At 52.7% G+C, this 242,532-nt stretch overlaps 12 protein-coding genes across 38 annotated transcripts; 6 read left to right on the top strand and 6 right to left on the bottom strand.

Annotated features, from left to right (window-relative positions):
• Positions 1-3,534: 3,534 nt before the first annotated feature.
• On the bottom strand, positions 3,535-7,353 carry CPLX3 (complexin 3). 3 transcript variants are annotated; one of them, XM_087744127.1, is made up of 4 exons: positions 6,975-7,353; positions 6,556-6,767; positions 6,125-6,212; positions 3,535-4,722 (listed from the first exon to the last, which is right to left on the bottom strand). In XM_087744127.1, exons 2-4 carry the CDS (start codon positions 6,714-6,716, stop codon positions 4,498-4,500), a joined length of 474 nt encoding a protein of 157 aa, XP_087600253.1. In that variant the 5' UTR covers positions 6,717-6,767; positions 6,975-7,353; the 3' UTR covers positions 3,535-4,497. The 3 variants fall into 3 exon arrangements, with proteins under 3 accessions (XP_087600253.1, XP_087600254.1, XP_009467930.1); XM_087744128.1 differs by having other exon boundaries at positions 7,189-7,353; XM_009469655.2 differs by having other exon boundaries at positions 6,556-7,353.
• Positions 7,354-15,538: 8,185 nt separating this feature from the next.
• CSK (C-terminal Src kinase) lies at positions 15,539-26,800 on the bottom strand. The gene is made up of 13 exons (XM_087743820.1): positions 26,678-26,800; positions 20,812-20,889; positions 20,315-20,428; positions 19,577-19,689; positions 18,659-18,878; positions 18,100-18,193; positions 17,959-18,024; positions 17,722-17,821; positions 17,482-17,572; positions 17,150-17,223; positions 16,845-17,040; positions 16,536-16,622; positions 15,539-16,421 (listed from the first exon to the last, which is right to left on the bottom strand). The coding sequence occupies exons 2-13, from the start codon at positions 20,824-20,826 to the stop codon at positions 16,239-16,241; spliced, it is 1,353 nt and encodes a 450-aa protein (XP_087599946.1). The 5' UTR covers positions 20,827-20,889; positions 26,678-26,800; the 3' UTR covers positions 15,539-16,238.
• Positions 26,801-35,875: 9,075 nt separating this feature from the next.
• LOC104016721 (cytochrome P450 1A5-like) lies at positions 35,876-39,813 on the bottom strand. Of its 3 annotated transcripts, none has more exons than XM_087743841.1 (7): positions 39,649-39,813; positions 38,149-39,083; positions 37,543-37,669; positions 37,218-37,307; positions 37,006-37,129; positions 36,547-36,633; positions 35,876-36,298 (listed from the first exon to the last, which is right to left on the bottom strand). In XM_087743841.1, exons 2-7 carry the CDS (start codon positions 39,004-39,006, stop codon positions 35,992-35,994), a joined length of 1,593 nt encoding a protein of 530 aa, XP_087599967.1. In that variant the 5' UTR covers positions 39,007-39,083; positions 39,649-39,813; the 3' UTR covers positions 35,876-35,991. The 3 variants fall into 3 exon arrangements, with proteins under 3 accessions (XP_087599967.1, XP_009467926.2, XP_087599968.1); XM_009469651.2 differs by having other exon boundaries at positions 38,149-38,999; XM_087743842.1 differs by having other exon boundaries at positions 38,149-38,996.
• Positions 39,814-44,004: 4,191 nt separating this feature from the next.
• Positions 44,005-50,094, top strand: LOC104016722 (cytochrome P450 1A4-like). Its single transcript, XM_009469652.2, has 7 exons — positions 44,005-44,031; positions 44,961-45,826; positions 46,057-46,183; positions 46,445-46,534; positions 46,623-46,746; positions 47,350-47,436; positions 48,671-50,094. The coding sequence occupies exons 2-7, from the start codon at positions 44,969-44,971 to the stop codon at positions 48,975-48,977; spliced, it is 1,593 nt and encodes a 530-aa protein (XP_009467927.1). The 5' UTR covers positions 44,005-44,031; positions 44,961-44,968; the 3' UTR covers positions 48,978-50,094.
• A 1,951-nt stretch (positions 50,095-52,045) lies between these two features.
• On the top strand, positions 52,046-80,957 carry EDC3 (enhancer of mRNA decapping 3). Of its 8 annotated transcripts, none has more exons than XM_087743653.1 (7): positions 52,046-52,168; positions 54,573-54,751; positions 56,227-56,540; positions 64,801-65,136; positions 74,079-74,232; positions 75,784-76,001; positions 77,149-80,957. In XM_087743653.1, the coding sequence occupies exons 2-7, from the start codon at positions 54,588-54,590 to the stop codon at positions 77,481-77,483; spliced, it is 1,521 nt and encodes a 506-aa protein (XP_087599779.1). In that variant the 5' UTR covers positions 52,046-52,168; positions 54,573-54,587; the 3' UTR covers positions 77,484-80,957. The 8 variants fall into 8 exon arrangements, with proteins under 8 accessions (XP_087599779.1, XP_087599778.1, XP_087599785.1 ...); XM_087743652.1 differs by having other exon boundaries at positions 52,057-52,168; positions 54,570-54,751; XM_087743659.1 differs by having other exon boundaries at positions 52,122-52,139.
• A 131-nt stretch (positions 80,958-81,088) lies between these two features.
• On the bottom strand, positions 81,089-91,894 carry CLK3 (CDC like kinase 3). 3 transcript variants are annotated; one of them, XM_087743661.1, is made up of 13 exons: positions 91,794-91,894; positions 91,057-91,205; positions 88,455-88,662; positions 86,165-86,258; positions 85,840-85,906; positions 84,884-85,000; positions 84,222-84,388; positions 83,700-83,794; positions 83,186-83,315; positions 82,624-82,706; positions 82,201-82,280; positions 81,936-82,026; positions 81,089-81,601 (listed from the first exon to the last, which is right to left on the bottom strand). In XM_087743661.1, the coding sequence occupies exons 2-13, from the start codon at positions 91,203-91,205 to the stop codon at positions 81,416-81,418; spliced, it is 1,467 nt and encodes a 488-aa protein (XP_087599787.1). In that variant the 5' UTR covers positions 91,794-91,894; the 3' UTR covers positions 81,089-81,415. The 3 variants fall into 3 exon arrangements, with proteins under 3 accessions (XP_087599787.1, XP_087599788.1, XP_087599789.1); XM_087743662.1 differs by having other exon boundaries at positions 88,455-88,638; XM_087743663.1 differs by lacking the exons at positions 86,165-86,258; positions 91,057-91,205; positions 91,794-91,894 and having other exon boundaries at positions 88,455-88,588.
• Positions 91,895-98,989: 7,095 nt separating this feature from the next.
• Positions 98,990-136,613, bottom strand: ARID3B (AT-rich interaction domain 3B). Of its 4 annotated transcripts, XR_015701543.1 has the most exons (10): positions 136,399-136,613; positions 132,924-133,597; positions 123,480-123,551; positions 121,821-121,893; positions 109,330-109,513; positions 107,835-108,094; positions 107,354-107,611; positions 104,401-104,502; positions 103,325-103,649; positions 98,990-99,986 (listed from the first exon to the last, which is right to left on the bottom strand). XR_015701543.1 is itself a non-coding variant. In XM_087744881.1 (9 exons), exons 2-9 carry the CDS (start codon positions 133,506-133,508, stop codon positions 103,495-103,497), a joined length of 1,689 nt encoding a protein of 562 aa, XP_087601007.1. In that variant the 5' UTR covers positions 133,509-133,597; positions 136,399-136,613; the 3' UTR covers positions 98,990-103,494. The 4 variants fall into 4 exon arrangements, 3 of the variants coding, with proteins under 3 accessions (XP_087601007.1, XP_087601008.1, XP_087601009.1); XM_087744881.1 differs by having other exon boundaries at positions 98,990-103,649; XM_087744882.1 differs by having other exon boundaries at positions 98,990-103,649; positions 104,401-104,499.
• Positions 136,614-136,679: 66 nt separating this feature from the next.
• On the top strand, positions 136,680-138,860 carry LOC104016716 (actin, cytoplasmic type 5). Its single transcript, XM_087744888.1, has 2 exons — positions 136,680-136,785; positions 137,365-138,860. Exon 2 carries the CDS (start codon positions 137,376-137,378, stop codon positions 138,504-138,506), a length of 1,131 nt encoding a protein of 376 aa, XP_087601014.1. The 5' UTR covers positions 136,680-136,785; positions 137,365-137,375; the 3' UTR covers positions 138,507-138,860.
• Positions 138,861-138,947: 87 nt separating this feature from the next.
• UBL7 (ubiquitin like 7) lies at positions 138,948-154,977 on the top strand. 5 transcript variants are annotated; one of them, XR_015701544.1, is made up of 14 exons: positions 139,696-139,980; positions 140,131-140,364; positions 140,924-141,043; positions 141,760-141,842; positions 141,964-142,048; positions 142,749-142,806; positions 143,350-143,483; positions 143,915-143,964; positions 144,672-144,839; positions 145,080-145,202; positions 145,582-145,745; positions 149,558-149,912; positions 150,244-150,305; positions 151,302-154,977. XR_015701544.1 is itself a non-coding variant. In XM_087744886.1 (12 exons), exons 2-11 carry the CDS (start codon positions 140,181-140,183, stop codon positions 145,717-145,719), a joined length of 1,143 nt encoding a protein of 380 aa, XP_087601012.1. In that variant the 5' UTR covers positions 139,696-139,980; positions 140,131-140,180; the 3' UTR covers positions 145,720-145,745; positions 150,244-150,262. The 5 variants fall into 5 exon arrangements, 4 of the variants coding, with proteins under 4 accessions (XP_087601011.1, XP_087601010.1, XP_087601012.1 ...); XM_087744886.1 differs by lacking the exons at positions 149,558-149,912; positions 151,302-154,977 and having other exon boundaries at positions 150,244-150,262; XM_087744885.1 differs by lacking the exons at positions 139,696-139,980; positions 149,558-149,912; positions 150,244-150,305; positions 151,302-154,977 and adding an exon at positions 138,948-139,078 and having other exon boundaries at positions 145,582-146,173.
• Positions 154,978-158,108: 3,131 nt separating this feature from the next.
• On the top strand, positions 158,109-185,003 carry SEMA7A (semaphorin 7A (JohnMiltonHagen blood group)). 3 transcript variants are annotated; one of them, XM_009469644.2, is made up of 14 exons: positions 158,109-158,299; positions 173,454-173,587; positions 174,516-174,566; positions 174,875-174,970; positions 175,369-175,453; positions 176,010-176,120; positions 177,452-177,591; positions 177,962-178,140; positions 178,346-178,454; positions 179,173-179,371; positions 181,040-181,155; positions 181,841-181,992; positions 182,520-182,587; positions 182,992-185,003. In XM_009469644.2, the coding sequence occupies exons 1-14, from the start codon at positions 158,188-158,190 to the stop codon at positions 183,339-183,341; spliced, it is 1,902 nt and encodes a 633-aa protein (XP_009467919.1). In that variant the 5' UTR covers positions 158,109-158,187; the 3' UTR covers positions 183,342-185,003. The 3 variants fall into 3 exon arrangements, with proteins under 3 accessions (XP_009467919.1, XP_087601004.1, XP_087601006.1); XM_087744878.1 differs by having other exon boundaries at positions 158,111-158,299; positions 182,995-185,003; XM_087744880.1 differs by lacking the exon at positions 158,109-158,299 and adding an exon at positions 162,254-162,621.
• Positions 185,004-191,930: 6,927 nt separating this feature from the next.
• Positions 191,931-196,144, top strand: CYP11A1 (cytochrome P450 family 11 subfamily A member 1). Of its 5 annotated transcripts, none has more exons than XM_087744034.1 (9): positions 191,933-192,244; positions 192,774-192,929; positions 193,129-193,328; positions 193,731-193,934; positions 194,442-194,602; positions 194,680-194,846; positions 194,950-195,070; positions 195,285-195,476; positions 195,594-196,144. In XM_087744034.1, exons 1-9 carry the CDS (start codon positions 191,985-191,987, stop codon positions 195,714-195,716), a joined length of 1,584 nt encoding a protein of 527 aa, XP_087600160.1. In that variant the 5' UTR covers positions 191,933-191,984; the 3' UTR covers positions 195,717-196,144. The 5 variants fall into 5 exon arrangements, with proteins under 5 accessions (XP_087600162.1, XP_087600160.1, XP_087600161.1 ...); XM_009469738.2 differs by having other exon boundaries at positions 191,935-192,244; positions 194,992-195,070; XM_087744036.1 differs by lacking the exon at positions 193,731-193,934 and having other exon boundaries at positions 191,931-192,244.
• Positions 196,145-196,180: 36 nt separating this feature from the next.
• CCDC33 (coiled-coil domain containing 33) lies at positions 196,181-239,237 on the bottom strand. The gene is made up of 23 exons (XM_087744316.1): positions 238,928-239,237; positions 238,084-238,541; positions 237,344-237,523; positions 226,452-226,615; positions 221,559-221,683; positions 220,972-221,028; positions 219,712-219,821; positions 219,527-219,600; positions 218,295-218,415; positions 214,228-214,357; positions 213,998-214,119; positions 213,662-213,733; positions 208,900-209,025; positions 205,343-205,440; positions 199,556-199,715; positions 198,405-198,534; positions 198,134-198,279; positions 197,778-197,909; positions 197,504-197,576; positions 197,139-197,260; positions 196,825-196,908; positions 196,610-196,705; positions 196,181-196,243 (listed from the first exon to the last, which is right to left on the bottom strand). Exons 1-23 carry the CDS (start codon positions 239,235-239,237, stop codon positions 196,181-196,183), a joined length of 3,153 nt encoding a protein of 1,050 aa, XP_087600442.1.
• Between the last annotated feature and the right edge of the window lie 3,295 nt (positions 239,238-242,532).

Below are 242,532 nucleotides of genomic sequence, written 5' to 3'. Positions count from 1 at the left end.
CTGGGGACACGAGGCAGGCAAAGCAAGGTTTGACCTTGTTTTCACTTCAGATCTTTTTTTTTTTGTGTGTGCGTGTAAAACATCGAGCAGAACAACATGAAAGATTACATAAAATCGCATTTTCTCCAATAGATTTTTATGGCGGGTGAGGAACAGCTGGGCTGGGTGGGGAGGTGTGGGGGAAAGGCAGAGGGGCTGGAGCAAATGATGGGGTGATTTTTGGGGGACCCCAGGGATGGTCTGAGCCGTGACCCCAGCACAGCTCCTTCTAAGGCTGCCTTCACCCCAGCTGGTGCCCCATAACATGGTTTCTTTAGTCCTTTGCCGGCTGCTCCGAGCCACTGCTGGAGAGCTTCCCAGTCAGATGTGGCAAAGCGTTTTTATGTCTTTTTTTTTTTATTATTATTATTATTCTGAGCAGAGATTATATCCTGAGGCTTTAAAGAGCTTTCAAACCCCCTGCCCTCCCCCGGCCCGTGGCTAGCGCAGAGCCGCCGGGGATGGCTGAACCGGCTGGCTGCGGCAGCCGGCGCGGATAATCACATCTGCCTTTACGCTCTGCCGAAGATGCGGCCGAATCCGGAGCCTTTTGAAGTGGGGAGAGGCTCCGGCTGCTTCCCTGGGGTGATGGAGCTCGGGGTGCCCTGGCTTTGTGTCGGGGTGGATACGAGTCTCTTCTGCGTCAGGGCTCGCAAAGCGCTGCCCAAATGTCGCTGCCCAGGCTGAAGGGAAGGAGGTACAAAGCGAGCAGTCCCCAGCCTGGCAGCGCGGGGCCGGCTCCGGCGGTGGCCTCTGTCACTCGTCGAAGGCTGCAGCGGTCCGGCCGCCTTCTCCCATCGGTGTCACGGCAAAGCCCGGTGGGGACGCGTGCCGAAGCAGTCCTGCCTCCTTATGCCATCCAGCCCTTGCAAAGGGCTCTTCCAACCCAGAGCCTCCCGTGCATCGCTCATGGGGCACCTCTTGGGCCCAGATTGTCACCCAGAGGGGGACACAGGGGTGGCAGATGGATTTATCACCCTCCTTGTACCAGCCCGTGGGTTACTCGGTGATCTGAGTTCAAACACTTTTAAAGAAAGAGAGGGCTGGGGAAAGCTGGGTCAGTGTGTGGAGCCAATCCTGGGCTCTCCTCCGTGCTCTTTAATCCAAATTAATCCCAATATCTGGACCAGCAGTACAGCGATGCGGCAGTGGGATGGATGGGGCCATCCCTTCCCGCAGCAGCTAGCAGGGAGATTTAATTGCCTGCAAAAAGAAAAACAAAGCGTTCAGCGGAGATCCCCCATCCTTTGATGGCGGTTCATTTGTTTCGGTGCTTTAACAATTGCTCATTTAATGCTTTGTTCATTGGGGAAAGCATTCACATCATCCCACACTCACCAGCAGAAAGGAGGCCTGATCCTGTGGCCGTATGATGAGGGGTTGCTCCGTGTCTGGTGCAGGAGGGTAGGAGCTCTGCCCGCCTGCGGGGCATTTATTTATAAGCTCCGCTGCCGGCAGAGATTCTCCAGCACCCAGTAAGGGCTTGCTCAGACAAATCCACCCCAAACCTGGCCCATAGGTTAGGGGTTTATAGCATAGAAGAGAAAAAATAAATTTTCTGCTTTAATCCACACTAATTTTTTGCTTTAAGTTTTTTAGCCCATGTGTTGATGCCCGGAGCAGTCATATGGCGTGCAGGCAGCCGGGATGCTCGGCTGCAGGGATGCTCGGGGACCCGGCAGCGGGGAATGCTGGCAAACAGGATGCATCTCTCGACGGGCAGGGGACAGGCAGGAGGAGGGCTGCCTGCCCCTGCTCCCCCATCCCAAACTCTCCTCCCTGGGACAGGCACTGGGCCAGCGATGGGAGCAGGACTGCAGGCTCAGAGCATCCTCGGAGCTCACGCCGCTTTGCCGGGAACGCTTTGCTGAGGCTTAACATGTTGCGGAGCCAAGCGGGAGAGCGCGTGCTGCTTGCTTTTCACATGCCTGGAGGTCATGGTGCCTCCTAAAATAAACCCGCCGTGCTTCACGCGGCCTTTGCGTGGCGGCACGTGGGCCGGCAGCAATCACGGAGCAGAGCCGAAGGTCCGTGGCTGGGGGAGCGGGGAAGGGGGGCAAAATAAAAGGTGGGGGAGAGGGTCCAGGCTGTGTCCCGGTGGGGTTACACTGGTTACGGGTGGGGATGAACCAAGGGGCTGCATCCCCCAACCCCATCTCCCTCCCTCTGCTCTCGTGGGGATCCCGCTCACTCGCGGGATGTTTTATTGATCAAGCCTTGCTGAGGATTTAAAAGCCAAGCCTGGCTGGAGGGCTCGGCTTGGTCAGTGCCTGCTTTCTGCTATCCCTTTCCTGGTGGGGGATTAGATGAGCTTGGGCTGATCCTCATCAGGTATGATCTCCTTTCAAAGCTAAAGCTGCTTCTGCCAATCTTCCCTCTCCTTTCTCGCCAGCCTCCGGCACCGTGTGGGGCCGGGTTAGGGCTCTGCCTGGGGCAGATGTCCCCGGAGCTGCTGGCCGGTCCCTGCGGGGCTGGAAAGCAGCCTGGTCCCTGGGGCTGGAGGGCTGTGATGATGTGGGTCCTCGTGGGCAGAGCATCACGCCTGAGCTGCGGCCAGGAGGCCGCCGTCTGTCTGTCCTGCCAGCCAAAGCAGTGGCTGATTTCTTCTCAAGTGTGAGACAACCTCTGACTTTGGAGGGTATCAGGAGTTTCTCAGGACTCCCTGGCCCCAGCACGGTGTTGCCAGGGGGCTGGGGGCAGAAAGCAGTCTCCTGGCCATACCAGGGAGCTTTGCTCAGCCCAGCAGCCCCACACATGGCCTGACCCAGCATCCCTGTTGCAATACTAATACTAATACTAATACTAATACTAATACTAATAATAATACTAATAATAATACTAATACTAATACTAATACTACTAATAATAAAACAACCAGCTTCCCAGCACCCTCCCCTGTGTTTTCCTGGATGACCCACACACACACCCCCCCTGCAAAAGCAAATTGCAGTTAATCGGCTCCGTTGGGATTTGGAGCGGTAAATTCCCAGCTCGTGCCAGCTCTTTCCAGGAAGCCTCGCTGCAGGAGCCCACCACCCGCCGGGATGCCGGCAGGCTGGAGTTGCTCTGGCCTGAAGTCACACCTGTACTTATCACAGTCTCGTCCCCGCAGAGACGTGTCCTTGCTCGGAGCAGTGCTGCGGACATCCCGCAGCGCCCATGAGACTGAGCCGGGTAGCTGGTGGTGATCTGAAGGCTTTTTACTAAAATAGCCCAAAATCTGTGAAATCTGGGGGTTTTGCTTGCTTTTAAATCCGGCTGCTGACAAAGAGTCATTCGTAGCATCCCTTTGGTACGAAACATGGCAAAACACCTGACCGCAACCAGGCGCGATGCTTTCTTCTGGATGATGCTGCAAGAGATTTCTCCCTTGAGCTCCCATCACTGCTCCCCCCTGCCCTGTCAAGGGGATGTGCTTGACCTCTCTACACCCCTCATACCTTGGGGGACCCCAACACCTTTATCAGGAAAGCACTGCTCGAGGAGAGAAAGAAATGCATAGACATCTCCTGGTATTTATTCCACCGGTTATAACAGTACCATGGCACGGGGACAGCATAGGAGGTGGAGAGACACTCAACTGAGCACAGCACACAACCACAGCACGACAGAGGAGGAGGAGATTTTCCCTTATCACTTTGTTCTTCTCCTGGAAGAAACAAGGACACGAGTGGATCCCACCATGGGAGAGGGAGGGTGTGCCACCACCACGCCGGGGAAGGGCTGGTGTGGGTTCAGATGAGCACCGGGGAGGGGTTTTATTCCTCTCTGGCATTCATTCAGGCTTCAGCCCTCTGGTCCTCAACACCCCCCTTCCTGCTGGGCTAAACGGGATCATATAGCAGGTCCTTCCCGGCTGACTCCTTTGAGAGGGGCCCTCAAGGACAAAGTGGCTGGTATTTCTTGCACAGACGGGATGTTATTTCTCGTGTGATGGGTATGGGGTGCAGGGCAGGGGGAGCATTTAGCATTGTGCCTTGTCCTTGCAAGGCAAATTGGAGTCTCCTTGTCATTTCCAGGAGGCTCGGACAAAATGTGCAGGCAGAGACACGGCGTATGGCCACCGCTCTGCTGGAAAGCCATCGCCTTCCCATGCTGACGTGGTTCAATAACACTCCAAGGTCACTCAGGGCTTTCTTTCCCTGCAAACCCCCCAGCTCTCTCTAAGGACACCCACTGCCACGGGCACAGGAGGAGGTGCTGGGGTGGGGGGGGACATGCTGACTCTTTGCTCTAACCTCAGACTGGAGAACAAAACAAAAACCACACATCAGGGACATCAGGGTCAGGGACTTGAGGCTTCACACGGCTCAGAAGGAGGACCCGACTCACACAAGGCAAGGGTGACAACACCAGTGGGGTCCCCGCTGCAGGCAACAGCCACTGCCAGACCCTTCGCTGCGTCCCCTCCCTTCTCCCGCAGCGTCACGTTGATGGGGAGGGGGGGGTCCAGCCAGGTCACATCACGGCACATTTCTCAGCCGATTGCTTCAGGTCCTCTAGCGTGGCCGAAGCTTTGTCTTTCAAGGAATCAAGGTCCAGGTTCTGGATGTTGCTGAGCTGGCCGATAACCGAGTTCTTCTCTTCCTCCTCCTCGTTGTCCTGCTCGATCATCTTGGCCAGCTCTTTGGGCAGCTCCACGTCGCCTCCCACCAGCTGGATCTGGTTGTCATCCGTTTCGTTCTGAAATGGGCCAGGAGAAGGTCAGGCGTGGGATGCTGCAGGTGGGAAGGGGGCTTCTAGAGGCACTAAAGGCACGTGCAATGTTCAAGGCGGTGTCTGCATGGGCTTTGGGCTGTCTTCCCATTTTAAGGCCCATGTGGGTTGGTCCCTGGGGCTCACAGTCATCCTCGTGCTGTGGGTAGGATGGTGCCCATAAGCTCCATCACTGCTGACCCAGAGGGGACAGGGCTGAGCAGAGCCCAGGCACACACCAACGGACACGGCAAGAGCTGAGATGATAACCCGAGTGTGCCAGCATCAGTATAAATTGGCTTTAAGCTCGCATTGGAGTGGTTGGGGAGGTTCAGGCACCCAATTAAGCTACACGTATGCTTAACGACTGTGCCCACCAGAGATCGGGGCCAGCTCTGCACTGGAGAGCCACAGGGAGACTTTGCAAGAGGCAGCTCGGCTGCCAAGCGGGTTTAGTAATGAGCAGAAGAAACTTGTCGAAAGATTAGAAGGGACATCTAAGGCATGAGAAAGCAGCAAAAGGATTCGGGGGCCAGATCAGAACAAATCCCCATTTCCCCTGGAGAAAAAAATCTCCAGCTCTTCATTTTCTGCCTTTTCTTGCTTTTGGCAGGGGGAAAATAAATTCTCCAGCTGTTTATTTCCTGGCAATAAAAGGGGTGTGAGAAGCAGCGGGGTGTGCATCCAGGCTGGTTGAACAATATCAAACAATCTGAACAATATCACTTGGCTTAGCTGACCTTTCTGAACTAAAATTAGCCCCGCTCCAATTTAGAGTATTCACCGCTGAGAGACTCTTGCTGAATAAAGGGTGGGTTTGGGGGGAGAAGAGCTTGTGGCAATTCCAAGAATGGCTGAATTATCCCTTGATTAAATTGTTTCTAGTGAATCATTCATTGGGCAGAAATTCCAAAATAGGAGTTTAGCTGCGAAACCTTTGCCAAATAATCTGGGGAGAGGAGCTGGCTAATCCAGCCGGGAAGGTGTAATTCTGGCTCCACTCCCGGCTACGGGGCTGGGGGTCCGGGGTGAAGGCGGCTTTCCCTGGTCTGGCTGGGGCTAGGGAGCAAAAGAGAGGAAGGGGGGGATCAAGCAAGGCAGAGGGTGTGTGCCGGGGGTCCCACTGTTTGGGGCTGGTGGCTTGCAGTGCTCAGGGGTGATGGGAAGGGGCCAAGGTTTGGGTGGAAAGATGCTTTTTAGGGGAACTGATTTGCACTTGGGCTTTGTAGCTTAAAAATCTCACCCGGCAAAGAGGGTCCAGTGCCCCTTCCCCTCCCTGCAGAGCAGGGCTGTTGTCTGTCCCCCCGTGGCCCCATCGCCAAGCCCCCCATGAGGGCTGTGATGGGGCTTGGCTCCCTGTGTGCCCCCCCCGTGCCCGGCACGGCCGTACCTTGGGGAGCCTGTACTTGTCTCGGAAATGGGACCTGAACGTGGCCCTCTCCGCCTTGCGCTGGGCAAACTGGGCATCTCTCTCCATCCTGCGAACCACACAGGGCAGTTACCAGCAGCTGCTGCCCCCAGTCCCTGGGTCTGAGCATCTCTACCCCCCCCTACCCAGGTACCCCCCATCTCCTCTGCAAAGTCCCAGTTCCCCACAATTTCCTCCCCCCAGCACAGCCTGAAAAGAGAAAACAATCCCATCTCCCGGGTGAGGAAGCGGATTAAAGGATTAGGGGGTTCATTAAACTCCCTCATGGCCCTGCCCCCCCCAGCACTGTCTCCCCCATACATGGGATGGGGGGCTGCAGAGGGAGCACCCTGCTTCCCGCCGGAACCCCGGGGGTCCAACCCGCCCCAGTACCCGGTGCCGGTCGCACTCACTTCTCCTCCACCAGCTGCCGCTGATATTCCTCGTACTCCTCGCGGGTCATGCCCTGCGCCTCGGCCGGAGACTTCTCGCTCTCGCTCTTCTCCTCGCCGCCCAGGCCACCCGTCAGGTTCTTCAGCTGCCCCCCCACCATGCTCTTCACCATGAACGCCATGGTCGCGGTCCCAGGGGGCTGGGGAGCCTGGGGACCAGGGAAGCACGGGTGCTGGGGAGCGAGAGTTCGGAGCTACTGTGGAGCTGGGGTGCTGGGAGAACCGGGGTTAATGGGGAGATGGGGCTCTGGGGTACCAAGGAGCGGGGAAGATGGGGATGCTGAGTTACGGGGGAGCCCGGGGTACCGGGCTAAGAGCGAGCCAGAGTGCCGGGGAGCCGAGGTACACTCGGTGCTGGGGTGCCAGGAGTTGGGAGTTACCGGGAAGCTGCGTGCTGCGGGTGCGAGCGCCCGGGGAGCCAGAGCACTGGGTTATCGAGGAGACGGGGCCAGCAGAGCCGAGTTCCCGGGATGCCGGAGTGCCGAGTTCCCGGGCAGCCGGGATGCTGTGGAGGTGAGTTCCCGGGGCGCCGGAGCGCCGAGTTCCCGGGATGCCGGGGTGCAGCGGAGCCGAGTTCCCGGGGTGCTCGCGTACCGGGTTCGGGAGGAGCCGGGATGCCGCGGAGGTGAGCTCCCGGGACGCCGCGGAGCCGGGGATCAGCGGGGCCGCGCCTCCCCGCCGCCCATGGCGGGGCCGGGCCGGGCGGGGAGCGGAGCCGGAGCGCTGCAGCAGCACCGGGGCGCGGACAGCTCCGGTGTGTGCGGCACCGCCCCCGCCGGCCCCGCCGCCCCCGCCGCCCCCCGCCCGGCCCAGAGGCGGGGCCGCCGCCGCCCCAGCCGGCTGCGGGGGCAACTTCAGCCGGGAAGGAGCCCCCGGAGCCCCCAGCCCCGCACCCCCGGGGCGGCGGGGATGGACGGAGCCGCGGCGGGGGCTGCCCTGAGCCCTGCCCGCCCCTCCCGGCCACCGTGCCCTCCTCTCCGGCCGGTCGGGGACAGCTAGCCGTGATGCCTGCCTGTCTCACCCCATCGAGGGGCTGCGGCGGAGCAAACCCACGGAAATATCTTTTTTCCCACTCTATTCCCCATCCTTTGGGTCTGGCTGGAGGAAAAGCCGGGATTTAGCATTCTCTAAAAGCCATCTGTGCCATCCACGAGTTGCAACTGTTGTTTGCACGTAGATGTAAGGGCTGGCGTGCCCAAGAGCTTGTTCTTCTCTTTCCTAGTGGTATTAATTAAATTAATTAATTGTACTAAAAGCTGCTATCAGTCCCCACGAGCGCTGCCTCGCTGATGTACCAGAGCCGGCCCAGGGACCCACGCGTTCATCCGTCACCTAAACCAGGAGGCCGAGGACAGAGCAGGCATTGATTTCATTGCGTAATTCCCTCGGCCCCTCCAGCTCTCCTGGCTCCCATCCTACCCCCACTCCCACTCCCACTCCTGCTATTTCCTTTGACTGCAGCCCCATCGCTGGCCTTGGGGAGTGAGCAATTAATGGCATCAGAAGCGCACCTCCCTTCCAGATGGCCAGCCTGACTTTAACATACATTTCTCCCTTTTTTCTTCTCCGCTCATGAAAAATGAGCGCAGATCCAAACTCCAATCCCAGCTTGCGGGAAATCATTTCATTTCTGAAATTTAAAGACAATCTCCACAGATTAAAATGATGGAACAGCTGTGAAGCAATAAAGTGAAAGAGGGAGGGGGAATCTTCTCCCTTCCCCCCTTGCCCAAGGTAGCACCAGGCAAAAATTTGTCTTAAAAGGAAAATTTTTTTTAAAAATGTATTTTTCTTGGATAATAATCCAGCCAGCAGTTAGGCATTGACCACTGCTGTTACGGATCAGAGCCCGCTTTTGGAGGTGATACAAGGGGATTTGTCCCAGTGAAGGCTCTCCGGGGCTATGGCTAAATCCCAGTGGAGCAGATCCCCTTGAATGATGCTGGCAGTTTCCCTGCGTTCATCTGAACATGCAAATTGCCTTTCCACACAGCCATGAGGCTGAGGGAGATCCATCCGAGGCACCATTTGGCACAATTCAGCATCACCCACAGCATCTCACCACCACTCCGATGCCCCTGTGGCTGCTGCCTGCCCTGCGTCGATGCTGAGCTGGCTGCTCATGACTCTGACCAACTGTGTGCAGCGATGATTTTCACTTTTCACACCACTCTGCAGAACCCCTAAGCATTTCACCATGGACAGCCCATGGAAAAGGAATTTTAATCCACAAGGAGCTTTCACAACCTGTTTAGAAATAGGCTGAGAGCCCCAGGTACTCTGCAGACCTTGCATCGCCAACAGCGTGTTCAAGTTTTGCTGTCAGTCAGAGAAGGACTGGATGAAAAGAGGGGCAGGGAGGAGGAAAAGCATCCCTGCTTGTGTCCCAGAGCCACTTTGCCCTTGGATGCCAGGCAGGTTTGAGCTTTGGGTCATTCAGAGCAGACTTCTGATGTGGCTGGTCCTAGGAGCTTTGCTCAGTCTGGATTTCTATTTCAGCATTCACTAACAGTAAGAGACTCGAAGTCAGGACCGATTTTTTCCAGCTGGATTAGATGGGTCAGCTACCATGTAGCCTCCTTGTCTGAGAAACTAAGAGAAAACAGCTCTTGATAAGCAGAAATGCTTGGCCAAAGCAGCTAGGTGAAAATTAGCACGCGATTACCGGCAGCAGCTGGGACTCAGTCACTCGTGGCAGGGATGCTCACTCACCAGGAGATGGATGTGCCCTGCAGAGGGGGACCATGCGGTTGTTCTTTGCAGCCTCTTGCAGCCCAGCATGGTTGGGAATGGAGCAAAAGGCAAAGGAAAGGACCTCCAGCGAGGTCTCACGGCTGTTGGCAGCTCTCCCATCCCTTCGGCTCTTTGGGCCATGCTCTTCCCAGGGAGGCCAGTGTCCCATCTGGAGGTGGAAGAGAGAGGAAACTCAGAGGGTGCAGAGGGCTGGTGAGCAAGCCCGTGGTGATGCTTCAGGGTGGTTGATTTCCCATTTGCTTTTCTTTGGGCAGCTGAACTGTTCCTTATCCCTGAAATATATTCAAGTAAGAATGACTCATCCTTCCTCCCAGGACTCTAACCTGCAGTAATGAGATGTAAATCCTTGCATGACCTATTATATTAGCTTATGCTATATCACACATCTCCGTGGATTAGACAGGAGGGAGATGAAACGTCCCCCAGTAGCAGCCAGCCTCAGACAAGCCGGTGGAAGTTAAGAGGATCCTCTCTCAGCATTGACACCTGATTTGAATAGGATGCAAGCAGTTCCATTCCCTTTACCATGGTGAGAGGGATTATTTCAGCTCTTCTTTCCAGGTAATGGGAGAACTGGCTCCAAAGCCACACCTGGAAGCCCTCCCCTCAACCAGGGCTTCATAGGATGCTCCAGAGATCCCTGAAGGGGACCAGAAATGGCCAGGATTTCCTGGAGTGGCTGGTTCTTGGAGTTATCCCGTAGACTGTACAGGGGAAGGATCTGTGGCCTTGACTTGCAATGCAATGGCAATAAGGCCATCGAAGGGCAGCGACCTGATCCTTGTCAGCCTGAAATCCAGGGGAACACAAAGGTTTAAACCTTTGAAGACCCTGAGTAGGTGAGTTAATCCTGGAAAGACGTGTGTGCGCGCTGGAGACGCGACAGGGGAGGAAATGAGAAGGCGTTTCTAAATAAAGCAGGCAGCCTCTCTGCCGGGAGAAGTCATGCTTGCACTTGGCGGTTGATTGTCACTTCTTGTGATGGGGACAGGCACCGCAAACACAAGGACCTCCGCGCTCAGCCCTGACCCTGGGTGCACAGGAGCAGAGTCACCTCTGCTCTTCCCGCCAGCGGATGGGGATGCTCCAATGGGATGGGGGCAGGGTTACCCTGCCATGCCCATCGCTGCCACGCAGCCGGGGCAGCTGCCTGCTCCAGGCATGGGGATAAGGCACAGTGACATCCATCCTGTGATGGTGGCCTCTGGAACAGACCCAGGAGCTGAGCATCCCTTGGGCAGAGAGCTGCTGCCAGCGGTGGGGTGGCTCTTGCCTTGGGGACAGTGGGGGACATCTGCCCCCTTTCTTTGAGGTCTCCACCAGCAAGAAAAGCAATACAGCAGCCACCGATTAAACCTCAATACTAACTAATCTCTGCTGAAACACGTTTTTTTCCATAGACCAGCCAATGAAAGTATGGTGTCTATCATCCTCAGCATCGCAATCAGCTTCTCTATCTAAACTACTTAGCTGTAAGAAGGTAACTATTACTCTGGGACAGTTATTAAGAAGTTGTTAAGAAAACACTGAGGGGCTGAAGCACTGGGATCTGGGGGGGGGAACGCAGAGGGACCTCAGGGGGGACAGCCTGGCTGGAGGGTCCCGGCGTTATGGACCACTGCAAGCTTCAGCTGCCAAAAGTTCAAGAGAAAAGGTCCTGTGGTCTCGAGCTGTAGCATCCCTTCAAAGGGCAGTGAGTTCTCTTCTGCCCAGCACTCTCTGGGGTAAAAGTGCCACTGTGTCATTAACATAGGGAATAAAGAAAGTTTAGAGTAATGATGTTGTAAAGTATCAAATAAAATTACTTCCTTTCATGTTACTTGAATATCATTAAATAAAGCTAAAAGTTTCTGGAGTTTGTCTTGGCCGAGGAAGATGAAATGCGACGCAGCAGCCAGCTTTGTATGGGAATGAAATCAAAGCTGCCTTTTCATGACCTAGGGAAGCCATTTCAATGTAAAGCCTTCCTACTCCTATAGAACCAATCCTTTAAGTTCCAAAAATCTGTCGTCATTGCCTAAGGATGAAGAAATCCCATAGAGGGGGGGTTTATTACTGTTCTTATTTGATATTAAGCCCCAATTATACTCAGGGAGAGCTATATATCATATAGGCTCTATGTCTCATGTTGCATCATGAATTTTAATTTTTTAAAAAAACTTGTGTTTAATTGCGTCCTGATCTCTCATGCATTCGTGTGCCTGCAGAGCATCCCTCAGCGGGGACTGCGCTGCCTCTGCTTGTGGCAGCACAGGCTGAGCGTGAGAGGTGCAACAAAGGCAGAAGTTTTGACGTCCTTTACAGGGTCATGCCCATCTCTTCTCTTTCCCAGTAGATAACAAATAAATAGTTTTATATTGCTAGTATTATTTTGATAATGAATACCCTATACTGTTCTGTGCAATGTATATCTCCCTTAAACCTCTGTTATGGGTGTGCACACGTGTATATACACACACGTATGCGCACTATGAATTATTTTGTTCAGATTCCCACAAGCTGAAGACCATCAGAGCCCTCACTGCCCAGGGATGTTTAATGCCAGCCCATGGAAAGGATCAGGCTCTCCCCATTTATTTCTGGGCAGGAGGAGAGGTGACAGCCAGGTACCCTGACAAACCCGGCACCTCTGGCTGGCCGTCCCCCTCCTCGCCCTGGGGTGGCCTGGCAGAGCATCCCCTAGGAGACCCCAAATAGTACCTGGGAAGGGAAGCTGAGAGTGGAGATGCTGCTGAGATGTCCCCCCACTTTCCTCTGAACACCCTTGGGGCTGCCCAGACTCGGAATTAGGATTTTTGAGGGGTTTGGGATGGGTGGGATGGGAATGGTCCTGCCAGAGCTGTGTGGAGGGGGACATACAGACTTTGCCCCAAGGGACGGGGGATCTGGGGACATTGTGGGTGCATTATTGGAAGAGGGTAACCAGGCAGGGGAGCAGGTCACACAGATCAGGGGTGGTTATAATCCCTGCCAGCACACGTGCTGGGAGGAGAGATGCTGTTGGGGGGTGAGGAAGAAGAGGGAGGTGATTGGGGTCGGGGGGGGAGGCTCCCATGGCAGAGTCTGCACCCAAGCAGTGACACAAATATACATGGACAGACACACAGAGCATGTAAACAGGCACATGGGGAGACCATGTGCTGCTTTGCTGCCGGTGGTAGAGAGCAAGCCTGGAGCAAAGGCACACGCCAGCCGAAACACACACACGGCCACACACACACAGAGTTTTCCCACGGGGGATCTTTCCAGCCTTGCCTTCATTTCCTGGAGTGGTCAGAAGGAAAAGCCAGAGAGCGGAGCTGGAGAGGTGAACGACACCGAACGGTGATGGGAATGGCTTTGTACATCACGCTAAAAATAGTTCTCGTGATAAAGTCAGTCGTGGAGAGGGAGGAGGTGCAGGCAGTGCACAGATGCTGGCAAGGTCTGCCAGGGGTTCGGAAGCCTGCACATGAAGAATGGAGCAGAAGGAGCCTTGTTGGGCCGTAATTAGAGCTGATAATTTGCTCCAAGCAGCACCGAGGGAATTAAGCAGTGGGCAGCTTGGGAGGGGGCCTGCCTGGGCACATTACACCCCCTCCTCTTGGGATGGATGGTTTGTAACCCTGGGAAATGGGAAGCAGCAAGCAATTGCTGCAGCTGGAATTGCACTGGGAACAGATGGGCCCTTGGGTTTCCTTTGAAGTGAGTCTCAGTTTTTATTTGTTTAGAGGAGGAAGGCTCTCTGCATCTCTGAGGCTCTCGGGGTAAGGGGGAGAAGGCAGGCAGGGGCTGGGACATGGGGAAGGCCCTCAGGAAGAGCCAAAGCCAAAGGAAAGAACCGCGATGGAGAAGGGAGAGGGTATCTGCAGGGAGCAGGGCAGGGACGGGATGCACCGAGAGGGACCAGAGCTGGTGCTGGGAGAGATGCTCTGGCTGGGGTGACCCCAGTGAGTCCGTGCGGGGGGGGAAAGGTGGAGGAGCCAGCAAGGTGACAGTGAAAGAAAATCAAAGGATGTGTGACTTCAGAGATTGTCCTTTCACCTCCTGCAGCTTCTGCATACCAAGTCAGCGCTGGTCCCAAGCGCTCCCAGCCCGGCTGGTCCCTGGCAGCAGACACCCTGAGCCAGCTGGGGATGCTGAGCTCCAGTCCAAGCTGTGATCCTGACCAGTGGTGCAGAGAGGAGAGGCACGAGGGCTGCCAGGACTGGAGGCTGGATTTTCAGGAGCTTTTTAAACCAGGACCTCCCCGTGTCTCTGTCCTCCTTGCATGCCACGTGGCAAAGGCGTAGGGAGAAGCAAGGTCCATTTGTGCCAAGGCATGGGCACCCAGTGTTTGGCAGCGCTGGCCTTGCAGGCAGCAGAAATAACTCCCTGCCTGCTGTTGCCGATGATGATTCACGCTGTGAACTTGAGGCAGGATGGGAGCTGACACAACTGGGCCCAGTGCCGATCTCCTCATTGCCGACGGGAGGAGGAGGAGGGGGACATGTTGTGAGCCAGCACCCGCGAGCCACAGTAGCCCCTGGGTGTCACACAGGAGCTGGCAGCTTGTCCCCTCTTCCCACGCGAGCGGCAGGGGGCAGAGCTGGTGCGCAGCCTGCTGATGGGTTCACAGCTGATGGAAACAGCCCCAAAATCCCTGAGGAGAAATCACCTAGTGGGATACAGGCTGTCCTTGGCTGTGCATCACCAGGCAGCAGCCCAAAGCGGGGGACCCAGAGACAGGAGTCAGGAGCAAACAGCCCTGTATGGGGGAAACTGAGGCACAGACACTGGTGGCAGGAGGGGCTTGGCAGGGTGAAGCTCCGCTCTTTGCAGCCAAGAACGGGATTTGTTACAGCAGTTCTCCCGCAGCATCCTCCAACTACATCCCGGAGGATGCTGAGGATGTCAGTATGGCACCAAACCCCCCCCCCCTGCCCATGGGACCAGGCACAGTCCCAGAGATCGGCAGCATGGTGCCATTTAGAGGAAAACCAAAAGTCTAAAAGAGTTTCAGGTTAGCTTTTCTCCCCTCTTTTTGATGGCGGGCAGGGGTCCATCGGCCAGCAGTAACCCAGGGCAAAGGGATGTGATGGGGACCGGACCAAACCTCCTCCTTGCTCACTGATGTCTACCATCACAGGAAGGTGCTGGGCATTTCTCGCCATTTCAAAAGCTGTGTTTCTTGCAGGCTTTGCCTGTAAATTACTTTAATCTTCATAAGCCTGAAAAGTAAAGCTGCTTATATGGCTGGGGCCTGCCAGAGCACTAGGAGGAACGGTGAGGGGGATGTGGACAACAGGAGGGGAGGTTAGTCCAGGAGAAACAAAACCGTACAGTGGATCAAGCCCCATCACATCCCTGTCCCGTCTCCTCCGGACATTTGGACACCCTGAGGTCTCAGGGGAAGGGGGTCAGGAGCACTCAACTTCTGTAACTCCTGCCATCTCCCCTCCGCATCAGAGGGCTCTTGAAGGCTGCGTCACTCCATCCTCCATCCCACCTGTCCCACCTAGGCCTGAGCTGTGCCTGCTGTCCCAGCACTCCCAATTTTTCCCTTCAACCCCCACCAAGAGGAGTCTCAGTCCCAATTCTGGCCCCAAACAGAACGAGAGCTCCCGACTCCGGCTTGCGAACCAGGCAGCCAGCAAAGCCAGTGACCCGTGCATCGTTCAACACTGAATAATTCTCCCTTGGTTGAAAGAAACTATTTTAAACCTGCTGAGCCTTGTGTGCCAGACGCCACCTCCACCCAACACCTTTCAAGAGAGCAGAGACTCTGTGGGAACACCTCCTTTGGCGCTGGGGGTCCAGGACATGTTGGGTCCCATCTTTAGCCCCTTGGCTGAGTCAAGCAGGGCAGGGAACAAGGTCCACAAGGTCCAGGGATCAGCCCCAAAATGCATCGCCAGATCTTTCCCCACCTGGTCCAAGCATCTCCAAGGGTCGAAGATAAAGCCTGGCTTAAATAGGAGCATTGCCATCACTTGGCAGCTTCATCACTGTCACAACCTCGCTAGTTCTCATGGGTGGCATGGTGCCAAGTGATGCCCAGGCTGCTCATCCCAGCTATGTGGGGACCCCAGGCAGAGATGGGGGGACCATCCCCACCTTGTACCCTGCCAGGGGATCCTAGGACTCCCAGGGTGCTGTGTTCCCCCCAGGGCTGCACCCCATGGGAGCACAGCCGGAGACAGAAGGGCGGTGAGGCAGGATGTGCCGCGTCCGTATGGAATGGTTTTTTATTACAGTTTTAATCTCACAGTCGGTAGCATTACATGAGAATAAAGCACTGGACAGGACTGGAAAAAAAGGCCTCTGGAGACAGCATGCAAACATTGCAACGAGTTTAAAGCAAAACAACCCAAAAAAAGCGTCTCGTGGGGATGCGGCCGCGCTCTCCCAACCGGGCGGCGAGTCCAGCGTCTCCCCTTTAACCATCACTTCTGTCGCTGGGGTTTCCTTTTCGTGTGTCCGTTTCATTGGCTTATTTATTTTATTATTATTCTTCTTTTATTAACCTTCTTCACTTTTTTTCTTTTTTTTTTTCTTCTTTTAATTACATTAAAAAATAAGATTCGTACTTTAGTAAAATGCCCAGCGCTCAGCTGGGCCTTGCTTGAAATAATAAAAAACAACAAAAAACAACAAAAACCCCCCCAAACAGAGGAAAAAAACCAAACCCACCCCAAAATAAAAAAAAAGAGCCAGGGAGACCAAAAAAACTGCCAAAACCTGACAAAAAAAAAAAAAAAAAGACTGATTTGGAAGTTTGGAAGCAACCGGGAGAATTGAAGCAGGGGGAACCCCCCCGGGGCTCCCTTCCGGCCGCTCCTGGTGCCGGGGCCGGGCAGGGGGGCCACCCACACCCCGGTCCCCCCCCAGCATGGGTCCCCTCCGGCTGCTGGGGTGGGTGAGCCCCCCCCTCACAGGTAGAGCTCCTTCTCTTTGATATGCACTAGCTGTTCTCGGAGCTGGTGGAAGGACGGCCGATGGCCGGGATCCAGGGTCCAGCACTTCTTCATCACCTCGTAGACAACGGCAGGACAGCCGTCGGGAGCATCCATCTTATAGCCCTTCTCCACGCGGGGTACCACGTCCTTCAGGGGCTGGGGGTAGAGGGAATGCGTTTCAGGATGTGGGGTGTGGGGTTCCCTGCCCAAACGGGGACTCAGCCCCCTTCAAAAACCAGCCCTGAGGGGAGGGGGATGGTCCTCACTTACGATTCTCGGATAAGGCACTCGCCCGAAGGAGTAGATTTCCCAGAGGAGGATCCCGAAGCTCCACACATCTGACTTGGTGGAGAATTTCTGTGGGGTGGGAAGAGAGAGGCCCCGTGAGTGGGCTCAGGCAGGGATGGGAGGCAACAGATCTTCCCCGCCCTCAGGGCAGCTGTTTGGGAGTCAGACAGTGGGAACTGGGGCTCAAGTACCATCTCTGGGTGGAAAATTTGGTGCAGCCCAGGATGTGCCCCCTTCCTCCAGCCTCCACTAGGTCCCTGCAGCCCAGAACCACACCCTGCGCTCACTGACCTTTTCTCTAAGTGCTTCTGGCGCCGTCCACTTCACCGGCAGCTTCCCCGTGTCCTGTGTGGAGGAGGCTTCCTTGGTCAGCCCAAAATCGCTGACCTTCGCGATGTTGTCCTCCGAGACCAGGACGTTCCTTGCTGCCAGGTCTCGGTGGACAAAGTTGTTGGCTTCCAGGTACTCCATGGCTTCACAGACATCTCTGGTTGGGGTGGGAGGGAGAAGATTAGCGAGGTGGCCCCAAAAGGCCAGTGGGTGCAGGTCAGGGTGGTGGACACGGCCAACCCTTGGTGCCTTGCTGTCATACTTACAAGGAGAACTTCAGTAGGCAGTCTGCACCGAGGACCGACCGGCCACGCGACCGCAGGTAGTCTACTAGGCTGCCCTGGAGGGAGAGAGAGAGATGGTGCCACCAACGTCAGCCTCCCACCCGCCACCCCTTCCCACGTGGGGCAGGACCTGGGGATGATGCCACCAGCCAGCGATGCCACCTCCAAACACCACGGTGGCTCCAGGAAGATGTCACCCAAGCCAGGATGACCCAGCTGGGTCTGCCAGGGTGAAGCCCTGGGACCCTGGGGGGATGCTGGAGGGGGCTAAGGGGGCAGAGCAGGAGGGTAGGTGCCCGGTGTGGGGGCCTCACCTTGGCCATGTACTCGGTGACGATGTAAAGGCCGCTCTTCTCCTCCACGATCACCCCCAGGAGCTGCACCAGGTTGCTGTGTCGGAGCTGCCTGCGTGGCGCAGGAGGGCTCAGGGCAGGGTTTTGGGGAGAAGCGGGGGCTCCCACGGTCCCTGCAGGGCATCAGGGACCACCCACCTCTGCTCGTACGGACAGAGGTGCCCCCTCCCTTGTGTTGTGTCCCCCCCCGGTAACACTCACGTCATCACGGACGCCTCCGCCAGAAAGGCTTGCGCTGTGGCATCGTTTTTAATGCACTTCACGGCGACTTTGTTCCCCCGGTAATCCCCCAGCATCACGTCTGTGGGCCAGGAGAGATGGGCACGGGAGGCACTGGGAAGCATCCTGGCCTCCCGGGGCCCCACCATCACGCTGGGGGGGGCTGCAGAGGAGCCCCCCACCCTAGGGCCACTGCAGTGTTGGGGACACGGGGCTTACCTCCGAATTCCCCTTTGCCAATGATCTGCAGCAACTTGAGGTCCTTCATGTTGAGGGCCCAGCCACCTGTGCAGGGGAGAAAGGAGAATGAGGGGGTGCTGGGGGGTCCCCAGGAGCCAGGGAAGGGGCACGGCCACTCACTGCGGGAGAACTCGTCCTGCGCTGCCACCGTCCCCTCCATGACCTTCGGTTTGATGAGGCGGGTGCAGAGCCCGTCCGCGTCCGTGGTGTAATGCTGGGGGGGGAGATGCAGGTGAGAGGCAGACCTGCCGTGGGGCTGTCACGGCCATGGGTGATGGGCGGTGGTGCGTGGGTGACACCCTGGGGTGGGGGGTCCCCGCCAAGGCGATGCTGCGTTCTGGGATCCCACCAGGTGGCAGCACGAGGCCACGGATGGGACCAGCGGGGCTCGGGGTGTGGGGGTGGTCCCTGTCCCTCCTCCTGGTCCCTGTCCCCTGCGCATCCTGCCTTGCCCATCCAGCCACCCCCTCCATGCTGCCCCCGTCCCCCCGCTTGCCCCAGTGCTCTGTCCCCAGCAGCCCCAACCCATGGGGTCAGCAGAGAAGGTCGCACCACCTCTTGGGCTCCAGACCTGCAGCCCCACAAGCTGTCCCCCTATGTCTCCCCCCAACCTCAAACCTATTGTCCCCAGGCCGGGGACAGGAACGGTGGCAGCTCCCGTTAGCAGGTGAGACCTCACCTCCACCAGTTGCATGAGGTTTTCAAAGTAGACCTCCTCATCAATGCTCAGCTTGCTGGAGGAGTAAATGATGCGGTAGTGCTCCACCTTCCCCTCGCAGCTGACACACAGGGTGTAGTCCCCGGGGTAGTTGGTGCTCTCCCGCACCAGGAAAAGCCCTGTCTCGGGTGGGTACAGCAGCCGCTCTGCCTGCTCCCGCGTGATCTTCCCGTGAAACCACCTGCAACAGGGCACGTAGGGCAGGTCAAGGACTGGGGATGCACTGGCCAGACCCCCGCAGGGCCGTTTTTTGGGTGGGATGGGAACATGGAGCAGCCTTCATCCCTGCCTGCACACACCCAGCTTGCCTGTGCTCCTCCTTGCTGCCCCCATCCACCCCACGACACAGCTCCTTCCACGGCGTGCTGCTCCCCGACCCAGGACTCAGCCCCTCCGCACACCCCTGGGGGCTTCCTCCCCACGGCAGCCCTGGCTCCTCCAGACTGGGGGTCACTGGTGGCCCTGGGATGTAGCAGGGACATCAAAACCATCTATCCATCTGTCTCTATCTGCCTCCCTATCTCACATCCCTCCCGTACAGAGCCCGTTCCAACCCCCCTTCTTTCTCCCAGCAGCCTTTACAACCACAACTTTGGGTAAAAGACCCAGTTTGAAATGCAATCCAACCATCCATCATCCTCCTGGCTCTGCAGGCAGCTCCAGAGGTGCTCAGAGCTTTCCCCAGCAGCAGCAGGCCCCAAATCAACACTGCTGGGAAAGCCCAAGCCCCTGCCCCTTCTGCCTTTCAACCTCACTAAGCCCTGCGAGGTATGTTGCTTCTGTTGGGACATGGGACACGGGGTCCGACACAGTGGGAACGCTCCAGACCAAGCCAGCTCCCCCCAAATTCACCTTGGCAGAGCCCCGGCGGATACTCACGGCATGAGGCTGAGCTTGATCCCAGCTTTCACTCCTTCCCGCTTCTGCACGTAGTTAGCGGGGATGATGCCCTCCCGGCCCACCTTGTTCTTCGCCTTGTACCAATTGGGATCCTGCAGGGACAGCAGAGATGTCCCCATGAGCATGTGGCCCCCGGAGATGGCAGCATCCCACCAAAGGAGCCCACGGGGGTGTCAGCGCCGCCCCTCCTTTCCCAGCCAGCTGCCTGCGTGGCCCCAAGCACCCGGCACCCCTTGCCTGGCTGCAGGCAGGATGGGGTGGGCAGGGGACAGCCACAAATGTCGGGGTCAGTGCTAGGGCCGGCAAGTCCCAATGCTGGTGGCCCTGTGGAGGGCACTGCGATCCCCCTCCCAGGCTGCCAGGCATCCTGGAGCCCCTCGACCCATGGCCCCTCTCTTTTTCTCCCCCAGCACAGAGCGCAGCATCACTCCCCGATTGCGAGCCTCTCCCCTCCCTCCTCCACCTCCCGGGAGGCACTTGAGAGGCTTACATTTCGGAGAAACCTTAACTAACGAGGCTGTGAATTAATTAACCGACTGCGTGGCCCGATTCCTGCCCTGCTGGCTCTGCGGGACTTCCAGCGGGACCAGAGGATCCCACCAGTGTGGCAAACACTGTGTTATGGGATGCAGGGATGTTCCCGGCATCCCGTGGAAATGCCAGGAGCGGGGAGGCGGCAGCAGCCGGGGGGGGGCCGTGGGGAGGCGATGGCCTTACCTTGGTGACAGCGACAATGGTAAGGACATCTCCTTTGCTGAAGGGCAGGTCCTGCTCGGCGGTACCGTGGAAGTTGTATTTGGCGATACATTCTGTACCGGACGGCCAGACAGCCTGGCCGGGGAGAGGGGGACAATGTCAGAGCCTGGCTGGGCACGTCTCCCACCCTGGCCCCTGCCGACCCATGGGAACCCTCCCCACGGGCACGCAGGGCTCCCGTCCCTCTGACGCAAACCCAAACGGGTTTCACTTAAACCAGAAGCAGTTTGGGGAATTCTGGGCAGCCCTGGGAGCTCACATCATGTTTTTCAGCTGGGACGGGGACAGGGACAGGGGTGAACACACAAAACTGCAGGTCCCCATGGTACCAGACTTCTGCAGAGGCACAGGGACAAGTGTCCTCATGTCCCTCCTCAACACTGGGGCCATCTCTGAAGCAGATGGACAGGCTGTAGAGCCTGCTCCATCCCTGCCTCTCCCCCCCACCCGGCGCTTACCTGCATCCCTGACATCTTCTCAGGAGGTTGGGGGATGCGAATCTCACAGGGGGGACACGTCACTTGGTACCATGAGACCTGCAGGGGGAAAGGACAACTGAGAACCGGGCATGGCGGGGAGGGCTGCGTAAGGACGATGCACAGGGAGCAGCCCCCTGCAAAGGATGCTCCCCGGACCACACAAGCATCTCTTCTACTGCCAAGGGGAAAAGGTCTTGTCCGAGATACCACTTCCAAAACACCCCCCAGACTGATGCGAAAACCCATCTGCGGGAGCTCCGGGTCCCCTCAGCCCCACTGCAGCTGGGGACTGGGCCAGTGCGGAGCTGCTCACCCGGATTATAAGGTATTTGCATGGATATTGCTGCATGGCCACCACAGCATCTGCATCAACAGAGCAAGGAAAAATATGGTACTATACAGAGGGACCGAGATGCCCCGGGATGGGACCTCCAGGAGCAGCTGGAGCCCATTCCCCAGCCCAGGGTGGTTACTGCACTGTGGCGGCCGGCTGGGAACCGGCAGCAACAGAAGCTTCAAACCCTCTGCGCAACACGTGTACGACAGCCTCTGCCTTGCTAAATCCCCCCAGCCTCACCCTGCAAAGCCTTCTCTACCCATCTCCAGCAGGCTGCCAGCAAGGCAGTTCGTGGCCCCTGCAGCACCAAGGGGGAAACTGAGGCATGGGGCGGCGAGGGGATCCAGCCAGCGGGGAGCAGCTCCCCCAAGCCCTAGGCTCACACCTCAGCAAGCATCCCAGCCCCTTCCCTGGCAGCACTGGGGCTGCGCTGCTGGAGCCCCTCTCTCCCACGGCGCCTGATGACCCATGTGTGGAAACATCCAGCCCTGGGAGCTTCCCAGGCCTGGGATCCAAAGGAAATAAAATAAATCTATTTCCTGCAGAATAAAACCCATCAGCACTCCAGGACACAGGAGTTCCCGCTGGCTCCTAAATCCCAGTGGGATGCACTGACTGGGGGTGCCGTGCTCCCCCCTCTGGCAGCACCCCGAGGCCCCAGGCTGGGTCGCATCCTGCCCCGGCGCGTGGGAGGGGAACAAACCCGGCTTTATTCTTGCCGCTTTGACCCCCGGGAAGAGATGAAGTCACCGGCCCCGGCATCAAACCCGGCTTTCTTGGGCCAGGGCACTGGGGTCGTGCCAGGCTGGGGGCACAGAGTGGGATGCGTGGGATGCAGGCAGGGCATCCCTGCCTGCATACCCCAAAACCCACCCAGGTTCATCATATAAATTCAGGGTCATCAGCAGCCACTTCTCACAGCCCTACTGTCAGCAGCTCAAAGTATTTTGGGAAGGAGGAACTGAAACAAGGGGCAAGGCCAGCAGAGACAGGAGGAAGAAGAAGATAAGGGGCAGAACCACGGGGAGGAAGAGAGCGGGTACGAACGCAGCCCTGTTTCCATCGCAGCCATGCCTGGACCCCTGGGGAAAAGGCATCACACTGCTGCCACCTCCCTCACCTTCCCCCAGAGCAGGAACATGCCACAAGTCACTTTATTTTTGGCACCAGAAAGGAGAAACTGAGGCTCAGCCACTCACCCTAAGGACAGAGTTTGGGGACCCGAAGCCAGGCACTGAGGTTTTCAGTGAAGCCCATCACCACAGCGTCTGGGCCCCCTGCATCGGGTCAGTTTTCTTCCCAGCCAGCCCCAGGGCTGTTGATGAAGAAAACCTCTCGAGATGGCACCCAAACCCAACTTGATGGCATTCGTGAGCCTGGGGATGCTGCCACGGAGGTGGCTGGGACCCAAGGGAGGGCAGCACTGGATGATGCTGGACCGGAGAGCATCAGCTGGGATTGCAGGCCCACCCAAAATGTCCCCAACTCAAACTCTCTTCGTTTTCAAGCTGATTTTTGGTTAAATTCTGAATTACACCTGGCGTGGAGCAAAAATTTCAGCAAAGGGTCTGGATACCACCAGTCCGAAACGCAGCCCAAGAAAAATAGGGAATAAACTACACCACCCCATCAGTCCCTAGAGGGATTCAGCTAAAGTCTGGAAGGAGCTAGTTTAAGAGAAAGTGTCCCTGTGTCCCTGCAGAGAGAATTTCCCATTGCCAGGGTTTTCAGCCCCGGCCCCCACCCAGCACCCCGTGGGGATGCCGAGCAGGAGCTGGCCGCGGGTGTTGCTCAAGTAGCCGCTCATCCCCGAAGCGCTGAGTCAGTACTTCCCACTGGCCAGGCGCTCTGACACTGCTGTTTTAAAATAACCAAAAGAGAAAAAGCAGGAGGATGGAGGTTTCATCTGAGACGTGACCTCCGTTGGAAAATCCTGGCTGAGCTCTGCCCACCGGAGCCGGGTCGGGATGCCAGGGAGCATCACCTGGAAGGGATGCCCAAGGGTCCATCCCTGGACTGCAGCCCATCTGGAGGTTGGAAAAGCCATTTTCCACCTCACGCGAGAGCCGGATCCTTTCAGTCCCGAGGGCAGGTTGTTTGGGCTTTCAGCTCACGAATGTCACCAGCATTTATACTTTATAAACGCAGAGAGGATACAAAATTTATAGCCTGCCTTTGGGCTTTCGAGCCTTTATAAAGAGTATTTTTTCTTTCTTTTGAAGAGGAAACTGTCCCAGCAAACCCTGCCAAGAGGAACACGCTCCAGCCGGTCCCAGCATTTTTACCTTCCCAGACCGTGGACATTCATGGCATCAGACGGTGGCATTGTTATAAATATAGCACAAGAAATTTGCTTATCAGTTTTACAGGGGGAGGCGGTTAACAGCACCAGGAACTGCCCTTTGCAGAGCCCCTGAGGGCCTCTTCTGTATTTCGGTGCAGACTTTCTTCCTCCCGAGGGTGACTTTTAAGCAGCAGCCTGATTTTTTTTTTTTAATCGTCACCTAATTTCTGCCTCAAAGCCGAGGCTTTCCGAAGAGGAGGAAACCACACGCCCCCGAGAGCACCGAGCTCCGGTGCTGCTGCCAACCGGCCCCCCAAAGGCGCCGCTGCCTGCGGTGGCCTCATGTGACAGCCAGCGGTTCCTGCCGAGCGCGTCACCCGCCGTCACCCAGGCCAGCCCCAACCTCGTGCCCGCATTCGCTTCCGCCGTCCAGGCTCATCCCTATGGGATGCTGGGCTGGGAGAAGGATGCAGTGAGGCTGGCGCAGATCCAGAGCCTAAAGGCAGCACCCCCTGCCTTCCCCACCAGAGAGCTCTGGAAAAACACTGCATCGTCCCTTCTCTCCTAAAGCAGAGGTCCTTCCCCAAGGAGGATGTGTGGCAGCAGAAGTCAGCTTAAAAAAAATAAAAAATAATTAAAAAAAGAGCCAGGGAGCAACCCAACCAACTCGGGGGAGCTGAGAGCCAGGTTTGGCTATTTTCAGCCCTGCCAGGCGGGGATTTCGCTCCCCCTGGGAACTCCCCATCCCCAAAAAGGGGCTCAGGAAAGCAGCCGGGGTGCACAGAGGAACCCATCAGCCTTTTCTCCGCCAAAAACCGCCTCTGTTTCTTCCCCACCCTCTGCCTGAGCATCCTTCGAGGTGCTCTGCCCAGCACCCTGGTGAGGAACCTGAGCCCAATGCTACACCCCGAGAAGGGCCAGGGTACGTGCTGGTTCTCACCGTCTCCCTCCCAGCCCTGCTCCTGGATTTCCGTCTGGGAAGCCCGGCTCGGCAGCCAAGAGCTGGGGAAGGCGGGCAGGGCAGGTATGTCAGATACCTTTGCCACCCTGATAATCCAAAGGGCACGGGGGAAACGAGCCGGGGGAAAGCTTTCCTCTCGTTAATCACGGGCATTTCCTCCTCCTGCCAAAATCGTGCTGTGCCAAACCCACGGGCAGGCTGGGACCGGTGCCTGGGGGGAATTTGGGACCCCCAGACCAAAGACCACCATGGGATGGGTTGGGGGAAAGATGCCACATTTCCATTTCAAACCCAATTAGCTGGAGGGAAATGGGGAGCAGACCCTGCCCACCACCAGCTAAGGATGACTCTATTTTAAATGAAGTTTAGTTGTAGATGGCAGGAAAGCTTCGTTCCCATCAGAAACAGGCATGTGGGCGCCATCCGCATCCACCCTGCTCCGCTCATCCACCTCACCCTCACCAAAACATCTCCCAACACTTAACAACCTGAGTTTCTTTAAACTTCAAAAAAAAACCAACCCAAAGCCAGACAACATCCTCACTCTCTCCAAAAGATCTTATCTCCTGTTATTACAAGTAACACCTACGATTACTCTAATCGAAAGAAAAACGTTCCTCCTTTATCTCATCAGCGCGCTGGCTGCACTCGCAGGGAGGGTTTCGCTGCTGCTCCCCCGACCCAGTCTCGACTGCGTGCCCTGCTGGGGGAAAGGGGATGGGGGGGTGTCTTCCTTTTCTTTTTTTTCCTTTTTTTTTTTTCTTCTTTTAAAAAGAAAAAGAGAAGATGTTGCTGTTCAGACCGCAGAAGGCACCTGGGGAATAGTCAGAGGCAGGTGGAGGCCTGGAGAGATGCTCCCAGCCAGAGCATCTCCATCTCCATCCCCATCCCCATCCGGATCCCCATCGTGGAGGGGTTTTCCTGGTCCTCCTCTTTCCTACAAAAAAACTTATCAGGGCGATTTTCCCGTCTCGTGACCCCACAAATGGCCCCAGCACCTCCTTCCCAAGTCCCGGAGGGTGTCAGGGCATCCCTGGGGATGGGCACGTGGTGCAGAGAGGAGCGGCTGCCGGTGAAGCCACCCCGGCGTGGGCTTGGGGCACGCCAGGATGCGGTTGAAAGGGTTTTTTTGCAAACACCCACCCAAAACCAAAAAGACGGGGGGAGAGGCAGCAGTTGCAGGGTGAAGCGCACCCCAAACTCTCTGGGTTCACGGGGACGGCATCCCAGGGGGCTTATCCCAGTGCTGCTCCCCACCACGAGGCTTTGCTTCATCACCACCATCCCGCTGATGCTCAACGAGGGACGGGAGAATGGGGGCCTCCCGGGAATGCTCCCAAAACCTCCTGCATCCCACTGCCACGCTTCCATGGTGCTCTCCGTCCGCTCACCGCCTTGCCAGGATTGGGATGGGCTCCTGCGTGGGTCCGGCGGGAACAAACCCCACGGGAGTGTGGGGGCCGAGATGCCCTCTGTCCTGGGAGGAAGGCAGCCATCCCCCTCCTCCCGCTCCCTCGATTTTATTTTTTTCTTTACTTTTTTTTCCACACAATGGCATGGCCCCTTTCGCTCTCGATAAACCTACAAGCAACAGCCGCGGCTATAAATAACCCGTCACCGCCTTATTGACCAAAAAAAAAAAAAAAAAAAAAAAATTGCTGCCAGCCCCTTTTGACGCCCGGACCCAGCTCCCTCCTTCCGCCCCAACCGCTCTCAAAAACCCCGCCAGCAGCTCGGGGCTCGGCCTCACGGTACCGAAACCGTCCCGGCCTTTGTATGGGCTGGGGATGGAGCGGGAGGGAGCCGCGGCAGCCCCCCTGCCGGGCAGCGGGCTCGGGGGCGAGGCGCAGCCCCCCCGGGAGAAGGGGATGCTGCTGGGGTCCCTCGCCCTCTCCATCGCTGGAGCTGGGAGGCTGCGGCCCCCCGAGCTGGGGGATGACGGGGTCCGCGGGGACAGCGGCGGAGCGGGAGCAGAGCGGCCCGCGAGGGGGTCACCCCCCAGGTCAAGCGGCACGGAGGCGGCTGTAGCCCCCCGCAGCCCCCGGCCCCGGCCCGCCCCGCAGGCCCCATTGTCTGGGCGCCGCCGCCGCCGCGCTCCCGGCCCCCGGCCCCGCTCCCCCCGCCGCGGGGTGCGCGTCCCGCCCGCAAAGGCGGGGGGACGCGGGGCGGGGGGGGGTGGGCGAGCACCCCCCGATGCCTCCCCCCGCCCCGCCGCGGGCAGCGGGGGTCTCCGGCGCGGTACGGCGCGGGGAGCGGTACTCACCTCCCTCCGGGCAGGGGGCTCAGCCCGCCGCCGGCTGCTCCATGCGGCGCTGCCGGGGGCCTCCGGGCTCGGCTGGGCCGGCGGGGGGGCGCGGGGGGGCGGAAGGGGCGGAGGAAGCCGGAGCTGCCGGAGCAGCCGCCGCCGCCGCCGCCCGGCGGGGCCGAGCCCGGTGCGGCGCGGAGCCGGTGCGGCGGGGCCCGGGGGAGGCGGGGTGCGAGGTGGGGTGCGAGGGGGGCAGCGGCGCGTCCGCCGCCCAGCTGGGGCCGGGCGAGGGGCGCGGGGTCCGCCCGGGGCGGCGGGGCCTGCTGGAAGGAAGCGGCGCCCGGAATCGGAGCGCCCCGAGCAGCGCGCCTGCGCCGGCACGGCTCGGCCCGGCCCGGCCCGGCGGGGCACGGCGCGGCGCGGGGCCGCCACCTGCCGGGGGCCGCCGCAGCGGCAACGGGACCCGCACCGGGACCCGCGCCGGCCGCGGGACCGGCACCCGCACCGGCACCGGGACCCGCACCCGCACCGGGACCCGCACCGGGAACGGGACCCGCACCCGCTCCGGGACCCGCACCGGCACCCGCTCCGGGACCGGCAACGGGACCGGCACCGGCACCGGCACCCGCACCCGGCACCAGCGCCCGCAGCGAGCCGTGCTGCCTGCCTGCAGCCCCGGCCCTGGGCTTGTGCGTGGGCCGGGGGTGCCTCCTCGGTGGGTGCTCGCATGGACACAAAATAGCACTAAAATAATACTAAAATACTAATAAAACAACAATACTACGACAATAACTAATAATAAAACAATGATAAAATGCTAAAAGAACAAAATAATAACAAAATAATAAATAATAGTGTAATATAACATAATATAACGTGACATAATATCTAGATGATCTTTAAGGTCCCTTCCAACCCAAACCATTCTATGATTCTATGATTCTATGATATAGTATCAATAACAACAACAATAATGATGATGGTGATGATGATGATGATAGGGGATGAGGGTGGTGGGGCCTGGCTGCAGCAAGGCGGACAGAGAGCAGGGGTAGCCCTGAGTCGGGCACCTCCCCACCGTCTCCCTCCCTGGCTGGCTGCGGCATCTTGGCATCTTTGGGAGGCTACAGGGTGTTGGAGGGATGGCAGCGCCCCACTGCAGGCAGCTGCCTGGGCCCTGGGCTCTGCTGCCTGCCTGCAAATGTGCCTTCAGTGTTGGGGTCTGTTCCAGCAAGTGACAGGGATGGAAAGAGGGATGGGAGAGAGGGAACAGTGTTTGGACATCCTGGCACGTTTCCTTATCTCCCGCCATGCTGGTCCCTTGGGACAGTCGGGTATCGGCTCCATCCCCAGCATGTCCATCCTCCGGGGAAGGGTGCAGGCTCATGGGTGCTGGGAGGGCAGTGCTGGCCCGGCAGCAGCTCCAGCAGGGACCAGAGAACCCCCCCGTTGCCACCGAGAGGCCACGCTCGCCGCGGGCCGCTGGAACGCCGAAGCGCGATGGTGCCTCGCCGACACCGAGGTCGTTGTCACTTCCTGCCCCGGCGCTGCTGCCGCCATGTACAGCGAAGCAGGAAGCCCGGGCACCGGCCTCCCTCCGCTTTTTGGCTACCCCTCACTTCTTCCCACACTTTGGCATCCCCCCGCCAAGGCATGGGTGACCAAAAACCAGTGGGGGGGGAACGATGCCAGCAGCTCTGGTGGCCCAGGGAGGCTCTGAAGAATGTCATTGCGCGGGAAGAGATTGCAGCCGACTTCCCTGCATTGAGTGTGGTACCCCCAAGGATGCTGGCGGGGGGCAGGAACCCTTCCCACCCACCTTTGCCCCTCTCCTAGATAAGGGACTTAGAGAGCTCAGAAAACAAGCCCGAATCCTAGCCCTGCGTGGCTGGGAGGGGAGGATGCTCTCCCTGGGATGAGGGGACTGGGAAGAGGTGATGGAGATGTCTGTGAAGGGAACAAGGGGACCGCAGGGGATGGGAAAGTCAGAGGACAGAGCCAGGGAGATCCCAGTGGCCAACGGAGCCGGTTGCAAAGCCTGGCTTATTTTTAGGGAGCACCTCCTTGCTCCTACAGCGTGTGGGAAAGAGCCTGGGACCCGCTGCTGGAGTTGGGCACCCCAGGGCCTTCGCAGCCCCAACCTTCCCCTGGGGCCTTGCAGGTTCGTTCAGCATCGGGGAGGTGGGGAACGGGCTCATCCTCGCACAGCCCCCGAGCAGAGCGGTCCTGGGAGGAAACGAAACCAGCTCATGCATCTGTTTGCACCAGAAATGCACCCACAGATGCAAGCCCAAACGCACCCACGCACGCATCAGTGCACCCACCTGGGCTTGCACACGCATCAACACACCCGTGCATGCTCACAAGCACAGATGGGCGTGCAAGCACGTGTGCACGCCAGCGCCTGGTTGCACACCCAGCACACCCAAACCCAGCATCACTGTTCTCGGGGTAAAGATGCAGCCCACCAGGCTGCCTGCACCTCAGGGCCAGAGTGCTGCCTGCTCCTGCTTGCGCTCTCCCTGCCAGATCTCATCCGCTGGGACCGTGAGTCAGCCCCGCTGGCTGTCCCCCCCACTGCTGCGCAGACCCCCACCCGGGTGGGCTGCACCTGGGGGTGACACAGCCACGGGGACCAGAGACCAAGGAGAAGGGGGGGTGAGACTCAGTGTCTTCCCCCCGGGTGTTTCCATCAGCAGGTAGGAATTTTGAGTGGATTCTTTGTGTGACAGTAACTAGAAGTCCAGAAAGACCCTTCCTTGCACTGCCAGATCTGAGAGTCCCCCCTCCCCAGGGCTGGGGAGCAGCACGGGGCTGGTGGGTCTCAGCTCTCGGATGAAAAGACCAGGCATGAACCCAGCTTGGTGGGGAATCGTGCCCAGTCCCAGGTTTTCCCAGGCCATCAGACCTAGGAATAGGGAAATACCCCAACAAATGCACAGCCACAAATGCTCAGAGCTGCTGTCGGTGTTTTTTTCTCCCCTCTGAAGGTCCATCCTTGAAGCCCCAAGACCAGACCATCAGCATCCCCAGGGACAGCTGGAAGGGTCACACAGCTGATGGTGGCTGAGGCTAGGCCATACAAGAGACCCGGAGGAGAATCCTCTGGTGAAGCTTGCTGTGACGTCCCAGCCGGGATTTTTCCCAGGAAGGGTCTTGGCTTGAGGGTGGGTGATCCCCTGGCTCGAAGGGAAGGATGGATTTGGCCACGCCAGGAGGAGACGTGGATGGCCATCTCTTTGCTGTGCACCAGGGGAGGGGGGCCTTCAGCTGGTGGGAATCACCAGGAAAAGGCAAAATAATAGAAAGGGAAAAAAAAATGCAGCAGAGCTTGTTGTGGCCAAGGAGGAACTGAGAATAAAATCCCAACTGGGTGATATTCCTTTGTTTAAAGGAGCAAAGTATGGGTGATCACCTGCCTCTTCTCTGCATCCCCTGATGCAGCGGGTTTGGTGCCTCCGAGGGATTCAGGCAGTGCAGGCTGGATGAGAAGTGGTGGGCAGGGAAAGGGGAGGGTTGCTGCCTTGGGTGTACTAGACAGGGGAGAATCTGCAGGCGGTGGCTGGGAACATCAGAGGAAAGCTGGCATAAAACCTCCCTGCTCATTCGACCCTGGAGAATTCACCTTCGAGCTGAAAAAACCCCGAAGGGAACCAGGTTTGGCTGGTTCTGCAGCTCCCAGAGCTACAGGGGCGATGGGGGACGTGGGATGCTCTGCAACGGGGTTGATCCACTATAGATCCCCCACCCCAAATGTGCCTCCCCCCAAAAACTCCGAGCAGGGGTAAAACCCCTCGCCCCTCTGTGCTCAGCAGTGAAAGGCACTCATGGAGCTGGTGTGACAGAAGCCACGGGAGGGCGTCCATGTCCCAAACCCCAGCGAGAGGGGACAAAAATGCTTCGGAACCGCCAAAGTGAATTAGGATCCTGCCCCCTGTCCCCCCGCAGTTCTGACAGCTGGCCCTGGCTCTCGGGGGGCTTCTCGCCCCCGTGCCAACCCCCAAAACCCTCTTGGGTGCAGGGGGCAGCCTCATGTCAAAGCCTCTTGTAGGGATCCCTTGTTTCCAGGATGGTTTTAATTAAAGCAGAAGGGGCGCAGGTTGGGGACGCTGTGTCTCAGCGGGTGGCTTTTCACCTCCAGCGTGGGATCAGGCTGGACACCCCACTCGGCCTGGGGGGGTCAGCACCAGCCCTGCTTTACCTACCTTGATGGGGTTCAGGGAGCAGATTTTAGGGGTACAAGACCGGAGTGGTCAACTGGCACCCTTTATTACGGGGCCAATTAGTGGGGGGGGTCTATGGGGAGAGATGAGAGCCTGTCCCCCTGTGTGACCTGCCCAGATCTACCCTTGCTCCGCGGTAGCCGGTGCTACCCTGCCACTGGCAGACCCAGCACCAGCTTTGGGGACATAGAGGTGACTGCCAGCCCTGGATGCATCCTGTCTGTCCAGCCTGCATCCTGCTGCCGAGGCTGGGTTTGAGGAGCACCCAAAATCCCACAGGCTTTTGGCTCATGCTGTCAGTGCTTGTGGGACCTGGTGGCCCCTGGCTCCGTGAGGATGTGGCTCCAGGGCTGCTCCCCATCTTTCCCCTCTTTTCCTTCCCCCCATGGAAAATCATGCCCATGGCCATGCCAGAGTGGGGGGACAGCCAGGTTTGAGGCCATTCCCGGGAGCCTGGAGCTTTTCTCTGGCAGCATTTTGCATGCAGGGATCGGTTATCTCTGCATCTCCGTTGTTCCCTTCATAACCAGGGGACAAACTCCATCCTTACCCGCTTTCATGTTCTCTGATTAACAAGTACCTTGTACCTCTAATGACATGGGGCAATCAATCAGCCCAAACACTGTCTCCTTTCCAGAGAGAAGATGGAGGTGAAGGGTGGGAGGAGGAAGAAAGGTTCATACTGATTTGGGAGCCCTCACAAAATAGGGGCAGAGCCACTTACCAGGTTTAACATGTCCAGTTCTGCCATCTTGAGCTCTCCTCCATCCACAGGTCCAGCCTGGGTCAAGCAGAGGACCAACATCTTCTCCAACCTACCACAGAAGGAAACTTCACCAGAGGAAGGTCCCACCAGCTCCAGCACCCCAGAAGCTGCTCAGTGTTAGAGGCTGAGCAGAGATTTTCTCCCCCAAAAGGCAGAAACCAGCCGTTACCTGTGCTATGAAGCAGCAGCTGCTCCTGGGGTTCAAGGCATGGGGGAGCCCAGCTTTGTCCCAGAAATGGAGCTGCAAGGAGAAAGATGGTGTTTGGGGGTTTCCTTCTCCATGGGAAAGAGCTCCCAAGGCCTGATGGTGCAAGTGGGGCAAGCGGGATGCTGAGGCAAAGCCCACCACGCTTAGAGGATCAGCTGCCACCAGCTCAGATGGGAGTGTCCCCAAAACCACTGACAGAAAGAAAGCACACATCGCTCAGAAATACGGAGTTTAAGGTGTGATTCAGAGCTTTATTTTAAGGTCTAGGGCATCAAGAGATGATATTTTTGTTGTCCAGGGACTGTCACCAGTGTTGGGGACAAGCAGCAAAAGGGAGACACCCAAGAGTTAATCCCCATGGGGAGATGATTCCTGATAACAGATCTCATGGGAGAATAAACAAACAGCCAAAGGCAAGAAGTTAGAAATACAGGATGCACTTTTAACAAGGAGGGCCATTAAGTGTTGGAGCAACTCCCTTCTTCCTTCCATCTGGGAGGAAGAGCCACGAGTGGTTCCTCTAGCCCGTGTCGAGGCTGGGTACAGGCTTTCCTGGCGAGGAGGTGCCACCATGCCAAATGCTGGCACCAGGCGGGTGTCTCGGCTCAAGGGAGAAGGTGTGTGGCTGCCTGGACCTTTCCTGGTGGGAATGAGGGAGCTGGGACCGTCCCTCCCTTTGGAAGCAGAGCTGAAGCCCAGCTGCCATGGCTGGTCTGCTGACTCATTTTAAAACCTACAATAAAAGCAATTGGCTGTGGGGTGATAAAAGCTCCCCGGCTTATCACCACCCTGGTTCCAGTAACGAAATCACAGCACTTGCAAGCTACCTGGGGAGCAATTGGAGGGCTTAACTGAGAAAGATCGTTAGGGGAAAGATAGGGAAGCTGGAGTCCCTTACCTACTGTGAGCAACTGGGGCTTTCATGACAATGATTGATGGATTTGTTTATCAGGAGGCAACGGGGAAGAGGAGCAGGTGAAGAGGTGAGATCTTGCACCCCCAAAAGGAGCAGGGTGCTCTGGTCCCTTCCTTGCAGAGGGTCCCTGGGTGGGTGGGTGGATCTGGGGGTGCTCCAGAGCAAAGAGCAGTGCAGAGCTGGGGTACGTCGTTTGATGCTCGGGCCATGCTTGCTGCTCTTCTCCCTGCATGCTGGGGTCTGCCAAGACACCCGGCAAAGAAAACTTCTGGTGAAGGACCCTGCTCAGCTTTGATGTTCCAACCGTATTGTCCAGGAGCAGGCAGGATGCCTGGGCTTGGGATTGGGGTGGCTGGGACTGAAGGGACAGTTTGATTGCAGCATCCCCAGCAAGAAAAATGGGACCTCACCTGGGGTCACTAGGCTGTTGAATGGGCCAGGATGTCCAAGGAGACCTGTGCATGCAGGGACATCAGACCAAGGTCTCAGGGGGTCCTCCTGCCTGTGCAAGCTGCCCGGAAAGGTCTTCCGCAGCTGCATGGGATGTCTGCATTGGCATCAGGGGGAGGGAGAGATGCCAAATGAAGATGGGGCTTTATAAAGTGGGGCATTTTGCCTCTGACAGCATGAAGAGAAGGGCTGCGTGGGGAAGGATAACCATCTGCCCACTTCTCTCCCCTCGAGCCTCTTCCCTTCCCCTTCTCCATCCTGCACTGGGGTGACTTTTTCTCCCAGGTCTCTAGGCTGTACGTGATGGAGACTGGCAGCAGTGTCCCCAGGGGAGGCAATCAGCCCTTGATAAATGTATCTCAGGGAGACCTTCCACCAGCAAGGGGCTGTTTCACCTCAGTAATGTTAATATTAATCTCCTTATCTGCCCCCCGGCCATAAAACACTCATCTCCAAAGGGAAGAAAAAAAATTCCCACTGTTCTTTCTTTATATCTGCCTTTGCTTATTGCGGGCCTTATCAGCAAACACAGCCAGCCTTCAGGGCAAGAGAGTCACGCAATGGCTCCAGCAGACGGGGCCTCTGGTCCTACACCAGCATCAGCATCGCGTGTTCCCACTGCAGCTGGAGTCACCGGGCCAAGTCCATGAGAGCTTCTCCACCCCACAGGGATGGCGTGACATGCTGCTGCTAAGTCCCTGGTGGTTTTGGTGCTCTTCTGAATCACTAAGATAGGCACTGAGAGACCCAGATCCACGTCCAGGATGATTCTGCCTTCCCCTGCAGTACAGGAATGCCAGCTTTGGGATGCCCCTTGTGGAAAGGTGGTTCATGACTCTATTGCCTTGATGTATGGCCCTTGTCATAGGTAGGGGAGATGTTATTTGGCTGATGGACCTCATGGGTTGTCCTAGACCATCCTTCCACTTTTCCTCCAAGGCCTCTGATGGCCTGCAGCTCAAACCATGGTTTGGACCTCCCGGTCCTCGCCCTTGTTTTTCCTGCAATATTGGGATTATGACACTGAGTGGTGAAGACGAAGCCGGTGTGACATGGAGTGAGGCTGCTCAGGCTGATTCAGTGAATTCAGGTGGGTCTGAGGCTGTATCATCTCAATGTTTCATCACAAATTGGTGACCAGGTGGGACCTGGACATACAGAGCTACTCCTTTTCATTCAGGCTTGTTCAGCGGGTCTGAACACCTCCCTGCTCTAGCTGGAATCTCCCTGAAGTCTTGGGCAATCAGCTTCCCCATTTTCTTCCCCAACACACTCTTTCGTTTCTGCCTCTTCTTGGAAGATTTTGTGCAATGCATGATGAGTGATTGGTATTCAGACCTGAAAGGAGCTCTCATTGGTCAGGGTCTGGGGCTATGGCTGAGCAGATGCCACCCATGGGAACAGATTCAAGAGCAGTGCGTGTTGCACTGGATGGTTATACTTGTTCCTGTATCGTTGCTTGCTAGGTACTGGGTTGGCTAATATGTCTTTGCATGCAAGTTGAAGAAAAGGAGGCATCTGGTTCTGCTGGTGTGGGTTGACTGGCAGCCAATGTAAACTCTTGTGTTTCAGTTGGAGAAAGTCCTGTTCTCTTTCTCTGCCTCGTTGTGAAAACACTCTTGCTCCAGCCCAGAATACCAGCAGCTTGACTTTCTTAATAGCAAGGGTCTGGCTGTTGGGCTTGGTGGATCTTCTCACCCCAGGTGGACTGCAAAACTCGTGCCAGGTGCACAGTGGGACTGACAGCCATTGCAGTCATGGTAAGACACAAACCCTTCACAGCCATCACTGGCCCAGCATAGAAACACCTGGTGACTACAGTGATGGGAGGGGTAAAGGTGTCCTTCCTTGTGTCCTTCAGGGCCAGCAGGGACTGTAATGAATTAAGCTTAAGGTGGCTGAAATCCTCCAACACACTGGTTCCTCCAGGGAGGCTTTCCTCCAGCTCAGTTCATTTGAAGGATCCCTCTCATTTTTCTGAAGAAAGTAATCTGAGCAGGAGGAGGACCGCTGGTGCAAGGTTGTCTGATAGATTCTCAAAGAGGCACTAAAGTGCTTTGAGGTCCTCTATGGACAAAGATAAACCTCTCCTGAATGGGATCTTGGAGTGACATGACAAGTCAGCTAGGCAATTAAAAACATAGTGAAACAAGGGACCAGGCTGTCCTTAGAGGACTTGGAAAAGCATTAGCATTTTTCCAAGATTTCCAAGGTTTGTTTCCCTGCAGACACATCTACAGTGAAGGTAAATTGCAGCCAGTGAAAATTTGTCCCCTGACTAGTCTGGAAATAGTGATACTGGCTGGACCTCAACAACATCATCCTCACCTCCACCCAAGCTTTGGGCATCACTTCAGCCAAGATCTTAAACATTCATTCAGGCTGCGGGAATATGGCATGGGTTGGCTGTCCTTCAGCTATCAAAGAGCGATTCTAAAAGAATACAGCCCAATGATATTCAGGCCATCTAGTTTTGGGTACATTCCCTTTCCCTCTAGCAAAACACAGTTCACACACCCCATAAATGTGCTTTGTGGTACTAAGACTAGATGTGATGGAATATCCAACATTTGATGGAATATCCAACACTAGAAATGCTGGAAAATGAAAAAGGCAAGAAATGCTGCAAAGTAAACAAGACAAGACAGGAGTTTCAATGGCTTCAGTTTATTGTATCATCCCAGAAATTTGTACCAGACCCAGCTTTGCTACAAGGACACCCAGGTCTTTGCCCCCTGGCGATGTCTGGGCAATGGATAAGCCCACTGCTCAGTTGATGCTCTTCATGGGGAAGCGCTGCTTGACCTGGAAGTGCTCACATCTTTTGTGCTTCATGGACAGTCCATAGAGAGGCGTCATGTCCACCTTCTTGCCATCACAGACGCTGAACTCCAGCTGCTGGAGCAAGGTGGACAGGAAAAGGAAGACCTGCCACCTGGCAATGGGTTCCCCAATGCACTTCCTTTTCCCCAGGCCAAAAACCAGCACCTTCTCCCCATCCACTTTATTCACTTCGGTCCCTTCAGCATTGAGGAAACGCTCCGGGTTGAAGGTCAGTGGATCCTTCCAAAGTTTCCTGGAAGGGAAAACATCAGATGCTAATATGGTGTCTCCTGGCCATGGGTGTAGGAGGACACTGGAAGGTGGCAGCTCAGCGGGATCAGGGGGAGCTGTCAGTAAGAATATCCCTGAATATAGTAGATACCTCACCTGCTCCTTTTTCTCTTAAAGCAGGTTTGACCCCACATATGCCCAGGAAGATAACTGTGCAGGAAGGGGACTGCATGTCTCTGCAAGAGGCTTTCTGCCTCTGAAGGTACTTACTCATCATGATTCACTTGCCACTGATTGACAAACACGCAGCGGTCCTTTGGGATGTAGTAGCCATTCAGCACCGTGTCCCTGGTCGTGCTGGAGAGAGAAATGACTGTGAGAGTTCGGGAAGCAAAAAGGCTCTTCTGATGCTGCTGAAGTAACGATGCGGCCCAAAGAGATGGCTTTATGAGGGGGAGTTGCATTGTCTGTGAGCTGGATTGGGCAACCCTTACTTGAGCCAGGTGGAGTATCTTCAGTGAAGTCAGTGGAAGGCAAGGATTGCTCTTTGGGAGCTCCCACATTGCCCTGCACAAGAACTGTGAGCTCCCTGTGTCCATGATGAAGCCATCTTTCTACAAGTTGATAATAATCTCCCTGCTTCTCACCACACTGCTGCTGGCATGGCTGTAACAAGATGCCTCAAGTCCACCTTGTCCCTTCCACCTCCTTTGCAACCTCAGCACTTGCCTGTGCGGGATGGTGAAGGGCAGGAAGGAGGAGTGCCTGAACATCTCCAGGATAAAGGCTTCTGTGTAAGGCAGCATGCCCCGGTCTGACAGCCTCGGTCTCCTCTCCTGGCCGATGGTCTGGTCTGCAGGAGGTCGAGAGGAGGCAGTGGGTTGGGGTCAGCCTTCGCCAGAGAGGTTTTAGCCCTTGGAGAAGCAGGTTCATGGACTCACCTAGTTCCTCCTGGATCCTCTTCTGGATGTTGGGGTACGTCACAAGATACATGAGGCTCCAGGACAGGCCAGTTGTCACGGTGTCAAAGCCTGGTCAAAGAAGAAAGCATGTAGATGAGGTCTGTACAACACGCAGGGCACGTGCCTTGGCCATGCTGGTCTCTAGGGGTGTCCCTGGAAGGTCCAGGAAGACCAGTAAGCAGGAGAACGAGTGCTTAGACCCAAACTGGCTGCCTGGTGTTGGACAAAGATGGGTCAGACAGAGCTGTAACATGAGGAGCCTGAGAAGATCTGTAGTAGCTGAGGGACTGGTGGGAAAAGATACCTGCTCCAAAGAGGTCATTCACAAGATTGACGATCTTCTCTTTAGGAATCTGCGTGGCAGTATTTGCTTCCACTTTTTTCTCCAGGCACTGCTCAATGAGGGAGTCAGTGATGTCTCGGATGTTGTTCTGAGAGGAAGAGAAGGCAAGTCATGGCAGCAGAACCAGCAGAGGAATTAGTGTTACTGAGCAACAACCTGATGCTGGGGGAGCCCAGGGTCATATGAGCGCTGGCGAACATCATCTTTCAGCTCCCATGGTCCCTACTGCTTTTGCAACCTATGAAAACAAGGATATGGTTCTCTAGGTAACCTGTGGCACAGATCAGATGTTTAACCAACAAACTGGCCCTGTCATACAGGGCTGTGGAGGAGAAGGAGGACTGCAGTACTGGACTGCACATAGAATCATAGGATCGTTTAGGTTGGAAAAGACCTTGGAGAAGACTACAGGTGAGTGAGACTACAGCTGGACTTGCTACATGCAGCAATACCTGCAAGAACATAGATGTCCATTGATGCTTGGCTGCAAGAAGAAAAACAACTTGCTAATAGAGAGGGGCAGAGAGCAGGGACACATCTCTGGTGCAGGTAACTGCAAGCTCTTACCTTGTCATAGGTCTCGTAGTGCTCTTGGACAATCTTCTGCAGGAAATGGAGGAATCGCTTGTTGAAATCTTTAAATAAACTCATGGTGCGGCTGGGAAGATACTGGAGCATGGGAATGAAGTCAGCGGGGTTGCCAGAAGCAGCCACGTCACTAAACTGGTCACTTACATTCACTATATTGAGCAGCTCTTGGTCATTGTGGTCGTAACGCTTGCCAAAGCACATGGCACAGATGACATTGGCCACAGAGACCACCAGGTACCGGTAAGGGTCAAAGCTCTTCTTCTCATCCATCAGCTGCAGGAACTTGGTGACCAGGTAGTTGGCCTCCTTGGAGACATGCTCCTCCAGGAGGCAGGTGGAAGAGGAGGTGGGGCTGGGGGTGATGGAGAAGGTCTTCAGGGCATTCTGGGCCAGCTTTCTGCGGGCTTTCCACACCTCCCCTGAGTCTGGGCTGAAGGCCAGGCTCTGACCATCCGCAACATGGCGGAAGCTGTGGAGGTCAGGGCGCCCCATGAAGTCTTCTCCTTGCTTCACCAGTGCTTGCCTGATGGTGTCCAACCCGCTCAGCACCAGGACGGGCCGGGTGCCAATCCTGACCTCCATCACGTCCCCATACTTCTGGCTCAGCCTGGTCAGGGCCAGGTGTGTGTCCTTCCTCAGCTCCAGCACGTTGCCGAGGATGGGGTAGCCTCTGGGTCCTGGGGGGCTCTTCAGCCCCTTGGGCACGTGCTGCCGGAGGGACTGGATAAGCAGGAAGACCAGGCAGAAGGCAGCCGCTGCAAGGAGGACCTCGGTGGCTGAGACAATGCCTTGGCTTCCCACCAGCGACATCACAGCCTTCATCACTGCTGGCATGTAGGAACCATAAAGGAATTAACCAGAAGCGTGGTGAAGAGCCAGAATTAGCAAGAGGTTGAGTCCTGCAGATGTTCCTGATGGTGAGAAAGGGCACCAAGTGCCCTTAAACAGTTCAGGGTGATGGAGCTGCCTGTGAAGCCCTTTGGGGCTTTCAAGGGACAAAAGTTGGAGACCTATAAAGACTCCAAACATACCCATCGCTTAAGGGGGACCCCAGCCCCCCTGAAGCCTCTGAGGGCACCCCTTCCCCTGCAGAATACCCAGCACCTGCTGGCACAGCCATGGCTCCTGCCGAGGGGAGACAGTCTGTTGCAACAAGGCACAGAAAACCACAGCTCAAAAAAGTGCAGGGAGGCAGGAGGAGAGGAACAGCAACTCCTCAATGAAGCTGGCCCCATGTCCACCAAATATGTGAGGATTTATAGCCAGGAGGCTGTATCTGCTGGGTGACCACCGGTGCGTGGGGGCACAGGGAGCGGGTATGCCATGGGGCTGCCCTGCAGGAACGCATGGCTTGCTGGGTGGGCAGGGGAGGGAGGGGAGAGCCTGGTGCATGAATTTCTCCTTCAGACGCAAATATGACCTTCCCAGTCATATATCCATGTTCAAAAACACACACACACACACGTTGTCTCCTACCTGCAGGTCCTTGTGATAGACAGGGCTCGTTTTACTGCCTGTGGCTCCCAGCAAAGATAGGCAGAGGTTGTCGGCAGCTGCCCACCCTGGGGAGCAGAGGGGATCCTGTTCTGCCACCTGGACCTTCTTCTCCTGCTGCCTGGACCTTCTTCTCCTGCCGCCTGGAAAGCCACGGCTTTATATGTGCTCCCCTCATCGTAGGGCCGGGTGTTTATCTCTGGGAGGTCACGGTACGAAAGCCCTGGGGGATAGCTACCCATTAACAAACGGGGCCGAGCCTGGCTGGAGACAGCCCAAGAAGCCAGGGAAGATATTTCCTCAGCTCCAACAGGCTCTGGAGGACAAACGGTGACTTCTCCCCCCTGCCCAGGGCATGTGCCTGCCCTAGAGCCCAGGTCAGGGAGGCAGAAGGGGGTCCCTAAGACCTGCCCTCGGGAGGATGGAGGACACGCTCTCAGCATCGTTGCCCCATGGGATGTGGGTGCCAGCATTTCCCCCAAAGACCTTTCCTGGGCTGACCAGGCTGTTCCCAGCACACAGAGAGGGCTGTCACCTCCATGGCCACTCGGAAGGTGCGGGGAGCTGCAGGCTCCGGCTGCTTCCAGCAGTGAGGGGATGTGTTTGCAGCAAAGCATAGGTGGCCACAGCCCTCTCCATCCCCAGGGAATCATCCGGCATATCCCCGTGCTTTGGGACTGGTGGTGGCAGGACCTTCTGGCCCAGCAGCAGAGCCAGGCTCAGGTTAACGATTGCCCAGGTTTGCGTGAGAAGGCGGCTGGCTCGCTTCCCCCAGCTCCTCCGTGGCAAATAGGCAGCGAGGGAGAGGAGTGGCGGGGCAGAGGGGAGGAGGTGAGCTGGAGAGATAGGAGAGATGAAAGGGGCAGTGCATGGCAAGGCTGGGGCAATTCACCCCTCCAAAAACACAGCGTGCCACTTGGCAGGAGATGTGGCAGAGATCCACAGGAGATGGGCTGCTGCTCCAACTGGGGCAAAATTCAGGGCTTTCAGAAGTGCAGCCAGGATGAGCTGGGAACATTAATTAGCCATAAGGAATGAGCCAGAGCTTTGGGGTTCAGCCCTAAGTTTCATTCAGTCTTTGAAAACTACAGTGGGAATTTGGCCCAGGTAAAAGCTGAGCTAATATTTAATAAAGGCTTTCAACATCTGGTCTAATCGGGCTCATTAATAGCAATGATGCTATTCATTAACGCTTGGCAAGAACAGTTACAAAACCCCTGCTGTGAATATTCATTCTGGTAATTGCCAGGCACCTCGCAGACCTACCAGCCCCTGCTTTGCCAGGCGATGCCTCCCAGTGAGGAAGATGCTTGGGAGCACTTTTGGGGAGGCAGGCTGGGGTTTCACAGCAGCAGGGCAATGTGGAGCTTGTCTCGCGGGCTGGATCCAGTAGTCATCTCCCATCCCTATGGATCTACCTGGCTCCACTGCACGGGGGTGGGCAGATTGATGCCCCCCAGGCAGTTGGGACCTTGGTGGCCTTGCACTGATGGAGAGCTCACATCAGCCTCTCCTGATCCATCATATCCCAAAGCGCTGGAGAAGCTGGGGAGGGTCCTGGGGCTGCATCAGGAACCCCAGAGGGGTTTCCCAGAACCTACCTGCCCCTCTTGCACCCTCCCATCCCATCCCCTTCCCTGCTCCCCCCCCTCCCTCCCAGCCTGCTCCGTGCTCGCTGCCAAGCCCTGAAAGGGCTGGGTGCCTCCTGATGAGAACAGCGTTAAGAGCTGCTGCCTTGCGTGCCAGGCAGCCTCACGCCCCAAACACATCCTCACCCAGCGCTGGGCTCCCACCCCGGCCACCGCCCCTCGCTGAGCCCTCAGCTCCCCGGCGCTGGCCACGGGGGCAGCTGGAGGGCCACTGGCAGTCCCCTGCCCTTGGCAGGGCTGGCACACGCCTGTGAGCGCACACGGATGCGCCGTGCTTCCCTCTGTGGGTCACTGCTCCGGGGAGGATCCCGGCTGCGTGCCTGTGGGTTTGTTAGTGTATATGGTCGTGCCAGCATGTGCGTGCAAGGATATACGTGAACAAGAGGACGATGGTGCCTGCAGGCATGTGCACGCATGGCAGAGCACGTGTGTACGTGAACACGTGCAAATACATACACACAAGAGCATAAATGTGCTGTGCATTTGCAGGCAAGTGAGTTATTTATGCGTATATAAGAAACATATAGCGTGTTTGTGTGCATTGGACCAGGCATGTGTTAAAATGCGCACACATGCACTGCAGGAGAGCATGGATGCGCGTCAGCTCTGTATGCGCGACCTGTGTGTGCAGCCTGTATGTGCAGCAACACACCTGTATAGGTGTACATATAGATGGGGTGAATGCACACACTCCAGCCTCACGCACGACAGGAGGGACCTGGGTTCGCCGGGAGCTGTGGGCGTGGGTGCCTGCGCGTGTTTTATGAGGTGCCACGGTGTGTGCGAGCGTGCGTGGAGACATCTCCGCCTGGGGTTTATGGACACGTCAATGTGTCCTGTGTGGTCCGCGTGTCCCAAGCAGTCCCCTTCCCGAGCTGTGGGGAAAGGCAGTGTGGGGGGCATTTGCACAGCACATCGGACAGCCCTGTCTGGGACAGTTGGAGCAGCCAGGGGCACCATTCGGTGTCCGCTGGACCCCAAAGGGAACATTCGCCGTGGCATGACTGAGACCCCCCCTTTGCACTGTGGGAAACCACCTTCTTCCCCCTTCCCCGTGGTGGGAGAGGGCTGGGACGCCTGGATCCTGCCAAGGGGGACATGTGTGGCAGGGGGGACTGCTGTCCCCTTGCAGGTGATGGCCGCATCCCGTGGCAGAGGGGACCAAGCCGAGGGTGTAACCGGTGCTGGGGACCGCACCCCCACCCCCAGCCAGCCGGGGGGGCTGATCCCAAGCTGCTCCGGCGCCGCCTTGACCCCGGGCCAGGCTCCTGGACACGGGGCCACCGCCCTGGTCCTTTAAAAGGCATTTCCCCCCACACACCCACCCATAGCGTGACTGTAAGTGACCAGCTCTGTCCGGAGCCCCTTCGCACGCGATGTCCCCAGTGCCACCTCTGGGACCCCCCGGTGGGGCGGGACCCCCCCGGCCCCTCTTCCATCCTGCTGTGGCCGGGCTGGAGACAGGGATGCGAGTGGAGGGGGTGAGATTTGGGCTGCGGGCTGGTCCCCCTTGTCCTCCCGGAAGGGCAGGTCCTGGCCTGTCACCCCACGGGGACCGGGGATGAGGGGGCTGCAGTTGCAAACTCTGCGTGACACCCGTCTTGGTCCCCGGGGCATCGCCCTCGACGTGCCCCCCATCTCCGGCTGCACCCCTTGCCCCATCCCCACGCCCGGGCCACTCTGTCCCCAGGCGACAGGAGGTGACAGAGGGCACGGCGGCTTCTCACGCGAACCTGGACAATCTTTAACTGGACCGGGGCAGCGAGGGCCGTGACCCCCGGGGCTGGCCCGCCGCCCCCTTCCCCACGGGGACCCGATCCGGGCTGTGGGCCAGCAGGGCGGCCCCGCAGCGGGGACACACACACACGAATCCGGTGAACCCCCCCGGCTCTCCTCCCTCTGCTTTACCGGGGAGCACCGGCGGAGAGACGGGCAAGCCCCCCCGCCGGCCCGTGGGACGCGGAGCGGGCAATCGCAGTGGGGACGGTGGTCCACGCTCATCCCCACGTGTTCGTGGAGCCCCGTGGGGGGCTGAATCCCCCCTGCTGCCCGGCACGGCGCACACCGGGGCTATTTTCCCACGGTCCCGCTCGCCCCGCGGCTCCGGGCACCGGGGACACCCCGGGGCTGCGGGCTCCGGCGGGGGTGGGGGGCTGGCTGGGGCCGGCTGCCCGCAGCGAGGGCTGCGGGGGAGAAGCGGCGGAACCGGGGCGCTGCCGTGGCGGGGCTCGGGGCGGGGGGGGAACCGGGGCGCGGGACCGGCGCCTTTAAGATCCTGCCGGTAGCGTGACTGGAGTGACCGGGGCGGTGCGGGTTGCCCAAACATCCCGCCCGCTTCGCACGCGATGCCCCCCCCGGGTCGGTAACCCACGGGCGGCACCGACACCCCCCGCCCGACCCGTCGGGCCCCCCCCCCCTTCGCCCGTCGCCTTGCAGCCTCCCCCCCAGGGACACGCAGGGGAGCAGGGCTCCCGCAGCCCACGCGTGGCCGGGGGGCTGCGCGGCCCCTCTCCTGGCACGGCGGGGAGGGGGGGGCGGGGGGGTCCGGGTTAGTTATTTAGGAGTTTGGACGCACGTCAGCTATGATTAGGCTTCGGTCACGTGACGGGAGGTTGCCGGGCCAATCAGAGCGAGCGGCTATGCATATAAAGCAGGAGCGAAGGGCGAGCGGGGTACCTGCCGGGAGGATCGGGCCCCCAGCCGCTCCGCTCCGCAGGTGAGTACCGTCGGGGCTGCTCACTGCCAGGCACGGCTCTCTGCCCGGAGGATGGAGAGGGGTGGGGGGCACTTCCCCGAGGGATGGAAGGCCGGAGTGTGCCCACCTGCAGGGTGTCCCCCCTTTCTGGCTCCCCAAATCTCCATAGCATCCTGCCTGGAGCTGTTGGAAGGTGATTTTTGCAGGGTCCTGGAGGTAATCCTTGTCCCATGACCCCTCTTGCCCTGGGGTGGCCATGATCCACAGCTGTGGGCTGGGAAGGGGGTCCCAGCTAGACTGCACCCACTGGGGTGCAGGGCTCCCAGCAGCCCCTCAGGCTCCTCACTGCATGGGACCTGGGTGTCCCACGGCAGGGTGTAGCACCTTGCCAAACCCAAGAGGAGGTGTGATTTCAGACCCAGCCTCTTCCTACCCCTGGCTTGGGGTTTTCTGAGGGATTTCTGATGGAGCTGGGAGCAGGGTGCCCACAGCCTGCTAGCCCCATGCTACAGCCATGGTTAGCTTTCACGGCCATTGATCTTTAGGAAGATTTGTGGCAATGCTGTATTTAGTTTGCTTGTGAGCAGTGGCTCAGTGCAAGCCACCAGATGACTCAAATCAGGAGGATTCAGCTCTCCTATAGTCAAGCGCTCTGGAAAAGACTTTGCAGTATGAAAGAGAGGTCCTGTAGTTAGGAGAGCACATTTCCTACCCTGACATAGAGACAAAAAGCCATGGGACCTGTTCCTTTCACTCCTGGCTAGCAAAAAGAAACTGATTTCCCTTAAAAGCAGTTTCCTAAAGTGTGGAAAACCAATGCCGCTCTGGATCAGAAGTTAAGACAGCTTTCCTGCACCCTGTCCTGAGCAGTTGCTACTAAGAGCATCTCAAACTACAGGTGCTCCATGGACCTTCCCTCCTTCATAATGTCCCTTTGGTTTATTACTAAGGTTTCTGCATGTTGGCAGTGATGAAGGCTGCAATGTCGCTGGTGGGAAGCCAAGGCATTGTCTCAGCCACCGAGGTCCTCCTTGCGGCTGTCGTCTTCTGCCTGGTCTTCCTGCTTATCCAGTCCCTCCGGCAGCACGTGCCCAAGGGGCTGAAGAGCCCCCCAGGACCCAGAGGCTACCCCATCCTCGGCAACGTGCTGGAGCTGAGGAAGGACACACACCTGGCCCTGACCAGGCTGAGCCAGAAGTATGGGGACGTGATGGAGGTCAGGATTGGCACCCGGCCCGTCCTGGTGCTGAGCGGGTTGGACACCATCAGGCAAGCATTGGTGAAGCAAGGAGAAGAATTCATGGGGCGCCCTGACCTCCACAGCTTCCGATACATTTCAAATGGTCAGAGCCTGGCCTTCAGCCCAGACTCAGGGGAGGTGTGGAAAGCCCGCAGAAAGCTGGCCCAGAATGCCCTGAAGACCTTCTCCATCACCCCCAGCCCCACCTCCTCTTCCACCTGCCTCCTGGAGGAGCATGTCTCCAAGGAGGCCAACTACCTGGTCACCAAGTTCCTGCAGCTGATGGATGAGAAGAAGAGCTTTGACCTTAACCGGTACCTGGTGGTCTCTGTGGCCAATGTCATCTGTGCCATGTGCTTTGGCAAGCGTTACGACCACAATGACCAAGAGCTGCTCAATATAGTGAACCTCAGCCATGAATTTGGGGATGTGGCTGCTTCTGGCAACCCTGCTGACTTCATCCCTGTGCTCCAGTATCTTCCCAGCCGCACCATGCAGCTCTTTAAGGACATCAACAGGCGTTTCAGCTTCTTTGTGCAAAAAATTGTCCAGGAGCATTACACCAGCTTTGATAAGGTAAGAGCTTGGATGCTTTTGGGTGTGGGTGGAGATGCCTACAATTAGCTGCCTGCCTGGCAATGGGGGGAAGAGGATACTCCCTTGTTTCCCCACCTCTGCCCAGGAAAGCTCCTTGGAGCTTTCAAACCTGCAGTTAATCCCCCCAGGAGCCAGCAATGGCTGGGGGAGGAGATGTTTGCCCAGCCCTGGGTGTCTGTGATGTCCCTGACCCACCAGCTCTTCCCTAGGAGCACATCCGGGACATCACGGACTCGCTGATTGAGCACTGCCAGGAGAAGACCATAGGGGAGGGTGTCCGTGCCCCGCTCTCCAATGAGAAAATCATCAGCATTGTCAACGACCTCTTTGGGGCAGGTGAGAATGTTTCCAAGGGTAAAGCCTCTCTGCTGGGAGGGGGAAGTGGGGCCATTGGGGTGAGACCTTGGCCATGCTTGGGTGTTTGGAGCTGTTGCTGGGCTCATGGGCACTCTCCTGAGTGGTGACCAGAGCAGATGGCTTTTCAGTGACAGCTGATGGGGAACCGCTCCCTGGCAAGCATCTAGAGTGATGGGGTCTGTAAATACCTTCTCGCCTGTTGTCTTTGGGCAACTAAATGCCTTTTTTATGTCCATCCAGGCTTTGACACTGTGGCAACTGCCTTATCCTGGAGCCTCATGTATGTCGCCTTGTACCCTGACATCCAGAAGAGGATCCAGGAGGAACTAGGTGAGTCCATGAACCTGCTTCCCCCAGGGCCAAAACCCCTCTGGCAAGGGCTGACCCCAACCCACTGCCTCCTCTCGACCTCCTGCAGACCAGACCATCGGCCAGGAGAGGAGACCGAGGCTGTCAGACCGGGGCATGCTGCCTTACACAGAAGCCTTTATCCTGGAGATGTTCAGGCACTCCTCCTTCCTGCCCTTCACCATCCCGCACAGGTATGGGCTGGAGCAGCTGACATGTTATTTGGGGTTTTTTTTTGGAGTGGTTTTCTGGGAGGTGCTGTTTAGGCAGATAAACGCCTGGGAATCAATCCTTGCTATGGGGAAATATTACAGTGCACAGCCTGAATTATTTTGTTGAAGCTCCCTGTGGCTTTCATGCTTGCCTACAGTGCAGCTCCTGCGTTGCGTTGGTGCCTGTGGCTGCATCCACTGCCCTCAGGGCTGGCAGACGCTTGGCTTGCTGCCCTCCTGGGGTGGAATCCTTCACTTTGAGGGCAGTTTCACTCCAGAGCCTTTGCTAGTGGAGGGATGGTGAGTGATGGCTAACAGCCCTGGGTTTATATTTCCTCCTGCCTTGGGAGAAACCACATCACAACTCATCCAGCTTCCTGAAACTGGAATCCTTCTGCTTGAGGAAAAGTGTTACTAAGACTATTTAGTCTCACAAATACAAATTGGGGTATTTCCTAGCCAGTCCTAAGAGTATAAACAGCACACTGAAAACGAAACACTCCTCGGATTTGCCAAGCTTTGTTTCGCTACGAAGCTGCGGGTCTCCTCTTAACTTCTCTTCCTCTCCACCCGTATTTCTTTCAGTACGACAAAAGCAACAGCATTGAATGGTTATTACATCCCCAAGGACACCTGTGTATTTATCAACCAGTGGCAAGTGAATCATGATGAGTGAGTATACCAAATCCCCTGTGCTTATCCAGGCTGTGATGGGTTTGCTTGGCATTAAGATGACTCTGATCCTTTAGAGCAATATGCCAAAAGCCGAATGGGTCGTGAAGGCAGGAAAAGGCAGATTAGATCAAAAATTCTGTGGGTTTTGATGTTGAGCCCAGTCTTGACTCTCCTGAGCATGGAGCTGCTCTGGGTTGCTTGGTCACTGGTTCAGCAGCTCCCCAACACCAGGGCTTACCCAATTCATGTGCAATAATGTGGTGATGTCCTCAATGCACCGAACTTTCCATGTACGTGAGAGGGTTGGCAGCTTGGGCTGCTGAATAATCAGGAACCTGTAGATCCTTCTGCCAAGCAGCCCTTGTGATCCGGGTTGATGGCTCTGGATGTGCTCAATGCGAACCGCCTGGTTCCCTCTTTCAGAGAGAAAAATGTCCTGATGTGACTCTCATTAAACTCAGTAGGCTTGTGTTGTTATTGCTGATAATCAGCTTTGGTGAATAGAGAGGGCATCTGGAAACCAAAGCCCCATCTTACCCCTCCACTGCCCTCCAGTAGAGACCCTCCTGGGGGAGTAAGGTGACTAAAGATTGACGCAGAAGGTGGTTCCCAGATCAGGTATCTTGGATCAGAAGATCAAGACCTTTGTATCCAAATAGCCCAGCAGTAGAGAAATACTACAATATTCCTTCTGCTCCTGCATACGCTGGTGAGCATTGCAATGGGAATGCTGTCCTTGGGGCCAGAGAGGATTCCCCATATCCAAGCAGAAATTCTCAGCTAAGGCATTGGAAAATCCCACCTGGCACCTCCCGGCAGCCAGGCTGGGACAGGTTGGGAAGTTTTCATAGGAAGATTCAAGGTGGGAAAACCCTCAGGTCTCCATCCTTCCTTTTTAAGATGTGCTGACGAATTTCTGTGCACAGATTTTCTTTTTCTCCTTTCAGCTGACACTGCAGGACCTTTAGATACTACATGCTGAATTAAATCCATCCCCGGTATTTGCACAGGCAAACACAATCTGAGTTTGAAATAGAGGTTTCAATAGACTGAGCTGATGGGGTCTGACACACAGTTGGCATTTTAGAGCAGGGATAGAGGTTGCCAAAGTTTTTGGACGGTGATATAAGATAGTTTTGCAATGCTTCTCTCCAAGATTTTTTTTTTGACTGCTGTCCCCGTCACGGTGGGTGAAAACAGCTTCCTCAGATGTGTCTTCTTTCTGCTCCAGGAAGCTTTGGAAAGACCCCTCAACCTTCAGCCCCGAGCGGTTTCTCAATGCCGCGGGGACTGAAATAAGCAGGACGGAGAGCGACAAAGTGATGGCTTTTGGTTTGGGGAAGCGCCGATGCATCGGGGAGTCCATCGGCCGGTGGGAGGTCTTCCTCTTCTTGGCCACAATGCTGCAGCAGCTGGAGTTCAGCCTCCGCCCCGGGGAGAAGGTGGACATCACTCCTCAGTATGGACTGACAATGAAATACAAGAAATGCGAGTGCTTCCAGATTAAGAAGCGCTTCCCCATGAAGAGCTCTCCATAAGCTGCGGGAGGAAGCATCGCTTTGCAGAAGAAAGCGAGCCCTTGGAGTCGGACACTCAGCCTGCTTTTGCTAATGCTGTCTAGAAGCCGACACAGCTCCTCACTGCGTTGTTTCACTGGAGGCTTGTTCATCTCAAGTAAATGCAAGCAGGGAGGGATAAAGCCGGCTTTGTTGGGCTCCTCTCAGCCCCTCTAGCCAGCTCCAATGCCCTTGCCTGCAGAAAAGCTCACCAGAGGTCCAGCCTGCTCATCCCTCTTGGGCAGGTCGGGGGGGGCTGCAGCCCTGCGGTGGGGAGGAGGATGCTTTGGGCTGGGAGAAATGGTGTGGGATGTCAGTAGGGGTGTCCTTGCCCTGCCCAGTGCTGCAGAGAGAGCTGGAGCCGCCATGGGCAGCTCCCTTCATCCACCAAATAGGAATAAACCTGCAGGTTCCTCCCTGAGGAACCTGGCCAGCCTTTTCCCATGGGGTGACAGTCTTTCAAGCTTCTTTGGCAGAGCTGTTTGCAAAGCCTTCAGCTCCTTATGCCGGTGGGAACGGGCTCTCCCTGCTTTCCAGCTGGCTGCTCTTGAGGTGATGCAGAGGCCAGAGCTACCTCTGTGCCAGCACCCATCTCGAGTGGACCCGTTCTGGGTGCACCCTCACACAGCTGAATTTCCTGAATGTAATTTCATGACGTGAATCCCCAAGTGTTTCTACCAGTCCTCGGTGACAGCCTACCAGGAAAAAAAAAAAATACATATCCATAAGTAGTGCTGTTCACAAATTGAGATATTAGCTAAACTCCTAACAAGAAGCCTCCTGGAAAGTATCAAAGGACTGAGAATAAGGGACAAGAAGCAGTAAGAGGCACAGTAGAACACTTCTGGCTTTCAGACTATGTATTTGCTGCTTTTTTTTTTTAACTTGTATTTGTTTTTTTTAGCAAGCAATGGATTTCTATATTCAGACTAGTAAAAGGAGCTAGGGTTTGAGAACTGCAGGAGATGCACTGCCTTATGTTGCAGTCTGCTTTAGCGAGCGTGAAGGTAAATTCTCATGGCAAATGGAGCAGTGATTCCTGCTTGTTTGTACCTGTGTGGAATGCATCCATATGCTGGGATATAAACTGCACGGTATTTCTAACACAATAAATACTTATATGAAAGTTTCTTAAGTTTCTTGCTGGTTTTATTCCTCTGCGAAAAGATTCGAGGGGGGGGGGGGAACCCCACACCTCTTTTACATCCTTAAAAATCTGACTTGGGTATGTTGCATCTGAATTTTTCCTATGGGGACATGAGCTGGTTGTTCCTTTACTGTTGGGGCTGTGACACCCATGGCATTAGGGGGAGTTTTTAGTCCTCGTGGGTGTTGGCTCTGGTCCTCTCCCTATGCATATGGAGCAGTTAAAACCTTAGCTAGGATTTGTGGAAAGGTCATGCCGAGCTCTGGCTCAGTTCAGCATTTCACTAAAAATCGGGACTAGTCCTCCTATCCCTGAAAAAAATGAATCAATAGCTTGAGAACAGCCTTCTACAACCCTCAGGGAGGCAATCTGTGGAAGGATGCTTCAGGTCATCACCTGCTCCATGCTTGCCCCTCTCAGAGCATGATTATTTTTGAGGCTTTGCATAACTTCCCTTAAAAAAAAAGGCAATAAACATTAAATTGCCATACAAATAATAAGGAAGTATATGGAAAATTGGGGTCTGTGTGTACCTGAAGTGGCATCCCTGCAGGGGCCAGCCCTCTGGGGTTTCCAGCTCAGCAGGGTAGGAAACCGCTCTTGCTCCACAGGCACGTTTTCATGCGGCACAAATGTTTAGCCAAGCCCTGGAATGGGGGTATAATATCAAGAATCTTGGCAAAATTCAGTCTTCCGCTGAAAAGCGTGCTCCTCCCCAAATCCCTGTCTTGGGATGCTCTGTGGTGTGAGCTGCTCTCACCCCACACAGGGATAAAATCAAAATAAGTGCAGAGAAGTTAATATCTGACTCCATCCATCACTGGGACATAAAGGACAGATGAATAATTCAGTGGCTTTTTTAATGATGCCACCTGTTTTACCACAGAGTTATTTTTAATTTTGTGGCTGCACTGTGGAAAGGCTGCTCTCGAGAAGAGGAGCCTTCCTCCCGCCGTGACCTCGCTGACCTTCGCATTATTGTTACCGACTGCTGTTGTAATGATTTTGTTTTTAATTAGCGTCCCCGGCACGGCCTGCTGTTTAGCTCGGGAAGGTCAGCTGGAGCACGGATCCAGCACCCCACCCGCTCCTTCCTCCGAGTAACGAGCAAAACAGCCTCTGGCTTCGGAGCAGGGAAAAGCTGATTTTAATGGAGCCGAGGAGAAAGCAGGAGATGAATGCGTCCGTGCCTCTGCCAGTGAGCTGGAGGGAGGTGATGGAGGTGTGGCGGAGGTGACGGAGGTGTGACGGAGGTGAGATGGAGTTGATAGAGGGGTGATAGAGGTGATGGAGGTGATGAAGGTGTGAGGAAAGTGATGGAGGTGTGACGGAGGTGATGAAGGTGTGAGGAAGGTGATGGAGGTGTGATGGAAGAGATGGAGGTGATGGAGGTATGACGGAGGTGACAAAGGTGTGAGGAAGGTGATGGAGGTGTGACGGAGGTGATGAAGGTGTGAGGAAGGTTATGGAGGTGTGATGGAGGTGTGATGGAGGAGATGGGGGTGTGATGGAGGTGATGGAGGTGTGAGGAAGGTGATGGAGGCGTGATGGATGTGTGATGGAGGAGATGGAGGTGATGGAGGTGCGATGGAAGCGATGGAGGTGTGAGGAAGGTGATGGAGGTGTGGTGGAGGTCACAGAGGGGATGGAGGTGTGATGGAGGCGATGAGGGTGGGATGGAGGTGATGGATTCATGACGGAGGACGTGTGACGGCGGTGACGGACGCGTGGCAGACACCGCGAGGACACGAGGCAGGGCGCCGGGAGGCCGCGGCGATGGCGGGGCCGCACCGCGCATGCGCGCGGCCGTGCTCGGCGCTGCACACGGGGGGTGGGGGCGGGGTGGGGTGGGGGGCTTCCACCGCGCATGCGTAGAGCGTCAACTCCGCCGCGCCTCTCTATGGTCACCCGCCGGTGGCTTGAGCGCCGCTCCCAGGCGGGGCGCAGGGCAGGAAGTGACGGAAGCGCCGAGCGTCGCCGAGGCGGAGGGGCCGCGGGTGAGGCGGGGAGCGAGCGGCGGGCGCAGGTGAGGCGGGGGCGGCCCTCTCCCCGTCCCCCTCCCCGTCCCCTCGCCCCGGGGGGGGGGCGGCGGGAGCGGGCCGCGGGGAGCCGGGGCCCTCGATAGGGGGCTGGGCCTCGCCCGGCCCTCCCGTGAGGCGCGGCCGTGGCGCCAGGCCCTTCCCGGTATGCCCGGGGCCGTCGTGGGGAGGCCGGGCCGGGGGAGCGGCTGGGGAGGGGAAGGCCTGCGGAGGCAGGGCTGAGCGCCTCCCCTCGCTGGGCTCCGGGCGTCAGCAGGCCGCCTCTTGCTGGGGTCCACGCAGAGGCGGGCGGCGGGGCCCTGTGTTTCCCGGTGGGGCTCAGGCTGGAGGCAGCCCACCCTCATCCAGCCCGGGGAGACGGGCCCTGTTGGGAGCATATATCCCATGCCTGCTTGTCTCTCGGGTACGGAGCGGGTAGGCTCGATGGCTGCTTTCCTCCTAGATGAGCGAAGCCACCTCCGTGCCAACTCATCTTTCAGACAGGGAGAACATGCATAGCGGCATCTTTCTTCTCAAGCAGCAGTGCCTGGCGTGCAAAGCTATCAACTCATCACATGCTAAGTTATCGCTTACAGACTCTGCTTATTAAGTGCTGCATACATGTTTGCATAAGCTCCGTGACTTGAGTTTCTTCTAAAACTAGCAGGAACATAAGTAATATATACTTGAAATATGAGATGTGCGGGAATATCTGCGAGTTGTATGGCAAAAGCTCGGTATATAAGGCAGAATATTAGAGAGGAGTTTTGACTTTCCAAGTGTATGTAAACAAACAAATGTGCTCATTTTTGTCACGTGTGATGTAGTAAATCGTTCACTGTATGTGTAGTTCATTCCCTCTTCTAAATGTTTCGTACACAAAGTAGTAGAATGAGATCCTTTGAGGAGTTTCCCTTCTTTTGGTTTACGTTTGCACGCAAACATAGATTTTATGTTTTTTTTTTTCCCCTTGGTAAAAGGAGGCTCTTATGTTTGAAAAGGATCCTTGTAAGGTGGTCGTGTGTACTGAACTCTCTTCCTTGTTTTCAAAAAGAGGTAGAAAAAGTAGGAAAGGGAATGAAATTCTAGTTTTACTGCAGATACTTGGGGATGTGTTATCTGTGTTTTGAAAGTGCTTTTTATCAGCTGTCATCTTGGAATCCAGACATTGTTTTCACAGGTTAATATAAATACACAGAAACAGGAAAGAAAGGAGGCTGTTCCTGAAGAATTTACGGCTTAGTGACCAAATTTAGTATTTGCTTCTCTTTGAAGCATTACCTGTTTTCAGTTCCCTGAAAGCTGGGGGAAGTGAGTTAGTTCTGGTAGCACGCATGCATCTTAGTTATTTCCAGGGTTTTTTTCCTTGCATCTTTTTCCAAGAAGCTCAGGACAGGAGGAGCTTGAAGAGAATTAAAATGACTCTCACAGAAATGTGGTTAATATATTGATGTTAATCTTCCTGGGTTATCTCCTGTGCTTTCTGTCTTTGTGTTCCTTACAGTAAATATCAAGTGTTCTCCCTCTTACTGTTGATTACAGCATGAAAGGCAAATATACATGGTAGACATTTTCATTTATGAGGTTGTCAGCTCTTTTGCGCTACTGTGATGCTAGTGAGCCTGTCATCTTCCTGTGTTCTTTGTCTGGAGGAAGAAATCTCAGATCAAAAGAAGTGCGTAGCTGCTTCAAAGTGTGTTGATACAAGTTCAGTCAAGCATCAAAACTGAGGGAATTACGTGGGACTGAACACCTAACTAAACAAAGTACGCTTTTTCTCCTGTGTTCAGGTAGGAGTTGGTGCTGGAAAGGAGTGCAGCTTTCTTTTTTCATTTATCTAATTGTGGCAGTAATAATACTCCTGGCTCTGGAGAGCATGAAGACTTTTGTCCTGGGCTCCAGTGTTGTTTTTTTTTTCCCCCGCTCTGTATCTGTTTCTTCCCTTAAAGGTGATGTTTTTAATTTGTATGTGCAGAGATCAATCTCACTGCTGAGTATTCACAAAAACTGTTCTGTCCCAGTGTTCATATGCCAAAATTTTAAAAAAGGGAAGTGAAGATTAATTCCCTGTTTGAAATTACAGGGAGAGTGTCCGCAGACAGAACTAAATACTAAATATTGCTGTTGGAAGCTGTTAGTCTTGAATTCAGCTACAAAATTATTTGTTTAATGATGATAACAGTGATCTGTGTCGCAAGCAATCGTTAAGGCAAAGCCCTGTCCAGGGATCTACACGCTCACTGTGATCCTCGGTGTCTGTATGGATGTTATCTCCACCCCACAAAGGAGAAGCTGACAAAGCTGGAGCCTGGGTGGGAGCCAGGGTTCTGGGCCAGGGGATGCCGTTGATGCTGTTTCAGGTTGTCAGTTTCTGCATCTTGTTACAGCCAGGCCTGTGTTTCTTTACAGCAGTTGTGTGCCGGAAATATGGCTACGGACTGGCTGGGGAGCATTGTGTCAATTAATTGTGGAGAAAGCTTGGGAGTCTACCAAGGACGAGTGTCTGCTGTGGATCAGGTCAGCCAGACCATTTCCCTGACACGGCCCTTCCATAATGGGGTCAAGTGCCTCGTGCCAGAAGTCACCTTCAGGTTAGTGTCTGTCTTTTTTCCTCCTGCGTTTTTCCAGGCAAGGTCTGTGGTGGTTTGGATGTTTTGTTTTGTTTTTCCCCAGAAACGGGCACTTTGCCTTAAATCTCCCTACTGCTACTGAGCGTCTTTGGATGAGAAGTGCCTCTCGTGTTTCTGTTAGTTTGTGTGCAGGAGATTATTTTCTGGCTCTGCGATCCTAGTGTTAGAAGTGGTGTAGCTCACACTTGGAGGTTATTTGTGGGTAAGGCTCTCTGTATGTGTGTGTATGTGTGTATATATATATGTATGTATTGTGTGTATACATTCTGTTGTTTGGTTTTCAGGTGATTGAGGGGGCTGGCATACTCTCTTAAAGTTTGGCCCTCAGCACCTGTCCTATATGTAATTAAAGTGTGACAGAAGAGAAAGCAGAGTGGTAGATCAATTAAAATTATTGCTCCAATACAATTAAATTAAGTACAGTTATTAAATCCAACTCCATTCCCTCTGTCTCTTGCCATGTTCTTTCCTCTGTGTAGACAGGAGAGATTTTTGAACCAAAAAGCTGAATTAATGCAGCAGTATTGTAGCTCTCAGGAGTTCTTTCCCACCGGCTCCTGGTAACACTGTGCTTAAAAAGAATAAATGAGAGTCACTTGTCACTGGACATTTTCCTGTTATCTGGCTTATTACAATAGTTAAGACTCTGAGTCACTGATTTTTAAATAAGATTGATTCCCCAAAGTCAATACTCTTCTTTTTTTTTTTCTTGGGTTTTGAAGAGAGAGAGAGTGAGGAAAGACGATGATCCTATTCTTTCAGGAGATGTGTGGAAGCCTGTAGCAAGCTTTTGCTACTTTTATATCCCAGTTGGACAAATACTAATTAAGTTTAAAATAGAAGACCCTAACTTCTGATTTATTTCTTGCAATCAGTGCAAATGGAGGTCTTCGTAACCACTTCTTTGTTTCATTTGGGCTCATGCCCAGTGCTGTATTAGTTTTCTTTATCCTTTTTCTGGGGAAACAGGAAGCGCCATCGTTGTCTGAGCATGAATTGCACTAATCTAAGGGTAGCCTTCTGTAGAAGTGGATTAAAAGTAATAGTAGCCTCAAGGCTCAGATTAATTATATTATCTAGAAACTGTTAAATTAATGCAGACTTCTGCAAAGGCCTGTGCCAGTTGCTTCCATTTGCTGCTTGACTGATTCCTGTTTCAGCTAGGAACAGAACCTTTCAAACACAATCCAGGTGCAGTATAGAAATACTTGAGTTGTTATTTTGAAGATTCGTACCATTTCAGTTGAATATTTTGATGTCTGTGGAAATATCCTCTGTGTTTGTGTATTAAAATATTTTTTTATTGTTTCTATTGATAATGCCATCAGAAAAAAAACACTGTACAATGTTGCATGTTTTTCCTTAGGGGTTCTTTTTTGTAAAGGTACCTCGGATGCCAAATTCCTCAATGTCTGGTTTTCTTTTCCTGTTTTTAGGGCACGTGACATTACTGAGCTGAAAATTCTGGAGATCCCAGGACCAGGGGAGAGCAGACAATGTGGGGACCTGCAGCAGACAGAAATGGGCATCCCTGGTGTTGGATGCCAAGTGGGTCCCAGTCAGAATGGCACTGGGAAGGTGTTAAAGAAGCCCATCTCCAGCAGCGCCCCGCAGAATATCCCAAGGAGAACAGACATGAAGAATCAGGATATTATCATCTCTCCACAGCAGCAGTGCTCCAAGAGCTACATGGATCGACATATGGAAACATTGACTCAGTCCAAAGGCTTCCGTCGTAGACACAATTCCTGTGAGTATATGTGTCATCCTGCAACTTTCCTTTTGCCTACCTGAGTTACTGCTGCAACATCTTCCCTTCTTCAGCAAGAGCATTTCAAACGGTGCTGGAAACTTCTGTTTGTTTGCTATTGTACTTGTATTGCCACTTGAAGGTCTGGAGAAGAGGAAGATAAATGGTGAGGAGAAAAACTTCGCAAGCTGTGCCTCCAAGTATTATAAGTATAGATCTTCTAAATGTCTGGCGCTTATCTTTGCATCATCATCTAATCATAAAAGATTTAATCTCCTCCATAATTTGGTATGAATGTTCATACAGTTTCATTAAAGCTTGCAGGACTGGGCTTATAAAGATATATGTGTACACTTGCATAAAATGCCCTTATACAGAGATATAAAATGGTTTTATTGGGTAAGAATAGTCAGGTGAAGCAGGTTGTTTGACCTGGTCTACCACTTCTGTATTGTTTTTTTGTTTGTTTGTTTAGGTTTTTGGGGTTTTGGGTTTGGTTTTTTTTGGTTTGGGTTTGGGTGGGGTTTTTGTTTTGTTTTGTTTTAGAATACATTCTGTTTCTCTAGGCTTCTGGCTACCTTACAGAAATGTGTTCAGGGTATATTGGACACAGGGTTGCTTCAGTGATGTCTCCATTGCCATCATGCTGATGCAGACCATAAATTCTAACTCCTTTTCATCTGTGGGGCGACTTTAAAACTATCACTAGAGTTCTTCGGAGGCAAATTTCACTCTACTTTTCATTCCTTTCGATTCCCAATGAAATACCTTTCCTTGCTAGAAGCGCGCTGGAAAAGTTAATGCAGAGAAGTTGGTGCTGTTCAGCTGAATAACTGGAGAGCAGATTACGGTGAGAATGTTAACTTTTGTGTGCTCTTTGTGCTTGCTCCTGAACTGATGCGGAGGAACAGCAGAAAGCAGCTGGTTCTAGCAGAGGCCAGATCCCTGTTTATCATAGCCCTTTATCAGCTGAAAATCGAGCACACGATTGTTGCCTTGGCTTCTGCAGGGTATTCCACGTGGTGGCCCAAGGCAGTGCTTGAGCATGCTGTTTGCACCGCGCAGTCCTGTAGCCAACCTAGTTAGCAGGTTGGGAAGGTTGTAGCAGAACTGATGATGTCATTATTTGCCCATAAAGGCTGGTGTTACTTAGGCGCCTCATGACCATGTACTTGCTGTTTTGGAAGTCAGCCTGTCCAGAGTAACCTTCAGAATTGTGTGGGTAAGAAGGGGCTATGTGGATGATTTTATTTATTAGGTTCAGGACCATTTTTGATGGGATGTTGGTTGTGTTGTGGGAGTGTGGCAAGCTTCCCATGTCAAACATGATTTGAAGTTGTTTTTTGTTCTGTTTTGTTTTGTTTTTTCTCTTGAAGCCCATTAAAGGAAATTAGTCTTTCTGAACTTTAAAATGCTGCAGACTGTTCTCTTACGAACACGGTAGTATGAAGAGGAATGGTCACAAAAGGTGATCTATTGCTCGTTCAGGACAGAAGCAGGGTGCTGTTACGTACTTCCAAAACGGATTGGCATGCGAACTGCAAATTCACATTCCTGTTGCTGAGATACCAGCTTTTATTTTCAGGGTTTCAGCATTAATTCATTTAGTTTTAGGACACATAAGACAACATTTAAGAAGAAAAACGCTCTCCATGTTCTCCCCCCACCCAACATCCTGATGTGATCTCTTACCCCTTTCTTCTGTCACTGCTGTCATGAGCTTAGAGGTTGGGTTGAGAATAGTAGGGGTGGACACTACAGGAATTTGGGATGTAACAGGGAAAAGATGTGTATGAACAGAGGGCGGAGAGGAGCAGCAAAGATGCTGAAGGAAGCAGCTGCCTCTCCTTACAGCCTCCTGTGTGGGCTGGTGTTTGGGAGAGGCACAACTGATATTTGAGAGCTCTTAGGAAGATGCTGTGTTGCGCTGGCTGTGGTGGAACTGGAGGGACTGGGGCTGTAGACGGCTGCAAAGACAAATGATATGGTGGGACGTGAGCTGTAGTATGAATAGAAAGAGATTATTTTGTAAATTGCCCTACAATTGTGCCATACATTTCTGTCGTATACATCTTTTTGCCCATCCCTGTTTCAGTCTCCCAAAGAACAGCCCTGTTTGAGTATGCAAAGAGCAACGTACTGGCGTTTACTGCAGCATTTCTGAGAAGTGTGGTTGACGCCTATTTATGTAAAAAGCAAATAGTTCTTTAACAATTTATTTGTTAAAGTGAATATTGAAATTTAATGAGTGAAGTGGAGATCTTCCTTGTCTCACCCTGTGTATTCTGCTTCACCAGCATCAAGTGCTAGAAAATGCAGAGCTGAATAATGCCAGTTACAGTGATTTCCTCATTCCTGCTATCTTTCCTATTTGAAAATTGCCCAATTGCCAGCCTCCATTTTTCCTCTAAAAGGAACTGGAAACAAACTGCAATATTATAAAGTGTTTCTATTTAAAGCCTGTATAACCATAACCTATTACAACATCACCCTGCAAGTAATTACAAATGTTATATGCTGTGTTGTTGAAAATACAAATTAACAGGCTCTAATGAGAATGATGTAAAGATACAATCAATGCATCTCAAAGTCAAGCATCAGTAATTTTTATTTCTGTTCATAAAATCTTCAGCCAGCTCTCATGCTGTGCCAAAATTGGGTATGTTCTTTTTTTCTTAAAGCCCCCTGGGCTATGCTCCTTTCCAGATCTTCATCATGCAATTATTGAAACGTCAGTATATATCCAGCATATTTCCATGACTTAATTGTTGAAGCATCAGTATCTGTCCAGCATATTTCCATGACTTCATTTTTTCCCTTGCTTTTGTGTTCAGAAAAGAAACAAAACCAAGGGGGGCAAGGCCAGTTAAACAAGGAGATCAAAGACTGTATTTAGGTGGAGAAGTTCCTGGACCTCTGGAAGTCTTCCTCCCCCACCAACAGCTGTATTATTTTCTGAAAGGGTTGTAACTCTTTTCATATTCACTTCTTTATTTAAATGATTGCCAAACAGGCTTGATGGGAGGAGGAAGGCCAGAACGATGCGGAGGGGAAGGCGTGTGCTCCTTGGTGACCTACAAGCCTGTCTGGTTTTGAGTGTTTTACTTCTACCCAGGCCTAAACACTGCATAGGGCTTGCTGTAGGAAGAGAGCTGTGGTTCTTTTGAGCTTAATTTTTTTTTTTTTAATTCCTTAACTCTTCCTAAATTCCAGTTAGTTGTTTGAGTATGTTAGTTTGGTTGATTTTAGGAAAACTTCCAAACTTCATTGGCAGCTACCTAAATGTCTAAACTAACTCCTGCTTTGCTGTATTCTGGCTGGATGGAGCATGTAGGAGGATCACCTCACGTAACACTGTTTTGCCAGTGTCTGGTCAGTTTGGGGTGAGCAGTGAGTGCTTCAGACCACTTCAACCCACAAATAGCTTCCATCAGTTTTACATAAGCACAACAGCAGGTCAGATTTTCTTTTACAGACTTTGTTTGAAACATGTTGAGCAAGGTGCTAGATGTAGATTGTTAGCTTGGATTTATTTTAGGGTAAATGAGGTAGAAAAGTGAACTCTTACCCTCTAAAATATCTGTGTTTGGAGAGTGGGGCAAATGATGTGTGAATCTGGGGAGGAGGATGGAAGAGGTCCTGGCTCTATGGAGATGGTGGGCACAAGCGTCCGGAGAAGAATGGGCTGAGATTCCATCTAGAACTTAAGTCATACAGGGTTTAGCAGAGCTGAAAGTTGACCTTTTGATGCCCTTTAGCGTGCTAAGTCAGGGACAAAGTTCCCCCTTTGGAGTACTTGTGTGACAGGAATCAATAAACAGCAAATATCAGCACAGGTTTCACAACAATGGCTTCTGTGCCGTGCTGGCACTGGGCTCATTCATGCCAGGGCTGGCAGCAAAATCTCCCACAGGGATCTTGCAGGAAGGCGGCCAGCTTGCTAGAGACTCTACGTTTGCTTGTGTACTGTACATAAAAGTTTTTTTTCCTAAGAAACAAAAAAAGCCTGGGAAGTATTGTTTATCTTTTGAGGGAGGCGCTTTTCTGTGCAGCGTCAAGCTGCCAACTTGACATGGAGCCATGTGCTGTTCTCCTTAATAAGCTTCGTGCATATACGCACACAGGGCAGAGGCGCTGGAAGTTGTGATCTGAAAGGAGCTAGACTAGAAGGCCTGGATTTCTGTAGCTGCTTGGCAGAGGACTGGATCAGGCCGTGGAAGCAAGCACAGCTGTGAATAGCGGCTTTCAGGCAATGCCTTGGTCTGGTCTGTCACACTAGTGCCCTGGAAGGCAGCAGACACTTCTGTTAGCCTTATCTCGCATTCTTCTGCCTGAGTTTTCCTTTCCCTCCCCCTGCCCTCCTCCTAGGTATTTCTCTTTTCCCTGAACAGCTGCCAGTTGTCTTGCCTGTCTACATGGCGATGCTTGAAGAGGAACACCATGTAACTTTGCTTGGAGTTTGTAGGAGGCCTCTGCCATGTTCTGTGCAGCTTCTGTCACAAGGTTGTAATTCACTCTGTGAAAAGTCAGCCGGTTGTGTGGGTCAGCAGTATTTCAGAGTTGGCATCCATTGGTATGGATTAGAGAGCTGCCCACCACAATGCCGGCACATCTCATTTGGATGAGGTACGGTCTTGGCTCCCATTCATTGTGTCTGCAGGAGAGCCCAGGGAGCTTTCCAGCCATTGTTCTCGCAGCTTTTCTAGTGCAGCTTTTTATTCCGTCAGCATTTACACGCTGCTCGCATTAGCTGCTTCTGTCCCTTGGATCCACTGCACAGCGGTACATCTATCCCCACATTTTGCTTTTCAGGTCAGCTGAGGGTAGCGTGGAGTTGTTTGCAGAAGAATCTGGCAATGAGTGTAAAAACTCTTGTTGGGTACCAGGAACGAACTGAGCTGCCGTAACACTTGACATTGACCCGAGAAGCAGGCTTGTTTTGCCATTGTGTTCATTGTAGGGTCCAGCTTATTCATCTCAACTCTGAGAGTCCCTTGGCTATTGCTTCAACCTGGAGTTTGTGAACATTTGGAGAACTCTGCTGTTGTGTTGGTCTGAGTTTTTTATTTCTTATGTGGCTGATAGCAGCAGCGTTGGATGCAATTCCCTTGTCGGTAGTCGCAGTTGCTAGCCCCATACCAAGTTGTATACAACCTTGGAGTGGTTTATATGTCAAATTTGGAAGTTGTGCGTTGGTAAAAAGCTTTCCCTTTCTTTCAAAACTATGGATGTAAATGTCTGGTCATAGCTTGTATGCTGGAATTCTCCTTGCCAGAAAGACTTATGCTTTCACTCTCCTATATCGGGTTTTGTCACCAGCAGTTCTTGAATTCTGCTGTCTGTCCTTCAGTGGCTTCTTGGCAAAAGGTGTATTACAGCAGTCTGTTCTCACCCAGTTGTTTATAAAAACTCCTTGATGTCTCCAGCAGCTTGAAAATCACTGTTCTGAAAATGAACTATCTGCTGTAGTTGGTAGTCATTTCAAATTATTATAAATAGAGACTCTATAAATAGAGAGTATTGTCAAAGTGTGGTGACGCTGACCATACAACTCTGTATAGCTAGTTGCTCCAGTATATGCACAATAAATATTTCATGCTGGCTGTTGTACTGATACAGCTGGTTTGAAGAGTTGAGTGGCTTTGTGCTGCGGTCAGTGTGGATTTTCACGATGCAATGAGGTTAGAGTAGATCCACTAGGCAGGGCAGCTGTGTTGCTGCGAGAAACTTATGCTATTAGCTGTCTAACTTCGTAGATGCCCTTTAAGATCTTTTATTTAACATAGCAGCGCTGTAGCTATAATGGTACAATGGTGTTGGAGAAGAAAGGGAAAAGCCAACATCTTTCATTAGGCCAGATGATAAAGCTGGGGGAAGTTGTTTCTTTCAGTCTCTTCAGTGCTTGCTAGGGATGCTTGGGCAAAACTGTTTTTAAACTGGTATAACTAGAGCACTCAAGCTCATGTTTAAAACAAAAACCCCACCAGAACAACAAATTACTCACATTAGGAAAATGATCATTGTGGGGGGTTTTGCTTGATGATTCCACAAAGCCTTGAAGATTTGGGGTCTTATCTCCTGCTTTTCAAGGTGGGAAATACTGGACTCTGACTTCTTGTGCACTTTTTTGCCATTGCTGGACTTGTGAATTATGGCGTAATTGGAGACTGGAGGTGCAGCAACTTTGAGAGGGAGTGCTTTAGGGTGTTCAGGTCTGTTTTGTTTAGCTGAAGTACTTAAGACACCAGAGAAGGAGCTGCTGAGCGTTTCAAAGAGTTTCCTTGCTGTTGGGGCTGGGAAAGTTTTCGGGTTAGTCAGTTAAACAGTTCTCTAGAAAAAAAAAAGTGACACGCTGTCTAAAATATGGGGGAATGCATTGCTGAGACAATGCATTCCTAATTGAGAATAAAACCAAGTACATATCCTTAGCAAGTCATCTTTCAGCATGGCATAACTTAGATGTGGTGTTAGATTAACTCAATATCGTGCTGTAAAACAAATTTGCCAGAGCCTGCAAAGTCCTTGATAAGTTCTGAAAACTCCAGGCAAGCCTGCCTCTATCTTCCAGGCAAGCGCGCTCTGTTCCAGTCTGTTCTTGTAGTGTTTTCTATGAAGGCTTCAGGTAATCATAAGGGTGTTCTGGAGTTATTGGCTGCAATTTAAGTTGTGTAATTGAGCTACTGAATAACTTTGCCATAGAGAGATGAGTTCTGTTAACTTGGCTGGAACAGGCACATTGGTCTTGAATGTGATGGTTCCCGTCCTGATCCTGAAATGAATGAACGCTCCTGTAGAAACAGCGGACAGGAGGAGGGTCCTTCGCTTTCTAGGGGAAGTGCTGTTCCTGTCGATGTAGTAGAGGATTTCATGCTTTGGAAATGTGGGAAATTAGAGCTCAGGTTTGTTAGGCAGCTTGCGGCTGCTCCACCGGTCTGACCTGAGGTTACAAATAAGCCTTTCCAGGGAGGGAGAGGGAGGGGTTTGCCAAGACCAAGCTAGACTTGTCTGCACTTAGGAAGGTGACAGGGAGGTTTATGGGAGGCCATGAAGGTCATGCCTTTTGCAAATCTTTTTGGGATGTTTTCTAAGTATGCTTAGATGACTTGAAATTCTTCCAGTCTTCTCTCACTGATAGGCAATAATGCGTAAAGACAAAAAACCGCTGCTTTTTCATTTATGGAGGGGGTATATAAAGAGCACACATCATCATGGTAATTTGGTGGTAATTTGTGTTATCAAATGGATTCTGTCAATAAACTCTTTTGTATAAATTACTCGCAAAGGTGATTATAATAAACTGTGAGAAACACTTTAGTAGAGCAAGCAGTTTTTGTGTGATAACTCTTACTCCATCTGTTGGACACCCTAGGCAATACCTGTAATTGCTGGAATTGGCCTGAAATATTTTCTAGTAATTGCAAATTTAACAATGGGTGTAACAAACAGATTAATGCTTTCTGGACCTGCGTTTATATGGGTGACCTGAATAATAATATAAGAAATAAGCAAGTAGAGGGGTACGTTGACCTCCTAATTGCATATGGTTTTGTATCAGTCCTTGATCTCCAGCCATAAGTTGGGAATGAGGAGACTTTCATCACTCTCGCTCCAGAGGAATCAGGCTTTCACAATTACTTGTGATTGGAAAGAAGTGTGTTCAAACATGCAAGACGATGAATAAGTAGAATAATGCAATAGGAATAAGGAAAAGAACTTCATATCAGTACAGAAATGTGTGCCTATTGATAGCAAGCGCGAGGAAAAAGAAATGCTTTATATTCAGGGTTTTAAGTTGTCCCTTAAAGATCATTAATAGGTGGCCAGCCTGTTATGGAAGAAAACACCTAAATTAGTCTCTGAAATTTAGGGAAATTCCAAAGAAGGTCTTGGGCTACATGCCCGCATGAGCATGGGCTCAGTATAGGAGGAAAACTATCCTAGATCATGGCTAGCTTATTATCTTATCATTAATGTGGCACTATCTTGGATTAAATAAAACGTGGAGAAACACTTATTTTGCTACTGTGGTCAAGCTTGTTTTTCTAACCTTGCCAGTGGAAAGTCCCTGAAAGTCTCTCTTCTGATGCATGAGTAATGCCAAAGATGAGGTCTACAGCTTCTTTGGGAAGCGAGTATCCCTTGAGTCTGTGGACTGCAAGCATAAGCTCTCCTCTCTTACAAAATTTGCTGAGAAAGTGTATGAGCAAACGTGGCTTTTTCCATTTATGACACACTTTCAACTTGCTTTATTTTTGTTTAGGGTCATCCAGTAGCCGTCATCCAAACCAAGTGACTCCAAAGAAGAGTGGCCTGAAAAACGGGCAAATGAAGAGCAAAGATGATGAGTGCTTTGGGGATGACATTGACGAAATCCCAGACACAGATTTTGATTTTGAAGGGAACCTGGCCCTTTTTGACAAGGCAGCTGTGTTTGAAGAGATTGAAACTTATGAGAGGAGGAGTGGCACTCGTTCCCGAGGGACCCCAAATGAGAAACCAGCTCGCTATCGGCACGACGAGAACATCTTGGAATCGGAGCCCATAGTCTACAGAAGGATTGTCGTACCCCAGAACGCTAACAAAGAATTCTGCACGGGTATGCCACATCCCTTACTGATAAGGATGCAACTTTTCTGGGGCATGTGTGGTGGATTGTTTTCCCCAAGGGGTGTGTAGCAGCTTAGTGTGGTACAGGCAAGGGCATTCGTTTATGTCAGATTGGATCTGTGCCTTGTATCTACATACAACCTTTCTTTGCAATATTTCCAAGATAAAAAATATTCAGATGCAGCAACAAGGTAAGTGTTTTCGCAGTGGGGAACAAAACTGATATTCAGATAACAAGAATGGAAACTGAATACGAGCCATTTGATTATTTCAGTAGCATGACAAACCTGTGTGGACTTGGTTGCTGGCTCTTGAGAGGGAGGGATGGTCTCAGGATTGGGGTACATGGTAGCGTGTCGTAATTTGTGCTTTCTTGGTAAAAGGCAGGAGATTTCATGTGTTTCTGGTACTCCTTGGGTGGTAGTTATATATTTCCGCATGGTTTTGCGGAACTTTAAACGTCATCAGTGTAAAAAGAAACAGTTCTGGCTCTTCCCATCCACAATCCCAAACATTCATTATATGAAAGGCTTTTTATGTGGGGTCCCCCCCAGTTACTTACTGCCCGCTGCTGCTGTGTGAGCAATTGAGCCCCAGAAAGCTGGACAAACACATTCATGTGTGTGTAAAGAATGTCTTTCTCTCCTTTGCTTTACTAGTCTTAATTATAAAAGGAAAGAAAAACTTTTAGGCAGATGTTTGAGTTGAAGTATTTGTCGAGTGTATCATGAGGGGAAACTAGCTCAGCATGCTGGTGCCAGCTGCCGTGCAGATGTTCTCCTGCAAGTCTGATTTCTGGTCCTTGCTGCTGCTAAGTAGCCTCTTGGATGGAGGCGAAGGTGGTGGGGTGGATCAGTGAGCTGCCCGGCTGCAGGGAGGCAACGCTCCTAAAGTCAAAATGCGGAGAATGATTATTCAGCTCCTAATCCATGGCTCTGGGGAAGGGTAGGATTGGTTTCATTTCATGTTCAGTAGGTTTTTTTGGTTTGGTTTGGGTTTTTTTGGCCAAGCACCAGGTAATGGTGCTTTCACCAGGAGCCGGTTCTGTATGCTGACGGATTTTACTGTAATGAATCTTTTTATTTCTATACGTACACATGCTATGAAGTGTAGCATATGTACTTTGTGCTACACTTAGATGCCAATTCCCTGTAACTTTAGCCTACTTGTGGTTCAGTTTGCGTGCTTTCTAGCACTTGCAGAATGTAGGAACTTTGGCATTCCAGGAACATTTCTTTTCCACATCAGAATAAAATCAAACTTCAGATCTTTTTGTAGAGAGACACTAAATGGTTAGTATCCTGGTGGTCTGGCCGCCAAGCAGAAGTGTGGTCAGGTCCTTGATCTATCATTCTTTCTCTGCCCAGAAACTCCATCTGGGGTGTGAAACACTTCACAGAAGGAAGCTGAGTTTGTTTGCAATGACTTGCTGCTTTTCAATTCTAAAAAAAGGTAAATTTTTTAATGGTTCTGCTATACATCAATATCATAGTTTTCCATTTGTGTCATCCATCTTCCTATTAATCTGTTCTGCTCTCGAACGAGATAAAAACGTACTGGGTCATATCAGAACTTGTCCAGCTCAGTATTGTGTTTCCAAGGATACTTAAGGAAAAGTGAAAGAACAGAGTAAACAGGCAGTGAGACTTTCCCTGAGTGCTTTGTCTTTCACAATTTTAAGACTTCCTGAAGCAGACGTGATAGTTCAGTATTAATAGCTTTTGATTTTTTTTTTTTCTTCTGCTTAATTTAACCTCTTGCTTTTTAAATCTATGCAAGCTTTCAATATCTCTACAGTGTCCTGTGGCAAGAAGCTCCACCGATTGCCTGTGTGCTGTGTGAATAAGCACTCCTTCATTTTCATGTGTGATTCACTATTTTTTTTTTTTAAATTTGCTACTTGTAAATTCATCTTCCAGCTGGCTTGTTTGAGAGGAGACAGGGTCTCTATGTACGTCTAGTCTGAAACAAAAGCTAACCTACTGTTAGCTGCCAATTTGAGAAGTATGGCCAATATGGTATTCTAGCAGTACAGTTCCCAGGAGGAAAACTCTGACATGCAATAAGCAGCAAGCATCAGTAAGTAAATTCAGGGGATGAAAATGAAATCATGTTTTGCTAAACTCCATCATCCTTTACTATGGAAACTCTTGGCTCCCCGTTTGCGGCGTGCTGAAGGGAGCAGCCCAGTGAAAGGACTGCTGTTTTCTTGTTTTGTTCTTGGCAAGCCTGCACAGGGACGGTACGGTGGCAGACGACTCCCCTCTGTAGTTGCAGGGTCTTGCTAGCCTCATTAGCTACTGTTGGGTGATTAGTCTCCCATATGGAATTCTGGATTTGTTTGGAAGAAAAGCTGTCATGTCACACAATGGGCAGGGTATTGACAGCTACAGTTCCCTGTCGCCTGTGCTGAGCAGGGCACATTCACAGGACTGTGAATGATGATAAAAGTGTCCCAGTGCTGTGTCTCTCTCGATGTTTTTCCCACAGAGAGTGACTTCCTTTGTGTCCGCTGAGGAAGTTTACTTTTGCTTAGGAAATGCTAATGGATATCTAGCAAAAGCTCTTGTAAACAGTTGTAACTTGCCTACTGTTTCTGGCATTCAGTCTAGTGCTTTCTGTAGCGAGTCAGCCCTCCGAGGGACAGAAAGATATTCAGTGTGCTTGGAGTAATGATGGACTGTCACTTGAAAAAAATCCCGATTTCTTTTGTTTAGCAACTGGAGGGAGGATGCTAAGCTGTAGGCAGCCTGCCTCTCTTAGTGGCTCAAAGAGCAGCAGCTGCTGAAGTTAAATGAGAGTGCCAGTAGCCCCGAAAGCCATGATTTTGGATGTATCTGTGGCGGGAATTCTCTTTCTGCTTCTGAATTCTCCCTACAGAGTTGTCTTTGGACTCCTAAGGGGAGCTTTACTTGCAAAAAGCACTTCCTAGTCATAGGAGAAATAAGTACTTCATAATTTTTTTCCCTAGGCCAATCTTGAAGATGATGGGCTTAAAAGAGTTCTGGCTGATAGAATAATTATTCTGTCTGCTATAATAGCACAAACAAAGGGATGCTGGTGATTGACAGTGAGCTAATACCCAGCTCTTGTCACTGTGGGAGAAGTCGTCGTCTGTGAATCCTTGCATGCTCTTTTATGCCATGTTTCCATGGAGCTAGGAAATAACCAAGATTGTGCAGCGGTAAAACCAGCAAACTGCTGATGTCAGTTCTCCAAAAGACTAATCTGCAGGGCTTCCAGTCTGTGTTTTTATTACTGACTAAAATAAGTCGATCCGTGTAGGATGTAAGCAAAGCTTGATAAACACTTCAGTCCACCAGGATACTCTTCTGAGAGCTGATTTTATGGAGCCAGGCCGTCATGTAGGTATACTAATGGGTGTTTTAGAAGTAAGCAGGGAAGATGAGGAAGATGAAGATGAGGATCTCTTCTGAACAAAAATAAAAACCTGAAGCTAATAGAACTTACCAGGTCTTTGATCATGACTGAGCTGAGTCCATCCCTGGGGTTCGACATATGAATCTCTCCCAAATACATATTAGTCTTTACTCTTTTGGGCTGGCCGCTATTGATCTGTCTCTCTATTTACCATTACATGATGCTTGAAAGGGGAAATACAACTGTTTAACAGAAATCTGCCTCCCTGGAAAGGCTGATCCTTTTTAGGAGGCGTGAGCTGTTTTTTTCTACTTCCAGAGCTCTCCAGCCAGAGAACTGAAATGTGTGTTGGCATAGGTCTGTCTTTGTTCCTTCTCTTGGCTGTCAGCATTGAAACGGTCTGTGTTTGAACAGCACGGTGTTTTGGGATCAGGTCTTCTAGCAGTAGCTGCAAAGCCAATGTTCTGCAGGTATGTTGGAGCTCAGAGGAGTTTGCAGTAGGATGGAATATCTCAGTTCATCACCAGTGACTCTATATTATATAATCTCAAGCATACCAAGCTCTCCAAATCATTCTTTTTTTGCAGTTCATCTCTCCTTTCCTCTTAACTTTGTTTCTGCTGAGAAAGTGTCTTTATGAGCACACTGAGATGAGTAAAAAGGAGAGCTGTATGCCACGTAGGTAAGATATGTATTTCTTTCCCTGATGTAGTCCTAAGGCTTTGCCCAGAGTAGGTTCTCGTTAATGCTGTTAGCGTAGAAAATGTGCTGTCTCTCTTCTGGATCCCAGTGTCTCTTCTGGAAAATAGTGGGATTTTTCAAACTCAGCTGCTATAGAAATTCGAGATAGACACTTGTTGAGTGAAAGCAGGACTGCTCAAAAAATTGGACTAAGTGTCGATATTTATTTCTCTGTGCTTCCCCTAACCAGACTTTAAACCTGTCCTTCAGGAAACTTTTTTTCCCTGCAGTAAGGAGATAGTGAAAGAAGATGCATGCTTAGGAGTAAAGCAATGCAGCATGCAGAGCTTATGTGCCAGGGTCGGACTACAAAACTAAGGCTGAATCTGCTGTGCGAGGATGATGCAGACAGTATGGCTTTTTTTGTGTGTGCCGTGTCCTTGACTGACTTTTCTAGTCTGTAGCTTTTAGCTCCTCAGTCTATGGATGACTGCCTTACAGCGATTGTGTGTATTGAATGTGTGAAGTGTTTCTGGGATCTTTGAGTCGAGTGCAAATTAAGTTCACTTTATCCAACCGCAGGAGAAAACAAAGTGGTCATGAGGCAAAGTCTCTTTGTCCCTCAGACAGTTTTTTTTGCTGGGAGAGGCTGACATTGGAATGTCAGCCAGAACTCCCGCAGAATTTGTCTTAATTAAAAATAATGATGACTAAAAAAAAAATCTAGCCCTTAAGGTTGTGGAGAAAATCATTCATGTTTGTGGGGCAAGTAACTGTGTCTTGCTGAGGCTGCAGGCAGGTGGCTTGAGTTTTACAACCAGCAAAAGACAGCAAGTAACATCCCATCTGCTTAAACTGGACAAGAGTTATACCCACGTCACATAACTGCATCTTAGACCATGAGCTGTGCGGCTCTGGAACCTGGAGTTATTTATTGCTAAAGGAAAGAGTTAATGGCTTTACGTACAGCTTTCAGGAGATCCCAAGTCTAGTTCCATCTCATCCATTCCTGCAGCTTGCCTGTATTTAGTTTATCAGCTAGAGAGCTGCTAAAATAGTTGAGAGAAAAGATGGGGTTTACACACTGAGCTACTCAAGCAGCAACCCCCCCCCCCTTTTTTTTTTTTTTTTTTTTTTTTTTTTCCCTGCAACTGAAAGCATGGGAAGCATTTGGGCTTCTTACAGCAGCGTTGCTCTGGGCTTGTTTGGGGAAAAAACTCTTGTTTCGTTAACTTGTGGAGGGTTAACTCAGTCCTTCTGCTGGCATAGGGTGTTTTAATCCAAGCAGTAGGCACATAACATTGCATAGTGGAGCCTGACAAGATACCTTGTCTGCAGTCGTAGTGCCCAGGACTGAGTGTGCCTCATAAACGGAGCATACTTCATGTTTAATCAGGCTTCAGCAATACTCTGCGTGTCACAAAACTGTTTAGTCTATATCTGCCTTCTTTTTTTCCCAGGCAGCTGTAAAATACATTTATTTAATATTAAAAGGCCTGAGCTAATTTATTTTATTACCTTCATTACCAAACAATAAAGATGCGCTGTCCAACCCAAACATAATTAAAGTTGGCAGGAGTTCAGTTTTGTTGCAGTAGTGTTATTGTTTGTGGGTTTACACGTCGCCTCCTGGGTTGCTTTCTGCCAGAGTTTATTTAACTCCCTCGGCCTGGTTTTGATAAGCCAGTCTGACTGGTTGGGCCTTGCGTGAGTGCGAAGAAGGGAAGTTCTCTTGGCGTTTAAGCCTGCTCTTGAGAGGGAGCAATTAGGACAAAGTGTAGCACTGGCGTGCTAAATGCAAGTTCATCTCATGCCTCTGCTGCCTCCCGGTAACCCCCTTTGCATTAACCCACTGGGCACGGAGTTGCATCTAGCTGATGGTAAATGCAGGTTTACTAAAGCTCGTGGTCTGGGGAAGTGATTGAGGGGAAGATGTAAATGGTTACAGAGAAGATGTCTGCAACAGTTGTACTAAATTGGGTAGGTTCAGGGTACAGATTGGCTGTTTCACCCTTCTAGTTTGGGGAGTTTGTGCAAAATTTAAGCAGGGAACGTGTGGTCCTGCAGGTCAGAAGGAGCAAAAGTACAGTTTGGGAGCCCTCTGTTTCAGGTTAGCAGAGGATGCGTCCCGTCAAACTGTTTGGAGAGATCCTGACCGCAGGTCGCTCATTCCAAGTCCTCCCTCAAGCTTAAAAAACAAGACCTGATCAAGTAGCAAAAATATGAATGGGAAAGAGGCAGAGCCGAGCCTTGCGTGACTCTGGAGGCTAAGAGGGTGTGTGAACGCAGGGCAGGTGCGTGACTAGTGTGACGGGCTTAGGATTATTAGTGGCTTATGATTCCAAGTGTTCAGCGGCTGCTATCAGGAATCTGAAATGACTTTGATAATGTTCATGCTTGCATGTGCACTGCATGTAATGAAAGACTATTAGCGGAGGTAGCTTAATCGGTGGTTAGCATGCAAGATCAAGTGTTTGAACATGTTTGGGCACTCTGTGTCTGCAGAGCGCTAGCCGGTGAGTTCAGAAATGAAGGCTAGAAGGATTCAGCAGGACCTGCTCCACAACATTTTACTGTTACCTTGCAGGAATACCTCCGATTTGACTCTGAAAACCTCAAGATGTACAAAACCTGCCGTTTCCACCATAGCTTGACTTAGTGGTTTGTGACTGGGGCACCCTGGGGGAATATGGCAGTACAAATAATTCCTCACAATTAAAATACACACTGCTTTTCATATTTGAATATGGCACTTGCTTGTTACAATGGGTTCTTTTTCAGTTTTTTGTCTGCAGAAGAGCCCGAGCCCACAAGTAACTGTTAGGTTTCCTCTCTGAGCGGATGTGTACGCTGCGGCTGTTCCCCTTTGAGCTTGTATCGCTGCAGAGTGCTTTCACTGGGCCATGTCATGTTCCCACGACTCTTTCCCATTAGCACAGGCGGTGCAAGCCCTGCCGTGCTCCTCAGCGCTGGGCTGCAATGAGCACCCGGGTGGCTGTCGTCACCCCGAGTTCAGCAGCGGGGCAGCTGATGGGAGTGCAAGGGTGAGTCAGGGCTGCTGGCCGTTGAACACGGCAGAAGCAGAGCATGCTGATGGAAGGACTGAGTTCACGCTTTGGCCTGATGTTTGGCGAGTTCGCGCTTTGGCCTGATGTTTGGCGAGTTCACGCTTTGGCCTGATGTTTGGCATCGTGCCTGAGCTGTAGCAGGTGTCGGTCTGAGTCATGGACCTTTTTGACCCATTGTGCCTGACTCCTGTGCACCTCATCTGTCTGTCCTAGAGTAGGAACTAACAGTAAATTTACAGAGCCCTTGCTCAGCTGGACTCTGCTGGGGTTGCTTGTTTAGCTCAGAGCAGTGCTTATGAATGATGTGAACAGAAGGAGCTGAGAGCTTTTCTTGCTGGCAGCTATGCTCCAGCTATGTGGCCGTCCTGTGTGGGGAGGGAATTAATCTGTGCTGCTCCTTAGCTGGAAGATAGTTAAGGACATCCAGGCCTTGCAGCAGGATGTTTCAAGGGAAGAACAGCGTGTGTTTCTAATTCCACATAGGTGCCAATCCTCAAACACAGAGCAAAGGGGCTTGGATATCAGAATCATTTTGGAGAAAAGTTAGAATAGAGAGGCTGACTTCTGTGGCTGAAAATATTCAGGGATATCTGGCTGGCTGCTGCAGCCGTTTTCTCACCTGTCACATTTTGCACTTCTCTCTCCATATACCATAAGTAATTATGTTCAGTTTCCTTGTTCTCAACTATTCAACACACCACCAAAAAATTGCTGTGGCTCCCCTCAGAGCGAGCTGCCTTTTGGTGGCAAAGAATCCTCTGCATTTATTTCCAGGAGAGTTTACAGATGTTACTGCAGGGTTTATTTCTGTGAAGTCAGTGCAGGCTTGGCCTGTTTGGAGAAGAAAAGTATGAAGAATCGTCCAGAACAGTTATTCAGGTTTGTGTTTCTCTTACCTGCTGATTCCAGGCAAGTTTGCTGTAGAAGTGAGCGGGAAGGATTGTATTGCTTCCTACTGCAGGTGCTGTTCTCAGCGCTTAACAAAACCTCTCTTGCTTGTTTTAGCTTGATCTGTATGCTGGAGCATTTCCTGGCTCGCAGTCCAGGCTGTCAAAAACATTTGAGAAGTATTTTTCTACAGACTTTACTCTTTCAGCCGTATCGTTCCCCTGCTGCCTCAGTGTATCGTGATTCAGCTTTTGTGTCTGAAGCCAGCCCTTCTGGCACGGCACAGCTCAGGTCGTGGGAACATGTACGTAGTAAATGTGGGACGTCTTCTTTTGCTGTGATATGTGGGTTAGGGGCTAGAAGTTTGGGGCTGATCCCTACTGATATCAGGAAGCATAATGCATCCAAGCTTTTTTTGTTGTTTTTTTTTTTGTCATTTTTTTTTTCTTTCTGTTTCACAGCTTCTCTTCTGACTTTCACAGTGATTAGGAGCACTTATATGTGTTTGGGCATGGGTGTGGGTTAAAGCACCGGTGGCCTGGAAACCATTAAGAAAGAACTTAATATTCAATCTGTAAGTCAAAAAGGCCTTCTCAGTCCACGTGTTGCTAAAATGGCCAGCTGCCTGCTGAATTTTTGTGGAAATGTGTATTATTTCAAGTGTTTGTGTTTAGCTGTCAGTGCTTCACTCGGAGAAAGCTGACACTGATGCACTAGTTTGGATTCCTTTGATGATCTTGGAAGGAACCTGGATTACTGGGTTAAGCAGACCCTTGGTAACAGCTAATAAGCCTTTTCACTGTCGTCATTTCTAAGTGCTGTCCTATAAAACCATACCAGACTGCAGCATTCTGAAAGAGTCTCTGATTATACCCATTTCTGTCTTCCTCCCTCTGCTCTCTCTGAACCCTAGACTCCGGGCTGGTCGTTCCAAGCGTGTCTTACGAGCTTCACAAAAAGCTGCTCTCTGTTGCTGAGAAGCACGGGCTGACTCTGGAGCGGAGGCTGGAGATGACGGGAGTGTGTGCAAGTCAGATGGCCCTGAGCCTCCTTGGGGGGCCCAACAGGTAAAGTTGTTCCCTTTCACTCTGCTGTGGGTTTGCCCCTCAAGAAGAGCTCAGCTTACCTTGTTCTGCTAAGTGGGGTTGAGGTAAAAGAGGCCGAGAGGTTACTTTTGAGGTAAACGTAACATGGATGCCTGCTGCCGCTTGCGCTAGTCCCTCAGTGGTCCTGCAGCTGGAGGCAGCTGTCACCTCTCTGCCTTCCTTGCCCCTAAAAGAAAAACCTCATCCCAATGCCGTGCAGACCTGTGTTGTAGCTTGCCTATCAGCCTGTTTCCAAATAATCCTGAAAACAAGCGTGAGGCTCGGGCTCCTGAAGTGGAAGGAAGTCTTACAGTAGGTTTCCGTGGTCGTGCTGCTTTTTTTTCCTCTCTAGCCTCTCTAGAAAAGGGCTGGCTGAATATACCATCTTGGATGAATGACTTACTAAGGGCTTCTTTTTGGCTCCTGCGTCCCAGAAGCAGAAGTGTCTCTTCAGTCAAAGACAAAACAGAGCTGAGATTTTTCTCTCCGTTTACTGGAAATTTTTCCAGGGAATTGAGTTTTGCACAGGTGTAACCCAAGGCAGATTAAACCACTGCAGAATTTCTGGCAAGCTACTCCTTTTTGCAAATCAGTAAACCTTTCCTTTGTTGTTTTTACATGTTACAATTTGATGATGTCAATAAAACCAAAAGTCAGCTCATGAAAACGAAGTGCTGCTTAGCTTTTCACAATGCTAAATTAGCTTTTGGGCATCTACACAGGTGTAGATGAGAATAACTGAGAATATCCTGCTCTTTTGGAGGGCCCTATCTGATAGCAGGTTTGGAGTGCACTTACTGCTCTTTGCCTGAATATATGTGCTGACTCTTTTGAAGAGGTCCGCTCTGTGCCTGCACTTGCCATAATTGTTGATGTGGGCAGACAATTGCACGTGTATTTTTGTGGTGTTGATAGATGCTCCAAGTTATTTGCTCTTGAAATGGAAGGTAAGCCTTAAGTGCAGTAAGTGATGACGTACCAGGCAGCACTGACCCTGTCAGCTGAAAATCCTACTGTAAGCCACCCTTGATGGCTTGCAGGCCATTGAAATAAATCAACTTTATTTTGCAGTTACTTGGGGAGTAGAAATTGTTTTGCTTCTTTTTTTTTAACTGTGGCTCTGCTGATGGAGTAAATCACACCATATGTTTAAGATTGCATAGTTAGCATTCTTCTAAAATCAGAGAGGCAGAGAAAAAAAGCCTCCTAAAAGTGAAATTGCACTGGATTCAGGCTTGCTACATAAGCAGTAAAAATGCCCCCTGCTTTGAAAGTACAAGCTGGCTGCGTGATGAACCAGGATAGACTGGGACCTTGTGCTCTCTGCTGTGGGTGCAAGGAAGTCTTGAAGGGAACCTGCAAGCAGCGCAGCTCTCTAGTGTCAGCACTACAAAAGGATGTGGGTTCCTTCTCGGAGGCAACGGAAGATTTGCAAAACACCTGTAAATTTGCATTTTACTGACTTTTCTCCTCTAACAGGAAGAAGGTAAGAGATTCTTGGGTTTATTAAGTCCCCTTTTGTCTGCGTTTTAGGCTGAACCCGAAGAATGTGCATCAGCGGCCCACAGTAGCCCTTCTGTGCGGCCCCCACGTGAAGGGGGCCCAGGGGATCAGCTGCGGACGGCACCTCTCCAACCACGACGTCCATGTCATCCTTTTCCTACCCAACTTTGTCAAGATGCTGGAATCCATCACCAACGAGCTGAACCTTTTCAGCAAGACGCAAGGCCAGCAGGTGTCCAGCGTCAAAGGTAAGTGAGCGAGGAGCAGATCTGCTCTCATCACGCCTCTCAGAGACCTGTGGCGCTCAGCTCGCCGGTGCCTGCCCGGTCCGGTGGCACCATCTAGTGGCACCGCCATAGGCAGGTGGCTGGCCGGAGGCTGGCGGGACAGCAGAGACTCGAGAGGTTCAACAGTGGAGCAGTTGTGCTGGTACAGATGTTTCCTGTATGAACAAGTACGGAAGAGCTGCCGTATGGATCCGAGTCAGACCAGCCGTTCTCTTAGGATAAGGGCCTTCCTTGTTCAGCATATCGAAACTGCAAGTGAATGAGCATCCCACTGCTGCTTCAAGCCAAACAGACAGCTTTGCTGAACTAGTCCCAGCAGCTGTCAAAACTCAGATCTCTTAGTTTGTCCTAGAATAAACTGATGCTCCGGCTTCTGTGAGAGAGCTGGCTTCTGTTCGTCATCTCACCAGCAGTATTTTCAAACCTGTTCCATTTAAACTTCTGGGGAGAAACAAACCTGGGAATTAGGGCTCTGCACAATGTTTTGTGTTGTGGCAGGGTGGGGGGCTGTGCTGCGCTGGCTGAACTAGTTGCCTGTTATAAAAGATTATAAAAGATTTTGCACCCAGGACTTCATGGTCCGTCAGGTAAGAGGAATGCAGCAGATGCGGTACAGAGCAGGTGAGTGCAGTGATACCGATGGAGCTCAGTGGGGCAGGCAGCAGTGCAGCACACAAGCTGCCTTTCCATGGCAGAGGTAGTCAGAGCATTCTGTAAAAATAGGCTGTTTTTTCAGTTTGTGGAATTTAAAAGGGTCCTTTTATAATGGAGAGAGAACAGCACTGCTTTTCTGGGCTGCCTGGACTGGTGAGCCAGCTCAGTGGGAGCAGCTGGGGCTGCTCAGGGGCTGACCACTTGATGAGATTTTGTACCTGAGAGTCTGTGAATGTTCTCCAGAGTGCTGAAGAGCTTTCAGATATCAGTGTCAGTGTCTTTTGCAGAAGGATGGCAGTAACAACAGGTAAGGCCAGACTGTATGCGGTGAGACTGTGGGTGCTGGAGGGAAAAATTAAAAATCTGCTGGCAGTGCAAGGAGGGAAGGCACTGAGCCTTTATTTGTGGTTTCAGGTTGGTCCTCAGCACTCAATGGTGTTTGTGTTTCTTTCAGATCTCCCAGATACCCCTGTTGACCTAGTGATCAACTGCCTGGATTGTCATGAAAATGCCTTTTTGAGAGATCAGCCTTGGTACAAAGCAGTTGTGGACTGGGCCAACCAGAACCGGGCACCCGTCCTCAGCATAGACCCTCCGATAAATGAAATGGAGCAGGGCATCGATGCCAAGTGGTCGCTGGCCTTGGGCCTGCCCCTGCCCCTGGGCGAGAGGGCAGGGCGTGTGTACCTCTGTGACATTGGCATTCCCCAGAAGGTCTTTCAAGAAGTGGGAATAAACTACCACTCGCCCTTCGGCTGCAAATTTGTCATCCCCCTGCACTCCACTTAGAGCCCATCCAGCCACACAGTTCTGAAGGGAGAGAAGAGAGGAGGTCTGTCAAATAAGCTGTCCAGTGGATCCTGACTAGTAAACTCGTGACGCCTTAAGGATGTGAAGTTCTGGAGAGTTTTCCTTCCAGAAGAAACATTGTGTATTTAAAAAAAAAAAAAAGAATAATCATAAAATGAAACAAAAAAAGAAGGAAGCGAATGTTCCTGCAAAGCTGTTTTCATTCTCTTGTGCCATTGTATGAAGGAACATGCAGGAAGATGGTGTCTGTCCCCGGCAAAGGTGGCCGCTGCTGCCCAGGCCCAGCCGGGAGGCTGTTTAGTGAGGAGGTGTACGTGGAGGTGGTACAAGTGATGAGTGCTTTGGAGATTTGAGATGTGTTTCTCGGTCCTTCTGGGTGGATAGACCCAGCAAGGGCGCCCTGGTGGGAACAGCACCCCTTGATTGTGTAGAAATACCTTCTGTTGCAGTCGTACCGGGAGGGAGGGTTTGGTTTCGTTCCGTTGTTCTGTTCGACTCCCCTCTCCCCTATTTTATGTTCCTGAAGGCAGTTGTAGCTTGCTCTCCCTCCTGGACCCTCCAGCCTCTCAAGGAGAGCGTTCCCTCTTCGGAAAGCTTGTGTCAAGAACCAGAAGCTGTCAGGTTGCACATGCTCTGGGAACACCGATGCCCTCAGCTAGGCCTTACTTGCTTATATACTTTGTTGGCTTTTTGTTTGTTTGCTTAGTGGGTGAAGCCCAGGTCTATGGGAGCGAGGCGTGTTTTGGAAAAGAACTTTTCCAGGATAGTTGTTCTTTTCTTTTCTTTCTTTTTGGCACAGTGAGTGGCTGAATCAGGGAAAGGATAGTGAAGCAGGGCAGTGTCACTCTTGAGTTTGTTGCGTGGTGTATGGTGCAGTTGATGTTTGGGTGAGTTCCCCCAGTGCTTCCAGTATCCCTCCTACACTCAGTGTGGTTTGGGAAGTAGGTCATGGATCCGTTCGTTCCCTTCGGGCTCGAAGCCCGCACATAGGGTGGGCTTGTGTCTGTGTGCGCCCGTGTGCTGGGAACCAGCTTGAGGAAGGACTTGGGTCCTCAGCTTAGACGGTCCTGTTCGCCTGCAGGAGACGGCGTGGTGAGAGCTGCTGCCCTCCTGGAGGGGTACGGCAGGAGGTTCTCATCTGAATGCCCCGCGTTGCTCTGCCAACTGCTCCTGTGCTGCACTTGCTTCCGACGTGCTGCCAGGAAGCGTTGGGTTTTCTGTTCCTGCCTTCATTTTGTTGGCCTCACGGCGCCGTGGTGCACTGCCTAGAGCAGGGACAAGCTGAGAAACCATCAGCTAGCTGGCTTTGGGAATCCGTCGTGCTGGCTGCGTGCGTGCTCTCTGAAGGCTTTGTGCCCGGTAGCTGACCCGGGAAGCGCTGAACCTGGCACGATGCAGGAGGCACTGTAAGGGCGAGCCGTTCCTTCAGAGGAGCTGGGCAGATGCGAGGCAGGGCCCTGTTCTCGCAAAGAGATGCTCAGCTCCCTGCTTGCTCCTGATGCCGCGAGCGTGGGCAGTGCTTGAAGCTCTGCTGCTCTTCCGGCACCTTACCTGTCCCCAGAGCTCCTGCAGGTACCTAAACCTTGCACAGACCCTGTTCTGGCAGCTGGGAGAGCTTCAGAGCTTCAAATGGTGCCTTTTCTCCAGGGGAGCTGGATCCCTTCTGAGGCCGAAGTGCAGGGATGTGTGGAAATAGTCACCTACTGCTGGAGCTGCTCTGTCCCCGTGCTGTGCTAAGCAGGTAGCAAACCTGTTAACCCACCTGTGCTCTGGGTGGTGAGGATTTACAGATCAGGCACTTGGCCTTTTTGTTCTAAGCAGATGAAAGACAAGTGTGTCTAAGGAGAAAGGAAGAGACTTCCCCGATTGAAAAGATGTAATTGAGTAATTAATATTGCCTGGAAGTGCAGAGTGGTGGGGGAAGGACCCAGCCCCGAAGGACAGGAGGCTGGTGAGCACTGGGCTCGCCCCCGCAGCTGCCGGTGGTCACTTCCCCTGCCAAACCGCCCGCACCTTGCCGTATCTACCTCAGCAGGACGAAGGGCTCTGCCCCTCTCTGTGTCTGGACCCCCGAGCTGCTTTCCCCGCTGAGGGCTGGGTGACGGAACCACGTTGCTGGCTTACGCTGAGTGGCCTTAGCGCTCGCACGGGGAGGCTCGGTGACTTGCCAGTGCTGTGACAGGGTGTAGCTCTGCCCTCGAGCGGTTCCTCTCCCCTAGGAAGGGCAAAGCCGAAGCACCCCTTCCTCAGGTGAACCACGTTTCAGCTGGAACGGTAGTGGCATTTAACAAGCTGTGGTTCTGACTCGGCCGCACTGGGAAGGGAGAGCAACGTGGTTGGTTATTTAAAATACAAATGCAAAGCTTCCCTCTGCCTTTTTTGTTTCTTTGGCTGTCTCAGCTTCATCTAACCTTTAGCCAGGCAGAGGAGCAGGGGCTGGGTTAAAAAGGTGGATGACCGTCCCCTGGTCATTGCTGTAGCACAGTGTTAGCTTCAGCCCCCTTGTTTTCACTTCCCTTGCTCAAGACACTCGATAAGAGAACCTGCTGTTTCAATTTCTGCTTTCCTTGAACCAGGCTGCAGGCTTTTCTCGCCTCTTCTGGGTTTGGCTATTAAACTGTAGATTGTACGCACCGAGCAGCAACGGTGTAAAAATATTCAAGGCTTCGTCACAGGGTCCTTTTCTGCCTCTGCGCTGCTGTGCCACTGGCTGAAGTTAGGTGCCCAGAGGGGCACTGAACCAGGTAAAGCTGTTTTTGCAGGGATGGCAGCTGGGATCAGGTCTGTACTCGCTGCTGCATAGCTCCAGGAAGGTCTAAGGCCCCGTGCATTGCCAGCCGTGCAGCAATAGCGTTCCCCATGTTCAAGCAAAAAAAAAAAAAAAAAAAAAGCGAGCAGTGTTGCACAAGAGGAGGGTACAAACCCTCATGCAAGGAAAGGGATTCCCAGTCCCTGCCCGTGCAGAGTGTTTAGGGGACAGCAGGCAACTTTGGGCTGCATTTGGCGCAGTTCAACTCTACAGCGTGCTCACTTTCTGGAGATGAGAATAGATTTGGGTACCTGGCCATACTTTCCCTCGGATACAAAGGCTTACTTGAGGAGGTACAGGCCTCACCCGCATGAAATGCATCTTCTGTGCAGCTGTGAGCTCTTCTGGAGCACTCAAGAGACCCAGAAAGGGGTCTGGGTCCCTTCTCCCCCTTGCCCCACGCTGCCAGAGTTAATTCAAAGAATGGAACACTTTTTTTATCTGTGTTTGAGATAGTTTCTACCCACAACCTTAACCACCATCATAGGAGCTGCCCGTGAGTGCTGCTCTGGTCACTAACATGTGAAGATCACTGCACTATGTCACTGCTTGGTATTCCATTTGTGACCTAATGTTTGTAATGACTAATTCCTGCCGCTACTGGGGGATGCCCTGAAATAAAGTGCAACTATTCACGTGTGCTATTCGTGTGCAGCTATTTATTTGCCTGCTGTCACTCTAGAGCCTGACACCACAGCCGGAGGAAGCCTTCCTGCTGCTCTGCGCCATTCAGAGGAGCACTCACCCTGACTTTTTGCCCTTCAGTGATGCAGAGATTCCTGCTGCTTAGTTTCCAGTTAATTTTTTCAACATCTCCATCTTCCTTTGCAGAAAAGGCAAAGCTGGGAGTAAGAGGACCCTACACCTGCCTACAAGGGAAGTATCAAACAATAAGAAACACTTTATTTTAACTTTACAACATATAAATAGACAAATCTGTGCTTTCCAATGTAGCTTTTCTTCCCCTGCCCTACCCAGGGTTCTTGTCACAGTGCCCCAGCCCCTCTGAATTCTGAGAGGAGAGCGCGAGCGGGGCTGAACTGCAGAGGCTAGACCGATCCCGTATGTACAAATCCAGCAGGCATCACACCCTCCCCGGCTGTCATCTGCTCAGGTCCCGGCTGGCGCCTCGACCGCACAGCATCCTTTCCTCCGCAGAGAGGCCAGCAAAGAAGGGATGCAGGAGGGCTTCCGAGAACGTGATCCTCCGGGAAGGGTCAAATTCTAACATCCTCCTCATCAAGTCAAAGAGCTGTGCGTGCTCCAGCGAGTCGTGCAGCATGTAGGTCTGAAAGGGAAGGACAGGGGGAGAGAGGGAGGTGTAGCACTCCGGTAGGACAGGGACTGAACCCTAGGCCCCAGTTTTGTGATGTGCAGTGAGGCAACAGCTGTCTCCCATCCTGAAGTACAGCATCCCTCCAGTTCCCTAGTACCTGTCCTGCTTCAGCCAGACCAATAAACTTCTGTTACTGCAGATGAGAGTCTGGGGCTCTGTAAAAGCCAGTTACTAAGGGGAAATTCCCATCCCTAAGCCGCGCACCGCTGATCTGGGGAAGGGAACGGCACAGCAGTTCAGCCTCGCAGCGCAGCCAGCCCTCCACCAGCTGCAGAGCAGCACCTACCCGCAGGGGCTTGCAGTTCTCTTGGACGTATCGCCCATCGGACGTGTTCTCATCCCATACCAGGTTTCCATTGTGGAAATATTTTTGCTTCCTGCAAAGGAAAGGTGGTGTTCAGTAAGGCTGCTCGTGGGACGTACTTCCAGCACATCTCCCACGGTTATACCCACACAGCTGAGACCCGGTGTGAGGAGAGAGAATTGGTATCCCGAGTAATCAGCCACAAACAGTTGACTGGACTGTCCCAAGTTCAGGAAGAGGTTCTTACCGAGTTTTGTGGATCATGTGAGATGGAATTGGCCCGAGGATTTTTTCCATCATGACAAGATGCTCACGATTCTCATGCGTCTGCAAAGGAAAAGAGCAATGGTGCATTAATTCAGAACTTGGAGATCTGATGACAAAAGGTCTGTCCCCTGTACAGGGGAAGAAGAGACAAGCCTCCATCAGGAATGATACAGCTCCTGTCCACCTCTACTTGCTCTCTTGATTTTTCTGTTCTTTACAGGTACAGTAAAGAAACCAGAAGTGATCTGAACCTTGTCCTTCCAGCAAGGCACAAGTCCTCAAACCGTGCGTTTTCCTGGGCTTATTTTCAAACTCAGCTTCTGATTTTTAGTGCCCAATCTGCGTTTCCCTTCCCTTCACATTAAGGATTCTTAGGGTACAATGCCTCTTGCAAGAATCATACCTGGAAGAGCGTGAAGCCGCGGTAATACTCAAACAGAATGCAGCCAGTACTCCAGACATCGCATGGCTGTGCCCAACCCAGCTCTGCAAAGAGAATCGAGATGATAACTTAGCGCTCCCAACAAGTCCCACCAGACTTCTACTAGTTCCTTGTTGAAACTGCAGAGATTACACAAAGACAGACCTAGAAGTTATCTATCTGTGCACTTCCCGGTGCTGCACAGTGGCACAAGGACTGTCACATCCCTCCAGATGGTTCTGTTTCAGCTTATGCTGACTCTGCCTTCCCCTGGAGCCAATTTGAGCGCTTCCCAAGTCTCACAGGCTTTTCTCAGCTCTCTGCACTCCGTGTGAAGGGCCTGCGCTATCCATTATTACCTTCCATGCAATCAGGACCTTGGGACCACTGAGATGGTGTTGCAGCAATGCATGGAATGGGTTGTCCCCAAGAACTGGAGTGCTCTTGAGTTGGTTTTCCTCTAGACAGCATCATCCTACAGCACCCCTGGGAGAACTGTTCTCCTCCACCCGTCCCAGACTCCTGAAACCCCAGCAGTACTCACCCAGAATCACTTCTGGTGGACGGTAGTGCCGGGTGGCCACGATAGTGGTGTGGTGCTCGTGATCAAAGGTGGCGCTTCCAAAGTCTGCCACACGGATGCTTGTGTTCCGAATGGATTTCTCCTCACAGCTCTGCAAGCAAACAAGAAGTCCTCAGCACTTCTAATAGCTGGTTCAGGATTAAGCTAGGCTTTGAGAGGAGCCCTCTGACCCCAGAACTGCCACGCCTGCATTGATCAGAAGGATTACAACTGTGAAGCTCTGAGCTCTTTACATCCCACATCAGTGTTAAGGAAAGCCACTGAACGCTCCATTTCATGGACCAGAGCCGCTGAAGCAGCCTTAAGACTTGTAGAAGACAAGGAGAAAGACGAGGCCTGGCTTCCAGTTTGTTCTCACTAAATAGACTCCTAAGGCCCTGTGGGGCATGTATGGAACAGGGAAGATCCAATTTCTAGAGGGAGGGAAAGGCAGGCTATTCCTGATGTATTCACTTCTCTTTTGGACATAACCCACCTTTTTCTCGTTGTACAGAGTGTCAAAATCAGAGTTGACAAACAAGATGTTTTCTGGCTTGAGGTCAGTGTGAGTCAGCTGGTTGTCGTGTAAAACTGCACAGGTGGAGAGAGAAAAAAAAAATACATCTGAGAACTGCACAGTGAAGCACCCATACAACTCTGTCCACCAAAGAGCCAAGCCAAGTCCTTCTCAGCTCCCTCCCAACCCATTCTGGGGACGCATCCTGACCTAGTGCTACCTGACGAGGTATTTCTGACACAGAGAAGGCACCTTTTGCATGGAAGAGCTTACAAGTCTCTCTCCCATTCCTTTCAGAAGGAAAAGGAAGCAAGTCTAAAGGCTACTGCTCTATCCTCCACAGAAATCAGCATCTCTTATCTTTATATAAGTTTCAGAAAAGGAGGAAAACATAGCTAGAATATCCAGACACTGTCTTGGGTTAAAAATAAAAAAAAAAGAGCAGGTGCTGAAGAACAAACAGCTTCTGGGAAGCCCACAGGCTGGCCCTGGGTGACTTACATCTCAAGGCATGGCAGAGCTGGTAGGCCATGTGCCGGATCTGAGGGAGAGGGTATGGCTGGAAGTTGTTCTCCTTCAGGAACTCAAAAGTGTTCTTGCCCAGAAGCTCAAAGGCAATGCACATGTGGCCATGGAAGTTGAACCAGTCTGACATCAGGACACACAAGCTGTGCAGAGAGAAAGACACGAGGATTAACCATCATTCAGGGACTCGACAGAACAGTCGTTCTCCCAGTTGCTGGCTACTTCAGAAGTGGTTGGTGAGCAAAAGCTCTGAGCCAGCTGACTCAGCTGCACAGTAATCCCTCTGGGTACACCGGAGAGACACCCCCTCCCCGCTTTGCTCAACCACCTTTAGACAGAGATCTCCAATTCAAGTGGGACAAGGCAGCAGGTGGCTGTTAGAGAAGAAGTTCTGGCTAATTTTTTCTCGCTATGACCTGGCATGTCAGTCGTTAAAGAGTTTAAGTAAACAAGTGTTCAGTAGAACTAGAGACAGACGCTCCCAAAACGCAGAGGAATGCGACGGGTTTTCCCCCGCACAGGAGGCAAGTAGCAGCTATTCCAGTCCTCAGCCCTGGACGTCTTTGGACGTCACGCAACCAGACTGCTTGTCTGTAAGGACATGGTATTGACTACCCGGGAGCCTCGTAGGAACTTACAATTTGTTCTCCTTGTCCTTCTCTTTGATTTTTTTCAGGACGTTAATTTCCAGCCTGGCTGCTTCTCGGTACTTTCCAACATTTTTTATGATTTTCAGTGCCACCTGAGATTTGCCTCTGTAAGGGAAGAGACAAAAGGATGGAGTCAGAGAAAAAGCCTATGTACACACGTCCTCAGTCCACAGAGGGGGTACATCCCAGTCACTCCAGTCATGTTTTCATGTGTTAAGAGGCTTAGTCATTGTTAGGTCCCAATAAAGTTCTAAAGGTCTGCCAAAGATTTATGCTGCTTGGCGGGTAGGTGAGTACCCACATGGAAATTTGAAGCGAAAGGCTATTGCTGGGTAACACGCCAGAGAGCTGCAGTCAGCTCTGCAAGCACACCATTTCCTGACACAGCAGCCCATAAGGTCACTGTGCCTCCAGCAGCCACCTCCCCTCTCCAGCCATGCCAGAGAGATTTCTGAGGAGGCAGGAGAGCCCAGCGGCTCCTATACTAAGCTGACCCCACGGCTCAGAGCCAGACAAAAGGTCAGGAAGAGACAGGGGTCAAGTGTAATCACAGGAGAGGTTAAAAAAAAAAAAGTAGTACTCTGGCAGATTAAGAGGTCACTTTCCCCAGCTGCCTGGCCCATCCCTCAGCCCGAGTTCGCTGCTTTTGCAGTAGGGCAGTAGAACAGCCTGTGCCGAAGCCCTCAGCCACTGAATGAACTCCCCTGCTTCCCTTAACACCTCAGTCTGCAAACTCGGGGGGGGTGAGGTATGAGCCGGGCCCCTTTCCACTTGCTCTAAGAAACGATTTCTACCGTAGTGACAAGTGGAAGGTGACAACAACAGTTCGGTCCAGCAAAGTCCAGGCCCATGCAAAACTGGCAGCGTTAACCCTGCTACGCTTGTGAGCATCTGGGCTTGATGCACAAGGGACAGACAATTATCGGGAAGGGAAAGATGCCCACCTGGCATGGTCCACACACTCCACCACTTTGCCAAAAGTGCCTTCGCCAAGGCTGCCGACAATTTCATCTAGGAGAGAAAACAGGAGTGGACGTGAACTTCAGAGGCTTGGTAAGAGCTGAGGTCCTGCAATTTCACAGCAATAAAATGTCTCTCACTGCTACACTCTTTAAAACTCAAGTGTCTATTGTCTGCTTCAGGCAATTTACTGGTCAGTCCATTTATAAGCAATAAAACACTAGAGACCCCTCCAGTACAGTACGAGAGATCTCGTCTAACATGGGGATAGAAAGTAGAGAGGTAAAGTTTTACGAAAGGTGGCTGTACATCGCTCTTGAAGCCAATCGCCGATCCTGCACACCAGGTGGCCTTCCTTGTCATCTTCCACGCTCCTGCTGCGCTTACTGCTCTGTTGGCTTCTCTGTACACACCGCCCCCCGAAACGGCATACGACCAAGCGCGCACAGCGGGCAGTTCCGAGTGGCAGGATTGTGTTGTCATTCAAAGGTGGAGATGACGGTGCGTCGGTGGTTGGATTTTCCAGATCCCAGCATTTCATAAGGCACACAGCATATATAACGATAGGGATATTGCAAGGGACACGTCAAGACACAAACTAACTTCAAAACAGAAAAGTAATCAACAGCTACAGGTATGTAAAGAAAACTCTCTCATTAGCTACGGCCTCTGGTGCCGCCGCCTCTTAGGCAGGAAAATGCCCCCCTCTTCTCTGAAGGGAAGCAGCAGCTGGGAAGCTCCAGTGTTAAGGTGGCTTGGCTGGGCACCACCGTTCCCCACAGAGGAGCAGCTTCCTCTGCAGCACTGGAGGACGCTGCCAGAGGCACAAGAAGGAGGGCTTTGCCAGAAGAACGTCATTTTCTCCGCTGGCAAACGTGACGAAGGGTACACAAGCTGCCAGTTTGGACAGGCTGTCCAGTAGAAGCCAGAGTAGCAGTTCTCCCTCTTGTGCAGCCTGCTCTTTTGTACCTCGGTTAATAGATCGCCAGCTACCCAGAGCCGTGTCCTGCCCCGGCTACGAACCAGCCCTTCCCTTCTTGACAGAGCCAGCTACCACACTGATCCTAGATCCATATGCCCGACTGGCTGCAAACAGACCTGGTGTTGCACATCGGCCTTAGGATGCCATTTTAAGCCTCGGAGAACTTTAGGAACAGGACAGTTAAATTAATCCCCAAGGAGCATTTCACTCCACTTCAGGCACCCACTACAGGTATGAGGTCACATTCACCCCTGCTACTGCTAGCTTCTACTGGAAAACCAGCCGAACATTCCTGAAAAGGACCCGGGTCCACAAAGCAAGCTGCCCTAATTCCTGATCTTTTTCTATTCAGCCTTAAAAATAGTTACAATCTCTACAGCCGAAGAAATTAATACAAAGCTCTACATTTCCTTGCCCGAGCTTCTATCAGGCTTCTCTTCTGTGCCCCTCGCCCCCCGGCTAGTCCAAAAAAATGAGCTACCATCAAAGCCCAAAAGGTCAGCTGAAACGGAGGAGAAGGTAGAGAGGACAGTTGAGACAGCTGTGAGACTTCAAAGGATTTAGATCACGCCAGCCCAAACCTGCACACCGTTATCACCGCACGCACACACGCAAACCGCACTGGAGCGTTTTCATCATAACCCTGGCTCTTTCTAAAACTAAAATGAAAAAGTCAACTGGAAGGAAATAAAAGGAGGAAAGCAACAGACTGTCAGAAGTTCTCAGCCATGCAGATATCTGCTACAGCTGCAGGGATCAGGGCTCGGTCATTTAGTTGTAATTACATTTAAAAGCAACTAACTTGTGAAAGATGGAAACGTTCCTTACAGGAGAGAAGCAGTGAAGCAGAGACATTTGGTCTGATACCTCACAACACTTCCAGGGTACTCCCGGTCCCAGGACCAGCCTCCCCACCCAGTTCCAAATATTCCCTGTTAGTCCTTGAAAGGAATACTACGTTTCAGGGTGGAAAACGGGGAAGTTTTCAAAGAAGCTGAAATCCAAGGACATTCGTGTGGAAATAGACAAAGAGGACAGGCGCATATCCTCAGAAGGTGGAAGCCTTTCTCTAAGTACCGTGGGACAGGGGTTAATAACCACAGGGCTAACAGCTCGGGAGAACCAGGCTGATTGATCCCATCTGGTACAGGATCCTGGCACCAAGTCAAATCGACGTGCCTTCACGGGAGCGCTCCGTACCACCACTGCATACCAACCCCCCCAAGGCAGCAGCAGTATGCAGAAGCGAAGCCCTGGCCGTGTGTAAACCTGAACAGTGACCGATCGCCAGCGGCCAGGCTGGCCTGCGGCCAAGGCTCGCCCTTGTTAGCCCATCAGCATGTGCCATTTGAAGCTTTCCCCGATCCCCTCCCCGGCCATAAAGAATACAGCTTAGTTTCCTCACGTATAAAGGCTACAGGGGCTGGACTAGTAAAATCCAATCGCTACAAACGCTTCCCGCTTAAGAAGACACAGATTTTGAACTATACGTTCCACGTAATGAAAACAAACACAAAAATGGGATTAGAGGTACTCACCCAGAGTGTTCAGAGCTGAAAGGAGGTAAGAACAGTTAAAACCCTGAACAATCCTGAACTCATTCTGGATGCTACTCACCGAGGAGGCACTGCTACAAGACCTGGTCCTGCGTTTCCGGCAGTGATGCTGATGCTTCTTTGGACGGTGCTGCTCTCTGCCTCTGGATCGCCGCCAGTTTCGCGAGCGGGTCGAGTAATAGTCCTCTCCAAAAGACGGGCTTCGGTCTTCAAATCTGTAGGCGTCGCTGTCCCGTCTGTATCTCCTGTGATAAGGCATCCTGTCATGGCTGTAGCACAAACAAGAATGCGTTTACAAGCCTGGAAAAGCATGAAAGGCAGAGTCCTGCTGAAACAAAGTGCTCTTGCTCCCACTCCCTGGTGGCAGGGAAACAACGGCAAGCGTCCAAGCTTCAAACCACTGTGGCTCAAACGCTGACCGCTTCTCAGCCAAGTTTCTCAGAAAAGAAAAAGGAGAAAGTTTGCAAGAGAAAATGGTGTGGCACTCCCACATTTCAAGGAGCCGGGGGAAACCACCCACTTAGAGCCCGATCTGAGCTGCCTACCTCATCTGAGCCACCTCTGCCGCCATACGCAAGTGTTTTTCTAAGATTGTTTCTCCTCCCCCAGGAAGGACTCTCATTAGTTCTTAAACAAACGAGATTCAAAGGCGGCAGCGGTGCCCTAGTCACCACCCCAGCGGGGACTTCAGTCCCCTAAACACCAAGCCTTCGGTGTACGCATGCGCGCCAGCGCAACAGATCGTTAGCCAGAAGGAAAATTTGGTCTCTGCAGTAGTCAAGCTCCCGCGCCTCTAGTGACAACCGAGGGCTGCAAGTATGTAAGGGAAACTTTCGGCCAAGCTCATCTCTGCATCGGGAAGGGCCAGGAGACATCAGGCGAAGCTCCCCTGTGCGAGTATTTACAAGCTGGCATCGCACACGCAGTTTTAGGTAGCGTGTGTGCACATTAACGATGAGAGCAGGTCTCCCCGCCCTGTGCTCAATTAGAGGGTATCTGCGAGCTGCAAGTGCCTCAAGCCAGAGCTGCGATTCTGAAACTCCTGCCTTTTGCTCTGCGGGTCCCACGTGCTTCCTTGGCAGCACTGTTGCGGTACCTCTTTTAAACTGGACAGCAAAAATGGTGTCCCGTAGCAGTGGCCTGCTTGTACCCCAAAAGCACGACCGTCTTCTCCACCCGAGCCGCTGGTCTAATAAAACAGCTTCTGCTACAAGCCTTGCTTCACACGTCACTGAGCGAGAAGCCACGTTTTAGGTAGAAGATGGTGCAACTCAGAAATAAGAACAGCGTGTTGTTTTTCCAATGATAAACAGCAGTAGTTTGGGCAGACGCCTGGCCAGGTCGACGCTGTGGTAGGTACCTAGCTGACAGCAAGAACAACGGCTTCTCCAACCAAGACCTCGCTGCAGCTGCTTCAATCCAGAAACAAGAACTTTTGTTGTTTGTGCCTCTCTGCTTTGGCAACAATTAGCTCTCTTGCTGACAGCTTAACGGGATGCAGGTATGTGTGTTCGTCTCATCTTGGATCAAGACTAAAATTTCAAACTGCCTGCCAAGACAGCAGTGGCTCTAGGTCACTGCTGAACTACCCAAAAAACACCACCACCCCCCCCCGAAACGGCTCCATTCCAACACCGATACTCAACTCCAAACACACCTTTGTGAAACTTCAGGGTATACTTTTAAGATACAGAGGATTCAGAAATAACAACCTAAAATACAGAGGAGACCAGCAGACCTGCGAGAGGCTCACCATCTGAGACTAAAGGGGCAATAAGGTTTTCACCTAGCAAAGGCCTGTTTTCATCCAAACCTGTCCTACCTAAGCCATCAGATGAATGAATGGAAAAGCCCATTGTGTGCGTCAGCTGTATTTCACAATCTGCTTCCTTCAAGTAAACAAAAGCCAGGCTTGGAAGAGAAATTAACCGTAGAACATTTCAGGAATTTATGGATGAACTCAGCTCCCTTCTGGCTGCACCTGCCCTGTTCAACCAGTGGAACCGCACCAGCTCCGGTACCACCGAGCGGCGAGGACCGCCAGCCTATTTCAGTCGCACACCGCGCCGTGTCAGCACACGGCTCCCCGTCAGCACTCCCGCCTCTGTTCCAGAACCCTCGCCTCAGCTCCTGTTATCAGAGGCCTTATCCACCCCGCTTCCAGTACCTAATTGTCCCTGTGGAAACGCTGAACAAAGAGAGGATCAAAGGTAAAATCCAGAGCCGAAGCAGGAGAGATCAGTTAGCGATGCTCAGATCCTTTCTGACAGCATAGGTGAGGGAAGAGTATTGTTACTTCAAACCTGATTTGTAATAATTTCAGAAGGGTTGTCGGGAGAGAAAGACTTTAATGCCTCTGCAGCATTAGAACTGGGAAACATGATTCCAGAGCAGGCTGTTCTCCCTCATTAATATTAAAGACATCGCTTTGGGAAGAACTTTTGGCTAGATACAGAGGCAGAAATATATCAGGAAAGGCACACACAATTAAGCCCTTTGCTTCCATCCCTGGGATTTACAAGTTTAAAGCTGATCCGCAGTCAGGAAATGAAAGCTGCCACCACTCAGCTCTGAAACATGATCAGAATCGAGGACGAGTGTCTATGAGATAGGCGTCCCCGCTCGCTCTCCCCTGCCAGTGCTCTGCACAAACCCGCTCTCACCTTCTCGATCGCGATCTCCTGGAGAGATCCCTCCGGGGTGGGTACCGCAGTCTCCCCTCGTACTCTCTGCTACGAGACCTCTTCCTCTTCCACCTGTGACCCAGGTAGCTCTCCTGCTCCGGGGACCGGTATCTCTTACAGTGATGCATCTGAGGACAACAAGAGGTTTCTGTCTCTTAAAACCCTCGCCCCTTGGCACTTTGCCGGCTCCCCGAAGGAGGCCGGGGCCCTCCGACCCCCCCCCGGCTCCACAACCCCAAGGGTGCGGGCAGAGACCACCCCAATTTGCACCCCAACGCTGCAAACCACCGCCGGCCGGCAGGACGAGACCTCCGCCAGCCCCGGCAGCATTCAAGATTCGAAGCCGGAGGCCTCCCCTCGGAAGCGGCGGGTTTATAAGAACGTTACCGGTTACTGCCCCGCTGCCCCCTACAATAACCCGGGTACAAACCGGTTCCACCGCCCCTGGCCCGCGGTAACCCTTTGGCAGGGGGTGCCCGAGGCACCGCAACCGGAGAGCTCAGGGCCGCGGCACCGCCTCGGCCCTGAGCTCTCCGGTTGCGGTACCTCGGGACCCCATCTCCTCCGGGGATACAAGTACGACACCGGGGCGCTGCGGCTGGGCCCAGGCCCGGCCTGGCCCGATCCCCCTCCGCCCCGCCGGAGGCCCCGCCGGCCGGCCCCGCCGAGCTCCCCCGGCCCCGCTCCGCGCCCCCGGGCCGGCCCCGCTGGCTCACCGCCCCTCCGCGCCCCTCCGCGCCGCGCTCGGCGGCTGCGGCCCGGCCCGGCCCCACCGGCCCAGCAGCCCCGCCGCTCCCGCTACCACTTCCGCTTCCGGCGCCGCCCGCCCCTCCCCGCGCGGCCAGAGCGGCTCCGCCCCGGGACGCTCCCGCTGCCTCTCGGTGCCCCGGAGGTCGCGGTTCACCATCCTCACCGTGGCCTTCCTCACCGTGGCCTTCCTCACCACTGGGCCTTCTCACCGTGGCCTTCCTCACCACGACCTTCCTCTCCACGGCCTTCCTCGCTGTGGCCACCCTTACCACGGCCTTTGTGGCCTTTGTCACCATGGCATACCACGCCCTCAGCATGGCCTTCCTCCCTGTGGTCTGCCTTGCCATGGCCTTCCTCACCGTGACCTTCCTTACCATGGCCATGCTTGCCATGGCCTTCCTCACCATGGCCTTCCTCGCCACAGCTATCCTCACCGTGGCCATCTTCACCCCAGCCTTCTCCACCGTGGCCTTCCTCGCCATGATGACCCTCGCCATGGTCTGCATCACTGTGGCCCATGCACCTTCTCTCCCCACGGGCTCTGCAGACACTCTCCTTCCACCAAATGGGGCTGAGGGCTGCTGTTGTCCCCACAGGGACCTGCCCTTGGGGCTGGAGATGGGTTGCAGCCAGGGGGGAGCTGGTGGAGGACGTTCAGTGTCTAGTTAATCTGTGTGGAGAGAGGGCCTCAGTTCCGTTTATTTACTAATTAGTGCCATGCAGGGGTTACGTGAGTGGGGCTTTGCTCCCTCCTGCCCCATGAGTAGGTGACCATTCCCTCCCACCCAGGCCACTGCTCTGGAGGACAGTGCTTGCTCCTAAAGCCAAACCACGGATGCTGCTGGCCTGTGGCAGAGCCAAACAAAGAGCACCAGGATAGGAGAGAGCTTCAGTTACTCCGCACGTGCAATCATGCTCGACCCCTTTATTTATTTATTTATTGGCCACTCATTTGGGCCAGCAATTAATTAAAAGTGCTGATGAACACCTTTAGCACTGGTGCAGGGAGGGTTGGGGCGATATCAGCGAGTCCTTGCGGTTCTTCTTGCCGAGGAGCAGAGCAGGATGTGTCCCACCCCATGGAGATGGGGAAGGGTCTGGTGAAGGTCTTGGCTGCTGTGGGACTGGGTGGAAAGAGTGGGCTGGTGATGGTGGGGTAGAAGGGGCAGTAGATACCACCACCATGGCCATCAGCTGGTGGGCATGGGGCTGGTCTCCCAGTTGGGTGATCTTCCCACCCATCTCCTACCATGGCCAAGGTTTCAGGCACTCAGGGTTTGCTCTGGGTGCAGGCACCGAGCGGGCATCTGGTGGACGTAACAGAGGAAGGCTCCTGCTTTGCTCTTCTCCTCTCCCCAAAGCTAAAGCCATCTCAAATGGGCTCATTCTCCTCTGGAGCCGTTCAGAAGGGGGTTTTGCTGACCACTGCCCATCTCCAGCCCTGGAGATGGAGCCTGCGATGACATGCAGGCTGAGACCTCACCTCTCCAAGGCTTGGAGATCCCCCTTCACTCAATCCCATGGGCAGCTGAGTCCCGGGCAAGCCCTGCCCATGGGCTGCGGGCAAGATCAGGGTCCGAGGGTGTCGGGCTGGATCTGGTGCCACCGCGCCGACTCCAGCTGGCCCCGGCTGCACATCTCCCTCCAGTGCAGCAGCCCAGCCCCGGGTGCGTGGGGACCCACCTGCACGCGGCCCAGCGGGGAGCTGCGGGTGTAGATGCGAGCCTGTGGCAGGAGAGGGGCAGAAGCAGTGTGGGACATGGTTGACGGCCTTCAAGCAGAGATAGAAACACCCATTGCCCCAGGAAGACCAATCCCACCCCAGCAACCTCCTGCAGGCAGCAAGAAATAGCTCCTCCGGGCTTGCCTGTACCCCTCCCACAAGCAGGGGCTGAGGCCCCCAGTTGCAGGAGAGGATCCTGAGCATGGGTGATCCAAGCCACCTTCTTGGCCATGGTCACCTCCGTCCTGCTCACCTGCATGACGGTGAACTCCAAGGACAGCTCTTGCTGCTGGATGTCCCCAGCGGGGAGGTTGAAGAGGAAGGGCATGTTCCAGACAGGGTTGTAGCCAGCGCTGGACTTGGTCTCCTTGGTGTCAATGATGCGGCCATTGTGGTAAAGGTGGATGATGACGTAGTGGCCTGGAAATGGAGACAGAGCCTTGGTGAGAGGGACCTGCTCTGGACACGCACGAGGGAGGGAGGCTGGAGGTTTACGAACCAGGTTCCTGCACGGCATGGGCAGCCAAATTGGGGTGCCCGGGGGTCTACAAGACCTCCATGGGGCTCTGTGGAGCTGTGGGGAGAGGACGGAGATGTGCTGTCCATCTTGGTTGCACCTACCCCTCCCTGGTTGGGAGCAAGGACCTCCAAAGTCCTCAGCTCCCATCCCTGCCCGCATCCCAGGCTTTGCGTGGGCTGGGGGAGCCAGAGATGACAACAGCCAGCAGGACAGAAAGCTACATGCTATTTTTTAATGATAAATATGTATATTTTAAGCATTTTGGGGCCATATCAGAGATATCTAGATCCTAGCTGCGCTACCTGCACTCATTTTGCTTAGAAAAGAGCAGTTCAAGAGGAAATAAGACTCTCTGCCAAGCAAAAGGAGGGGAAGCCATTCCCTGTGCCCACCTGGGAATCTCCTTGCCCCTGGTCCATGCCTGGTGCCCTACCTGGCGTGCCTGGCGTGCGAGAGAGCTGGCCCAGGTGCTCTGCCTTGCGGACCAGCACCTTGATGCGACTGGCCAGAGCTTGGTACTGGAGGAGAAGGAAGAGCTGGCCGAGGGATTTGGGGGGTGAAGAGAGGACGCTGTGGCTCGTGTCATGGGCGCTGAGGCACTGCAAAGAGATGAGAGAGCAGGAGACACCGTGAAACTCTCTCCAACCTCATCCAGCCCCTCTAACTCAGGGATGCTTGTCTCCCACCTCTGTGACTGGTAGCTCAAGAATGGACAAAAATGAGTCAAGAAGGTGAATTTAATGCTTACCATCACCGTAACGATGGTGCCAGCTCTGCATTTAACCCTTCCACCCCCAGCACCCCCATCTTCAGCGAAGCCCCCAAGCAGAGATGCTGCCAGTCACTATAGTTGACAGATATTAATTGTGCACAGCTCATGAACCTGCACCAGAAGAGAGGACACTGCAGGGGCAGGGGGCTGCTGCCTCAGCACCTTCAGTCCCTCCCGCTGCCTCCCACCGGGTGATGCTTGGAGGAGGCTCTGGCTCTTGCCGTGGAGCTTTAGGACTCTGAGTCCAAGCGGACCTCAGCCAAAACATGAGGACAACCTGCCTTCCTGACCTTTCTGAGCTTGGTTTTGGTGTTCGACAGCTCCCAGCTGTAGCTAGAAGACACCTGGGGGTCCCAGGTGGCCTGTGCGCAGGGGAAGAGGACCTCTCCCACAAAGGAGTCCTTGAGGCTGTGAAACCTGGTGTAGACGGCGAAGTGCAGGGTGAAGCTCCTCAGCTCCTCCAGGGTGTACCGGCCAAACCGGCACGGCTCTTGGCGGGCAAGGTGGAGGCTCCTGCACTGCAATGCTGCATGCCGGGATGCCAGGAGCTGTGGCAGCAGGTACACCTTGACGCAGGAGCCCTGGCCACCCCACAGCCCCTTGGGCAGGTGGGAGACGCCGAGGACCATCACAGTGAGCGTGGCCTCGGCTGGCGAATAGAACAAGTCGCAGTGGAGCTGAGGACGCTGCTTGGGGCTGATGCCAGAGGGCAGCGGGGTGGGGGGTCCCAGGATGGGATGGACCAGCGGGCTCTCCTCTTTGCAGAGGAGGTTGGCTCCAGAGATGGTGCAGCGGCACTGCCACGCTCCTGCCGGCTTTGCGGGGAAGGGGAGGCTGGGCAAGGAGGCTCTGCCATGGAGCAAGCCCCCGCGGGATGCTGGCCACACTGGGGGACCCTTCTCTTCCCGGGCACCCAGCACCGCTCCTGCCAACTCCTTGTAGTGCTGCTGGATGGGCACCGGCACCGTCCTGGTGGGCAGAGTGGGTCCCAGCTCCACCGTTGCCCGCTCCCAGCCGAGGTGGGGGCCCGGGCACTGGCGGTGCCGCCAGCACACGGTGCAGACCAGGAGGATGATGAGGCAGAGCAGGGCCAGCCCCGCGCCGAGGAAGACCTGCAAATGCACTGGAGAGAGAGATGGGCACTGTTAGCACGGTGGATCTCACCAGGGCTGCACCGCCATGGCTTTCCAAGGGTGATGGAGCAATGCAGAAGGGCAAGACCTGGGTGCCCACCTCCCCTGCCATGCCTGTGACCCACCCCCCATCTTTGCAAGTGGGGGGTTGAACTGGAGCATCCCAAAGCCAGAAGGTGGGAGTGGAGCCGGCAGGGCCAGGACCGTGCTCAGCATCTGTGGGCGTGGGCAGCCTGACATCAGTCTGGCTCTGGCGAGGCTAAAACAAACCTGGCCTCACCCTGGGGACGATAAGGGCTATGGAAAAAGTGGCAGTTATCAGCCCCGCTGGCAGGCTGATGCAGGTTGGGCACGGCCGACGATTAGCCGCTTGCTTGGCAGGAGCACAAAACGCACGGGGAGGCACCTGTGCTGCTGGAGGGGAGTGGAAGCACCTGCAATGGGGGGATTTGGGGGTGCCCCAGCTGGATTCAAAGCAGCAGCAGTCCCCAAAGTGTTCTGTCCCCAAGCCTGACCCCAAAAGAGAGGGAACCTCCTCCCCGAGCTGTGCCCAAAGGACCGGCGTCCTGTGGGCATTGAGCTGGGCTTTATCCCTCCCAGCGGGGATGCCCGCGGGGTTTCGGGCTCCCCAGCAGCTGAGCAGAGTGGCATCTCTGCACATTGGTCATTTAAGGACCAGGGAACCAAACTCCTGGACATCAGGGCTGAAATTTCTTAGGAAAGTTGGGTTTCAGAGGTGGACAACAAGCGCCGATGCAAACATCTCTGTGCCAGTGCAAAGCCTCCCCGTGCCCAGAGCTGGCTTCACCTCCAGCCCTGCAGCAAGGGATTATGGAGAACAGGATCTGGACAAAGCTCTGCCAGAGCCTGAGCCGGGTTCAATAAAGGGATCTTGATGTTTGAAAGAGAAAAGCAAGCGGTATCTCACGCTGTGGGGCTGGGCTTTCCTACCCAGATGCTTTAATCCGCGCTGGGCTCTCTTTAGCCCTTTGTTATTTGTTAGGGAAGCCAGGTTGCGGCTGGGATGAGCGATGAATGGCGGCATTTAGGGAAGGGATGGGGGTTGGGATGCAAACTTGCCTGGAGGATTATATTCCAGCCCAAACAATGGCTGCCAATGCCCGTGGCCATCCAGCCCCCGTAAAGCGAGCTGGGAGGGCTGGAGCGTGGCCGCCCCGGGTGTACAGACCCACACGGGTCTATGGGGCTGGGGAGGAAGTGGGGAAGGCGCATTGGGTCCCTTTGGGTGCCTGCTCTTGGTTGCTGGGGCAGCCGGGCTGGAGGATGCTGCACAGGGACCTGCTGCACCAAGCAGGTAGCGGGGCTGGAGGCTGGGAGGGCTGCAGGGCTGCAGAGCTGTCCTGGACCCGGTGGTGAGGGTGGGGTGGCCACCACGGAGCCCCCCCTCACCTGAGACCAGGTCTCTGAGCACCCCTGGCATTGGGGGGAGACCCCTCTCCAGCCCGGCACTGGGGCCGGCACCTTCCCACCTCTGATTTTGAGGCGGATAAACCCCACGGCAGCGCACACCGAGGGTGTTTGCTCCCCACCACTGCCAGAACCCACCTTACCTGCTTCAGGCATCTGGTTTTTAAGGCAAGCGGTGAGGGCAGGTGAGTCTTTGAGCCGTCTCAGCTGAGTTCACGTGGGGAAAAGTTGGAGCTGGGAGAAGCCGAACCTGCTGGTGGGCAGGAGGGGAGAAAACGCGGGGGGAAAGGCTCTGCCTTCACCTGCCCGCTGGCCGGATAGGCTGGGACCGGAGCCCAGGTGAGGCGAGCGGCTCTGCCAGCCCGCTCTCCTCCGATAACCGGGATCCTCGGTGTGGCGGGGGGGCCGTAAAACACAGGCACGGCTCTTCTTGCACAGCGTGGAGTGACATCAGTGGAGACCTCAACAGGCAGCTGAGTTTTGCAGCCCTGGTGATGGGCACCAGCCACCTCCCCTGCCTGCAGCGGGGTCATCCAGCAGCCAGGGCCCGTGCTGGGAGCTCGGGGACTTGCCTGGCTTGCAAAGAGGAGGAAAAAGCAGGTTCTTTGCATCTCCATTTTCATATCGGCTTTGAGGCCACCGTGGGCAGCGAGGGGCTCGTCCATCCTCCCCAGAGAGGCAGCGGGGATGCTCAAAGCGCTCACCACTTGCTGGTTTACAGCATCCCAACCACGGGGCATGGCGAGGAAGCCCAGGGTGGATCCGAGCACGGGGAGGCCATGCCGGTGTGTGCTGCAGCCCCGGCACAGCCATCGCCCTCGGATGGGTGTTTCACAGCCACACGCGGGTGCCCTGTGCTGATGGAGGGGCCCGTGGGCAGCATGGACAAGGCGCAGGCAGGAGGGGAGGTTTCCTGCTCCGTGACACAGCGATGGGGTGAGTTTGGTGGGAAGGTGGGGAAAGTCGCACGCCGGGCCCCATCCCAGCGCCCTCAGACGGGCTGCCGGCCAAAACAAATGCAGACACCGGGGCCTCGGAAACGCTGGTATGAAAAGGGCTGGAAACCAGTTCCTCTCCAACTGCCAAACTGGTTCAATGACTGGAAAAACAACATCAGGTGCTGTGTAAATAGCAAAACCTTTGGGAAGCATTAAATCTCCTTTTTTGTGGGAAGGAGGCGGTGACACAGGAGGGATTCGGGAGAGCGGCTCCTGCCCCAGCCTGGCCCCCGTGGAAGGGAGATCCAGTGTAACTCATCTCTCCAAGGTCTGTTCTCCCACAGAGCTGTGCGGAGGAGGTTTCCCAGCCAGCATCCGACCTGGAAGCCGAACATTTCACCCCACAGGTACCCAGCTCATTTCTAGCCGCTGCTCCAAAACCGCATCACACCAGTTCAGCTTTCCAGCCCAGTTCTCCCCACAAAGGTACAAACTGGGAGCATGAAGACCCAGAAGAACATGGACCTCTCCTAGGCTCACCCCGCCTCCGGGAATAGCTTCCCAGGATGAAGAAGGGGCTGGGAAATCTTTTAACTCACGCTTTAGCAAAACAGCACGGCGACAAATCAGGCTTGCATGGTCACCGTGTGAAGAGGTAGAAGTTTATTGGAATATAAACATTCAGATAACATGTAAGATAGAAAAAACCCAACAACAACATATACAGACACTTGTTGGAAGGAGACGTTGAGGTATTTATCCACCGCCTAGGCTATCACATTTCTTTTTTTATTTATTTATTTTTTTTAAATAGGTAAGAAAACTAGTAGCAAGGCTGCTGTTTGGTGAAAACATCTGATCTGAATCCGTTTGGAGCACACACACACACGTGCAGCGGCCAAAAGGACTTGGTGTGACGCGTTCACATTCACTTTGGGAGCCGAGCAGGCGTGCAGCCTCCCCCTCGCCTCTTCCCCCTTCCCAGCTCACAAGCTCTGTGCCTTCCCAGCATAAACTGGGATCTGCTGGAAGAGGACAAGCAGGTTTGGTTGTTTTTTTTTTTTTTTTTCATTCCCCTGAGCTGGGCATCAAACCCAGCTGGCAAATCTCCCCCTGAAACAGGAGCATCAAGGCTGCGTGGAAGCAAGCTGGGGGCTTTTTTTTTTTTTTTTTTTTTTTTTTCTCTCGGCTGCTCACTGCAAAACCTTCGCTGGTCTGGAGTTGAAAGAGAATTAGCCACACTGCAAAGCAGAGCACTTCACACGAGGAACAGTCCTACCCGCAGTATCAAAACCCCTGAGTACTATACAATCGAACATGGTCGAGTGAAATGAAGGGGAGCCGGGGAGGGGGGGGATCCACCACCCTTGCTCAGCCTTCCCCGGCTCCCAGCTCCTCCGCCCCGTCTCTGCTGCTGGTTTCCATAACCCTGTCCCCAAAGCCTGGCAGCTCAGTAGGAGATCTGGAGCTCAGCGAAACCTGCATTAAGCCAACTGCCAGTATCAAAGCCAGGCTTAGGGAAAGGGTTACTCTTCACAGTCTGAATTGACTGGTCCTTGTCGTCGTGTACTGAGAAAGGACCAGTTTATTGTTGCAGCTTATTTTTACTGAGGTATCTGTTACACATCCCAGCTTGTTTCTTTCCCTGAATTGGATACAAAACAATCTGTTAGTCCCTGTCTATTTCCAGTCTAGTTGTGTAAAGCTTATAAACATTAATACTCTAGTAGTGTCAAAGCTGTTTAGCAGTTCAGTGATTCGAGTGCCTTTCTGTGCAAGAAAACACAATGTTAGCATGTGATACATAAGCAAAACCACCCATTACTAACCTCTGCTCCCCAGGACCAGAGAAGAAAGCATAAGGAAAAGCAAAAAGTCCCCCAGTCCCACTCATAGGAAACAGCCCCCAAACCCACCCCCAAATAAAAACAAACAAAAGAAAACAAAAAAAGGGAAAAAAAACCAATCTGAATGAGCCCCAGAGTCTGGAAAATCCTCTCCGAGCCTGCGAGGATGAAATGCCGTGGAGGCCTGCAGGATCTGCCAAGCAAACACCCTGCAGCCACAGAGCAGCTCGGCTTCCCCGTGCCCGGCGGCGCTCATTATTCCAGCTAAAAGCAGCTGGAGAGGGAGCACCTCGGCACAGCATCTGTCTCGGGACATGTGCACTCTCAGCCACTTTCCCTCTTCCTCCCACCAAGTCCTCACGATGTCGGGTAGCGGGATAACTCAAGCCATAGTGTATAAACTAACAGAGAGCGAGCATCGAGCCTCTCGCAGCTAGGAGGAGCCGCCTGTGGCTTACACGAGCCTTAGCACAAGACCTCGGAGCTCTCAAGGCCAGAGCAGCAGCCCAGCCAAGTAGTGCTGCAGGATTAAAAAGGAGAACCTGACACTGGAGAGTTTAAAGGAAGGATTATTCATTTCATTTTCTATGTACATTTTTAAGCCTGATCCCTGGGCTGCTGATGGGGCTTTTCCTGTGGCGGTATCTGGCCCGGTGTTTTTAAAAGCCATGCTCTTTTCAGTAGTAGAAGGTAACAGCTTCTGGGAGCAGGACACCCTGGGAGCACAGGGACCACACCACGGCTAACCACAGGTCTTAGAGGAGGGCATCTCCCCTGGACCTGTAAAGTCTCACAGAGTACTAAGACAGGCTTAAGTTGCTCGCAGCACATTGCAGGAACGACTGGGCAGGGAAGGGACAGAGACTTCTGGGCTGAGCTCGGGCTCAGTGGTGCAGGCAGGCACAGCCTCTAACAGCAGCGGCGCCTCAAGCCTCCCATCCTGCCCAGAGCTGAATGCTCCCAGCAGCTCTGCTCGCCTGCGGGAGCAGATAAAAGGCGACCTTCTCCTCTCATGCTGGTATGACACGTGGCAACTCACCCACCACCCTCCAGGAAACTGATTTTTAGCAGGCTGAACCTCTGGAGTTTTTATGTGGCTTTCACTTAGATCATGATGTATCTACTAGCTCGGGTGCTGGTCACACAGGCACCTATGTACAGGTGAAAAACTGGAGTAACTTTTTATTTTGGCACCTCTCAGACAGGTTACCCAACACAGCTTAGTCTTGTAGTGCAGACAGAATTAGCTGTGTCTGGGATAACGCCAAGTCCCAGCGCAGCTGAGGTGGTGGCTGGGTGCAGCACCACAGACCAAGCTGTGCTTTCAAGGTGCCAGAAACCACTTTCCTGTGAGAGGCCTGGCCATCTGTAGTGTAAGCAGTGCTGTCATCTCCCAGCTGCGCTCAGCAGCTTTGCTAAAGGTAAGCACAGATCCTGGAGCTTGGAGAAATAACAGGGACTTTGGAGACACCCTTGTGTCCAACAGGCAGGACAGACCTAAGTCAGCAGTCACTCTTGCCCTCTTTTCCTACCTCTACCTGTCCTCCTGAGTCATGCACATGTCCTGGGACAATGCTGTTCAGCTTGTCTCCTGCGGGCCTAAAGGATGGGGAGGCCACTGCTCCTTTGCTCAGCTTTTTTTTTTTTTTTCCTTTGTCTTTGGTGATACAATTAAAAATAAAAAAACCCCAACCCACAATGTCAGCAAAACCACATATAAAAAACAAGCAATAAGATATGCCAATACTTCCTGAAGAGGTTAAAAAAAAACAACCCAAAACAAACAAAAAACCCAACAACAAGTACATATCTGAGGTATTTCATCTGCTCAAAAAAACCTGACTTGGGCCCGGAGGATGGGAAGGACGTCACCAGGGCAGGATGGATGGTGCTTGGACCTGATCTCCAGGCTGGGAAAGGCCAGCAGGAGGAGAGAGGACAGAATGAGGCCACCTGAGCAGGAGCTGAGTTCACAGAGTCACTAAGTCAGCCTGGTCGGCTCCAGACACCAGAGAGCCATGGCCAGCCTTTGTTTGCTTTCAACTGGAGGTTTGAGGGGAAAGGGCAAGGAAGGGCTTGATTTCCTTTTCTCTGCTTCCACCCAGGAGAGCAAAAGGTCTTACTCAATTGAGAGCCGCTTTCTTTTCCTCACACACAATTTGAAGGGGACTGGGCATCTGTAGGCTTGTTCAGAGACCAGTGAAGACACATGTCATGTTAACCGCAATACCTACGCACGCCCCACAGCCCCACTCAGATTTCAAATATCACCTTCCATTTTCTCAGCACACGGATGCAGAGAGCTTCCAGGGACTACTGAAAGACACCTTTGAGAAGGAAGTCGCTCCAGGAAGCCTAGATCAACCTACATGACAGCCCTTTTGTGTCAAGGGGGCAGAGGATTAAAACACCAAGCAAAAATAAGTTCAGGCTGTCAGGGTAAATGTCAGTGGGATGAGTTCCTCAAGGGGAGAGAGACAAGGCTGAGGGAATTTAAAACTTTGCTGAAAGCCTGAAGAAGGCAACAGTAGAGAATAGGCCAGCACCAGCCAGGAGAACGAAGCAGCTGATCGAGAGGTTTTTAATGTGTCTATGGGTGAAACGGAGCAGGAAGAAAGTCCTTCCCCTCTTGCCAAGACCTCGGAGAGGGGGAAGGAGGCTCACAAGCCAAGAGCACATGTTCTACGGGAGGACATACGAACACCGGACCACGACAGAGCCTGAACAAGAAAAGCGAGGAAGCTTGCCCACTCTGCAGCTGCATGGCCTTCTGCAGCACAAGCCATGGGAGGACAGGGGCAAGGCACCCCACCGGCTCTTAGGATTGTCAATACACAGAGTTGTTTTGTGGGAAGAGTCCTTGTGGCTACTGGTTCGAGGAGAACCAAGTTTCCCTGCCCCAACTCCAGCTCTTTCCACCTGCCTTGGTGACGTCTCAGCCATCTCTCGACCCGCAACTCCTAGAGACGATCCCTGATTGAAAAACGCCAGGCGTGCCTCCCCCCCTCCATGTCCCACCCCCCAACAGGAACACAGCAAACCCTGGGAGGAGGAGGAAGAAAAAAAAGCAAAAGGGAGGAAGAAAGGGGAGAACAAAGAAAAAGGCTGGACAAACAGATGATGAAGAAAAACTTGCTGGCATGGAAAGGTTTCAGCATCATCATCATCTTGCCATTGGCCAACCACAAAAGCAGGTTCCTTGAGATGAGGTAATCTGTGCGACTCCTTCCCGGCTCGCTCCCTGCCAAGAGCAGAGAGGAAGAGCTGCCGGAGGCCAGTGTGAGAGACAGCAGGCTCAGCCGTCCATCAGAGAGACCAGCTGGTGGAGGGCTCTGCGCTGGGGGTTCCCCGGGATGAGGTAGGGCTGGGAGAGCAGTGGGAGCTGCTGCTGCTGCTGCAGGAACTTTGGGTGCTGGAGCCTGCAATGAGATGGACAACTGGCTTCTGGGCAAAGAGCACTCCTGCAAGGCAAAGAGAGGTAAAGAGAAGGGTTACTGGGACCATGGGGTGGCACGGCTGAGAAGGATAGGGTACAGAGCAAAGGGCAGGCTATCCAACCCCAAAGATCTCATCCCAACAGAAGGGGGCTAAGTGCAAGACAAGCAGGCTTGGAGGAGGATCAGAGGGTCAATGGTGACCAAGACATAAGAAGGGATCCCCCAGGACTTGTTCTGGCAGCCTCTGTCACAGGGATGTTGTGCTTACAGAAGACAAAGATCCCAAATGGCTTCAACACCTTTAGAGGAGAGAAGCACCTTTGATTGCACTGCAGTGCCAGGACCCCCACCTGGGCTTTGTCCAAGGATGCACGTGTGTGTGACCTGCAGAAGTGAAACAGCTTGAGCAGAGTACGGGGACAACAATTCCTGCTTTCCAGAGATACATGAGGAAAAGCTGAGTAAAGCCACTCCTCAGCAGAAGAGGGATAATACTCCTTCCTGCTAACACCTCCATAGAAGCCCCTTCCCTTAGATTTAAAAAATACTAACAACAACCACCACCACAAAAGGAAAGGGCATTAATCTTGACTGCCTAGGACCAAAAAGAAAAAGAGAAAAGAAATCATCTCCTACTGAACTTTCTAAGCCAGACAGGTTGTGCGCGTTGTGCTTCGGCAAAGACCAGCCCCTGGGAGCACACCACCCTCTCCACATCCTACTCTGCACCACCAGCCTGGCTCTCTACCCGTCCCTGGGAGCGGTTCTTTCTCACCAGCATAAATTGTGCCGTTAATCTCCACCGACATGTTAATACTCCCAATGCCGTTAGGTGACAAATTCAGTGCTGCTGCTGCCGCCGAGTCCGGTTTATCTTCTTTCAAGAAAGAAAAGACGCAGAGTTAGAGTAACTATCCTGTTTCCCGCACTATCCAGAGACGGTCGAAGGTGTACAGAGCCCTCTTTTTACCTCTTCTTTGGTGAGGAGATCCCCACACGATGTCTGCTTCCAGTCCTACTCTAAGTCTGCAAAGGTGTTTAAATGCTGCAGTGTGAACTGAGTATGGGCTGGGATCCCACCGGCATTTGCAAATCTCTCCCCGACTCGCACACTGAAGGGCCAGATTAACACCCCGCCCCAAGGAAAAAGCTGCCAGCACACGAGACAAGACCACATTTCAACTGACTGGATTATGGCTGCGCTTGCAGCAGACTGGGAGCACATGCAGAGTCCTCTCCCCCTTCGCTGAGAGGCAGCAGTTTCTGGAGGAGCTGGTGTGACTCCCTGGCAGGGCTCAGACTGCAGCAGCTCCAGCGGCCGCTGGAGGGAGGGGACTACCCACAGCGCCAAGGACTCAAGCCCAGAACACTACGCTTGGCTTGGCTGCCCCACAGTGCCTGTGAAATCTGCATTTTTCTGTATCCTCAGCCTGGAGAGCCCTTTCTAAGCCCTGATGGGCAGCTCTGAACGTGCCAGTGCAGAGCAGGGTTCAATTTGCACTGATGTTTAAGGGGAGCTGAACATCAAACTCTCCCGGACACTTCTGAACCTCCAACTTAAGCAACCCGTAACTGTGAGCCTGGGTTGCAGGATCGCTTCTCTGCGCTCATGAACGCGTGCTTACAGTTTGCACAGCCGTATCATGGTTACCGGCCCACCCGATGTTGGTTTTGGGGCACTGGGCTATTAAAACAGAGAGAGATTATGCAGACAGGCTGCTCAGGCTCTGACATTGCCTGTAAAATGCACATTTTCAGCTCCTTTCAAGTCTGCTAGGACAGCAAGTCCACTGTCCCTGCAAAGAATGCTAAGGACATTGTTAACATTTAACCTAAATGTTGCTATCAAGCTATGATAAGCTCACGCGGTGCTTTTCAAAAGCGCCTTTCAAATCACAATATTATTTTTATTTTGCAATTGGGAAAATCAGGGCATGAAAGACAGGACAGACTTGTCCACAGTCATCTAACAAAGGTGGAAATAGTATCATTGAATCCTTAGGGCTCAGCCCTCAGCCTGTTACTATTGGTAGAGACTAAAATTGTTCCTAGCGTTTTGATTTAGGAAGTTCAGGGTGGAAAGAAAAAAATAAAGTGAGATGAGAGGGAATTAACACTACTCAATAAAATTTGTATTCCCTTTTACTCACTATTTTCAGTTTTGTTTTTATGTAAATGTGAAATTTAGGTGGATGCATAGCTGTCAGGAACTGCGAGGTGAAGTCCCAATCCCATTTAACCCCGCAGCAAACTGCTACTGCTTCAAAGGGGAACCTGCTTTGACCCTTCACCATATATATTTCTGGCACAGCATCTCAATAAAGCATTTACCAGCATTGCTAGCAAAGGCCTCAAGAACAACTCTTCCTTTTCTTCTAAGCCGTGCCAAACTTGCCTGGCCTTGTGCCTACATCCAAATGTACAATTAATAGGGGGTCTGAGACCTTTAATTTTAATGGATCAAAAGGTTTGGAGGAAGCAGCTGTTAGGACTGAAATTTTCTAAGACTCTGCTGTCCAGTGAAGTGCAGCCCCCAGGACAGGTAAGGCAGCCACAGCACTTAATCAGCTTTTGAAGCCACTATATAACAGTATTGATTCTGACAATGTGACCTTTACAGGGTGACTCCCCTTTTACAAAGCATTTCAGGAGTGCATTTCCCAGGCCATGAATGCTGCTTATACGTGACCTTCTAACCCAGCCTTGCCAGGAGTTTTTGCCTGGAGGCTGTGCGTAGGGTTGCAGCAGATGTTGGTAGACATCACCTGACTTGCTAAAAGCCCTGGGATGCGTAGGGCCCCCTGCAGATCCACGGGTCTTTGTGGCCTCCTCATCACACCTGACAAAAGATTCCTAAAAGCTGGGCATCTCTCTCTCTCCCCCATCTCCTGCAGTCTGCTACCCATACAGAAAAAGCTGTTACCTCCACGATCAATTAAAAGGGTTCTGACCAGGAAAGGACAGAAAATCGTTCCCTGCAGCACAATGCTGACAGGAGGCTCAGAAGAGAGCAAGGCAGGGGGAAGTTGAGAATCTGGCACATGAGGGGCTTTCCCCCCAAAAGTCATCTTACTGGCTGCAGAAACACGGGACAGCGTTTGGCTAGGCTAAGCCATGCTCTCAGATCTGAAGCATACACCAGGTATTAAACAGGAGGGGGTCAGATACACAGCCCAAAGCAATTTCAGCCAACCCGTGTGCTTCCCATGAAGGAAGGAGCATACCTACAGCATGTAACAGAGCACTGCTGCAAGGACAACTGAGCTAGCATCAGCTGAAACTGGCAATTCCCCACAGTGCAAGTTCTGTGGAGACATAACAGCTTGAGTCCTGAAGCAATCACACTGTGATCAACACAGGAGGTTGTAAGCTCAGAGTAAGGGTCTTGTTGTATGGGTCAAGTGGGTTTTATCAGCTTAGATGCAGAGCTTTCTGAAGACAGGTAGGGTGCTTCTGAATCAAGGATGGATTCAGATGATGCTGGATTACTAATCAACAAGAATGGAATAAAAACAGCCGCAGTAAGTAAAACCTAACAAAATATTGCTAGTTTAGCTTTGCGGTTATTGCGCTCCATTTTAACAGCTTCTTGACAGTGACCTCTGCCTGGTACCCAGAGAGATCATCAAGCCTGTGCGTAAAGAGGTGTTTGACATCCTAGATTGGGAGCAGTTTCCTCCCTGCTGCAGTCTGCAAAGATCTTTCGTGCGTCTGGAGGCGCTGCTTACCCTTGCCATTGATTTTGATCTTCATGGGGATCTGCCGTGCCATGCTGAACAGGTTGCGCTGAAGAGCCTGCTGAACAAGCCGCTGCTCCTCCTCCGTCATCCGTGAGACCTTCTTCTCCGGAGGCTCTCCCGACTCCAGTCTCTCCCTCAGCTGCTCTAGGGTGGCTGTTCTTGCTGCCACAGTTGCCTGCTGGCTAGCCAAGGTCACTGGCACAGCAATACGATTTGGCATAGACACAGTCAAGGGCACACCGTCACCTAGAAAAGGAGAGAGTCACCTAGTCCCTCCCACAGCCCTTCCTAAACAAGCACACAAAGGTTTAAACCACAGGCAGAGTATTCTGCAAACCCCAAGCCACCCAAGTCCCACTACTCTCAAGTCCAAAGTAGTCTGGGCGGATGAAAAGGAAAATAACTGTGTTTCAGTGCCTGCACCTCTTAACCCAGCCACCCTCTTTGATGCGAGTAAGAAGTAGCTGACCTTTTCTGACCGCTGCTGCTGGAGACACCCGAGGATTGCTGGTCCCACTGCCTGGCGCAACGCCAATGATGGGGAAGCGGATCTTTGGGGGAGACAGGAGGGATGGAGGCCCTGTGGTGGTGGGTGAGTAGCTGAACAAAGAGGAGCTGTAGCTGGGCCGCCTGCCTTCCCGCCTATTGCCATCGATTGCAGCCTGAAGCTCAGCAGGAGAACTGAGGGATTTCTTCTCGCATTCATAGGCATATAGGTACTTCATATACCTGGGAGAGAGATGAGCACAGGGAAACTCAGGTAGGTTTTCTCAATAGAACATGAAATTATAGGCTACAGCAACAAGCATTGCATTCAGGAAGGCTTTCGGACTGAGGTCCTCTACAGATCTGGAGTCTCTGTCTGCATATCATGACCACTGCTGCACTTGGTTTGATAAGCATTGAGCAGTTTGGGTGTGAGGCCCAGCTCTCAAAGAAACTTTGTGTTTACTCAATGTTTATAGGGAAGCACATAGTTAAATACTACTACACCCACAAGGGCAGAAAAGAATCATCCAGAATTTCTTTACAACTGAGATACCATCTAAAATTATACGAATTAAGATCTTGGACCGTAACACTTAGTGCAGGGAAGGAAGTTTGAGGAATTACCCTTGTCCAAGTCATTTGCTTTGGGCAGCACCAAACCTTACCGCTTTTGCTGAATTCTGGCATGCACATTTTCAGGAGACAGCCTGTCTGTACCAAAGTACATAGAAATGGCAAGGAGCTTCCCTCTCTGCGACTCAGGGGCTCTAATAACTTCCAAGACAGAGTCTGCATAGGAGCTGGGTGTGGATTCCCAGAGCCCAGCCTTCCACACTCGAGTCAGTAAAGCACAGCTTCGCCCTGTTGCTTAAATCTTACAGTAGGTTTACTTTTACCATTCTTTTTCCTCTACTTATTCTACTTTTTCTTCCTTTTTTTTTTTTTTGCTTGCCTAATCGATGTGAGGTATTGCAGGTCAAAAAAGCAATCCTCACGGTAAGTAGGTGCTAAATGCAAGTTTCCACAACTTGGTAGTGATAACAGACATTAAATGATCAAGTTCATACTTGATGCCTACAAATCAGGAGGCCTCCCCTCCCTCCTTGCTGTGCCAAGTGCTCTCCAGAGACAGAGCAAGACCCTCCTTGCCCCGAGGAGTTTAAGCTCTGAAGAGGCAAGAAAGGCACAGGGTGGAGGGAGGCACAGAGCACAAGCCAATGGCATATTATCGGTGGGACTGTAGGGATGGAAGGGTAATAAGTTCAGGAAGAATCACTACTAGGAAAAACGAGGGAAGGAATAGAAGGGGAAAACTGCAAGCCTTGGGTGAGAGGGATAAATAAAGCAATTTATCAGCTCCTCCCTGGCTACAGAGCAGAATTTAGTCTTTTGGTTTTTCCACCCCAGTCCCTGCTTTGCACTCCCCAGTCCCCACTCTGTGTTCACATCCATGCTGTTCGACCTTCTGGACTTACTGGGTTCGAAGTGTGAATGCGGCACTGGTGATGGAGGTGGGCAGATTAAGGCCTTTGGTGATCTCTCGCCAGATCTTCTTGTTGATGATTTCCACCAGCCCTCCTTTCTCAGTCACCAGCTTGTAGAGCATGTAGAGATCCAGGATCTGCTTTGCCATGATGGGGATCCGATTGATGGGAGTTCCTGCAGGGAAACAGCAGGGAAGGAAATATGGAGTCAGAGAGAAAATGAGGGCAAGAAAACTGGCAGGTTGGGGCTATCGATCTTCTTTCTAACAGGAAATTCAGGCAACTCTATTTGTAGCCTGATTTGAGGCCTCTCGATGGGTGAGTAAATGAGCCAGAGAAGTGTAGCTACATGGCACGTCTTTTTCATGAAAAATCCTTTCCTGTAGGCAAAAGCAATTATCAGACAAATAATAACCTGCAGCTAAGAGCAACTTCTAAAACTAAAATAGAAAGAGGGGAAGTAGGGACTATTCAGTCCTAGGGGTGAGGGAGCAACACAGAGGAATCATTTTTTATGAGCTCCCAGGGCAGTCTCAGATAAAAATCTCTATTGCTTGTGCTCAGGAAGGGGCTGAGCAGCCAGGCAACTCGTGCTACTCGTACGTTGGGATTCAGCTCCCTCGCTCCCCAGGATTTGCTATCCTGTATTGCTTGGGAACAGCGACAGAAAAGGGTGCGTGACACTCGAGAGCATCTCCCTCTCCCACGTACATGTACCTCTGTCCTCCCTCACAAGCACGTGCGTAATGTTTTGCTACAGCTTCTGCTCTCACAAAGCCTTTTCACCCTCCCACTCCTTTTCCCTGAACACTCTCCCAAATGACATACCGATGAGGCCGCACGTGTACCCTGGTAGCAACTGCAACCCAGCTGCTGGAGCAGTGACTTGTTGCAAGAAAGCTAGAGAAATCATGTTGATGGTGGAGGCAAACAAACGAGCGGCGTAACAGAGAATCAGCCTGCCTGATCGCAGACACCTCAAAGCCAGGCATCCTCACAGCTGCTGCGAGCAACACCAGACATCCAAGCACTTTTTGGAGCCCAAAACAAGGTCCTGCTCTATCCTTGCGAGGATGGACAGGGCAGGCAGGGAAACAGCTCTATCCTTCCTGTCTAGTTTTGTCATCTTGTGGGTTAACAGAGGTAAGAAAAATCTAATTTTTCACCTGATAGTGCCCTTTTAGCAGCACCTTGAAGTGATAAAGCATGCAGGGTTTGAAAAGGTCAAACTAATGAGATTTAGGCAAGGAGAGGAAGAGGGGGAAAAATGCTGATGTAGCAAACCTTTTATTTCACATAGGAAATACTGTCCTGGATCAAAGAGCCGTCCGTCTGAGGTCAGTATCCTGTCTACCACAATGGTCAGCACCAGCCTTTACAGGAAAGCCTGCGAAGCACTGTAATGGACAATTATGGAATACCCAACCCACAGGGGAGACCTCTGCCACTGCTCATCAGCCAGCGATTCGGTTAATGCCCTGAAGCAGAGCAGTTTATGGCCCTTATAAATGGGTTTTATTCTGTTTAGTGAAAAGGAGTTCAGCTCAGCTCTGCAGATGTCCTCATTATACATGTAAGTGTAATTTTTTTTTCTCTTTGAAGCCTATTATGCATTAGCTCATGGTACCAATTCCTACTGGTTAATGATATGTTGGACAGAAAAAGTAAACTTTTTCAGCTTCAAAAGGGCTGCCTTCAATTTCACCAAGTTACTAACTCTTAAACAGTAAGAAAACATAAAGAGCAACCTGATCAGGCTTGGTCTGCATGCTCTGTCATTTTATATCTATCATATCCTCTCTTCCTTGCCTTGTCTAAACAACCCCTTCCCTGCCCACAACAGAAAGGTCCACAAAGCAGTAATTTCACGAACTGCATCAGATCCTCTTCCTGCGTTTCAGAGACGACAGTTCCCTCGGGGAGCAGAGATAGAGACGCTTCCAAACATTTAAATGCACTGTGGCTCCATCCATCCCAGGCAGCTGCCCCAAGCCAGGAGATGGTCCCTCCTCAAAAGGCCAGCCTGTGTAAATGCAATCCTCAGTCTGCTTCGGTTTTTCCTCAGCCACCATTTTGTCTCGGTGTGTTATTGCAAAGATTAAGAGCACACTAACAGCATCATTTCAGACACACAGAGGGCTGGGAGTGATCATATTACCAGCCTTAAGTTACATCAGCTGAGCCACAGTAACCGGAGTCACACCCAGCCCACTCCAAATGAAAAGCAGGGAAATATTTATCTCTGAGGACTCTAGGAAGTTTTTTTCCCACCCCAAAATGCCCCTTCATTAACAGTTCAGCATTTCCGTCCTAAGTGGCACCACGCTGCCAGCAAAGCCTTTGCTCCACTGGGGCAGGATCAAGACCCTTTTCCCCCCCACTCCTCCAGCAACCCTCAAAGCCACTCACTTTCTCCCAATCCAATTTAGGGAATGGCATTAACTTGTCCAGAAGGGACTTTCATCCAGCTCTCCTTGGACAGTGACCAGATGGGGAGTGAAAGGGAAGGGTCATGGGGAAGGCTCCTCAGGCAAACAAGCCGCTAATACAGAAGTATAAGGAAAAAAAATCTACTTTTTAGTATACTGCATTTATCCTAAACACAGTTTTACTCTTCTCTAGATTCTTCCATCTCAGCATTTGAAAAGGTACACAAGAATATTTATCCAAATGCTCCTGTGAAAGGGACAAACATTATCTACATCAGTAAGAAATAAAGGCTTAAATATATTTCCAGAGAGCTGGCTCATAGCTGGAGTAGAAACAGCAATCAGATCTGACCTCCCCACCTTATCTTACTACCCCTTTGACACCCTTCCTTCCTGAAGTTTGCTTTTAAACCAGACCCATGGACCAAAGTGCCCTGAAATTTAATTAGTAGCTTTATAAACTAAGATAAAACCTATAGCTATTCCCCCCCCCCGTGAAGTTTCTTTATGCAAGCTGAGAAATTTTACAGCAGGGACAAAACTACTTCCATCCTTCTACCACTTAAGCATAGAGATGCAATCATTTTCTGCCCATGCTTTCTCATAGTACCACTCAAAGTAGTATCTCCCAGAGCTAGCAAAGAGTGATTTGGGGTTTGGACATGGTAAATTAACTGTACTCTTCACCAAGCGAGCTAGGGCTCTGCACATTTCATAGGATCTGACTGCAAAAGAGCTGAGCAGCATGGAAAGGCTGCTCTCAGCCCTCTCCTCCCCCAGCCCCTCTCCGAGGAAAGGCCAGGCGATAAAGTCTTTATTGGAAACCCCCAGTGCTCGAACAGGAAAGGCTGAAAAACGAGTATCATGGGACGATTGGATGCTGAAGCCGAGCGGATCCTTTCACAGGCGGCTGCAAGGCTTGTCAGGGGCCATGATGGATTACTGTCATCTGGCAGCATCAGGATTAATGATCCAGAGGTCAGAGGGGAGAATTCCAGAGGGAAAGGTCAGCAGCCGGGGGCACAGCATAAGACTTGTTGCCTTTTGATGGCAAACTCATTTTACTGTACTTTCAAGCCTCTCTATTCTGCCAGCTCTCAGAAATGCTGTACATACTGTGCTTGCAAAGAGGCAGAAGCCTTGCCTTCTTGCGAGAAGGGGGCAAGAAAGATGACTTGCTCCTCTTCTAGTTTTTTTGGTAAATTACCTTTTTGTCCTTTTAGTATAACCCCAGCTACACAAGTATAGGGCATTTCTGCAAGGAATCAGCCAAAGCGGGGGGGGAACGGGATGGCAAGGAGTCCGTTTCCACTGGAAAAGGGATGATGTGTAGTTGATGAGCATGGGAGACATCAGGAAGACAAACTCTAGTGCAGGCAAACTCCTGCTACTGAAGACCCAAGGCGGGGAGTATAGCCTAAGGGTAAGAGGCTGTAAGATTCCAGACAGCCTACCTCCCCCTTTGCTAACTAGAAGGACTATGAAGAGGACAAAAAGCCCAAGAATGACACTGGAAGGAGAAGGAGGAATCATCCCATAGCCATGGGCTCCTCATTTTCTGAAGGGAAAGACAGCTGTAACAAAGATTAACTCATTCAGATTTCTGGAATAAAGGAGTTTCCCTGGAGGAAGCTTCATTGTAGCTATAAACAACTCTTGTCGTTCAAGTGAAATAAGCAGCCCCCTCTCCCAAGCCGTTTCACCCCATTCAAAAGCATCTTCTGTTTCAGGCAGACATAACAGAAGCCTAAAGAGCTTATAAGGAGAGGCCTGAATGTCCCCTATATCCCCTATGCTGGAGATGCAGAAGGAACTGTTTGATTTTCATCCTTCCAGAGCTCTTCCAGGCACTCGCTCAGTGCTGGGGCTCAGCCTTCCTGCTCGTTGTGTCCATTTTTTAGTAAAGAACAAAGGAGGTGAGAATCCAAATATTTATTCTGCAGGGCAACATTCAAAGTGCAATAAAGCATGTTCTGGAGTGAAAAATAGGCATAGAGGGGGCATTTTTAAGTCACAACCTGTACAGGTAAGGGAAGAGCTGCTCTTCCCAGCTTCCACTCTAAATATGTTCAGAAGAGAAAAAAATATCAGACAGCCAAAAGGAAGAGGTTTTCCCCAGGAGACTGGGGAAGTCCACAGTGATTTAAAATAATTTTGAACCAAGTCTTGAAGAGACCTTCATGTTTCCTTGAAGGGAGACAGTAATTACTTGGTATGAATGATCTCCCCACTCTCCCAGAGTCTGGGAAGAAGGGTCTGAAGGAAGCTGTAAACCACAGATAATCTTTGAATGGCTGTTTTCACATCTATTGGCAATGAACCAGTACCTGGGAGTGCTGGACAAGCCATCGGCCCACACAAGCTGTGCTCCCCCAACAGGCACTCGCTCAGTGCTGGGGCTCAGCCTTCCTGCTCGTTGAAAGGCATTGAACTGTCATCGTCTTCACCCACCCAAGCCCAAGGTGGGCTTCTTCCTGCTCTTCATCCTATCTTAGCCAGACTTCAGATTTACACCTAATGCTACAGATGTAGACTGATATTAAACAAACAAAACTGCCCCCAAGACTGTTCTTAACGAAATCATAGAAAATAAGTCCCCTTTCATTTTGTAGGGATTTGCTTGGCTTTGTGAGGCCTTCATGATGGGGATCCCCTGCCAAGAGCCACTCTCTCCTCTCCTCATGCTGAGCCATGCCCACTGCAGGGAGTTTCCCACCATCAAGCAGTCTAAGCCATGACTTGTCCTGCATGCAAGAGACAAAGAGCAGTTAATTATACCCAGCCTGAAGCACTACTTTTTCAATCACCTCCCATTTTTTCCCTATCCAATTTACCTTCAGAAGTGTCCATTTTTTAGTAAAGAACAAAGGAGGTGAGAATCCAAATATTTATTCTGCAGGGCAACATTCAAAGTACAATAAAGCATGTTCTGGAGTGAAAAATAGGCATAGAGGGGGCATTTTTAAGTCACAACCTGTACAGGTAAGGGAAGAGCTGCTCTTCCCAGCTTCCACTCTAAATATGTTCAGAAGAGAAAAAATATCAGACAGCCAAAAGGAAGAGGTTTTCCCCAGGAGACTGGGGAAGTCCACAGTGATTTAAAATAATTTTGAACCAAGTCTTGAAGAGACCTTCATGTTTCCTTGAAGGGAGACAGTAATTACTTGGTATGAATGATCTCCCCACTCTCCCAGGCTAAACAAAGGTAAAAATCAGTTCAACAGTAAATCAGCAGTGTAGGGTAGGAGCAAATCAACTTGAACCCTGCACTCAGTTCCTGGCTTGCTCGAATTCTTCTCCCAGGACAAACCCTGGCTGACTTCACAGAAAGCTGCCCCAGCTCCTGGCATGAAAGTTGTAGTTGTTGATGTGGTTTGAGTCTGTCCCAAGCACTCAATGTTAAAATAAAAAGCAAAGGTATACAGAAGGGAAACCACCTCTCCCCTCTTCCTCCCTGCCCGTGCCACTAATCCTTCCCTACGCATGGCATTTGCACAGCAGGCATTCTCACCTCCCAACAGCAATGTCACCACCTGATCCGCAAGCCTGCAGACCATTAGACACTCCTATCAAAGCAAGAGCCAGGATAGAGGGTAATTAATCATGCTCTATTTGACAGGAGGCCCACTTCTTATCTGCACCCCTCAAAACACCATCAGTTTCTGCTTCCCTCCTCAGTAAGTGAGGCTGACAACAGCCCCTTATCAGATTTTGGCTGCTGAACCGGCCTAACTGGCATCCAGTGCCCTGCTTATATTCACCAAGACTCCAGCCACATTAACCTTCCCGCACCAGGTGCTCCTCCATCCCCAAAACAGAGATCCCATGGAGATTTGCTCTCTTGTACCCAGCTCAACTACAGTCCAGCTGTTGGGCTGCTACTGACACAGCTGGGTCCGATAGATCTGCTATTACAAATTTCTTCACCAGATGTTGAACCACCATGCAACTGGTGGTGAGTTTCCATACATATGACCTTTGAGCCGAATGGACAAACTTCTTTTCTAGGCAAAGAGAGGTACAAATACAGAAGGCAACGCAGAGAAATGGGGGCAGCTGGGAAAAATAAAGGTCAGGCAGGCAGGCCACACAAAGTCAAGAACTGGAGCATCTTCATGCCAAACAGTTCCACCTTCTTCCATCCACCTGGATATCTACCAGGTCATCTCTTCAGCATTGAGCCAGCTCCCCTGCTTGAGTGCAGCAGTTCATTAATCATTTGAAAAACATGCTGTTAAAATTTGGGCAGGGGGGGAAGGCAAAGAACACCCATAGCAAAGAGGAAGTACCAATATAAGGAAGAGCTAGAGAAGACCAGGGTTTGAGACACAAACATCCAGTCTTTGAGATACTGGGGAAACATGTGACAATTTAACATCTCAATCTTCAGGAGAAGCAAGGAAAAAGCCCCTTTGACTCCATGACTCAATTCTGTATACCCAGGAAGGAGCACCTGGATTCAGAGATCCTCAGCTGGCAATCACTAGAGCAGACTGGTATCAGGTGAATAAGCTACAGAAAGGTTCATGCTAAGCAACAACAGCCAACCACTTCAAATTAATTTATTTTGTACCCTGTCCAGCGCCAACTCAGTTCATAACAAAACATTTAAGCTGCTCAAATTCTTCATGTGGCTAAATTTAAAACAAAATCTCCTGTAAGCCAGAACCAAGTAAAGTCCTAATACTATTTTCCCATTAATTACAACTGCAGCTTCTAATATGATTTTTCTTTGGAGCTAAAGCAATATTCACTCTAAAACACCATTTTTCAGCTGCTTAAAACCATAGGATATTATTTGAACTGTACTGGGCATTTTCCTAGAAAAGATTTTTTTAGATCTTTCCAAAGGGAAACTTCCAGACTTTTTCTAAATGAGAGAAAAATTTCTCATCTCTCTATGTCTGCAATGAATCTTTTGATATATGAAAGACAGAAGGGGGAGAAAGTTTGGTTTTTGTGGGAAGGACCTGCTGATAACTACTTCTAAGTTACTGCAATTTGCAAACTTCACAAATTGGCCCAGCTAAACCTCTCCAAAACATCAATTTATGTATCTAGTGGAGACTTTTAGTCACCTGGCACCTAAGGCTGATGAGAAGACATTCCCCACAAGAGTTTTCTGGATGTCACAGAGAACCCTACCTCAGATACAGGCTATGCATCTCCAGAGGAGCTGGATTCAAGTTGTTCAGCAGTCCCAAGCACTTTGCACCTGTTTTTATCCTAGCATCACTTAAGTGTTTAAGTACATGGAGTAGTGAATTTTGTTCCCTGCTGTGAAAGGCTCAAACCACTTAAATACAGAGGAATGTAAACCAGAATGCCAGTTCCCCCTACAACTTAAGGAAAAGTCAATCTTTCCATTCTTTCTAACCATATAAAAGTAAAAACCTACAATATTTCACTGATCCCCACTGCTTACTATTTGCAGAAAACATTAGTCACCATTTTTCCTGAGTCTAAGTCAGAACAGTTGACCAAAGAGGTTCTTTAAAGGAGGTACAAAAGGTGGAGATCTAGCTGTGTACAAATCCAAGGGTCTAATGGGGAAGAGGACTTTGCCTGGTTGCTTTGGACCATCCAGAAGAGATCTCTGCAGTGCCTCGAGTGAGAATTTTCCACATCAGCTGCTATTTAGGGAAGCATTTGCTGTGGCTCAGCATTAAGCAGGTAGCATGAGCAAAGGATGCTGAGAATTTACGTCTATTGATGTCTCATTTAGGGAACTACATTGCTTAATTCAGATTCAAAAATATCTCCAGAGGATCAAAAGAAGAAACCTGCAAAATTGAATCAGTAGAAGAATGAAGCATATTCCCTGGACAAACATTTCATAAACACCACTTGGCCTATAGATAAATGAATCCATCAGTAAATGCTTTTGTCAATACCCTGGATTTGTTGTATTTCCACATCTAAAATGTGCAGACAGAGCATACAACAGCAGGAAAACATTAAAACCACACAGTCAGACTTACAAAGCCCCTTCTATGTATATACACATAAAAAACAGAATGGTCAAGCCATCTGGGAAAACCAAGGTCACACAGAAACCTTGAACAAAATTAGTAGAGCTGTACAATTGGAGACGTTTTATGAGGTCTTCACAAAGGCAGTACTTAAAATGAACAAAACGGCTTCCCTTGAAAGGGAGCCTTTCCTAATACACCATAGCACACAGTTAGATCTCTTCCCCCTCAAACCTTTTCTCAAGAGGAATTGTCTTGCACGAACGCTGCTGATCCTTCCCGGGGATGAAACAGTCCCACTACTCCAGCTCTCTCCTGACCAGCACTACTGGAATACAATCAGCTCAATTATTGGTGGCTGCCTTAGTGGCTGTAAGAGTCATGCCACCAACAGTCAGTCCTTCACTATCTGGGGACAAAAAGCAGTCTAGCTATGCTACCTAGCACATGCTACAGGGCTAACAGCTACATTTTTCTACTACTCATCATACCTATGCCTTCTCTCACACACCAAAAACATGGAGACAAAATTTAGCTTCAGGGTATGTTCTCAGGGTGAGAAGGACCTGAAAAGAAGTGGAAGATATCATCTCTAACACCGAGTCCAATCTGAGTAAATGAACTTGCCCATCTGGCTACACAAATTTCTGTAATAAAATTCTTTTCAGTCATACAAAAGATGGGGGAACACAAGATTACCCTGAGTTCTTGTAATGGATGCAGCTCTAGCCTGGGCACTTAGCAAACTGCTCCCGCCTGCAGTGCCCTCAGTGGCAGGCAGGACAAATCCAGCTTCCTTGCCTCCAATGCAGCCCGCTCCACAGCTCACTAGCAGAGAAGCCTCAGCCTGTGCCCTTAAGAAATGCCCTGAACCACAAACTTGCCCATAGAGGGGCTCCTTATGCAGCAGGAGGTTAAAAATACAGCTTCTGAGAAGCCAGACCTCAAGACATCAGATCAGCAATGGAGATGGAAGAAAATCACTGTTGAAGCTGCTTATCCCTGCTCAGTCCAAGGAAAGACAATCTTTGGTTTGAGACTGCAGAAGAGCTGAGAAAGGGGAAGGTAGAAGTGGTTATACAGCAAGTTAGCATCATCCCTGCCAAGCTGCATCAGGTCAGTCCTGTTGTAGGCCTGGTTCGAAGCTAGTCCTGCACAAATTGCCCTCATCAGCTGGTCTCCCCTCCTCTGTCCATCTGCCCCTTCAATCACAGCCATGGTGGGACCCATTCACCTAAACACATACAAGGAATAAAACATCCAACAAAGGAAGAGTTACAGCTTTCCTCTCATCTCCCTCTTCCATCATTATTGCCACTGAAGGGCCATTTTATCACTTGCAGCTGTGGTCATTCAGCGACAACCTGCTGTGCTCAGAGGCAGATGAGACCTGCACATTTGATCTGCATTAAGCCTGTTTCATGGCTTCACATTTCTAGGTACATTCCTAACAGCAGCACCAACAACCAAATCTTTTCATCCCTTCAACTACTCAGTAGCTCCTGTGAAATCTGTCATTTATCTTTCACATCAGGCTTTTAGTTCAGCATCAGTTAGCAATCTGTGCCCCAAATCTATCAGCCCCAAACAAGGGCCAGCACTTCTCTGGCTCCTCCTGGACAACAGCAAAATCCAAATCTTTATACCAGCAACATTTATTATAGCAGAGCTGCTTTCCATTCCCTTCAGCCACAAGGTGCAAATTAACCAGCTCTTCACACATACTAGCTAAGAAACACAGCACTTTGCTCTCAGGTGCAATGAGCCCTCAGTTGTATCCATCTTTTGGGGGACTCTTTCAGAACAAGGCCGCTGTTCAGCCTTGTTTGGTTTAGGATGCTCATTTGGTACATAAAGCAAGGGGAGGAGAAGTGAAAGCCTGAAGAGTATCCTATGATAACTTTGCTGTAGAAGCTCCCAGATTTTTGACAATCCCAGAATAGGACACAGCGGGCAAGTCCATCTGCTCACTAGAAAACCAAAGCCCTGCTGTAGATAGCAGTGGGGAGAGCAGGCATGGGAAGAATGGACAGTACAGCTTCTGAAAAACCATGCCAAGTCAAAAGACTTCCTTTGCAGTAAGACACAACAGCTCAGATTAACAACAGAAGAGAAGCTGCCTCCTATACCTCAACATATGCTGTTCAGTTCTCCTATCAACCTGAAGAAACTTGGCTCCCCAGAGTCCTTCTGCCTATTTCTTTTGGGGGTGCCAAAATATAAAGCAAGCCCACAACTGCCTTGTACCCTGCAATCCAGCCAGTTCCCCAGAGCAGGGCCAAACACTTCCAGCCCCTCTGGCAGAGGGCTGTCAGTTCACAGCATCTCTCCCCCATGGGTGCTGGGCTCTTGGATTTCATTTTTAGCCTTCTAGCAAGCAAGAAAACAAGGGAGTCTCCAGAAAACAAATACACTTGGAAATGTCCAGATGATTAAAAGCTAAACTCCTACAGCAACCAGCTGGTGACCAGCTCAGCCCCTGCACTGGGAACATGTCAATTATAAATAATTAAAAGGTAACAGGAAGGAGACACTGAAGTATTAAGCAGATTTCTCTCTAGGTATCTGGAGGTTTCTATTGCTGCCAATCATACCCTTCAGATTATTGTCTTGTCTATCAGTCATCTCAGCCCTTACATTAACATGTGAGCTCAGGTTAACATTTTCAAGTAAACTAATTACGTCCTGTTATGCCTCTGCACATGAAAGCCAAAAATATCAGCAAAACCTGGCTCTAATTTTTAACCAACTTGGAAGCATAGCCTCAAACTGCTAGAGAGTGAAAATTCACACAAATCAGCTGTCAGCTCTAGCCACACCAGGAAAGACAGACATGGATATGAAGAGCAATTGCAGTAGCTGCATTTCGTATAGCCTTTCCTCTGCTTCTCATCTAGTCATCCACAGAGGGAAGTACATCTGAAGATGCAGGGTTCAAAAGACAACCAGAAATAGACTCCAGCTCCAACCCAGCAATCAGATATTTTTCAAATAGATGAGACTGAGGTGTTGCATATTTATACTTTATTACAGGGCACAATACTGCTGGTGATGCTAAGGCAGCCCCCCTTCCAAATAAGCACAACCTGGCTCGTTTGGTCCAGCACACTTTCAGAGAACATTAAGACATGAGGGAGCAAAGGGTCCTTTTTATGTCTGTTCTTCACACCTACCTTCAGCAGACTTTTTGGAAACAATGAAAAGCTCTATAGCACAATTAAACACTTTGTCAGAAGCATCTTTGCTGGAAGAGTCTGTCTGGCCTGGCATGCTTGGGGAGGTAAAGGAAAACAGCACCACAAAGGATTTACAAGTGTTCAGAGACATATGTTTTATACAATACTACATATACATACATTTTTGTTATGAGTAGTTTGCAATGAGGAAACTGAACTTTGACAACTAGGGGACAGAAAGACTTTTGTGACATCCAGCTGAGCCACTTCACACATGCATCACCACTCCTGTAGCAAGGAGAGATGCAAGTTGCTGACACCACAGGCAGGAATGTGAGAACATTTCTAAACTGTGCGCTTCTGCACTCAGTTACACAAAATTACTAACGGAAAGCTGACACATTGTGAATCTACAGGAAAACGTGGCTTGGTGTCTGTTTTCCCAGTTCCCAGATTGCATGCCACTACTCTACGCAGACTGCAAAGGCATTCACAGTCAGCTTCCACATGCCATTGAAATCAAACACGAGAAGATGTGTGATCATGCCACCTGAAGGGGACACCAGAAAATCTGCAGTGGTACTCAGCCTTGTTTCAAAAATCCTTGGGGAACTGGGCTTCTTAGGCTCTTCAGTGTATGGACAACTTGAGTATTAGGTAGGAGTGAGGGCAGAAAAATAGCGTCTGTGAAATTAAGTTACAGGGCTAATTAAGTCAGAGTTCTTTCCTACCGAGTTCCTTATCTCCCAAGGTAAATATCTCAAGTCTTACTGCTGCTCTTCCACCAGATCTGCAGGTTCAAGGGCTGGATTTGTTCTTTCAAACTCAGGAGGGAAGAATTCAAACTGCAGCAGCACCTCTCTGCCCCATTTTACCTTATCAAGTTCAAATAAATGCTCACTCACCCCTCTTCTGCATAAAGATGAAGAGGTCATCCAGGAACTCTTTCCGTTCAGGATCACTATCCAGTTCATAGAGCTGAGGGAAAAAATAAAAATGAAGGCACAATTCACAATGGGACATATAAAAGATAAAATAATAATATTAGCTTCTTCCAATGGGTGATCTGGTGTTTGTCCTGGGGGGGTTGAAAGGCAGCTGCAGGCAAAGAGGCAAAATGAGGAAGGATTCCTGAGCAATTTGGGGGACAAGGCTGCAGTGATAGTTTGAGGACCCTCGTTATGGCTTGCCTTGCTCAGCCCTCAGTAGCTCATCCAGGCACAGTACAGTCTGGCACCCTGAAGGGAACAGGATTCAACTCGGTTAACAGCACTGCTACAGAGCAGGGTTTGAAACCACCTGACAGCAAAGGGGAGAGAAACTATTAAGAGAAGCTGGAAAGATGAGACAACCAAAAGGAAGGTGACAGTGGTCCAGGGTGGATCAGTGGTCTGTACCTTTGAGACACCAGGGATGTAAACTTCACTGCAGCTTCTCCTAGCTTCATGATTCCCTCCTTCAGTGATTGTCACGTATGTGACAAACTCCAAGTCCCTTGAAGGAGGAGATGAAAGGATAGAGCTTTCCTGTAACTACTAATGCCTGGCAGGAAAGGCTCCTCTAAAATAAGCCAAAAAGCCTTGAAAAAAATATCAGAAACCAGCCTGGAACCAGTTTGCTGCAGAAATCATTTTACCAAAAGGCTTAAAAATGCAAGCATTTAACACAAAGTTCCATAGGCAGCTTATTCCAAAGGAGAGGCACTGTATGCTAGCATTATCCGCTGATTTTTCAGAAGGGACAGGCATGAGTGTTATCTTACAACCACCTCTTGAACTGAAAAATCTAATTTTCACCTATCAAGAAACCTGTGAGGCCACAAAGTGACAGGTTGAAAGGGCTGAAGTCAGTCTCTCACTGAGATACAGGAGGATATAGAAAAAGACAGAAGACAATGCTGTACATGAAGCAGAATTTAATTCCTTCATTCATTTGCACTGAGGAAGAATCCTGCATAACTCCAGAAATTTTTGCTGGTTGTAGCTACTCTTGTGAAGCAGCTCAATGGGAAAGATTCACTGGGAAATATGTATTTCATCCTCTCCATAGGTGCTGCTAAGCTACTTGGTATTCATCTAGTCCAAAAGAAGAGAGGCTTTTTGGGTTTGTTTCCTGTGAAACTTTCGCACACACTGAGCTCTGGGAAGAAAATGCACCAGTGTATTTGCACAGCAATTAGCTGCACCCTTTCAGAAAGGGCCAGCTTAGCTTAAAATGAATTCCTCTGATGTGACACGTAGCTGCCACATTCAAATCCACAACCACAGTGCTAATCAGGTTCAAGAAATTAAATACTCTTCTCCCAGCTGGAGAAAGTATTGGCTAAGATTTTAAATGTCAAAAGTCTGGTTATTAAGTCTAGTTCAAACCATATTCCGGTGACCAAAGGCAACAAAATAGCCCAAAATAACCGGTTTGTAGGCAGAGGGCTGCAGGACAACGCAGTTTTCTTACAAAATCACTACAGAGGAATAGTGAGGGCTCAGTAGTCACCTTCTGTCACAGATCAGGGGAAGAAATCCCCAAAGTTACCCCTTCCCCAAAATCCCCATGATCAGACTGACCTTGGCAAAGTCTCGTGAAATTTCTCTTCCTCGGCATCCATCACCTTCGTCACTCCAGGTCACATTGCCATTCTAGGGAGAGAGAAATGAAAGGGTGAAAGGATCACCAGGGAAAGGCTTTGTGGACAATTCCAGAAAGCTTGCAAATGTGCATTTTTGGGCACGAACATGTACAAAAGCAGCCGCTGGCTTAGGCCAAGACGACTAGAAAGATGGGGGACATTTGTGCATTTGTCACAGCACACTTTCCTGGAATTTCTGACATTCACCCCAAAATGGCATTTCACCTGGCGACTACTGAAGGTAGGGGGAGTTTTTCAGCTCTAAGATTTTTCTCGCAGAAATGTATCTCAAAAGACTTGTCTTGACACCAGGAAAAACCATTCTAGAGGAAACTCCTCAACACCTTCAACAGCCAGCTTCCTTCATCTGCTAAACAAAAGTATCCTAACCCCCCCTATAGCAGGTGCTTTGCTGTAATGAGGTCCAAGACCTAAACAGAGAGGTGCTGCTTTTGCTCTCCATGTCCATAATTTTTACCAAGTCCACATCCTAGAGCCCCAGGTGAAAGGTGCAGGTGCTGCCCAGGCATCCTTCCTTTCTCTTCACCAGGTGACACCCAACTGCTCCCCCTCACACTTGGGAATGCCCTTCTGGTCTCCCCTCACTTGCCTACAAAACCAAAATATGCCAAAGAGAGGGAAATAATCCCACTGGAACACTTCTTGCCAACCCTTACTCCTGGAAGCTAATGGATCTGGATTTTCCCCACAGAAATGGAAAGCTCAGCTTTGCTGGATTAAGGTTCATTCTTAGGCATTAAAAGGATTACTCTAGTTAGGCCTATTCTACTTGGTAAATCATCATCCTGAAATGATCACCAGGGCTGGGAACCAGCAGAGGCAGCCTCTGGCTGTGTGGCAGGACTGAGACCAGAAGAATGCTCCTGAAAAACTGTTGAAGCATCTTTAAACCATAAACTTCATAAAGCTCCAGTGTAGCAAGCACTCCGGAGCCACTCAGAGAGAGAACAGCAAAATCCACCTGGCAGGGTAGCTTGGACTACCCTGTCCTGATAAACACCCAGCATCCTAACACAGATAGAAATGCACTGAAGATAGCAAGAGGTTTCAGCAGAAAAAAAAGCATGTGAATTAGAGAGGTGGTCCAATATCTGAAATCCTGGAGTCATCTGGTTGTGACACATACATTGAATTAGAAAGATGAATAGCTCTTGTCAAGGCCAGGCAAAGCTACATTTCCCCCTTTAAAAAACACTGCAGTGAGCTGCCCTAATGCCTGCTGATTTAGTTTGAGCCAGTAATTCCTGCTGGAAAGTCAATTATCCAGTGAGTCCCATCAACTGAAAGATATTTAATGGGGGATTATTGCCACTTCTGTTATGTCAGCTGTTTATTACAGCAGATCAATTCCCAGCCCTCTCTAGGAAGAGACTTGAAGAACAGTTTTGTTCACAGGAGGATTCATCTGGGTGTCCTTTGCTAGCAGAGATTAAAAACACAGTTTTTTTGCTAATTATGGTAACATCCAGCTGCTCCTAAAACCCCACCGATTGTTAACTCAGATCAACAAACCTATGTGAACAGCCAGAATAGGAGACAGTCTCTTCAGAAGGCAGCAGCTATTTCCCATCCTCAACTTTACATGCTCCAAGCCAAAATGATCTGTAAAGGGCTGAGCTGATTTCTTCCCTACTTTGTACTTGGTTATAAATCCAGAGAACAAAACTGCTTGTGGTATTAAACTGGGTGCTCCAAGAAACAAAACACTTTCTTTCATAGGGAACTTTGGTCATGCTGAGAGCTTATTCCGCTACATTTGAGGACACGGAGAGGAAGAAGAGGGCTTAAAGGAGACAATTCTTTACTGCCAGTGGGTTTGAACTTGGTAAAATTTCCAGGAACAAAACTTTCCATGGGATTAAAGACTCTTTAGAAGTTATTTCACTCATTCTATTTGAAGAGAAAGGGTAATTAGAAAAGAATGACAAGATTAAGGTTCAATACAGATAAGCAGAATATACGCACCCTACTTCCCATACCTACATCCTGAGATGCTCGAGAGCACAGAAGTAATGCTCCCCCACACCTCGCTAGTGAAAAGGAGCTTAAAGCTACCTGAAGCCATCAGTGTTTTGCCATATGTCCAGAAAATTGGCAGAGATGGATATCACCTGGCATGACAGAGTGATCTGAGGTGAGAGACAGTAGACAGTGTTAGCGTTTCCTCCTGCAATAGCTGGAAAGGTTTAAAGCCAGTTACCACTCCCCACATTAAGCTATCAGAAGAGATAAGGAGAGCGCTTCTCATCTACCTCAGTGCAAGCAGCAGTCACCATGGTGTAAATCAGCAAGGGTGCACTGAAATGATGCACGGGCTGTGGAGACATGAGGACAGAGCACAGGTTTGTTTTGGGTAGCGGAGCTAGCAAAGTCTCAGGCTAGCATGAAATGTCAGCTCAGCAGCCAGGGAATAAAGCCTTATTTATTCAGAGAACAGCGTACTAGCACTGACAGGCACTTTCCCAGGCTTCAGCTTTGATCTTGAGGGACTATTCTGCTCACCAAAACCTCTGGGTCCATGCCAAGGCTACAACCAAAGATACCAAATATTGGCAGCGGTCAGAGCAGCAACCTGAGTGCAACTGGAACAGGTAAATCAGTGAAGAGCCCCAGGAAGCTACTGAAGCAAGAGGTGCTCCATATGTAGAATAAACTACATTTTGCACAGCAAGAGAGCTCAGCAGGAGCTTCGGTACCAAGCTTCCTTTCTATTCCTCCTAGGAAAACAAAGTTACCCTATGCTGAGAAGCCCGCCTCCATATAAACAGCAGGAACCTGAGAAATCAATATATCCTCACAAGTCATTAAAAGACCTTTGTATAAGTCATGCAATAGTAGCAGGAAGGAAAAAACACTGTTCAGGGAGGCAGGTCATTCTCTGGGGAGAGTCGTGCCTCTCCCTCCACCCATTTGTATCAAGGGAATTTGCTGATGTTTGACAAACAGCCCTTGCATTACCACACGCAAGAATTTATCTGGTTTCTTGCAGAAAAGCAGCCCTGGCTGTGCTTTACCTCCCGACACCGAGCATGAGTGGGAAGACAGAGGTGTTGGGAAGGGCTGGCCACCTTCACAGGCTGCTGGCAGAGCCAGGGAGCCTTCCCGCACTGCAGACATCTCGGAGGCCACCAGAGCTCCCCCCCCTCCCCGGACCACCCTCTCCCTGAGAGGCTGCAGGCCTGACTTCAGAAGCAATTATATCTGGAGCTATTTTAGGATTACTCCCTAACCACCTGGAATATCTTATTAGAGGGAAGCTCAGATGTCCAGAGCAATTTTGGTTTCCAATCCCACATTCAAAAGCCAGAGTTAACCCTGAGTTGCCAAGCAGACAGAAAAGGAGATGACAAATGCTTTCCTGCTTCATCTAGCTCATTCTTTTGAGGACAAAAACCTTACAAACAAGCAGCTTCAACCCCTCCCTGCACAACACCTACCTCTCAAATATTACCACCTCACATGTCTGTCCCTCCCAGAGACTACAGAACTAATCAAAACTCTGTGCTCAATAAAAAAGGTGGAGTATTACAACAAACAGAACAGCAGCTCATTGTTTCCTCCTCCAGTTTTGCCTGCACAAATTGCAGTTAGCATGCAAATGGGGACATTGACAAGAAACTGGAAATGCTCCTTTTCCAGGTCATTCCCTTCTTCCCCACCCCAGTTTCATACCACATTTGAGAGGGGCTCAGCTAAAGCCCGATGAGGTTTTACCAGACTACAAAATTGTATTCAAATGGCAAACTCTGAACTGGCGAGAACCCACTAAAGCTTTAATATAGAAAAGAGAAAGAAAAACTTCTGGCATGAAACTCAATAATCATTCTGCACCTCCTTACTGCAGACCTGCAGATTTCACAGATGTTTTAGGCCAGAAATCTGCTCAAATATCCACTTAGGGACAAGGCTAAACACTGCAGTGAAGAAGAAAGCCCCTCCCCTACCCCATGGGTTAACTGAAAGCACTGAGTCAATGAAAAGGTACAGGGGCAGCAATTTCAGGATTATCAGAGAATCCACAGAAATTCCTTTTGTGGGTAGAGTTAAGCCTTAGGAAGTGAAACAGATGCTATTATAAAGAACACTGTTGTACTACAAAACGCTGATAAGATCAGGACTACTGCCCTGAGCTGCAAGTTCTCAAGCATGGAGAACCAAGTTATAATTACTGCATGCACAAGCTGCCTGGTAAAGCTCTGCTGAAATTGGAATAAACCCTCCCCAGTCTTCCTAATAACAGAGCTCAATTCAATATCTACAAGCTTCAAAGATGGGTTTTGAAAACATTTTAGTGATTTCAGGAATGGCAGGAAGGATGGGGAAGGAAAGAAAAAGAATGGACTGAAGTTAACAGATTAATTACTTTTTTTATTAAGTTTCTTTTATGTGCTCCCATGACCTAGTGACTGCAGCAGCAATACAATTCCTTGCAAAACAGGAATCTGCTTCCTTATCCTTAAGGAAAAGGTGGACTCTTTGTGAATGACTCCTATTCACAAATACTCAGAGGAATTAACTAAAATGTAAGTGACAAGAAGATTTGTTCAGTGCTATACGGCTGTGGGAAGAGAAATTCTCACTGCCACATGAGAGTCTCAGATTTACCCTGAAGTGAGAAAAACAGAAGTGTAAGAATACAACACATTCAAGCTCTTTCCACCTACCGTTCTCCAGTGTTAGCTAGAATTTCTATAAATTGGCACCAAAGGAGGCAAGCCGCAACTATTCGTAAAGATAAATTTAGTGCCTGAACAAATGCTAAAATAAGCCATATCTTCCCCAGGATATGAGCTCCTCATTCTGCTCCTTTGCTCTGCCTCCAGATATAGCACAGTCACTGCAATATAGCATAACCTTGATGAAGCCTATGGAATCGCCCCTTGAGATGAAGATCTGGGGGAATGCTCTGACATCTAATACAAGTTGTTTGTAGGCTGCTGCCTACAGTCATTATCACAAACAGTTTCTTGGTTCTCTTCTCCCATACATTATTTGTTATATCAAACAAAAAGGAGACTTTGTTACCAAGATCCTGCTCTGCTCCAGCCACTGATGCTGTACTTTAAGTTACATAGCAGTATGAACTCCAAGTTAGGTGCTACAGCAGAAGCAGACTGTCACAGGGATGAAGACTTCATCAAAACAAACCTAAACCATGAATTCAGGAGAAGTAGCAATTGGCAACTCAAGAATTAAAACCTGTTTTTATGGAGAACAGCTTTCAGGAAAAGAGAAATCAAATATCTAACATCAGCTATTAATGAAGAATTCTCCTCCCACTACATCATAAAAAGAATAATACCCAGTGACCTGCATAAGGAATTAAAAATCCAACTCAAATTGGGCCCTGGATAGCTGAAATAACTAGGAGGCAAAAAACACACTGTGTGAAATGCAACTTTTTTTATTCCTGGGACCTTCACCCCCTCTGGATTAATGAGTATCTCCTGAGCAATACCTCAATATGCACAACACTTGAGGCACATACTTAAGGTTATGGAATCTCAGCCACTCATTCCTAGACCCTAGAGCAAAAGCAAAGTAATTATTTTAAGCTGACTTATCTTAATAAACACCATGACCTTTGTAAAAGTTTAGGTCAGGATTTTCAGGAGTGACTGGTGATTTCTGAGAATCTAACATGAGACATCCCCAAAAACCAGACCACAAACCACTCTCTGAAAGTCAGACAGCTGCTTTATGGAGACTTACCTTGCTGTATTTAAGAAGGCATTAAGTATCAGCTGATGCCTGAAAACCTTAGCTTTATTTTTACATTCCACAAAGGAATGCACATACTAATGTGCATGCTGTAGTAACAGCCTGACAAAATTGCTGCACACCAGCCTTGAGTGGAAAAGGAGCAAGCGGCACCAGCAAGACAGCGGCTGTGGCCCTGCCTTCCCTGGACGGCTCTCCCTGGTAACCGGAGACATCACCAAGCAATGCAAGAACCCACGGGAGGAGGACCCACACCCAACCATCTGCTAAAAGCAACATTTTCACCCGCAGAATTAAAAGCTCATTTTTCTTCAAAGACAGGCAGCCCACAACGCCCTTTTCGAGGACGGCTGCAGGAGCCTTCGGCTGTCGGAGCTGTGATGGATTTCCATGGGATTCGAGCAAGTCCAAGGAGTGAGCAAGCTGAGCACACCCCCGCCCCAGCTCTTCTTTCGGGACTGCGACTCCCCAACAAGCAACTCCACTCCCTTGTTGTTTTGTGCTGACAGGATTCCCACCGCCCCTGTGTCATAAGCTGAGCCAGCTCTTTTGTCTGCCAGCTTGTTCTACAATTATTTACTTGGCTATCCGGGACCAAACAGAATGGGGCTTCATCTTGCTGGTAGTTTCCATCTTTCTGCCATCTTCATGCCACATGCCGTCCAGGCAATCTTAGCCTTACACTTTCAAGATACATTTTTCTCCAAGGGCATTGCTTTCAGAAGAACAATCCACACTTGAAAGAAGAAATAGCAGTGACTTTTTCCCCCTCTTCCGCAAGCAACAGCCATTACACATACCACAAATGCTCCCAGAGCAGAGCTAGCTGGAAGCAGTGTATACTCACTGGTTATCAGCCTCCATCTCAACAGAAGCTAAAAAAAAAGACAAGTTCAGGAATCACTTAAAAAATAAACTGGAGAACACAGGCACTTGTGCATTTGATCCTGATTTTTCTGCCTAAAAAACATTTTACACAAAGACAAAAGAAAAAGCCCAGTATCTCTAAAGCATGCATTTGAAATGAAAAAATTCAAGCAGGGCTCACACCAGGGCAGTGTGCTACCATTTAGCATACAGAATCATGCGGACAGTCCACAGTTGCACACACAGTTCTCCCCCTTTGCTGTCATGCCAGCTAACAGTTCCTGTCTGCCCCCCTGGTTTACTCCTACCTCCACGCAGCCCCCCACTCACCAGCTCTGAACTGGTATATTGCAGTTAAATTTTTACTCCCTGGTATGCAGACTCCAGTGGTGTATGCAAACAAGTTGATCTGCAATATTTACCCTACTCAAGGTGAATATACTGCACCAGCATCACTAATATTGGGCACTTCAATATGGTCTTTTGAGCATGCCATAGCACCTTAATAACATTGTTCACCAGCACGATTACAAATTAAGCCATGCCTCGCTGGGGCAAACCATGTAGCCTAGTACTCCATCGTCAGTGACAGTACCAGAAGACAGTATTTCGGGACAACATGGGAACCTGCCCACTTTCTGGCATACTTTCCCACCATCCAGAAGTGTTGCAGCACAGCACATCCCTGATATTCCTTTAGAATCCATTCCTTAACTTGATGTCCATGAATTTCTCTAATTCCATTCTTTATTGCTGTACGGTCTGCCTCCCCTGCAGTGAAACAGGTTAACACAGCAGCAAGAGGGTTTTTGTTTTAGTTTTGCTGCCTGGTGAAGCTTTGTGCACTTTGGCTTCCAGCATAAGTTAGCCTAAAATCAGACTAAGCTGCAACCTACTACCAAAATACTTGATTACGGCTGAAATGGGCCAAAGTAACTGGATGAGTATTAGTGCACAGTATGCCACCTGTAAAACAGTATTTTTTTTTTGCTATTCCACATCTGCTAAGATGAGATCTGGCATGCTTCTGGTCATTTGTCTTCCCAGAACAGGGCAAATGACCCAGGAATCAAGCCTATTAATTCAGTAAGATTCACAGGACTCTCACAAGATAAGCAAGTATTGGAAAGAAGCACAATGACATACTTGTTAGCACCAGCCAAGCTAGAAATAAAAACAGCCAAAGACTAATGTTAAGTGTTATTTTTTTTTTAGAGAGTGATCCCTCTAACACCACCCGAGTCCTACCTGCTATTCTCCACCCAGAGACCTGAAAGAGGAAGTTTTCGCCAGTCACTCCAATCCAGTAAATTCTGATGCAATTTCTTTAGTGACCACCCCCTGACCTACATTCCTACCTCATTTCCCTACAACAGCTTGAGTAACTCTTCTTTTCAACCCCTCCTGAGAAGCAAGTGCAGAGAAAACACAGCAGCAACCGGTTGCCTGCTGCATCCCATGCACCAGGGCTGCTTCGCCAGCATGCTTTATAGCACCAATAGTCACAAACACCATTCACCTGGCAACTTAGAGGAGTTCCTGCCACATGCACTGGTGTAGAAACACCAAACTGGTACAGTTTTGCATGAGCAGCTGGGTAGGAGCCTACAGGCCACAGTAAATGGAATGGGAGAAGCACTAAAGCCTGCTGAGCTTTGGCAGTTCCTCCTCAAACTGCTGCCCATGGTGGCATAAAACAAATTATCTTGTGCATGCAACCAACAGCTAAGGGGAGAGACTGCCCTGAACGCCCACAGCAAACTCTCAAACACCTATGGTTCACCAGCTACCACAAAGCAGCTCCAGCTTTTTTACTTCATAGGGTTCGCAGGAGGGAAGGAAAACACAGCTCTGTTTTTGTCCATACAAGGTTTCTTAGCTCAAAGAATTATCTGAAGCAAAACCTAACCCTCTATCACATTCAGGCTAACGTCTGTAGAAAAGGACAATTAAGTTCAACTTTTTTCTTTATTTAAACCATGCAGTCCTTCAGCTCAATTTCAATACACATAAATGCTGTAAATGTCTCTGAAAGTCTGCTCAAGTTAGCTCTGTAACAAACAGCACACAAGTGCTACATTAACTTAAATACCCACTTACAGCAAAGAAAAGAATTCTTGATCCTCTGGCATTTGTCTACAAGGAGTAGTAATTCTTCATTCAAACACAGAACTAACGTCCTACCAAAGCCAAGCAGTAGCTAGTTAGCTCCTTCCTTCCCACACATGAAGTATAAAGTGGCTCTGCTTACTCACAGGATCAGTGGCAGGACACGCACTCTTCCCTGCCTGCCCACGGCACCAACCAGAAACACAGCCAGCCTCACTGCATCCCAGAGGTCTTACACAAAGGGGTTACAGATGTCGTACGTGAAATAACTTGAGTGAGGCATTAGCAGGCAAGTGTCTGCACCAAAAATAAATATAGCACCAGCCTGTTCCATTCTGAATGGCTCAGCAGCAGTGAGACTGACATGAGCCAAAGATCAAACCTCTACCTCTCCATAAAGGTTCTTACAGATTGGGGTTTCTATATCATTAGCTAGAAATCTGTCTCTGTAAAGCAAATCAAGTTCTTGTGAAATCTCTTCGTAAAAGAATAAACCTGGAGGAGTACACCACAGAAGCATTGCTCTGCACATGTCTCGTTCTTGCACTCTTTTCAAAGCACTTGCAAACAGCCAGTGCTTGTAACAGGACACTGGGCTAAATAAATCCTCGGTCTGACTGAATATGGTCATTCTTATTCAGAAGGCAGTAATGTTAACACTGACCTGTTTGAGCTGCTCGTCCAACCGCCAGTTCTGGCGTCCAGACGGGGAACCAGAATACGGTTGCTTAGTAGTGTCTTTACCCTGTTCTTCTTTGCCCTGCTGTCCCCGCTGGTGGCCCGAAGCTGGAAGAGGATTAGAGGCAGAGGCCACTCTTTGGTTGTGATGGGCAACTTTGGGAGCATGAAAATATTTCAGAGCAGAGCAGGTTTCTTTTCCAGTCACATCAGCGCCATCCTCAAGATCTCCACCTTCCAAACCCCCTTCTTCCTCATCCTCCTCATCTTCTTCCTCCTCTTCTTCCTCCTCCTCTTCCTCTTCTGGCTCCGAATTCATGCTGCTCTGATCAAAAGCCCGCGTAGCTCCGGCTGCAGATGGGCCTCTGGCCAAGGGACCAACAGCAGAGCCGCCTGAAGCCCTGCCAGATGCAGCAGCTAGGACAGCTTGCTGCACAGCCAGCTGTTGAGTGTAGAGCAGCTGGGCTTCTCTCATCTGCCTCTGCTGTCTCTCCCTGGAATCCATCTGCAGAGGTGTTTGCTGCTTCTGCTGCTGCTTCTGCAGCTGCTCAACCACGGCTTCCAGCTTCATCCCGCAGTTTGCATGGCTGGGAAAAGAGGGGGGCGTTTTTGACTTTATCTGGCAGGGTTCAAGCCCCGACCTTGGGAGACTGGCAGAATCTGAAAGATAGACAAATATTTGTCTGTATGAATATAAAATGCTTTCATCTTTTCCCCAGGAAGAGGATAAATAGAGTGCAAAGCCAATACTCTTTCCTGTGCAGGAGACCGTGAAACAATCAGCTTCATGTTTAACAGCCTCAGGCTCGAACTTGCATTCAATTTTCAGACTGTTTAATTGTATTTTCAAGCTGAACACATTTGCTATAACCTCAGTTTCATATACCCCAAAGACAGCATCTGAAATGCCTTTGTCCACTGTCCCAGCAGTTCATTTTTTTTGTCAGAATCCTTCCACACTTCCTAAATAATTACTCTTGAAATGTTAGGTTTAGCATCTAGGGTTTGGTTCTTCTAAAAACACTACCTTAAAAGGAGATAGACAGGATGATAAGCTTGACCATATTTCTATTAAAAAATGAGCAGGAATTTATCGCACGCCAGTTATCTCTAAATTTTTTATGCTTTCACTACATTACTAAATTCTTTACTCCTCATATGTCTTTCTTAACCCCTCCCCCTATATTTAGCCATTATTTTTCCCCAGGAGAGCAAAATAAGAGTAAAGCAAAGACCACTGCAGCCTGAAACAGACTGCTGAGCACCAAGCAACTCCTGCCTCTGGCTCCCAGACTTGCCAGTGCATCTCAAGCCCTGGCCATGGCCTCCCTTCAGTTTTCCCAGCCAAAGGACACAAGAGCTTTCCTAGCTCTCCATTTTGACCTGCAGCAAGCCCATGCTGAGCCAGCACTAGCCTCCTCTTGAGCAAAGACCAATAGAAGAGACCGCAGTCGGAAACACAGCTCTGATCTAGAGTAAATCCTAGAAAGACGACTATGCCTTTAATCCCCAACCATTAAAATCAGCACGTGTATTTTGGACTTTGTGTCACAAACTGGACCTGCTGACAAAGACTGTCCTTTTTTTTTATGTAAAAAGATGCTTAAACAGATCCCACTTGCTGCCCTTCAAGGTTCATCGATATCAAAATACAGTCAGCTTGGAGAAACAAAGGAAAGGCCAACTACAAACAAGCTACGGAGTCTCCCAGCCACCTCCCACCACCTGGTTTACAACCAGCACTGTGCTATTCAAGCCACATACTTGAAAAAAGAGGCTATTTTACTAACACACATTTTCAAATCAGACACAGTTCTGTTCTAAAACAACAAATAACCTACCCGATACCAGTTTTAAAAGGGAAAGACAACTTCCAGCATCCTAGCGCAACTCCAAGTCTTCCTCTAAGGTGGTCAGACTGAGTCTCTCATACAAAGTGCCCGTAAGCTACAATGCCCAACTCATTTTTCCTCTGCAAACTCTTGCCCGTGCTAAATAACAGCCCATCACCAAAATGAAAAGCCTGGCCAGTGCATTTGCTTTTTTATCTAGCAGGCAGCAGCATAGCTTTAGCTTGCAAATGAAACAATATAAAGTGGATTAGAGGTTTGAATGTCAGGAGCAATAATGCATTACCTGGCAGCTGAAAAGAGTCTTAGACTCATTGGGAAGGCACAATACACCATCTGGCCTAACTTCGCACACACACACTCCTCCAGTAAAGCAACAATGAACTGGTGTGGGTGTTGCAACAGCAACCATAAACCAGGCTAGAGAACTGCCAGCCCACACCTTGCTGTATATTGTTGCACCTGAGGCACGGTGAGGCATCACCTCTCCTGCCTGGGGGATATTCAGCAGGGCATGCAATTAATACACGCCTCAGGTACCTTAACGATAATAAATGACCCAATACTCAGTTAACATGCCGAGCAAACACACCTCAGGTGCAGCAACACCCTGGTATGCGGCGCCCACGTATTTCCTGGAGTTCAGGTACAATAGCATGTGACAGGTTACAGCAGGATTTATGCGCAGCTGCTGAGGGTTTTTGTCAGAGCCCAGCACAAACCTCACCAACCTCCAAAAAGATGAATTTTGGGTACAGCAAACACGCCCTCAGCAAGTATTGATGTTATTGTAGAGAGACAGCCAACTTTACAGTGAGTTTTAAGTCGACGAGGAGATGCATTGCCCACAGCAAATAATCAAGTCACAGGATAGAGTTTAAGATAACAACTGCAGCTAGACTAACAACATTTAACCATTCTAGCTTTTAACATCCATTTTACCCCTCAGCATGGATATTTGCTTACTTTTTGTGCCTCTCCCAATCAAGGCAGTGAAAGGATGCAGTTTAACCTTCAGGTCCTCACGCACCAGCCTTTATACTGCTTTTAATCCCTGGGAGAGCAGTTTAATTAAAAAGCCCCCTGATCTGAATTTTTAACTAGCTCTGTTTGCAGCATAACTAGGAAAGCGCCTGCCTTCGCGCCAACCGCGCTTGGGAAGAGGTTTTCCAAGTGGAAACCACCTGAAAGAGTTAAAGCGTGAGATGAGCCAGCCTGCCTCCCAGCCCCGAGGAAGGGAGAGGTCTCCCAGGGTGGTAAACAAGTCCATCAGCCCCCCCGCCGCCCGGTTTTAACGGAACCCTCCTGTGCCCCAGAACCGCCGTTAAACCACCGACCCACGCACCCACGCCCAGGGGAGCTACCCAGGGAAGGGCGGCTGTCCCGGGCGGCCGGCCCCAGTTCCCCGGCCCCCCAAAACCGGCCGCACCCGCCTAAGCGGCCAGTGAGCTCCAGCCCACCCCCTCCCACTTCGGTACCGGCCCCCGGTGCAGGCCCGGCCCCACGACCGGTACCACCCCCCACCTCCATTCCCCCGGTAGCGCCCCCTCCCTCCTCCCCCCGCCGCCCCCCCCATAGCCGCCCCACATTCCCCGCCCTCCGGGCCGTTACCTCCCGCGGGCCCCGGGAGCGGGTCGCTGCCGGCCCGTGCGCGGCCGCCTCGGCTCCGCCCGCAGCACAACCTCTCTCCTTCCCTTCCCTCCCCCCGCCCCTCCTCGGCCCAGCCGGAAACGGGGCGGTGGAGGTGGCGCCCAGCAACGGAAGCGCCCACCCCACTTCCGGGTACGGCCCCGGCAACGGAAGGCGAGCGCGACCGCCCCGTACCCGGAAAGAGCTTAAGGGGGAAAGGAGGCGGGGCTGCCAGTAGCCCGGGAGCCAATTAAATAGCGAAGCCAGAGGCGGCTTCCGGTTCCGGGGGGATAAAAGGGCGGGCGCGGGGCTGAGCCTGGCAGTCGCTGAAGAGGAGGCGGCGCCGTAGGGCTGAGGGAACGCGCGCAGGTGAGGGCTGAGGCGGCGGCTCCACCCAGGGTCCCCCTACGTTTCCCTGGGGCTGGGGTCCCTGCTGTCCCTTCGGGCCCCGGGAGGGAAGGAGGGAGAGTGCTTTATGTTGGGAGCTCTTTGTTCTTTCAGGTCTGTGGTAAAGGTGTATGGGGGGGGTGGTGTGTGTGTCTGTGTTGGGGGATCGCCGCTGGTCCCCTCAGGTCCCTGGGGAGGGAGTGAGAAAGGCCTGTGTTTGTCTTCTCAGGGGCTACATATATACATATTATTTTATATATATGTATATTTATGTATGTGTGTGTGCATGCATGCATGTGTTTTGGGGGAATAAATAAGTATTATGCTTCCCTGGTGTCTCCTCTCCACTCAGGCCCTGAGGGCTCTGTGGGCAAACCTTCAAGACTCCTCAATATCTCCTCTCACCTTAGATCCCTCAGCACTGCTGTTGGGGCTTCCTAGCATGTTAAATCTTTTCAGGCCTGTAGTGCATGGGGGTGGGTGTCAGTGCTCCTTGATGCTCCTGCTCTGTTCCCTCTGCGGAGGGACTCTGTGACACCTCCATGTCCCTCCTTACCTCAGGCCTGGTCAGCATGGCGGACGAGGAGATCGCTGCCCTGGTGGTGGACAATGGCTCTGGCATGTGCAAGGCAGGCTTTGCAGGGGATGATGCCCCCCGTGCTGTGTTTCCCTCTATTGTGGGGCGCCCCCGGCATCAGGGTGTCATGGTGGGCATGGGGCAGAAGGACAGCTATGTGGGGGATGAGGCCCAGAGCAAGAGGGGCATCCTCACCCTGAAGTACCCCATTGAGCATGGCATTGTCACCAACTGGGATGACATGGAGAAGATCTGGCACCACACCTTCTACAATGAGCTGCGTGTTGCCCCAGAGGAGCACCCTGTCCTGCTCACTGAGGCCCCCCTGAACCCCAAGGCCAACCGGGAGAAGATGACCCAGATCATGTTTGAGACCTTCAACACCCCAGCTATGTATGTAGCCATCCAGGCTGTGCTGTCCCTCTACGCCTCTGGCCGTACCACCGGCATTGTCATGGACTCTGGGGATGGTGTCACCCACACTGTGCCCATCTACGAAGGCTATGCGCTGCCCCACGCTATCCTGCGTCTCGACTTGGCTGGCCGCGACCTGACCGACTACCTCATGAAGATCCTTACAGAGCGGGGCTACAGCTTCACCACCACAGCCGAGAGAGAGATTGTGCGGGACATCAAGGAGAAGCTCTGCTACGTTGCTCTGGACTTTGAGCAGGAGATGGCCACAGCTGCCTCATCCTCCTCTCTGGAGAAGAGCTATGAGCTGCCCGATGGGCAGGTGATCACCATCGGGAACGAGCGTTTCCGATGCCCTGAGGCCATCTTCCAGCCCTCCTTCCTGGGCATGGAGTCCTGCGGCATCCACGAGACCACCTTCAACTCCATCATGAAGTGCGATGTGGACATCCGGAAGGACCTGTACGCCAACACCGTGCTGTCAGGGGGTACCACCATGTACCCTGGCATCGCTGACAGGATGCAGAAGGAAATCACGGCCCTGGCACCCAGCACCATGAAGATCAAGATCATTGCCCCACCGGAGCGTAAATATTCCGTCTGGATTGGCGGCTCCATCCTGGCATCTCTCTCTACCTTCCAGCAGATGTGGATCAGCAAGCAGGAGTATGATGAGTCTGGCCCCTCCATTGTCCATCGCAAGTGCTTCTAGAGGGGCTGCTGGCAGTCACCCGAGGGCTGTCCTTGCCAGGACAGCTTCCTCCTCCTTCTACTTTAGACCAGAATTGCTCAGCTGTTACTTATTTCATGTTTTAACTAATTTGTTGAGGTACTGAGTAGTGATGTGTGTGTTTTAATGGCCTGTTAGGCTGTAGTTCTCCTGTGGCTGGCTAGCTGCTCCCCCTCCTCGGGGCTCTCTGGGCCTTGGAAGTAGATGGAGGGTTGTTCACTTTATCTGATGTAACACTGATAGGATGACACTAAAGTTAGACTTGTCACTGTTAGGTTTGTCACAACTGACTCCTTTGTAGGAAAACAAATAAACTTCTTAGGCTTAAAAACTAAAGAGGTTATTTTGCTTTCTTTCAGGGTCTCTCTATCTCCTTGCTACAAAGGATTATTGTGCAATATGTGGTTTTGGACTCAAAGCTGTAGCTGCCCGCTTAAAACGTAGAAAACAACATTTGGGGTAAATTGCCACACAAATCGTGTGATGGCACTCTTTAAAGCTGCCTTGCGCTGTGCGGACCATTTTAAGAGCTGTTGGGGAGGAAAGCTTGACTGGTATGTGGCTCTTGCAGCCTTTCTGTACTTTCATGGTAACTTGGCTTTTTTTAGAACACAAACAGCTGAGAAAAAAGAAAAAGTTGGCGCCTTGGCGCAGGTTTTGATGACCGGAGGAGAAGCGGCCTCTCCTTTTTTGGGAGAGGGTGACAAGACGAAGCAGCAGATAGCGCCGAAGTGTGCTTGGCTGGGGGAAGCCGGTCCCCCCTGCTGCAGGGGGAAGGGTGGCAGCCCCTTAATTAAACATCATTAACTGTTTTTTCCCTTTGTAATCTCTTTGTGGCTTCTGATTTAGTTCTGTCGCAGCTCACTTCCATGCGGTTTCCCTCCCCGCGCCTCGCTGCCTGGCGGTGGCTTCCTCGCGGCCGGAGGCGCTGCGGGGAGCCCGGCGGAGCGGCGGCCCGGGAGCCCCGGTCCCGTGGGGGTGCCGCCGCGCGGAGTGGGCGCCTCCCGCCGCGCTCCGGCTTTTAAACCCTCAGCCGGCTGCCTATTGGGTCGCTCCGCGTCGTCACGGTGGACCCAGCCAATCGGCAGCTTCCCCACCCCGGAGCCGCCTAGCGTCGCACACCGGCGGACTCCATTTCCCAGTGTGCACTGCGCAGCCGCGCCGCGCTTCCGCTTCCGGTGCGCCCCGGGGATGCGGGTAGAGCGGGGCCGAGGGGCGGCTGTGGGCGGCGGCGGGCCGGTCGCTGGGCTAAGGGCTGCGCGCCGGGAGGGGGGCTGGCACTGCCTGGCCCCGCATCGCCACGCTGCTCCACCGTCTCTGTGAGTGGCCTGGGGCGTGTGCCTGCCCGGAGAACCGGGCCGGGCCTTGCTCTTAGCTCCTCTTCCTCGGCTGAGTGTTGAGGCTGGCAGGGGTGTTTCTGCCTTCCCTGTAGCTTCAGATATGGCTTAAGACGGAGGTAGGAACCTAAAAGCATGGCTGTCTGTTGGTCAGGCCTCCTGTTAGTTTCCTGTGTGCTTCCCAGCGAAGATTTGCCCCGTGAATTTATAAGGTTTTATGGCCTGGCTGGGAGAGAGTCTCACTTTGGCTTGTTTTCCTCCCTTTCCAGAGCTTTGCGGCTCTTAGGTTGGCTTGGCTCCGTTCAGTGAGAAGGCTGAAATGTCTCTGTCGGAGTGGCACATCGCGGTGAAGCTGGCGGATCAGCCGCTGGCTCCCAAATCCATCTTACGTTTGCCGGAGATGGAGCTGGGGGAGTGCCCGCTCGGTGGCTGCAGCATCTCCTACCTCAAGCAGCTCATCACCGGCAAACTGCAGGAGTCTGTCCCAGACCCTGAGCTCATCGGTAGGTGCCTGCGTGGGTCGTGTCAAAGTCCTGCCACTTGGGGCCACCCTCTTCCTCTTCTCCCTGCGTCCGGGACATAAACATCCTACTGTTAATGCTTTTGGGCTGGTGGGGAGACTTGGCACAACCAGATAGCACGGCATGGGGGCTCAAAGCTTGCTCCAGAGACTCTGCTACGCTGCGGCAGTCTTAGTACCTTGTGATTTTGATAGTTTGTTCTGCGTTTGCTTGGGATCGCAGTGCTCCTGCAGCATCGGTGCACTTGTTAAGAAATCTTTTGACTTGCTCACGCCAATGTGTCCTTGTGAGATCTCTTGTGAGAACCGTGAGAGAGGTCAGCCCTTCTAAGGAGGTGGCAAAGTCACGTTCTGTGCATCTCAGTGCCATGATTTCCTCCCTGAATCTCAGCTCCATGACTTCCCACTGTTACAGAGTCCCTGTGCTGCTGATCAGACAAAGTAGCTACACGTGGAGGAATAATTCCCAGGCAGTCCTTGCTTAAAGACCCCAGGCCCCTTCAGAGTGTGTCATAGATGTTATCTTTAGATGTTTCTCCTAGATCTGATCTACTGTGGCCGTAAGCTGAGGGATGACCAGACGCTTGATTTTTATGGCATCCAGTCTGGCTCCACTGTTCATGTCCTGCGCAAGTCCTGGCCTGAGCCTGATCAGAAACCAGGTGAGGAGGAGACAGTGTGGGTTACTGCTTACATCTCCAGGGGATGTGTTTGGTGTGGGTCCTTTGTGACTGAGGAGCAGCTTCTCTTGTGATTTGTTTCTGGGAGGCTGATGTGGGGTTTGCAGGAGGAATTGATCAGTATGTTTGTGTGGGAGCTCTCCACCTCTAACAGCAGCAAATTGGTGTTATGTTTTCTTGCTGATGGGAGAGTTAAGGAATGAGCTACGTCGTGTGGAGAGTGAATGTCCCTTCCTTAATTGACTATGATCAATTTCAGGGTGTTGCCGGAGAATCGGGAACAAAACGACTGGTTACTCAGCTCAAGGGATGAGCAGGCTTGTACACACCTGGGGGAAGAGAATTTTCAGCACATTCAGAAAACTTAAAGCATTCCTAGTCTGCCTGACTGTAGAATAAGATGGGTTAGTTTGGAGTTGTAACTTTAATACAGCTCCTTTTGTACATGTAGGAGGATATATCTATATATTTTTATATATCTGGAAGCTGAGAGTGCAGTTCCCTATTATGCTGTGGTACAGGTACTGAGACATTCGCAATCATTAGTCTGTACCCTTCCTCTCTTGGTCAGTCGGATCCAGGGGAATTAAAGAATCACCACCGCTATTGCAGCGTGGAAGTCCCAGTGGCATGTAAAATGGCTAGTAAAGCTGACAAAGGGAGAACCATGTTTTGTTCTGTTATTTTTCTTCCCTCAGAGCCTGTGGATAAGGTGGCAGCAGTACGGGAGTTCCGGGTCCTTCACACTGCTCTGCACAGCAGTCCTGCCTACAGAGACGCAGTGAGTGGGGCCTCATACTTTCCCGTCTGGGTGTCTTTTGTCTGTCCCCTCACTGTGAAGAGAGTCCTTGAGCGGAGCCTCGTTGTGCGACGCTGCTGATCTTTTCTGATTTCTCTCATAGGTCTTCAAAATGCTGGGGAACAAGGAGTCGCTGGATCAGATCATTGTAGCTACTCCTGGCCTCAGCAGCGACCCTGTTGCTTTGGGTGAGTCCAGATGTGATCCAGAGGATCTGAGGAATGCCAAATAAAGATAGTCAGTGTTTAATTCCTGACAAAGGGAAGGGAGAGTTCCCCTTCTCTGGAGAAAGCGTCTTTTTTGGTTCCTTTGTGGAGCATAAGAGTTAGTGTCTGCTCAGGTGTCAGAGTTGTGCTTTGTTGGTCATGTTTGGGGATGGACGCTGGCTTCAAAAGGATTAGGGAACACGGAGCCCAAAGGAGAGCAGTGGGGATGGATGTGTTTTCCCTGCTGCAGTGTGTTACAAAAATGTTCACTTAATCTAGCGCACTTGTTCTGGCCTGGGATGTTACAAGCTTTTTTGGCACATCACTATGAGGGAGGTGGAATGTGGGATGCAGTCGCAACCTCTCACAGCAAGCAGCTGGCTGGGGTGAGCTGGGCGCCAGACTTGATCTTGCCCTTAAGGTGGAGCTGTCTGTGCTGGAGCACAGCCCGTGGGATCTGCTGGGAAAGCCCCATCCCTTGGGTGTGTGTCTGTGATCGAGTCTCTCCAGAAAGACGTAAAAGGCTTCAGAGAGAACAATAAAAGAGTATTTATGGTGTCTGCTAGTGACTCAGTTCCTGAAAAACAATTAATTCTTTTGGGTTTTCCCATGGCCCTTGTTTAACTGGCTCCTGTTTCTTGTATCCTGTCTTTTACTCCTCGTATTTCCTGGTCCCTCCCAGGAGTCCTACAGGACAAGGATCTCTTTTCAGTGTTTGCAGACCCCAACATGCTGGACACGTAAGTTCACGTAAGCTGGTGCAGTGACTAAGCAATGCCTTTGTTGCACTGTTGTATAGACCGCTTCTCTCTGGGTGGGAGAGAGAGTTCTGCTACTACCTGCCAGTACAGATACACCAGGCCAGAGATTGAGGGTAGAACTGTTCTTCCTCAGCAGCAGAAAAGAGGGAGCTGATGCTTTGATAGGCATCGGCCTCCACTGTTGAATTAAACCAAAGGATGTTTAGTGTGAGACAGGGCCATCATCGCCTCCACATCATGGGTTCAGATCTGGATCTGGTTGCTTCCATGAGAGCATATGAGAGATGTATACAATGGGAGGGTCAACATGGGATCAAGAAGGAGCCTTAGCTTCTCTGGCTGTGTGGAGCAAGGTGGGGAGGTGTTTGTTGCTGGACAGCCAAAGGCCATATCTGAGGTGGTGTTGGCTCAGCCAGTGGGGATGGCTCTGCCATTCCTGGCATAAGTTCTTTGCTGGTATTGAGCTGCTGATTTCTTAGTTTCCCTAAGTACATGATTCATTCTTCCACTCTTTCTCTCCAGGCTAATCCCAGCCCACCCCGCGCTTGTGAATGCCATTGTCCTTGTTCTGCACTCAGTGGCTGGCAGCACCCCACTCCCAGCCCCAGAGACATCCTCCCGAGGCATGTCCTCTGGCTCCTACCGGGACATGCCAGGTACGTTCATCCACACAGATGAGTGGGGAACCTGCAGAGATGATAGACTGCAGGATTTGCAGACAAATCTGTGCTGTGCTGACACAGTTATCCTCAGGCTGGAAGAAGGGTTTGGGTTCCTGAGCTAGGAACATGCACTGTGGTTTGATAGATTTTGTGCTGTGTGAGACTCGTCTGGTCCACATCAGCCTCAGGGCCTCTCCCAACCAAGTGATAATGACTGTTGGTAGCAGAGTGCTGTGGCCTCTGTTTTGTGCAAATGACAGGCCTGACCTGCTGCACGTGAACTTGTTGATGCTGAGGCCTCTGTCCTAACCCAGTGTGTTAGCTGGGGCTGAGCCTGGCTGCGTGGCCATAGACTCCACAGGATTCTCATCTGATGCCTAATTCCTGCCAGCACCCAGTTTTCTGCATTCTCTTTTCTGTTGCAGGTGGCTTTCTGTTTGAAGGTCTCTCTGATGATGAAGATGACTTCCACCAAGTAAGCAGCCAGGAACGGTGGAATGGCTGTTTTGGACTTGCAATATGGGTTTAACTTGTAGCCCTTAAAGACTCCAAAAGTTTTCTCTCTTCCTGTCTCATGAACAGCATGAGCTGCTCTGGCTCGTAGGGTTATTGTGGAGACAAACACACTGATTGTGGCATGCTTGGATGCTGTTCATGTTAGGATTTTCTTGAGTGCTGAGGTACAGTCACAGCAGAAGAATGCAGAAGCATGACTCTCAACAGCACTTGTCCACAGAGTAAACACCTTCATGGTCAAATTGACGCAGAGCTAGAGTTGTGCACAGATGAAGCATGGAAGTGTTGGTCCCTGCCCTTCTTCTGTAATGTAGGGAGGTTTTCCTCTCCAAAGGACAAAAAGTATTTTGTAAAGAGAAATTACATGTTTGGGCGAAAAAAATGCCTGTCAAAGGTTAATTGTTTTGTCATAGGCTAATAACACTTTGTTTTTAAGCTGATGGATGGTATATTAAAAGGTTTACTGCCAGTTTCCACAGCTTTGTAAAAGGTGAGTTTGTGGGGAAAAAGCACATCCAATTATATCATGTTTATTTTTTAAAAGTTCCATACTTGAGTTTCAGGTATTGTAGGAAAGGGATCCCCGGGGATGAGCACATGAGCCAGACTTTACTGGGACACAGACACAGAGGTGGCGTGCTTTGTTTTGTTTTTAACTCCACGCAGAGCACAAGATCTACACCGTCCAGCAGCACTTCTGGTTCCCGCCCAGCTTCTCTTGGCTACGCCGGGGCTGCTGGACCCCGGCCGATCACCCAGAGCGAGCTGGCGACCGCGCTGGCACTGGCGAGCACCCCAGAGAGCAGCTCCCACACGCCCACCCCTGGCACCCAGGTACAATGTCAGCGCAGCAGCTAACGAGATCCTCCTAGGCCATAAAAACGGTGTTTAACCGAGCGCGAGCCCTGCTCAGGTCTGGAAGTCCCCGCTGTTTTTGTTTTCTTGTGGCTGGGGTCTCTTCCATAGAGGCTTGGAGAGGCATGATAGTGGGGCTGCAGCAGGTGTTGCCCGGTGCTGGCTCTGGTTCCTGTGACAAGTGTTCTCCTGATGCATATACAACTTATTTCCTCCTAGGGTCACTCTTCTGGGACCTCCCCAATGTCGTCCAGTGTCCAGTCAGGAACACCCATCACCAACGACCTCTTCAGCCAAGCCTTGCAGCATGCCCTGCAGGCCTCAGGGCAGCCCAGCCTGCAGGTCAGTGTTGCAGCCTCTTCCTTTGGGAGCCCGTGAAAGCCCCGTATCGCACTGAGTATTGCAGGGTGGAGGTTGTTCTTCCAGCTGCCTCCTGTGGCAGGACATGAAGCTGGAAGGGGCATCACTGGAGAAGCAATGCTTGCAGGAGGCATGATAGACTGATGCAAAAGGCACTGGGTGGAAGTAGGAGGGGTGGGCTGGTGGATTTGGGGATTTTGCAGCAAGACTTTGAGCTTTCAAGATCTGCACTTAGCGTTGTACTTGTGAGCCAGAGAGAGGGGGAGAATCCAGCGTGGAAGAGTGAGCTGTGGAGAAGGCTGTTTTGTTTCTGCTTGGACTCTCGCACCTACCCTTAGCTTCTTTTGTTTCCTGTCTGTAGAGCCAGTGGCAACCACAGCTTCAGCAGCTGCGAGACATGGGCATACACGATGACGAGCTAAGTCTCCGGGCCCTGCAAGCCACTGGAGGGGACATTCAGGCTGCCCTGGAGCTCATCTTTGCTGGTGGGGCTCCCTAGCTTTTTGGGCAGGAGAGGCTGGACTGGTGAGTTGCACTGAGGCAGCTGTGGCATTCCTCGGTCTGGGACTTGGCCCTGAAACTCTTCTCTGCGCTAGGGTTCCTCTCTGCAGCATGGAGCAGTTGGGGTGGCTGCTCCTTTCCTTGCAGGTAGGCAGTGTGCTCCTGTTTGAGAGCACTGACCATGCTGAGGGCAGCTCCTCCAGCTACCTCTCTCCAGCCTCCTTCTTCTGGCCACCAGAGACAAGACCTCAGAACTTTGTCCAGCATGGAGAAAGAGGCGGCTCTGTATGTTGGAGAAATGTGGCACCTACAGTTCGGCACTCTTAGATCTGTCAACACATTCTCCTGTCTGTTGTTTCATTCCTGCCCACCTGACATGCCTCAGTCTAGCTTGTTTTGCTGTTGTGGTCCCTCTGTGTTTGACTGTATTAAATGGACTGTATTCACTTGCCTGTCGTTTGGGTTGTGATCTGTCCCGGGTTGTGTTCCAGGTCTGTGAGGCAATGTGCTCATTGCATGCAGGCAACTGGAGAAAATGCCTTGCCTGTTGTAGGAGTGTTGTTATTTCAGCAGAGGGCACTCCTCTTACAGAGCAAAGCCGTATCTGTTAGGAGAGCAGTGTTTGGGGTGTAGCTGACCGGCATAGCCATCCTGCCCTGAGTTAGGCCAACACAAAAGAACTATTTGTGCTACAGATATTCTCCAAAAAGGTGCTGCAGAGAAGCATCATGTCTCCTTCTTAGCAGAAACCTATTTGTTCTCAGTTGTGTTGGGTGAGGCTGGTAGAGTCCTGCAAGCTGACAAGAACGAGGGTACAGGTGCAGGAGTTCATGGCCACCACAAGGTGACAGTAAAAAAACTGGCAAGCACAAGTGTTGAGGCAGTTGCCACAGAGTGTTAGGTGCTGCCAAATGACTTGGGGAGAAATGCCTTGTCTCTGAAACAGGTTAGTCTGGCTGCAGCCAGTATTTTCCAAAATGTCTTCTAATCTTGGATGCCTGAGACCTGAGCTGCAAAGGCAATTAAAGGCATTTGCCTGTAGTTACAGTCAATGGGAGCTGAGAGAAGCCAGAACCAGAGCTGGGCTTGGCTTCACTCTGATTGTACCATTGAGATTAACAAGGCATGAAAATGGGAGCTGGTTTGCCTGAAATGCCACCATGCATTAGTAGGGAAGCTCAAAACAGAAAATGCTTTCCTACTTTCAGGCTGCCTGTGCTCCCCTCTAATTCCTCCCCAAGCGCTAGGATTGCTTGCTGATACGATCTCAGCTATCACCGAGCAAATGCTGGATTGTTCTCTCCAGGGTAGCCCATTGATTGATAGATTTTTAATCCTGTCTAGAGGCTTAAGTCTCTCAGGAGGGAGGGACTGTTTTTATTTTTCAATATGTAGGAGATAAGATGTGATGGACATAACCGGCTTTCCTGACTTGATACACCCTTCCGGGTTGCTGCCCTCATTACCTGCTTTGGAAACTCAGTCCAGATGATGGCTGTGATTTTATGTGTACAAACACTGATTAATTTGTTCCCATCCCTGGTGCCTTCACTCTTTGCTTTGCTGGGGGAGTGGATAGCATATGCACAGCATCCTCCCTTCCCCACTGTGGAGACAAGCCCTGCTGTCAGCCCTCAATCCTCCTGGACTAACTGAGGATTAGCTGTATCGCAGATGCTGCTGACCGAAGCTGGAAAGCATTTGCAGGCTCTCACAGACCTGCTCAGGGCTAGCGGGGCTTGCTTTGAGACCAGAGCGACTAGTTTGCTTTGCTGTACCATGTCAATTCTCAGCTTAGGCCAGCTTGGGGTTCTTGGTATCCCAAAATGGTATTTCTTTTCTGTACTGACCTTGCTCTTAGGATTTGATCACTTTGTTGACCCACGTTTTGTATTAAGTAGTTTCTTCTGTTATAATGGCTATTTCTGCTTTTCCCTGTGTCCCCAGATAATTGAGAATTGCCTGGATGTTTTGTATGGAAATAACTTTTTTCCAATTTCTCTCATAAATTGTGTTACTTGGCTCGGAGCACCACATCAGACACATTCTCTGTCTGAACTGGCTATAGTAGAGAAGAACTTGGCACCGATGTTGTTCACGACGCGACTGATGCGTGCGCTTCGCTTCCCTTGTCTCGCCTGCCTTTGGCTGCCTAGAATAGATGTGCTCAGCAACCAGGCAAATTTAGAGATGCAGGGATGGGAAGAGAGGCTCTGCCTGGCACCTGCAGGGCTGGTGATGGAGGAGAAGGAGGAAGGGAAACTTTGATGCGGGAGCTCTTGTAGGAGAGTGGAAGCTCGGAGTTCCTCAGAACTGGCTCTGCAGCAGCCAGGTGAGTGCTGCCTTCCTGCCTGCTCTAATGGCCTCCTGCCTCCCAGCTTTCAGGTGAAAGTGATGCTGGCAGCGACCTCTGTGTGCCGAGAAAGCTCAGCCAGCACAGCCTCCGCCAAGGGGAAGAAACTGGCTGGGGGGAGGCTGCAGGAGGCACATGCTCGCTTGGAGAGCCCCTTTGCCTGGGGTTAGCAGCCTAAATATGGCTTAGGGGGATGTAGTGTGAGGTCTCTTGTCCAAGCCAGTTGTCCTGACTTCTACAGTCATTGGAGGAGCCTATATCCCAAGAGAGATATCGAACAAAACTGCAGTGAGTCTGGGAGATGCTGATATCCATTGCTTGCTGAGAAAGCAGCTGAGTCCAGGCACTAACTTGTCAGTGGCTGAACACAACAGATTCTGCAATTCGGAAGCAAATTGCAATGTGCTGTCTCCCACTTGCCTGTTCCCTGTGGTCCATCCTTGGTGCCACTGCCCTGACACCTTCCCCTCCTCCTCATTACTTCCATGCTTGGGTTAGAGCTGCATCTGTTCTCGGATAAGAGATAAGTCTCGGCTTATCTGTATCCTGCCTGCATGCCCAGCCTCCACCACGGTCTGTTCACCAGCCAAGCATCTGTGGTGTGACCATCTCACCAGTATCGCTGCAGGAGCGGACTGGGAGGTGCTTGGCTGACCCTTTGGAAGAGGTGGAGGTCAGACCACGGTTCCCCAACGTAAGCGCTTTCAATAGGGACTTTCTGGTTCTGACATCAAAGAGACATTTTTGGTTCAGTTCCTTCTTTGCCTGTAATGGAGCTGACAAGGGAAGCAATAACAGTGAGTGTTTTTAGTAGTAATGGTAGCAGCTGTTTGTACTCCTGTGTTTTCGGTAATCTTGTTATTTGTTCTGGTGCTTGACCGTCAATGCTGGCGCATTGTGGACACCTGCAGGGGCTGGCGGTTTGGCTGGGATCTAGGCTTCTCTCCATATGTGCTCTGCTTTTCTACTTCAGCCACTTTGATGGCTTTTTCACCATTTCTGCCTTGTCTCTTTCTGCCTAAGACAGTCCTGAGCTGACTGTCTCCATGAGGAGCAAAGCAGTGTTGGGGGAGGGGGGGGTAATTTTCCAGCAAAAGGGTGAAATGGAGACAGAGCAGAATCTCCCAGGCTTCATGTCCCTGATGGCTTTTGCAGTACCTCAGCCTGTGTGACTGCCCACCTCTGTCTTCCTCTGCTTTTGCAATGATGCTGGAGCCTTCCTATGTGTGAAGTGAACGCAACTGGCAAGATCTATCCCAGGAGCAGACGTTGATGTTTGAGGTATTAATTGTTTATGTGCAGACACAGTCTCTCTGGTTGGGCATGCTGGGATGGTTTGTTGGATCGAATCATAAACTGCCAAAGTTTCAAGCTCTTCAGCCTTGATTTCTGACTTCGAATGACTAGTGTTGCAGAGATTTCCCCTCATCCTCCCACGCATCTCCAGTATTTCGGAATAAATGTTTATTCCTTGCTTCCCCAGACAAAGAGAGGCTCTGAGTGTCCCCTGCTTGCAGGAACCTGGCACAGGAACCAATTCCCTGTCTGGGCAAGGCAGCAGAGCACCTTAAACCAGTGTTGCTGTTTTGCCCAGCTCCATCCACAAACAAATGTGCTGGAGCCAGAGGACTAACCATCGCACTGCCCCTGCTCATCGTGGACGTCTGTACTGAGCTGGGGGAGCATCATTCTCTTCTCCCTGGCACAACGTGGGGCTACACGCCTTGGCCCCCAGCTCCTCTCTGGCACGTTAATTTAGAAGACTCATGAAGGTGACTTTCTCCAGTGCTCCAGGATGCAGCGGCTCAGTGTATCCCTCAGGATTTGCTAGGGCAAAAGTAAGCTTGGGCAGCCTGGCAGGATACATCCATGTTGTGAACAGCAGCAGGGAGCTTGTCTGGCAGAGCCCTTGCCCATCGGCTTGCTTTCTTTGCAAAGTACTCAGCGGTTTACTGGCTGCTTTCAGCTTTGTCCTTGTGGGGAATGCCAAAGTGTCAGGAAACGCATAATCATTTTTAGTTTTTCTTAAGTTAGCTTTGTGCTGGTCCAGTGAGCTGAACAGTCTCACTATGGGGGACAAGCTAGTGCCAGGGCAAAGGGAAGAGGGGGCAGGGCGACCTGGTGGGGTTTCCTTGGCAGTAATGAAATCTTGGTCTTACTCTTTCTCAGGCAAACTTCCGAGGAAGGAGGAAAGAGTTTTATTGATGCTGGGACAACTGATCAGGAATAAGGTGAGAGCCCAAATATCAGGGCAGGTGATACAGTGAAGCTTCCCAGCAGGCTGTGTCCTGTGGGACTCAGTCCCTTTCCTAGCACGAATCGACATTTTTCTTTAGAAGTGATGAAAGGGGAGCTCTGTGACTTTAGTCATAAAAGCATCGTTTTAAAGAACTGTGCTTTGCACAGCTAAGAGTCCATGTGATGCTAACTGGAGAACAGCACAATAAAACAGTGCAGTTTTAAGGCAACTGACTCTATTTTAACATGGTGAAGGCAGAAATGTACTGAAAATGTCACACCATGAAAATATTTCTATTTCCTAATATTTTCTTCTATATTTATAGTATTTTACTATTTATAAATCACAGTGTTTATGAATAATCCTTTGATTTATGGTAGTACATGTAGTACTAGTTCTACCTTACAAGGATGCATGAGTTTAAGAGTATGGTAAGCAAAAGGAAAGTTCAGAGGGAAGATGATAAATATCCCCTGATATATCCTTTGAAGTCAAGACAATGGCTGAGCCACTGGCTTTGAACATGAAGCTTCCTGGCTCTGGTCCTCTTGAACTGAGCTTGGAAACTTTAAACAAAACAAACAAAAACCCCAGTGCTCTTAGGGTGAGACAAGGGATTTTGGGGAGCATTTCTGACCACACAGTCTCTGTAGCTAACTTCTGGGCATTCCAGGCTGCCAGCACACAGAATGGTTGTCCCAAAATCACTTTGAGTCTTTTTATTCCCTACCACTGAAAAAAATACTTTGCTGATTTAAGACTATGGTTGACATGTTCAGCAGGGTGCGTTAATTTAGGTGTTGAGTTTGAGGGAGAAGCTGGAGAGCTGTGGAGTTCCACTCCAGGGGTGATAAAAGGATCAAATGGGTTACGCAAGATCAGAGCCAGAGTCCCCTGTCTTCCTGCAGTGGCCAATAACAGATGCTGCAGAAAAACCTTAAGAACAAGAGAAAGATCCATCTCTAATAGATTATTTTTTTTTTTCCAGCATCCAGTGATCTGAGGCTTAGGGACTTCTAGAGCTGAAAATGGGGCATTAATAGTTAACAGCCCCCATGGGACTTTTTTCTTTGAACATAGATAAACTTGCAGCCTCAGTGCCAGTGCACAGCAAGGAATCCTGCAGTTTAGCCACAGGTTCAAAGTCTGTGACCCACAAGAGTGTTCAGCAGCTGGAAGGAGGAGATGAGGTGCAGCCGTGGGACTGTGGCACAGGTAACTTCTGGGATGTCACATTTTAAAGGGGTGGCAGTGGTTCCAGTAAAGCTCTGAGGTTTAATTTTTGGGTGCCTGGGACTGCTGCGGCCACTGAAGCAGCAACAGGTGACAAGGATAGCCAGGGGAGTCAGGCAGTCAGGAAGAAAATTATCACTTAATCTCGGTAAAGCAGAACGGGTTGCTAATGACAGCAGAGCTCTGTAATCCCTCAGCAATGCTCAGCGTGCTGCCCTGACATCCCACAGAGCAGATTCCAAACTGTTAACCTTTGTGTTAATTGGATTGTTTGTGTACGGCCTGGTTCCAGGGAAGGGAAGGAGTGCTGACCGTCCTGTCTCCAGAGGATTAATTTCCAAGGTGTAGCTCCCTGGCATTAAATGCTTTGATCCCAAAGGATCCTAGTTATGCATAATTTGATCATCCCATGGATCCTGCCAGCTGGTGTCTGGTCACACAAGTTCATGTCCATTTATTCTTCCTCCACCTCATTTTTTATTCTTTTTTTCCCCTTCCCAAAAGCCTGTGACCTGGTTGCTTATGGCTTCCTGCAGTTGCTTTCCTGAATGAGCCGTGTGGGAGCTACCTGGACACATAATAATCAGGAAGCAGGTGACAGGCATGAAGCCTATACAAGGAAGGGCAGATAAGAGGCAGGAAGAAAGAGGAGCTCTTCCCTGCCCAGGCCAGTGTCCCTTTCAAGAGTTTTGACAGGTCACAGGAAAAATAAGTCAAACGGGTCCAGCACATGGTGAGATCCTGAGCTGTTCCCACTCTCCTGCTGGAAGAGATGGCAGGCTTCCCATGTCTAATGGAAAGAGGAACCATGCATCTCTGGTGCCGAGCCTTCGTGTCACCAGGTAGGCTCAGAATTTAGAGCCAAGGACAGTGCTGAACGGCAGACACTTACCTTCTGTGTCATTTGGCCCAGGGTTGGCTAGCAGGAGCCAAAATAGGAAGGAGGAGCAGGTGATAGGCCACTTCTTAGATGTCTCTCCCTTCCTGGCAAGACAGATATCACTGCTGGAAGTACTTGAATACTACAAGGTCAACATAATGTCTTTAAAATAGTTTACTTTCCTGAGCAGCCTTCACTTAATCTTACAAGGTGGCCAGGCACATAAGAGATTCTGTTGGCATTTTTCCCAGCAGCAGTTTGAAGTGGTTTCTTGGGGACGAGGTGACTTGCTTTGATTCCCCAGAGAAAAATGTGGACTTAAATTCCAACCCATATTATGGCAGGGGATAGGAGAGCAGATTGCAGAGAGTGAACCTTAATTTGTGTATTACCAGGAGGACTTTGTGGGTTTGGAATAAATAAAGCTGATAAAGGGGGCTTATAAGCTTGTGTATGGGATGGTGGGTGCTGGACCCTTCTTAGGACCATTCAAAGAGGCTGGCAGATGTGGGAACTGGTACTGCTGAGGAGGCTGCTTTGCCCCCTGCTGAAAGGTAGCCATTCCTGCAGGACAGCGTGGTAGCTGCTCTGCAGCATGTGGCAATGCTGCCCTGAAATCCAGGCTCTGCCAGGAAGCAGAGGAGCACAGCGGTCAAGAAAAGAAACACCAGGAGTTTCAGGTAAGCAAAACACAGTCGGGCCTGCTGGGCCCTCGTAGGAAAACAGAGCTGACACGCTGTGCAGCATTAATATATCAACGTGCAGCTCTTGTGGTGGGAGTGTGGCAGATCAATCTCAACAAAGCAAGTTATTTCTGTCCTTTTTGTTTTAACTTTCTTTTAACTGGGAAGGGCTCTGCTCTGGGTTTTATTTACTCTGCCTAAAGCCTTTAGCACCCCTGTCTGAGGGGCGTGCATGCTTTTGGCAGCCTGTGTCATGGATGTGCATCTGTTTCACCTCTTTTCCTGCTCTGTCAGTGAGTTCTCACTGAACTGCTGTTGACAGTGCTGCTTGTTAATGTGACAAACATTCAGGTGAAATGCATTTGCTAAGCAAATGGGTGTTTGCAATGGAAAGGGTGAGGTGTAGTTTGGGGTCATCTAGATGAGCTGAGTTTGTTTGTGGCTAGTCCTAGTGCAGGACCTCTGCAAGCTACTGGGATCAGTGAATGGTGTCATGAAGCTTTGGTCTGGGAGGTCCTGCCTGGGGTGAGCCCTAGGGGTTTCCTCAGCAGCAAAGGGGAAAGCACAGAAGAAGGGGAGTCCCAGCTAGGGGTTTTGTGCTGCTCTCCAAGGAGCTGAGTGTGAGACGGCTCTAGCACAGGTTTCCTTTGGCAAGTCAAAGGGGTTGATCGACTAGAAAAAGATGTCCTGGGGCACATCGTTCCTTCTCCCCTTCCCTGATTCATTTTTAAAACCCTGGAGTGGCATTTAGCACATGGGGGCTTCTGACCCCTTTAGTGACACTTCTTGGGGCAGTAGATTTACTGTTCTGTCCTTCAGCATCATGGCAGAACTGAGAGGGGGAGGTATACCAACTGATCCATCCCCCCCGACTCAGTGCAACTTAAACAGCTGATGGAGATGAGCTTGCATAAAAACAGCATGCCTGGAGAGGCTGAAGGGTTGACAGCCATTGCAGGACTGTGGCTTTAGGAGGGGATGCTTGAGGCTGCAGTAGCTGGCTGCAAGGAATGTGAGTTGGAGGGGAGGATTTGTGTGTTTAAAGCAGAATGCAGCAGCTTGCTGATAAATGATCCGCTTTTCTTCCTTCCCACCTCACTTTGTCGTCTGAGGACTAAAAGACCTGTCAGTGCCAAAAGAAACAGTGCATGGAATTTCACTTTTTTCCTCTCAAAGTCCATGCCTATAAGTCTACTTGCTCCCAAAGGCAAAATGCAAGGGGTAAGAAATTGAAGCTCTGGTCTTCCAAAGCTCTACAGTGGTCATTTACACTTGTGTCCTAGCCTCATGGGACATCAGTCCGTCCTGCAGCAGGGTCCTTGCACAGGCAGGGTTTAACGGAGGATTTCCCATGCTCTGTGTCAAAACACGCAGTCTTCCAATCTCATCTTGGGAGGGACTGTGGAAACACATGCACACGTGTGGCATGACGGACGTGGTGAACATCCTCAGCCCTTCGCGCCATGTTCAAAAAGCTCCCTCTTTGTACTGTTCTGAAACTGCCATGGTTGATAACAGCCAGAGATTGAGATGTGCTTGTCAGGTTTCTGGAAGAGGTGGCACAACAGAGAAAAGATCTTACCTGGCTTTCGCATGGACAAGATTGTTTGTGTTCTTGGTATTTTTCTTCCATGGAAGACTTGTCTGTGTTCAAACCCATCGTGCCTACTGGCTGTTTACCAGGGTCACATTGCTGGCCTGGGGTTAGCAGAAGATAATCAATATGTTCTTATGAATAATGTTCTAACGTACCTGCTCTTCTCTAATGGAAAGTTGCCAGCTAAAATGGGAGGTTTCATAATAGTTGGACTGCCTGGGCCACAAACATTCAAGCAGTCTGCCTCCTCTGCAGTAATGAATAAAACCGTTTCTCTTAAGGAAAATCTGTGCTTTATTATTTTTACAAGATACTTGCAGGAAGCTGCCTTGTGACCCCTGTTGGAACTGACTAGCATGATCTGGAAAAAGCTGCACATAATTTGCACTGTGGAAGTTTTGATACTTGAGTGAAGCAGATGGAAACCTCTGCAGGAGGGGGCTGAGCAGGGAGTTCGTGCCTGGAATCTGATCTCTTGTGTACGCGTTCCTCGTCGGTAGTGGAGGACATCGCATATGGCTGAGCAAGTTCTGCGCAAACTGTCTCACAGAAGTGCTTGCCTGCTTGGAGACGGGTGCGTGTGTATTTAATGCACAGCGGGTTTCTGGCTGTATTCAGGACACCATTCTGTGTTCAGCACCCCCTGCAAACTGGTACGGGGTTGGAGTAACCTTGAAATCAGCTCTGCACTCCTCTGAAGCATACAAACTGGGCTGCTCCTTGATCAAACGTGTGCAGCATTGCCCTGTGCTGCTTTGTATGTCTCTGGGACAGCCCTGCCTGTGGGGAACTCGTGGTGGGGTTATTTTCCCAATGCATTGCACAGTGTGTGTCATGCCACTCCCTTGACCCTCCAGATCTTGCCTGTGTGTTGAAGTCACTTTCCCAATGTTGTCCTGTGCAATCATCTGATGTTTCTGCATCTGTGGGTTCAGGCTTACCCCATCTGATCAGTCACATTGCTGCCCTGAAGGAGCTCATGGGGAGGAAAAAGGACGCTAAGGGGAGCTGTAGCTTCTGGAGGGAGCAAAGGCATTTGGGTGAAAGCTCAGTTTTAATGAAGACCACTCATTCGAAGAGTTGTAACCAGCATTTTGGGCGGGATGCTCCTGTATACTTGTGTGTTCCACCACTGTCGCTTTTTTCTCCTCTGCTGCAGGCTCCTTTGCTGGTGAGCTGCATGCAGAGATCTTGCACAGCTTTGTATTTAATTGCTACACGCCAAGCTGTCTGCTGAGTCTCTTGCTTAGCAAAAGCAAAGGTGCTACAGCGTCATTCTGAACCCAGGACCACAATACAGTCATGTTCATGGGGTGGCTCAGCTCCTGGTCTAGGAGATGGAGCGATATCGTGTGTTGAAGTAGAAAGAGCCCAGAGCTGAACACTTCCAAAGTCTCGAGGGAGTTTGAAGCTGAATTTTATACACAAGAGCATTGTATTTAGCTGTAGGTGGAAAAAAACCTAAAAGCTATCCGTGCAGAGTCCCCAGCTGTGTTAGTTAGGGGCAAGGAAAAGGGAACAGCAAAGGATTTACTGTTCTAATAAGGCAGAAACTCGCCTCGTTCATCTCTGATCAGAACCCTTCTGTGTTTCCAGTTGGCAACTTTGTCAAGAGTGGGAGCTGAAAGCCAGTTTCCCAGCCCACCAGCTGCATCGTGTCATAAAAGGCAAAGCAGATAATACTGTATGCGACTCTCATAGTGTAGCCCAAATTTAGGGTGGATGCAAAATGCTAAGTCCCTATGTTTATTAAGGAACCAGCATGCATCGTATGGCTTAGGCTGTTGATTTACAAACGATGTTTCTTTTCACTCCTGACTGTGTGAAAGAGCCTTAATGAATTAGATGTTTTTCAGCACGCCTTCTGTGCAAGAAAACAAGTGCTAACAGGGTTTAGCACCTCTGAGAGCAATGGGGCAGGTAGAGAAATACAGCCGCCTCTGGGGGGGAATGGGCAGTTGTTTCGAGGTGAGCAGAAATACAAAATGCTTCAAGACTGGGAATCACCATGTCCAAAAGTGAAAAACCAGAGATGATCTGTATGTTATCACTCTGTAATTACCCAAGCAGATATTTGGTTAAAGAGAAAGATGAAACCTCATGCTTAGAGTTGGTGGAAAATTCCTGTGGGTTCTTAAAATTCACCATTAGCTGGCTCATTAATTTTTTGCTTCCTCCAAAATGCCCCCCTTGCCCTGCCACTGCTTGTCTCCTTCAGGAGCAGAGCAGTCCTGGATCTAGCTTCAATAGCAACTTCAAAGAGTGCAGCTGCGTCTCTCATCCTGGCGAGTTCCCCGTGGGGCTCTCCTATTCTGGTCACGTCCGACCTCGCTTTCCTTGCACGTAATGCCCTGCTCTTCTCATTAACAAACCTCACAGCGCTTCACGAAGACCATCAGCCCTTCCTGGCATCCCAATGGGGAATCGGAAGGATGGGGAGGTTTGACAAAGCAAAGTGACTTTCCAAAGGTTGTGCCGCAGCCCTGTGGCCGGCCAGCCCCTGAGTGGGTGTGCTCAGCATCCCGTCTTTTCAGAGAACATTAGCATCACAAAAGTTAGGGCAGGATCTTAGGGAAGGGAGTTATTTCTTCACCCCAGCTCCCAGTGGATTTTCCACGTGTACTCGGAGATGCCATTTGCTCCCACACGCACACTCACAGGCTCACAAGCATCAGGATGCGAGTTCGACTGGTCTGGCGAGGGGGTGTGTGACACAGGATAAAGGACGCAGCTGAATCGTCATCACGTCTCTGGTATTTGTCTCGTAGTCTTCCTGACTTGTGATGACAAATGAATTTTTGGGCAGTGTTTTATTTTGCTAGGAGTGGTCCTTTGCTATTATCTAATTGTAGCACTAGCAGGAAGAGGGCCGGCATATGAGATATGCTGCAGCCTTGCTGCATCCTCCTCATGGTAGAGCGGGGTTTCCTATTAGCCAGCTGTTCCTGCTGCCACATTATCCAAGCGTGGCTTTCTGTCCTCGACACGTCCCTCTATTTGAGCAACTGGGAGCGGCATCCTTTGTTGTCAGTCTCTGCACCCTTGGTCTGCTATTGCTTCCCATGTGTTCTTACACACACATATTTTTTTATTCTTATTTAATTCATATCAACCTTAATATTCCTCTTACAAGCCTCTGTGATAAGTTGATTGCCAGGCTTGGGTCAGCTGCCTCTTTTCTCAAGAGCCTGAAGGTGAACAAAGCCATCAGACTCCCACCTTCCCCTTACAGGAGGAGGGGAAAAAAAAGAAGGAAGGACCAAAAACCCCAGCAAAGCCTGCAGATACCAATGGCTGAAGATCAGGTGCTAAATGAAAAGAGTCACTTTGGATTTTGTTTTTTATAAGGGTTGCTTCCTATGAAGTTAAACATAGTCCCGCCCTCTGTTTCAGTCATTGGCTGCCCACTCTTTTGTATAAGGCAAGCGATGCAGCTGTCAGCCTCACAAGCTCATGATCTCTGCTCGCTGAATAAGTAGAAATGAGCAGGAGGTCGCCCGTTGCCCTCTTCGTGGCCCTGTGGGCCAGCCAGCTGGGTGCGTGGGCAGCGGGGCGCTCCAAGGTGAACCCCAGGATCATCACAGCTCCGCAAGGTAAGTCCTGGGCTGCGGTCGGCTTCAACCTTGAGATGCAGTGGCGTCTGCAGCTGACAGCTGCTCCCTGCGCCGTGTGTTTTCTACCTATGTCTTGTCTTTTGAGAAGAGTTAGTCTTGTTTTATTTCTTTTGTCTCTTCGGGGAGACTTTTGGCTCTCATTAAAATGAGCTAAAATGCCAGTGGTCTCAGGAAGGGGCTTCTGGCCTCCTTGATTGCTTTTAATTGAATATTAAATCCCTGTTCTTGCCAAGTCCTTTCCTTTATATATTCTAAAAACATTTTCCTACAAGCTGGGTATATTAAAGGTTGTCGAAAAGCCCTGAAACAGACACAGTAACCATTTCCCCTAACTTGCAGGGAGAAATGGAGAAGTGTATTTGCATAATACAGTTAATCTTCGCATTCATGTGATGTACTTACCCTGTTAGCTGCAAATGAGTTTTGTGAGTAAATATTTGCAGAAGATCTCTATTCTCTGAGAAAATACATATGTCTGAAATGGCACGCAAGGACTTATAATCAGATCTGATCTTAGCAGAAACTGAACAAAGAAATGTTTTCAAGGAGCAAGCTTAGAGCACAGCCCAAGCTTCGTGTGTTGAAAAGAGCAGACTAACGTTTACTGGTTTTATCGTATGTCTTCCAAGCTTTTTGATTAATACCCTCCAGGGAGGCTTTAACAAAAGACCCCGTCTTGTCCCTGGCGGTTCTGGTGTTTGGCTAAGCCGGCGGGTTCAGCTGAGCTGCGGATCTCATGCTGCTCTGCAGTACAACAGCTCCTCTGTGTTTCCTATTCGCCGACAACTTCAGAGGACACAAATTTCCCGTGGTTTATTCTGCGCCATCTGTTATTCTTCTGCTGTTATTTATTATGCCCTTCTTCTTCAGGCCCATCGCTGCCTGTGGATGAAGGGCCAGGAGCAGAGGGAAGGGCGGTGGGTGCGTGGCTCGGAGGTGGCCTCGCACAAAAGGGAGAGACACCGGCAGGGAGGGCAGCGAAAGGTTGCTCCTTGTATTGTGTCATTTGTTTTATTCACTGGGAAATGAAGTGGTTCAGTAAACGGGATGCAAAAGGGAGAGAAGGCACGGAGCCCGCGACTGAACAGAGGATGGGGGTCACATATTTCTCTATAGACGTTTCCCCTGTGCTGCTTGGCGGCAGGGGGAATTTGAATTACAGGGGTCTGGTCTGTTTGGAAATGCCTGTCCTGGAGTAAAACTGTGCTGAGGGGGAAGAGCAAGCTCGGGTGGTTGATTTCCACCTGTCTCTGTGGGCTGTGCTTGGGACGCACACGCAGCATGGTCATTTGGCCCTTCCCTGCATCTGTGTCAGACGGTGGCTTTCCTGGCGCTGACAGCAAGGATCTGTTACCGAGAAACACCAAAGCCAATTAGTGTTAGGACACTTCCCTGCACAGGGATCAGCTTATGCTTATCTCTGTTCCTCTCTTTTTTTTTTTTTTTTTTTTTTTTTTTTTCAGTGAGAGCTTAGCTGGGACACAGGCCAAGAGGGATTTCAGTTGGGGAGGTATCAGAGGTAGCTGTGTGGCACACTCATTAGGAGACACTCATGTGTCCTATTAAACAGATTAAATTTTGCTCAGCATAACCTCTGCCCTTTAGGAAGTGGGTGTGTGGGTGAGGAGGAGGGTGGAGAGGAGGCTCTGGAGGAGGATGAAGAAATGGGACAGGGGCCAAGGGGACGCGGTGGGTGGCAGGGGGCCCTCTTTAACTTCCCCAACGCTCCAGGCACAGTGAAAGGCAAGCACAGCATCTTTAATAAAGCCTGCAGGTCAGCACACTGCTGCTGTTTACATCCACGTGTAGAGGCTCATCCCTCGCTGTGGGGGTGACAGTGTTGCCGGGCTTGGTTTGTGGCTCGAGTCCTGGTCCCGGAGGCTGGGAGCGGGACGAAGAGCAGCAGTCCAGGACATCTGCATGGGTGTTCGTGCCGGGGCTGGGCCTGGCGTGCTGCATTTGCCGTGGTGCAACGCTGGCCTCAGCCCTGGGCTCTGTGGGACCTGGCAGCTCTTCACATAATTAAATTTCTTACATGCCACAGCCCATCACTAGCACCAGGTATGGCAGCCTCAGCAAAGACACCTAGAGACATTACAGCCCTGCAGGTGAAGGGAGATATTCCTGGTGCTGACCAGAGCCCAGCTCTCTCCAGGAGGGAAGAATATGTGTGTGGGATCCCTCTCCGGGCTGCAGTTCTGGGAGAGAGGAGGAAATTGGTGCTGGGCAAAGCTGCAGCTGCCCTTCCATCTCTCAGCCTTGCTCCCCTCACCAGTACCCCGCCAGACCCGGGGAGAGAGCCCTGGCCTCGCTGCAGGCAGCCTGAACTGCTCTGCTGTTTCACCCTGTGGTCCCTTCTTGTCCGGTTTCGTAGCAAGAAATAGGTGAGGGGACATTGAGAGCTGGGAGAAAAATGTAGCTGGGCTTAGGAGGCACGATCCTGAGCTCAGATCTGAAGACAAAGGAACTGAGCTGGCCTGTCTCAGTGCTTGGAGCTGCCTGGCTTTAAGTAATTTCACAGTCCTGGGGACTTGGACTTGTGGCAGTGGTTGGCTGGAGCACCATGCTCTGCGGATCTGCTTTTCTATGAATGCAGTGCATATAAAGCCAGCCCCGAAGCCTTGGCTGCAGCTGCTGTTCTGCCTTTCTTTTGCCTCCCTGATGCTGCAGCGCAGTGCAGGAGGGGGTAAGGAAGGGGCACGCTTTTCCCCAAGGTCAGCCCCGTTTCAACGTGTGCTTGGGAGTGTTTGCCACCAAAGGCAGGGCGAGGGATTCCTGGAGTCCTCCCAGCAGCCGGCACAGGTGGCCGGCTCTCGGGTCCGGCTGGGTAACACATATCTGAACACATATCTGACTCTGCAGGATTTCTTCCTCTGAGTGTAGGGACACTCGGAGCAAAGGGCTGAGGTCAGCTCCAAACCACTGGTCACATCTGAAGTGCTTAAGATCCTTTTTCCTGGTAAGGACTTTGCCCCTCTTCCCCTTTGCAGCTGACCCAGCACACAGATGGGTCAGGATCTCTTCTGGCTGTTACCCTCCCCAGTGTCCTAACGAAGGAAGACTACAAACAGCAAGTTCCCTATCTGTTGAGATTTGCAGAGTGGGAGTGAGTTCAGCCTGGGCTGGCGCAGAGGCAAGTGCTTCAACCTTGCACACTGTGTTCTTGCTTATCTTCCCTTTTATTTCTATCCTCCCCCTGCCTCCATGTATTTTTCTAACTAAACGCTGACCAGCTGGGCTTTGCTTTGAAAAAGGTGCGTTCACATCCCACACTGAGCTTTTGCTTGTCAGCACAGATACTGTGTTTACTCTTCTGATCCATCTGCAGAGACGGAGACCGCTGTGTCCCGGGGCTGGGCAGAGCTGTCTGGGTGACAGAGCAGGCAGATACAGCCTCTCTGTACAGAGCAGGAGGGTGGCATCCCAGGCTGGCTGTCTCATGACCGCAAAGTCACTGAGCATTGGGAGAGCAGAGGAGTGCAGTGAGGACAACAAGGAGCCTGAGGGCTGGGTCAGGCTCCTATAGCCTGTGGCCTTTGGTGCCAGAACAGGAATAATTTTTAGCTGCTGCCATGCTTAAGATTGTCTTGTCCCTGCATGTGTGTAGATCCGAGACAAACTCACAGCCCCTCTCTGGTTGCCTGCTGCATTTACACCTTGGGGTAGGGTGGGGTCTGACAGTTTTAATTGTTCCCTGATTTCTCATTGACAGATGAGGCTGGAACCTGGAGGGGATGGGTTCTGAGCTGGTGTGTAGCTCGCAGAAGATAAGCAGGTCCTTCAGGGGAAAAGAAAGATTATATACTTGACCCTTGGCTGCCTCGACTGGGTAAACTGGCTGTAGCCTGCCCTGGGTCACGGGGTGGGGGAGTCAAAATGGGAGTTCCTGGAAATTGCCCGTGCTGCCTGTAGTAGCTCCTGGGCTTTGCCAAGCTCAGCTGCCTCTCCTTGCCATGGGAAAACTGTGCCGGCAAGCAACCTCTGAGTGCTGTAAGAGCTCTCCTAGGACCTGGTGCAACGGTGCTGCGTTCAGCTAGCAAAGGAGGAGGAGAGCTGACCAGAGATGAGGTGGAACTCGTACTGATGGGGAGTGGTGGCAAAATGAGAGATCGTGGTGCTAGTACCAGCTTTTACTCCTCAGTGACAGCGGCACGGTTTTCTCAGGAGCCGCAGTCCACATGGGTGTGAAACATCTTTGTAGGACAGTTTCACATGAAGCTCTCGGAGCATCAACATTTCCAGGAGAAAGCTTCTCACTTTCCCAGCAATGCTATTTTCTGCAGACGGCTCATTTTCACAGGGTGAGTGATGCTGGTATCATAAAATGTTGGTTGAAAATATTTTTTGCTGTGCACAGATTGAAAAAGAAAAACAAACCAAGCGAGTGAATCACAACCACCTCCTGTTGCAAGAGCGTGACACAAAAACAACAGGCATGGGCAAACTAATAATAAAAGTTGTGGCTGCTGCGCTGAAATGCTCAGGGCTGGGAGAGAGAGACAGATGCAAATTGTTGACCTGCTGCCCAGCTCTGTGCCAGCCCTCGGGCTGATTCAGGGTCAGAATTGCAGAAAACTGGCCTGGGAAGGTTTTCTGTAGTTGATGTAGTCCATCTTGATGCCTTAAAGCAGGACAAACTAAATCTAAGCCTGAGTACTTGAGTGCAAACTAAATCTTAAGTAGTAAGTACAAAATGCTTTTTAAAGAAGCTTGTATCCAGAAAAAGGGCTGGAAGGTGAGTTGGAAGGAGGAAATTGCTTGTTTTGCATCCAGCCCTCTCCTGTTGAGCTACATCCTATGGTGTGCAACTATTCCTGGTTGCTCCAAGAATAGGACTTGTTCCTCCTGTTGGGCACCCTTTTCTTTTCAATCCCAGCTCCACCCGCTGTAGTAGGCTGTGTCTAACTGCGTCTGGTGTGACAGAGAAATGCTGTAAGAGTGCCACAGGAGCTGGATGCTGAAGCATCTCCTGCCATCTCTACTAATTTCAGAGCGGCTTAAGTCTGGAGCAACAGGCTTCATAGAATAAACCTAATATTCCTTTAATGACAACTCTGGTTCTCTAGTGCTATAAATATCCAGTCCCCAGTTTGAACCCTGTTGACTGGTGTCAGCATTCTCCTGCAGCAATGATTCCACATCTAATTACCCACTTGGGTTAAATTATTCTCCTTTATCAGGCATGCGTGGACTGGGAGGGAGAGGGCATTGCAAGTTTAAGGAGCTGTAGGAGTTTCCTTGGGGAATGCACGGACAGTCCCAGCCAGACACCTGCCCTTGGGCTGCTCACAACAACCGTGGCCATGGGTTTGCTCGTATCTTGGATAACACAAGTTTTGGAAAGTCTGATCTGAGCGTCTGGTTTCAAACAATTGACTATAACACAGTGGTTTGGCTTTCCGAGTCTGAGCAATGCGGTGCTGCAGCCAAAGATAGACGTGAGAAGACTGGATATTGTGCACTCCCGCTGGCGGGGGTCAAGCAGGCAGAAAGGGGATGCTAGGAAGGTCTGCGTGGCCCTCCCTGGCACAAATCCAGAAGGCTGCAGGGCTGAGACCTAGCTGACATTCATTACAGGGGTGGGAAGCCTACAGCAGCAGGTAAGAGGGCTGCAAAGAGCATGACAGGGCCCTTCCCTATCTAGCAAGAAAGGCCCCTTGCTGCGTGCATAATCTCATCTGTTTTCTGTAGGGAACTGAAACTTCATCCTTGCTTCAGAGCCACAGGTCTCTCTTCCCACCTTTAAACCTCTGCAGAGGCTGGAGGCCCTGTGGGGGGCTGCACAGGTCCCCTCGCCCCATGCCCACCTCCTGGATAGCCTCCCCTGGGCTGGGAGGAGAGGGCATGTGCCCGAGAAGGGTTTCTCAGCTGCCCTGCCCTAACCAGCAGCAGGGAGGTGGGAGATGGCTGCCAATTAAGCTAAAAGGTAAAGTGTCTGGTTTTGCTGGTGGATATGCATAGAGGTGCTTGGGACAATTTTTATTCTGGAAGGTTTTTTATCATAATTCAGTCTCTAGAAACTGATCTTCCTAGTGTGAGGGGCAGCCGTGCTCTCCAGATAGCAGCTCTCCTGCTAAAAGAATCCTTTTGTTGTTCTGCCGTTCTTCCAGTGACCGTATAATAAAATACCATAATCACAGGCCAAAGTTCCCTAGCTTACACCAGGAACACGGCACGGCTCGGGACTGTCATTACGAAGAATGGCTTTTGGAAAGTAACAAAACCTGGCTCTAAATTTAGCATCCGCAATCCGTAGGGTGCAGCAAGCAGCTCGGCTTCAGGGCTGGTAGGGAAAAATGTATGTGCTAGATGACAAGCTGCACCCGTGAAATCAAAGGCTCTGGGCTCATCTTGCAGGCACAGGCTTCAGTGCTGCATAATTTGGGGGGGGCGGTGAGCAGGCAGCGGGGGCCAGGGGATATTGGTAATGTGTTAGTATGCGTAGAAAACGCTGCCATGCCTGTCGTATGGTCATTTTGTGTTTAAAAAGGAGAAACCTGGAGCACGAAGCACTCTGATTCGAGCCTTTAGAGGGTAAGCGGAGCCCTGCAGCGCTGCCTGTGCTCATGAAGCCCTGCCTGATGGCAGAGGTTTTGAAGTCAAGGCTTGTTCCTGCCCAGGTTGGGGGTCTCTTCTGTTGCTGGCTGAGTGGGCGTTTGGGACCGATGCTGGCTCTGCCTCCGGCTTGGAGGCCCCTCGCAAAGGGGATATAGGCTGCATAGCTCTCGGAAGAGCTTTTGAGCAGGCATGCCCATGCCTAGCAGCTGGGTTACCAAACCGAGAGGGTTTTCTTTTTCCTCTTTCTTCATGCTCTCGCTCACCCCTGCACTGAGTGCTGCTGCCGGCTGCCAAGATGCTCCAGAGCTTACCAGAAATAGAGTGGAAATCGTTAATGCGCCAGCATATTTGCCTTCTGTAGTGTAACTCTAAAAAAGCCTATTTGTCTAGTTAAAGTGTGCTCTGCGAGCTTGAGCCTTTCTGCTGTGCTAGCGCAGCCCTCCCGGGCATTTGGATTGCGAGCAGGCTGAGAGCTTTTGTAGGATATGTCCCTGATAATGCGGGCTGAATTGTTTTCTCTGCTCTGGAGCATTTTGCTGTTGATGGCAGGGATCTCTCGAGGGCAGCAGAAAGCAGCCGCATGAGCACCCCGTGATTGCAGGGTCTTCAGGAGCGGTTGGGGAAGAAGCCAAAGAAAGGGCAAGCAGCCTTGTATGGTGGGCAGCCAGGAATGTAGCTTAGCCGAGGGTGGAAAAGTCCCGCTGTGGAGAGGCCGTGGATGTTACTGATATATCCATGGCCTTGCTCTTTCCTTCGGAGGAGTGCTTAGAGGGAGTCGGAAGCAGTCGGGGAGGGGTGTGCGAAAAGATAGCATGAGGTTTCTTGGCAGATGATTAAATGCTGCTTGTCTCCAAACTGTCTTGGGGGAGAGACAGGATGAGAAATACCAAACAGATTAAACCCATCGCTCTGACTTGCTGCGAACTTAAAATAAGAAAGAGGAGTGAAATGTGTAAGGCAATCAGGTCTGGGTTTGAGTAACGTGGGCTTCCCAGCTGCATGTCTCCCCTCCGTGCTTTCACATCTCACTTTCTTTTGCGTTTCCCAGAAGCGCATGGACCCCTTAGCAAGGGTTCAGGGCTACACGTCCAATCTCCTGTGGGTTGCCTGTGTTGCCCAGTGCTGGGCTCACTGGTTCTCCATGTGAAGGATGGTGGTCACAGATGGAAAATGGAGAGCAGCACACAGCCCAAGCCCTTGCTCTCAGCTGTGCTGCTTTCGGGAACTGAACCGCAACCTTTCCTACAGGATGCAGGGCATGGGAAAATTACGGTCAGGGCTTTTACCTGCCCCGGGCTGATGGGAAAGCACTTTGCCTTTACTGGGAAGCCATCTTACTTACTCTATCCTTTCTGGTCACACACGCACTCTTGGGATGCATCTCTGGGAGTGGCTGGGTAAAGCAAAGGTAGCTGCTCTGACCTCGCAGTGTTGCTGCCCTACCTGGCCCTTCCCTGCCCCGGTGGGAGAGGCTGTGTCGGTTATGAAATATGTAGGAGATGACTGATGCCTGCAACAGGGCTTGTTCGATCTGCTTTCCAGGCCCTGCCCTTTCCAGAGCTGCTGGTCACAGCCGGTGACTGCTCTTGGACTCCGGCAGTCGGTACTAGAAATGAGTGTACCTGTGTTTCACCCGTGGTTTTCAAGCTTGTGCTGCGTGCTCAGGGCAGGAAGAGGAGAGATTTAAGCAGCGTGGCTGCTGTGTAAGGCTCTCAAGGTGGGCACAGACACAAGCTGGGGGTCTCCCCGTGGCAGGGAGAGCCCCTAGGGGAGCAGGGAGAGCTTTAAGGAGCAGGAAACGTGTGTCTGTGTCTGGTCCCGCTTCAGGAAGTGACATTTTTAGCACTCTTTCTGGTTGCCTGTTTTCCGCTGCTGCTCACCAATGCCTTTTGGCTCATGGCAGACTCATACCACAGAGGAGTTTTGGGGGAGTCCCTGCAAGCGTCTTGAAAAGACGGCAGGGGAGAGGGGGGACCAGGAGGGGAAGGCAGGCAGCACAAACCCCTTTTGAGACGCGCCAGCCACTGGGCTGATGGGCACCAGATCATGGCCATGCTCCCAGTCTGCTACCTCGTGCCAAGCTGAATAGGTAGGGGACAGGGAGGGAGTGAGAGAGGGACAAGGATGATATTTGGCTCTGGAGGGAGCTCTTAGGGGTCCAGGATAGAAATCTAGAGGGGATGGGGCTGTATCGGTTCTGCTCTTTTTATTTTGCTTTCTTTGAGAAATGACTGGTGTTGGAGCATAGGTTGAACTGAAATGGTGCGGGGCTGCCCCGCACACTGAGCAATGTTCCCTGAGGGGGCGATCCTTCAGCCTGTGCCTCTCCTTCCCCCGCGCTGAGAGGTGGCTGTAAGGATCCCGACTCCCAGGAGTGCAGCTAAATCCCTCGGCAGCGTGCTGGTGGTGTGCATTGGGGAGAGGAGGGAACAAGGGGCCCGTTTTTTTTCGTGAGCAATGAGAAGGAAGTGGTTTCCCACATTGTATTGCCTTTTCACCCCTTTCTCAGAAACCCTTCCGGCAAAAGTGTATCATTTTCCACAAGGTGTGTTGGCCGGTGGCGTCTTGGAGACCTTGCAGCTCACAGCCCTTCAATTACTCCATGGCAGGTCAGAGCAAACCCCTCCAGAGTGTCCCTCCTGGGTCATCTCATCTAGAGACAAATTCCTATAAAAAACCCTGTTGCTGCAGGATCTGCTGGTTCCCAGAATCCCATCAGACTGCTCGAGGCGTCCATCCCCTGGGAAGGAGACAGCTGGTGGGTGAGCAGGGCTCTGGGGAGCACCTCCCTGGCCCGACTGTGGTTTCCTTGTGTCACATTGCTCCTTCTGGGCAAAGTCATGGGGGAAGGAAAACGTAGCTGCTCGGTGAGCACAACAGCTCCCCAGAGACATACTTCCTCCTTCCAAAATGTCTCAACTTGGGAATTTATAGATCATTGTAAAAAAAATTGCAGCTTGGCTTCTTGCTGGCATCCGCAGCAGAGCTGGGGAGACAGACGGCGTGTGGCTCTTGGATGGGAGCAGTGTGGTTCGTCAGTCCAGTCCTTCTCCCAGGGATGGAGGGGACCCATGGCAGCCCCGTGGGGTGTCTCCATCCCTCCGGGGTGGGTGCTGTGAGTTCCCATGCTCCCCTTAGAGGGGACCGTCTTCTGGGGGGGCTCCTGGGGCTAGTATCTCACCAAGCAGGTAGGAAATCCAGGGATCATCCTCCTGGTCTTGCCTGGGGGAATAGTGAAACTGGAACTGCACTGCAGAGTGATGTCAGAGCTGGATCTGGGACCAGGCGGCCTGACCCCAGAGTGGGTGACTAAGGCAGTGGACCTGAATCACATTCCCGGCCCTTAAAGAAAAGCAGTCAATCTGCCCATGCTGGGCTGCTTGTCACGCATCCTATGTGAGCTGGGGGAGCGGAAGAGGGATCGATGTCATCGAATCGAGACGGCTCTCATTCCCAAAAGCGGCATGATGTGCAGGAGCCTAGAGCACACAGTCAGCCCTGACTCATGGCCAGACCCGCACTGCACAGGTGGAGGGGACGAGACCCAGGGGACCTCCCTGCATTGCCAGTCCTTGAGTCAGCATCGAGAAGGTAGCTTTTCCTTCTGCCGTCAGAGCCAATCCCGGTCTAATTGCAGCAGAGACATGCTGCTATCAAGGTCGTAATCTGTTCAGTCTATTCAAACAGGAAGGAAGAAATAAAACCTGGGAAATGAGAAATTGTTTGGAGAATGATGCGAGCAGTGCCGTGATTCAAGCAGGAGCGTGCTTGCTGTCAGACCTACAGGCAGCAGACCAGGTGGCACTGTCATCGGCGTAGTGCCAGGGAGCGTAGGATGCATGACGGTGATGACTGACAGCGTTATAACGTGTTATAGCGAGAGTTCCTGGGGCTGCCGGGTGGATTGCCTGGGTGTCGGGGAGCGTGGCGGCGACAAAGACTTGGCTGTGTTCACCGTGGTGGCAAGCTTCGGCGCTGCACCAGTTTAAATCCCATTTTGCCATTTGGCGGGTGGCCCAGCTGTGTGTCCCCATCATACGGCAGCAGTAGGAGAGTTTGAGAGAATACAGGCAGCTTAGCTAAAGGAACTTCCCCCGCTCAGGGCAGCACAGGCCCTGTGGTGTGGAGCGGGTAATGCCAGGGAGCAGGTAAACCCCATACCCTGCCTGGTTTCTCTTCATATTCCAAGGGGGGTCCCACTTAACAAGGGTTTTATGAGCAGCAAGTGAAGGATCTGCCTCTTGTCTGCATCAGCGCTGCTCCAAAGAAGCAGCGGGTTCTTATCTTGTCCTCCTTCCCTTTTTATTTTTTTCCAAGCTTTATTTCAGTTCCTTATTTAAAATGCTGGCACCAGAGCAGATTTGAACCATCACCCCCATTTTAGGGAGACGTAGTCCTCCCCCAGTATCAGTGAACAGCAGACCTGCAAAGACTCGCCCGCTACTGGTGCTGAGAGCCACGCAAGCCAGTGACTAAGCTGAGCGTCTGGGATGCTGGAGCTGGCTGCCAGACTGGGGAGCGGTGGAGTGCGGAGGGGAGAAGGACCGCCATAGCTGAGTCAGCCCTCCAGCCAGGATAAGAGCTGAGTTGTTGAGTTTGCCTGCAATGAGGCTGTATGCCCACGCTGCTGCTCTAGTTGGACATCTGTTCTGGAGGTGGGGGGCACGCTTCCCCCCTGCACAAAGCTCTGGGACTCTCTGGGAATCGGACCTTGCCGTGGTGCTGGGGAGGACCAGGCTCTGCCCAGGCTCTTGGTGCCTTTCTGAAGGGGGCTCCTGAACCCAAAGGGAGCCAGAGAGCCCTTCAGCATATCGTTAAAGCCAGATTTGCCCAAGCTGTGTCTAGGAGGGCCAGCCCATTTCATCCTATGCCCCGGTCAGCTGGGAAGCAAGATTGCTCTGTCTGTTATCTGCATTGCTCTGTGTGTGTTTAGGACACGCCTGCCCGCCCCCATCTCATCCAGAGCATCTCCCTCTTCCTTTCCCTCCTCCTCCTCCGTTACCTCACCCTGCAGGCATCCTTCCGAGATGCACCGGGCTCCCTCTTTCTCCCTCATTTAATAGTATTCTTCTTCAATCTGGTGTGGTACTCTCCATTTCGCCTGCAAAGCACAAAGCCGCTCTTTCTCCCATTCATTCCTCCGGACCGGGTTTGCATTTCAATTGACAATTGTGCCATTGATTTGCATGCTGACGGTGGGGTTTGCAGTAAATGCCAGGCAAAGGGACTCAGCGGGGTTAGTGAGGCTCTGGAAATGAGCCCTGTGTCTTCTGAAGCTCCGGACTTGATTTCAGAGGGAGGGTGGTGGCAAGGTCATGCCTTCCCGCTTCCAGGGTGGCGAGCCTTTCTTTGCAGTGTCAAAAGCAGCCTTGGACTTGCGAGGAGAGGATTGTCCCCTTCTTTGGGGACATAGTGTGGGCCATTAGATGCCCTCTGCCTCATTATCCCCAGCTCTTGAAGCCTTTTATAACCCAGGCTCCCGGTCTGGGGGTGCCGGGCAGCTCTCCCCAGTCCTGCCAGATGAGAAGCAGAGGCGAAGGGGATCAAACCGCTTGCCTAAGCCGAGCTGTTTAAGGCAGAGCGGGGGCTGAAGGCCAGCTTTGCAGGTCAGCCAGAGGGCTGATGTGGAGGCAGAGGGATCTCGGCACCCGCTCACGGAAACACCTTTAAAAGGCTCCCTTCCAGATCAAGTTAAACCATCTCTGGAGCTGCAAACACATTTCTGGGCCCTGGCTAGCAGAGTTGTTTACTCTCAGCTTAGTGATTCAGTGTGGTCTCCGGGGAGCAGTAGGATAAATAATACGTTGGTGCCAACCAAATTGTTGGTTTGGGCTTATTTGTTTCTGGCTGTCTGGAGAGAAGTGTGTCCTTTCAGGTTGTCACAGCTCTCAGAGCTGAGCTTAAGAAAGAGGCAGTGTTGTGAAAAAGCCTCAAAACGAAATCAAAGGTAATAGGAGCACGTGGGGCTGAAGTATGTAAAAGGGTGAGGTGGAGGAAGAGGAGTGGGGAATGGCTGCAGGTGTATATTTTCCTGGATTAGCAGCAAATTTAGGGGCTGGGCTGGAGGTTTGAAAACAAGAGTAAACTTTGCTGAAGTACGGCCAGACCTGCTTGCAGCGTGTTGGTGATGGGTTGTGCTGGCAGTGGTAGCTGGATGGGGGAGAAGGGCTTTAGGGGCTCCCGTGTGCGCGGGCTGTTGCCTGCCTGCTCTGCAGGTTGGGCCAAGAGGGGATTTTGAGGTCTCCTGGGAAGGGGGATGGTGAAAAGGTGATTAGTCCTCTCTTCCCCGGCAAGCATAGACTGAGTCTGTGGCTGATGAGATTCCCCAGGCTAGCTGTCATGCCCGGTTGGCTTCCCGCTTGTAGGGCCACTTAGGCAAATGAGTTGCACAGTCACTCTGAAAAGACTCAATGCCAGCTTCTCCAGCAGGCAAAGCATATGCTCAGGAGTTTTTCTGAGTCCTCGGACAGAGGAGAGGCGGTAGGGCTGGGGAGGGGATGGGGAGCGGGCAGGGAGTGCCTTCCAGCCGAGCTTTCCTGGCTACGGGGTCCCGACTGCCGAATCCTCCCCCTGCTGCCATGCAGCTCCATGGCCTCTGTCCCACGGTGCAGGGGAAGTGCAGCCCGGAGGTGTTGCATTAGCAAGAAGCTGGGGGCTGGAGGGCAGTGATAGTTTCTCTACCATGGCACACCTCCACCCTCTCTCTTTGCGGCTGAAGTGCCCTTGCGAAACAGCGGCTGGTGGGCCTGGCAGGGTTTCCCATCACCAGGCGGTGCCTGGCAGCAGCCCCTGTTGGCCAAGCCGGTGATGGGAAAGCCTTGCTGGCTGCGTGCCGTTTAACGCTGCAGGGATTAGAGACCCCGAGGAGGTGCGACTAGCTACTGAAGTGGAGAAAAAAGCCGCAAATCAAGCAGGCATTCAGTAGCCCCAATGACCTCTAATACATCTTTTTTGCTTACGGCTCTGCGGAGCCTTGGCAGGACCCCTGCGCAGTGTGCTCCAGGCAGAGGGGGAGTGCTGGGCTGTGCAAAGATTGTCCTTTGCCTGTCCTGCCAAGTGCCCCTATAAATAGAGAGGGACACGTGCCACTGATTAATTGCCTGTCTGTGCAGGCAGCCAGCTCCTGAGGCAGACTCAGCCTTTGTCTGCTGGGAGCAGCAGCACTTGCCAGGAGAGAGGCCCTCTCTTATTTCGAAAAGGGAAAAGAGGGAGAGATGAAAATGGAGTGCCCTGTCATGCTAAGCAGAGGTCAGTCCCAACTGGAGACTTTTCCCTCTCGGAGGAGCAATACCTCCTATGTCGTTGCTGCAAACTACAGTATGGGATAGGATAGCCTACGGAAGTGCATGTGTGCTGCGTGCATTGCACCCTGCCGCGGAGCTGGGCCCCAACACGGCTGCTCAAAGCTGCCCAGATGTGGCTGCACCATCCCGGAGAGGGATGCAGGACCAGCAGACTCCATCCAGGCACAGCAAAAGCCCCAGGGGAGGAGGCTCACAACTCCGCTGCAGTGCAGGGCCAGCCTCCCACACCTGAGCTGGCAATGCAGATGGGAAGGGAGAATATTTTCAGGAAAGAGGAGCCGGAAAAGCTAGAAGGTGAAAGAGGAAGGAAAGAGGGGAGGACAGGCAGTTCTTCCTCCCAGCTGAGCCTGGAAAGCCTCCCATCTGCAGCAACCAGTTGTGACATGGGTCCTAGGTCTTGCAGCTCACTTCTTGCTCACGTCTGGGGCGTGGAGCCCACGAGTTGCGGCTTTACGTGCACCCTTCCCCTGTCACATGTGGGCTCTGGCCGGGGGGCTGCAAACCCTGTCCATGCCTCCTGGCCCTTGGAGGGAGGATGCTGACAGTGCAGCTGGAGGCTGGTGAGGAGAGGTGTGATGCTGGGCTGTGGCTGGTAGGAGATGATCTACCCTGTGGGCACAGGGAGGTTGACCCCCAGCTGTAAGGCAGTGCAGCAGCTCCTCTCCCATTCAGCCAGATAAGAACTCACAGCTCCAGTTAAACATGTGTAAGGTCCCAAAGCAGGGCACAAAAAACTATAGGCATGTCAAATGCAAGAGGGTGCAGGAGCCAAATCTACAAGGCAGGTGCCTGGAGTGTTGTCAGAGGATGGCTGGAGAGGGGAGGGAGCCCTTCATCTCAAAGCTGGGAGGCAGGAGGCACTCGGCCATTAGAGCAGGCGGGAAGGCAGCGCTCACCTGGCTGCTGCAGAGCCAGTTCTGAGGAACTCTGAGCTTCTGCTCTCCTACAAGAGCTCCTGCAGCAACGTTCCCCTTCCTCCTTCTCTTCCTCCATCACCAGCCCTGCAGGGGCCAGGCGGGCCGCTCCATTGTGCAGCTCTCCTGTCCCCTGGGGCCAAGGGGGCAATAGCTCAGCTCTGAGCCTGGGAGCTGCCTTTCCCTGCCTGCCTGGTGCTGGGCCAGCCATCCCAGAGGACCTCCAGCCCCGTGTCCTTGTTACTCTTATCACTCTGAGAGCACGGAAAGGGAGTTGATCAGTCTGAGCTGGCTGCGGGTGCTCTCTGCAGTCAGCTGCGGTTCCCCTGACGAGTGTCTCCTCTGTGCTGTTCCTAGGTGCGAAAGAGTATGCATTTCCCAGGAGTGAGAAGTACCCGGTCTTCTATCATAAAGAAAACAGCTCAGCCATCTACATCGGGGGAGAGGGAAAGCTTTATTACTACGACTTTGCAACCTATGACAACTACACAGTAAGGATGCTCTGCTAACAAGTTTGGCCCTGGAGCGCAATAAGAAAGTGTCCAGCATCCATCTCACAGCCCAAATGCTAGATACCTTGCTCAGTGTCTTTGCCAGCCATGAAGTCAGGCCTGGAAGGGTCTGGTCTCTCCGCAGCCTGCCCCATCCATCCGGGAAGCCGCAACATCAGTATGATGAATGGCTGCAGCAAGGGGGGTGCAGCCTACACTGGCCATGGGCGGGTTCTTCCCAGGCTGTCATCCTCCTGAGGTCTTTGCTGTCCCAGAGGGAGGATTTTTCTGGTGAGGGACCCTTTCTTTAGCATGAGAAGGGATGCTCAGACTCATGTCACCGGGGAGAAGCTATGTTCCCATCCCTTTCTATTGTCGGAGCCCAGGCTGCTTTTCCTCAAAAGCAGGAAGTTCTGGATCAGCTGGGATGGAGTTAATGCAGCAGGAAAACCCCCCCAGTTGGCTTTCTCATGACCCCTTCTTGTCCTTCTCAAACAAGTCAGTTGCTGAAGTTTGCGCCCAGATACTTCCCTTCTTGTTCCCAGCAACAACGTAGTTCATGTGTCCCAACCCTCGGACACCACCACCCACTACTGAACACCCAATTCCTCACAACAATAGATCCTCTCCCGAAATCCTTTGGAGAGCAGCCCAGGCTGGCTGCCAGTCATGCCTGCCACTTCGGCCCTGCATCTCCACTTCTCCCCATCACCTTGAGGGCCTGAGAGATCCAGCCCAGCCTCCCCAAGGGTTTTCAGATGCTGAGGTGGGGAAAAGGGCTGTGTTGCAGTGTTTAATGACCTTCTTGCCAACATGTTTTGCTTCTTGTGAAGAGAGTGACTAGCATGTAGTGGATGGGGCTGAGCCCACATCAGTTGGCTTTTAGAGGGAAGGAATTAAAGCATCTCTCTCTCTTTTTTTATCTTAGGAAGACTTCCCAGTGAAAAATGAAGGACAGTGCATGATGCCTGGGAATTTGGTAGGTCCTACCTGTGGTGGAACAGCATATGGAACAGCTATATGGGTGAGGGTTGGAGGACTTGTATTGCAGGATTGCTGGGGAAGGAACTGTGTATGCTCCTCACGTGCTCTCTCTGGGTGAAGACCTCCAGTGCCTGTGGAGCAGGAGATCAGATGAGATGATACTAGTTTCCTCTTCTGGCTTTAAGGCCTATGAAAAAACTAAGAAGCCATATAGCGGTGTGCTTGGTGGTGCTGCGGGCTTGGAGCTGTGGGGCTGTGCTCTGCCATTCGCAGCCACTCATGCTCCTCTTCTTTCTCTTGCAGGAGGACAATAAAAATTACCTCACATTAGTGGAGAAGTATGGAGATGGGATGTTAGTGTGTGGGACTGGCGCCTGCGCTCCCACCTGCTGGAACTTGGTATGCTGTGGCCACCTGTGATGGGAACAGAGCAAAGCACTTGCTCTTTTGTTTCATGCTGTCTCCATCTGTAAAATGGTGCCCTCATCCCCCCTCCTTCTCAGAATGCTCTGAAATGCCCAAATACCAGCTCCCTCGAGGAGCTTATTGTGACAGCACATGTCCGCATGTGCCACCTCTGTGCTCACTTGTCACAGCCCCCCTCTCCTCACCTCCTGCCTGCCCACCTCCTGGGCTCTGCCTGGCCCATTCAACAATGGGCTACGTCCTTCCCTCATTTGGGCTGTGCTAGCCGAGGTGAGCTGCTTTCCTCCTGCCCCAGGGGTGGATGTGGGCACCTGGCTCCCCTGCTTTCCCTGAGCTGATCACACTTAGGGACCATTTCTGTCCTTACCCAGACGCAGAGAAAGGAGAGCGCTTCGTGGGATGGGAGAGGTATTGCTCCTTTCACCCCTGACTCGAATACCCTCGTTGTCGTTGACGGTAAGTCTGACTGCTGGCATATTTTCAGTCGTAGTGCTGTGCAGGAAGGCTGGGCCTTCTGTAACAAAAAGGGGCACCTTGAGGCTGCTCCAAGGGCTTTGTCCCTCTGCTCTAGTTGGCAATCGGCCTTAGTGCTTCTTGCTTTTGCCTCATCAAAATGCACATCCTTCTAGAACAGGGCATGGCACAAGGTTGTTTATTCCTGTCCAGGGTGTGGGTGTTGGGTCTCTGTGTGGGAGGCTAGAGTGCAATGGAAACAGGGGGAAGGAGGGTCCTGCAGTAACTCCGCTGCTCTGGACCTGGCAGAGGGACAGATGAGGATCCTTCCCAGAGGTAGAGCAAGAATCTGTCCCTGCCACTCTTTAAGTAAAAGGACTGGGGGAGTCCTGCCAGTCCTGCTCAGTCCTAGGCAGTGAGGACTGGGTTTCTTGACCTGTATCCACCATCTCTGTGAGTCCGTGTGCCCAGAGAGTTCTTGGTTCTTCGTTTTCTTCTCACAAACCCTTCTGCCCCCTCTGGAAACAGCCCACTGCAAATGAGCCTTCCTATCCCACAGGTCATGACATCTACTCCACCATCAAGAAGAGCCAGCAGAACGGCAAGATACCCCGTTTCCGTCGAGTGAGGGGGGGTGGAGAGCTCTACACAAGCGACACAGTGATGCAGAGTAAGTGTGGGGGAGATCCTGAAGGTGTGGGACCCGCCACTTTGCCCCACCAGGCAGATCAGTTGGACTTTTTGTCAGTCCACAAGTGTGGGCCGTAGTACACAGCACAGCTTGGAGGGGTACATCCTCTCTGCCCAGCTGGGGTGTAACTCCAGAGCTGCTTGTTTGGGTTCGGTCATCCCTAGAGCTGTGGAGAGAGCTGATCTGATCTCCGTCCGCAATGCCAGTGAGGAGGGGACCCAGCGGCTCCCTCCAGCTCTCTTGCTGCCAGTTAGGGGAATTTCACCTCTTTGCTTCTGGGACAAAACAACTGACAAGTGAGTTCCTCTCGCTCAGGGTGAGGAGATAGGGAAATGGAGAGAAATGGGTGGCAAGTCCCCTGTCAGATGCTGGAAGAAAATATGGTTGTGTAAAGGTGCCCATCAGCTGCTGTGCGGTGGTGGAAACAGGAAGAACAACTTCTGCTCTGGGCAGTGGCCCTTTCCAAATCCCCAGCTGGGGTGAGACCTTGAGGCAGGAACATGTTGGGCTGTGCATGGGACAGCGTGGGGAATAGAGAGACAGGAGCCTCCTCAATTTCCATGAGCTTATTACATTGCCTTCCCCCAAGCCTCCCCAGTGACACTGGGAAATGGGAGATTATTGAACCCCTGGCCAAAGAAAAAATCAAATCAAAATGACACCAGGGCAAAACAGAACTTGTACATGCAGGGCAATGGAGGAGGCAACCAAGGCACCAGCAAACAAAACTGATAGATCCAGAGCCGCGAGGCTGATCCCATGCTTACACAGAACTCCTGGCCACAGGGACGTCAACTAACAATGCTCAGAGGGAGCTGGCCGCTGCTGGGGATGCCCTTTATGGCAGTGGTGTATTAATAGGAAGAGCATCATTGGGTTTTCTGCAGCAAACACAAACAACACTGCAGCTAGCTCCCACCGAGGGAGCCTTCCTCTATGATAATAGCTCCGTTGCGCAAGAAGGGAGAGCTGGTTTCCTTTGCTGCTAAGCAGCCGAGGCTTCACTGGGCTTTGGGGACTTCACCTTCAAGGGAACGAGTGCGTGGAGTTGGGCAGGAGGGAGAGGAAGGGGAACCCACTGGAAAGGTGCATGTGAGGAGCGGTTGTTAGTGCGATGCACCAGTCAGGTGTAGAGGATGGGCTTGGACCTGTCCTTTGCTTGGAGCACAGACGGTGTTTGCATTTCCTCATCTTGTCTGAGGGTGAGTGGTTAGCTGTAGAGCACGCTGGTTTGGTCCCCACTGGTGGCTTTTCAGAGGAAACGTGTGTGTTCAGGCCAAGGTTTTCTGATGGCTCATTTCCCTTTACAGACCCTCAGTTTGTCAAAGCCACCACATTAAGGCACGAAGAGCCTCACCAGGACAAGATTTACTACTTCTTTCGTGAAGACAACCCGGATAAGAGCCCTGAGGCCCCTAGAAACATCTCCCGAGTGGCCCAGCTGTGTAAGGTACCACAGGAACAGCGTATGGTGGGGAGGCAAGAGTGTTACAGGGTGGCAAATGGACATGCCAGCTCACCTGGTGTTATTGGCACATGATGTGGTCCCTCGGGCTCAATTCTCTCCTCTGCCACAGAGTTTGTATGGGGGACGGCCACGTCCTTTGGCCTTCCCATCCTCTGGCTCCCATCTTGCCTGTAGGGGAGAGAAAGCCCTGTTCTGTCTCGCTGGGATGTTAGAGAGGTACATGATTGTTGCAGTGACCAGCATCAAATATACCTCTGGAGCATCCCCCAGTTATCCATCCAAGATGCTGGACAGGGAGGACTTTGTGTTCTTCTCTGCCAAACCCTGACTCCCTGCTTTTCCTCTCCCCCAGGAAGATAAAGGGGGAACCAGTTCGCTCTCTGCTTCCAAGTGGACCACCTTCCTGAAGGCCAGCTTGATTTGTGTTGACCCAGTCACCAAGGGCAACTTCAACTGGTTGCAAGATGTTTTCTTTGTCCCTGCGAGTAACTGGCGGCACTCCAAAGTCTATGGGCTCTTCACAAACACCTGGTGAGGGTCTTTGCAAAATGGAGGGATGTCCTGTCCCATGGGCCAAATCCTTTCTTTCAGCCCTTGAGTCTCTCTGGCAGGTACATGGGTGGAAAACAGCTACAGTGGGCAGGGTCAGCGAAGGCGCGATGCACACAGCCGTGCCCCAACCGTAGGGGTGATGGCCAGCGTCTCCCTGACCTTCTCTTTGTCTTGTTGCCTGCAGGGGAAGCTCTGCTGTTTGCGTCTATTCCTTTGGGGACATTGACAACGTGTTTCGGACATCCAGACTCAAAGGCTATAATGGTCCCAACCCAGAGATCAAGCCTGGGCAGGTGAGTGAGTGATAAAAGATGCCTACATGAAGCGGAGAGGCCTCCCGAGGCCAGGAGAGCTGGTCCCTGCTCTGCCACCGCAGTTGTCGGAGTAGCTGGGACAGGTGAGGGAATGGTCCCACCACTGAGCAGCCAGGTGAGAGCTGGGGCAGCGAGAAAGGTTGTAGGCACTGCAAGAAGGATCTGAGGTTTGTTGATGGAAACAAAAGGAGGCTGGATAAGGTCCAACGCCTTCATAGAAAGCAAGGGGAGACAGGCTCTTACGTGCCTCGGCAAACAGATCTGTGAGCTCTCGTGTGTGAAGCTGGAGGACAATGTCTAGCCTTGTGTTTGCTAGCCCCGCGGGTTTCACCGAGCCAACCTGCAGCCCAGCCCTGCGGTTCTGAGTGCAGCACTGACCTGGCAGCAAACAGCAGGGTGGGGGGAGGCTCCCCTAAGCCTCTGGGTGCGTAGAGGAGGACTCACAGGGCATGAGTCTCCTAAACCATGACTTCTGCAGAGGAGATCACTGTGTGGGACCTGACACGAGCACAGTCACAGCAGCCCCAGGGCTTGTGTTTACACCCAAGGCAGGCTTGTGCGCCATGCCTGGGCATCCTCCTCTGGGCTGAGGTATCCGTGCTGTGCCCTGCTTTGCTCTCCTGCCCTCAAGTCTCATCCTCAGGGATGTCTAAATCTGTCTAAATCTGATGGTGGCTTTTGTCCCCTCTTGCCACAGTGCGTTTCCTCTGGACAGCACACCCCGAGTGAGACCTTCAAAATAGCTGACAGCCACCCGGAGGTGGAGGACCGCGTGGAGCCCCTCTCCCCCACCAAGAGCCCCTTATTCCACAACAAGCACCGCTACCAGAAGATTGGGGTGCACGAGGTCTCTGCGGGTGACGGACGCCGCTACAATGTGCTTTATCTGGCAACAGGTACTGGGAGCCCTTTGGAGTTCCCTGGAGTTTGCTTTCCCCTTGAGGGCAGGGAACCCAAGGGAAGCAGACGAGACCCCCAGTGCAGAGTGAAACAAGGGGCTCTGTTCCCAGCTTGGCATATGTTTGTCAAGCAGAAAAGAGCTGCCAAGTCCCAGTATAGCTAAATGCATCCAATTTGGCTGCATAGGCAAAGACAGGCTGAAAGCAGAATCCCAGCACATGGGATTTACCCAGTTGGGCTGCTTCAGCCTGTGGTAGGTCTCAGGCTAAGTGTTTTTAGGGCGAGGGAGGGGTAGCACAGCTCTCCCCAGGAGCAGCTTTACACTGTCAACCAGAAATCCTTTGGAAAGGGACCCACTCTGTCATCTCCTGTCACTGCTTGCTCTCGTGCAGCAGCACAGACTTCCTACGAGGCCAGCACCTCTGGTTGGAGACACAGCCAGCTGATCATAGCTGCCAGAGGTCCTGGGGCAGCCGGAGATGCTGCAGAGCTGGGCCAAGGCAATTCAGCTGCAGGTGAACGGGATGCAGAGCAAAAGGTTGGCGAGCTCAGTCAGGCAGCTGCCCAGAAGGTGCAAAGGTCCCTAACCCAGCGCTTCCCTCTCTTGCCTGCCTACCTCCCTGGGCTTGGTCCCTATGGCTGTGCTCATCCCTTTTTCTGCTCTGTGCTGGGATTTGTTCACTGGCACTTGTGGAGGGTCTTTCTGGGGCTTTTGTTTCCTAATCTGTGATTAAAAAAATGCAGATGGTTCTCAGTAGGTGGCCTGGGTTGGATTAGGGCCCACGCATGCTCAGATTGTTCTTATCTTGCCGAAAGCCTTGGCTTAAATGCAGTTAACGCCTTGCAGAGTCCTGCCAGGGAGCTTGCTCCAAGATGCAGGGCTTGGCAGGGCAGCTGCCCAGCCTCGATGGGGCAGGTATGGAGGCAAGGGTCAGCACCTGGGGGGGTCCTAATCCCTGCCTGACCTGGGGTCACATCTTTCACCTCACCCTGGTTGATGGTGGAGAAGGGAGCAACTATTTGGGAGGGAGAAACCATGCAAGTACTAAAAGAGGGTAAACAATGAGGATTCCTGAGCCCTGTTCCCTCAGGATCTGCCTTTCCACCCCTCCACCAAACTCTCGTTTTCTTAAATCACCAGTTTGGAGTCATTTAACTGGGGAGGGGAGTCAGTTTAATTAGAAAAACAGAAAGGCAAAGACCCAAGTCTGCCTCAGGCGAGCGGTGAGATGAGGCTCACACAAGAACAGGCCAGTGATCAAAGCAGAGCAGAGTTTGAGAGCGGTTGGTTTTTCTTGCTGAGGCCGTTACAGTGCAGCTGATCAAAGCAGGCACAGCTAGGTCCCGAAGGGCAATGGGAAATGGGTTCCTCATGGCTCTTGGCTGGGAGGATGACAAGGTTCTGCTGTGGGAAACACTACTGTCTGGGGGATGATTTTATAGCACAGCAAGCAGGCTCCTTCTGAGAAAGGTCCTGTCTTTTCTGGGTGGGTGGTTTCAGGAATCCAGTCAAGCCTGGCTCTGCAGAGTGGGTATTGCCTGCCACAGCGTGGGCTGGAGGCAGAGCTGGTTCCCTGCCTGGCTTCCCCACCCCTGCCTGCAGCCCCTCTGCCTTGCCTTTCTGCTCTCAGCATGCTTCATCAGGGCTCTTCCTTCCTTTCTAGACAAGGGATCGATCCACAAGATCGTGGAACTGCCGGACGGGGTGCAGAACATCATGGAGCTCCAGGTCTTCCCAAAGAAGGACCCGATCCAGTCCATGATCCTGGACCACAAGAGGGTGGGTCTCTGCCTGCTCCACAGAAAGGAAAACAGTGGGTCAGGCTGTAGCTTTAAAAGCAGGCAGCAGAGGAGGCAAGGACAGATGGTTTAATGACAGCTCCTGGGTCTGGAAGTAGCCTCTGGGTGGGTTTGTAAGGGGTCCCGCAGCATGCTTTGCTAAATCCTAACAGCTGGGCTGATGTCCCCAGTCCTGGGTAACTCTCTGTGTGGTCAGTGGGCAACGGAGCTTTTCAGACACCTCCTGTCCTCTGGAGGCAAGGGAAGAACCCTGGGCCAAATCCCAGAGCAGTATTCTCCTCCCCCTGCAGTTTCCCTCTCGGTGTCCAGCCTTGCTGGCAGATGAGCTGTCAGACAGCGCTGGTGCTCCATCCCAGAGGTGACAACACTGCTGTCACTGATGGAGGAAACTTATTTATACACAGGGCTGGTGGGAGAAGGATGGCTGCTTCCCCTCCCATGACAGGGACATATGACAGCATTGCCTGGACACCTACCAGCCCCGCTGGTGAAATCCACCCCAGTATCACAGTGAAGCTGCAGGAGAAGTGCTAGACACTCATAAGGTGGAAGGGATCAATTGGGGAGCACCACTTTCTAGATTAGCTATTCCATTAGTACTTGGCACCATCTTCCCTGTTGCTTCAGGGCTTCCTATGATCAGCCACTCTGCTTCCCTCCTGCAGGCGATGCTGTACGTCGGCTCAACAAATAAAGTCATGGAGATACCCATGGACATGTGCAGGGTGTATCGCAACAACTGTGACAGCTGCTTGCTGGCAAGGGACCCGTACTGTGGGTGGTTCAATGGGAGTTGTCAGTCGGTTTATCTAAATCGGTACGTGGCACCAACAGCTTGCTGTTTCTCCATCACCTTCTGCTGGTTGCTTTCATGTGAGAAATACCCAGACCCTCAGTATTCCCCTTCCTGGCCAGGGCCGCACATAGTTTTGAGGCCATCTTCCCATCACAGAGAGAGATGAGCCCATCATGTCCAGGCAGTAACAGTACAGATGTCTGCGCTGTCCCCAAAAACCGTGCCTCTGCAGGGATTCGTCCCTCCTGCAGCACCCCTGCTCTGGGGAGGGAGAGGTCAATGGTTTTTGAGCACCCAGCCTCTCTTCTGCTGTCAGAAATGTGTGTAGCTGTGCTGGTTGTGATGCTGTTTAAAGCAGTTGATTGTGGTGAGCTGCTGGGCCACCAACCTCCTAAGTGGGGGTGCAGGGTGTGTTTTTCCCTACCCAGGTGTTTAAACTTTCTTCCTTATCTGATCCACCACATCTTGTATGGGCGATTCCTTTCCTAGCCCTGAAGTGCTACTTCCCTGAGATTACTGCTTTGTTAATGCTTGTTCCCATCTACTAGGGAGGTACATCAGAACCTGAACCTGGACCCATGGCGAGGAAAGTGCCAAAAGGGGGATATTAAGGAAGGTATGTAAAGGTTTTGAGCTGTAGGCCATTTCCCCAGGGGGCGTTTGGGGCAGGGTGACTGATTCTCAGGTCTTTGTATGGGCTGTGCCAGGTGTTGCAATTTATTGCTGGGGAACTGGGAATGACCATGCTGAGACCAAGACACCAAGCAAGTCTCAGCTTGCAGTTAATCCCTAGATAATGTATTTCTGAACTGGGTGAGAGGGCTCAAACTCTGTGTTTGCTGATGTCCAGGGAGAAGAGTCCCATGGACTTCACCAGGCGTGAGTCAGGCCCTGCCATTGTCATTAAATGGCTGTGTAACACATCCCCATTGACCCAACTGTTCTTCCCTCCAGACTTGCGGGGGAATTCATGGTTCCTGGAGATGCCTGTCTCATCCCTCCCTTCTCAATCTCTTCCAGTAGATGACTATCAGAACATCACAGTCGTCCCTTTCTCCCGCTACTACCTCAACTGTCCCATCGAGTCCCACTATGCCACCTACAACTGGTACCACAACAACAGCCTCATCAAGACCTGCAACACCACCCACCCCCAGCAGGACTGCTTCCACTTCATTCAGAACGTGAGCCACATTCACTACGGCCACTATGTCTGCATCTCGGAGGAGGATGGCTTCAAGCAGGCTCTGGTGAAGGAGCGCCTGGTGAACCAGCTCAGGTTCATGTCCCAGAAGGGCCAGGCCACCATGACGTTTGGCTCTTGGCTTCAGCTGCTCCTGATGGTGGTGCTGGTGGAGCTCTTCCACTGAACACGACAGGACTGTGTTCCCACCATCCTGGCTGCTGCTGCTCTTCCTGCACTCGCTATCCGCTGCTGAGGCGAGATCCCCATTCTCTTCGTTGCTCCTTTGACTGTCCCAAAAGGGGTCCTGGGCAGCAACCCCTCTATCTTTGGCCTTGGTGGAAGAGTCATGGCGAGGAAGATGTGACTGTGGGGCCAGATGGAGCAGGGTTTGGGGACAGGGAGGGAAGGGGTCCCCTAACACGCGGGGGACGTTCACAGTACCCAGCAGTGTGAAGGGAGTGGTGTCTGCCACTCCCCGAGCCCGCGCTGGTAGCTCTGTACTGGTTATCGTCCTGAGCCTACCCTGGGCGTGGATGTTCAGGGGACCTCTACAGATGTGCATGCACTGATTCTCAGGGCACAATGACTCCTCTCTTTGGGAACGTGCATGTGATGAAGAGGAGGAGCCAGCCCTTGGCCTTTCTAACTGGTTGATCTGTGCTTCGCTCCGAGTGGGGACTGATGCCTCCAAGTTTTTAGTGGCTAATGTCTGTTTGGGTTGGCAAGCAGCTGGAACGCTCCCAGTGTCACATATGAGTCCCCTTCTGGTCTGGAGAATTAGGCACTGGAAGGGTTTTAGGGTTTGGTTTATTCGTTTGTTTTTTTTTTTTTTACAGCTGGCTTTGACATGGGAGGGAGATCGGGAACTAGTGCTGGAAACCTGCAGGCAAGGGCAGGCACAAAGTTAGCATTTTGCATGGAAGAGCCTTGGAAGATGACTAGATTTGGGGTGTGGGGAAGAACAGACCGAAGGGGACAGGAAGGGAAGGTGGAAGCAGAGCCCAAACCAAACCTGGGGAGGCCCTGGGAAGAAGTTTTAAACGCACAAATCCTCTGCAGGCAGCTAAGGGCATTTATCTGTGGGCAGCAGGCAGCCCCTGCTCCCAGCACCTCTCCTCCGGGAGCGGGACCGGGCTTCCTCAGGGAAAGAGGTGGCAGTCTACCGATCTCAGGGCGATGCCAAGGGGCTTGAGGGGCTGCGCCTGTCCCCACCGCTCAGAGCAGATCTGCCTCTCTCCCTTGCAGTGAGGGGACAGGGGAGGACCAAGGTTTGCTTCCCTTGGGCTTTGAGGTCTCCGAGCAAGACTAAACTGTGAAAAATGGGGTAATCTCCCCATGCCTGTGGGCAAGGGGCGATCCTATACCTTGTCCAAGCCTTTCCCAGCCCTCTTGACCGCCAAAACGCCCCAGCCTCAGGCCATGTAACGGAGCGGGCATCGTTATCTCATGCTTCCAGTAACCTGTCACAGCAGCACAGCTCCCGCTTCGTGCCTGCTCCGAGACACTCAGGAGTGCCCGAGAGGTCTTTTTGGCAAGGGGGAGAGGTGCCACGGGCCTCTCGTGACCACAGACTACGGACAACGGGCCGAGCTTCCTACTGCACTACATTTCCAAGAGCCCCCCTCTCAATCTTCTTACATCCCTTCTCAAAGCACTTTAACTTTGTGAACTAACAAGTATATTTATTACCAGCCGGTGATTACTGTACTTGTATAATTTTATAATATTACAGAAAGTAGGTTCAAATTAGAGAAGAGAAAAAACAATGAAACAGCTACCAAAAAAAACCTTTCAGAGCTGTGACCAAAGTGAGAATGTGACAGTTGAAATAAACGATGGAAAAGAGCAGGCGAGTGCTGGGTTTCTCACCAGGAGCCGAGGGATGCTGCTGCGATGGTGGCTGGGGTCTCCCCTGTCCCTCTTCCTCCACAGCCACGGGGTCCTCCCATCCTCTTGCATGTCTTACCGACTTCTCCTCGCCAGCAACAGCCCCAGCCCAGTGCCAGGCCACCCCTCGTGCCCTGGGTTTGCTGCTCCCGCTTCAGGCTGGCACCATCGGGAGCGAGAAGCCGGGCAAATTCCCGCGGGAGAATCCCAAGGGGGGGTGTTAGCAGCACCCTGCTCATCACCACCCACTGCCTGCAGAAAGCGAGGGATATAAATAGCGACAGCGGGTCTTCGTGGGTGCCGAGCCGTCCCGGCACCTTCTGCCTGCGGCTCTGCCTTGCCTTTGACGTTGGGAGCGGCTTAGGCGTGCACGCAGGGGCTGCCGGGCTGACAGCCTGTGAAATGGAGCGGTGCTGAGCTCGCAGTTCTCTTTTTGCTGGTTTGGGGGAAAAATGAGCCGATGGTTGACAGCCGCGGCGGGGGGGGGGGGGGGGGGGGGGGGGGCGGAAGGCCTGGCTTGAGATGGAGGGAAGCAGGGAATAGGAATTCAAGCTTTTAAAACATGCCAACAAAAGCAAGAGAGAACAATACATCTTCCTCTCTTTCAAACCCTCCATCAAAGCACCTTGGCACAAAGGCAGAACCGGTTGCGGAGCCCAGCAGACCTGTCTCAGTGCTCGGCCCCCTTTTGCAGGGCTTTCAAAGGGTTGCAGCTTCATCTAAACCCGTGCCCGGCTGCTTTTCTGTGCGCTTTTCTTAGTGCTCGCTGCTGGGCCTGCAGGTAGCATCGGAAAATACTTAGGTGCTGGTGGTTGGGCAGGAGCCCCCAGAGCTCCAGCCCCAGTTTGCAGCGATGCACCAGCGAGCTCCTTTTGCAAAGCATTGGAGGTGATGGGGGACCAGCTGAGGGCACAGGGACGGTGGTGACAGGCACCTTTGTCCCCTGGGACCTGTGCTAGGGGTCCTGACCCAGGATTTGCAGGAGGGTTTTGCAGGTTCCTGATCTGCAGGCTGGGTTTAGGCAGTGGAAAGTGAAAGCCCCCCCTGCCTTATTTCTTCCTTAGCACGGGGTTTGGCAGAAAACTTCCTGCCGGCGCTGGCAACATATGCGGTAGCGGCATCTTGACGTAAAGAAGGAGAAACGAGCCCAAAAGACAGGCGGGTTTCAGCAGAGCTAAAACAAGAAGTGTGATTTCTGGCAGCCCCCCGCCCCCGTGGTGGGAGGAGGTGGGGAGCTCGCCCAGGACGGGAAGGGAGAGAAACCCGGCACCCAGGCGTTATCGCTCTGGTGCTGTATGCAGACCAAGATGTTTGCATTTCCAGCTCTATTGCTGCCAAGCATTGGATTACCAAAGCTCTAAAAACCATCGTTAAAACCCCAAACGCTGAAGTGTTTCACAGTGCCCTGGGGAGAGTCAAGCAGGAGGGCTGAGGGCTGCACACGGTGACGATGCTGAAACCCCCCGGGAGCGGGTCGGAAGCGATGGGCTGGGGCTGTGCAGGGCGCAGGGCTGCGGCAACGCCATTTAGGCTGCCCTGGCTCCATTTTCTTGCCCAAGAAGCAGGTGAGAGCACGGGACCGAGCACCACAGGGACGACCCTGGGTAACACAGAGACCCCACAGACCCACACAGCATCTCCTTCCCCAGCCCAGCCTTTGCAAGCCAGTCCCTGCTCCCTGGGGATGGCCAGGACAAAAGATGGAGCCTTTTGCTAAATTTCCTGAATAAAGCAGCAAAAACCGATCATTTCAGGCTGTGTTTTGTTCTGGGCAGTATTTGCACTGGCCACTGGCTGTTTCCTATAAATACAATGGGCCGAGAGCCGTGGGCGAACACATGCAGCAGGGTTTATCACAGGCTTCACGGCTGCTGGAGGGAAAAGCTGTGTGGGGGGAGGGGAAAGCCGAGGCCTCGCCGCCCTCACCCTTACTATGGCCACATTGTTCGAGTGAGTTATTTTGGGAGCCTTGTTTCAATGGGAGCAGGCACGCACAGGAAGGTCAGGTACTGCAGCGGCTTCGCCGGGCTTCCTCTGGCCCAGGCAGAGGCAGGGATGGCCGCACGCCTCAAACAAAAGCCTCGGGAACCTTTAATTTTTTCCAGTTTTTGGGGGCTATTTCTGCCTCCAGCCTCGCTGGTGGCCTTGGAGGCTGCCCTGGGTTTGCTGGGCAGGACAATAGACCCAGGAAATCCTGTATCCGCCTGAATCAGATGCAGGAGCTGGTGAGAAATCCCACAGTAGCTGCCTGCTTGCTCCATGCAAGCACCCAGGGTATGCACTGACTGTAGGCTCATCCGAGACGCTGTCTCCAGCCACAGCAACCCCTGGGCAGCCTTTCCTGGCAGGATGGGGCTACAGAGGAACCCCAGAAGGAGCCGGCTGGAGCCTGGAATTGGGATGCCCCGATGGCCACCCCTGGTTTCACGAGAGCTGGGATCCCAGGGATGGAGAGGTCCTGGCACACCAGGGCAACATCTTTCATCCTCCCTGTTGACCAGCCCGAGGCCTGGCCCAGTATTTTTCTTATCTTGCATCTTATCTTGGGCTCAGTCTGTCCAGCACACACTGTCCTTCCCAGCCACATCTGAGCTGTGGTTAGAGCTGGAGCCAGCCCAGCGGCACTCCCATGTGCCGTCACCCCCCCCCCCGGGACAGCTCTGCCATGGGCATCCCACCCATCCTGCCCATCCCGCCTGAGGCAGCCGGTGTCACTGCCTGCTTCCCCTAGGTCAGGCTGGCAAAGAGGAGCCGCGAACTGAGCTCAAATGTCTCGATTGGGTGGCCGAAACTATGCCACCCACCCAGCTTGCTCCCGGCTGCCTTCACCCCCAGCTCCTCTTCGTCCAACCTGTTTTTCCTGTCTGTGATGTGGCAACTCTGTTTGCAGGGGACGTTTGCTGCCCTGCAGCTACTTCTCCCTTTTCCCTGAGGATCTCAGGATTTAACCAGCCTTGGGCAGGTGTCTGTCTGTCTGGGCATGGCTCTGGGCTCCTTTTGCCTGTGGTCCATGCTGGAGCACGGATGATATGACGTGGGGGACACTACGCCACCAAGGCAGTTCAGGGCCGGCTGTGGCGAGCGATGCAAGTGGGAAATACAGCCACTTACTAGAAATGAGATGACCCAGGAGATGCCAGAGGAAGTTAAACTCGGGATAAACCACCGTGCCTTCCTCCCACGTGGCCATGCTCCTCCTCCCCGCAGATTACACACAAGAAAGCTTTTTCTCTCCAGCCACGAATTTCCACCCTGAGATCCCCGAGGGGTGATCGCAGCCAAAGGACGCGTCCCATCAGGGTGAGATACCCCATCACAGCTCAATGGAGACCCAAAAGCCAGCCATCAGCCCAGCAATTTTTAGCTCTGGGACTGCACACAATGAATTAGTAAGAGGAGATTCAGTTTAGTGGAGCAGGACAATAAAAACAAGCTAGAATTGCCCCTGTTTCAGATTAAAGCTTGTCCTGGCTGGGTCCGTCCTCCTGATGAGATGCCCTGGGTGCCCCCGGCAGCTCCTCGAGCATTGCGCGCTCAGCCCCGAGTACCTCAGGGATGCTGCCCGACACGCGCCTGGTCATCCCCTGCTCTCTGCTCCCAGGGGAAACCCTCCAGCAAGAACTGCTTGATCATGGCTACGGTCTGTTTGCAGCTGACGTTTTCTCTTTTTCAACATAATTTTATGAAAATGAGTTTTTCCCCCTGCCCTCCAGCCCCAAACTGAATCACAGGGGGTTTCTGGGCAGAAGTTTTACTACTGAAATTTTCCCAACCACCTGCTTGTGGGCAGGAGCTGAAAGCTTGCAATGAATGGAGTTGCTCACGCGGAGAGCAGGGAAGACACCAGGATGAAATCACTGCAGAAAAGAAAAGAGCTTGTTGGAAAATACATGAAAAACACCGTCCTTCCCAAGGGATGAGTGCAATTATCAGGGAGCTGAGCAGCATCGGTCCACATGTGGATGCGGGCTGTATTTTTAAGTTAAGAACACGATGCAGTCAGCTCCATGCCCTTTTTCCAGCCACTGATTTCACACCTGCTCTGCTCTGCTCTGCTCTGCTCTCCATCCCAGTGATGTGATGCAGTCCTTTTATTCTCCCGCCCAAAACAAATCCGCTTCCAGCATCACCCTGGCTGAAGGCAGCCCCATCCCGGCTGGTTCCCATTGGCTTGGGGTGGGCAGAGGTGTCTGCAGTGGTGTAGAAAGGATGAGCTGCTCCACCAAAACACCTTCCCTCTGCTAAATCACTGCAGTCTCGGCATTCCCAGCCCCAGGTGCCTGAGGGATGAGGTTGAGGAGGGGGATTTTGCAGGGAGGCTGGGGTTTCACTGGGGCTGGGGCTGCGGTGCTGGCTCAGCCAGGTTTCCTGCCATGGAGCAGAAACCGGGGGGGTTTCTCAGCAGGCTCTCGGAGGTGTGATTTACCGGGGAGGAAGGTGTGAAGGGGCTGGGCAATTAGTCACCCCTCTCGCTCAGGAGGCAATACGCACCAGGAAAGCCCCGTGGCTGGAAAGTGAGAGCATGACGCCCATGGTTGTCGTCTCTCAGTATGAGGAAAACCTTGTCCCCAGTGTGGGTGGTGCAGGGGAGAAGGCCACCAGGGAGGGGAGAAACTCTGTTTTGGTTCATTCAAAAATAGTAGGAGATACACCTTTGTCACGCAGGTTTCGTGGGCGAGCTACTGCCTGTGCAGCAGGGTGAAACGCTTCCTTCCATCCACACGCCGCCGGCTTTGCTCATCACGGATAAGGCCATCAGCAAAAGTGGTCAGAGCCCCGTCCCCGCTGCGATTTCTGCTGGCTGGGGAAAGAGTGATGCTGTGGGTTTCTGGCCACCTCCCCGACCTGTTTCCTGGCCCCCCCACTTTTCGTCAGAGCCCCCAACTGCGCAGGTTCCCGTGCCCATTGCAGCAGCTGGTGGTTTCCTCTGCGAACAGCGTGCTCAGGGGCTGGCGGAGTGGGGACAAACCATCGCGTTTCCTTCGTGCTGCAGGGGCGGCAACACTGTTGTGGAGGTGCCCCGAAAATCTGGAAACCACCCCGGCATGGGGGGGCACGGAAGGGGGAGGGCAAGGCCCCCACGGAGGGTGTGCGTAGGACCCCTTGGAAATGCAGGGGACAGGCATGGGGTGATGGAACCCATGAGCTGCCTCCCCACGCTTTGGGGAGATGGTGGAAAGAAGGGGTGCAGAGGTGACACTGAGTGTGATGGGTGGCTGTCCCCTCCTGGGGCTGGAGCTGGTGGCTGACAGGGCCATCTAGCCCTGCGTGAGGGCAGAGCTCAGCCACGTGGCTGCGCGTCCCTCCATGTCCCTTGGGCCCACAACGGTGTTTTTACGAGCACCAAGGTGGCCAGACTGCTCTGGACTGACCCCATTCCCACAGCCGGAGGGGAGGCAGCAGGTCCCAACCAGGACAGTGACAGTGCAGGGGTGAAGGACAGGGGGTTGGCACTGTGCCACCATGTCCCTGGGGTGTGGGGCTGCTCCGGGGCGCACACTGAGCCGGTGGGTGCGCAGCCAGTGTGGGCATCTTCATGCGGATGGTGGCAGCTGGGACAAGAGATGGGTGGCTGGGACAGGAGGGGACAGACCCTGTGCCTTGGGAGGGGCCAGGGACGATGGGGCAGGAGGGGACAGAGCCGGTGCCTGGGAGGGGACAGAGACCATGGGGCAGGAGGGGACAGAGCCGGTGCCTGGCAGGGGCCGGGCTCCAGGGCCGGGCCGGTGGCGGTCCCGGCGCCGGTGGCGGCGGACGGGGCAGGGGCGCCCCCCGGTGCCCGCCGCCGTCGTGGCAGCCGCCGCGGAGCCCGGCTCAGCATCCTCGGCCGCAGGCGTCCCTCGCTGCCTCCTTCCTTCTCCCACTTCCCGGGGAAAATGAAAACCTAAGAAAGGTTTAAAACCAGAATAAGGCCCACAGAGCCCTCCTTCAGCTCCTCCTCCAGGCCTTCAAGGCCGTGGGATGTTGTCCCCCAGGGACCCCCAGGTCACCCCAAGGAAAGTCCAGGGACCCTCAGGGACCTGTCTGGAATCCTCCCCCCCGCTCCAGGGACACCCCAGGGACAGAGACCCCAGGGACACCCCAGGGATCCTCAAGACCCACTCCAGGGACACCCCAAAGGGATGCTCCAGAAAGGCCCAGGGGCTCTCCAGTTACACCCCCCTCCCTGTTAACTCTCCCACACCCTGTTGATAACTGGTCACAAGTGGGTATTACTGGTCCTGGGGACAAGGGAAGGTGTCTGCCACCATGCTCAGGGGTAGGGGCCTTTGTCCCCAGCTCCATGCAGACCATGACACCCCAAAAAGCCTCTCCCTCCTGGCAGGGGGTGATGTTTGGGTTTCCTGCACTAAATGGGAAATGATGCTCTGGGACAGGAGACCCCAGGAAGGGGGAGACTTGCCTCCCCTGGCACCCCCTGCCCTGGGGACGGCAGAGGTGAGACACCCCTGGCAGTGGCCAGGCAGTCCCCAAGGCTGTCCGCTCCTGTGGTGACCCCTCAGGCCTGAGCTTTATTAAGTCTAACCCACACTATTTTGTCCCCTAGATCATTTTTATCATTTATTCTGCAGACAAAACATTTCTCCCCTTGGCAGCTGGGTTTTCACTTTCAGTGCTTGCAACAGCATCTACTTTTATTGGGGTGGCATGGGCCACCTGCCAGCATCACCCCTCATCACCCCATGCCGCTCGAGATCTATGCATCACCTGGCAAAGCCCCCCTATGGCAAGGGTGGGAGAGGATGATGCTTGGCAAACCCCCTTGCCTTCCCCAATGTCAGTCTGCCTTGGTGCTGGGGCGAAACGCCCTGTGCCTGTCCCCGTCCCTGGGGCAGCTGTGACTCATCGGGAGGCGGGCGAGAGCATCTCACCTTGAGCGGCGGCCGAGGGGGGATAAGAGCGAGGCCACCCTCGCCTCCTTCTCCCGCCGCCCGTTCCCATGCTTGCTCGGGCTGCGCCCAAGCCAGGCACCTTGCGGGGATGTCCCCTTGCCCGAGCTGGGGGATGCCACCAGACTCGGGGGGCTGCCACCCCATTGCGTGCTCTCCCCATCCCACCAACTCCTCGACCCTTTAACCAGCTGCCTGGTGACTGGCGAACCGGCTGGCTCAACCTCTACCGCTTCTGGCAGGAGGGCGGCTTCCACAACGTCCATCACATCATGGCTCGCAAGTTCCAGCAGTTCGGGCCCATTTACAGGTGAGGCAGCGTCTGGCCCCGGCATCCCCCTCGGCTCCCCGGCTCTGGCAGCCTTTCCAGTCCCAGATGCTGCTGCTATTCCCAGCCCTGCTCCAGGTGAGAGGGGCATAAATAGGTGACTGAACTGCCAGAGCAGCTCATCTTGCCGTGTGCAGGCCATGGTGAGGGGCAAGAGGGGAGACCCACTTGTACCTTGTGGATGTATCTTGTGGAGGGGGTGGCAGGGCTGGAGAGGGGCTCTGCCCGCCGTGATCACTGAAGGTCTGGAACTGACATCGAGGGAGATGGAGAGGGTCCAGGTCCAGCACCCCCCCCTGTGCCTGCCTGAGCCCTGGGGGCCTGATCCCGGTGCTGAGCCGCTGTATCCCCTGGGATGGGACCTATAAGCAGGATTTTGGGGAGGGCGAGGCAGAGGGTGGTTGATTTGGGGGTCCTGGGGGAAGGTGATTGATCTGGGGAGGTGAGGGGCTGTGGGGGGATGGAGGTGGGGGTCAGGGTGTGGGGCTGACCCCACTCCATGCCCTGGCAGGGAGAAGCTGGGTGTCTATGAGAGCGTGAACATCATCAGTCCCCAGGATGCCGCCACCCTCTTCCAGGCGGAGGGGACACTGCCGGAGCGCTTCAGCGTGCCCCCCTGGGTGGCTTACCGTGACTACCGCAACAAGCCCTACGGCGTGCTCCTCAAGTGAGTCAGGGGGCCAGGGGCTTCCCCTCAAGATGGGGTGGTCCTGTCGCAATAGCCCCAGCACATGGGGTGGTGAGAAGCTAGAGCATCAGGAGGGTGATGGGGATGTTGACTGGCCCCGTGCTTTGGGGGGTGGCAACCTCCAGGGGGGGTGGATGGGGAGGGAAGCCTCTGACCCCCCCACTTTGGTGTCCTGCAGGACGGGAGAGGCCTGGCGCTCGGACCGCCTGATGCTGAACAAGGAGGTGCTGTCACCGCAGGTGGTGGAGGGTTTTGTGCCTCTGCTGAGCGAGGTGGGAGAGGACTTTGTCCGGCGGGCACGAGCCCAGGTGGAGAACAGTGGCCGGGAGCGCTGGACGGCTGACTTCACCCACGAGCTCTTCCGCTTTGCCCTGGAGTGTGAGTGTCAGGGACATGAGTCTCTACCAGACATGTCCCCCGCCAGAACACCCCTTTGCAGGCTGCCCGAGACAAGCAACATGCTGCGTTTCCCCCAGCTTCACCCTCAGAGGTGGGCAAACAAGCTTCTCCCCGAAAGCCATAAGGTCTAGAGGGATGTCCTCTCTCCAGACAAGTAGAGAACAACTCAACACTGTTGATAAAACACTGTTTTATCATCAACCGGTCATCAACTGGTAGCCAACTCTACCCAACAAGGGATGCCTCCATGACCCCGTGATGCTCAGAGTGAGGAGGAGGTCCCCGTAGCCACGGAAAAGCTGGAGTTGGCCATGGGAGGGTGGAGGGGACGGGGACAGGGTCCCCTCTGGCCAGGTCCCCTCATGGGTGCTGTGCTCACAGCCGTGTGCCACGTGCTGTATGGGGAGCGGCTGGGGCTGCTGCAGGACTTCGTGGACCCCGAGGCACAGCGCTTCATCGACGCCGTGTCCCTGATGTTCCACACCACCTCGCCCATGCTCTACCTGCCACCTGCCCTCCTCCGCCACCTCAACGCCAAGACATGGCGGGACCATGTCCAGGCCTGGGATGCCATCTTCACCCAGGGTGAGCACTCTTCCTGCCTGCACATCCCTGTGTCACCCAAGGCCCCTTTGAGGACTTGGTTTCATAGTGCAGCCTCATCTCACCAGCGTGGAGACCTTGTCCTGGGTCCAACCACCCAGCACAGGGTCACCAAAGCCAGGAAGGCTTTCCACATCTGGAGCTTGTGAGATGGAGCAGTGGGGACTCATCCATGAACAATGAAGGGCAGATGACGGGCATCATGTTTAGGGAAGCAGCTCTCCCAGAGAGGCTTGTGGCCTCAGAGAGCTTTTGGCACCCGGGACGACCCTTCTGCAGGGTGTCGTCCCCTGGGGCACCCTCTGTGCCCACCCAGCCACTGCTGTGTCCCACACCAGGGACCACAGTCCCAGGCTGCTGCAGTGACAACTGTGATGGAAAAGCCACCGGCATGGGGCAGTGATGTCCTAAGGTGCCACATCTGGTGCCTTCCTCCTCCACCATGGCCCTGGGGGAGGAAGGCCATGCCATTTCTCTGTGTCTCCTCAGCGGACAAATGCATACAAAATGTCTACCGGGACCTGCGGCTGCAACGCAAGAGCACCAACGAGTACATGGGCATCCTCTGCAGCCTCATCATGCAGGACAAGCTGCCCTTGGATGACATCAAGGCCAGCATCACTGAGATGATGGCAGGCGGGGTGGACACAGTAAGGAGCAAGCAGGATTGTTTGGTAGGGAGAATGTCCTGGCTGGTGTTGAGCCTTGCTCTCCTGCCCCACTCCAGACCTCCATGACGCTGCAGTGGGCCATGTTCGAGCTGGCGCGGTCCCCGGGGATCCAGGAGCAGCTGCGGGCAGAGGTCCTGGCTGCCAAGAGGGAGGCAGCGGGGGACAGGGTGAAGATGCTGAAAACCATCCGGTTGCTCAAAGCTGCCATCAAGGAGACGCTGAGGTGAGGAGGAGCCCCCACTGAAAAACACCCCCAGCCCCTTCCCTCTCCAAATCTCTGTCACTGCTGGGACATTGTGCACTGAGGTGGGATGTGGGCGGGCCAGGCTGTCCCCAAAATCAGGTGCATGGGACCTGTACCCCCCCAGGCTGCACCCAGTGGCAGTGACCCTGCAGAGATATACCATGCAAGAGGTCATCCTCCAGGATTACCGCATCCCCCCCAAGGTGAGCATGGCCACCGGGTCCCTCCTCACCCTAACCTACTTTGCATGGGGCTCTGGGCAGAGGTGGGACCCAGAGCATGGATGGGTGACACGGGGGGAGCAGCTGTGGGGCTCATCCAGGTCTGGATCCCAGCCCTGCACCCCCTGCCTGCACCCTGAGTGCTGGTGAAGCCCCGTGGGGAGCCCAGGCCCATGGGGCTGATCCTTCCCTGCAGACGCTGGTGCAGGTCGGTCTCTATGCCATGGGCCGGGATGCCGAGGTCTTCCCCAAGCCGGAGCAGTTCAGCCCCCAGCGCTGGCTGGCAGCTGGCCCCAAGCACTTCAAGGGGCTGGGTTTTGGTTTCGGACCCCGCCAGTGCCTGGGGCGCCGGATCGCTGAGCTGGAGATGCAGCTTTTCCTCATGCACGTGAGCATCCCACTGCTGGGGACACCAGGGACTTGGCCCTGGAAGGGACCAGGGAGGTGGCATGTGGGTATTGGTACCTCCAGCATTTTCCATCTGCTCTTTTTCCCTCCATCCCAGATCCTGGAGAACTTCAAGATCGAAACCATGAGAGCAGTGGAAGTTGGGACGAAGTTCGATCTCATTCTGATCCCGGACAAACCCATCTACCTGACCTTACGGCCACTCGAGTCCCAGGAGTGAGGAGCCTGATCCTGGGTGACATCCAGCTCGTCCCAGTTTTGGGGGACATCCCCAACAGTCCAGCAGGCACTTTCAGCTCCTTACAGCCAGACTCCGGCACAGGGATGTGATCTGGGGGACGGCTGGGACACTTTCATGGCCACAGCCTTGGCTTGGCACATCCCTGCCTTCACTCCAGCCTGCTCAAGGCTGCGCTTACGCCACAGGGAAGATAAACTGGAGCAACCCCAGCCCCGCTGCCACCCCTGTAACCCCCAAGGGAGTGCAGGGTGGCTGGGTACTTCTGCACCCCTCCGGCTGCTCGGGGGTCCCCAGGGACCACACCAGAAACCACCACCACGGTCCCCCAACACCCTCTAATGTTTTGCTTCGCCTTAAATTTGCTCTGTAATTTCATCCTGTGAAAAAGCACCAGCTCCTTTCTGCCAGCATTAGATTTCTCTGTCTCTCTCGCTGGGCGCAGGCTAGGGCAGGGGGGCGAGGGAGTGGGGTCTTCTCAGGAGGGCCGTGGGGATCGCCGGCAGGTTCTGGTGGGGAATGGGAAAAGGTCTCGGAGAGCTGCAAATCCAGCCCCCCTCCCCACTCCCCTGGGGGGCATCAGCTGTGGATGAGAGGCTGCGATAAGGGGGTCTGGGGTTGTTGTTGGTGGGTAACCTGGGATGCTGGGGGCGTCCCACAGCCCTAGGGACCACCCTCCCACCTCCCTCCTGCCCAGGGTCCTGCAGGGAAACTGAGGCAAATCCTCCCTGATGTGGGGGTGGGCATGGAGACCCCCTGCTATCCTCTCCCACCCCAGTTGCCTGGGTGCAGAGGGGCAGCTCTGAGCCCCCTTCCATCCCCCTGGCAGCAAACACAAGCTGCCAGCCCCCGTGCAGGGTGGCCCGGGTGCTCACCGAGGCGGGGGCATTGGGGAAGCCATGCTCCTGCTCCAGCAGACGAGTGCCGAGCTTCTGCTTCTCCCGTCCCCACCTCCTCGCTGCCTCCTCCAACTAGGACAGACCCAAATCAGGCTGGCTGTCTCCAAAGCTGGGGGCCAGAGGTGCCCCCACCCCAGCCCGACACCTCAAGCCCCCTGCCATCAAGCGGGGTGTGGGAAGGCGATGCCCACCTGCCTCTCCAGCACCCGCCCACGGGCTTGTGCCTCCTCCAGCCTGGCCAGCAAAGACAGCTTTTCCGTGCCCCCAAAAACACCCTGTGGGCCACAAGATGAGCAGGAGTGGGGAAAGGCAGTGCCGGATTACCCCCCCTTTCCACCTCCTGCTCACGGGGGGAGCAAGCCACGGGGGTGGCTATTGCCCCATGGAGACAGAGAGGCCACCTTGGTGATGCCCTCAGCATGCCTCGTCACCCCCCTGTGTTGCTTTCTGGGGTGCCACAGCTCTGCCCCCCATCCCAGCCCTGTGCTCCCCTCCCCAGTCTCACCGGCAAGGCTGGGGGCTGCAGGGCGACGGGGGGCGAGGGGTGGGGGGGCCTTGCCAGCTTCTCCCGCAGCCTGTGGTTCTCGGCCAGCAGTGCGGCATACACTTCCCTGGAGAGGGCTTCACCTGTGGGATGGGGTAGGGAGGGCACTGGGACATGTCCTCCACCCCCCCAGTACAGAGATGGGGGCTAGGAGCAAGCCCTCGCCTCCCCCATGCCCAGGGATGGGTGCTGGAGGGCTGAGGACCAACTCTGATCCCCCACTGCAAACCATCCCATGGTGCAAACCATCAGAAGGGGATGGCCATCAATGGAGCCCAGCAGTATATGGGTCCCCCCCAGGGGTCCCTGTCCCCACGTGTACCCACCCACTGGCTTCTCAGCGCTCCTGCCTGCCCCAGCAAGCTTCTTCTGCAGCATCCGCTCCATCGCCTCGATCACCTGTGGGAGAGAGTAGAGCTGTCCCCATGTCACCAGGGCATGGGACAGCTTGATGCAAGGCTGTGGTGGCCATCACGTCCCCTCTGGCACCAGCCAGTGGTCATGGAGGGGTGGAACAGGCCAAAGGGTCCCATCTTCTCCAAAGAGCATTGTGCCCCTTAACCTGTCCTTCTCACCCCAGCCTTGTGCCCCCCAACTCACCTTCTCCTGCTGCCTCACTGTCTCCTCCAAGCCCTTCATCTTGGCTACCTTCTGCTGGCACCTCCTCAGAGTGGCTTGCTGCTGCCGCTGGGCTTGCTGGAGCAGCACCAGTTCCTTCTCCTGGTCATTTTTCTGGGGAGGAGGAAGGGGAAAAGCTCCCAGGGACCTCTGTGCTGAGCCTCAAGCCTTGGGCCGTCACTTGTAGGACTGGGAGAGCCTCATGGTGGGGGTCCTGGGGCTCTCAGGCACTTGCTTGGCTATAGGGGTGCTGTGATGCTCTCCCTGCTGCCCCCCTGCTCCTCTGCCCCCACCTCCTCCCTTGGGCAGCCCCTGCCCACTCCTGCTGGCGTCCATACCCGGATCAGCTCATTCTGCAGCTGCTGCATACGGTCTTTCAGCCTCTTCATCTCCGCCGTGCCAGCCATCAGCTTGCGCTTGAGGGTGGCTGCAAGAGCCCATGCCGTGTCCTCGGCACCCAGCCAGGGGATGGTGTGGTCCCCTTCTCTGTGCCAGGGAGAGGGGTCCCCTAATTTCCACCCACCCCACTTCCCCATCACGCACCAAGCCTGTCCAGCAGCTCCTCCCGGGTCATGACATCCAGGTCCACATCAGTGAGCAGAGCGTGGCCCAGCTCCTCCTGCGAGGCCAGGCTGCGCCGCAGGTGCCCATTCTCCACCTCCAGGCTGGTGACGTGCTTGCGCAGGGACAGGAGGTCCCCTGCCATTTGCTTCAGTGCCAGGCGGTAGCTGCTTGCCTCCTGCCAGCCCAGAGCAGAGCCACTGGCACCCCGCTGCCAGCCCGGGCTTTCCCCGGCACCAAGAGCTCAGCTGAGGATATTTGTCTTGAGGGTTAGACCTACCATGGAGGAGCTAAGGAACATCCAGGTTTTTCCCTCCTCTTGCAACCATCCATCCTTTTCTTTCCCATCCACCCATCCATCCATCCATCCATCCATCCATCCTTCTCTTCCCCATCCATCCTTCTCCAACCATCCTTCTCCAGCCATCTATCCTTCTCTTCTCTAGCCATCCATCCTTCTATTCTCCATCCATCCATCCATCCATCCATCCATCCATCCATCCATCCATCCTTCCCTTCTCCAACCATCCATCCTTCTCTCCTGTCCCTCCAAACCTTCTTCTTTCCACCTCTCCCTCCACCCCGCAGACTCCCCTCCCCATTTCTCCATCTCTTCCTACCACCCCCTTGGTGGAAAAACAACTCTCCCAAGGATGTGGTGTGGAGCAGTGTTAGAGCTGGGGGTCAGCCTCAAGCTCTGAGCCTTACAGGGCTTTGCAGGTCTTTAGAAGAAGGGAAGTGGTGAAGAATAACGGAGGGATGAATATTTTGTACAAATGAGCCTGGGGCTTTTTTTTAGCACCTGTGCAGCTGGGAAACTCTTGCCAGGTGATGCTGGGGGAAATAATTCCCCGAGGGTCTGTGTCTTCTCAGGCTGACCCTCCTGAATCCCTCCCTGCCATGCTGGGCTGTGGAAAGGATCCTGGCAGCAGGGACCTTGGCCGTGGGGAGCCACGTGCCTCCAGCTCCCCGGGCCCCCTGCTCCCAGCCTTGGGAATGGCCCTGGCGGGGGGGGGGGGGGGGCAGGGTACGGGGAGGGGGTGCAGCAGCATCACCAGCCTTGGGGAAGGGGGGAAGGGGGGAGCAGGTGCTGCCAGAGGCTCAGCTCTTTCCATCTGCCCAAGAGCTGTTTCATCCAGGACTCAGTTCATGCCCAAGAGAAATGCAAAGGCTGCCTGCCCCCCAAGACCTTCACTCACCGGCAGTGTAGAGCCGACAGCAGCCTGTCTTTGGTCCCCACAAGAGCCCCAAACCACCTCGGGGTCATTGCTGTCCCCCCTGGTGCCCACATTGCCCCCTGCTCCTCCAGCCTCCCTGGCATTCACTGGCTCCTGGTGGTCCCTGATGATCCCCTGGGACCTACGGAGCAGAGAGTGGGTGAACACTCTTGGCCAGCTGCTTCCAATGGAGTGAAACACCAGAAAAGCATTGGCTGGGGAACCTTCCGTAGGGGACAGGTGCCTATTCAGGGTGCCAGGGGGCCAGGCAAATGCTGCTGGGGATGGGGGTGCAGGGAGGGTGGGAGCCTGGAGGAGATGAGGAATAAGATTGGCAGTGATGGGGCAGGAGGAGAAGCTGCTGGGGAAAACATAGGGAGAATGGAGGAAACCACCACAAGGAGGATGAGAAGAAAGAGCCAAGAGGGGGCTGCAAAGCTGGCGTGGCCCCCGTACCTCCGCTCCTCTGACGGGGCTCCCGTCCTGCACGGGAATGGCTGCTTTCCTGGCAGGATGCTGGCCATGGCATCAGACACCGGGAGGGCCACATCATCTCGGTGGAGCTGGCAGGAGACACCGTAGCAGACGGTGAGGATGAGGAGCAGCAAGCTCCTTCAGCCCCTTCCCCACGGCCAGGAGCTGCTCTCCTGGCTTTCACCTGTAGCAAATCGCCTTTGCCATCGTTGCTCTGGGGGCAGGAGCCAGCCCTGCCCCAAAAACCTCTGGCATCGCTGGCTGCGATGCTTCAAGCATCCCCCTTTGAGGCTTGGATACAACATGGTGGGGCTGGAAGACCTTCTCCTGAGGATGGGGACACACAGAAATGCCTGGCTTTGAGCATCATCTCATTGCTAGACCATTGAGCCACGCACCCTCGGGAGGAAATTTGGCTGTGACTGAAAGCAACCCCAGCAGGGTGCTGTCCCTGTAACAGGCACCTCTGGGTCCTCAGCTCCCATTGGTGACACCAGCAACAGGGTGATGTCCCCATCCCCACCCACCGCCCCCTGGCACTCACAGTGGAGGAGAAGGGTCTGTAGTACAGCATCATCCCCGCTCCCGGGGTGCCCCAGTCCCCCCAGCACCCCGCTCCTGGCAGCCAGGCCTGCCCATCAGTGGGTTGCCAGGCTCTGCCTGCCCCAAACAAACTCCCCAGTGGCTTGGCCACCGCCGGGTGAACAGCCCGTCCCCTCGCCACCACCCAAGCTGCTGGCCGGTGGACTTACAGCGATGCCGGGGTGTTGCAACATGAGGAAAAGCTGTTTTTCCCAGTCTCTTTCTGCTGGCAAAGAGATTTAAGTGGCGCAGGGGCCCCCCGGCAGCCTGGTACGCTGGCGGCTGTTGCTACAACACAACCCTCCTCTTAGCAACTCCTCCCTGCAACAACTCAGTGCCTAAAATCACCAGGCTGCACCCTGATGGCTGCACTCCAGGTGCAGGCAAGTGCAGGCAGCTCTCTCTGCTGCTCCTTGTCCTGGTCACCCGCATCTCTTCCCCTTTAGCATCCCTCCAACCATCGCATGTCCCATTGGCGTCCTACAGCCACTTCCAAAGCCATCTGGGGCAGCAGGCAGCACCTGCCCACAGTGCTGCCTGCCTGCGAACACTCCCTTTGAGACACCAGCCCCTCGCTGCCCCCAGCCCTCTCTCCCCAGCCCCAGCCCAGTTTTGGCTGCCGTTGCCTTATCTCCTGCTCCCAGCAGCGCAGACCCAAGGAGGTGACTCGGTGGCAGCCACCGCTGGCTCCCAGCACGGATGGGTGGCTCTGGTGGTGACAGCACCTCATTTCCATGCCTTGGATGAGGGCACGGAAACGCTCTCTCCTCCCAGCACGCTCCTCTGATGTTTCAAACACTCAATTAACTTCTGAGGACCCACATCTTGGAGATGCTGGGTGGCATCGCGCTTCAGCTCTGCCTTGGGGTTTGGCCTAATCCCAAGCCGAGAATAATTTGCTGAATTATTCACTGATCAAACCCCACTTTCATCCCGAGATTGAATTTATAGTGTTTTAAGGCAAGGGATGCTCTGCTCCAACTGGTCCCCCAGTCCCGTCCCCCTTTCAGGGTAGCCACAGAGGGCTCTTGTGCCTCCACCCGCTGCAGCATCCCGCAGCCACCTCTCCTTCGGTGTTTGTTAAGAAACAAAGAGGCTGGTGTAAGTCGATGGAGCCCCTTGCTACCTCGTCCCGTGCCATCAATTTTTCATCAAAGAGCCGGTGGGAAGCGCACAATTATCTGCTCCATCAATAATGCACGGGACTGCACTTGGCTTGCCTGGGCTGGGCAGCTGCTTTCCCTGCCTACCCTGGAAGCTGCTGGCTTGAACCATGGCTTTTCTAGGCTCAAACAACACCTGCAGAGGCTGGAAAACCATCCCCAGCCTTTAGTTCCAGCCTAACGCTGCTCAGACACCCACAGACCCGTATTTCTGCCCACGCTTGTCCCAGCATCTCCCCGGTGCTGCCTCTGGGGACAGGGGCAGAGTTAAGGGTATTTGAACACGTTTTCCCCTATACCTCCTATCTTAAATCCACCCAGAGATAGCTGTGTCTCTCCGTCCTGCAGGGGTCCGGGATGAAAGGCTGGGAATTCACATCTGAAATGATGGAAGCTTTGAAACTCCTGGCAATCGCTAATTTTTTTTTTCCCCATCATTTCCAAGCCTCTGAAGCTTCCCCTGCCTTTAGAGCCTTTCATCCGCCCTGATGAGCCACCCCCCTCCTTCCCGTATTTGCTTAGGCCAAGTTTTTTTTTTATTTACTTAACAAATTGCTCCAAGACGCTTTGATGTATCCGATTAGCTTTGACTGCTGGAATCAATTCATCTCCAGACGGAGCAGCACAGACCGAAGCGAGGTGGGGGGGCTAGCAATAAACCTCCGCAGGAGGCAGGAAGGTCCAAACGTGGCCGAAAATAGGGTGTGCCAGAGGATTCTGCACCCGCATGGCATGGCCTGACCCCATCCCTGGCTGGGGAGAGGACAGCATTGCACCCCGGAGGGAGGCTGAGGACAGGCCAACTTGTTTCACTTGTGAGCATGGAGGCATTTGAGTCCCTGGCAGCGCACCAGCCTCTTCTGCAACACAATCGCCCTCTAGCTCAACAAATAAAGCATCCCTGGATGAGTATTAAGCCCAATTCCTTAATTGTTATGAAGATGGGATAAGCTCAGATTTACATATCTGAGAAAAAAAATTGCTGCAGCAGCTTAGGAAGATCAGAAGAAAAAAAAAATCCCATTTTCCCCTCCTTTCTGTAACAAAAGCTCATGAAACCATCAGGAGATAATGATGCCTTCATTTGCTTCGCCCAATACCCCCATCAACCTTACCCATCCCCTTGGGACATGGGTACTGGATGGGGCTGGGGGGGATGTCAGGTCCCCGATGCCCCCAGCCCCTCCCCAGGGACACATCGGTACCCAAACCCATCCTCAGGACAACATCAGGGTGGGCAGGTCAATGGGGCAACTGGTTTTTTTTGTCCTTCTACTTCCAAAATCAAAGGATTTGCGGGTCACCCGTGGGAAATACGGAGATTTTTAGCCTGGCTGCTCCCCACACACCTTGGCAGGATGCACCAGCCGGCGAAAGGCAGCAAATAAGCAGGGTTTTATCTGATTAAACTAAGGCTGAACTCCCCTCCCATGCATCAGGGTTAGGGGGGGAGCCGTGCTGGGGCGGGGTATATTAGCCAAAGCATTACAATTCAATTTAAGTGTTAATTGGATTGCATTGAAAAGCGCTTAATGTGAGCCAAGTTCGATTTAATAGAGACACCACATCTTCTGCTCCCTTCCCAGCTAGGACGATGATTTTAGGGCGGACGATTACCATCACTATCCGGCTCGGGGCCCAGCTGCCGGCTGCTGATATCGTGTCGTACAAGGAAATAAAAGCCTCTGGATTACACTGGGTAACTCGGGGAGGCAAGATGCTCAGTGTAGAGACGACCGTTCCTCATGCTCCCACCTGCCTGCCTGCTCCTTCAAGATAAGGCTCAAGAAAGCAGTTATGCCACCAGCAGGGACTATGATTCCTCTGCGAGTCGCTGCTGGTTTATTTTGCTCAAAGAAAAAGAAAAAAAAAAGAAAAAAAAAAAAGAAAAAAAAAGAAAAAAAAAGAAAAAAAAAGAAAAAAAAGAAAAAAAAGAAAATCGGCGGCTAGGAAGAGGTGGGATGACTTTTGAGAGCAAACTCTAGCTGAGTCAGCTCATGGCTCCTGAAAAACAATTTTTCCCCCATCCTGCTGCACGGGGCTGCTTTTAGGAGGGAGCGGGACATCCCGAGTGATGGCCCTAAGTGATGTCCTGCTGCTCATGGCGACCAGGGGGAAAGGGAGGAAGGGGAGGTCAGCAGAGCCTCCCAGGATGGGTGTCTCCTCCCAGCATGGGTCAGAGCATTCCCCCAGTGCTGCTGCTCACCCATGACCACAAACTGAGACCAGGCCTAAAAAAGCCCCCTCCTGAGATCAAAAAATTAGGGAAACAGGTTACGACTGTTACTCTGGGTTCCTGCTGGGTCTTTGCAGGTTTTTTTCCTCCTAGGAAAACAGCCTCATCTGTTCTTAAGATAAACATGTTTCTAGCAACTGGGGATGTGAAGATGTGGAGAAATATCACAAAAAAACCCAGTACCAGTGGGAGACTTGGCAGCTCCCCAAAGAGTCTGTTTTCCAAGCATACCTTTGAAAATCTGTACATGGGACCTGAGTTAAATAACTTCCTCTAGCCCCACACTTTTTAAGTGCCCTCAAAGCGTTTGCATCCCCTGGGCTTTGAAAAATAAGTGGCTGCAGAGAGATAAAACCCGAGCATCCCCATCACCCCCGGTGACAGGCGCTGCTGTGACTTGTCCTTGGCCTGGCAGGCAGTTTATTGCCAGCAATGTGGCCATCCATTTTCATGTTTGCTTATGTATTGACTGGTTTTACTGATAAAACGCCCCTTGCATTTCAGCAGTGAGCATAAATCCATCAACACCCCAAGCCACTGTGCCGAGAGCACCCAGCGCCGTGCAGCACCTGCTGCCACCCACCACCCTGAGCACCCACCACCCTGAGCATCTCCCCCCAGCCACAGGGCCCCATCTTTCATTAATTAGCACTGGCAAAGGCTGAGAAGTCACTAACTGAGGATGGATAAGCCCTTCTGTGCTATGTTCACCAAGGGCTTAGTAGCGCTGCCAGGAGTGGGTTGCAGCAGGACATACAAGGGCACACAGATGCCAATGCATGCACCTCCAAACACAGAAAAAATGGTATTTTGGAGCCAGTTTTCTCTTTTTACCCTGCTCTGGCTCACTGCTGGGGTCCCTCGTCCATACCCCCCTGCAGTCACCCAGACCCAAGCAGGAGAAGCACATGTAAAGTCCACCAAACGCAACCCATTTCCCATGCCTGCCCTGAGCCTGGATCACAAAAAAAACCCCTCATGCAATGTAGCTGTGGCACTCAGACCATTTGCAAACCCCCCAACCCATTCCCAGCCTCCTCCACCCCTCTGCCGTTGGGTCCCTGTCCCTCCAGCACCCTCCGCTGCCCTGCAAAAGCTATGTCCCTCTGTCCCCCTCCTTGCCATCCTGCCTTGCCCCATCTTGCCCCGGAGAAATCAGCATTTCCGGCTGCTTTTACTCTCCCCCAGCCCAGCCAGGCTGGAAGCGTGGACTGGGGCTATTGCAGCCGGATTTGGGGTGGCTGGGAGGCTTCTGCCATACTCTAAATCCCATCAGAGCCTCTCCCCTCTTTGTGACTGCTGGATGCGGGTTACCCCATCCATGCCCCAGTGTCACACAAGGAGGACATTGAGGGACCCACCCTCAGCACGGCATCCTCGTGCACCGTGTTCATCATCACCAGGGCAAAAAGCTAATTAAATAAAAGGGGAAGCAAACTGCTGAATCCTTAATCTCCTTGAAAAGTAAGATGGGCATAAATATCATCTAGGGTCACATTAGCTGATTTATGGGCCTCTTTTATTAATTGGCTTAATCCTGCGTAACGAGCGTTCTGGGGAAATCCACCCAGCCCGACACACGCTGAGCCTGGTGCCTGTGGGTGCTCGGGCACCCATGGGTGCCCAGCTCTCCGGCAAACCCAACCGACCCTCGCCCGGGGGCCAGGGCGGAGCATCCTCAGCCCAACCCTGCCACGGCTCCTGCCTGCATCCCGGGCTCTCCCGGCTCCTTCTCCCGGGGGCCCGGCAGGGCGGCGGGGCTGACGCTAGATGGGGCTGCAGCCCGCACCGGGCCGGCCGGCAGCCGCGGGCTGGGGGGGAGCGGGGCCGCGGCGGCCCCGGCCCTTGCGGCGGCCTCGGTCCCTGCAGCATCTTCGCTCCCTGCAGCACCCTTTTCCCCTGCAGCATCCTCAGCCTTCACACCCTCCTCTCCCCTTGCAGCATCCTCATCCTTCGCATCCCTCTCTTCCCTCGCAGCACCCTTTCCCCTCACAGCACCCTCTCCCTTTGCAGCACCCTTGTCCCTTGCAACACCCTCGGCCCTTGCAGCATCTTCATCCCTTGCAGCACACTCTCCCTTTGCAGTACCCTCAGCCCTTGCAGCATCTTTATCCCTTGCAGCATCTTCACTCCCTGCAGCACCCTTGTCCCCTGCAGCATCCTCAACCTTCACATCCCCCTCTCCCCTCACAGCACCCTCAGCCCTTGCAATACCCTTGGCCCTTGCAGCACCTTCACCCCTTGTAGCACCTTCAAGGCTTGCAGCATTGTTGCCTCTTGCAGCACTCTTTCCCCTTGCAGCACCCTCAGCCCTTGCAGCACCTTCACCTCTTGCAGCACCTTCACCTCTTGCAGCACCGTCTCTCCATGCAGCACCCTTTTCCCTTGCAGCACCCTCATCCTTCACATCCCCCTCGCGTCCCACTCTCCGCTTGCCAGCAGGCCACCTTTGCAGGCACCAGCCCCAAGGAGCAGCTGGGCTCAGCAGTGCCATACTGTGTTGGGGGTCCCCTCCCAGCTTGCTGAGGCAGAAGGACCCACTCAGTGGGCACAGGAGCCCCCGTCTTCCTGGGAGGTCACCTGGCAGCTGGAAATGGGTCCAGCAAAGGGGTTCCAATGCTGCTGGCAAGCAAGAAATCCTGCCCCCATCACTGCTGCCTGTTCTACCATGCCATGGTGTGTTTGGGGGGGACAAGCTGCACATCTGGACTCTCATCTTATGTGATGGAGCTGACGGGACATGTGCAGTTCTGGGAACAAGATGCCAGCAAGGAAAAAAAAAATGACATATACGTCTCCCAGCCCCGCAAGAGGCCCTTTGGCTTGTAAAAGCCCCAGCGTTGACAGGTCAGGGAAATAGGGGTGATGGGAATGGGGAAAGAAAGGCTTGAAGACGAAGCAAATGTTTGAAGAGGTTGGAGAAAACACCCCCCTAATCGCTTGTAAATTATTCATCGACTGGTAAGAGAGGCGCAAATCTATTCAGCGAGAGGGCAGAAGGGTAGAAAAACACAGTTAGGCTGAGTCCAGCGTAAACCTCAGCCTAAGGTCAAATATTTCGTCCCTCAGAAATCAGCCTCAAACCTTGGTAAGCCCAAGGCGGGGTTTAATGTCCCAGCACAAAATTGCCCAGAGGCTTTTCTGCCTCTGTGGGACCAGGGCAGGGAAGGGTTACCCCATCTCCGATAATATTCCTCATTGCTTTGTTTTCCTCACCCCCCCTACTTTTTAATGAAGGCATTAACAAGCAGATCCGGAGCAGGACCTCGAAAGCCGCAGGGTAGGGATGGGGATCTAAGTTTGATCAGCCAGAGCGGAGTGGGAAGAAGTGACAGGGCTGTGATCAGCCAAGTGCTCCCACCCAAGACCCCCCCAGACCCCGCTGCTGGGGGGGCTGTCATGTCCCAGCTCCCTCCCGCACGCACGCTCCATTAGTAGGGTGTCAGCCCTGATTCCCAGGGCTGTCAGGAGATGGGCTTTCCAGGGCTTTGCAAGCGGAGTGAAAATAATTTGCGCTTTAGGGGGAAGAAAAAAGCAAAAAAGAAAGAAAATGGCTGTCAAAGGTTGGGGGAAAAAATAATCCTACCAGCAATGCTTTCTAGCATTTTTAGCCAGAAAAAGGGCAGGGCGGGGTGTGCTCAGGGCTTGTGCAAACCCTTTCTGTCCTGCCCAGCTCCTGTTGTCTCGCTGGAAGCATCTTTGAAACCACTTCCCACTCTCCCTCGCTTTATCGACACAGGGGTGCTCTTGTGAGGATGCAGCGAGCTGGATTCGAGGCTGCTCAGGGCATCGGCACAAGCAAACGGGTGAAAACGCACCGCATGGACCATGTAGTGATGCCAGAGCCAGATCCTGTGCGAGTCTGAAGGGTGTTGGGGGTGCTCTGGAGCCCCAGGGCAATTTGGTCCATCAATTTTGGACCTCACATCCTCATCACATTTAAGCTGTGCCGTGGTACCCGCCTCCGCACGCCCCATTACAGGTTTCTATTAGGCTGGGCGTAAAGCAGCCGCTGCAGCCGCAGAAAAGGAAGCAATAAAGCTCAGTGGATTGGAGGAATTAAAACAGCTGGAGGAAAAAAAAATAGCTTTTCTGTATTTTTATGATTGTTTTTTATTGCTAATTTTCTTCCTGCTTTGCAGCCTGAATCGCAGGGAGAGGGATTGGGTTGAAGGTGGGGTTTGGGCAGCTGCTGGTGGGGAAAGAGCTGGGCGTCTGGGCAGCACAGGGCCCCTCCTCCTCCTCCCTCCCAGCTATTTAATAAGCAGAATTGAGGTTTAACGACCTGTTATTTTTAAAGGCAGATGGCTTAAAGTACAGGAAGGTACCATGAGGGCTGGGTTTGAATTCATCCAAGGGCTCCATTTATCAATACAAAGGGCTGGAGGAGGAGAGCAGCTGCCTTTTTTTTTTTTCCTGGAGCCAAAAGGTATGAGCTGGAGGTGCCTGGGGTCTCCAACATAATGCAGCAGGAATAGGAGAGAATTTGCTAAATGGATTTGGGATTGAGCAATCAGATCGAAGCTGGTGCATCCAGGCTGCTCTGGTGAGTGCTGCCCCCAGCAAGGTGAAGGGATGCTGTCCCCGCTCCAGCCCCCGTGCCTCCCTGAAACAGCCAGGGACCAGGGATGCAGGCACCGATGGAAAAGCTCCTCCATGGGCACAACACAAGAAATTATTCGTACAACCAGGCTATGGATAAAACCCACCGCTGCCAGCAATGCATACATTGAAAGAGAGATTAAAAATTGGGATTTATGGCAGTTTTTCACTGTTACGAGGCAGGGTGCGTGCCTTTGTGGAGGCTGGCCTGGTGATGCAGCGGACAGGGTGCTGGCGTGGCATTGCTGGCTGCTCTCATGGGTTGTTACCTGGCAATAAAATGGGTGCATGGAGGCTGCCCGCAGCTCTTCGCCCCTCTTGAGCATGCCGGCGGCGGCGGGGTCCAGGCTGGGGAGGGCATTGCTGCACGACGTGGTCAGGAACGCCGCTGGTCTCTGGGAAGGGAGAGGCAATGGTCTGTGGGATGGATGGATGTGGTGACAGGGGCAAGGAGGGGGCACCCGGACTGAGCTGCCCCTGCTGCGTGTGCCCTGTCCCACCATCCACGTCCCCAATATGCCACCAGGACTGGCATGATAGGAAAGAGCTGTGGGTTAGCCAGTTCAGCCTGTCTCTCCCCTTCCCCGGGTGGGCAGGAGGTGGGTACCCAGGTCCTGCGGGCACAAATTGATGCTAAAAGCCACTTTGCCACCTGGCCCTGCTCCTGGCTTTGGTGCCTGCTAGATAAGGCACCTTCAGCACACCGGCAGCCCCTGCCAGACCCCCTGCCAGATGCTGCTGGCAGCAGTAATGTGATTTCCCTGCCCCTCATTTCCCGTGCCCGGCTCTGCACGCCCTGCTCTCCTCCCGCCAGCCTGGCTTTTATAGACTCCCCTCTAATCTGGTTACAGGGGGAAGTCAGATCTAATGAAATAAACGATGGAGTCCCTGCACTCCTCGCTGCTGCCTGTGATGGCAAGGTCATGGACAGGGACCCTCACCCTGTCCTGGCCATCCTGACTCCCAGTATTGGGGCAGGTTTGGGTGATGGGGACCGGCCTTGCCACTGGGATCCTTGCATCGAGGCATGGCACCCCGGCACCCACCTATTTCACTGCCCGGGAGCCGGCGACCATGACCCAGCGAATCCTCGGCTACCCCCCACCTCCCCGCCTCGCAGATGCTCTCTTTGCTTCGCCAACCGAGCAATCAGGCTGGGCGTCCTCTCCAAATTGGCTGCGGGCATGAGCAGCGGCGAAATGGCCCTCACTGGGTATTACTCCGTGCCTGCACCCGGCCTCACCTTGTTAGTGCAGCTAACAAGGGCAGTGAGCATCCCCCCTCTGCAGCAGTGAGGACGAGGCGGTGTCCGGAGGCGTCCCCGTGCCCTTCCCCATCGCTGTCTCATTAACACCATCAGCATCAGCGTCCCCTGTGCCGCCGCATTTCATTACGCCACCGACCCCGACCTCAACCAAGCTCCTCCAGCATCAAAGCTGGGGTGAAGATGCCCCCCGCCCCACCACTCTCCCCCTCCGCGGGGAACGGCATCATGCAAAATGCAACAGTTTAGGCTCTGTCTGCAATTACCGGGGCCGGCGTGCAGCTGCTGCCTGCCGCGCTGGAGTGATGGCCAGCCCGGCCCCGTCACCATTGCCCATCGGAGAGCTGCTTGCCGGAGCACACGTGCTCTTAATTCAATTAGTGCTGACCTGAACGCTCCCCCGGGATCAGCGGGCGGAAACCAACAAATTCTCCTTAACAAAGACATTCCCTGCTTTTTTTTTTTTTTTTTGGTTCCTCACTAGCTTGGCTCTCCCTGGCTAACACCGCTCCCAGCCGGCAGCGATGCCATAAAGCCTCTTGTAATCCGCCATGTGATAAGGGGAATGGGTGATATGTTTGATGGACAGGTGGCAATCAAGGGTTGGCAAGCAGGAGCTCAGCTGCCAGCAGTTTGGCTGTGCCGAAAGCCCTCAGCTGGCTCACCAAGAGAAGATGCTCAGCAGGGCAGGGCAATGTTTCCCCAAAACAAGCCTCTCACCAGCTTCCGTATCCCCTGCAATGTGGTTTGGGAATAAAAACCAAATTTTGGTGCTCGTGGAGGACAAACCTGGCCAGACAGGCTGAAATAATGGGAAACGCATGGTGATTCCCCCCTTCCCAACCAATCATAAACCCATTTTTTTGCCAGCCCAAAAGGGCTTTGATCGCCAGGCTGGCATGGTGACAATCTACACCCCGGCTCTGTGACAATTTACGCCAGCCGCCGATCTGCTTCTGGTTTTAAATGGCAGCAATTACATAAATTAAGGCTGTTTAAGCAATGATATAGCCAGCCTGATGATTTTTTTTCCTTGCCTGGAAAAAAACAGCACTAGCTTTTCCCTTTTTTTCAGAGGCTGTCACCACATGCCGGCGCATCCCCAGACCACATCTCGGGTGACATGACCAAGGGCACTCAGCAAAACGGGTGGTGGAGGCTGGAGGTGATCCCAAAGGTCCCAAGTGCTGAGCTAATGCGCTAAGCAAGGTGGGGTCGTGCCAAAACAAAGAGTAAAACAGGGCTGGTTAATAAACAGAGGTGATGTATAAATCCCTTAGGAATAAAGGTTCCTCCAGTGTGTATTTTCCAGCCCTCGGATGGGGCTCAGCATCCCCCGGGCACATCAGGAACTGCATCCTGCTGACCCTGCACATGGATTTGGCACTGGCGGCTGCATGGTCAAACTCATCTTTCCTGGGCAAGACACCAAATTTGGGGTGGAAAAAGAAGAACGAAGGGAAGCCAGGAGCCGTGCCTTGAGCCACAAGCCAGTACGGAGGTGGATGAAGTCGGCTGCGGGTTTTCCCCCTGCACCAGTTTTTCAGTGTCAGCTGTTAATTTGCTAAAATGCCAGCGTTTTGCTGAAGTCTTTGATTTCTTTGTCTCCCTGAGATGATCAAAGTCTTTTGTTCTCGTTTGGGCTCCAAAGAGAGAGGGCAGGAGGATGAAGGCAGTGGGGAAACGGGCTGGGTGGGGGCAAACCTGAGGGTCTCGGTGCCTTTGCAGGGGGAGGGAGATCTGCAACCCAGCACTACCCTTTCCCTGGGATAACATGCCTCCTGTTTGCTCATCCCTGGTGTTGGGCTCTTGGCTTTTAATAAAGCAGCTGCTCCAAACCCTTTCCCTGTGGCTATTAGAAATGTAGCAGGGTTTTGAGACCCTGCAGAAATACTGGGGGGATGAGTCCTGTTTATGGGGAGCCCCCTATCCCCAGAAAACCCTGGCCCTGAGGATATTTTCCCAGCATGAAGGGTCGACGTGATCATCCAAAGCCAAGCTCGGGAGCATCCAGACCCGTGGTAGGAGTTGGTGAAATCCCCACAGAGGCCACGGAGCAGCCGGGATTTACACCCGGCTCTGAGTGCGCCGGGGAGTACAGATGGCCCAGGGTTTATTTAGCTGCTGTTTGTTATAAAAAGCCCAGCCAATCTAGGTTATGCATTTTCAGCTCTCTACATTAAAATAAAAAAAAATAAGAAAAGAAACAAGACGAGCTCGGTGAGTCTGTTCTCCTTTGCCACCTGGGTGGGGAGAGCTGTGGGGTGAGAGAGCATGGGGCAGGATGGGCAGGGATGCTGGGGCTGCTCGCACCCCAAGAACAGCCCTGGTACGGAGGTTGCCCCAATGCCTCTCTGGGTCAGTACAGGTCCTGTATTGACTGTCTTTGCCTCTTGGCCCCTGTTTGGCCACTTCTTACTGTCCCAAAGCCGAGCTCAGGACTAATCCATGAGCTGAGGACTTGGAAATCCAGCCTTCAAGCATCTCTTGAAGCCTGGGGCTGCCCAAAGTGGGAGAGGAGAGGCTCTGCCTCTGCAACCACAGCAGCATCTCCTCTGCCCACCGGGCTGTGGTTTTGGGGTGCTGGGGATCACAGCCAGCTGGCTGGGGCATCTTCCTCAGAAAATCCTGACCTCCAGGCAAGAAACAAGGGCCTCGGCAAAGCCAGGAGGAGCCGAACCTGCCCTCACCCTGCTTGGCAGCAGCTCGCTCATTGATTTGCATTGCTCCAGGTCCGTCTGCCCGGGCTGCCGCTGGATGAATTAACCAGACACGGAGCCCAAGGCCGGCTCTGGCTCTCCTGTTTTTTTGTTTCCACTCCCAGCTCTTACATATATTAAGGAAGGCAGGGCTGGAGGGAGGGAAAGGGAGAGGCTGGGGAAGTGGAGAAAAAAAAAATTACAGCTCCCAGATCAAAACAATAATCAGCTAAATGAATTCCGCAGCATTTTCCCGCATGACTGCGAGTGATAATTTAGTGCAGCAGCCAGCTGGAAGCAAAAGGATTAATTCTGCACTTAGTGACACCCGTGTGAATAATTCATCACACACAGACCCCTTTTCGCTGACCCCCCTGGGCAATCACTCCAAAGACCCCCACCAGCCGGCCCCGGCCTGCTGCAGCTCCCCCAGGGATGGGTGGAAACGCAGTCACCAGTGCAGCATCCAGACCTGTCCCAAATTCACTTTATGGATAGGATTTTTTTTTTTTGCAGATGGGAGCAGAGTTTGGCGGCTGCAGTAATTAGATCGATCACGTCCTAACCTGCCCAAGGGCTGGTCCTGGAGCCAAGGACAAGTGGGATTCCCTCCTCCCCAGGAAAAGCAGACAAATTCCCTCCCTGCTGTGACATCCCTGGGGACCACAAATGCTGAAGGATGAAGACTGCTGGACATTTGTCACTGTGGTTAACCAGCCTGGCACTTCTCTGCACAGAGATGGGAATAGCCTCTCCCAAATACCCTGCCTGTTCCCTGCCTGCCCCCCTGCCTCCAGCCAGGATTTCCCAGGAATATGAACAAGTGCCAAAAGCCCTGAGAAAGGGACAGATGCACAAGGGCAAAAACGACTCTGTTTTTTCCAGCTGCCCGGCAGCACGATCCAGAGCCCTGAGACAACAGGCACAAGGGATAAAACCCGGATCCAGCCCAGCTGATCCCCACCTGAGAGGTTTGGAGAGAGGGTGGCAGCTCTAAAGAGCGATCTCCTGGCCTGTTCCCATCCCCATGCCTCCTTGCTTCGGGGTTCGCCATCCCCAGCATCTCACCTCCGATTGAAGGAGCTGCAGGCAGAGCCCCACGGTCGGGATGGCCCCAGATGTGGTTTTGAGGTCCGTGCCCTGGGGAGGCAGAGACAGAGTCACAGCCCGCGCTGGCCTCTGGGTTTCTACCAGGGCTCTGGTGGCTTTGGCATCACTCAGATACCATCTAGGGGTTCAGGGCTGTGGTTCGGAGCAGGGACCCTGGCTTCCTGTGGGATGTGCCAGGCTGCCCACCCAGATGTGGAGATCCCTCCCACCATGCCAGCAGCTATAGGTACCATCACCTATAGGTACCATCACTGTGCCTCCCTGCCCAGTGTCACCCCGCAGTCCCCGGCTCACCTGCATGGTGAGACCGTCCACGTGCATCCCGCCGCTCTGCGCTGCCAGCTCCCGGAAAACGCAGCTGGTGAGGGGCAGCACCGAGTATCCCATGGGAATGAGGGTGCCCGGAGCATCCCATACTAGGGAAGGGGCAAGAGCAGCTGGCTGGGGGCACAGCAGCCCATGACCTGCTCCCAGCCAAACCCTGGGACAAGGGAGAGCACTCTTGGTGGGGTCCCCAGACTCACTGGCTTTGTACGGATAATATTCAATTGCCAGGGCGGTGTCTTCAGAGAAGATGGTGGCCACGTCTCGGCCTTGGAAGAGGAAGGAGGTGTCCCACATAGGCTGCTCTGGGGGCCCGGCTGGTTGGGACATCTTAGGAGACAACAGGAAAATTATCATTCAGATACCTTCTCTCTCTAGAGATAAATAAGCAAATAGGAGGGAGAGGAGAGGTGGGGGTAAATAAAAGCACAGCCTGTGCAGCTGCATCCCATCCCTAGCTCAAAAACAACCCTGAATCCCAGTTGCTTGAACTGGTTTTTACTGGGTCTTTGAGCTTGGTTGCTTCTCTCTGGCTAATCCCTGCCAGCATCTTCCCCCTTGCAGAGCCGGAGGAGGAAAACAGCACATGGACCATCTACCCCATGCTTAAAAACACAATGGGAAGAGCCTGAAGGATGAGCTGTGCTGACTCCAGGGTGAGCCTTTTGGTATCTGTTGGACAACCTGGCATTCACACATGGGAAAGGGTTTTGTGACGATATATGGACCCTGAAAGCCTGCAAGCATGAGGTCTGGGTTGCCTGATAGATATCGAACAGCGGGCAACATGTTTATCCCCAGAGCCGTGATCTGTCGTTGGAAATGGCATCGGTCCATCCCCACCAGCAGCTGCTCCCTTTTGCCTTCAGAGAGCCCCGCCAGCTCTCCAAAGGTCAGCCTTAACACCGGCTGCCCAGCGCCAAGAAATTATTGACAGCGGCTCCTTTTTAATGCTGTTACTCCATCCCCTCAGCCAGCATCGCTCAGTGGGGACAAGATGCCGATCGGCTTTTCTGCATCAGCACATTTCTGCTTTGTCGAGGAGGGTGGGAGGAGAAGGGGGGTCTCCCTCTGCTCACGTTTGGGGATGTTAATGGGCATTACGCACCTCAGAGACCCACAGCAGTGCATTACCCAGCTCTGGGGGCTGTTAGCAAGGGGAGAGTGGGGCTGGGATGCTTCAGAGACCAAAAACACCTCTGCGATGGGCTGCATCAGGCAGCGCTGTTAGTGCTGGCTCAGCACTGGGCTCGCGCTCTCAGCTGGGAATTTTTCAGGGGCTCCCCAGCATCAGCTGGGATTTTTAGCTGGGATGTAGCTTGCTTTGACTGCAGGGAGCCCAGTCTGTGCCTGTAAGTTCTTAGGAAAAACCCACATGGACTGGGGCAGCTCCCAGCAGCTGGATCTGGCTCAGCACCCTTCAGCCGCTCCTCTCCTTTCCCAGCCTGCATCCCAGCCCACGGGGCTGTTTCATCAGCCTCGCAAAGCCGAATTTGGGGGGAAAATCTCCTAAAAAATACTGAACACCGCCTCCGGTTACTTTTCCTGGCATCAACCTGTACAAGGCACTGTGAGCTGGTGCTGTTTTAGACTCAGCGGGGAAGGGAAAAGTCAAACGTGGCAGCATATTGTTAATTTGACACCAGTTGTCGGAGGTCCCGAGCCCACATGGCTCTTCTCACCAGGTCAGGGATGGGAGATGACGTTCCTGAATTCCCCCCCTGATTTTGGGGCTGGGGCGGGGGTAGGAGCGCTTGCCAGGGCCAGGCTGTCTCCCACCAGCTTAGTGGGACAGATGGACGCTCTGCGCCGGGGCGTCAGAGCCAATGCACTGATCTGGGCAGACGTCTTGGCACAACAACTGCCTCTGCCCAGGGCCACCTGGAGAAACACAACAAAGGGGACAGGGAGGAGGAGGAGGAAGCAGACGCCTTCATCCTCCTTGGCTACCCGAGCTCATCTCCCGTACAAAGGCTGGTTCAAAGGCAGCATCATTGGCACAAGCAGAGGCAGAGGTGGCCAAGCCCACAGCATCTCTCCTGCCTTCCCAAGGGATGAGGCCATCCTCTGCTCCTCATAGCTGCCTGTCTGGAGGGTGCAGACCCCAGAAGAGAGCGAGAAGCTCCAGATAAGTGGGTTAAACTAGAGGGTCCCCAAGGGAAAGAGCCTGAAAGGAGATTTATCTTAGAGGGGACCAACACCACAAAAGCTTGAGCTTGGTGCCAGCAGGGCAGAATGGCGTGGCTTTCTGTAGGAGCCACAGCCCAGTGCCATCCACCCCATGGATTTGCCATCACCACCAATGTGTCCAAACCCATCCCTTTTGGTGAGAAAGGGGCTGTTAGCCCAAGGAGAGCACCCAAGGAGACCACCCAACAGTCTTGCAGGCAGCTCTGTGCAGGTCTCAGCTAACTCCTGGCCAGGAAGACCAGCTCTCCAGGAGTCCCAGTCAGGCAGGGAAGGGTTAACCACCCAGGAACCCAAAACCTGCCTGAGTAAGAGGGGTTCCCTGCTGAAGGCGAACCCAAGCGCTGTTGTCTGCAGACACTGATGGGAACCGACAGGCGAGAGGACACGCTGGGCTGGCAGAATTGTCGAATCCGATTAGCCTGCCCAGGAGTTTGCTCGGGGAAAGCCATTAACCTCTGGAACTGGAGCAGCAATGCTCCCTCCTCCTCCTCCTCCCAGCCTTCCCCTAACCTTTCCTCCCAGGCATTAAGAGTTCATCCTCCTGGGGAAGGAACCACATCCTATAGGTGGGGAAACTGAGGCAGGAGACGGGGCGAGAGAGCGGATGGGCGTTACACAGCTCTCCAGGGCACCCTGTCCGTGCATCCCCGGGCAGAGCATCCTCGGCAATGTGCAAAGACAGACAGAGCCATGTGGGCACAGAGAGGAGGAGGAGGAGGCAGCAGCATGCACTCAGGCCAGATGGCTGGGTTTAATCACTTGTCCTCCCGTGTTGGGCTCCCACGGCTCCGTGCTGGCACTGTCTCCTGTGCCAGGGCTGTGGGGTTCGGCTTGGGCTCGCCCATTGCCCAGATCTCACGTGTTCACAGGGGTTTGTGTGTGTATTTATCCATATAAATCTGAAGGAAATTTGGACTGCCTTTAGAGGAGAGAAATATCCCTGCTCTGGCTGGGAAACTGCAGCCTCAGGGTTCTGCATCCTGGAGCAAGGAGACTGGGGGGAAAGAAAATGTGGGGGCAAGCACAGGGGGATTTCTTTCCTAATATGTGCTCCAGAGCTGGCATGGGTAGCCCGCACCCCGAACGCATTGCCATGGTGGGGCTGGGGGTGCTGGTCCCAGGGGGCAAAAGCAGGTGCAGACCCAAAACAGAGGGTCCCCAGCACCCCCCCTGCCTCTCACCTGCAAAGAACAACCCAGGGAGGCGGAGGAAGGGGCAATAAAACAACAATTGTTGTAATGAATGAAATGCACTAGTGATTTTTATGATAATTCACCGCCTTGTAGGCGACTTGGCATTTGGCCGGCCTCCTCTAAGTAATATTTTATTTATGGTCCCCCCAAATGTGTTGATACAGAGCGTTTTGCTCTGAGACAATCAAAATTCAATGCACGGGGGAAAAGGACTGAGATGGAGAAACGTGTACTCCGCCGGCATTTGGGACCAGCTGGATCCATCTTTTCGAGGCGGCTGGACATCTGCCCTCGCCACGCTTTTGGCTGGCACTTTTCAGAGGTGAAGGGATGGAGCAACTTTGGTTTTGAGGGACGGCAGCTTCACACTGGCTTCTAGCTCGGCTGCCCCATCACACCTCCTCCCTGCCCCAGCATCCCTCCAGTCCCCTGCCTCTCCCTCCCTGCCAATTTTTGGCAGGGCTCAGGAACAAAAGCGGGGCCCTCCTCCTTCTCACCGATGATGCCGTGTGCCGAAAGCATACGTTTCCCTGGCAACAGCTATTTTGAAGATGTGCGTCGCTAGCTCTCCCAGCGCTACTTGAGGCCCAGGGAGGAGAAGGTCTCTGCCTTCAAGAGGCAGCACACAAGCCGGAGGCGTGAGCGGAGCAGGGGGAAAAACAAAGGACAAAAACACAAACGAGGAGCTGCCTGTGGGTTTCTGCAGGCAGGGTGAGGTGGACTTGAGGACTGTGTCTTTCATGTTCAAAGCATCACTTTGCCCCTAAAGCTTTTCCCTGCACAGGGTGCTCAGCAACCCTGCCGAAGGAGGGGTGCTCATCGGTACCCAAATGTGATGGATGCTGCTGGAGCCGTGCATTCCTGCGATGTGCTCAGCCTCCTACCTGCGGGCAGCCATGACTGGCAGCTCGGGTGATGCTGAAGGCTGCTGCCGGAGGGTCTGGGAATGTGATGGTGGTGGGGCTGATGCTGGGACAGGCGATGGGATGCTTCTCCATGTGGTGCCTGAGAGGTGATGGAAAGGGGGAGAGTCAGCACATGCAAAGTCATGTTCGCTCCTGGCAAGCCAAGCACCACAGGAGGGGGTGATGGCATCAGGGATGCTCAGGTTGTCCCAAGCCCAGCACCCCCCCACCCATGTCGCCACCAGCCCCCCATGGCCATAACTCACTCATACTCCCGAATGTTGGTCACAACTCTGGCCACTGCGACGAGGGGCCCAAGGGGGGTGGCCAGGGGGGCTGACAGCCCCCGCAGCAGCACCTGGTCAGCAAATGGTGGGGGAGAACAAGCTGCCCTAAATCAGCATCAGCAACCACTGGAGCAGGAGACAACGTGCAGCAGCATCCTCTCCAAGTCGAGATGCTCTGGTCCATCCCAGACCCTGCAAACCCCACCACCACCTCCGGTCCCCAGGGCCACCTCTCACCTCCAAGGCCACGTAGCTCAATCCATCGCAGCGAGGGATGAAGCTCCCTTTGCGAATGATGGTGACATACAGGACCATCCCCGCAGGGTCCCGCGTCCTCGGCTGTTTGTAGAGGAGAGTGAAGTGTGGGAGGAGGAAGGGTCAAGGCCACCAAACGTGGGCGCTGGGCGTGCAGACAGCCCACCGCTGACAATAAAGCACCAACTGATAATTAAACCTCACTAGCCCCCAGAGCCTTCCTAGAAAAGATCAATATAATAAATCCTTCTGCATTTAAATATTTAATCGCTCCCAATCTCTGTGCAGGGAAGAGGAAACTCATTTCTGCCAGCCAAAGCATAGGGGAGGCTGATTTGGGGGGACTATTGAGTGAGTTTGCCAGGTCTCAGCTGTACAGGGAGCTATCAGCCAAGTCCCCGGGACTGTTAACATGTTGGGAGGGAGAAATCCCCACCGAGGGGCTTAGGATGCAGCTTCTCCCTGGGGCTGGGTACCTGCCTGCATTAATTAATGCACAGCAGCCCCTGTTTAATGAACGTTCTGCCATATGGCCCGGCCCTGCATCTCCTTCCCCAGGATGCTGAGGGTGAAAGCACTTTCCAGCTTGCAATCCCCTCGCTTTTCCTCCATGTTTTCCCACTGGACAGAGATGAAAAAAGCCCAGCACAACGCCTGCCTTGTTCCCACCTCACAGGAAGCTCACAATCCTCTTTGAGCACCTTCCCCGACTTGCCAAATTCGGTTTTCCCACCGGGATTACACTGTTACACAAGGCTCCCTTTGCCCATAACCCCCAGCTACAGCCCTGGGGTGAAAATCAAAGTTAGAAGCAGGAATAAGCAGTGGGATGGAGGGGCAGGTGCCATACCTACCAGCACCAGCCTGCAGTGGTGGGGCTGGAAGGGCTGGAGGTGCCGCACTGGCAGCTGGAAGGTCCCCAACACCTCCTTGGTGGCTTTGTCTGCCACAGTGAGAGTCAGGGCTGGAAGGGAGAGGGTCAGCCGTCAGGATGAGCCGGGCTGGCTGGACGGGTTGCGGAAGGGGAGAGCAGGCGAAGCCATGGGGAGAGGTTTGGGGGAAGGTCTGGGTGAAGAAGGGCCAAAGGCAATGAGGGGATCAATTCATTTTCAGCAGCCCCTTTCCCTCGCAGGTCATGGTGGGGCAGAATTTACACCCATCCTGGGTTTTTATGCACACACACACACACATGCATCCCAAGGAGCCATTGAGAGCATGTCTCAGGCATTCCCAAGAAAGCGAAGCTCGTGAGCAACTGGCACCAGTGCAGCTCAGGTTCCCATTTAAGAAGCCAGGATTTCCCACTGATCCCTCTAATCCGCCTCCCTGTCTCCAGCCCACCCCGCTCAGCTGCCGGGTGCAATCCTGCCCTGAGCCCTCCCTGCCCTGGGGTCAGCCCACAGCCCACGGGTGGGTTTTGCAGACACTTGCCACCACAGCATCTGCCTTCTCGGGGGTGACTCGTCCCCATCTGTCCCCCAGCATGGCAGCATCACCCCCACGGGTGCTGGCACCCCCAGCTCTTCCCTTAATTTAGAGCAAAGCTGCAATTTAGTTGACAAGCACGAGCAGGAGCATTTTATCAAAAAAAAGGAGCTGATGGAAGGGAAAACCGCCTTCTCTTTATGCTGCCATCAAGACTTGGGCTTCCCTTCCCCCAGCTTAATGACTGTGCCGAGGCATCCGCCTTAACTCCTGCTTGGCCAACCTGACGATGGCACAGGTCGTGCATGTCCCCAAAATGAAGATGATGGACCAGGCAAGTACATGAACCACGCTTTCCTGATCTTGTGCTTTTCAGCAAGTGCTTGATTTATATGGAGATTTTCTTTTTCTCCCAGCCCCTTGTAGAAAGAGCACCAGGGAAAATGTTCTGGGGTCGGGTGAGAGACAAGTGGCTTTTCTGCTAGTTGTCACTGATGATAGATCATGCTCGGCAGCTCCGCCGATGGAAACTGTATTTCTGGGCAAGAAAAGGTGCGAGCTGCACCCAGAAACAACAGCTCCAGTCTGAACATCTGGGGGATGAACATCTCCAAACATCTAGGGGATGCTGAGAGGCGAATGAGCAAGGCCAGAGGTCCCATTGGATCTCCCTGCATGTCTCCCGGTACCACACGGGGCAGGTCCAAAGTACATCAAAAGCTCCTCAATTTCATTTAGGTCAGGGCCTAACAGGATTAGGCACAATGTGAAGATTGGCTCCCACACTTTGTTTTGCAAGGGTCTCATTATAATCAAATCCTGGCCCCTAATGCCATGAGTTTTATTACAATTACAGACTTAGCAGCCCTGCGTGGGGAGTAACAGCATCATGATGTGGGTCCAACCGATACAGGGTGTCCGGGTTGGGATGGCAGCGAGGGAAGATTTGGGGTGCTCTCCCCTGATGCTGATTCCCATGGGATGCTTTGGAGGATGCCCAGAGCTCAAATGCCTGGAGCTCAGCACCATCACTTGCCCCATCCTGCAGCACCGTATCTGAGGGAAAGTCCCTCCTGGTCCTACCCTGAAGCCACAACAGACATGCAGGGCTCAGGTCATGGCTTGTCCCCATCATGACCACCCTCTGCCTGGGTGCTGTTCAGGGTCCTGTGGAGCACGGGCTCCCTAATATCCCAAAATCATCTCCCTTTGAGAAGATGAGTCCCATGTCCTGGTCCCCAGCATCCCTGTCACCATGGTCCTCCGATGCTCTCACCTGCCCAGCCTGCATCTTCAGCATCCATTTCCACCGTCACTTCCTCCTCCCAGGTGGGTGAGTGGGTGGGCACCGAGGATGCACGGGTTACCTCTGGCTTCTGCTCATCCCCTCTGCTGGTCTTACTGGGAAGAAAAGGGAGGCAAAACAGGCCGGTTACTGGGTAAGGAAGGAGAATGTGTCAGGAGGGAGCTGGGCCTGGGAGAGAGATGAGCACCATCCCCACTCGATGCAGCTAACAGCGGCCAGGCCACCCTCCCACCACCCTTAGCAAAGCTCTGCCCCGGTGCCGGGGGGGCTGTGCTGGGGGTCCAGGGCTGGTTTTACTCCTGGCTGCTGGATCCTGCCAAGCCCCCAGTGATGGGGTTTGCAGCCTTTTTTATCCAAAAGGCTATTACAGACCCTGGAGGCTAATTATCCAGCGGTATTGATGAAGGGACAGGGAGAAGGCTGATGGGAAAGGAGAGAGAAGATTGAATGTTAACGACCACTGTCATTAAACACAGTACATAACGAGGCTGAGCAATAATTATGGTGGTGTTAGTGGCTATGGGCCCCTGGTAATTCTTCATCTGTGCTGGTGCAGGGCCATCACCATCAGGGCTGTTTTGGGGTTGTTCCTCCCACTTTTATCAACTGATCATCAATTACTCATGAGTTTAGCTGATGATAATGCCCCTCCTCATTAGGGGGGCTGGCAGATCTTTTAAGGGGTCTCCACTGCCCAGAGAGACACTTGGTGTTATGCTGGGAGTCCCAAGACCACAGCAGAGTCCCACCGCCTAGTGACATGGTGACTGCAATTCCTCTCCCTCCCCAATCAGGTGAAGGGGGACGGTGACATGGCGTCAGACCAATGTGACACAGATGCCCCAGCCCTGTCAATGGGTTGCTCTGGCTATTAAGATGATAAAATGTCTAGTGCTGGCTCCTCCAGGAAAGCTCTTGTTGGAGCAGAGCCAACGCGGCTCTTAGGGAGAGGTTACTGGAGCACTGCGGGGACAGAAAGCAGATGGTGGCACTTTGCCACCCCATCTCTGGGAGAAAGGAGATGATAAAGGTCCTTCCAGCTGCAGCATGAGCTCCAGGTAGGGGTGGAACCAAGCAGGTTCATCCCAGAGGTATGAGCTGGATGGGAGGATGCTCCATGCTCACAAGACCTCCATCCTCTCTCGTTGCTGGAGAGATTGGTCTAACAGACCCTCAGCCAAGCTGCATCCATGCCCCATGCTCCTCTCCCATCTCCCACATGTCCCCTTCCCCACAGGAGAAGCCCACCTGCATCTCGCAGGGAGGGAGCCGAGCCGGCCAGCTCTGGCAGGTGGGAATTAGCATCGGGCTGGCACCATTGTGGAGGGGCTGGAAGAAAATCGGCTCTCCAGTAATGAGCTCTGTGGGGGATTGCTCTACCAGCAACGTGCTTGGAGTCCGAATGAAGCCAGACCTGGGCTGGGGAGGTGGGAGGAGGAAGAGGAGGAGGGTGAGAACCGGCTGCTCTGGGCCCCCTTCATTATAGACTTGCCTAAGGACGAGAGAGCATTCAAAAAGAGCTGTGAAGTGTGGGGGGGAAACAGCCCACAACAGTACATAACATGGAGATGTGCTTCAAAATCAAATGAATAGTCCAGGGGCAGCAGGAACAGCGAGAGTGGAGATGGTTTGATGTCTCCTCCTCACCCCAGCCAGCTTCAGACCCCGTGGTGGGGCAGGAGATGGAGTCCCCAGAAAGCAGGTGCTGCAGAGATCTGCCCATGGGATCACATTCCTTGGGGCAGGACATGGCCAGGCTGGACCAAGAGATGCTCCTCTGATGCTCCGCATCCCTCCCTGCCTGCTCTGGGGCAGGTAGTTTGCTCTGCTGTGTGGGGATGCACCAAGTCACCCACCACTGCGATAAAAGATAAAGATAAAAGATAAAGACAGACGCCCCCGGGGAGTTATTATACACAACGTCTCGGCTACAGTGCTCAGGGACAGCATCACATAGCTGCCCTGCTGTGTGTGACACCCAGGTGCCCAGCAAAGGGCTGTGCCCAGCCCACGTAAATATTTATTTATCTGGCTTGTAAGTTATTATCTCTACAGGGTGAGTTACTTCTCAGGGCCAACATCCCTGCAGAGGCAACGCAGTGGTGCAGGTGCATTGTTATCAGGGAAGAAAAATCCCGTGTAGCATGGCCACAGTTCGCAGGACTGATGTCCAGGGTGTTACTTATGTGGCAGTTGCAGGATCTGGCCCTGGGGAAGGAGATGCTGCTGCCGCTACACAGCCCCACTGCACTCGGTGCTGAGCTTTGGGGGCTCAGGTGCAGTTTGGATAAATAAATACAGATAAATAAATCACAGAGATGTAAGAGCAATGTCTGAAAAGATTCAGAAAGAGAAAGGAAGAATTATAATTTCCCCTCTCCTTTGAGAAACCCAATTTTTACATTGCTCCTGACCATCTAACCCTGGGACGGTCCATCTTCATCCCACCATCACCTAAGCTGGGTGCTGGGGCGAGGAGGGGACCCCCAAAGACCCTGCTTGGTCCCACTTCCCCCACCCCCTTGCTCTGGGGTTATCAGCTGAGGTTTATTTTTGGGCATGTTGCAAAGCCAAAAGGCTTTCCTTGCAGGAACACCCTAACCCTTTCCCAGATGGAGCATCCCATCTGCACCATGACCAGGACTGCTGCCTGCGCGGGCAAACCCACAGACAGCAGGACATCGGAGCCCCCATCCCCCAGGCCGGGAGCAGACGGCACATTCCGCAGCGTCCTTGAGTTTCTTCTCTTGGCTCTGAAGAGCAGAAAGAAAGAAGCGAGGAGGTACTTTCACCCACCCACGGTATTCAATGGAGAGGAGAAGCTGGCTGGAGCCAGGCGCTTTGTGCTGTTAATTGCAAACACACCTGGCTCTGGCGCACCAAGGTCATCCCTGCATCATGCCGGACCAGGAGCAATTTATCTGTGCGCACAACGGAGTGAAAGGAAGATGCAGAGCAAACCCACGGGTGCCCCTGAAAGCAGGGAGAAGGGATTTGCTCAGCATTCAGAGGATGAGGAGCAAAGCCAAGCTGCTGCCAAGTCCCCAGAGCATCCCCAGAGGAGGAGCCCCATTCTCTCTGGGGCAGGGATGAGCCCAAGCCCATCGGGATGCATGTGCGGGCTCTCCTGCTGCTTGAGATCTTTCAGATTCACTCTGCCAAGCCTTTCCCTCCCCGATCCTCTGCACTGAGAGCTGGAAGCGATGCACACAAATACGGAGTGCTATGGATGCTGAGTCTGGGCACGAGCGACTGGGCACAGCCACAAAGGGCTGGTGCAAGTGGTATTGCTCCCCTCCTTCCATCCCACTCCTGATTTTGGGGGGTGATGCTCTGGGTGCCAGCAGTTTGAGCTTGGGCTGGCTCCGCTGGTGGTACCCAGCAGCTTTGCAGGGGACCAGCTGCCACTAGGTCCCCACCAGCACCATCCACCGACCGCTTCTCCTTCCCGTCCGTAAAAACCCACCTTTTAACTGCAACATGCTACTCTCCTTCAAAAGCAAGTGCCCTGAAAAACAATAACCGATTCCCTTCTGCCTTGGCTCCCTCACTATGGTTACTAAAAGGCCCCTCATGTGTCCTGCATCCCTAATACCACCCTCCCCTCCCCTCCATCACTCCCCCGTTACCATGGCAATGCGGTGATGGAGCAGCACCAGAATGTAAAGAGATGCAACAATCACACGCCACCCTCGTGCTATCATTTAGGATATTGATGTTTAAATCTCCTGAGATTATCTGGGTATAATTGGTTTATGGAAATAGAGACAACTCTTGTGGTGGAGTTACTCAGGCTGTCGGGGCAGAGCGGGTCCTTGGCATAGGGGGGTGGGAAAGAGGGGAAGGGGTGATGGAGGGGCAGCAGTGGGGGCTGCTAGCCCATGTGCCAGCCGGCTCCTGCTGGGCTACAGGTGCCAGACAGCCCCAAAAACCTGACAGACGCTGCCCCTGCAATGGAGAGCCGCATTCCTCCTGCCCAGGGAGCCTCCAGGATGTCCGATGTGGCTGGCATCGGGCACCATGGAGAAAAGGCACATTGTGCCACGCTGACAGATCTTGGGAGCTCACTGTTTCTACACTGCAAAATGCCTAGCAAACAACAGTTTGCTCTACACGCTTGCAGAGAAGATGTTTCCATGCTTTCACAGCCCAGGCTGCTGATTGTCCCCAGTGGATGACCCTCGGCCCTGCTTCCCTGTCCCCTGGCATCGATGCACCCACTTGGGTACCAGCCTGCCCAGCACTGGCCCAGGGAGATGCCCCGGCGAAACCAAACTCTGTAGGGAGCCAAGTGATGCTCTGAAGACATGAACAGCCACTTTCTCCTCCCCTTTCAGGGAAGTGGGACCAAAGCTACTCTGCCTCCTGGAAGGGCTCTTTGGGATCCCAAGCTCACCCCGCAGCAACACCGAGCAGAGTGGCCTTCCTCTTAACACAGACCAAAGCGTAACTGGCTAATTGAGTCCCCTGGCACATGCATAATGCACAAGGAGTCAAGTTCTTCTTACCCAAGCATTCTGTTTTATTTATTAAAACACTCTTTTATTTATTGTGATACCATCTTGAAACCCAGGCAGCGTTACCCTGTGGATTCTTTGACATCATTTTATACTTTCAATATTAGGAATGCTTTCTTCCCGATGCCCCAGTGAGCCAAAACGCCCCAACCTCCACCTTCCCCCATCTCAGCGAGGAGTCCCGTCTCCTCTCCCCACACCAAGCATCCCACAGAGATGATGCTTGTGCATGTCACTGCAAAAGAGGTTTCCCCCTCCTCGGGGTTTGCAAAGAGTTAATAACATGGTGACATGTCTTAAACCACTGTGTCCCTGTTGTCCCCCTTCGCGGATGCTGGGTACTCACACGACGACGTACGGGCATGGCACCCGGCCCTCCCGCGTGGCTGGCAGGTTGCTGGCACCATGGAGGGTGATGGTGATGGCTTCCTTCCCCATGGGGGCCACATGTCCCCTGCCAGCCCCTGGTGTGTGCCTGGGCTCCTCTGTCCCAGCAGGAGACTCGGATACCTGCCAGGAGCAAGCGGGAGAGACGTCAAGGTGGGGAGCGGATGGCAAAGCTGCAGGCATGTCCCCATCACCCAGCCTTGTCCCCATGGCTCCAGCTCAATGCTGAGAGCCCAGATGGGGGAGATGATGCCCCTGGTGCATCTCCATCACCCAAACTTGTCCCCACAACCCCTGCTCGACGCTGAGAGTCCAGATGGGGGAGAACAAGCTGGGGAGATGGTGTCCGCAGCACATCCCCATCACAGCTGCCTCTTCCCTGTCCCCAGGGCCCAGCTGTGGCTCTGCACCATGGATGCCTCCATGCCCTGGCAGGGCCGCAATGGGTGCCAGACTCTCTGGGAGGACACCCAGCAGCATGAGAGCATCCTGCATGGGGTGAAACCAGCCCAGCATCCCTGCTCAGCGTGCTCCCATAGGGGCCAGCTACACCATGGTCTAACCAAAGACCCCAAGCCAGGTCACCAAAACAGGCATTAACCACCTAAAGCACCTCCATTTCCCCCATGGTCCTCTAACCTGCCAACAACCCTCCCCGGCCCCTGCCATTCTCCTGCTTCCCCTTCTCGCCAGCCCAGGCATCTCTGCAATTTATACAAACTCCGCAGGAATTGGGATCTCAGCCCAGTCCGGGGGGGGGGAAAGGAGAGAGCGCGGTGGCTCCCCCCACCCCAGCTCATTAATTCCCACCAGCTGATGTGTTAAGGAGCAGCAGAGCCGCAAGCTGCCGCTCCTCGCCCGCAGGGGGACCGTCCCCGCACCCATCACACCCCGTCCAAGTGAGAGACGGCGATGTCCCCCCCGGCTGCATCCTCACTGTGCCACTGTCTTGGGCAGCACACAGCATTAATGCATCTAATATTGCATAGTGCTGTGGCTACAAGGGGTTAAAACCCACGCTGCACTGCTTCAGACCCTGAAAAGCAAACCCTTCATGCATCCCTGCGACCTCCTGGGGTGAAAGCAAGGGCTCCAGCCCAGCAACCACCCTGTGGGCTTCTCAAAGCCGCTGTCTGTAAATCCCCTCTGACGCATTGCTTTGCCTCCAAACTCTGTAATGAGGGGCCGGTTCATCCTAAGCCCTCTCCCTTGTTGCTCCTGAGGCCATCCGGCTGCAATGGTGATGGGCTTGGGAGGTGATCCACCACCATGGGGGATAACAGGCGCAAACCTGAGTGTCATTTGTGGGATGGAACCTGGGTGCTCTGACCACCAATGGCTCAGAAAAACATTTAAATCAGCTTTCCCCCCCACCCTTATTTTTTTACTGTCAGCTCAGAAGCCATCTGGAGCTCGGGTCTGGGTGCTGGGGACTTAGCATCCATGACAGCCAGAAAGCGGCACCGAAGGAGCAGAAACACAAAGTGGGGGAGGATTCCCCGACCTCCAGAGCAGATAGGGAGGGATGGATCCCAATCCCATCCTGACTCCAGCTCCGTGGCAATCATCCCCCTGCCCAACGATGTTGATGGAGAGGAGAAATTACAGGGTTTCGTGACCTGACATGAGATATTACCCATCAAGTCACCCCCCACAGGCACAGGCTCTCCCCGCTGGCAGACGGAGCTGCTCCGCTCCCTGCCCGAGCACCTCAGCTCTCCCTGCACCCCCAAAAGCCCATCATGGCAAGCCTTGACACCTTCCCAAGGCTTTTCCAGAGAGGAAGGGAAAAAGAAGTGTATGTGGAACAGCATAAACACTGTCCTAAAAAAAAAAAGCATGATTTTGCTCCATCCCAGCACTGGCAAAGAGGGCAAACTGCAGGATGGAGCCGGGGAAAGGAGGAGGAAAGCACAGGCTCAGGTTTAAGACCCCTGGGATGTATCAACACACAGCTGCATCACCAAGGGAGGCAAAGGATGGGTGGGGGCTTTGAAGAGGCAGGGTGCCAGATTTGCGGGCAGGAAGCACGCACGGGTGTGCAGGCAGGGCAGGCAGGGATGCTTTCCCTGGAGAACCCTCTCTTCTTTCAAGAAAGCATCTGTTCAGGCTCCGGCTCTAGAGTTTTAGTGAGTGTTTGCACCCCAAATACTCACTAAAAACCCAATCCAAGGAATTCCAGGTGGCAGGGCCAGGAAACAACCTTGCTTTGAATTGCACAAACATTTCCAAGCTCGCTGATGGAGCCCTGCTCTGGGGGACCCCAAGACCTAAGCTGTGATCCTGGATTGGTGTCCCACACCACACCCTTATTTACAGCTCCAGATCGCTATTTTGAGACATTTTCCTATCTTTTCCCTATTTTCTTTCACATTACAGGTAACAGAAGCAGGTTTCTTAGCACACATCTTCATACCCACCACTTATATTTATATCTCCCTAAAAAACCAAATAGGTTTTACTGCTAGCAATGGTTACAGCATGATAATTAGTGAGGGGTTTTAATAGAAAATTCACGAGCAGTTACGCTAAGTAAAACTCAGCAGGAGAACAAAACATTTTAAAAATAGCAGCCGTGAACAATGCCAGGCTTTGCAGGCAACCGGTACCCGAAACTCTCAGCAAGGCTGTGATTAACTACTGAAAAAAAACCCTAGTCGCTATTCAAAGCCAGGAGGAAATTCAGTATTTCTCCCAGAGAGGAGGGTGCCTGCAGTTCCAGGTAGAGCCCACGCTTGTTTTTCAGCTCTCTTACTCAGTGGGAAGCAAAACTTCTTCGTCCCTGCCAAGCCAAGCGCTCTCACCCAGGAGTTTGCAACCCGTAGCTTGCAGAGGTGGAGAAAAAATAAAGTTCCCATGTCCCCAGGGGTCTCAGGGACATCACATGTTTAAAACATTTTGAGGTCCCTTGGAGCATCACCGACTCCTGCAGAGCATCTCGAGCACCTCACGCAATCCACTGCCCTGATCCCATGCAGCACCTTAACCCCAAGCCACCCTTAAAGCATCCTTAACGATGATTATTAATTATTCACACTGCAATGTTGCAGGGAGGTTGATTAACGGTGCCTGAGCTGCCATCATCGTAATTTGTTTTTCTATCAACTCTTTATCATCTCGAAAGAAACATCGGGGCTCAGGCAGCTCCTCTACAGCAGCGCTCAGCCAAGATTAAATTGCTTCTGGCTGTGGGCTGACAAGACATAAATAGCCTCAAGAGCCCAGTGTTTAGTTTGGGGAGGACAGCCCGGGCTGGGAGCCAGCAGGGACCTCCAGGCATGGCACTGCAGGGGCTCCTCCATCCCAGCTTGGCCCCTGCCCACAGCTGGAGATCACGGCTGCATTTCCCCCTGGCAGAAGGTCAGTGCTTGCAGGATGCTCCTTGACTTTTTATTTCTCTGGTGCGTTGGACAGCACAAGATGGGAGGTGAGTGCCTGGGGCTGCACACGTGCAGCATTCACCTCCTCAACCCCAAACGCAGCCCTGCCAATGTTCCCTGGGACAATGCACCACTGGTCTGTAGGAGAAGATACCAGCCGCTGCCCTACCATGGAAAGACTAGGACCCTCCTGGCCCTTCATAGCGAGCCCCACGAGCCCCACAAGCCCCTCAGCCCCGGCTAAAGGCAGGAGCAATACTGCCACGGGAGCGAGGATCCGTCCTCTACGGTGGGAGCGCTCACAGCCCCGAGCTCCTCCCTGACCCTGGCAATTTATGAGCAGCTATTGGGAACGTGTCAGCTTTATCCTCCTCCTGAGACTTCATAAAATAATAGTAGGCTCCATGAGCGAAGATGGACTGGAGCTGGTGTGAGTTTTCCTATGTGATGTCTCCCCAGGCTCCTTTCAAACCTCCTTATGGCAGCTAAACACTGGCAAGCTGCTTCCCCTCCCCTGGCAGTGGAGAGGATGGGAAAAAAAGTGCCACTTGGCTTTAAACAAGCAGCAGGATCAGCCCACAGGTTACACCTCCAGCACTCTGCCATGGGGGGCCTGAACGTGAGGAAGGGCTGGAGCATGGCCAGGACATGCCAGAGCCAGGCCAGGACATCCTGGAGGCAGGCCAGCCTGAGGATGCTGGGTCCCCAGGTGTCCCTTGGGACATCCCCGAAGATCCAGCCACCTCTCAGGGCTGGACCTCAGGGATCTGGGATGTAAGAGCACACCAAGAGCCCCCGGAACACTGCAGAGCATCTCCTGATAATGGAGGCAAGCAGCCAGCTAACAGCCGATCAGCTCCTTCATGGGCAGCGAGCAAGCACGCACTTTTGGGCACGGGGAACTGGGATGGGGATGGGATTTTACACATCCTCAGGCAGCAAAATGGGGTGAAATATGGGATTACAGGCCACAAGCAGTCCAGCAAGGGCTTGGCGGCTGATGGGCGAGCAGATGCAGCTGCTTCGCCCAGACCAGCCTTCTCCCAACATGCTGTGCAAGGGACAATTTAGCATCCTGAATTCAGGGTTTTCTGGGGGTGGGAGATGCATTGCATCCCAGCTGCACCATGCCCTGCTGTCCCCATGCCCCCAGGCTCCACGTCAGTTCCCGTAAGCCTGGGGTGTTAGGGTACAGCGTGACATCCCACATCCATATGGGTTTGCACCCCGCCCCCCCCCCCCAAGCATCACGGCTCCTTGTCTGTCTGCCCCACTCTCCAAAGCAACCGGAGCCTCGGCGCTAATCAGATTTGAGGCTGTGAAATCTCATTTGAGGCTCTATTAATGCATAGCTGGCATGACACAGGCCCCGGCCTGTCTCCAATGAGCAAAACAAGGAAAGCAATCTAGCTGGGAAAAAAATGCATCGCCCGGAACAAGCTCAGGGGAGACGGCCAAACGCAATTACAGTTAAAAGGAAGATTAAAACAGTATCAGCACTCTTCTTCCTCCAACCCCTGCTCCCACCCATGGGAGAGGAACACCTAGCTGCACCGATGGGCATCCCCAGCACCGTGGTCCTTCAAGCAGGGCTGGAAGCTGGTGTTTGCAGGGTCCAGCTGCACCAGGATGCTGCCCCTTCAAAGCAAAGGGCTTTTGCACGATGCCACGATCTCCCTGCATTGGTGGAAGGCACATGGACTAATCCAGAGTTTGCTGATGCAGCACAGGGAGGTGTTATCCTGCTGGGTCCAGCCACAGATGCTTTCTCTCTCTTTGCTCAGACACGGCTGAGCTTTTGCTCCTGGATGCCTTGGAGCTGCTTAGCATGGGATGGGAGGAGAACACAGCCCCTCTATAATGACGCCTATAATCAGCATCTGCCCTTGCCCTTGAAAAATAGCCTCTAGGATGACACAGAGGTGGGTGCACAAGGCAAGGAACAGCCATCAGCTTCCCAAATGAAAGGAGCCGGCATGCACATGGTTTCCATTTCTAGGAGCTAGCAATCGTATCCTCCCCCCTGCAAAGGCTCTAGACTCTGGCAAGCGCCACTCAAAACACAGCCCTAAGGTAAACAGCCATATGGTTGGAGAACTTCAGCTCCACCGACGGCCTGAGGCAGGCAGCCCGAGCTCGTTTTTGAAGCAAACCCAATTGTATTACAAGGGGTATTTCCCAACACCTTCCACGGCAGGTTCAAACCACCCTCCAAGGAAAAACACCCCCGCGGTTAAAGCCCTTTAGTAGATCCTCAGCGAAACAAAAGCGAGAGGAAGAAAAGTGACACAGGAAAGCAAACACTGTTTTATTCATTGTTTCGTCCTGCCAGCCTCAGCCCTCCCCACCGCTCTGGTAACCCCAATTGCTGCGGGCAGACACCGCTGCTCTGCTCCCATTTCCAAGCCATCAGCAGGGATGGGGGGATTTTTTTCTTGGATTCAGGCTGAGCTTGATATATTCTTCTTATTATTATTTTTAAGCAAGTTATTTCCTCGAGGGGACCCTGCAGGAGCTCATTAGAGATCACAGGGCGGTTTCGGGGCGCCACGACGGGGGATGCTCTCCCCCATCAGCATGCAGGGACGCCGCTTCTGAGCCAGTTTCCCCAGGGAGCCCCATTGCTGACGACCAGGAATCCCTTTGGGCTAAAAATTGCCAAATTCATTTTCCTTCCATTTATGTAGAAAACTCCCAATTCACCTGTCAAATAATTAAATGGGCCAGCAGCCCAGCACCGCCTCGTCTGCTCCATTAGGAGAGTTTTACACTTTCTATATTTATCAGTGGCACCAGTGCAATTTCCTCCCCCCAACCTCTTAAAAAGGAGCAATTTTCTCTTTTTAACCCCATTTGCTTTTCTCATCAAGGCAGTTATTTGACACTTAAAGGGACATGATGACTTAAATTGCAGGAATTAGAGCTAGCAGCCGCTCCTCCTGCCTGCGTTTCCTCCGAGCATCCAAAGAGCTTGTGCTTTACAGATGAGCAAATCGAGAAGCAGCTTGGAAAACCTCTTGAGGATCAGTATTCTCATCCAAGAAGTTTTTTCTCCATTTTAGCTAAGAAAATGTGAATTACCACTCTGCACTGGCCCATTTCCATGCCAGACCTCCATCCGGGCAGGGAGAAGCATGCAGAGAATGGGACTTTTGGACCAAGCTGGGCAGCCTCAGCTCCCCAACGTTATGATAGTGAATATCATTTCCTTGCAATACGTTGTTAGGAACATGCATTTTCACACCCAAAAAAATAATCTTTCAGTAAATCAGAGCTATGCAAGCAACACCCCAAAGCCATTTGCCTCAGGTTCCCTTTTGCTCCCGGCTCCCTCCAGCGTGGAGCAGGGATGATCAAGGGATGCTGAGAGCCGGGATGCTGCCGGAGGAAGGCGAAGTCCCCGATGAACCCATCAAGGCGCGCTCGTCCCTGGACTGACAGCTTTTCAAAGCCCTACAAATTGCTCACCGGAGCAGCGTTATTCATCTCGCCCATGTCCCGGGGCGAGTCCTGCCGGCAAAGTTTGTTTTTCAGCCTCATTGGGCTTTCAGTGACTCGAGGCAGCTCCAGCCTTTCACCTCGGTGTCAGGGCGGCAGGCTGGGGAGAAGGGCTGGACCCCTGCCACCCTCCCTGTGACAGCCGCTGTCATCGGACTGAGTGATGGATGAGCTGGCTAGGGGACAGACGGGAGACACACGCCATCCATCACCCGCTAACAGAGACCTCTGCCCCAGCCCTGCCGCTCCAGTGATGGGAAGACAGAAGCTTTTATCCACCATCATCGCTCAGCGAGATGGGGCACATTGTGAGGGCATCCGCATGCCGGCGCAAGCATCTGCATCCCAACGCAAGCATCCTTGCCCTGCCCCTGCAGCCCTGCTCCCCCTACCACTGCAGACAGACAGAAATGCAATGTCTCAACCCAAATCCATCCCCCAGCTCCTTGGCACAGCCAGATGGTTGAGCCAGGCTTGCAAATGGGTCTGGGTTGGACTTGATGATCTTAAGGGTCTTTTCCAACCTTAACGATTCTATGATTCTATGATTGGGTTTGATTTGAAGCATTCAGGAGAGGCCAGGGCTGGGCTCTACTCCCTACTGAAAAGCAGCAGAGCTAGCAAGATAATTCAGTTCACAGTCTGTCATCCACATCTGACCAGTGGGGAAAGGGCTCCTGAGATACCCTCTTAAAGAAGCCCCAGCCTGAACCCCCATCAAAAAGGGGCCAAAATTAGCCCAGCTGTGGCTCAGACTCCCCCAGGTCCCTGTGCCTGAAATGCACTCAGTGCTTGAGGAGCCACTTTACAGAAAGTAAAGACTTTCTGTATCCTACTTAAAAAATAAATGTGATCCTTATTCCTGGGGAACTTCTTTGCTTGTCCCTGTGATTTATGTTACACCAAGTCACTTCGCACCCACGCACGCTTTGCTAGGGAAGCTGTTTAGCTCCATGGGGAATCCAAAGGGATAAAGTACAGCATAAGCAGAGCCAGGAGCTGTTTTGGTCCCATTTTTCACACCTGTTGAAGCTCCACAAGTCACAGCTGGCCTTACATGCATGGATGGGATGTGCTTACCATGGGAAGCACCAGCTGTGTCTCACCCAGCTGCCTGATACCCCTGCGCTCTTGCAGCCTGGTAAACAAGCAAGACCGAGCAGGAGCACAAGCTGTGTGCAAACCCATTTGTTTGATGCAGAAAGGCTGCGATTCCTTGTACCCTGACAGCAACAGATTGCTGTTCTGGGATGGGCGCCTCGCTGCCAGCTGGAGACTGGAAACAAACCATCTTCTGTGGGCTTGCAACCAAGTCCAGCTGCCAAGGAGATCTCCAAAAGCTGGCTCCTTCTCCTCAGCGCCTCGTCGACCTGCTGGAAGTGAAATGGGAATTTTTCCCAGAGGAAAGGACCGACTTCTGCTGACCTAGGGGCTGATTCCCCTTAACTGAGCCATGTGCTCTGCTGCAAAGTCCCCAGGGGTCCTGGTGAGTCCAGGCCCCTCACCTCCATCTCTGCCAGACTGGGGTAGGAGGTATCTCTTGTGCTGACAGCTCCAAGGTTCAATCCCAGCCATTCCAGCAACTGAGAGATCATCCATGGCATGTTATCGACCTGCTCAGTGCTGTGCCGAGGTCCTGGGACAATTAGGGAGCTGTCTGGCTCTGCAACACGCACGAGGCATTTGAACAGCCAGCAGAGCCTCCTGCTTCATGCCTAGGAATACATTATCTGCAGGTTGCAGTGAGATGAGAAAAATCATTATCCCTGTGCCTTGGCCTTTTGAGTGGAGCTCAGCAACCATCCATCACGCCCACCATCCTGCAGATGAGATGCTCAGCACGGAGGCAATGTCAAGGAGCTGGTACCCCACTGGGATGTGCCTGCATGTCTTTCCCACTTGGGAAGGCAAAACAGATGGACACAATACCCCAGCATCCAGATTTCTCAGGACACTGGTCCAAGCAGCAGCCCTGCGATGGGACCCCTCACCCCTCTGAAGTTGCCCCTCTCCATGCCCCAGCATTACTGACTCCCCAAACTATTGATCACCCAAGTCCTGCCTGAATTTAGGAAGATATTTAGGCTCTCAAACTTCAGTTTAGGGTTCAACTTCACCATGCACTGCAGGATCAACCTGTGATGCTTTGAGATGCTCAGGTTTGGACCACCAAGAGCCAAAACAGCTCCAGACTGACAAGCAACTCCCATAGCTTTATATTGCTCCAGACTGCAGCATCCCAGGAGTTCTTTTGGAGATTAAAACTCCCTCCCAGCTCCATCTGGTCCCTCCCCCTTCCCCATAACCCAGCACAGCTCAACCACCCTCCAACACATTTTCCATCACTCCAGCCCTCCCAGGAAGGCAGGGAGCCAACATCTCTCCGCCTCTCAGCTTTTAATTTTTAAATAAAAACCATCCTGGCAAATACTTGCTAGGTGACATCAGCAGCAGGTGATTTATCACATTCCCTCCAGGGGCCTAGGAGCAAAATTGCATTTGCTAATGCCTCGCCTTACGCCCCTGGCCTGGCTCCTCAGCATCCCGCTCCGCATCCCAGCTGATTGCTATCGATTTCCGCAGCTCGAAAGAGTTTATGTCTAGACATTTGCTGAGCAAACTCAATCACGTCTCGCTAATAAGCGTTTCTGGCCAGTAAATTTTCAGCTGATCAGGGTGGGGATAGCACATTCATTTGAAAATCAAGAGAGGCCAAGTGCTGCGAAGGGCAAGGAGTTGCTACAGGGTCCTGAGGGTTTGCGATGCTCAGCATCCTGCCTGCAGTACAAGGAGCAGGCAGCTGCCCTGGAGAGGGGCTGAGCAGCTCAGCAGGGCTTGAACACCCTGTAACTCCCATGAAATACATGGATCAAGTGCTCCAGAGCCATCAGCAACACATTTATCCTGTACAAGAGAAAGAGCCGAGGCACGAAGGTGTCCTGCAGCACTGCAGCAGCGGGTAGCCCCCATGCAGGGCACACCGCAGGGGAGAGGGATGCCAAGCCACTTTTTACCCTACAGCCACAGCAATATAGTCACCAGGACCAAGAAGCACATGTCCATCATTTAGGACATCTTGGTGATGACACTGCGGGCACAAACCACCACCTGCGAAGTCCCTTGTCACCTCTCCACCACAGAAGCCCTTAGCTGAGGGGCTGAGTAAGGGCTGCCAGCCCCATTCCTGAGCCAGCAGCATTTGCTGGTAGCCCAGAGGCTGCAGAAGACCTTGCCATCAAGACCATCATCCCAAGCTCTCCTACTAGCCCAGCTGGAGGACACGAGGGACTCCCTGAAGGAGAAGAGAGTCCAGAGGATGCGTGGGGAAGGTTCACGAGATCAATTCTGTCTCCGGTGCTGTAATCCAGCTTTCTCAAGCAATGTTTTCACAGGTGTACAAGACACCTCTGAGAGCAGCACAGACAACGCCTTCATCAACAGACGTGTTATTCTTACAGCGAGATGCAGGAAATGGAGCCCCTGGGGTAAGGGTTGTCTTTTTCCTTTATTTAGACAGCTTTTAACATAACTAAGGAAAGAGAAATGCAGCCTCTTGGACTGCGTTAGCCCTGCCCTATGGTTTCTGCAGTTTTTAGAAGTCTAGATTTGAGCTGAAAGATGAAATATTTAAGATTTAAGTCCCAGATGACCGCAGTCGGCATTTTAAGAGCTTCTAGGTGACACCATCCACTGTCTGGGGACAGCCAGCTTGCAGGGCTGCCTTTTGGTACTAGAAATGCAAAGTTTTGTGTCTCAGTCCCCCATCCCCACAACCAGGTTGGGAACGCGATGGCCTGGGAGCAGGAGCAGTGCTGGTACCCAAGCTGAGCTGGGGACAGGATGGAGGTAGCCATGTCCCCTTGCACCCCTTCATCTCCTCTCCAGTACCGCAAAGATCTAACGGGAAGCTACTAGGAATAATAACACTTTTTAATTAATTTAGGATGGTGTCTTCTCCACCAGCTGCACTCACCTGCACTGGCGAGGAGACCAGATCCGGGCTGTAGCCTGGCAAGGAGAGGTGGAAGCTGCTGCAGCTCGGTACAGCAGGGGCAGGCACCGAGGAACAGGAGGAGGAGGAGGAAGGACGCTCGTCTGCTGAGTTACCTGGGAGCTCTGGGGAGGAGCTGAGTGCAGGGTCAGCCTGCAGCCTCTGGGAAAAAGAGAAGGGGGTTGAAGACCCAGCTTTGGACTCCAGAACCCCTTTCCCTGTCCACCCAGTGTCCCCCATAACATCTTCCCCCACATCCCAGGGAGACCCCTCTGCATCCCAGCTCTATATATAGCTCTGTACCCTATAAAGGATCTTTTCCTACAGCTCTGAGCATGGTTTGACTGCAGGACCCTCTTTTCTGGCTTTGCTTGGGTGGCTGCTGCCTCACCAAGACCTTGCCTGCATCTTGAGCTTGTCCCAGCTTGCTCCAGTCCTGGACAAAGAGTGTCCCTAACTTTGGTGGCAGGCAGGGGACAGGTACCAGGATTCTACCCAGCAATGTTGGGGAATGAGGGATGGGAAACTGAGGCAGGGCTGTGCTGTTTACCAAAGACACCCCTGAAAGCCATAGAGACCTCTCCCTTTTTGCTTTTACTCCAGCTGCTGCCTATGTGGGGCCATCCAGCTACCCTAGGACCAAATCCTGTCGTAAGCAGACTGGTCTGCTCTTGTTTTGCTGGAGCATAGGATTTCTGGCCCCCAAATCTGGGTTCTCCTACCTTGGGAGAGCAGGCATGTCCCTCAGTGGGCAGTGAGTGGTAAGCAGACTCGGGTGTATGGAGTGAGTGGCTGGGGACAGGGATGTCCAGGGCTGGGGATGCTGGGGCTGTGCTTGCTGCTTGCCGGTCCTCCTGGGTGCCGGGGGAGAGCGGTGGGGATGAAGCCAGCATGGTGGGTGGCCGGTGCTCATGCAGGGATGCGGTGAAGGCCAGCCGGCCGCAGTGCATCGCTGGCTGCTCGCTGCCCACCCGCAGCAAAGCCATCACGGCGCTGTAGCGGTACCAGTCCTCGTCCCTCCCAGCAGAGAGCTTCATCCGGGGCTGGTTGGTGCGGGGATAGATGGCAAAGAAGGCTTCACCCACCCGCCTGCTCCTCTTCATCCTCTCTGCCCTCCCAGGGAAGTGCAGGGCCTCGATGTGGAGCCGCACGTCGTGGTTCTTGTCATTCTTGCAGAAACCTGCCGGGAGTGGTGGGGGGTGAAGCCTTTCTTAGGAGGGCTGGTGGTTCCAGCAGCACCTCCTGGGCTCACCCATCAGCAGCCCTGGTTAGCTCTGCTCTGTGAATACTAGCCAATGGGTTATCCAGCCTGGACACATCTAGACCTCAGAGCGGGTGGGTGTTTGCATTGCTGGGGGTGCTGGCTCCACTCTCCAAGCTGGACCTGCCCCATCCACCCCACTAAGTTCAGACAGCTTTGACTCCAGCTCAGGGGCTTGCTGTGTGGGCAAAGGTGTGAGCATGGTACAGGGGTCTGCAAGCCTGAGACAGGCTGTGCTCGCTGCAGAGCTCTGCTCCTGGGTTGCCTCTGCGATCAGCCCATCCCCGTGGCATCCAGCTTCTTACCTCTGGGCAGGGTGAAGGTGAATTTCCTCCTCTGGAAGGAACAGATCTGGTCGAGGTCACTCTGCTCAATGGTGTCAGTGGTGCTGGTGCTGCTCTGGATGACCTCCTTGCTGTTGATGCAGAGCTGGATGCTGGCGCTGGAGCCCTGCAGCAGCGGGTTCTCCACAGTGAGCCGCAGGGCGTAGCGGCCCCGCCGGTTAAACTGGGCACTGACCACCTCAAACTCAAAATCCAGGGTCTTCTCCTCAGCTTTTAGCTGGGAGCACTGCAGGGCCAAAGGGATGCGAGGCTCCCCTGCCTTGCCCGCCATGGGGACAGAGATAGGATCTGGAGATGAACCCTCCTTGATAGCAGGAACCTTGCAGATCTCTGCCCTGGCGCAAGCCCTCCTGGCAGCCTGGGGCAGGTTTCTGAGCAGAGCTGGCTCTGCTGCCACTCTCCCTTCTCCTCTGCAGCAGGGAAAGTGCCTGAGGGTGCCCCTGGGTACTTGTTGGCTTCACATCTCAACAGGCAGCTTTCAAAGGCAGCAAAAAAGGAAAAGAAATCCCTATCCCTGAAAAAGCATCCTTCGGTGCCGCAGGGAGATGCTGAGAGCTTTCCTGCCCCTGTGCAATGGCAGAGACAGGGGCTTTGAACTCCAGTTTGTTTGCTGGGAAACCAGGTAACTAGATGCAAAGCGGTGGCTGCCTTCCAACAAACAGCCTGGGATATCCAGGGTGGTACCAAGCGATGCAACACAGACGTGCATGTGTGTACAGGGCGTACTGGGGTGTGCGTGTGCGTCACTGCAGTGGGAAGTTGATGGCTCCTTGGGCCCTTTGCTTTGGGAGATTGACCACAAAGAGGTTTGCCGGATGTTGCAGAGCCTCCAGGAGATGCTGGTGCCAAGGGTGGTGCGAGCCATGCTGGCTGCTCCCATGTGTTGCTGACCTCTGTGGGACTATCCTGCCCCTCCTGCACCCATGGGCTGTTTGCTGGATCTCCTGCTGATGGGACCAGGCAGCCAAGCCTACAGCTGCTTTTTGGTTTGTCTCTAAGGCAAGTTTTTAGCTGGGTTTGCTTGTGGAAGTAGCATCCCACAGGTTCAAGCAAGCCAGGGGAGGGGAACGGGGTGAGCCTGGGTAGCAGTGCTTCCTGTTAGATCAGCTCCCAAAAGGGACAGAGGGCATTTGCCCACCTAATCCTAATGCCTGGCAATTTTGCAAGCAAGCCCAAGGCAGAAACTGCCCCATGACTTCGTGTCTCTAAAAAGCAACTAGTTGAAATGGTTCTTTGCATGCACAGCTTGGAGATGTGCATTTGCAGCCTGGCTGGGAGCTTGCTGCGCTTTGGACACCAAAGGATCAACCCAGGGCTGGGATCTTGCTGCTGCAGCAAGGGCTGGGAATGCCCTGAGAGTCACAGTTGGGCTGCAGAAGGGAAACTGGGGCTTGTGGGGTGCCTGCATGTGGGTCACGAGCCTTTCAGGGGTGATGTCCTGAGTCAAAGCTGGCTGCAAAGAGGTTTTGGTCCAAGTTTGCTCTCCTCCAGCTCAGCATTACGTGGACTGCTCTTTCCCACACAGGAGTATGAGATTATGGCTGGTGCAACTGGAGCTGAACTCCCTGCCTGCTAAACCTGCCACTGAGCCAGCTGAGCATCCAGAGGTTAGTCCCACCATGGATATTTTGGGACTGATATCAAGGGGGTTGATGCTCTGGGGTGGGCAGGAGCTGGAACAGCAGTCTGATCCCCACCAGGAGCCTCCTGCCCAGTCATATCTCATTCCCCCATTGCTGCTGAGAATAGCGTGTTCCCACAGCTTTCGGGATGTTTCCAGTGAAATGTGAGCCAGAGCTGGGCTAGCAGATGGCCCTTCTCTAAGACAGCTCCATGCTCCATATAAAAAGCCACATTCCAGTCTCTTCATGCTGGTGCAAGCTTGAAACAACAAGGTTATCCTCTGGGGGAGCAGGTTGGGGGATAAAACAACATCTGAGACCCTGGGGCATAAGACTTTTGATTTTTTTTCTAGTATGGGAGCAGCCCAGGGATCTGCAAGGCAGCCAGCGAAAGCCTGTACCAAAATCACTGCCTCCAAGAATCCCTTTGGCAGGGGGCATGGGGCATGGGCCATGGATGGACTCACTAAAAATAAAACCTGGTCTCCCATGCCTTCCTGATGCTTCCAGGGAGGCTGGTTGTACATGCTGGTCCTTCCTCAATTTCAATTTGGCAAAGAAAAATACAGATTGGAGTCTTGCCTTGAAGCACCGATCTCAAACACAACCTTGGCTGATGCATTTAACCTTCTGTGGCGAGGATGCTGCAGAGGTCAGGATGAGGACAGGAGGGAAATGAGCCACAATTCAGGGGTTTTTGGGCACTGAGTTGGGTTTAAAGCAGAAAAGGGTGGTCCGCGTGGTGCTAAGCTTGAGCTGGTGAAATGGAGGTGATGGGGTCATTCCTCTGCCAGTCAAGCCTGTCAGGAAGAGTGCTAATGTCTCCAGGGTGCTCAGATATGCTGATGGCTGGATTGCTTCCTTGAGAGGGCTGAGAGCATAAATGCTTTTAATGCTGCTGGAGGGCTTGGTGGTTCTTTTCTCTGATGGCTGGAGACCACTCGGTGCTCCCAATGCGTGTGAGTAAGATGGTTTCTCCCAGCTGAAAGCCCAGGGATGACCTGAATTGAGTGTGTGATGCTGCTCTGAGTTGTTTCACCTACAAAATCGTGGCAATCTGGGCTGCTAGTCCCCTATGGAGATGTCACCGTTGTGTTTATCTGTGCAGCTAGGACTTGCTCTTGCACCCCCATACTGTGGTGGGGACCCTGTGCCACACAGCCAGGCTCTGCTTCCCTGGGGCGCAGCAGCAGGAGGAATCATGGTGATCAAATTGGTGTCTGTGTGAAGGACCGTACCATGGTCTTCAGCTCCCAAATGCTTCTGAAGGTTTCCTCTGCCTCAATTAAAACCCTGCCAGGCTCTAATGCAGGGAAATGAGAACTACTTCATCCTTAACTAGCCTGCTTAATTTCCCTCCCGCCCTTGTGCAAACACATTACGGAGCCACCGCTAATGACAGCATCATCAAAGACTAATTTTCCCATAATCTAATCTAAGGCACAGTTCATTCATGCAGCATTTTCCCAGCTGTACCAGAGGCGCACGTGCAGCAGGTCTGGAGGTGCTGCCTCCATCGTGTTAATGTGGCACCAGGCACAGACAAACCTGACGCTGAGACCCTCCCTTGCACTCCCAAAACGAAATACCAATTTCCACGGCTCTATTTGCAGTGAGGTTGATCCATAAGACAGTGTGAGGTCTATTTATTTTGGCAGCCTGTGGATTTTTTTTCTGTAAAATGAAAGGTGGCCTTTGGTGGCTGGAGCTCTGCCTGTGTAATGAGCTCAAGGTTTGGGTCTGGAAAGCTGTGTAATAGTGATGAGAGCTGGGGGTTTTGGCCAAAGGTGGGTTCCTGCTGTCCTTAGCTCTCTTCTTCTATGTAAGAGTCCTGTCCCTAAGGGAAAGGGTCCCCATGGCCACAGCAATTTCCTCATGGCTGCTGGGTTGCACCTGAATCTCCATGCCCCTGCTCCAGCACCTGACCCAGTGTTACAAGATAAA

This window comes from Nipponia nippon, unplaced genomic scaffold (assembly GCF_047370975.1).
Source record: "Nipponia nippon isolate SJK-2023a ecotype South Korea unplaced genomic scaffold, ASM4737097v1 scaffold_9, whole genome shotgun sequence".
Classification (NCBI taxonomy): Eukaryota; Metazoa; Chordata; class Aves; order Pelecaniformes; family Threskiornithidae; genus Nipponia; species Nipponia nippon.
The sequence above is the reverse complement of the archived record's forward strand: the minus strand, read 5'-3'. Positions and strand labels throughout refer to the sequence as shown.

Bases quoted from the DNA above. Each gene is read 5' to 3' on its own strand.
- CYP11A1 (XM_087744034.1), top strand. From the start codon at position 191,985: ATGCTTGCTCGGGCTGCGCCCAAGCCAGGCACCTTGCGGGGATGTCCC. The intron at 194,603-194,679 runs GTAAGGAGCAAG...GCCCCACTCCAG, and splicing joins TGGCAGGCGGGGTGGACACA to ACCTCCATGACGCTGCAGTG. The intron at 195,477-195,593 runs GTGAGCATCCCA...CCTCCATCCCAG, and splicing joins TGCAGCTTTTCCTCATGCAC to ATCCTGGAGAACTTCAAGAT.
- LOC104016721 (XM_087743841.1), bottom strand. From the start codon at position 39,006: ATGCCAGCAGTGATGAAGGCTGTGATGTCGCTGGTGGGAAGCCAAGGC. The intron at 37,308-37,542 runs GTATCTTTTCCC...TTCTTTGACCAG, and splicing joins GAATGACCTCTTTGGAGCAG to GCTTTGACACCGTGACAACT. The intron at 37,130-37,217 runs GTGAGTCCATGA...GACCTCCTGCAG, and splicing joins GAGGATCCAGGAGGAACTAG to ACCAGACCATCGGCCAGGAG.
- SEMA7A (XM_009469644.2), top strand. From the start codon at position 158,188: ATGAGCAGGAGGTCGCCCGTTGCCCTCTTCGTGGCCCTGTGGGCCAGC. The intron at 173,588-174,515 runs GTAAGGATGCTC...TTTTTATCTTAG, and splicing joins CAACCTATGACAACTACACA to GAAGACTTCCCAGTGAAAAA. The intron at 174,567-174,874 runs GTAGGTCCTACC...TTTCTCTTGCAG, and splicing joins GCATGATGCCTGGGAATTTG to GAGGACAATAAAAATTACCT.
- UBL7 (XM_087744886.1), top strand. From the start codon at position 140,181: ATGTCTCTGTCGGAGTGGCACATCGCGGTGAAGCTGGCGGATCAGCCG. The intron at 144,840-145,079 runs GTACAATGTCAG...ATTTCCTCCTAG, and splicing joins CGCCCACCCCTGGCACCCAG to GGTCACTCTTCTGGGACCTC. The intron at 145,203-145,581 runs GTCAGTGTTGCA...TCCTGTCTGTAG, and splicing joins CAGGGCAGCCCAGCCTGCAG to AGCCAGTGGCAACCACAGCT.
- CLK3 (XM_087743661.1), bottom strand. From the start codon at position 91,205: ATGCATCACTGTAAGAGATACCGGTCCCCGGAGCAGGAGAGCTACCTG. The intron at 83,795-84,221 runs GTAAGTCACCCA...CCACCTGTGCAG, and splicing joins GCTCTGCCATGCCTTGAGAT to TTTTACACGACAACCAGCTG. The intron at 83,316-83,699 runs GTGGGTTATGTC...GTTTGCTTGCAG, and splicing joins CTCTGTACAACGAGAAAAAG to AGCTGTGAGGAGAAATCCAT.
- LOC104016722 (XM_009469652.2), top strand. From the start codon at position 44,969: ATGTTGGCAGTGATGAAGGCTGCAATGTCGCTGGTGGGAAGCCAAGGC. The intron at 46,184-46,444 runs GTGAGAATGTTT...ATGTCCATCCAG, and splicing joins CAACGACCTCTTTGGGGCAG to GCTTTGACACTGTGGCAACT. The intron at 46,747-47,349 runs GTATGGGCTGGA...TATTTCTTTCAG, and splicing joins CCCTTCACCATCCCGCACAG to TACGACAAAAGCAACAGCAT.
- LOC104016716 (XM_087744888.1), top strand. From the start codon at position 137,376: ATGGCGGACGAGGAGATCGCTGCCCTGGTGGTGGACAATGGCTCTGGC.
- EDC3 (XM_087743653.1), top strand. From the start codon at position 54,588: ATGGCTACGGACTGGCTGGGGAGCATTGTGTCAATTAATTGTGGAGAA. The intron at 54,752-56,226 runs GTTAGTGTCTGT...TCCTGTTTTTAG, and splicing joins GTGCCAGAAGTCACCTTCAG to GGCACGTGACATTACTGAGC. The intron at 76,002-77,148 runs GTAAGTGAGCGA...TGTTTCTTTCAG, and splicing joins GCAGGTGTCCAGCGTCAAAG to ATCTCCCAGATACCCCTGTT.
- CCDC33 (XM_087744316.1), bottom strand. From the start codon at position 239,237: ATGGCGGGCAAGGCAGGGGAGCCTCGCATCCCTTTGGCCCTGCAGTGC. The intron at 226,616-237,343 runs GTGAGTGCAGCT...TGCTCCTGGCAG, and splicing joins TGGTCTCCTCGCCAGTGCAG to GTATCCGAGTCTCCTGCTGG. The intron at 209,026-213,661 runs GTGAGATGCTGG...CTCCCTTCCCAG, and splicing joins TGCAGCTCCTTCAATCGGAG to AGACCAGCGGCGTTCCTGAC.
- CSK (XM_087743820.1), bottom strand. The intron at 17,224-17,481 runs GTGAGGCCCCCA...CTCTCCCTCCAG, and splicing joins TCACCGAGTACATGGCCAAG to GGCAGCCTAGTAGACTACCT. The intron at 16,623-16,844 runs GTCAGTGAGCGC...CCCACCCCACAG, and splicing joins CAGAAGCACTTAGAGAAAAG to AAATTCTCCACCAAGTCAGA.
- CPLX3 (XM_009469655.2), bottom strand. From the start codon at position 6,716: ATGGCGTTCATGGTGAAGAGCATGGTGGGGGGGCAGCTGAAGAACCTG. The intron at 6,213-6,555 runs GTGAGTGCGACC...TGTGGTTCGCAG, and splicing joins CGGCAGCTGGTGGAGGAGAA to GATGGAGAGAGATGCCCAGT. The intron at 4,723-6,124 runs GTACGGCCGTGC...GGCCCATTTCAG, and splicing joins ACAAGTACAGGCTCCCCAAG to AACGAAACGGATGACAACCA.
- ARID3B (XM_087744881.1), bottom strand. From the start codon at position 133,508: ATGAAGCTGGAAGCCGTGGTTGAGCAGCTGCAGAAGCAGCAGCAGAAG. The intron at 121,894-123,479 runs GTCAGTCTGATC...TTTTTCCCTCAG, and splicing joins TTTCACGAGACTTTGCCAAG to CTCTATGAACTGGATAGTGA. The intron at 107,612-107,834 runs GTCAGCTACTTC...CTCCTTTTCTAG, and splicing joins AGCAGCAGCGGTCAGAAAAG to GTGACGGTGTGCCCTTGACT.